Source organism: Abrus precatorius, unplaced genomic scaffold (genome assembly GCF_003935025.1).
Source record: "Abrus precatorius isolate BTA unplaced genomic scaffold, Abrus_2018 Scaffold9, whole genome shotgun sequence".
Taxonomy (NCBI): domain Eukaryota; kingdom Viridiplantae; phylum Streptophyta; class Magnoliopsida; order Fabales; family Fabaceae; genus Abrus; species Abrus precatorius.
The window spans coordinates 13,438,652-13,727,009 of NW_020874439.1; the positions used below are offsets into that span (position 1 = coordinate 13,438,652).

Consider the following 288,358-nt stretch of genomic DNA (forward strand, 5'->3'; position numbering starts at 1 on the left):
GTGGTTGAAATGTAATGTGAATTGTGACTGGACTAGGATGGATTGAATATATATATGTATGTGTGTGTGTGTGTGTGTGTGTACAGGCTAAGTGTGGATTGTCAGGCTAGTGATTTATTATTGAATAATCTATAATATTTTATACTTATTCAATGTTAATTGAAGGAATATTTGGTATTGGAATAGATTTAGATGGAGTTTAAAATTATTTTTTAAAAAAAAAGGTTAACAGTACCGTATGAACAGTGTCAGATGAACAGTAAAACGCCTATGAACAGTGCAAACCACGTACAAACCGCGTATGAACAGTAAAAACTGCATATGTACAGTGACCACTGACGTCATCAGTGACATCATCCTGACGTCACATACGCGTATAGTACGTGTACAGTACGCGTGCACAGTGTTTCCGGCATGAATAATGTCCTGAACAATGTTTTTAGCATGAACAGTAAAGCGGTGAACAGTAAATTTCAAAAATTTTCTATAAAAAGGGGGCTTCACACGAAATTTTCATTTCTTTACTCCTCTACAAGGTTTTTAAAGGTTCCAAGGCCATATACCACCATTTTCTCTCATATTAAAACCCTCATAAACTTAGATTTCTCGCCAGATCTAAGATTCTACGTCTATTCTGAGGGATTTGAAGAGAAACTCCGTTCTAAAGCCAAATCTTCGGTGAATCTTGTTATAAAACAAGTAATATTCGGTAGATCTAGTGTGAATCATCGTTCTGAGATAAGTGGAGCTTGCTTTAACCTGTGAACAACATTTTGAACGGTTTAATATGCTATTTTAAGATGTTTTGATATGATTTTGTTAGATCTATGGAATAAAAGCTATTTTCTAAGCTGTAACTACTGTTAATTGATTTAAAATGCTGAGATTTTGGCTGATCTATTATAAACTTACCTTAGCTGAGCTATTAAAATAACTTTGGTGGTGTGCATCATGCTGAGATATATGTTTTGCATCATTATAGAGCCGAGTTAAATGTTGTGCTGTGCTGTCTAGATCCAGATACCGGAATGGGTCGCTCCCAGACTGGCTCGGTTCCTTCTGGATTACTTAGGCTGTGAAACCAGTTGGAAACTGTTTTTATGCTGTGCATTAGATGGGCTGGAAATGCATAGGGTTATTGTTGTGAGAAATATTTTGCTCTATATATATGATTTTATTTTATGTTTGGTAAGCTCACCCCTGCATTTCTTTCTATGTCGTTGTGTGTGTGTGTACTGCGATGATCGTACGATGGTACGTGAGCAGATGTAATAGGTGTTGCATCTACTTCACAGGCTAAGGGGGCCAGTGGAGAAATGTTAGAAGCTGGAGTTGAGTAATCTTGCATTAAAATCTCTTTTTCTTTATATTTTGAGACCTCATGTAGAGGGACTTATGTAGTATAATTTTGGGTATTTTGAATATTATGAACTAAATGTAATATTATGTTGTTCTGTTGGATATTTGTTGTAAGTAACTTTATTTTACTTTGAATGAGAAGTGAATTTTATACTTATATTCTCTATTATTTACCTATTTTAAATAAGTATGTGGTCTAGAAACAATGTTCTCAGTTCCTTATAAAAGGGGTCGCGACATGGATGTTGCTATAGGGCATTCTCGCTGTAGCGAGAGGGCCCTAGTGTAAGGCATGAAACTGTGTCACTCTCACTGTAGCGAGAAGGCACTGGGAGAGAGGGGTGAAATTGTCCCCTTGTCGCTGTAGCGAGAGGTCCCTCACTATAGTGACAAAGCAATAGTTTGGGGTGCATTTCTGGGTGCAGTCTCGCTATAGCAATAATCTGCAGAAACCAGGGTGCAGTTTTCTTTGATATTTTCACTGTAGCGACAGAAGGCGTCGCTGCAACGAGAGATGCCTCGTTGCAGTGATAGTGTCTCACTATAGCGAGAGTGTCGTGAGCAGAGAGGTATTTGAAGGGGTTAGGGTTGGGAAAATTCATTTCTCATCTTCCCTCTTCAAAATTTCTTCGATCCTCTCAGTCCCAAACCCTATTTCACTTATTAAATTACCTCCAAAGCCATTCGTGAGTTAGATTGAAGGCTGGATTCATGTTAGGGACGCTTAGAGGTGAGTTTTAATGGTTATGGTTTCAGTTTGTCATCCCCATTCTCAGATTTCGTGGTTCTCTTTGAGTTCTCATAGAAATTCTCTGTGTATTTAGGATGAAACCTGTGTGGGGGACGATTCTAGTGTTGATTCACGTTGTGGGTCTTCAAATTGAGGCAAGGGGGGACTCTACCCTATCTCATCGTGTTTGATTTCAATTTATTCTATTTAATATTGCAATGTGACTCAGATAGAGGGTAGGAAATGCGTATTTTGATGGGAATTGTTGTATGTTTGAATGCAATGTGATGGGTGGTGAGATAGTTGAATCCTTGTAGATGATTGGGTGTTATGAAATGTCATTGATTTGTGATTTAATAATGTGAATGAATATGGCCCTGTGTGCCGTGTAATGTGAATGAGTATAGGCCTGAGTGCCGTGTAATGTGAATGAATGTGGGCCTGGGTTGTAACATCCCAAATTTCGGTCTACATGGCAGAGAGTGTTGATTATTAATTAGTGACTCTTTTGTTTAAAAATTTTTTTTTGTACTCTAGTTCAGTTCTTGCTACAACTGTTTAATCGTATTATATTCTCTGCTTGCATAATTATCTCTCCCAGGGTGTGTTTAGTAAATTTCGTATGTGCATGTCTATATGATTATGTGATGAAGTTACCTTGACTTAACCCAAGGTTAGTGAGATTAGCCTAGGGGCGAGATAGTCTTTTGAGTCAGATAAATGGACCCTATTTCTTCCATTCCCCTGATGATTGTTATTAATGTTAACATAGTTCTTTTAATTCTTATTATTTAATTGTGTGATATGCTTTCTTAAATTTAAGTGGAACTGCATGTGTAACTTTCTTTATTTATGTTGAATGTTCATTAGGTTCTAATAGTGGATGTACTTAAGTCTTCCAGTATTCTGGTACCATGTACACTAAGTTAGACCATTAATGAGAGCCACCATCTATTTTTTTTTTACCCTAGAAGTCACGTGTACTACAAAGGACCCAAGAGGCAAGTTTTAATCTTTCCTCATTTAGTGCTAGTGACCGAAAATTCATTCATGTCCAGGGGGGGAGGGAATCGAATTTAATAGCCTAGGATTCTAGCCCAAATTAAGTATACTTAATGTAATTCCATTGTTCTAGGTTACCCTAAATAAATACAGCCGCCACCTCTTGGACTGCCATATTTTGAGTGGATCTTATTTAAAAACTTTCCTTTTTTTTTTATATATGGTGCAACCGAAAATTTAAAGCCCCAATCCTCTTCTAGAAGGAAACTTTCCATATTCTCGGCACTTGCACATAATTGCCACCCTATTCATTAATGCACCTCATGATTTTATACCCTCTTTAAATAAGGTAATCAGGTTTTCGTTATTTATTTATGTAGGAAAGAGAAAGACACCAGCCATAATGACCTAGATTCTAAGCCTAAATAATTGCACTTAAATACGGTTATCAATTCCCTAGTTACTCTAATTAGGTGTAACCGAGAATAGAGTTTTATTCCTTTCCTTAATTATAAACTTTCCATATTTTCGTGCACATTTAATTAAGGTAGGTTATTAATCATAAATTAACGAGAATCTTGTAGTTAATTAGAGAAGATACCCTTGCCTTTTCATTTAGTCGAAGAAACCCCTATTTCCTCATTTAACCGCCATTAAACTCCCTTAATTACCCACCTACATTAAATGCCATAGGGGAGTGAAAAGGCGCCTGCTTGATTCCCTCCACATTAATCCAATCGGTTACATGCATTTAGTGGGCGTGCCAATCAGCTTGAAACGTCCCACCTGAGGCAATTAATTCCCCAGAACCGTGCCTGACATCAACTATATATATTCCTTCCTTAATTACCTTGCATTTATGGTAAAACCCTAGGGAGATTTGTGTGAATGCATGGCCAAAAGTGGCGCCACCTTCCATCAGAAATTAAATAGCCACTTTGCATTAATTGCATGGCATTACCAAAAACAATTAATCATTCATATTTTGTTCCTAATAACCATGTTTTAAATTGCTTGAAACCGAAGGGCCTCTCTTACCTCATTTAAACCATCATTAAAGTTACCTAAATTACTTCTTAACCGCATTTAACCTCATGAGAAAAACAAAGGAAAAACCTACTCAACTTCCTTCTGGAGTTGACCTAGCCGCCGGCCTGCACTTAATGTACAGCCAAAAACTTAGCAACATATTTATGGAAATTATGCTCCATTAATCCCATGCAATTATTTCCTGTTTTATGGCACTGGCCACACGTCCAAGGCAAGAGAAAGGCACCACCTTTTCACTAACCAATCAAAATAATATCACCCTTTTCAAATTGTGGGATACGAAGGGTTTGAACCCGCTTCCCTCCACAACAAACCCTAGCCGCCAACATGCATTAATTACCCACTCTTACCTAGGTCAAACCCTCATTTCGGTTACTCCATCATGATGAATGGCGTGTGGAGATGTGTGGATCACCTATGGCTTGCTTCTTTTACACTCTGTGCATTGAATGCTCTTGAGAAGGCGCCTCACCTGCACCTGGACACCATGAGACATGACTATTCAAGTAAGAAGGCGAAAGGGTGTGTCACTTCGCCTAACCTAACCCTAAAACCCATCTTGTGCACTAACTGCCAGCCTTTGGAAGACGAATGGGCAAAGCTTTAAGCCACACTATATAAGAACATCTTCTAATCCTCACGCGCCCTTTTTCCATTATTTTCAAAAACGCTCTCAACCTCACCACTTCTTTTCTCTCTCGACACATTCTCACCCTCTTACACAACCTCTACTCACCTTTTTCTCTGGAGGACGACACACTCCATCACCAACCTCAAGGAGGCGACAAAACACCAAGGACTCAAGTTGTGATCAAGATCCTGCTAGTACCAAGACCAAGCCTTCCATTCTATCTCTCTTTCTCAAAACAGACAAGGTTAGGGGAGCTCTTGTTTGTGCTTGAATGCATGTGGTTGTTCGTTAACTTGTAAACTCTGCATGCACTCTCTTCTTCTTATTTTCGTCTCCGATCTTCATCAATAAAATTTACATGCAAACCATTTTCTTCATCTCGTGGTGATTTTATTTGGTTAGTATTTTAAAAATCCATGTTTTGTAACTTGCGTGAACTTGATTGAAGTTGAAATAGTTTTGCATGTTGATAATATTGAAATCTTTGTATGAATCCTTGTGTTCTTTTCGGTTTTCATCGACTACCCTTCTTCCTTTTTGTTTTAGCTGAGAAATTACTCACCTTTTTCTCTCGGTTTGATTCTGTATGACCAAGGAACCCTTTTTCTTAACAATGAAAGAATTCTCCTACCACCTAATCACTATTTTACGAAAAATTTATGGTAAAAGTGAGTTGCATGTGTGATTAAACTCGTGGTTATTTCCGTGATTCTTTTATGATCATTTTGTTTGTTAAGGTACACTTCGACTATGATATTTCAACGAAATTTTTATAACTATCTCCATCTTCTCTCCTTTTTCTTTTATTCTTGGACCGTGGACGGATGGTTCTTTTATTCTTTGAACGTACCAGCTCTTATGAGCAGGGATTTGGATATGTGGTTTGTGACCTTTGGGAATTTAATGTGCGTTCAAAAATGGTGTAAGGAGGATGCGGTTACGAAACTCTTTATGTGTATGATATGGAGGATGGAGAGTCAAGGTCACAGTCTAGCACAGCTGAGGGATGTGAGTGTTCAGGTTTGAAGGAAGAACCTTGGGGGTAGTGGAGGGGGGTTGCCCCAATGGTGCGGAATAGCTCACCGCGGCCGGGACACGTCGCCATCGAAACCTCCACTAATCCTGACGCGAGCAAGCATTACCGAGGATCGTGGAAGGACTCGTTCCTGAGGAACCGAAATGGTTAAGTTGGGAGAATATTCTTGATGGATTACATACAATGTGTGCTTGTAGGGAACGAGGGTCTCCGATCACCTTGACTGGAGGAATAGTGGGAATAAACTGAAGAAGTAGTGACGTTTCAATTACCCTGAGTATAATTATATTATGAGGAACTTATTCATTTTGTTGCGTTGTGGCTGTTTGATGAATATTATGTTATGATAATTTGATTATTGAACTATGAGTCAGTAGGTCCGTTACTATTATGCTGATTTTCTTTTACTTATTCGACTTTTGATAATTGAATGTATCGAGCTCACCCTTTCTGTTCTGTTTTGTCTGGTGTTGCATCTTGTCTTGCTGTTGTTGTGTGTTGCATGAATGCATGGCAGATGGACCCACTCCAAGCGAGGATTTGGGGAGAGGATTCGGGAGGAAAGGAGGGATGGATCTACGAACCAGCAACGCGCCGCCTGACGTACCAGGGAATGGTCTCCATGTCTATGGGGCCTCTCACTGAAGGCGAATGGAAGCCCAACTGGATGGACCACATTTTTGCCGAAATCTCCGTACCCCTACCACCCGAACGGAGTATCATCATTCATACACCTCCCTCTTCTCCACCGTCTCATGAACCTCCCGCCAAACGTCTTAAGACTTTTGTGGATAAAGGTAAAACTATCATTGACCTTGACCCTGAACCCAGCCCTTGTCCTAGCCCTACTCCTACGCCCGCACCTGAAAGGAAAGTCATTAGAGTGGTTGCGTCTTCCGTCAGGCCAGTCCCTCGTCAACCTCTCAATATTCAGGCGCCACCTTCCGACGAAGCTGGACCTTCCACCCGACACCCTTCTCCACCACTGCCATCCACCTCGAGATCGCCACCGCCTACCATCGGTTGGATTGACAGTGACCCGGACGACTTGCCACCCTCTCCTCGCCCTCAGCCTGTGGATGCTTTACCTGATTCTGATGGAATGGAATCTGATCCTAGTGAGGATTCCTTTCCACCAGAGTTTTATATGTAGATGTTTTTTTTTTTTGTTGTTGTCATGGATGAACACTGCTCTTAGGTTTTATATTTTCCTTTCTTTTAGGGGCTGTTTATAATTAATTTTGAAATACTGAACCATGAGGTCTTCTCTTTTGTTCGTTTCACGATAGTTTACCTTGAACCGTTTAGACTTGGGACGTATATGCACAAAATTGAAATTTTCTCTCTATTTACATGTCTCTCGTTATGATTTCAGAATTTCAGTCCACGAAACATGTGATGTTGAACACTCACCTTTATCTCTTTCATAAAAAGAAATTAATTTGAAGAAATTTTAAGTACACTAGTAAAACATAATACAATATGCATAGTTTGGCAACAAATAGATTGGATAACGAAATGGAGGATAATGTACCCTCACCTATGAATTAAATTATGAAATTGTTGTTTAACTCCACACTAATGTCGAATGAATAATTCCTTGTTCATGTTCATTTGGGTACACTATCTTAGGGGAGTCTAAATACATACATTTTTAGGAGATAGGATCTTGGTAGTAATTTAGGTGTTACATGGGTGCCATATGCAAATATGATTATTTTATGTGCAATTGAAATATATGTGAATAGGGCATGTTAAATGCCATTGTAATGTTGTTATGAATGGTTCGGTGATACACTGGAGTGTGGAAGATGGGGACGATAGAAATACCTTTGGGAAGAAAGAGTGGTGGTGATACCAACAGTGAGCGTGGGTGTACCACAGGCCACACACCCTCGTCCTGACTAGACCTCTGACCATTACCTTTGCCGAGCGACTCATGACTGTCCACGCGGTATCCGGGAGGCGACGCGGTATCCGTGAAGCGGGGATAACCGACGACCATTCATGGTGTAAATCTGTTATTATAGTGTCACAGAGAGTGTGGCTGCGTGTAGTGAGTGCACGCGAGTAAATTGTTTTGATGTCGTGACTGCATTAGTCATAAATTGAAATGAAATGCTTGAAATATTGCTTGTGATTGATTATACTTATGTGACTGTGTTAGAAACAACGTGAAGGGTGACCGAGGTGAGTCTTTATATTTGTGTGTGTTGGATAGTGTAGAGTACTCACCCTTACATTTATTTTCTCTGGTCACCAAGACGATCAGCACCGAACTCAGTGAAGGAATGGATGAGACTGCTATAGGGCTCTGATTTTATTTTAAAATTTTAATGTATTTGAATTAGTCATGTAGCACTTTCCTTGATCAAAATTTGTAAACACTTATTATTCAAAATATCTGAATCATATCCCAAGGTTAATGATATCTTAGAGATAAGCACTCATGACCTTGTAATCCTATAATTTCTAGAACTTAATGCAATGTTTAATTAAACTGCACCTAAGGAATTAGGATAGTTTAGTTGGATATTAGGATCAATAAGGTAAGGAATTGTCCTTTGTGTAACACCTAAATTTTAATTTCAATTAAATAATAATTTCGCAAATCGGATAACCAAATTTTCATAAAAGATTTTGAAATAAGTGAAGGGTTACAAGTTAATATCAAATAACTGCTATTGGACTAGTTCAATTACAACATTTTCAAAATAAAATTTAAGTCCTATAGCAGTCCATCCGTCCCTTCACTGAGTCCGGTGCTGATCGTCTTGATTACCTGAAAAATGAATGTAAGGGTGAGTACTCTACACTACCCAAAAACACATAGTCAACATAGATTCTCACCTCCAGCACATTTCCAATACATTAAACAAACACAATTACAGACAGTATTTCACATCCAAGGTTCAGGAGCATAGCTCATGAGAATTATTTCAGAGCTAATATCTTGAGAAGAAAGATTGTCCAAGATAGGGCAATTGAGATAGCTAAAGACCATTATCCAGAATACAAGGAGGAAATTCAGAAAAGAGAATGGGAATCCTTCTGCATGATGGCTGGCATTGGCTGGAGAGACATTACACAAGAATTTTATGCCAATGCCATGAGATTCAAGGGAGATCAGCTGCCTAAATACCATTCAATGGTCAAGGGGACAACAGTTGATTTTTCTGCTGCTAACATCAATAAAGTCCTCAACATTAAGACTCAAAAGCAAACTGGGCAGCAAGACTTTAAAGCATTTAGGGATGCTGAAGATAAGGACTATGTTCAAGTCCTTGAGAGGATTGGGAAACCAGGGACTACTTGGGAGCTGAATCTATCAGAAAAGCCCAAATGCATCACAACCAAGAACCTTTTGCCCTTTGCAAAAGTGTGGAGCACATTTATTTTGAGTTCATTCATGCCTGTTAGGCATAGCTCCACTTTAGCAGTGAAGAGAGCTGAACTCCTATATGCTATAGTTAATGATTTTTATATAGATGTAGGAGAAGTGATTAGTGGATGCATTCTGGACATCCTCAAGAGAAAAAGAGATTCTTTAGCTTTCCCTTCTTTAATAATTGTTCTTTGTGAGGATGCAGGTATTGAAATTGGAGATTATCAAATAAAAATTAGAGTTGCACCTCCAATTACAGTAGCTATGGTGAAGGAGATTTATGCTACTGTCTCTTGCACATCAGCAGCACCAATTCCCTCCCAGTATAAAAGAGAGAATCCAACCACAATGAAGGAAAAGATAGCCTTCATGGCTGAAAGACAAAACTCTTTAGCTGAGAGGCTGAATTGCACAGCAGTTTGAAGGCTGGCATCATGCTTCTGGAAGGTGTTCTCATGAACATTGGTCAAAAGATGGGCATGACCAAAGAAGACTTATACTACACTCCAGATCAAGCAGAGAATGCCCAATGCCTGAGGTCAACTGTCTTCAAAGACCTCCCCATCTACAGAACTCATTTCCCTCCACCAGTAGCTGCTGCAGAAGAGGAAGAAGATGATGATAAAGAGGATGATTTGGAAGATGAGGATGAGGATGAGGATGAAGATGAAGAGTAGATTAGGAATTTAAATTTCTATCATTAGTTTAATTTTTGTTAAAAGATTGTAATTAGAATTTCAGACTTTTAAGTGCTGTAATTACATTTTAAGTTTTATTTTGGTTATGAACAATTCTGTTTTAAATATCTACTAGCTTTGAATTTTATTGAGTTTTTATCTGATAATTGATGAACAACTTGTGATGTTTTTGTGCAGACCATGCTCTCAAACTCTGAACAAGGAGCACATGGAATGATTGAAATATGCACAGCTACCATGAAAGGGGGTTTAATTCTGTACCTCTATTTTCATGTGTACAACTTACATTTTGCATAAAATTTTCACAAGTTAGAAAAATATTAAATTGTATTAGATTTTGTTTTCTTGATAAATAAACCTGATTTTGACCTGATTGAAATTCTGATTGTTGAATTACATAAGTTGTTTTTCCCATTCTTAACATGATTGTCATACTTGTATTTTAAAAAAATAAAGCAGTCTTGCCATTTTATTCATGCAAATTTTTGAAGTAAATAGTTAACTGAATTGATGAATATTATCCATTTACTTCCTTGGTGAGACTTGAACCTTTTCATTCATTGATGTGTGACTGATCTCAAATTCTAATTTACTCTCTAGAACTTGCTTTGTTTCTTAACTAAATATGCTGTTTTGCACTAATCACATAAAGGATGGAGGCCATTATTCAGATTTACCTAGTGAGCCAAATAGACTGCCTTTCATTCTTGAATGTCCTAGTTAGCCCCTTTGAGCTGATAGCCTTTCTTTGATTAACCTCAATACAAGCTTTTCTAGAAAAACCATTTTACCTATTCAAATAGAAAAGAGGAAAATTGAGTTGAATCAAAGATAAGTTTTAAAACTAAGTTTGGAGTAACATCATGTTTCTAGTGCATTACTTGAGGACAAGCAATGTTCTAAGTTTGGGGTAGAAAGGATTGAGAAAAGGATTGAAATGAATTAAGAAAGTTAGAAAAAGTCATGCAGAGAAAATATGAAAAAGAAGTAAAAAGCTGCAAGTAAAAATAGAAAAATGAAAAAGAAATAAAAAGAAATCAGCAAATCAAAAAGGAAAAGAAAATTGGTAGATAATTCTGCAAAAATTTAAACTGTGATTGAAAGTTGATTAAGAATAGAAACAGTTGATGCAGCCCTTACTAAGTTTAAAAGCTTATCTACTCAATTTGCATCTTTTTCTGTTTGAAATTAGCTGCATTGATATCCTGAATTCATTGAAATCATACCTATCCTTGAGCCTTAATATTACCTAAAAAGTCTTCTTGATATGTGATTAATTGTAAATTTGCAAAGGAGGTAGAGAATATAGGCAAGCTTATGGCAGAGTTTGATGAATTTAGTGATGCTGAGAGCAAACACAAGCTTAAACACTAATTGAGTTAGAGAAACACTTTCTAAGAGTTGTGATAATGTTTCTCAACTCTGTTTGCATGTAGCTTTAATGATTTGCTTGAATGAAATGAATGAGATTGTTCAGCAAACAGATAAGTCAAGTGTGACTATCATGATGAAGAATTGGTGAATGACTTAGTGAGAAAACAATTAGAATGCATTGAAGTAAAATGGATTTTTAATCTGAATTTTTTTTGAAAAATGTAAAAAGTTTTTGGATTCCAATTAATAAGAATTTACACCCTTGATATGTTCTAATTTGCTTGAGGACAAGCAAAAATTCAAGTTTAGGGTAGTGATGACTCCATATTTTACTAGTATTTTACAATAGTTTTTAGTGCAATTAATAAAGAAAACATGCTAGAAATAGTAGAAAACCCTTAAAAAAAATAATAAAATGTTGCATGTCACTTTTAAACATAGTTATTTTAAAATTCATTGATTTTCTATGTAAAAAGTGACATTTCAAGTATGCTTTTGTAGGGAATTCTGAGCTAAGTTCATGAGGATTGGATGATCAAGGAAAAATAGAAGAAAAGTAGCAAAAATTGGAGGAAAGAAGTTGATAATTGAAAAACAGCCTCTGAGTGATCACTTTCGCCAGCGAAAGTGATCACTCCAGAACCATAAAATGAAGAAGAACTTCTGCATAATCACTTTTGCTAGCAAAAGTGATCGTTCCAGAGAGGTTGCAATGAGAAGAGCTTCTGCGTGATCACTTTTTCTAGAAAAAGTGAGCGTTCCAGAGAGTCCTCAAAAAGAGTAGCTGCGCGTGTTCACTATTATCAGCAAAAGTGAACACGCGCAAGAAAGCAGCTTCTGCATATTCACTATTTCCAGCAGAAGTGAACACGCGCATGACATTAGCAAAGGAAGCTTCTGCGTGGCTACTATTTTCAACAAAAGTGAACACTTTGAAGTGCGCGTGGCTACTATCACCAGCAAAAGTGAACACGAACAAGTGAAAATGAAGAATAAGCCTCTGCGTGATTACTATTGCTGGAAAAAGTGATCACGCCAGCAGAGCGGGAATTCTATAAAAGGCAGTTAGCTCAGGAATTTTGCAGTTTTTGGTTCATTTTTTATTTTCCATTTGTTTTTGTTGTTGAGAGAGTCAGAGAGGAAGATTGAGGACGAACACCAAGCTTCATTTCTTGAGGGATCAGATTGGAGATTGGCTTGAAGATGTTCCTTCTTTGTTCATTCTCTTCTCCTCTTCTCTTCTCTTCTCTTTTTGTAATGTTTGCCTAAACTCTTTGTGGTTAGGAATTGTGAATCTGAAATGGAAATGTTGAATTGATTTTGGATCTGAACTTTGAGTTTTGGATTGGATTGAGTGATTGATTCTGCTGTTAAAGTAGTGATTGAATGGAAATTTGATCAACTAATCATAGAGGAACTCTTATCAATGGGAATTGAATTTGTTTCTCAGATCTGAATTAATTGCCAAGGTTATTGGTTTCTTAGGGATAAGATATCTTAATCTTGCAATCTTTTGGTTTCTTAAACTTAATGCAGCATTTGATTGGATTAGATCTAAGGGATTAGAGTGATTTGATTAGATGTTAGATTCATTGAGGCAAGGGATTGTCCTTTGATTAATATAACGTGAAACTGATTGTTATTCCATCTAAGTGCTTGAAAGTTCAGAACTTTATTAATTCAATGTTGAAGTTTTGGTGAAACAATTTACTAACTACTCTTTCTACATCTGTTTACTATATACTTTTGTACTAACTGTTCTGTTTTACTTTCTAATTTCATTTTTGATACATTCATACCAATTCCATCTAAAATTTGTAAAGCTCAACTAATTGTGATCTTGTGAAGTGGTAATTGAGAACTTTATTCCCTGAGGACGATACTTGGAACTCAATTTGATTCTAAGATTTTTTTTATAACTTGCTACAACAACACTAGTACACTTGCTAGTCAGTTTACCTTCATTGCAACAACAGTTGTAAAAAGTGTGACAACTTTGCATACAGTTGCCTCTCCTTCAGAATTTGTAGAACAATCCTCAAGTGCTCGGCATGTTCTTCCTAAGTTTTTGAATAAATTAGGATGTCGTCGATGAACACCACCACAAACTTATCCAGAAACTCGTGGTAGATCCTGTTCATGTAGTCCATGAACACCGCAGGCACATTGGTCACCCCAAACGGCATTACCAAATACTCATAGTGACCATAACGCATCCTAAACGCCGTCTTAGGTACATCTGCATCCTTCACTCGGATTTGATGGTATCCCGACCTCAGGTCAATCTTTGAGAACACTGCGGCTCCCCTCAACTGGTCCATCAAATCATCAACCTTGGAAGTGGATACTTGTTCTTGACCGTCACCTTATTCAACTCTTGGTAATCCACACACATCCTCATGTTTCCATCCTTCTTCTTTACCAAGAGCACTGGTGCTCCCCACGGTGACACACTCGGTCTCACAAACCGTTTTTGCAATAGCTCTTCTACTTGCTTCTTGACCTCTGCCAACTCCAGTGGTGACATCCTGTAAGGCGCTACAGAGATTTGGCTTGCTCCCGGAATGAGGTCAATAGTAAACTCTATCTCTCTCTTAGGCGATAGCTCAGAAACATCTTCGGGAAAAACCTCTAAGAAGTCCCTCACCACCGGAATATACCCCAGCTCCATCACGCTTTCAGCCTCCATCGAGAACATTACCATAAAGGCCTTGGCGTTCGCTGTGTTCTCCCATGCACCTTGACTCATAAGTCTTGGAACTTCCGCCATCGTCTCACCGAAAATCAAGGTCTTTCCTCTACAATCTAGCAGCACATGGTTGGCAGCAAGCCAATCCATTCCCAGAATCACATCCAGTTGAGAAAGAGGTAAACAAATCAAGTCCACCTCGAACTCCCTACCGTGTACCATCATTACACACCTCAAACACACCCATGACGTCACAACCGGCTTACCCGTAGTGGTAGTCACCACAACATTACAAGGCAGTTCAGTCACATACAAATTCAGACTCTTCACATAGTCCACAGATATAAAGGAGTGCGTAGCACCTGAATCAAACAGCACATCAAGTAATCGACCCTTAGTAATGCATTTACCTCGGATCAGCTCCTCTGAGCCTCTGCCCCACTCATAGCAAAAACTCAACCAGGCCCGAACTTGGCCCCGTACTTCCTCTTGATTCTGGCCTCTGAGCTGCACTTGCATTACCGCTTCTCTTAGCGGCCCAGCACTCATTGGCAATGTGCCCTGACTTCCCACAGTTGTTGCAAGTTATCCTTGACTATGGGTAATCCTTCACCATGTATGGCCCTCCACACCTGAAGCACTTGAGCGGCCCTCTGAAAGAACTTGATCCTGAACCATTTCCACTACTCCTCTCTTGAGATGAACTCCCTCAAGACTGAGAGTTGTTCAAACCTGAATACAGTCCCCTTGAGAACCTAGGGGGTCTTCTATCTTGCCTCACAGGGCCGGCTCCCCTAGTGTCCACCGTTTTCTCCCTTGAGTTGGCTTCAAAGATTTTGCTCTTACTCACCAGAGTGGGCAAGTCCGTCAGTTGAAACACACTGACCGCAACTCGGATGTCTGGCCTCAACCCATGCTCAAACTGAGCACACAGATCCTCCTCTCCATCACCATGCTGATAATGAAGCCAGTACTTCATCAACTCTTGGAACTTAGCTGCATACTCCCCCACAGTCATGCTTCCTTGCCTTAGCTTAAGGAATTCCCTAGCCTTCTGCTTCCTTAGGTCCCAGGGAAAGTAATTCCCTAGGAAGATGGTCTTGAATGTCTCCCACTGGATGTAGCCACCCTCTTATGGCAGGGTCTGACCAGCAAACCTCCACCAGCCCTCAGCCTCCCCACATAGCAAGTAAGTGGCATAGGCAACCTTGTTCTCCTCACAGCATCCCATAGCATTGAAGATCTTCTCCACATCAGTCACCCACCTTTGGGCTCCTTCGGGATTGAATCCACCCTCAAACTTTGGAGGATCATGCCTACTAAAGGCAGATAACCCTCGATACTCAGTCGGCTCTCCGTTTTGATTGTGCACCATGGCTTCCAAAATCGGAGCCATGCGTTCCATGAGGTCATTGGTGCCTCTAGCTCCTCTACCTCTACCTCTACCTCTACCAGACATATTCTAAGCTACACAATTAAACAGTCACAGTCCAACACATCAAATCAATAATACATTTATAATTCAGGCAAACAAAACAATCAACACTTATCTTGGACGCTTCAGCCCGATACCCTAGTTCCGTTTGGATGAACTGCTCTGATACCAAAATTGTAACACCTTAGTTTTAATTTCAATTAAACAATGATTTTTGTAAATTGGATAACCAAATTTTTTATAAAAGGTTTCAAAATAAGTGAAGAGTTACAAGTTAATATCAACTAATTGCTACAGGACTAGTTCAATTACAACAATTTCAAAATAAAATCTAGGTCCTATAGAAGTTCATCCGTCCCTTCACTGAGTCCGGTGCAAATCGTCTTGGTTACCTGAAAAATAAATGTAAGGGTGAGTACTCTACACTACCAAAACATACAATTAAGCATAGAGTCTCACCTCTAGCACATTTCCAATATATTAAACAAATACAAGCACAAGCAACATTATCACATCCACAAGCACAAATCACGAACCCAAGCATACGTACACCAGCCACACTCACATTCACTGTGAACACAGATTTTCACTATGAATGGTCGTCGGTTACCCCCACCTCACGAATACCACATGGGCAGTCACAGGTCGCTCAGCAAAGGTAATGGTCAGAGATCTAGTCAGGAAAAGAGCGTGTGGCTTATGGTACACTTGTTCCAAAGTCGGTGTCACCACCAGTCCCTCTTCCCCAAGGTATTTCTACCGTCCTCATCTCCCACACCCTCAGTGTATCGCTGAACCATCCACAGCACATTACAACGGCGTTACATGCCCCAGTCACACACACACATTGTAGTATACGGCACATAGCCCACATTTAATAGTTACGGCACTAGGCCCATACTTCATTTTTACCACACACACAGCACATAGCCCACAATTCATTCAAGACACACGGCCCCTAGCCTATTTCCATTCATATTACACGGCCTTGGGGCCCACATATTCACACAATATTCATTCAATTACACGGCACCAGTGCCCATACCCATTCACATCAATTTCCTATCTTCTAACTCAGCAACATCACAACATTCCACAATATAACAGCAAATTACACATAAAAGAGTAGGGTAGAGTCCCCCCTTACCTTGGATTGAAGACCCACGCTCAAAGTCGACCACGGGAGTGCTCCCTACCCAGATTTCGGCCTAAGCACATGGAGAAACTCCATGAGAACCTCAAAAATCACTAAGAACAGAGAGAGGGAAGGAAGAACAAAAACTCTAGCCATTTAAAACTCACCTCCAAGCGTTTTCCACACAAATTCGAGCTCCAATCTCGCTTCCGAACGGGTTTAGAGGCAATTAATCGGTGAAAATTGGCTTTGGGATCGAGAGAATCGAAGGGATTAGGGAGAGGGTTTGAGAAATAATCTTCAAATCCCTAAGCCCTCTTTTAAAACTCCTCAGGTCGCGACACTCTCGCTACAGCGAGAAATTCTTGCTACAGCGAGGTCCCCTCGATGTAGCGATGTCCTCTGTTGCTACAGCGAAAAAACCAGAGAAAGTTGCACTCTGGTTTCTGCAGAATCTCGCTACAGCGAGACCCTCTCGCTATAGCGAGACTGCAGCCAGAATTTCACCCCAAATTGTAGCTCTCTCGCTACAGCGAGACGTCTCTCGCTACAATGAGAAGGTGACAGTTTCAGTCCTTCCTCCCAGTGCCCTCTTGCTACAGCGTGAATCCTCTCATTGCAGCGAGAACAGCTCAGTATCTAGCCCTGCACTCAGTCCAACCAATCTTGCATACACATAAATACACATATCCACATACTTAATACACATAAACATCATTATCAAATAAATCAACACACGTGTGAATATATACATATATAATAATAAAATTATCAAAATTTGGGGTGTTACAAGTCACATTATATTCCACACAAGGTTTCCATCACAATCCCACTATAATCAAACCATTTTCATCCCAACACACATCTTCCTACGTTCTATATCAATCACATTCCAACACATAGCAAAACAAACAGAGTCTAAGCACAATGAGATAGAGTAAAGTCCCCCTTTATGTCGAAATAAGACCCAATATGAAATTAACAATGGAAATGCTCCTCATGCAAATTTTCATCCTAAACACATAAAAAAACTCCATGAGAAACCAATAAAACAAAGAAGAGGGATGAAAATTGAAACCCTGGTTCATAAAACTAACCTCCAAACATTCTAAACATGATTCCAACCTTCAATCTAACATACAAACAGTTTTGAAGGCAATTTAATCGGTAGAAAAAGGGTTTAAGATCGAAAGAATCAAAAAGGGGTGAGAGGAAAAGTGGGAAATAAATTTTCTGAACCCTAAACCCTTTAAATACCCTAGGATTCATGATATTCTCGCTGCAGCGAGGCATCTCTCGCTATAGTGAGACCCCTTCTTGCTATAGCAAAAATATCAGACCAAACTCGCTATAGCGAGACCCTCTCACTGCAGCAAGTCCACACCTAGAAATCACCTTTTCTCTGTCGCCTTCTCGCTGCAGCGAAGCTACTCTCGCAATAGCAAGAACGTGACAATGGCCCCCTCCTTTCCAGCATCTCTCTTGCTACAACAAGAACCTTCTCGCTACAGTGAGACACTCACAGACTTGCCTAGGACCTTCTCGCTACAGCGAGAATCCTCTCACTACAGCGAGAATGTCCCTGTAGTCCACCCTTAGCCTATTTCTCAATCGATTCCAAACACATTCAATTCTCAAGACACATATTCATGTACATATACACATATATTCACATCATTATATATATCAAATGCACATTCAATGAGAGTTCCATAATTATATTAATAATTAAATACTATTACAAGATTTAGGACATTACAACTTCTGCACCCACTATAGCTATTACATGGTCCTCTTTGCTATGTATTGATACCAAGGCCACCACTACCTCAAATATTCTTTTGACTATTATATAATCTACTCCTTTTGACTCATCTTCCTTAATCCCAGAAGGAGGTGATCGTGGTCCTTCTTATAAGCCTATTGGGGATCTTCGCTCACGTTTTAAGTGTGATCACTGCCACAAAATTGGCCACACTATTGATCTTTGTTATTCTTTGCATGGTCGACCTAGAATAGCCAATGTAATGCAGTTTGCTCTTCTCGAATCTACTTTGCAACTTGCTTCTATTGAGTCTGCTTCCACTCCCAATATCCTACCAACACTCTTCAATGATTTCCTCCGTTGGTATGAGGTTCACCAAGCCTCTGGTTCCACAGCTTTTGTTGTGACAAAGGTAATTCTTTTGTTGATATTCTCATTCCCTATCTCTTAATCCAGGTCCATGGGTGCTTGGTTCAATGCCACTGATCATATTACCAGTAACAAATCTCTTTTTTCTCCCTTTCTACATCTGGGTACTTACCTTATATTACAATGACCAATGTGTCTCAAACACAATCTTATGATTTTGGCACTGTCTCTCTTCTTTCATCATTATTTATTGACAATGTCATATATGTTCCTGAGTTTCCTTTTAATCTTTTATCTATAAGTCGTCTTACTCGTACACTTAATTGTGTTGTCTCCTTTACTTAAGATTTTATATTTTTTCAGAACTGAATAATGGGGCAGATGATTGGTACTAACTATGTTTCACATGGACTTAATCAACCCCAAACCATCACATATGCTAGTTCGGCAGTGGATTTCCCTCTTATTTCACATGCTACGTTAGGACGTCTAAGTCTTAAGAAATTTTAACTATTAGTGCTATGTCTCTCAGTTATCTTCACTTTCTTGTGAGTCATCAACTATGAAACATGTCCGTAGTTCATTTCACAGTCATGAAAATAAGCAAACATATCTCCTTTTAGTTTGGTTCATTCTTATGTTTGGGGTCCTAGTCGTACTGATTCTACTTTAAGTTTTAGGAATTTTGTTACTTTTATTGATGATTATTCCTATGGTACACGGTTATTTTAATGAAAGATCATTCTAAACTATTTCTACTTTAAATTTTAGGTATTTTGTTACTTTTATTGATGATTATTCCTGTTGTATGTGGTCATTGTTAATGAAAGATAATTCTAAATTATTTTCTAGTTTTCAAAGTTTTTTAATGAAATTAAAGTTTAATTTGGTCTTCCTATTCGTACTTTGTGTAGTGATAATGCTAAGGAGTACTTGTCACATTCTTTTCAAAATTTTATGGCGTCTAATGACTACTTCATCAAACTTCTTGTGCTCATACTCCTCAACAAAATGAAGTTGCTAAAAGAAAAAAACAAACACCTTATTGAAACTACTTGCACTCTACACTTTACTCTTACATAGTTTTGTCCAACATCATTTTTGGGGAGATGTCGTCTTGACAGTTTGTTACCTTATCAATCCATTGCTTCTTCTTCTATTTTTCATAACTAGGTACCACACTCTATCTTGTTTCCTAAATAGTCTTTCCATCCTATACTTCCCCATGTGTTTGGGTCCACGTGCTTTGCCCATAATCTTAATCTAAGTAATGGTAAACTCTCTAACTCTTAAATGTTATTTTATATCTGTTGATATTACTTTCTTTGAGTTTATTCCCTTTAGTTCTTTTGCAGTGTCTGAGTTAGGACTAGATTCTGTCATACCTTTACCACCAGTTCCAATTGTTTTACACCCACTAAAGGTCACGCCTCCTTTAGATGACCATCCTCTACGTCTGTTACAGGTGTACCATCATTGGCCACCAACCATATGACCTTCTGCCAACTCTAACACATGTGCCTCCTTCGACTCTATCACCCAACATTGATCTCCCTATTACTCTTCAAAAAGTTATACATTCCACTCACAACTCATCTCCTTGTTGTACTGCATTATCATATCATTGTCTATCTTTCCAATATATGTGTTTTTTTTCTTTGTCCTCTATTTCTATTTCTAAGAAAATAGCAAAAGCTCTCTCACATCCCACTTGGCATTAAGCAATGCTTGAAGAAATGTGTGCACTTCACAGTAGTGGCACTTTGGACCTCGTTTCTCTTCCTTCAGGTAAATCTGCTGTTGGTTGTAGGTGGATATACATTGTCAAAGTAGATTCTTATGGTCAAGTGGATTGCCTTAAGGCTCATCTTGTGGCAAAATGATATACTCAGATCTTTGCCTTGGATTATGGCAACACATTCTCTTCGGTCACTGAAATGACCTTTGTGTGGTTGATTTAGCCCATGGCTGCCATCCACTACTAGTATAATACTTTAACTTTTATTGCATTTTGTTTTCAAAATGGAAGAGTTTTATATTTTTAAGACTACATTATTTCTTGCTCAAGTGAGAAATATCTTGTTAAAGAGAGATTGTTTAATCTGAGCAGGGATGCCTCTGGAGCATTCTCGTTCAAGCGAGATTATTTTCACTTAGGCGAGAGTGGATAAAGATTTCTCAATTGTGCTCTCGCTCAAGCGAGAATGGGCACTAGATAGGAGCTCTCGAGTGTTTTTGCTCAAACGAAAGTGTCTCGCTTAGTAAAAAAATATCATCAAATGTGTGGAAAATTTTCATCAATTTTTCCGCTCAAATGGCATCTCTCAATGAGAAAAGATGTCGCTCAAGCGAGAATAATCTCTCTAAGTGAAAATCCTCGAGTAAGGGGCATTTAGGTAACTTTGATATTTTTAAAACCTAGATTACAAAGCAAGTAACAATTTCCATCTCACTCTCTTTCATAGCTATAAAAACACCTTTGATCTCAAAACCTCTCTTAAATATGAGTTTGGACATCTTTTTCACGTCATATCTAGTAAGTTTCTTAGAGATTATACTTTCAATCTCACTTTTATTTCACCATTTTTTTCCTTAAAAGTTACTCTACTTTGTGATGCTTAAGAAGATTTTAGTCTTTCAGACAACATCTTCCACCAAAACTTTTACGTGAATCATCTACTAGAGGTAAGTAGAGTTTTATTCCATCAACAAAAACAATACCTATGCGATGAATATAATTTTTGTATACACTTTTTGCTTTTGTAAGTGCTTATATAGTATTTAATTTAGAAATTCTAAGTTTTAAAATGGATTCTTTAAATTGATGAACTAGATTATACATGTTTTGTTATATACTGAATGGCTAAAATATGATTTATTAAAATTAGTATTTTGAGCTAAGTCTGGAGGCATCTAACCTGCGGCATAGCTTGTTTAATGTATGATGAGAGTGGTCAGATTACACTATGATGAGTCCAACAATGAGGAATAAATGATGAAAAATTAGTGCGAATAGTTACAGAGATATACTGGAAGTATAGAAAATGAAAACTATTTTGAAATTTTGGAGAAAATGTGGAGTGGTGAATGCTTTTAGACATGGTTGTGCATAAATTAATGAAAGCGAAAATATCACATGGCCTGACACTCATTTCTTGACTAAACTCCTGATTATACTTTTGCTAAAGGGTTTAGCATTGCATATGTTGTATCCATGTTATAACGGCTAACCGACAACTATCCATACATATGTAAGACCTCATGGATCCAAGAGGCATGATTGACTATGTTAAGGGCCCAAGAGATATTATAAAGTACTGAAAGACTACAAACACAGTGGGCAAAGAATTGTACGCGAGAGAAGTATATATTGCATTGTGTGATTTTAGTATATGTGTGATGACATTGCTAATATATTTGTTATTGTGTTTTGTTTGTTGTGAAATTTATAAATTGATTATTCTAACTCTATTCTAGTGGTGACAAGAAAAATTATCCTTACTTATATTTTAAGGAAATAAAAATAATTACCCCTAAAAAACTAGTTAAGTTAACTGAGTGGAGTTTTAAAAGTAGATTAAATATTATATTTAGGAAATAGGAGAGAGCTTGTTAATGTAAATTTGTTATGTGATATTTTCTACGTTTTTATAAATATATTGCTTACCTATTTATAATAATTTTTCTAAATATAGATGTGTATTTTAATTTTAAAATTATAAAAGTAAACATATTAATTAGGTTTAATTTAGCCTATTTATCCTTAAAGCAAAATAAAACCACTAGAAAAGACTGAAGGTCAAATTGCATTTTGAATATTAACGATAAAATTATTATTATGAAGAACAAAGTGACATTTAGAAGAAACAAAAATATTTTTCTCTTCCTATACCACTATTACAAAACCTGTAAATATAGATGGATTTACAAATAAATTTTAGAATTATTACAGAGATATTAGAATTACAAACAGATTTTAGATTTACAAACCGATAGGAATCGTCTATAATATCCTCATCAGTAAATAATTATATATGTAAAAATCCGTCTGTAACTTACAGATAGAAAAATCCATCAGTAATATACTGATGAGTCACTAACTCATCTAGGAAATTAAAGATTTTTGGCATATTCCATTGGATTTAAATCATAAGTTAATGCAATTAATTGGAAAATTCAATGGAATGTTCCAAGTACTGGAAAATTTATATAGATCATTCATATTCTAATGTTGCCAATTGAATTTTTGAAGGAAATTAGACAAAAAGTGGAAATTGGATTAAAAAGCAAAAGCTAAGTGCTGAAGGACACACTTTGTGGGACATGAACTTTTTAGTGTGGGGACACAATGCTAATAGAGCCTATAAAAGCAGAATTTTCTAAAAAAGACAGCATCTTGGAACTTTTTGTTTTTGGTCTTTTTGCGTTTTCCAAGACAGAATTTTTAGGTTTTCTAACATTCCTCTATAGGGAATGTTGGCTAGGTCATTTGTTTCCTTTCATTAATAGGATTTAGATGAAAGATATGGACATCCTTTCTTCATTCTTCTTTACTTTGTAATGGAACAGTAGCTTTTTCATTTTCGTTTGTTGTAAGTTTATCTGTTGAACATGACTCTTATCTTTTCAATATATTTTAGTTTGTTTCTTGTCATTTCTATTATGTCTTGTTAAATTTCTTGGGTTTCAGTAAATATGAACTTATACCTTTACCCATTGCAACGAACTAAGCATTGTATGTGACTCAAGATAGAAGCTTTAATCTAACTTTTTAATTCTGAACTTAATGCTTCACTGTTCTACGTAAATGGGGTTGATGAAAAAGAGTTCATTTCTAGAAAGTTGTGGACTTTCTTGGACTGAGGTTAAAATGCTTATTATGAATTGTCTAGGAATAGAAATTGATGATAATGTGGTCATATGCGTCTTATCCTTAATGCTGAATGTTTTTTGTTTACGTAAGGGATTAGGAGATTAAAAGTCATTTTAGAACCAATTACCAAGGGATTGGAGTTGGATAATTTAGACAACCTGACCATTAGATTGACTATATTTTGAGTTACAAGTATATTTTAAGCAAGGGGAAAGGGATAAGGGATTCTAAACTCAACCTATTTATTAATCTTTGCAAAAACCCATTTTCTCTACTTGAGTTATTTACAATTGCAGTCCTGTTAATTATTTTCTGTATTAAGTTTTACTTTTGTCCATTTATTGATTGTACTTCCAGCACCTTTACTTTCAGTTTTACAATTTTGCTGTGTTTAATTTCGTACTACTATATATACCCTATTTTTGGTAACCCAACTAATAATATTCTTGTGGTTTGATACTTAACATTTATCCCTGTGGATGATAATCTTCTGTAACTTCAACAATTTGACGCACTTACCAAAAAATTTTATCAAGTTCCTAGCGCCGTTACCGGGGATAATGATTGTTAATATCAATGATAATGAGAATATGTTAGATTGGGTTAATAACGTTTGCTGTGTTTCAGGTTTGTGACAGGAACTTAAGTACAACAGCTGTAATGGTTGATGCGAGGCAAGGAGAAAATCAAAAGTAGTGACTCATCTCCTGACCTTGACCAGCCGATTATAAATTTTAAGAAAAAGAACAAAAATAAAGGAAAAAGATCACAAAAAAAAGATCTCAAACCATGGCTGAGAATGATAACACTGAAAGGAGGACTCTTAATGATTATGCTCGTGCAAGACCAAGAGGAAATCCCACCAGCATTGTGAGACCCCCATTCAAGCAAACAACTTCGAGATTAGACTAGATTTGATGAGGGTGGTATAGCAAGAACAGTTTGTGGGACATCCTTCGAAAGACCCTCACACCCACATCCAAAACTTCTTAGCCATTTGCAACATGGTGAGGATGAATGGGGTCAGTGATGAGGTAGTTCGATTATCGCTCTTCCCATTTTCACCGAGAGATAAAGCAAAGAGTTGGCTATTGTCTCAACCAGAAGGAAGTAACACCACCTAGGAAGACTTAGAGATTAAATTTATAACCAAGTATTTTCCAACCTCTAGGACCACCAAGCTAAACAAGAGATTATGGCTTTCTCTCAAAGAGAGGATGAACATTTTAAGAGGCTTCGAAAAGATTTAAGGAGCTTTAAGAAGTTGCCCTTATCATGAACTACCTGATTGGCTGCAAATAAAGACATTTGATGATGGGCTGAATGTGGCTACCAAGATTATGGTAGATGCAGCTGTTGGAGGATCACTTTCCTTGAAGACTCCTGCAGAAGCTCATGAACTTATTGAGGTAATGGCATCTAACAACTACAACCACAGAGACAAAATTACAATGAAGAGGGGTGTACTGGAATTGAACGCATTGGACACACTGCTGGCCCAAAACAAATTGATGTCTCAGCAATTAAATTCCCTAAATTCTAAGCTTGAAATTATAAAGATGGAAGGCACTAAACAAGCGCAGTTTGTTGGTACTTCCAACCAAGAGGAGTTTAATGAAGAGCATTATGATGAACAAGGGGCTGATTAGGTGAACTTCATAAATAACATGTCAAGACAGCAGAATTTCAATTCAAAACCGCAGTGGCAGCAATAGAACTTGCAACAGAAACCTGTTTATCCACCTCAACAACAACAGTTTAGACTGAATTCAAACTTCAATGCTAGGCCACCAAACCCATCTCATTATCCTCCAACAGCACCAAGGTCAAACCATCAACAAGGACAATGGCAGTAGCAAAATTTTCAAAATCCTAGAGTAATTCAGTAGCAAAACTAGCCTGCACATAATCAGGTATCAACTCTTGAAAAAAACACTTATGCAATTAACTCAAATCACGAATTTGTTTATGCAGGATGCAAGCACAAGAATGGCAAATCAAGAAGCTTCCATGAAGAATTTGGAGAACCAAATGGGGTAAATTATAAAGAAAATAAATGAACCAGCTCAAGGCTTATTTTCAGAGAATACAGTTGAAAATCCAAAAGAGTTCTATCAAGCAATCACCACAAGGAGTGGGAAAGTGGTGGAGCCACAAATCAAGCAAAAGCCACTTTGAAAGCAGGAGAGTTCAAGTTCTGCACATGAAGAAAAAGCAACAAAGCAGTAACCCGAATTCATAATTGAAGAGGAGGAAGTGGAGAGTGAAAATGAGAAAGTAGAGGAGAAGAATCCACTAAAACAAAAATTAGTGGTGGATGAAGCTTATTGGAACAGATCCAAGAACCAAATTTTGGAGGACTCTTGCAAGCCTCAAATCCCTCTTCCCTATTTCAAGTTGCCATACCCACACCTCCAGAAGAACAAGGGCAAAGAAGAGCAATTTTCTAAATTTTTGGATATTTTCAGAAAGCTACACAACAATATTCCGTTTGCAGAAGTACTAGAGCATATGCCTTTTTATGCTAAATTCATGAAGAATCTATATTCAAAGAAGAGAAAATTAAAGGAGGATGCTACAATAGCATTGATCGAAGAATGTAGTGCAATCTTACAGAGGAATTTACCTCCAAAATTAAAGGATTCAAGCAGCTTCACAATTCCCTGCACTATAGGGAATGTGACCATTGGAAAGGCCCTATGTGACTTGGGGGCCAGCATCAACTTGATGCCTCTCTCTATCTTGAGGAAATTAGGAATTGGAAAAGTCAAAGATACAAGGATGGCTCTCCAATTAGCTGATCGATCCATTAAATATGCTTATGGTATATTAGAGGATGTGCTGATAAAGGTGGATAAGCTAATCATTCCAGCGGACTTTGTTGTCTTAGACAAGGATGAAGACTCCAAGACCTTTTCTAGCTACTGGAAGAGCATTAATTGATGTGCAACAAGGTCAATGATTGTTGAGGGTGCATGATAAGAAAGTTACATTCAAGGTATTTGAGGAAATACAGCACCCTGATGACAAGGACACTTGCTTTAGAATTGATACAACGGATTCACTTATTGCAGCAACAACTTTGAAGCAGAACACTTCTGCAGATCCATTAGAAAAGTTGGTAGCCAATGCAATTATGAAAATTGATGAGGAGAGTGATGAAGAAATGCAAGAGTGCATGCAACAGTTTGAGGATCATCCAATTTTGCAAAAAAGTTCAATAAGAGAATCATTGGAAGGAGGAAGATTGGAAGAATCACAACGGCTTGAGTTGAAACCTTTTCCCTCACACTTAAAATATGTTTTTGTGGGGGAAAAGGAAACACTTCCTACGATAAGAAACAGTACCCTATCACAGTTAGAAGAAGAGGAGTTATTGAGAGTGCTAAGGGAGCAAGTAATAACAAAAGAAGAGTTTCCTAAGTTGTACAAGTTGGAGTTTGGGGCAGGACTCAACCCAATCATCCAACAACCATTTTTTTATTTATTTATTTAGTTATTTATTGTTAAACTAATGTTTTACAGGCCAGAAAAGTGCTGCCTTTTTATTGTAGCAAATACAATTTGGACAGCAGGCACACTTCATGTCTATAGCTGCCTCAATTCGGTATTTCTTCTTCACGAGTCTGTCCTTACTCTGTTTTAAATTATAATAATATTCAAAAAAATAAATATTAAAATATAAAAAAATTATAATAATAATATTTTTTAAATTGTAGTTTCATATTTAAAAAAAAAAAAAGGAAGCCTAGAGGTTAGCAGTAACTTGTGCAGTTACTCACCACGTCTTTGCATTTTCCATTTTAACGCTCCATTTCTAATCACTCTTCATACCCACTCACATAAACTTGTATCTTTTGAACCCTCACCACCCCTGGTTTCTCTCTGCGCCACCATTCTCTTTTACGAACCCTAAAATCAAAAGTTTGGAGCATCACAAAGGTATGTTATTCTGCACTTTCTTGCTCTGTTTTTGGTACACTTCTTCATCCCTCTCATGCTTCATTCTTGCATCTATGCGCTATGCAATTTATCCTCCTAAGTTTTGTATTTGTTTTGTATCCTCAATGGGTCCTTGCGAGCATGTTGTTTCCATTTTAATTTTTGGGTGCATTTCCAAGTTGTGAAAAGGGAGATAATTTGTGTTTTTATGCTTGCTGTGTACTGTACGTAATTTAGGGCACAAAATTTTTTCCCTTTTTCAATTTTTGCATCGATGAATGACCCTTGGATGTGCTTTGAGATATTTTGCAAATTTCTGAATATTCCTCTAATTTTATTCACTGAAATTTCTTGAAAATCATTTTAACAATGACGCCGTAACTGTACTATCTTTTTTATTGCAAATTTCTACTAGCACTCTTTTTTATTAATGTTTATATATGTTTGGGTTAAACAATCTTTCTTCCTTGAAGAAATTTTGTTTTTCTACGTGCAATTTTGCTTCATGTTTCAGTTGTTAAGGAACAATCCTGGTCTGCGCAATTCATGTCTTGTAGGATAAATTTAATTATGGAATTTCATTGTCCCTTTAATTTTTCTGACAAGCTTTAATTTCTCTGACCTTTCATGTCTTTGTGTCTTTTTCGGAATACTCTGTTATTATGTTCTGCATTCTAGTCTATCCTCTTATAATGTTTTTCATTTTGGCAGCTTTGGAAAATTTGGTTTTGCGATTTTTGAGGTTTTCATGGTTAAGTTGCAAAATTGAGCTTTTGTCAAATGAACATTGCATGGTTCAATTGTGCTTTATTTCTTGGTGTAATGCGGTCCCCTAAATTTATTTTTTTCTCACTGTCAATAATTCTTGAACATTATGTCAACAGTGATACACTTTTTACTTGTTAGAGTGTGTTTACTTTCTCTTTGCGAGTTTCTACCTTGGTTTATTCAATGTTGTCATATTCTTACTCTTAAGGGGACATATGCAACTCCAATCCTTTTTAACGTACAAATTTCATTGATCAAATTTGTACATGCTCTCTTGGGTTAAATTTTACTGCTATATTTTCTAACTATGTGCAATTTGCATCTTTGCTTATTACCTTGTTTTATAATTAAAAAAAATTAGGAGAAATTTTTGGTTAATGTTTAGTTGTTAACGAGCAGTTTTTGTTTGTCTAGTTCGAGTCTATCTAGAAATGTTAATTTGATTTTTGTTGCAATTTTTGTTAAGTGTTTCAATACCCAAAATGCAGCTTTCATGTTTGTGCAGTATTTCTTTTATGCAAATTTTAAAATTTCTGGGTCTCCATTATTTCCTCAGTTGAATACACATTGTACATGTTTTGGGTTATGAATAGATTCCCTGTTTTGCGCAAATTCTATGTTATTTTGTGAATTTTGGTGTGTTTTGTTGCGTGCTTCCCTCTATAAACTCCCTCTTGAATTTGTTCATGTGCTCCTTGAAATTCTTGTTTGTATCAATATATTTAAGTGAGCATCCAATTTTTATTAAGAAGGATTTTACATTGTTCTAACTCACTGTGAGATTTCACTTTCTGAAATGAGCTGCGTGTACACAGCATTCTAATTTTTCCCCTTGCACATGCTTTTTAATTGATAAATATCATATTGTCTGTAATGCTCTGAACTCATGTTTGCAAACTACACTGAGCACCAAATTTTTATTCTGAATTTTTAAAATTCATTGTTCTTAAGTTTCGAAAATCTTGTCTCTACAATTGTTTACTTTAAATTTTGAAGTGCTATAAATTTTTTGTGTTTTTTTTAGTGCTTAAATCTCTTGCTTATACATAGTTGCCATATGCATTCTTGATTATTTCTGCTGCACCATTTTCCAGCATGCAATGGGTTCCCTTTTTAATGCAATTCATTTTTACCATGAGTGATCACAATTTTGCAGCACTTGAATACACAATGTTTTTAATTTCAGGGTGTTGCAAGTCTAAGTGCATGTGCTGTTGCTGGATAAATTTGTTATAAAATGAAATTTGTACATGCTCTTATGGTCCTTTGTCAATTCTGATATACATTTGCTGCACTTCTCTTTTTGAACAACCAGGCTTGGACTTTTCATTGCTATAAATTCTGTTTTGTGCAGCATGCATTCTTAACTATTGCTTCATTTTTCTAGCTGGAAAATTCTGTTTTGCTCAGTAATTCTTTCTTCATTATGCAGCCTGTAATTTGCACAGCAAAATTCTTCTTTTTTATGCAGTTTATATATGTGTGTGTGTGTGTGTGTGTGTGTGTGTGTGTGTGTGTGTTTGCTATCATTTCTATTCTGAACAGTCCAAGTATTTTAACAAAGAAAGCAAGAGGTAAACCCCACACCTCAGCTTGATTCACATACACAGGGGAGTCTCTTTTTACTCTCCCTAATTTTGTTCTATTCTCTGAAATGTGATCCTAACTAACTGTATAAATCTTGCATCTCTCTTGTGCACCACCATGATTGTTTTAAATTCCAAAAAATTGCCATGGTAAGCATTGAACTTAATTTTTCTTGATGAGAGTATGCCTGCTGGATTCTAAAATTCTTTGCATGAGTTGTCAATTTTCTTTGTCCTCTGCCCATGCAATTATGTTTTAAAATGAGTGAGGCCATTTTAGTTTTTAGCTTTTTTTTTTAACTAAAATGCCAACCTTTCATTCAACCCTTGTTAGCACTTTTAAGCTTAGCAAAAAAAAAAAATTTCTCTCACTAGCACCAACCATGCCCAAAATACATATTCGTCCTTATAACTTAGAAAGCGTGAGCATTAATTTGGATAACTTAGCAAATTCTAAGTTTTGGGTTTATATTAGAAAATTGCTTGAGGACAAGCAATCCTTTAAAGTTTGGGGTTGGAAAATTGTATATGGGTGTGTATTTATATATGTTGAGAGAATTATTGTGGTCAGATGCTACAAAATAAGTACCATTCAATTTTCAAAAAAAAAACCAAAAAAAATAGAGAACAAAAACAAAATGAAAAGAGAAATTCAAAATAGAGATTTAAGTGTTGTAGCATTCAATTAAGAAAGTTGAAAAATACCTAATGGGGGAGTGCAAATAGTTCTTCAATTTCTTAGATTTTCTAAGTTATCCCTCATGTTTTTTCTTATATAAAGAACAGCTAGTGACCAAATTGTTTCTCACCTGAACCTTGACCATATTTTAACCTTTAGAAAGCCCTCTTGATTAGAACTAATTACATGGATAGTGTGAATTAGAAATTTACAAAATCTGTGTAAAAGAATGATAGCAAAAGGCATTAAAGAGAGTCAAACACAAGCCTAAATACTTGAGCGGTAAAGAGTGAAACATTGATCTGAGAAGGAATTTAATTCAGTTTTGGTGTCAAATGTTGAAGAAATTGCTTGTGAATAGCTTGCATTATTTAATTGCTGCAAGATGGATGATTGATAAATTGAGTGTGTGTCAATTTTTCTGGGAACTAGCTGTTTCAATTGAAAAAAGAAAATGAATTTGCTTGAGGACAAGCAAACAATTAAGTTTGCAATTGTGATGAGTCACTAACTCATCTAGGAAATTAAATATTTTTGGCATATTTCATTGGATTTAAATCATAAGTTAATGCAATTAATTGAAAAATAGTACTGGAAAATTTATATAGACCATTCATATGCTAATGTTGGCAATTGAATTTTTTAAGGAAATTAGACAAAAAGTGGCAATTGGATTAAAGAGCAAAAGCAAAGTGCTCAGGACATACTTTGTAAGGACATGAACTTTCGAGTGTGGGGACATGATGCTAGCAGAGCCTATAAAAGTAGAATTTTCTGAAAAAGACAACATCTTAGAACTTTTTGTTTTTGGTCTTTTTGCATTTTCCAAGACAGAATTTTTAGGTTTTCTAACATTCCTCTGCAGGGAATGTTGGCTAGGTCATTCCTTTCCTTTCATTACTAGGATTTAGATGAACGATATGGACATCCTTTCTTCGTTCTTCTTTACTTTGTAACGAAACAGTAGCTTTTTCATTTTCGTTTGCTGTAAGTTTATCTGCTGAACATGACTCTTATCTTTTCAATATATTTTAGTTTGTTTCTTGTCATTTTCATTATGTCTTGTTAAATCTCTTGGGGTTGAGTAAAGATGAACTTATACCTTTACCCATTGCAATGAACTAAGCATTGTATGTGACTCAAGATAGAAGCTTTAATCTAATTTTTTAATTTTGAACCTAATATCTCGTTGTTCTATGTGAATGGGGTTGATGAAAAGGAGTTCATTGCTGGAAAGTTGTGGACTTTCTTGGACTGAGGTTAAAATGGTTATTATGAATTGTCTAGGAATAGAAATTTATGATAATGTGGTCATATGGGTCTTATCCTTAATGCTAAACGTTTTTTGTTTACCTAAGGGATTAGAAGATTAAAAGTCATTTTAGAATCAATTACTAAGGGATTGGAGTTGGATAATTTAGACAACCTGACCATTAGATTGGCTATATTTTGAGTTACAAGTATATTTTAAGCAAGAGAAAAAGGATAAGGGATTCTAAACTCAATCATTTATTAATCTTTGCAAAAACTCATTTTCTCTACGTGAGTTATTTACAATCTGCAGTCCTGTTAATTATTTTTTGTATTAAGTTTTACTTTTGTCCATTTATTGATTATAATTCCAGAACCTTTACTTTTAGTTTTACAATTTTGTTGTGTTTAATTTTGTACTACTATATATATCCTATTTTTTGTGACCCAACTAATAATATTCTTGTGGTTTGATACTTAACATTTATCCCTGTCGACGATAATCTTTTGTGACTTCAATGATTTAGTGCACTTGCCAAAAAATTTTATCATATACTGACAACAAAATTATCTTAATATACTTATTTTTTACAAAAATAATATATCGTAAAAATATCACCTCCTCAAGAGAAGTAATTTTGACTAGCAAGTGTACTAGTGTTATTGTAGTAAGTAATAAGATGTTAGAACTGTGTTTGAGTCCCAAATATCGTCCTCAGGGAATAGAGTTCTCAATTATCACTTCACAAGTCCACAATTAGTTGAGCCTCACAAATTTCAAATGAAATTTGGATGCAAAAGTAAAAAATATTGAACTCAAAAAACAAAACAAAACAATGAACATGAAAGTGTATATTTAACAGGTGTAGAAAATATAGCTAGGAAATTGTATCACCAAAACTTCAGTATTGATTCAATAAAGTTCTGAACTTTTAAGTATTTAGATGGAATTACAATTAGTTTCACGTTATATTAATTAAAGGTTAATTCCTTAACTCAATGAACCTAACATTCAATTAGATCACTTTAATTCCTTAGATCTGGTTCAATTAAATGTTGCATTAAGCATTAAAAACCAGAAGATTGCAAGATCATGATATCTTATCCCAAAGAAATCAATAATTTTGGTAATTGATTCAGATCTGAGAAACAAGTTCAACGTCCATTAATAAAAACTCCTTTGCAATTAGTTAATCAAATTTCCATTCAATAACTACGTGAATAGCAGAATCAATTACTCAATCCAATCCAATACTCAAAGATCAGATATTAAAATCAATTCAACACTTCCATTTCAGATCCACAATTCTTAACTATGAAGAAATTAAGCAACCATTACAAAAGGAGAAGAGAAGGAAAGAGAAGAAGAGAATAAACGAAGAAGAAGCATCTTCAAGCCAATCTTCAATCCGATTCCTCAGGATTTGAAGCTTGGTGTTCATCCCCAATCTCTCTCTCAGACTCTCTTAACACCAGAAAACAAATGGAAAGTAAAAATGAACAAAAGATCCCAAAATATCTGAGCTAATTTCTAACGTGATCACTATTTTTCATTAAAGTAACCACGCAGAGGCCTTGCTGATAATCTTCATGACTGGAACGATCACTTTTCTGCATGAAAGTAGCAACGCGGGGGTTTAATGGTTGCATGTGTTCACTTTTGTTGGCAAAAGGAGACAAGCGCAGCTTTGCAGTGATTGAAGGTTCTCTGGAACAATCACTTCTGTGAACAAAAGTGATAACGTGCAGCTTGCTTTCCTAGAGGCTTCTCTGGAACGATCACTTTTGCCAGGAAAAGTGATCACACGTGCCCTTGCTATGTTGGAGCTTCTCTAGAACGCTCACTTTCATCAGCAATACTAATCACGCACAGATTTCCTTTCACTTTGAAGCTATGGAACGATCACTTTCACCAGCAATAGTGATCACGCCCAGCTCTTGCTTCATTAACCTTGTTCCTTGATTCCAGTTTTTGCTACTTTTCTTTTATCTGTCCTTTGATCTTCCAACCTCATGAACTTAGCTCAGAATTTCTTACAAAAACATGATTGAATCATTAATTTCTGCACAAAAAATTCATAAATTATAAAACAACTATGTGTTTAGAGAAAACTTTAATCATTCTATTATTTTTATGAATTTTTCTACTTTTCCAACATGTTTTCTTTATCAAAGGTATTAAAACTAAGGTAAAATACTAGTAAAATATGGATTTATCAAAAAATATAAAAAAAACTAAGAAATACAAAAAAAAAGTAAAAGAATTAAAAAATCATTGAAATTTTCTAATTCACTAAAATGGTCATTTTCTAACTTTTTGACAAAAAAATTCGTCTATAACTTACAGATAGAAAAATTCATCAGTAATATATAGACAAAAAAATTATCTTAATATACTTGTTTTTTACAAAAATAATATAGCATAAAAACATTAAAAAAAAAACTAAGAAATTGTTTAGGTGAAAAATGATGATTTGTAAACAAATAACGCAAGAGCAATTTGGGGACTGGATTAGGTCCTCTTTGGGTTCTTTTAAGTGTGTTGTTAATCGTAACAATAAAATAGACGTCGCAAAATCAATAATTTAGCTGAAATGGTGAATGTTAAATATCTGAAACTAAATCACACGTAAAGGTTTTTACAATAATGTGCTAAACGTAAGCCAAATTACAGAAACAGACAACAGCAAACTAAACTAAAACAAGTGCAGAATGTAAAATGTTGAAAGGTAAATGTACAGAATGTAAACGTACAACTCCTAGCAATGAACAGCAACACCGCGAGTCTCTTGGTAGCTGGTGTCTGGCGCGGTGCAGGTTTTCAGCATGCAGAGGTTTTGGGTGCAGGTGTCTGGGTGCCAAAAGTCATCTCCTAGAAAGTGAAGCTTTGACGTATTTATAGGCAAGGAAAACCACCATCGTTCTCCTTTTTTTTTGCGGAAAATTCTCGATAACTGCCTTCAACTGCTGCCCATTGTCCACAACTGGCCCTGATCGTGTTGTCGATTCTGGTTTCTTTCATAACTGCTATTGCCCATGATCCTTCTTCGTATTGTTATACCTTTTTCTAGTGGTAACTGTTGGTAACCGCTTCTGAGTCTTGTAATAACTTTTGAGTCATATCATGACTCTTATGGACTTAGAATCTTTTCTTTTTTGTTTTTTATTTTTCGAGCAGTTCTGAGAGAAATCTAAGAGGCTCATTTAGCATTATAGATTTAGAATAATTTTTTTCTTGGTTTCTATTTTTCAACTAATTCTGGGAAACCTGAAAGCTCTTTTTGTTCTCATGGACTTAGAATATTTCTTCTGCTCATTCCTGTTTTTCAAGCAATTCTAGAGGGAATCTAGAGCTCAACCAGATTTGTGGACTAAGAATATTTTCTGACTACTTCCTGATTTTTGAGCAATTTTGAAGGAAATCTGGAGCTCAACCAAGTTTGTGAACTTAGAATATTTTCTAACCACTTCCTATTTTTTTAGCAATTTTGGAGAAACTCTGGAGCTCAGTCAGGTTATTTCAAGCGATTCTGAAGGAAATCTGGAGCTCAACCAGGTCTGTGGACTTAAAATATTTTCTGACCACTTCTTGTTTTCTGAGCAATTCTGTAGAAGCCCTGGAGCACAGTCAGGTTTGTGGACTTAGAATATTTTCTGACAACTTTCTGTTTTTCGAGCAATTTTGTAGAAGCTTTGGAGCTCAGTCAGGTTTGTGGACTTAGCATATTTTTTTTACCACTTCCTGTTTTTCGAGCAATTCTAGAGGAAATCTAGAACTCAACCAAGTTTGTAGACTTAGAATATTTTCTGACCACTTCCTATTTTTCGAGCAATTCTGTCTTTCAGAGACTTTAAAACCCTCAAAAACTCCTTGAAAATAACTTTCAGTCTTAGTGAACTTAGAATAATATTCTTGTCAGTCTCAATTTTTTATCAATTTTAACTATTCTCAATCCAAGGACTATAAAATCATCATAAACTCCTTAAAAAGGCCTTCAGTCTTGTAAACTTCGAATAATTTACTCTCATGTCTTTCGAGCAGTTTTTAGAGAAATCTAAAGTGTGACAAAAATAACTCAAAATGTGACCTTTTCGACAAAAATTAAGGTTCTTCTCAAAAACCTTCTAACACTTCTTGAGTTTGAATCTACTTTTCAATAAAGAATGAGACTCCTTCCTGACTTTCTAAAACTCTTCGAAATATAGTTTCTTCAATATGAAAAAATACTACTTTCTAAATATTTTCAAAACTCCTCAAAAAGTAGAATCTTCAAGATGAATTTAGGATTTAGATAATTTTTCAAGTCTTGGATTTGTTAGTGTAGAAGCCTAGGACCCATAGTCCGATAAAGTTTTTATAACTTAGAAAAAAATTTCTTTCTCCAAACAAAAATACCAAAACAAATTAAAAGAATTAGAAAATCATCGGAATTTTCTAATTCACTAAAATGGTCATTTTCTAATTTGCTAATATAATGGTCGAGATTTCATTAAATTGGCAAATCCGTGCTGGCCAATGTCATTTTCTAATTTGCTAAAACCATACCCCTCACCAACTGTTGAATACTGTCTACACTCACTCATTTAGTTTTTCATTTAATTTTGAACGACTTGGTTTGGTGGAAATGAATACTACATAAAGCAAGAAGCACTATTATAGTAAAAAGTGACCAATCCAAAGCAGCTGTTTATAATTCCCAAACGTACGCTAAGATTAAAGCCCCGTGTTCTGCTGCATGTTAAACTGGATAAGTGAAGATTAATCCCTTGTAACTTGACCACCAGGTTTCTCCTCCTATTAGCTCTACATTGTTACTATTTTGGATTCCATTCAAGAATCTATGGTGATTTGACTCATGTTTTTACAGAAGTTACAATTTATGTAGGTTAAAACAATCGTAACATACCCGAAAGAAAGAAAATAGTAAGCAATTAAAAATAAAAAAAAATTATTAAAAAATAAAATATTTATTATGTTAAAGATATTGAATATATTTAAAGTTTTTTTTAAATAAAATCTTTTATTATTAGTTACATAAATTCAACTATCTAAAGATTAAAGATAACAAAATTGGTACGTAGGTTCTACAGACAAATTGAAATAAATAAAATCAAGTTCCGAGGATAAGGACAACTTTTTGAAAGAACGGTCATTGCATCACAATTCTATAAGTTAAAAATAAGAATACTATATTCTCAAAGTGTGAGATAGATTTCGGAAAGAGAAACATCGGGAGTAGAAAATAATAATAAATGATGTGATAAATAAATAAATATACATATATATATATATATTATTTCTTGATAATAATAGAATCAAGAAACAAGAAAATACAAAATTTAGATTGATTTTGAACTAAACCAAGTTAATTAGGGAAAATTTGTGCCGGCTTGCATTTGCTTAAACATGATTTGTACTTGACATTTTTTACGATGGAACTCTAATTTTGACCCAAGAGTCAACCAAGTATTCTGCTACTTAATCCATAATTAATTTAGATAATTAAAGCGAAAGAAATAATAATCTATATTTATTAAAAAAAATTATGAGGCAATTTGAGTGAAAATAGTATAAATTCAGGAATACGAAGGAATAAATTTAGATGAGGAATGAATCAAAGCGTAACGCATAATTGAATTAGTAGAATCTGCAGAAAACTACAATAGGTTTAATTTCTGAAATAATTAAGGGATTGGAGCATAATATGTTTTATAGTTTTGAATTTTAGGAAATTAAATTGTGATATATTGGATTATAATATATTTTTATATATAAGTTATAGCATTTGAGCAGTCATATATATGAATATGTAAAATATTACTTTCATTGAATATGGAGTGAGCCACACTTTTGGTGAAGATATGATAACAAGCTAGTTTCTAAACTCGAGTATCAAGTTACCGAACTTACTAACTAACCAAACTTAATCAACCTTCATCGTAGTTGGTAAATGACGTATATTGGACTGTTCTATACCTAAAAGTACATATTGTAAATATAATACTAAGATATTTGTCACCATCAAAATTTGTTCTCCTAACTACTTCAAATGATTTAGTGATTCATGAATTTATATTTTGAAAATTTGGGCCTTTAACATGTTTCATTTCGGGTGGAAGATTTTTAATTCTTTGTAGAGGATTAGCACCCAATATTTCACAGAAGAATATTTGAACTAAACCACTACACTCCCTACTTTCCTTTGGTCAAGGAATACCAAAACCAGCACGATCTGCAGCATAAAACGCCACAAGCAAGTGTTAACAAATCCTTAAAGACCATATACACTTTCTAGTTAAGAATTGCAAAGCATAACATTATATATGTATAATCATCATATATGTAAACACTTCAATTTTTCATATCCCATTTTCATATATCACTCTCCTATGGCTCGTCCACTTCTAGTGATCCACCCTCTACCAAGCACTTCACATATTGGCCTTGCAGTTATGACCCTAATGCTGTGTGCAATTGCACTGCTTATGTGTGCTTCTCATTCACGCAAATGGCGTCAGTGGGTCTCTTGCTATGATGCCTTTGGCGAAGAACCAGTAATTGAGCTCAACAATGAACCTGTGATTAGTGGCAGTGAACCACAAGAAGAGGCTTCACTTTGGCAGAAGAACATACTGATGGGTGGAAAGTGCCAGCTCCCTGATTTTTCCGGTGTCATCATATATGATTCCAATGGCAATATAGTAAATCCTGCTAAAAATTCTCGTTCATTACTAACCTGGAAATAAGGATTTTAAGAAACCCACAACCTTCATTTGCAGAAGCAGAATATAAAATTCCATCTTTACCCCTCTATTTCTAGATGGCCACGTAGAATCTCAGTTTCGGCAGCGAGAATAGGCCGTTGCATAAAACCACCAAACAAAACCAAAGCTATGCACTGTTAATATGTAAACTGTCCCTTTTGTATCCTTACATGAAACTCCTGTACTGTAACTATAATAAACTAGTGTCCTTTGATTTTGGAAACAAAAGCATGGATCTAAAGTTCGCGATTATCTTTTTCATCCTATCTTTTTCCTGTATAAATCAAGCAATGCCTTGAAAAACTGTAAATTATACCATTTCTACAGAAAAAATTTATTAATACAAAACTGAGCCATTTATTTCCCATACAGTATAATATGAATGACCCCCAATCCATATCACAAAGATGATGAATTCCTCCCCCTAAACCCCACAACACTGAGTTTAGAATTTGTAGATTTGGTGGCACTGACCCTTTTACTTGTTTGTTCGTTCTCCAAAGAATCTTTTCTCAAGCCACTTGCACCGGAAAATTTTACAGATTTTGAAACGCTAATCCCTTTTTTCATAGATTTTACAGAGGGTGATCCTTTACCAGGCTTCATACTTGACCCGTTTTTCCTTGAACCGCCAGCAGATTTGTTCTTTACTTGTGAAACTTTAACCATTTTTTTGTTCTTTCCCTTTGGCACAGTGATTTGGGTCCTTGCAACGTCCCTTCGGCCACTTTCTTTTGTGATAGCCTCCAAACTCTCATTCTTCCTTATTGCCTCCTCTATTTTGGTAGCCAAGACCAAGTCCTTTTTAGCAACCAAACTTGTTACCTTCCCTGTAAAGGTAGAGTATTTTAATTCTTCCTAATACAGCTACAAATTTCAAACAGTCAAAGCAGCAAAGACCAATATACAAAGCTAAGATGACTCAGTCTCAGACATGAGGCAGCAGCATGGATTTGGTTTAACAATAAATATCAGAGGAAACGTGTAGAACATAAATTGATAGACATAAAGATTTGTTTCTTTTCTTTTTTAGGACTTTGGTACATGATGAGATCTTTCATACTGCAGGTAGAAATGCCATATACAGATAATCATCAAAGACCAAGACTCAGCAATCCATTTTGTTATCTTTCAATTCATAAGAAATATAAAGGTCACCATAATTTGAGTAAAAGTTTGGTTGCAAAGTGTATATGCAAAAGAACATTGATTGAAGCTTCCACTTTTACAAAAATATAAAGAATAAAATCCAACTAAAACAAGAACAGGATTATCAATTTGGTTAAACTAACAAACAGAAAATAAGAATTTGTTACCTTTTGCACCCATACGAGCAGTTCTACCTGTGCGGTGAAGGTAGTCAATCTAAAATTGAAAGGGAAAGTAATGTTTAGTAACCAATTAATATCACAGAAGGACGGTAGAAAGAAGGAAGAGGTATTCTGTGACCCAATAGGTCAATAAATACATTAATAGTATGATGCTTACAGAGTTCAAAGGGAAGTCAAACATGACAACATGATCTACATCCAAGTCCAGACCCCTAGCAGCCAAATCCGTGCAAACCAATGTAGGACAATCATCACCATCACTCTTAAACTTTCTGAGGTTTTCAACCCTGGATTCAAAAGAAAAGAAACACAAATAAGTGGGCTCAACGAGGAACAGAGATTTGAACAGCACTGGGTTCAAATGGCATCATACCCTTGGAAGTTGCCATATGCAATTTTAATGTATACAATTCCATTTTCTTTCAGTGAGATCTCTATCATTTTTCTCCTTCTTCCTCCATTTTCTTTGTTCATTAATTCTTTACATGTGAAATAAGCTATTATTACCACAAACATCTGCCTGAGTGAACTTCACATGCTACTTTTTCAGGAACTAGTATTTACTCCTATGAGCAAGCATGAGATGTACTGTTAACAATAGCACCTAAACGTGTGTTTTAACTTTTAATAGTTACAGATAAGGAAGTCTCGGTCCACAGCAGTCAACAACAAATTAGCATGACTCCTCAATCCGGGTGTTTGAGAAGTCACAATTACACTAAAGTAGCGAGTTATTCAAGATGATTGATTATATATTACACCTTGGTGATACTTACATTGGGGAAAAAATAGTAGTATACAAAAAGGTGAGGGCAAGAATTACATGGTTAAGCTGTATTATAAAGCAAGTTAGACCGCATTCCTTATGGACAAACTTTTTGGTTTTTTCTTCCCATCTAATTATGTATTATATGTCTCACTCCACAAAATAGTAGTATACAAAAAGGTGAGGGCAAGAATTATATGGTTAAGCTGTATTATAAAGCAAGTTAGACTGCATTCCTTATGGACAAACTTTTTGCTTTTTTTCTTCCCATCTAATTATGTATTATATGTCTCACTCCACATACCTATCATTCACATACAAGGCATTGCCAAAGTAAATAGTTCGTGTATAGACACAATAAACTTCAGGTGGAATTCAAGCCATCATGGATCAGAATATGAATGAACAAGTATATTATTATTGAAAAACCCCAATCTGGATCCTGCCCCAATGTGGTGCAACACCAAGAATAGGAAGAATGTACAAAAAGAAAATGGATTTCCTGGATATTAAAGAGATCCAGGCCTCTCCCAAGTCCCTACTAGAGTTCTGAATTCCCTGCCCTCTCTTTCCCTCTATCATTTATACTGTCTCTTCTATTTACAATTTTGTAACTAACAGTCTCAGCCCAACAAACTAACCAACCAAAACCAACTCCAACAAACTAATTATTCTAAGGGTTGTCTATCAACACTCCCCCCCCCCCCCCCCTCTAAAGTTTCACCTTGTCCTGAAGGTGAAAGATTGGGTAGAACTCAAGTAGGTACCAGGGACTGCCAAATGAATGTCTGCCAGGGTCCCTTTGTTTAAAGAACAAGGATGATTGTGTTATGAACCTTCATGTAGGACCTAGTCACAGGGCTAGATGTGGAAAAACCCTTCTTGCGACCTATGGTGAATGGAATTTAGAGAATAGACTCAGTCCTTGACGGAGCCTCTTCGGAGGTAATTAATTCTGAATATATTTGCATGTCCTTTATTGAATATATAGTAAGTCTTTTTCTAGACTGTTAATACAATTGAAAGAAATCTAATTGATATGGTTCTGTTGCAATTAAAAAATGAAATAAATCCTAAGTCATGATAATAATATGATTGTATCTAATAAAAGGAAACAAATCTTAAAGGATGATCTTATCAATTAAAAGAAAAAAAATCCTAAATAAAGTAAGGAGATTTTGCAAATAAAGGAAACAAATATATCTACTGCTGTGGTGCTGCATCTGTTGCTGCTGTCTTCCTTTTTTTATATTGCTGACCCACAAATACATCCACATCATCTGTTGTCAATACCAAGTATCTCCTGCTTGGCCACAAACATAATAAGTCAATAGACCCACAACCACAACAATTATCAAAACTGTAGCTAAGACTCCCACAACAACCACAGTAAGCATATCATCCAAAGTCCAAATCTGTGCCTTCACCTTTTGATGTTCTTTTTTAATCTTTTGTACCAAACCTATGTTCTCTGAAATTTCTATTTGCTTTTCTAGTAAGAGAGGCAGGTTTGGTGTCAACAATTCCAGTTTGGCCTCTTTTTGCAGTGCAACCAGAACAGTTTCTTATCCATCACTGCATTTCAGGTTCTTGATTTTCAACTCTTTATTTTGATTTTTATCTTCTTTGCTCTCTTGACCGTCTTCTTTTCTGCTTTCCTGTACCCAAGATTCTTGTTCATCATCCCCAACAGATACAAATAAATCAAGATCATATTCAGGTTAGAACCTCTTAGAGTACTGCCTTGACAAAATCGCACCATGTTGCATCTTGATCATACTTGTTAATAGCGCGCTATCGCGCTAGAGCGGTGCGGCGCGGCCAAAACAGGGAGACATTCGCGTTGCAATCACGTGATTTGGGGGAAAGAAAGAAACTCTATTATATTTTTTTATAAAACGCAACATCTAGATTATTCGTTAAGGGTAGAAAGATCATTTGGGGAAAAGAAAGAAACCCATCTTCCCCATTGTCTCCTCTCTCTGTAAAAAGACCGAGCCTCTAAGTAGCGGTTTCTCCCATTCTCAGCGGCACACCCTCCTCTGTTTTGCCGGAGAAATCAGCTTGTCCAGAGGCTCACCTGCTCCATTTTGCCAGAGGAACAAGCTTTTTTGGCGTCCCCTCTCAGGCGTATCCTCTGTTTTTTTGTTCACTCACCGAAGAAATTAGTTTTTCTGGCATCTCTGTTTTTCTGTTCACCGGAAAATTCAGATTTTCTGGCATCTGTTCACTGATTTATCATATGAAAGCATTTTTGTTTAATATAACACTCATGTTGACATGTTTTACACAACTATATATGCATATTATAAAATAGCGGTCATCTAGCTTACGCTATAGCGTTTTAGGGGTCAGCCTCTATTTGCGGCTATCCGAGATTAACAACTATGATCTTGATCGCTTGCTTTCTAGCAGTCCCACCATGTTAGTACCTACCAACCTTCCATAGCAAACCAAGCCAATGATAACTTCTCTTCTAGTATTCCTTTCTCCTGAAAATACCGTCCTACATTGATCAGCCACCAATAAGCTTCCTTACCATCAAACTTTGGAATCATCTTCAAAATTAAATACCCACAGCTCCAAGATTGAAACTCTTATACCAGTTGATAGAAATGAGATCCAAATATGAATGAAACAGTGTATTATTATTGAAAAACCCCAATCATGATCCTGCCCCAATGTGGTGCAACACCAAGAATAGGAAGAATGTACAAAAAGAAAATGGATGCCCTGGATATTCAAGAGATCAAGGCCTCTCCCAAGTCCCTACTACAGTTCTGAATCCCCTGACCTCTCTCTTTCCCTCTATTATTTTATTATCTCTTCTATCCACAATTCTGTAACCAACTAACAAGTTCTCACTAAGTGTCCCCACCCAACAAACTAACTAATTATTCTACTAACTAACTACAAAGGGGTTATCTATCACCTCATTTCATCTGTCAACTTTCATAGCTGATAATAGATAGATAGGCAGGTATGGTATTTTCAATTTTCATAACTAAGACATTGCAACTACTAACAGGTAACTAACTACAAATTAACTAACATTAAGTAAGCAGTTACTTGCAGTGCTTCCAAAGTAGAGGGTATTGTTTTCAATAGTCATATGGGAAGTCAATGTTTCATAGCATATTTATTGAAAGTCTCACCAGTACAATATATTTTACTGTTTTCACTCAATCATCTCTTTTCCATGGATGTGACTACTCTAAAGTGAGCTGTATAAGGAGAGAAAGTAAGGGTGTATCCACCACTAATTAGAATTAAAGTACCTTGTAAACTTACTTCAAATCAATGGTGTATATACCATTATTACTTTATCATTTTCACTTTAAAGTTTAGAGCAGCCAAATCCCCTTTCCATCTAAACCCCAACAGTTACAATGTGGCTGTTTTCAGCTTAATCCTGTACCACAATGATATAAAGGGGGAGAAGTACATAAGAATCTTAAATTAGTACATTACCTTTGCTCTGCTGGTACCTCCCCATGGTAGTTCACAGTAGAAATATGATTTTCACCAAGAAAATGATCCACAGCACGACTGGAATCCAACGTATTGCAGAAAACCATCACCTTGTTCCCCTTTGCCAGGCTTGGCTCTAGTACCTGTCATACATGATCACAAAACACAGTGAAAACCCAGTGAATCAAGATAACATCCAAGCCAAGCAGTGCACTATTAGTGACGGCCACTCCGCACTGCGCTGGCATGATAGCACCGCTATAGCACACTATTAACAACTATGCCAAAAATTGCTTCGTTTTTAGGGTAGAAAAGAAAAGTTGGTATCTTTCATTATGGTGGTGCTATTGCACCACAAAAGGCTGTGTTTTGGGCCATGAATACAGCCATGATGACCGCAATAGCAAAAACGCTGTGCCATGCAGACCTATGGTGGCCAAGGATCAAGATTCTCTCCCGTAACATGACCTCATGTTCTGTGTTTTATCATTTTCGCTTAAGCAAAAATACAAAAATACAGGCACATAGGGTCATGTTCACGCCAAAAAATGAGAGAATCCCAATCCGGTGGCCAAAGGCCACTCTGCCACGCACTGCTGCTATCGCGCACTATTGACAACTATGAATAAGAATATACATTTACCTAATTACCATAGTTACAAATATAAAACCTTCCCTATTTACAACATTACTATTTCATGTTTCTCACAATAATTAATACTCTCATATATCATTAGAACTCACAGCACAACCATTCCCACTGTTTTCAAGGTATATATATCTGATAAGAAATTTATTAGAGCAAAATCCAAATGTGATAAAACAAGCATCATAAGAGAATGAAACACTAACATTCTTATTGTCAACATAGTACCCCACACCCTAAACACAAAACTACAACCTAGACATATCAGCTAAAATGAAAGGAAAGCAGCTTGAATGCAATTCAATCCCAGGATCAAAGAATCCGAATGATACTTCATGCCACTTAAGCTACCCCATACCCCAACACAACCCATAAATATGAACAATTGGTTTACATGTATAAGACCAACAGCAAAATACAAAAGTATACCTGAAGTAATGCTTCTAGCTTGTTCTCAGAACCTGAAAGTTTGATAAAATCATGACGAGCAGAAGAAATCTTTTTATGCAACGATGATGTGCGCAGATGTACAACGCCTTGAAACTCTTCATCAATCAGCTTTTGCACAGCCTGCAAGACTCAAAGAAGTCAACACTGTAGAAGTTCATCGAAAATTAATGATGAGAAGAAAATGTTTGTAATAGGGAATAGGGATTATCCAAATTCAGAAAAATGAGCAAAGATGACTGCACTATACAATCCAGATATCAGGTTACACTCAAGGCAATGGATTTGATAAGAAATGATATCACAGTCTTACATCCTCATCCTGATATTCCACACCCATATCAATCCTCCATATAAATCAAAAATTCAAAATTGACAATGCAACATAGTTTCAATAACAAATAATTTAATGTCCCAATACAAAAAATATGAAAAAAATTGCAAGCTGCAAGAAAATAAACGTGCATTTATTATCATCTTTAAGCAAATATTAAAGATGATAGAGTCAATAAATAATCAATTGCTTAAGGAGAAAAGATAGAACAGTATCCAACAAGATCAATTTTATAGATTATACATGAATGCAAATCAATTTGATGGGATGCTCTATTCAAGATAAATGTTAATTCAGATATTTTCAAGTATATTATGGATTTATGACAGTAGAAATTTCAGAAGTGTTTAGAATATTTGGAACTAATTCAGATGTAGAAGCCACACAAAGCTTATGGAATCTGACTGTTCCAACACATCTACGTTAACAGAACTCAAATATTTTGAAACCAAGCCAACTAGCAAGCACTAATAAAGATACCACAGTATACCCCCAAAATGTTTTCAATATTCAGAATGTAGCAAGGAAGAAAAACAAAATACAAATGTTAATATCATATTCTGAACAATCAATAATATATCTGGAATTAAAATTATGTTGTCTATTTAAGTTATAAATAATTAGATCCATTATGTCAGCTATATTAAGCAAATGAAAGCATGTCATCCCCACAGAGAGGACGGACAAAATAGTCTTGTCTTGTTATCTAAAAGGACTTAAATATTTCTATCTCAAAAACAATAGACAATATAATTACTATAGTATGACTATGAACCTTTAAAAAGGATGCTCACATCAAAATTTTCATATGAATGTGCAGCATTTATTTTGCATTTATAGGTAAATTTTCAGAGTCTGGTGAAAACAAACAACTGAAAAAACGAGCGAGATTGTGTTCTACAAGTATTTGAAATCAATCATGGGGCCTTTGCTACAGTAGGTTGTTTTATATGTTTTGCATGCTAAAGGAATACATAAAAGAAAGGTCATATTAGCAAATTTGTCCTCTAACTTAAGGTCAAATTTGATTTCGTCCTTTAACTTTATTTTGATTCATTTTGGCCCTCTAACTTTTAAAAATGTTTCAAATAAAAATGTTAATTTTGTTAGTATTTTTTGTCTTTTTCTGCCACATGCACTGTTCATTATCTTCTTCCTTGGGCCTCCAAGCACTATTCATTATCTTCTTCCTCAAATCTCCTATGTCAGCTTTCTCCTCCACTTCTTCCTACCCTTCATCTTCCTCTTCAAATCTCTCTTCGTCTCCTCCTCTTTATTTATTCTTCCTCTTCAAAACATCACTGCATCACCCTTTGTCACTATGGTTTGTAACAGCTGAGTACAACTTCCATGCTACCCATCTCAGATCATTCTCAAGCAATTGTCCTGATTCCAAAGTACTCTTGGGATAAAGTCAATTCCATTCTTGTTCAATTGTTTGTGGCCAACTTGCACCTTGTTCTCTCTCAGCTTGGGTGCTTCAAATATGCTAATAAACTCGTCATGATGTTTAAAGGGAAGATTTATTAATGGATTGCAACCATAACCATCTAGAAACCAACATTTGAGGATGGGTTGGTGTGAAATTGGAACATCATGTTCATGCCTTTTAACTTGGGCATTAAAGATCTCAGACCATGAAGTAAAGAAATTCCAAAATTCAATGCCATAAGAAATAGCATGGTTCATGGAACAACCTATGAAAACACCATCCAATAGTTCAATAACTTGGATGGAGAAGGGTATGGTGTGACCATCAGGTTAATTGCTTTGTGGTGATCAAAGACGGATTGAACAATGGGTGGGACATCGAAAAGGGAGAGGATGTCAAAAATGGTCAAATCTAAAGTAGCATAGATGAATTTGGCTCCATAACTATTGGTACAATCAATGAAGAGGAAGATGTGGGAAGAAAGCTGAAATCAGAGCTTTGAGGAAGACAATGAGCAGTGCACAGAGGTCTAAGGAAGAATACGATGAACAATGCACAAACAGTATACGTGGTAGAAAAAGATAAAAACTATTAATGGGGTTAACGTTTTTATTGAAAAATGACTTATTTGAAACATTTTTAAATGTAAAAAAACCAAAATGAATCAAAATAAAATTAGTGGATGAAATCAAATTTGACCCCTAAGTTAGAGGATTAAAATACTAACTTAGCCTAACAAATTATAATCATGATCTCATTTTATTATAAGTAGCAGAAAAAAAGAAAAAAATACTAAAATCATTTAGGGAATAATCTTCTAAACCATCAATATTTACTTTGCAATTGCATGTAGCCAACTAGATTACAGTGCATACAAACCTTTGTCATAGTTGCAGTAACCAAGACAGTCTGAAAACCTAGGCCATCAGATTTTGAAGCGCGATTTTTTAATGGGCCCAGAAATTTGCGTATATCAGGACCAAATCCCCGATCAAACATTGTGTCTGCTTCATCCAATACCTGCAAAACAAACACCATCTACAGTGAGCAGAACTTGCAAATCATTAATGCCTAATACCTGTTCAAAATTATCAATTGTGAGATACTCACTAAGTATTTGATGTCACCATATACCATATTGCCATCTTCAATATGTTGAAGAATCCTGCCAGGGGTACCAACTACCATATCGATGGGGTTATTAAGTGAATCCTCTTGAGGCCTAAGCCGGCCACCACCACTTACCATGGTACACCTGAATCGTGCATGATGACTTATCGATTTTGCTACTCGAAAAACCTACAAAGCCCATTTCATATTAATATGGGTAATCCAACGTATATGAAGTGAACTATATAACGTAAGTGAAATGCATAAACACCTGCTCAGACAACTCCCTTGTTGGACAAAGCACAACAGCTCGGGGACGTCGGGGCTTCAACAGTATTCCATTCATTTGTTCATCCCGTCTCAGCAACTAAGGTATGCAACAAATTAACAGTGTCTCAGCTGTCTCAATAGATGGCTAGACAAGTAAGCTCAATAACAAAAGAAATGGAAGTAATGAAGGGAACTGGTTTTTCAAAAACAAGATAGACCAATCTGTAAAATGACATTTCAAACATTAAGCAATTAAATTTAACCACTTCCACGCATAATGGAAGCATGAAGTACCGCTCAAATACATTAAATGCAAAAATGTAAATCACTCTAATGTAAAAACACATGTACAGAAACTGCAAGTTCTTGTCTTGAAATTAACGCTGCTCTCACACCTAGAAAGTATTGATACAACATGCGAAACAAAAATAACGTAACAGACCACAAGAACATATACCCAATTTTAAAAATCATTACACAACCATAATACAACATACAAAATTATCACCCAACACAAATCTTAAACAAAAAAAAAAAAAAAAAGGAAACTATGTTTAAAAATTGAATACAAGTCACGGTATAAACACAATAAAATACTGTAAAAAATATCTAATTATCGTAATGCTCGCATATGTTTCGGCATAAAACTCTGAAAACAAAATTAAAAGAAAAAAAAGAAGTTATAAAATTTAGCTTGGGGTATTCGAAGTGCCCGAAATGGAAATGAATACACGGGTACGGTACGAAAATAATATTAAAAATGAACGCAGAAAAAGTACCTGAACAAGGGGAAGCAAGTAGGCGAGGGTTTTACCCGAGCCAGTATGAGACCCCAAAACCACACTATTTTCGTCCAACACAGCAGGGACACCAATACACTGTATCTCAGTGGGAACTTCAATACCCATTTCTCTAACAGCCCCCATAACCTCTTCACTCACTCCTAACTCCTCAAAACTCCCAACTAACTTCTTCTTCATAACCATCGTCTCATTATCTGCATCAGACGAAGAAACACCCTTTGCCTTCTTCTTCAGGGGCTTTTTGGGTTCCTCTGGGGCTTTGGCAGTGTCCTTGAGGTGTCTGATTCTGAGCCTCTCAAGGAGTATAGAGTGCTTCAATTGGGTAGGGTCTGTGGTTTCAGGTGCCGCGGTGACGGAGCAGAGAGGCCTGAAGCGTGGGAAAAGGCCGACGGGGTTGGAGACTGGGAAATGCCTCGCGAGGTGGGAGAGGCGTGTGAAGGAGGAAGAAGAGGAGAGCGAGAGAGTGAAGAGGGTTCTTCCTGTAGCTCCCGCCATTGATGGAGCTCTTGCTGTTGCGTTTCAGGGTTTTAGGTTCTGAGATGGCAGAGTGATCTAAGCGTATTATTGATATTTTGAAGGATAGATAGTTTCGAACCAAACAAAAGTTAGCACTACGATTACCTTCATGAGATATTTTAAATATTTTAAATTAAAATGCAGCTTGGCATTTCAAAATATATTTTTGTATTTTAAGAATTTAATGCTCAGTTGAACAATATTACGTTAAAATATAATTTTTTATTTTTGTAACTGTTGTTATTGAATTTAAATATATAAAAAATATTTTTTAAAAAATAGTTAAAATTGTTTTTTATTTATTTAAATTGTAGAATATATGAAGAAATAAAATATGGTAATAAAAGAAGGGTCAAGTTCCATTTACCTGCCTATGTATTAAGTTATATAAAATTTTAACTTTTTGAAAGTACAAAAATGATACCTATAATTATCAACATATATGAAGAAGTCCTTCCGTAATTTAGATGTCTAATTTTTTTCATTTTCTGAATAAATAATTCTATATTCTTTGTTTTTCTTTATCTTCTCCCTCACTAAAGCACAACCCAAAAATAACGATAAAAATATTCATATTTTAACTAATGCAACCCTTTAATGTTCATCATAATTGTCATACTTATCGTTGTGCTCGATTTCATGGGCTTCTTCTCCATCTATATCACCATGGTGCCAACTCTCCCTCTAACAACATTTATAACCTTGCTAGCGCAGAAAACATTCCGACAGGGGCGAGGGGTCTAAACACGATAGTGATTAAGACATTCTTCACTCTCAAATACTCAATGATGAAGATTCACAAGATTGGAAAGGGAACATTGCAGTGTGCAGTGTTCTCCTCCACGTGCTTCCATTATTTCACATTTTCTCTCTAAATAGTGTTTTGTTGTGCGCGCTATGAGCAGGGTGCATGGTTCTACTCATACATAAATTTGAGATTGGTGCATTGCTGGAACTGATGTAGCAGCATTGTGTGACGATGGCAATGGTAGTGTTGTTGCTCGTGCTGTTGTTGGCCATCAATCCCATATTAAAAGATCAAAGAAATTGGACAACTCAATAACGAATGGATTTCTTCGAATAATTTGGTAATTATAGGATGCTAGTGTTGCATAGTTTCAAAAGTTAAAATTTAAATTATTCATCACCAAATATACAGGGAGATAAAATGAACTTTTCCTTTAAAACAATAATACAATAAAAAGTGGTATTAACATAAATGAACTTCAAAGAAATCTTTGTTTAAAATTAAAATTTTAAATAAATCAAATTATCTTTAATATAATTGGAAAAATTATAGTATGCTGTGAAGAAAAAAAATATAGTGACTTTTAAATATTTGATAATAAAGATTTGATTACAATTATTTATGATAATACTTAAATTATATGTTGGTATTAAACTAGTTAATAGTTTCATCATGATAACTTAAACAAATATTACTAGTTATGAATTAGAGAAAGTATTCAAGTGCAACAATTATACGTAACCAAATTTATTTTAGGTTTTTTATTTTTGCATTAATTGCATGTTACATTTATTTATTTATGTATCATGTTGAAAAGTTGTTATGTTGGATATGTTAACCTATCAAATGATGATAATCTTAATTATAATTTGTTACATATATAGAAAATGAGTAATGATGAAGTTGAAGGTAAAATCTTGATAATAGTAAAAATGACATTGATATTAAGGATGACTTTAATTTGATTGTTAAATTAGTTAAAAATTAAGAATAAAAATAGTTTAGACCGTCCTACTGAAGTTTATGGTCTAATTTTTTTAAAGTTTAACTCAATTTAGCCTATTTAATTAATAAGTTTAACTTAGACTTTTTAATATGTTTAATTAATTAAATTGACTGCTTAAGCTTAAGAAAAAGTCTGTTAGACCTATTAGAATAGCCTATTTAAAATTCATAAAATTTATAATAATATACTAATAAAATATAAAAATTCAATTGGTTTTGTCACAATTATAATTTGACAAGAAAATCAAAGGTAATAATTTTTTAAAGTATTTTTAAAAAATATTTGTAATCACTATTTTTAAAGTAATTTTATTCTAATAATATTTTTCTTTATTTTGAAAGTTAATGAACAACATGAAGAGATCTCTTTAAAAATTTGATGACATATTTGTTGCTTCCCATTGACTATGAAAAAAATATTATTATTTGTGTATTTTAGATTTTTATTTTTTACATTTGTTAATTGTAAGTCTGAATCTTATTTAGTTATATTGTATTTGTTGATTTAATATGTAAGACTTTATGTTATTAGATTTACTTAATGATTTATAAATTGATGTTCATTTTATTGTATTTTTTGTATGTGTAGTAGTTTACTTATTTAAATTAAATATGTGGTTTAAAAGTTATAAATAAGAATATGTAATTTTATTATACATATTCAAGGTGTTGAATCATTTTTTTAATAGTTTATTTATATAAAAGCCTTATGACTTTTAAAAAGAAATACTTGTTTAGATGGTTTGATAGTCTATTCATAAGGATGCTTAATGACATATTAAATGTCTTAATACGAAGTAGACCATTAAAAAGGCTAACAGGTCAAATCAAGCTTTTAAAAAAGTTAGACTATGTGTAATAAAAAACCTATGACAGGTAATAGGTCAGGCTTAAACTTCAAAATTATTAAACAGGTCATGAAAACCCTAGCCTATATCCATCCCTATTGAGAAGACAAGTTCAAGTAATTTTGGTGGTTCAATTTCATCACCAAATTTAGTTATTGAATATTTTAGAATTCATTTTCATACTATAGATAGTAAAAATGAAATTTTCATATTACTACAAACTTATTAGAGGTAGTTAACAAAAATTCAAAGGGTATGCAATATTTACCAATAACATATTTAGTAAAGTGCATATATGGTAGGTTGGTTGAATACTTTATTCAATGTAGTGCATAAGCTACTAGTGAAAAAAAGGCATTTTACGTCAGATAAAAACAACTTTTTACATTGGCCAGAGAACCAATATAAATACAAGTGATATACTAAGTAAAGATAATTTACATTGGTTATCAGTAGAATGTAGATTTCCTACATCAATTATGCCAAAACCAATGTAAAAATTATATATATTCTACATTGGTTTGATGAATCCACATTTTATTGAATTTTTATTTGTCATTTTGATGGTTCTTAATAGAAAAGGTAAATTTAAGAAGTGTAAATAACATAAAAACATCATTTTGGTCAAATATCATAAGTTTCTTAATTCTTGGTTAATTTACATTGATTTACATAGATATAGTTTGCAATTTTGATCATTTGAATAATTGTGCATGAATTTCTAGACTTTTTCCATGGATTTTCAGCATTTGAGAAAGTTTGATATGAAAGTGATCACTTTGGATCCCATAGTGAACACTACAACAAGCTAAGTCTAGAAGGGCAAACTAAAGTGATCACTATGAACCCATAGTAACAATTACAGAGACTCAGTTTGAAGAAGTGTTGCGCATGCTTACTTTGGAACCATAGTAGACACTCTAGAGCAACCAAAGTTATCACTCTGATAGCAAAGTGACAACTCCAGAAAGGCCAAAAGCACAAGACTTGCACGTGGCTACTATAGGGTGAGAGTAACTACTATGAAGCACTGCGCGTTATCACTATGATACCAAAGTGATAACTCCAGAGAGGCCCAAATCATAGGACTTGCGCGTGGCTACTATGGAGCGATAGTGACTAGTGTGGAGCACAGCCCGTTATCACTATGAAACCATAGTAGTTACTATGGGCGAAAATTTCTGCACTATAAATAGAAATTGAGAAATTAGGGTAAAGAGTTTTTTTCATAACTTTAGATTCTTTTGCCACTTGTGGAGCATTTTGCAGAGCTCAGGATCCTTGAGTAACAGCCAAGGCCAATCTAGGGTTTGATTTATAATTTCTCTTCATTTTCCTTTAATTCTTACATTGATTATGTTGAATTTCGTTTGTTTTCATCTTGAATTTGTAAGACCCATCCTTATGGAAGGCTAAACTTTCTTGTAATTCTTAGTGAGTTCATGGATTCTTGAATTCCTGGGTATGAATGTCAATATAGTTCCCTTTCCTTCATGAATTTACATTTCCCAACTCTTTGAATTGAATTAATGGTTGAATTAGGGGGACATTGCTTAATTAACCCTAATTCGTTTTAATTTGCTTAATCCTAAGTTAATTTCTAAGGTTGCGTAATCTTGGAGAAAAGGGTTGGAGCCCATTGAATTGCTTAATTTCGTATGGAAATCTAAGGTTGATTTTCGCTTGTTAAATTAACCTAATTCTGGGAGGAGAGGAAGAATATTAAATCTTAAGAGGAATAGGGATAGAATTATATAAACAAACTAAGGATTGCACATTTTATTGATTGAACTCATTAATTTCATCACTTGCCTTTACATTAAAATTGGAATCACACAAAACCCCCTTTTAATTGCTTTCATAGTAAATGTCTACAACATGTTCAATGTATGTTACCAACCAAAGTCATTGGAGGCAACCTAGACTTGCACCCTAGACTATATAAAAAGTTTGCATATTTTGATGAGATTGGCGACAAATCTTTTTGCAAACAAAAAATCGTGTTCATCAAATTGGCGCCATTGTTGGGGACTTTGGTGTTAATTTTACATTGAACTTGTTAGTAACTCTGTTTTAGTGTTCTGTTTTTAATTTTTCTGCATTTTGTTCTGTTTTTACTGCATAATTCTACAGAATTTGAGCTTGTGTGTTGCATATTTTCGTGCCATAGTTGCAACCTCTTTCTGTTTTTGCTGTTTAGTGTTAATGCTTTATTTTACTACACTTAGATATTGGTTTTTCTGCATAATTGTCATCTAAATTTTTCTGCATTTTTGCTGTTTCATTTAGTTTACTTCTTTCCATTGTTCATAGTTAGTTTCAAGTGCATGACCAGATTGAATCCTGGCGACTTGTATCCACTTGATCCAGAGATTGACAAGACATTTCATAGTAGCATTAGTATACATAGGAATAGTTCTAAACATTTTGAGAAACCTTCATCTATCTATTAATCTCCTTATTCTTTAGAATCTGAAATTAAAAAAATAGCTGACAATGAAAGAACATTAAAGGAACTGGCTGCGCCGAATGTAACATATCAAACTTTATGCATACAGTATCCTGACATTGATACTCCTTTTATACTAAAGACTGGACTAATAGACTTGTTGCCAAGATTTCATGGCCTTGCAGGTGAGGATCCGCACAAACACCTCAAGGAGTTCCACATTGTTTGTTTAACCATGAGACTACAAGGTGTGCCTGAAAAGCATGTCAAATTAAAGGCTTTTTCGTTCTCTCTGATGGATGCAGCCAAGGATTGACTTTACTATCTTCCTCTAGGATCTATTGCTAGTTGGGACAACTTGAAAAGGCTTTTCCTGGAGAAATTTTTCCCAGCATCAAGAGCTGCGTCCATAAGAAAGGAAATCTGTGGGATAAGGCAACTTGAAAGAGAAACCCTCTATGAATATTGGAAAAGATTCAAGAGGTTGTGTGCTAGCTGCCCCCATCATCAAATTAGTGATCAATTGTTGATACAATACTTTTATGAGGGACTGTACCCTATGGACCGAAGCATAATAGATACCGCAAGTGGAGGGGCGTTGGTTGACAAAACTCTAGTTATAGCCCAAAACTTGATTGAGAACATGGTTGTCAACTCCCAACAATTTGCAACAAGACAAAATTCTTGTGTTACCAAAAATATAAGTGAAGTACAAGTTGTTGAATCTAGTAAGCTGGAACACAAGCTTGATGAATTAGCATCCATGGTGAAGCAATTGGCTTCTATGCAAAAGAGTGTTGTTGCATCTTCACCTCTTCCACCATCCGTTCTAGCCATGTTGTGTGGTATTTGCTCAGCTACAGACCATTACACTGATAGCTACCCCACACTACAAGAGTCTGACACTCTAGAAGGTAATTCTCAGGCTTATGCTGCAAACATTTACACTAATAAATTTTCTTTTCCAAATTCACAGCAACAGCCCAATTGGGATCTATCTTCTAATAGATACAATCCAGGCTGGAGGAACCCCAAATTTGAGATGGAGGGAAATTTCCAACAGCACAACCAGCAGCAAGGAACTCAATACCAAGCACATCATGTTGGCCCAAATAGATCCCATCAATCCCAACATCAACCACAACAAGCCCAGCACCATCACCAACCATCTTCTTCACAACCAAGTGCATCCCAGAAAAATGAACCATCATTGGAGGAGCTCATGAAGCAATTGACTATAAACAACATCACTTTCTAGCAGAGAACCGAGGCTAGTATTAAAACTTTGGAGAATCAAATGGGACAGTTAGCCTCGTCTCTAAACCAGATGCAATCTCAAGGCTCAGGGAACCTCCCTGCACAAACTGTTGTGAACTCCAAAAATGTGAGTGCAATCACCCTGAAGTCTGAAAAAGTGATGCAAGAGCCCACAATCCCCAAGGAGAAGGAAGAACCAAACTGTATTCTAGCTACAGTTGGTCAAAATGGAGGGAAATGCTCAAAAACAACCGGAACCCGTACCTGCCCAACAAAAAGTGGCAGAAAATGTTGAAAGGCCAATTCTTCTACCATTTCCTCAGAGAGTTATCCAGCCAAGCAAAAAGATTGAGGAGGTTGAGAAAGAGATTTTTGAGACCTTTAGGAAGGTAAAGATGAACATACCTCTACTAGATGCAATCAAGCAAATACCCAAGTACGCCAAGTTTTTAAAAGACTTATGCACCCACAGGAGGCGACTTAAGGGTAATGAAAAGGTAAATATGGGTAGGAATGTTTTTGCACTCTTTGAAAAACAAAAGTCCACAATGTCTGAGAAATGTAAGGACCCTGGAACATTCACTATCCCATGCATTGTTGGTAATAATAGGATTGAGAATACCATGCTAGATTTAGGAGCATTTATAAATGTCATACCTTTGTTCATTTTTACTTCACTGTCTCTTGGCCCTCTGCAGCCTACAGGTGTGGTTATTCAGTTAGCCAACAGAAGCATAACAAACCCAGCTGGGATTATTGAGGATGTACTAGTCAGGGTGAATGATCTCATCTTCCCAGCCGACTCTTAAATCTTGGACATGTAAGAGGGAGAGTCAACGAAGAGTGTTGCACCAATCATCTTGCGAAGACCGTTCTTGAAAACCGCAAGAACAAAAATTGATGTGCATGTCGGGACGCTTACCATGGAGTTTGGGAACAGCATTGTGCGCTTCAACATACTTGATTCTATGAAGCACCCATCTGAAGAACATTCTATCTTCCAAATTAATTTATTTGATGATTTGATAGATGAACAATTTTCTGAATCTTTAGAAACAAATTTTTCTTTTGATTTTGCTGAATGTATAGGTACTCCCATTTGTGAATATTGTAATAATTCTTCTATGTGTGACTCTTGTATTTCTGACTTTTTTAATGTGAATTCTGCAACTTCTAATATTGAAAAGATTGAAAAATTGATAGGGGAAGAATGTGATGCTTTTAGTTCATCAAGTACAATTGAATCTAACTCCTTTGATTTGAATGTTGCAGAGATTTCTTCTACTGAGAGTGCTAAACCACTTTTTTCTGTGGAGCAACCTCCCACACTGGAGCTTAAACCCTTACCAGAACATCTGAAATATGTCTATCTAGAGGCAAATGAGAAGCTTCCAGTGATAACTCCACCAAGCTGAATGTTGAACAAGAGGAGAAACTCTTAGAAGTGATTAAGAGGCACAAGAAAGCTATAGGTTAGACCCTTGCTGATATTCCTGGAATCAGCCACGCTCTTTGTATGCACAGAATATTATTGGAGGAGGGTGCTAAGCCAGTGAGGCAGCCTCAGAGAAGGGTAAATCCCATTATTCTAGACATGGTGAAGAAGGAGGTCACCAAGTTGCTGCAAGTTGAGATTATCTACCCTATATCAGATAGCACTTGGATCAGCCCGGTCCAAGTAGTTCCAAAGAAATCTAGACTCACTGTGGTGAAGAATGAAAAAGATGAGTTGATACCCACCACAGTCCAGAATAGTTGGAGAGTCTGCATAGACTACAGGAGGCTTAACCAAGTGACCCGAAAGGACCACTTCCCATTGCCTTTCATTGATCAGATGTTGAAAAGGTTGGTTGGTAAGTCTCATTATTGTTTTCCTGATGGTTTTTCCAGTTATTTTCAAATTTGCACAGCACCTGAAGACTAGGAAAAAACCACTTTTACATGTCCTTTTAGCACTTTTGCCTATAGGAGAATGCCCTTTGACTTGTGCAATGCTCCAAGAACATTTCAAAAATGTATGTTAAGCATTTTTTCTGATATAGTGGAGCATTGCATAGAGGTTTTTATGGATGATTTTACCATGTATAGCCCATCTTTTTTTGCATGCTTGGTTAACCTAGAAAATTTTTTGAAAAGATGCATTGATACTAACCTTGTACTAAAATTTGAAAATTGTCATTTTATGGTAGAGCAAGGTGTAGTATTAGGCCATATCATTTCTGAAAAGGGAATTGAAGTAGATCCTGCAAAACTTATTGTTATTGTACAACTGCCTTACCCCTCTTGCATTCGAGAGGTTCGTGCTTTTCTTAGCCATGCAGGGTTCTACAGGAGATTCATCTAAATTTTCTCCAAGATTGTCATTCCCCTTTCTAAGCTTTTGCAAAAGGAGGCTGAGTTCAATTTTCATGAAAAGTGCAAACAAGCATTTAATATGCTTAAGGAAGCCCTGACCACTACACCCATCATCCAACCTCCAGATTAGACTCAACCATTTGAATTAATGTGTGATGCATCCAATTTTGCAGTGGGAGCTGCATTGACATAGTGGTTGGTAAGTTTCCTCACATCATTTATTATGCTTCTAAAACTTTAGATCCAGCACAATGTAATTACACCACAACTAAAAAAGAATTGTTGGCCAATCACTCGCTTAGACTTCAAACGAATATTCATCGTCTTTGCCAATGATCTTCAATAACTCTCAATGATTGATTAAGTTAAAACTTAGGAGAAGAAGATAGTGTATAGAAGGTGTCTTTGTCAGGAGCATAAGGCCTTTTTATATAGGGTGTCACTCGATTTTAAGCAATTGAGTTTTATCTTTTTGAATTAGATTTGTCCACAATCATAATCTCAACTGAAATCTTTATTTGAATTTCAATTCTGTATTTAACTCAAAACTCTTGCACGGTTTGAATTTTGAATTTAAACTTTTGAATGCAAATCCATCTAGCATAGCCATGTATCCTCATCCAACACAGTCGTGCTAGACAATGAAGCACGCTCATGCCAAGTGGCAAGCACGGTTGTACTTGAGTGTGAGATTAGCTTAAATTATCCAATTTTTTCTCAAAATATTCCTATAATGCACCAGTGGTTCTCTTATACTTAACTGTGAAAATTAACAATAAAACTAATGAGAAACATCCATAAAACAAGCTCCAGTTATATAAATATAAGTCGTGAAACACATTAAGTGTTCAATATAACACCTTTTCTGTGATAAGTGAATTTTTTAGGACGAAAATTTATTTTCAGAGAAGAATTTGTCAGATCAATGTATTCTTATATATGTATTATTTCATTTGAATTGTGTTGTGTATGCTTAAAGTGTATGGATTTTCATATGTTGGAGTATAAATATGGAAATTGTATGATTGTTGATGTAAGAGCTAAGCAATTTGATGAGGTTTCTCAAACCCCTTAGAGAAAAGGACCTAACTAGGACTAGAAACACTCAAATTAAAAGAGAAAATTAGGGTTTTTAATGAATACCTTGAACCCTAGAAATTGGGAGGACAGAATTAACTTGAGCAAAGAAAACAAACAACAAGAAGAAAATTATGCAGCTGTAGACGTAATTAAATTTTGGTTGTATCTCACACTACAAAATTCAGATTACAATGTTTCCAAAATGAGGTGAAAGTTCACGCTTATATAAGTTTAGGTTATATGAAAATGCCCTCAGGGCTTTGTTACTTTGTTGTTGAAATATAAAAGTTTAATTTTCAAAAATTTTATTTCCTATATCATATATGTATTATCTCATAAATGAATTTGAATTAGGAACAGTAATACAGAATATCATTAATCATTTATTAAAAAAAGTCATGACAAAAAAAAAATTGAATGAATCGCTATCAGGATTTTTGAAGAATCCTAGAAAACTTTTAAATTGGTCTATTTAACTAGATATGAGTTTGAAATCTAATTAGTGGAGAAAATATTAGCACTTACAATACCTATAAAAAGAATTACCTTAAATTATGCAAAGATCAAAGTTTTATTTTATTCCTAAATTTTATATTTTATTTATTGATTTAAATAATAAAAAAAGCTTTAAAATAATTAAGTCCGATCAATTTTGATCTCTCTTCTGATGCACTTTTCAGTATAATGGAGAAATCGAGACTATGTAGTTCTAAGAAAAAAAATTTTGAAAAGGTTTAAGAAGATAGAAAACTTATTGAAAGATTATAAAAAGATTAAATGCTAAAAATCTTTTTCAAGGTTAATTGAATTAGACCCTTTATTTTAAAAGATTTATGAAAATATATTTTTTATATTTTTTTGTTTTTTTAAATGGAATAAAAATTTTACTTACGATTTAAAAATTCTACAAACGATAGAGAATCTATACATCATTATTATTAAATCTTAAAATGAAGGAAAAATTGAAGAAATCCTTTTAAAGGATAAGAAGGAAGATGGATAATATAAAACCTTTTTTAAAAGGAATATTTGTTTTTTATAAAACAGTAAATTAGTAGTTACAGAAATTCAGAAAAAATATTTGTGATTTCTCATTGATAAGAAAAAAAGATAAAAAAAAATTTATACTTAAAATAAAACATAAAATAATTCACATGCACATCAAACTAAATAATGTAACTAAATTATTACCTTTATAATTTTAGCATATGTAAATGATGGAATAATTTATTCATCATTTTTATAAATTATTACGTGAATCAAAGTGAATTTAATTATGATAAACTATGAGCAAGTTTTCTAAGATGTTAATTTGATTTTAAAAGAAAAGGTATTTGTGATTGTTTCAAAATAATCATATGAGAATGTTTATGTATTTATCTTTATAATATATAAATGACAGAATAAATTATTCAACACATTTACAAATTATTATACATATATTTATCTAATTCATATCCTTTTATGCTTGAGAAGTCCGCAAAATCACTTTATTTTTAGGACAATTAAATGACCAAAGACACTAAAGGGGTGTTTGGTATCCGAAATTTTTTTAAGTGAGATTCCTGAGAATGTGTTTTCCAAAAATGTATTTACTAGATAATTTATTGTCCATGTTTATTTCGCAACTTTTTTAGGAATCTTCCTATTTTTTCCCATTCCCATGTTTTATATAAAAAAAACTTACCTATAAATGTTATTACTTTTACAAAAATATTCTTAACTTAAATATAAGCTATATAAAGTTCTACATATATTTAAATTTTATAATAACTAATATAAAATTATATTTGCATATATTTTAATCTATTAATATAATTTTCTTATTTTTATATTATATTAAACTAATAAATATTTGTATATATTTTACTTTTCATTGTCTATTTACCAAATAAATTAATTACATGAATTAAATTTTAAATTATTTTATTTTTTAATTATTTTAAAAGTAATTTAAAATTTAAATTTAGTTTAAAATTTATTTTAAATTTAGTTTTTTTATTGAAACTAATTTTAAATTTAATTTTACGTTAAATTAGTTTTAAATTTAATTTTTAAAATAAAACTGATTTTCAATACATTTGTAAATTTATTTTTTAAAGTGAAACTAATTTTTTTATACACTATTGTATTAAATTAGTATGTTTTAAGAAGTTTTAGTAATATTTATTAATTATATTATATTTTATAGAAGTTTATAAAATATTTATTATCATTTTTAACTTATTTTTAATAAATAAAGTTGCTGATGAAAGTTTAAATTAAAACCTATAAAATTTAAAATAATATAAATAATAATAAAATTATTATGTTATAATATTTTAAAAATTCAAAAATAAACATAAATATAAAAACAATAATACTTATTAATTTTAAAAAAATTATATTTTAGTATCTTTAATATAATAATTATATTTTAAAAATATTATTTTAAATATTTAATTTTAATTATAAAAATTAAGATTAATAAAAAAATATTAGTCATAAAACATAGCTAGGATATAATTTTGTGAACTGATATAATGCAGAGATTTAATTAAGTAAAGACATACGATAGTACATTATACATATGAATTTGGATAAATAAATCTCAATTTTTTGCCAACCCTAAAGAATATAATTGAATCGATATGATAACATCTTCAAATATTCCTTCATTCACTAAATATATAATCCCAAAATATTATGAAAAATATACATAAAACTATAAGCAAAAGAGAATGATGAAAAAAAAAAAAGACACAAACCACAAGCAACAACGTAAACAGAAAAAAAATAAAAATAAAGGGGCAGCACAGCACAGGTAAATAATAACAATTGAAAAGAAAATTAACAAAAATAAAAACACATGCTTACCAAAGAGTAAAAGCAGAGCAACTATAGAGAAGAAAATGAGAGAGAAACCAGTGAAGAGAGAAAATAAAGTACAAAAATAATTTACAATTGATAAAGTGAAATAGGATAAAAAAAGATATTTTTGTCTAAAAATTTCTAATTCATGAAAAAGTTGAGGATACCCACCTATTAAGGTGAAAAAAAAAATTCAATTTCTTTACAATTCAAGTTTCTCAAGAATTTCACATTGCTTAGCATAATTTTTTTTTATCTTATACCAAACATAGATAAGAAAACTTTTTAAGTAACATTCATAAAAAATTAAAACATTTTAGATACCAAAGACACTAAGCAAGTTGACACGATTTTCAAATATTAGTTCTATACGTCATAAGAATGTATAGTTTACATATTTATTAACAAGGCTGTTCTTAACTTTTTTGAAACTCTAGGTAAAATAGAAAATTAGGGCCCTTTAAAAAAATTATAAAATATAATAAACAAAATAAAAACATATATTAATAATTTTATTAAAATAATACATTTTTTTAAGTGGCTATAATTTTTTCTAATAAAATTATAAAAAAAAATATTTTTTATTCAAACAACTTTTATGTTATAATTATCTACAAAAATACAAAAAATCATAAAAAAATAAGTTCTACAAGCATTCTGAGATGCAAAATTATTAATAATAACATTAACATTAATATTTTTTAAAATTCTTTATCGATTGATAAAATTGTGAGATCATTCAACGGTTCTTGTAATATTTATGACTTTAGATAGGTTTTGATAAACTTTAACTCTAAAAAACTTCTTTCAATTAATGATATAATCATCGGGACAGTAAAATAAATTCTATAAGTAATTAAAACATTTAAATAACAATCTGCAGATTTGACAAACTCAATAATTATTTAATTTTTTAGAGAAAACTAAATTCATGAGCTTTAATGTTAAAAATAGTAAAATTTTGAAATTAAATAAAGTTTTGAGTTTATAGAAGTCAATGAGTCGAATGTTTATAACAAGTAAAATGCGAGGAATTAAAAGATTTTTTTATTTTTTCTATTGTTTTTAACTACAAACTATAAGAACTGAAATTTTTTTTCAAATGAAAGTAGAACACAATTTTTATTTGGACCCTCTTTTAAGTTTGGGTCCTAAACGACCGCACCTCTAAACTATCCTCAAAACCGGGCCTGTTCATTAACCACAGTTAAACATTAAAAATCATGCTTTAAATCTAATCAAATTACTACAATATTAGTGTCATTTTCTTCGTTAAACTAGCAAGTACCAGCATCTATCCACACGTCTAAATTAAATAATTCTTAGCGATGACCGAACCAATGTAAACGTCCCTTTTGCAGCATATAATGACGATATAATGAACCATGAAAATAAATATCTGCCAAACACGATTGGATAATCTTAAACCTGACTGGAAAAACATTAGAGACTAACAGATCTGTGTTATTGTATAGATCAATTTAGATCAGTTAGCAAATTGGTCAATAATAGTCAAGGAAGGATAGCAAATGGGCATCTCAATTGCACATATTCAACCTCAACACCCTTTCTTCTGTTGCTGAGAAAAGGATGGAAGCCTCTCAATTGAATCCCAAAACTCATAACCATGCTCATTCAAATTTGACGGGTAATGCAAATAGATAAAGTCTCACTATCACCAACAAAAACTTTCAAACTGTGGCCTCAGTTAGCTTGTTAAAAGTGATTGAAGAGACATTTTCACCATATTTGAGTTATTGTTGAATTTTATTTTTGGGTGAACACAATAAAATCAAAGCATCTGGTCTTTGGTTTCAAAGATGCATTGAGGCAAATAAAGAAAAGGCACTTCTTTAAACGCAAATAATGGACGCTGCACTGGTTCAGCAGTACTGGATGCGCTGATGCACGGTTCATTGGCCACACGAAATTGTGTTCTTCCTCTTATCGGACGGTTTTATTTGGCAATACATCTAATTGGGCCACAAGAAATGGTCCTCTTGCAGAAGGACAACTTTCTCTAGTGATGCACCCACATGGGGCACAGCAACATCACTTTCTAAACTCCTTCGTAATTTATTTATACAGCGGTGTACAATGAAAATATTCTGACTGGCAGTTACAGGTAGAATTCTTTATGAAAAAACCTTATGTACTGTAAAAGCCACTCACCTAACATGGGCCTTATGACTTCTTCACGCGTCATTTGTTGATTTCAACGCATATCAGTATCATAAGTAGTATCTACCTTAAAATGTCTCCTAACAAACATGAGAATACTTCTTTCATGTTTTAGGAAAAAAAAAAACATCCTTTATTATGTCAAAGGCAGCATTAGGGTTATAAACTTTTGTAATTTTCTAGACTAAGGAAAACACAATTTTTTTTCACACAGTTGCATTAGAACCTTTAGAGCATCAAGGCACTCAACCTTTCTATAGCAGAACCGATTTTCTTCCTAAAATATACTAAGTAGAAAATGTAAGTTGAAATGTACACTCAAAGAACAAGGTTGGCAGAGGACATAATGTGGATATCTACATAGTCAATCAGTATTCAGTACAAACAGAACGGATGATTTCATCCCACAACTATCAAATGAAAAACTGAGTTATGTTGTTCCCTAGTCTCACCTTGGAATATATTCTTGTTTGTGTTCAGGCCCCTTTCTTCTCTCCTACCCATCATAATCAGAACAGTATAGCATCATGATCTTATATCCAGTAGCTTGTATAATGAATGGTCAAAAAGCACGTAGAGGAAGAAACCATGCAAACCATTCCTACCTTTGTACACTGACAGAAAACAGATTTCTTATTCATCATTATCCAGAGTCTGAACCATCGCACATTAGCCACTCGGTTTTTTTTTTCTTCTTTTTTTGCACAAAATTACTTTGTAAAGGAAAGATATTCTAAATAACTTATATATAAAAATCTTGAATTTTAGGATTTTAATTTGCAAATCTCCATCCATATTCCATACATTATTGTAGGCCCTTGCTCTATTTTACTCTAGATGATTATGACATCATCTAGTAGAAATTTCATTACTTCAGTGATTTTACCAGGAACTAGAGTCAGTTATTCCAAATCCACAAAATCCTTAACGTTGATTTTTGTTCTAGCTTGATAAAATTAACAGCATCCTCTGCCTCATTTCATAAATTAGTAGCTTGGAATGTGTCCATTTATCTTCAAACATCAATTGCCCTGCTTACTAACTCATTCAATCCCCATAAATTTTGTGCGTATCAACATTAAAGACAAGAGTGCCAAATAATCAAACTTTGGATCACCAACAAATGGGGAGAATATGTGGAAAACTGCACTCCGCTCAAGAACCTGGAATATTTGGAACTTACTGGTCCAATAAATACAGATTCTATATTTTATGTTAAGTGAACCTGAGCCCAGCAAATTGGAAACCTAAAATATGAGAAGTTGGATGCTATAAACTACAAACACAAATTCCCCTTCCAACTGATTCACAACCAATAAAATGATCAACTACAATTTACAAAGAGATCACATCAGTAACACCAACACAAATGATTGAAAATTTTCAATTTAAAAACCATCAAAATGAGAAATAAGACCACATGATATGAGACACTAACATTTTCGAAAAGCAAAGATAAGCATATCAAAGGTGGTTGAAAATGTAAAGCTCAACATTGATTTGGCTAAAAAAACACCAAATATGTCTGGAAACTTAATAAAATTCCATTAAATCGTTTTAATGTGAAAGCTATAACTTGTAGGATTGAAATAGATACAGACTTGAGTAAATTTGACACCAATCCAAACACACTCTAAGTCTCTAAGAAAGCTTATTTCAAGCAGAAACACAACACTCATTTGTTTCTATTGCAGTACCTATCTCGACCCTGCAAATGTTCGCCTACTCCTCCTGGTGCGGGCATTTGTATGAGTTCGCTGTCCGCGGCAGGGCAAGTTATCCACATGCCTGATCCCTCTGTAGCACTGAATGCCAACCAACCTCCCCACATCTCTCTCAACGCACTTTTTCTGAAAAAAACAACAAAAACAATCACACACACATAATACGTAACAAAAAAGGCACACAAAAGACAAGCGTGTAAATAAGAAAAGTACCAAATCGTTTCCAATCAAGTACTTGGACAGCAACTCGCGAAGGGAATAGAGTTCTCTCTTGCTAAGGTCCTTCACGTACTTGTTCTCGACACCGAGTTCACACACGATGTGGTGCGATTTGGAACGGCCAATTCCGTGGATGTGCTGAAGAGCGTACTCGAGACGCTTGTTATCGGGGATTTCGCCTCCAACACCACCTCCAATGTTTATGTTCTGTACGCGCACGCCACGAAGCTGCACAACAAAAATGGTGAAATTCTAGGATGTTCTAGAGAGAACCCTGAAGGACTAAGGGAAATGATAAATAGAAACAAGCGCTGTTGTGTTGAGGGACTCACTGATAGGTTTTGACGAAGGCGGAGAGTAATGTCGGAAAGGATTCGTGTAGAACCAAACATGGTGTAGTTGGAGGATTTGCCGATGCAAGCTGTTAGTGTTGTTTTGGCTCTGGGAAGCGATGCACTTAGGTTTTCCAACTCTTCAATTTGCTCTTAGTGGTTGGCGATGTCCATCACCCTGTTGCTACCCCGGACTGCTAGACAGCGCACCAAAACTTGAGAATTAATTAATTTTTTCAAATAAAAGAAGGATTTATTTAATTTTGAAATAGAAAATATTTTCTATATTACTTTCTTTATTTAGTTTAATTTAAGAGGGTGAAAATTAGACAAATAATATATATATATATATATATAGTGGTAAATATTTTTTTTACCTATTCTGGTAGAAAAGTCCTATCTTAGGTAAATTTATTTTATTTTAATTAATTATTTAATGATTTTAAATTAAAAATAATTTTAATCAAGTTAATGAATAATATGGTCCACTTGTATATTATATAAACTCAAAATATTTTAATACCAAAAACAAGTGTGAATATTTTTATTGAATTTTCTTTTGCTTTATGATACTTAATTTATATATATTATTTAACACTTATTTGTTTAATAAATTTTAAATTATTAAATATTTTAATATTTTAATTTATTTTTGAAATTTAAGATTCATCAAATTAATTATTTTAATATTTCGAAGTAAAATTATTTCTTCTCAAATCTCAATTACAGATACTTTTACATTATTTTTGTCAATTTAATTTTTAAATTCGGTCTTTTTCTCCGTGAATCTAAACTAATCATACTTTTTATTTATTTATTTGAATTCAATAAACATTTTTCTTTTAATTTTATTTTAAATTTTACTTGGTAATTTTTAATTGTTAAAATTAATCAACAACGATTAAAAGCTTTAGTGTTTTTGTTTTTTATATCTTTTAACGTGTTTTCTTTTTTATATTGTTGTGAGATTAATATCTTTATTAAGAATACCCTGCACCCAAAATTATATTTCTAGAATTGGAATCCCTTCTACAAACTACAAACCAACGTTGAACAAAAGTTTGGCTTTTACTTAATGAAAAGGATTACTTTTAAGTAATTATACAAAATTAAAATTGTGTTTTTTAATTTAGGTTATAATATTACTTAGATTTGGAATTTCAAACCTTATTATGAAATTCCCAAGTTATATTATACAGAAGATTTTTAAAGTGTGACTCTCTTCATATCTTAGACAATCTTTATTAGTTTCTTACCTTGAGTGAATCGTTCTTTGTAAAAGCAACGTTGCTGATCTTTGAAAATTGGACTCTACTTATTTTTTTATCATATTTCTTATATACAAGCACCGGTTGCAGAGATAAATGTGATCTATTTAAAGGTAACATTCATTTACGAACATAGATATATTTGAATACAAAGTTTAATTAAGTTCTTATTTAATAATTGTTTAAAATGACAATATATATCATAAATTTAATTAGAATGACAACATGACCTTAAGAATTATCAAACGATCCAGCGACATCAATGGTAGCATTGTGGGAATTTACATACTCATGCATCGTAAAGAACTGCAAAGCAAAGAACTTCAGTCTACAAATTAGTGTGATCATTCTCGTCAGTCCTCTAACTAGTCCTGAAAGGCACTGTGTAGTTGTTCCCCAAAGCCTTGTGCTTTCCCAACCAAACCTGATTCTAACTTATGCCTGTGTTATATATTATCAAGCAGCATCACAGTCCCAAACATCAACTTCTGAAGTGGGTGGTGACAATCAGTGTTTGTCCCTTCTGCACTGGAGGCTACAACTGAATACAGTTGTTTTTAGTGTGTTCAATCTGGAGTGTCTTTCCTTTGTGCCAATAATTATAGAAATTGGATAACTTATCTTTGCTCACCTCTTTGAAGTACTGAATCACCAAATGCTGCACTTTTAAAGGAAGGATCATGAGCAATTACAAACTGGAAAATAGACATCAACAAAAGAATCTGGAAACTCGAGTTACTCTTGTGTTGAATAATTAACAATTAGTAGATGAACCAAAATGAGTAGAGTAACTCTTCCAATAGGAACACAAGTTCCAAACCGCGACTGTCATAGTGATGTATTTACATCTAAATGTGAAAGACAAAATCACCAATGATATTATATAATGTCACATGTCCAATCCACTGGCCATGTTTCCTTCTTTCTCTTTCTTTCCTTCAAGAATCTGACCTAGCTTTTCAAGCCAACTAAAACCAGGCTGCTTATGGACATTTCTTTCTTTCATCACATTCCTTACATTCCCTACCTTTTCCCAGTCACCATCAGCAGCATAGATATTTGACAGTGTAACAAAGCCACCGGGTCCTTTTAACTTCATTCTCATTATTTCCTCAGTCATCATTTTAGCCAGATCTTTTCTTCCATGAACTTTGCACCCATTTAGAAAAGCACCAGCCATTGACTCTGTGACTTGTATTGGCATGACTTTGAAAAATTCATATGCTTCTACTGTCCTTCCAGAACGACACAATATATCAACAACACAAGCATAATGCTGCAAGCATACTTCAATCCCATAACGCTGGTTCATTGATGAGAAGATCTGTAAACCTTTTTGCACTGAGCCACTATGGCTGCATGCTGAAAGAATACATGTAAAGGTAACTTCATTTGGCTGCAGTCCTTCTTCCTGCATTTTTTCAAACAGCTCCAAGGAAGAATCAACCATGCCACACTTTCCATAGCAATCAATCATTGCATTCCATGATGCAACATTCTTACATGGAATCATGTCAAATACATTTTGAGCATCTTTCAAACTCCCACACTTCGAATACATATCAATAAGAGCACTAGCAATGAAAACATTCGCATCAAACCCCTTCCGGCATATAAATCCATGAACTTCTCTTCCCCATTTAATACAACCTGCTGATCCACATGCAGGAAGCAGCGCAACAATAGTAATTTGATTGGGTTGAATCCTTGAATGTATCATCTCCCTAAACATCTTAAACACTTCCCTGACTTGATGATTTTGTACAAACCCCGAAATCATTGCATTCCACGCAACCACATCAGGAATAAAACCCTCTTTCTTCATCCTCTCAAAGAAAGCAAAAGCTTTGCTGCTATCGCTTGAACGAGCATATGCAGCAATAATAGCATTCCATGTGAAATCATTTGGCTCCAATCCTTCCAACTTCATCCTCTCGAACAACACCAGCGCTTGCTCGATTTTCCCAACGTTACAAAACCCACAAATCATTGACGTCCACGAGGCAACATCTCTGTCAGCCATTCTATCAAACACATTACAAGCATAAGATATGGCCCAACATTTACCATACATATCTATAAGAGCATTGGCAATTGAGACATCACTGTGAAAACCCAGTTCACAAACCATTGCATGAACCTGTCTCCCCATGTTCAAATCCATTAAGCCAACACAGGCCTTAAGAACAATGGAAAAGGTGAAAATGTTGCCTATGTGGCCAACCCCACGCATCCAACGAAAGTAAAACAACGCATCATCAACGTAACCGTCATATGCCAAACCCAAAACCATCCAGTTGAATGCAAACACATTTGGGTATTCAATTTTTTGAAACAAAAGCCTTGCTGATTTCAGGTCAGCACAACTAGCATACATCCCAACAAGCTTTGAACTCAAAGATAAGATGTTCATGTTTGTTCCACTGGTAAGCAACGTGGCATGGATCTGCATGCCTGGTCTCAAGGCTTTTGCTTTCAGGCATTTTTGTAGGCACAAAGCAAAATCGTATGGGGACCATCTCAATTGTGAAGAAAATGACATGTTTTTCATTTTCCTATCATATTATTCTAGTATGCGTTCCCAACTCCATTACCATTTAACATCGAATTTTTCAGTACACGAATCAAAGTATTTTTTTTCTTGTTTCAATATTATAGAAGGATAATCTAAAAGATTTTAAAATATACTTCGATATCACGTTAAATTTATACTTTAATTCTAACTCAATCTAAAAGAATTAATATGAGTGATGATTATTTTAATATTCTATTTTTATTTAACTATTTTTTATAGGAATTTGTAAATAATTTAAAATTAATATCAAACATGTAAATTTCAATTTACGTTATACTAATTGCATAAAAGATATCACCGTATGTAGTTGGCCTATGAATTGCAGATGTAAGCTTGTACTTTCCTTTCTTTATTCGCATTATTAGAATAATAGTTTTTTTTTATTTCAATAATTAAATTGATACCATACAAGTTCTTTAATTACAAAATCATATTAGAAAGTTTGCGAACTTGAAACTTCATCACTTAACGCTGTGCTTATTTTACCATTTTGACAATAGTACACACGTTACAAGACATGAAACGTTCAAGCAAAAAATGCCCTTAACGTGCATACGTTTGAAGAGACTCAAAAAGAAAAAACAACAAATATACGCTATAGCTACTATTTATTTTCTTTCTAGCAGTTCGAAAGTTATCCCACAAATATCTCTGGTAGTGAAACTGAAAGACTGCACTATAAAGAAAATGAAATTGAAAGTACAAGAGCATGTATAATACAATATGTATTATGTTTTATTTTTAAAAAAACAGAAAACTGTTTTTAAAACAAAAATAATGTTCATAGTCTTCCCTTTATATAGAAAATCCTCGTATCTATGGTCATAATTGTTCTTAAACCAAAAAACTCCTAAGAATCTATTTACACTAATCACAATTAATTATGAATACCACCGATGCCAAACTTCCATTTCTTTGTTGTCTCATAATATTACAGATTCAGATCGATCAAAATTTTGGTCTATGGAGCAAGAAAATAATGAAGGAGGAGCTTCTGTGATGCTAATGGGGGATAAGATGTCTAAACCAGATTCAGGTCCCCTATTTCCCCTTGTAAAGGGTCACGTCCCACCTTCAGGACCAAGCCATAAAAGCAATGATGCACCATATTCTAAGAGACATTTTAACAATAAATGCCCCGAACATTGTATGATAATCATGTTTCCATCACAAACTGTTACTTTTTGCTTGTGTTAAATAAACCCATCCAAAATTCAAAGCAAAGGAATAATTTAAACTAAAGAGGAAATAAGCATATTATTATATTTTAGAAATATGTTGAGCGATACATTATGTTCTTTATTTAGTACTTGTTCATTTTGGATTAGTATTTAAGAATAAGACTTTCCTTATTCTGTGGTTAGGCATGATACGTTCAAAATCATCCTTTATTTATATTGTTTAATAATACATATTATTGTAACTTTTCTTTCAATGGAATGATATTTGTTTTAGTCAAATTTCAATGAAATGATAAAGTGTTTTTAGTATACACGTCTGGACATTGGCTGGAGAACATTTAATTTCAATGTTAACATTATATAAATAATATATAATTTTTTTACATATATATCTGGCCTATTAGCTCAGTTGGTTAGAGCATCGTGCTAATAACGCGAAGGTCGCAAGTTCGAGACCTGCATGGGCCATTTATTTTTTATTTTTTTTTATTTAGTAATGGCTAAGGTAAGGTTGTATTTCGAGAAGCATTTTGCTGAGATGAAGTGTTTGTGTTTGCTAGAGTAAGATCGGTGGTATAGGTGGAGGAAAGAAATTGAATACTTGGCGTGGTTATGAAGTGAAATGAAAAAAAAAAAATCCTAATAAAAGATGACATGTCTAGATAAGATCTCTCTGTTGTTGAGATCAAAGAGCAAAAAACACCTTTCATATCACTCTTGATCTGAATAAAAATGCATTTGCAAGCACAAGGAACTAATTTCCCTCTGTTTTATGGGAGTTGAGGCAAAATATAACAACGACCCAAAAACTTAGAGTAATCAGACTTAACATTATGCAGTATAGAGCAAGGACATTAATTTGAAAGCATTGATGTAGGCACGCGATTGATGAAGTGAGCAGCATATGCTACTGCTATTGAAGTACATTGGTGGGAGATATACGTGAAGGATCTTAATACATTAGTGATAGATCCAAGCGAAGAAATCTTTATTACATCAATAGTCTTCGTGGCAATGTGGGGGGTTATATGATTGAAATAGAAGTGCTTGAGCAGCTTTTAATTAGATGTTGATACTTTCGCTCCACAACTTCATTTTGCTGCGGCGTTTCTACACACATTTGATGGACAGGTCCTTTTCTAGCATAGAAAGTTAATAAATGAAACTGGGGTCCATTATCACTTTTCATGCATTTTATTTTAGATTCAACTTGATTCTCGACAAATATAGTCAAGTCTGGCATTAGCTTTGGTGCTTCCCCCTTTGTGTGCATATGAAATAAAGCATAGTATAACGAGATTTGCCATCAATAACTTCGAAAAGTATTTATAGACAAGTAAAGAGCTCACAACCAAAGGGCCCAAAATATCCATGTGAATTAGATAAAAAAAATGTTGCTAGAATAAGATGTATTGAAAGAAAAGGACAATTTATGTTGCTTTGCCAAATGACATACATAATATACATTGTTACGTTAAAAAGAAATTGAAGGTACATGTTTGTGGAGAGGTTTTAGTCATTCAAGGGATGGGTGTCCTAATATCTAAAGGTAAAGGTCAAAACATAATAGAAACATTGTTTATTCTACAGGGATATGGGTGAAAATTGTTGTGGCTCTTGGTACTATTGCATATAAACCCTTTTGTAGTTCAGCTGCACCAATTATCTTCAAGTGAGAATTCTATGTTACATGAAAAAATCAAAATTAAGTTGATAAGAGATAGATTTGAATAGTTTTCTTATTGATATGCGATTAAAAGAAAATTCAGGTATATAAAGACAATTTACATACAATTCTATTGAAAAAAAAGAATGCTACCATCATAGTGAGCTATAACTTTAGTAGCATCCAGTAAATGAACATAGATGGGAGGATGAAATTTTTAAGTCTTCCATAATACTTCTTTTGTTACATAGTTATATGTCTTTTCCAAGTCAATAAAAATCATCTACAATACTTTTCTTCTGCAGTAATACTTTTCCATCAACTTTCTTAATAGATATATAGTTTTTGTTGTAGACCTTCTTTACATAAAACTAAATTAATTTTCTGCAATCTCTGTTTTATCCAGTAGTCTATGCTCATTCACCTCTTTCCACAACTCATAACTTCATCATGTGATTCATAAGTTTAATCCCTATATAGTTTGCACAATTCTAGATATCTCTCTTGTTTTTTTATACAGGGACAAAGTACTCATCCTCCAGTCATATGAAATATTCTTATATCTCAATCTTATTAAAGAGATTAATAAGTTACTCAATTTCTTGTTCTCTCAATCATTTTCAAACTTAATAAGGATATTATTGGGGCCAACCACTTTATCGTTGTCCACCCTCTTAAATAATAATAATACAACAAAATAATCAAAATAGTAATAAAAAAATGTCATCATGATCACTACTTACTCATGACTGTAAAAAGAAATCAATTAAACAACTCTCAATTACTCCAAGAAATGCAAATGAGACAACAGTCAACAAATCTAAATACTAACAAAACTTAAAAAATACAAAAGAAAAAGAAAACTTTTAATTACTACTCAAAACTCAAATACACCTTTCCTCAAAATTATATTAAAATCCATTTTTCTCAGCCTTATAAGTTGTGAATATACCTGCAGTCCAAATAATAGTTTTCAAGTGGGTTTGGAGTAAGGTTTTCTTTTTTACCCTTAAACCACCTTCTCACTCTGAAAATTTCTCAATAATTGCTTAGGCAAAGAAGAAAATGTGTAGCGAGGTGTTCCAAAATCTTAAAAGAACGTAATGAGAGAGAGAGAGAGAGAGAGTCCTCTCAATTGTTTGAGAACTTCCATTTTGAGAAGCTGAAATTCTAAAATATCTGTTTTTAAAGTGGTACGGCACTAATAAAAGATATATTTTCAACATTTTGCATAGAATGCTGGAGTTCAAGTTTTGCTGTGAGTTAAACACTCTTGTAGGCAATATGTATGTCATTGTAAATTTGTAATCCTCTAATTTAAAAGTACCCGATACTAGGACTCAGCCTACACAGAAGGTAGAATCTACACATCCAATAATTTGGATTTTGTCAACAATAATAATAACAACAACAGCAGCAAAAGAAAGAGAGCCCGGTCATTAGGTACTTCAAAGTTAGAACATAATAACAATCTATACAGACACGATTCATAAGATTTATCAGAAAGAACATTTTAACCTATTTTGACTTTTCTTCTTTTGTGATATGCCAGAGAAATTGTAGACCAAGATGTCACTGTTATTTCAAAAGGGAATCCATGGCCTCAGCCACTTTTTTCCTAAGAGCATCCAGAGATTCTGTGAAATGAAAGACTTCTGTTTGCTCCATCTCTAAAGACATTGCAGAAATATTTCCTGCATGATCATGCTCAAGATGCTTTACAAGGGGGGATTGTTCACCCAAAACCTGTCATATGAAAAAGAAAAATCAGAAACATAATCAGGATGTAGGCCTAAGCATATTACCTTCATGCAAGGAGAGTCCAAATACTAAATAAAATAGTTGGTCAACAAACCTCAGCTATTGTTGAAATTGCCAGGATAGTTTGCAATCTTTTGACAGTGGATTTTGATTCATGATCTTGCAACGGTCTGAGAATTTTATAAATTTTAGGACCAAGGCCACTACCAAGCATGCAATCCGTATCATCCAAAACCTACTTAGAAAACATGAAAAGACAACAAGTGTGATCAATGCTAGGAGCTCCCAAGAACTTGTAACCTGAGGGCCTTTACATAGATTTTGACACTACAATATTATAAGTGATACTAACCAAGTATTGTATTTCAGCAGGAACAATACTCCCCTCTTCAATGTACTGAAGAATCTCACAAGGAGTTCCAATCATGAGGCCAATTGAGGGATCTGACTGCCCATTATCTGGTGAAGCACAATCCTTTGCAGAGATAAACTCCGCATTATGGATGATATATCTTGCAGCATTAAAGCACTGCTATCCCATATTTGCTAGGGTCAAAATCAATTCTTGAATTCCAGGTGCAGACCTTACAGCACTAAACATACAAGATGATGGTAGTATATACTACTAGGGATATAATCACCTGTAAAGCTTTCTCCTCTGTAGCACAAAGCACAATGGCTCGTGGATGCTTCAAATTCAAACTATGCAATTCTCCATCCTGTCTTAGCAGCTGAACAAGTTAACAGATTTAATCGATTTTTCCAAATCAAAATAAAGAACATAGAAGGGAAAAAACTGTAAAAGCTGTCAGTTCACCTCTCCAGTTCGGATGTCAATAAAATGAAAATAAATAAATATGTACTTAACTGATTAATTTATAGATACTAAAATATTCAACCTTGTTTTATAAATTTCTTCTCACCTTCAGTCTGTTGCAGAGAGAACTATCTTTGGACAATCAAGGTGCAGTAATTTTCTAGATTTGAATCCTTCCACAATCTTCTAACCTTCCCACACAAGGTTTTACTCCTAATCTTATGTCCTCCCAAATTTACCCACCAGCCTCCATCTATTCACTAATTCTTAAAAACATATAAGTGAATTAAAAATAAATTAATCAAGCTAATGTTGTTAATCATGGGCAGTTTTGGGCTTCTAAATGTGCCACCCGTTCCTGAAGTTGACATCCAAAAAGTAGAAATGTTTTGTAATTTAATTTAATACAATGATTGTAAGAAAATAGAAAATAAAAAAATTGATCATATTAAGAGGCTCTAGAAATTTATTTGCTCTCAGTGGAATATAATGGTTAACAGTCAATCCTAACAGAGTTCAAATATATCAAAGAAACAAAAGCCTAACGAATTTGGGATTTAATGCTGAGAAACCTTCCGACCAATGTTATGACATTGATTAGGAACAAAGCTTGCATTCCTAAATCGAACTATCTTGTTATACCAATCTAAAGAAAGTTGCTAAGGCTGAAAACCTTTGGAAAAGTAGTGAATATAATTAAATAAACCTGAATAAAGGGCAACAAGAAGGCCAAAGTCCTGTCAGGTTCAGATGGTGAACTCAACAACAAACTCTTCCCTTCTAAAATAGCTGGAATAGCCACACATTGAATCTCACTTGGAACAAAACCACCAATCCCCTCCATGACCTTAACAAGCTCCTCACTCACACCCAACTCCTTAAAACTTGCAACCACCATGGTGGAGTCACTCTTATTCTGCATACCCTTTTGGACAACCTTCTCAGCAGTAGAATCAGAACTTGGTGATGGGACTGAAGTTGCACTTGGGGATTACCCTTCGAGTCCTTTGAAGACCCTTCGAGTTTTCTTTGTTTGAACTGTTCTAAAATCAGTGAATCCCTTTGGGACTTGGATGATGAGGTCTTTGCTTCTTCAATAGGAGGGGTTATGGAGGAGGAGGAAGAGGTTGAGAAAGTGCTAGTCCTTTGAAGAAAATAAGTGGATAATGATGATGATTTTGGTAAAGAGTAAGGCTTCATTGTTGGGTGCATAGAAAAAGAGAGGTTAAGAAGCTCTCTGGCTCTTCTTCTCATGGCTTCTCTCTTTCTCTCTCTGCCTATGTTTTGAGCTTGTTATCGTAGAAAGAGGGAATGCAAGTTCGGGGGTTTTGAATTTTGATGCAGGAGGCTGAATCGGTGAACAAAGTTGGAACTTTTACCAATTTGTTATGTCTTGCTGTGAGTCTGTGAGAGAGGAGGCTATTAGTCAGGTACGCATCGTTTGTTACTATTTGTTTTTCTCTTATGCTTAATCTTTAATATTTCTATTTAAAAACATACAACTGAGTATGTTTAAAAAAATATATAAATTAAATAATAAAAGTTACATTACAAAATAGTTTGGACTAAAGAAAGTTACGTTTTTATAATTTATTATTTATTCTATAATTTTCGTTATTTTTGGCCAACTTATTAATTAAATAAAATTAATTTAAATACAATTAATTTTGAATTATCAAACATAATTAAATATATGTTTAAATTGACGTTAACAACAAATTTAATATTAAATATACGTCACATTTAAAGGAAATAATTATAGGTTTTTATTAAGCAGATATTTAATTTTTAATTTTATTATAAAATTATTAATTAAAGATAAAAGTTGCTGTGTGTGGGTAAAATGACCAAAATAATATTTTTAAAAGTTTATCCAAAAATTATAAAAGCATAAGCATTTATCATACCGGATGTCTCTACTAAATCTTGTGTTTTAAAGCTGTTACACAAAACAAAACATGCTGCAAAACTTCAAAATTGCATCTATTATTGCCAGATTTCTACGGTTAATCTTTTTTTCTCGAAAAACTAACTACACAACCATGATAACTATAATTGATGATGAATATGCTGTCAAATAAAATCACCTTGATTCAGATGTCACATGAATTACAAAAGAGGAGTTTTTGTCAAATGAACCCTGTTCTTTTGGATTATAATACTTCTATGTTTTTACTCTGTGGAGAAGATTAATTGTTCTCACTCCAAAAAATAACGTAGACTAAATTATCTTATTTAATATTTGGTTTTTTTAATTTTGAATTATCTTCTATTTTGTTATTTAGATTATCTTTGATTTTTTTAGTATTTTATCTAACGTATAAATAGACTCTCTTTGTAAATAGTTGATAATGATAATGATAATGATTTGTATTCTTATTTTTCTACGTGAGTCGAGGAGTACTATAACTTAATTGGTGGAATACCCTACCAAAGGGTACCTTTAAAGTTACATTCTACATCAAATTAAGTTGAGTTTGGGAGTACCCACTCAAATAGTTCTTTTAAGTTATTTTTGGGAAGTACCAGCCAAAGGACTTTGAGTTAATTTAACTAAATATTTTGTTTCCTGCGTAGCACTATTCCCAGCAAGCAAAGTATAGGTCATTCATGCTTGCTGTAAGTCTAAAACCCTCATATAAGCTTATTGAAGAGAGAAAACTCCTGTCATTCATGTCCAGTCGTCCACCAAAAGCTTTCAAAGAGACTCATAAGAAATGGACTTTTTTTTTTTTTTCCAAATAATGCAATTTTAAAAATTATTTATTAAAATAAGCTACGTATTTTTGTGTTTTATATGTGTGCAACAAAATCAAAAGGCACAATATCTCACAATGTGACACATGATCTTTTGGTGTATGAAACATATTGGACAAGCATTAATAATTAAAAAAAGAAACATGTATTGTATTCTAAACTGTGCAGCCTTATGAATGAGTACTACACAATTAGTAGTCATGTGACAGAGTTGGATGTGTGTAGCATGACAAATGTGCACCACAAAAGAAGTGTTGCTTTTCCACCTTGTATGCACATATTTTTCCTTTTTAATTCTTCCGTAGTGATAGGGGTTTATTAATATTTTCAAGCCTTCTTCAAATGGAATAAAGCTTGCAAATTTTAGCATTGAAATTGGAGAATGAGAAGAGAGAATTGTAAATAACAAGACCACTTGTAACATATATGTATTTATTAAGTTTTTATTTTTTATTTTTTTTAAGCTTTATTTGAGAGTTTGGAGAGGAAGGAAAGAGAAAGATTCGAAGGGAGAAGGAAGGGAAGGTAAGAGAGGGGAAGAAGGTTAAACCCCTCTCTTGTTTGGATATTTAATATTGAGGAGGGAGGATGATAGGGGTTAATTATATAAATAATTTTAAAATTAATATTTTTATTTTTTATTTTTAAAAATTATCACTTGAAAAACTAATTATTTTTTTTAAAAAAAGTTAAAATTTTATTTGTAAAATAGTATGAAAGGGTGGAAGAGAGAAAACTCCAAAAATGGAGAAACTTAAAAAACAAGCTTTTGGAGGGTTTAAAAAAACTTCCAAAACTTTTCTCTCCTAATTAACCAACTTCCAAACAAGATTAAACTCTCTCTAACTCGTTCCCTCCTCTCTCTTCCCCTCCTAAACCTAACTCTCAAACATAGCCTTAGAAAATATAAGATCATTGAATATGTTGTAAGAAAAATAATTAGTTAGTTAAGATGTTAGTTAATCTTAAAATTTTCATCTATATAAATAATAATATAGTTTGTACTCACTTATTTTATTTCTATCAATAATAAAAGTTATTAAAATTTCTCAATTTCTTTCAATTTTCTTCTTATTTTAGGATCTACCATGTTTCTTGACATAGTATCAAAGTCATGGCATTTTCCATGACTCTTTTCTTTTGCTAAATACAATCAAGTTTCAGGAAATGCAATAACTTTTGATTTCTAACTTAAGATCCGTTAATGTAGATTCAAGAATTCAAATTGTTAAATAACAGTTCTCTAGTGAATCTATCGTCTTTCGTCAACACACTTCCATAACCAAAGGTTTAATTGTATTCTTGTGATAGTCAACTCTCAATTCCCTCTTTCTTCTTTGCGTTTTGATGGCATTGGGTTGTGCTCCTATTTTATTTGTTCACTATCCATGGTTCTTGAAATTTGAATTTGGTGTTGCTCTTCACATGAGGAGATTAAAGATTTGTTTGAGTGATAGGTTTATCTTTCTTCTTTTTAAGTTTTGGTTTCTCTGTCTATTTTCTCGTTGTATTAGAATCGAGAGAGAAAACTGAATATTATTGAAAAGCATCAAAATTGAACTATATTACAAGGAATGAGCTAATCATATATATACATATAACAACTAATTGAATTAGTTATATTTTCTAACTATGCATGATAAAACTCCCCCTCAAGATGAAGCATAAATATATGTGATGTCCATCTGTGAGCGAGAGTGCTCCAAAATGTCTGGCCTAGAAAAATCAATCTTGCTTGAGCGAGAGAACATGCACTAAACTTCATCTTTTCTAAAAACAAAAGTAATAAATATGAGGGTGTTACAATCGCCAGCCAGTTTAGTCTCGTCGTCGATTGCTTAATGATAATCACAATTCATCTTGCCGAATTAAACGATCTTGAATTGAATTTCACACAATAAAAATGAAATTATAGGGCACAAATAAGAGTTGAAATAAGAAGAAAATTAATAAAAGTAAAAATACAATAGAGATGGAAAACGAAGCTACAATCACAAGATTGATAAGTCAAAGAACGATCGTTACAAGAGTCTTGGCCTCTTGATAAGATAAAAAATAATAATTGGCTCACTCAAGAACTTAGAGTCACACGCTCTCAAAAGAGTCTTCAACCTCAAATTATATTCAAAACTAATTAAAAATATATTTACAAAAGCTTATATATGTCTGGTGCTTGTAAATCAATACTAACACAAACCCTAATAGACTTTTTGTACTAACAAGCCTAAATTCAAATAAACTAAATAAAATAACAAGATTTTATCCTAAATAAAAACTCAAAATAAGTAATAACTAATATTAAAATAAATAAACTAAACATAATAATTAAATCCTAATAAAAATCGTTAGAGTCCAAATTATTTAAGCATATATAATTGACCATCTTGGACTTTTCTAACTCTAAATTAAGCTCTCTTTCAAATAAGACAACAACCATATTTTCTAAGTCTCCATTTATTCTCTTTACCCTTACCCTTGTCATTGGTTCTTGAAGTCTTTTCAATGTCTTCAAGTTTTTGTCTTCAATGGACCTTTTTGATTCTTATTATTGCCCCTCCTCCCTCTATTCCAATTGAACATGAGTGACGAGAGTTTTTTTATTCATTTGAAAACAAGAGAACATATGTATACATGTACCCCTACAACAAATGAGTGGAAATTGCTAAAGAAATTTGTAGTAGCTTAGAACTCTTTAATCATATGGCTGAGATATTTTTTAGGATACAATATCCTACGACAAATGTTTTATTTCATTTGATTTGTGGAAAAAAAGTTATCTTTACAACAATGGCAAATTTGTTCAATTGAGGCTATTAAAAATATGGCTACAAAAATGGTAACCAATTTTAAAAAATATTGGTCTATTATACACAGAATCATGGGAATTGCCATTATTTTGGATCCAAGATATAAATTAAAGTTGTTAGAATACTTCTTTCTCAAGCTCTATAGAAGTTCATCTTCTTTTGAAATTAATAATGTAAAGAAATTATGCTACTCATTGTTTGAAGATTATCAAGTTCTTTGTGATGGGAATAGTGGAAAGTTTAGCTAAAAAGTTCAATGAGATAGAAATGAATTTGGATATGTTTAATGGTAGACAAGGTTCATGGTGTTCAACTGACTCCTAAATGCACAACATAAACTTCCACCTCCTGAGCAATAATACTCATAACAGTTTCATCAATTTTCACTGCCCCTTCATCATTATATACCTTAACTAACCCTTCCTCAAGACGAATTCCAAGTATGCGATAGAAGATCTATACATTACCTTTGTACCCTAACCCCTTTAAAACTTTAGTAATTTCTTGCAGGACCATTCATTAGGATCACAATTAGACATTGTGTATTTTAACCTTGCAACATAAGTTAGCCAATACCTTTCTTTTTTGTTAGTGCTTTCAAAATGTGTCCTCCATGATACAAGTACACAGTAAACATCGGAGGGGATGAACCTATTATTGAAGACATCATCATAACAAATGTTAACACAAACTATAAAACAAAGCACCACGTATTATCAACACAATTTTCAATATTAGGGTTTCTTACATTCATTAGTGGAAGATGAGTTAAAATACTAGTATTAATATATATATATATATATATATATATATATATTATCTTATATTATTTTAATTAAATCTATTATTTTTCTTACAATTTTAAATTTAAAAGTAAAAAAAATAAGTGTTATGTGTTTACTTCTTGTTATCATTTAGTACTTGAACTTTTCTATCTTAACCCTACTTTCGTTCTTAATGTCTACCTCATTCAAACTTATTGTAGCAACCATGAATCATTATTAATTAAAGTTAGTTATCAACGCTACCAAAAGAGGTTATCAAGTAATTTCACACGAGAGGTCACCTCATTGTTCTATTCCTGTTGTTTGATTAAATCTCACACAAGATAGGATCATCGCCAACAAATAATTTAAATGTTTAATTTCGCTTATGATTTTTAAAAATTTTAATTTAAAAAATTGTTGTATTAAAATATATTTAACACTTGTAATATTTAAATATTTATTTTTTATTTATGTCTGTACATTATTTAGCAACTATGTATTAAATTTTTATATTATTATATTACTTATGTGAAATTATATAAATATATTTTTTATAAATATTTATTTTTTAAAATAATTGCAAATAACATGTACGAGTATGGATACTAATACCAGGTACGGATACAGAATTAATGTTTATACCCCCCTACCTTGCATTCCTACGAGTAAAGGAGGTAGTTCCATATTGCTATTTCTCCAATCCGCACCCTGACCAAAAGGAAAACACATAAAGGGAGGATAACAAGAGACAAGAAAAGAGAATGGGTTAAATTCAAAAATTAGGCGGCAAGACAAATGTTCCCAATTTTCCGTCCAAATTTTACACGTCTCAAACACCCCACCACAGATCAGGGCCTTCCTTTGCATCCAATGTCTTCGTCCTCAATTGCCTTCATCGCCCTTCAATGCTGCCAATGCTCTACCATGCAGGCACTCTCTCTCTCTCTCTCTCTGACACACACACACACACACACACAATAACACATTCTGATTCCATTGATGCACGACGGTGTTCAGGTGAAGCAGCAGAAGAAGAGCAGCAACAAATGGAGTTGCGCAGTCTGCAATGAGAAGCAATCGGTTCGAAAAGTCTTCGCTCAGGGATTCATGGCCAAGGACATCCGCAAGTTCGTCCAGAGCTTCAATATGTCCCGCAAATCCCTCGATGACGGCGAATGGCCACTCGCCGGAACCCTAGATCCGGCGCCGGAACACTACGATGACGAGATCACCCAGAAAAAGAAGAGGAACGATTGGTCTGCGTACCTCGACCAAGAGGATCATCACACCGTCAAGGAACAAGAACGAGACCATGGTGGTTAATATTAAGATCAATTATTTATAAACTATATGTTTAAATATGTTTCTATTCTGATTTATTTAAAATTAGTTTTTATTAATTTTTAGTCCTTTAAAAAAGTTACCACGATATACTGAATTTATCAAATTTAGAGATTAAAAATTAAATAGGAATTTAAAAAATTAACATGTTTTCCGCCTGAAACCTATATTGTATAATTAAAGTATGTGATCATCACGGTTAAATTCTGGTGTGTGACCACATGGACTGTTATAAAGATAAGGGGACATGAAAAGGTTTTAATTTCATTAATTGGCATAATCATAAATCATTTTGTGGGAGAAAGGGTAAAGAAATTAGTATGCTGATTCACTGTAGTTGATTCTATTAAGAGACAATTTATTTTAATAACTTTTGATTCGTTGTGGGGTGGTCGTTTAGGCTTGGTTTTGATGAATTTGATTGCATTTAATTGATTAGGAAATGATTTCGAGCCTCTGGTTGTGACTGAGTTGCCGAAAGGAGTACTCAAGAAACGCAGATTGGAGGAGAATTCAACTGCAGGGAATGCCAAGCTTTTCAAGAAGCCACTTTTCCGTAACTCTCAAGGTGCATATGCCTTCATTCTACCTGTTTGTGTGACAATCACTTCATAGCATAGAAGAAAAAAAAAAAAAAACAGATTTTATGTATTGCATTTAATTGAAGAGCAGAAAAAAATTGAAAATTATTGCCTATTTAATATATTATGAACTTCTACCCTACTTGAGATTGAGGGAAAAGAAAAGCCAAATAATCATATGCTTTTAATGATACTAACATATAGCATTGGACTGTTATTTGCAACTTAAAAAACCAATTTGGACACTGGTTAAATCTATCACCACTCATGTAATTATTGAAATAGAATGAGGTTGAGCGGATAAGAATGGGATCGAATATCAATGCAGATGAAATAACATTTTATCCATGCTTTTTCCTTTTGAAACTACAGATAGCTTAGATATGGAAGGGAGGGCAGAAAATATGATAAGAAAAGAATTTTATTTTATAAAAGGATTTATTGACAGTGACATTAGCTGTATTCAAATTCATGCAGAGGAGCCAATGATAGATCAGCAAAGAATTACATCAATGACTGAAAGCAATGCTGAGAAAAATAATTATGTGACGCCAGATAATCAGAGAACTGAAAAATGCAAAACAACAATCAGCAGGGGAGCCTCCAAATGGAACGAATACTTAAACGAGGACAATGACAGTTTAGAACTTGCATGGAAGAGGGGCTTTAAGGACCATTCGGGTCCTTGCAACAACAGCATCTTAGAGGCCATAACTAGTGAGCAAAGAGTCGAAGATGATATTCACCCAGATTTTATGTAAATTGTACTGCAGATTGTTGAGTGGCATATTTATCGCATGGAGACTAATTAGTTGAAGTTAAAAAAATAAAAAATATCACCAATTCACCGAATAAATATCAACAGCACTTTATATATAAAATTAGGTTCCATCAAGGATTGTTTCGGTAAGAGTTTACAAGTTATGGAGGGGCGATAATGCATGTTCATAGTTACTGTTAAGTAAAAAATGATAAGAGGGAAGTAGTATGCTGTCCAAACTACTGAATTCTTAAATAGAATAAGACAACAGAATAATTCAATACAAAAATTACCTCGAATATATATGATGCATGTATGTAAGTTCCTTATGGGTCATTATGTTTATTATCATGATGGTCAAAATTGCGATTAAACACGTGAGACTGTATAATATTATGATTCGTTGCTAATTACAGGATTTTTCTTGTGAGATTGTGCGATCTTAAGCGTGATCACTTTCGACTCATTTTTTTGAAAAATTTGATTGAATCCATTTAATTGTCCAATTTTTTTACTCGAGTGTAGTTTTTTTTTTTTCAGACACTTCTCTTACCACCTTTATGCACCTTGTGACTGTGTTTGTTTTCGTACTTGACACTATGAGTCCATTCTTTTCGTTCCTTGTCCTTTTCTCCTTTAAATTGCCTTTTTCTCCATTATATTTGGACGCAACCACCATTTGAGAGTTTTTGAATAGTGAGTTAGTTTAGTTGTGTTGTTTACTCTGCCTTTGTTTCAATATTTCCATGTTGCTTTTGTCTTCCTTCAAAATGTCTGCAAGTGTGTGAAAGGTGTACCTACAAGCAAGAAAAGACAATCGAAAACTAGTACAGTTGTTTTGATTTGACATTGGTAGTATTTATATTGGTTCAGTGGGCAGCTTTATAAGTGTAGTTGTTACAGGTTTTATGCAAAAAAATGCTTTTAAAAGTAGGAGTGATGTGACGTGGTAGCATGAAATGTTGAATAGAGATATACAAAAAATACAATACAAATATTGTCAAAAACTAATAAGTGGTAAGGTTTATCTTTTGAAACATCATTTGGTTAGACACAAAGATGTGAGTGATTGCACTTTAGTTAATAATGAAGTAAAGAAAGAAATGTAGTAAGTTGTATCCTTATTATAGGAAAAATTAATAAAGAAATCAAATATCAGTCTCAAAGAGTAAAATGTGAAAGTGATGAAAAAAGAAAAGGGATTGAAGCTGAGAAGCAGTGAGAATATTTTTAAGAAGATAGGCGTAAGATGTTGGAATCTGTTACAAAATATGGTGTTCAATTCAAGCCACCTTCCTATCATGAAATCAGAGTAAGTATTTGATGCATCATGTGAATTTGATCACACAAGTTATTGAAGCACACAAAGAACAATGGAGGAAAATAAGATGCACAATAATGACATATGACTATACCAACAAAAAAAGAAGAAAGAAAACTATAGAGTTTTTTAGTGAACAACCAAACTCTATAGGTCATACTAGTGTAAGTCTAAAAACTTCTACACTCGATCTGTACTTTTCATTTAATTTATATCTAACAGTTAATAAAGTAATAAATTATAATATGTTAAATTAAGTTAAATAAAAAACTTAAATTGAATGTAAGAGTTTTTAGATCATGTTGTTATATATGTGTGTGTGTCTATATATATATATATATATATATTACTTCAGTTGTTGCATCTCATTTCATATATCTAAAACAATTAACAAGTTGTTTAAGATGATGGATGACATTATAGAGGGGGTTCTAAAAGATAATGTGGTCCAAACTGTGATAGATAATACAATAAACTACAAGAGTGTGAGACCAAACATCACTTGCATTGGTATGTCTTACCTTACTTTAGGATGTCTTCAAGAGCATAAGGAAGCACTAGTAAATATGTTCACATCTAATCAATGGAAGACTTGTTGGTATGCTAAATCAACATATGGGAAGTTTATTAAATATGTGATTATAGATAAAATTTTTTGAAAAGATATTTGCTTAAAAAGTGCATATCCTTTAATCAAAGTTATATGTTTGGTTGATTTAGATGAAATATTAGCTATGGGTTCATTTATGAGGAAATGGATCGAGTTAAAAAGAAGACAGCAAAGGCCTTCAATGATAGTAAAAGAAGGTAAATAAATTATTAATTTCAGTTGTAATTTAAAACTTTGCTTATCTTTGTTTAAAAATTAATTAAATTTTTTCATCTATATGTTATCTTCCTTTATGAAATGTCATTAATGAAAGATGAGACAACCAACTACATGGCCATTGCATGCTATTACCTCAACCTTATTTTACACTACAGTTCTAGTTTTAAAGTTAATTTTGAAGTTAAACATAAATTATATTATATAAAAAAGATGGTAGAAAATGCTAAAGAAATTACTAAGATTAATGCTTAACTTCGAGATTTTAAGGCAAAGAAGAACTTTTTTTTTTGCAGCAAGGCAATCTTAAATGTACTTAAAATTAATATCAAAACTCCAACACAATAGTGAGAATCTTATAGGGATGAATATCCAGAGCTTCAAAAGATTTGTTATTCGTATATTGAGTTTGACATGTAGTTCCTTTGAATGTGAGCATAACTAGAGTGCTTTTGAGTTGGTAAAATTTTAAAATTATGATAAATGGTATTTCATTTTTTTACCTATTACTTGTACTTACTATTAATTAATTGCATTTATATATATTTTAGGTCCACACAAAAAGAAGAAACCATTTGAAACAAAAAACTATGAATGATGTTGTTTAGGTGATGTATAACTCAAAATTGGCCAAGAAAAAAAAATCTAGAAAATGTATGAAGTCTAATCTTGATGATCTTTCATCTAATGATGAATGGATTATGAATAATAAAAGTTCATCTAGTACAGATGGTTTAGAAATTTATGATTTATTGGACTTAGAGTTGAATACAAATGAAGTCTTGAGCTAAGTTGGAGATGAATTCAATGATGATAATAATGATTTTGAAATGTTAGTCCTTAGAATTAATAATCGTTAGTCAGTTTAGTCCATGAAGTTAAGAGACACTAAAAATAAGTAACAAGACTTTAAGTGACATTTAGACTCCAATTAATGTCATAATTGTGTGTCGTGTAATGCTTCATTTTCGTCCTTAAAAATTAACTATTATGTAGTAATTAATCTATTGCACCATACCCTAACCTCACTTTCTTTGATTTCTCCCTTTGAATTTAGTCGTTCTTGCACATTCAAATTTCATTTTCATCAACTTACTTTGTATGGGACAACAACTACTTATGTTTTCATCCATTTTTGTCGTATTTCTTTGCTTGCTTTGAGAAAGGTATGTACAGAGGTCCCTTATTTCACTTTTGTCTTTCACTTTATTGTTTTTTAATATGTGTGATTAAATATTTATATTTAAAAAAGTCACAATTTGTGTTTATTATATAGGTTAATTGTGGTCCTCTTAGGATTTTTAGGTTTTTAAACTGTGATTAGTTTTCACGTGATGTATTAGATTTTTAAAAATCTGTATTTATTTATTTGTTAATTACTTTGTGTGTAGAATGAACTTTGTTACAAATCACATCCATCATGGAAATAAGTTTGTTGAACAAGATGATGGAAGATAAAGTACGAAGAAGAAAAAGTTGAAATTTGACCTGCTAGAAATGATGAAATGTTTTCAATTAAAATAATTTTTGCCATGTATTAGGCTATGGTAAAGTGAAGAAGATGTTTTTGTTGAATCCAATGAGATGCAACACAAAGAATTAAAAATATTGAAGAAAATGCTTATTTGTTATAATTTTTCATGTAATGTCTAATTCTATTTTAATTAGATTGATAATTTTTAACTAATTAGAATTAATAAAATTTTAGGGTATTATAGATATTGTCTGCTTTTATTGCATCATCAACCCAACAAAAGTGTTCATAATAACCAATAACCTGAAAAAATATTATACAACTTTCATTATCTTACAATTTTATTCTTAGTAAATTAGTTCATCAAAAGTCATTAACCTCACCTTGTCCCTTTCTACTTAGATTTGTACTAGTTTTTGACTTTTTCACAACAACAGTTAAGCCACAGTACCATCTTTTGGAATAAGATCTCTTCGAACAAACATAAGAACTAGTTAGATGACTTCTTTTGTTATTACTTCTGGAGAAATGAGACACATTTCTAGCACTGGCCATATGTAAAGAAGACGAATAGTTTTGAAGGAAGAAGGAAGGAACTTACACAGTGTGAGAAGAATTTAGAATACAACGTGATGTTTCAAGAATAAAAAGCTTACCTCATGTGAAGAAACTACAAAACATTATTTGAAGTCCACATAGATATTTACAAGTCACTTAATATGATAAATAACAATTTGTTACCTATATTTAATGTCTACTAATGTCAAAGACTAAATTGAAATGTATGTTAATTTCGAGGACTAGATTTTCAAATATGCAATTTTAAATACTAACTTTAGTCACATTGCATATTTTAGGGAGTAAAATAGGAGTTAACCCATTTATTTTATATAGATTATTAGTTCATATACATCATCTTACAATAACAAATGCATTGAATGTATGTTTAATTTAAAACACTTAGCCAACTCTTCATACGAGATAATGATGTAAAATTTATATGTTTTAATTTATTTTCATACATAAAAAAATTTATAAAATAATATATTTTAGAGATCAATCATCTTGACTTTAGTAATTCTTTCACTCATTAAATATACTCTGCTGCCCATTGTTATAGGCATACACATGAAGAAGTATATATTAAGCTTTAGATAAAGAGAGTATGATAACAAGCATGTTCATGTATTTTAGTGTGGAATACAAATGAGTTCCTAATTGTGATATATTATTTATTTAATCTTTATTTTGTTTTAACAATTTAGTTCTCAAATGTATTACATTATTAACGTTTTGGTCCTTTAAGAAACTAATTGATATTTGAAAGTGTCATGTGAAATTTGGGTTTCAAATATGTTAATTTTGTTTATATTGTACCCTGATTTTACTTAAATTTTTCTGAGAAAATGATCAAAATGTAAGTTAACATATTCGAAAACTAAGCTGTACAAAGCAAAATTTTCAACAATGAAAGATAAACAAAAATGCTACTTTTATGTTAGAATAGTAATGGGTAAAGTACCTGACGGGTACATGTAGAATTTACTCACAATGGGTAGAATATTTACTTACTACATAGGTACAGGTATGTGTAAATACCGTAAATTTTAATGGTATGAGTGCTGATATAGGTATATAAGTATCCACTCCGCCCTATACCCGCATATATATATATATATATATATATATATATATATATTGAATTTTTGTATTATTATACTACTTATGTGAAATTATATAAGATTAATATAAAAATAGTTTTAATAATAAAGTAAACCAAAAAATTTATTTTGACTTATATTTTTAATAAAAAAATTTATTACTATTTTATATCGTTTAATTTGACAAATATAATTTAATTATTACACGGTTGATATGAGATTGACTTTTAAAAAAAATATTATTTATATATGACATACATATAAAATATTTTTCACACAAATATTTTTGTAAATAAAATCATATTGATATTTTAATTATAAAGTGAATGATAAATAATAAATATATTGTAAATATTTTATAAATTTTACAATCACCTACTATTACCATAAACTTATTATTTATCGATAATATTTAAATTTTATTTTTTATATTTTAATTTAAAATAATATTTTTCTATACAACATGTGCATTACAAGTACAAATATAATCTATTGAATCTAAATAATATTATTTTTACCATTTATTTACGTTGAAAGAAGTTTTTGAAAAGATATAAAATATAAAAAAAATATTCTTAATTCTTCTTTGTTAATATTTTTTTCAAATAAAAAAGTATAATTTTTTATATACACATATATTTCTTTATTATAAAATTTTATTGTGACCATTTATCTTTTATTTAAATTTTTCTTTTAAAATTTATATACATTATAAATATTTAATTCATTAAAATAATTTTCAAAAAATTTATATTTTTGACAAAATACTTTCGTATAGTGCATGAGTTAAAAATACTAGTATGATATATTATATTATTTTAATTAAATCCGTTATTTTTCTTATAATTTCAAATTTAGAAGTTAAATTTTTTTTATATATTCACTTTTTGTTATCGTTTAGTAGTTGAACTTCTCATTAAGACTTAACAATTATGAAACATTATTCGTTAGAGTTAATTGTCAATGCCGTTACAAGATATCACTAACTGATCTCACAAGAAAGGCGCGCCACCTATTGTGCAGATTTATTTCGTTGTCACTCTGATGTTCCCAATCAATTTAATCTCACACAAGATAGGGTCATTGCCGACAAATAACTTGTGTGTTTGGTTTCGCTTATTGTTTTCAAGAATTTTAGTTTAGAAAATTATTGTATTAAGATATATTTAGCACTTGTGATCTTTGAATATTTAATTTTTTATCTATGTTTGTACCTTATTCGGCAACAACTTATTAAATTTTTGTATTGTTATACTTCTTATGTGAAGTTATATAAACATATTTTTTTTATAAATATTTTTTTCTCAAACAAACGCAGATAATAGATACAAGATGAGTATGCAGATGCCTAAAAAGTATGGATATGAGAATTAATGTTCATACCTATGCAGATATGAGAATGGGTACTATAGTATCCTACTCATACCCTACCCATTTCTATATCTACTTTTATGTATCAAATACTTTTCTAAATTTTGATGTTTCTAATGATAAGTTCTTGTAATTATAACATTGTGATTATAATTTTGTATTATTTAAAGTAGGTCGAATAGTTGGATAAAAGATAGGCTTAACATGAAAATTTAATAATAAAAATAATTATGACTACAAATTTTGAAAATTTTATAAAAATTGAAATAAATTAGTTTGCTATCACATTAAATTGAACTTAATCTATATTTATTAATTTGTTAGGACAAAACTTAAGTTTCTTTCACATATATATATATATATATATATATATATATATTTATTTATTTATTTAGTTATGAAGTTATTGAATTAAACAAGGCAACACATAAATTTTTTTAAATTTTTTTTTACATATTATTAATATTTGCCATAAAATTTTGAAAAACATTTATTTTGTCATTGATTTGAAAACTTGATAAGGATAGATAAGTAATATTTATAGTCCTCCCAAGCCATTCAACAATAGAAACTTCATTCATTTTATATTTACGTTTATACATCTTTATTTATTTCAAATGGAAGAATCCTCAGAGAAAATGTGAGATAAAATCTTGATGATAATAAAATGCCTCTTTTTGTTTTTAATAGGTTTGAACTGTAACAAATTTTCAATCATACTTTATATGAAATCATCCCTTTAATATAACTTCAATCATCAACTTTCAAATGAACATAATAAGTACACAAGAATGATGTATTAAGTATTACAATATCGAATATAAATTATGAACAAATAGTTATAACAATTAAATAAAAATGATTTATGCGTTGACATTACATAACTTGTTTCTTCTTTTCTTCAGGTTGATTTTTTCCTTTCTTTAATTTCCGTTTGTTTCTTTTCTTTTTTCATTGTTAGTAATTTACTTGGTACCTTTTTTAAGCGTTATAATCTTCATCCTTTATTTCTTTGCCTATTAACTCTCAATAACTTAAATGACTTCTATCTTTATCATTAAGGCATATACATTAAGATGCTATCTAAGTATTTCTATGAAATTGTTACAATCCTTACTATATTTTCTTATTTTTTGCTTAATGGAGTGGAATGCAAAATAAATTTTAATAATGGACAGCATTATTTATCCCTCTTTATCATTTTAGTTGATGAATTTTTTTTTCTGTTTTATTATATTTATACAGTAATATAATAATTTTCTGCCAGCAAAAATCCAAACATAGATAAAGAAACAAAATAGAGTTAGTAAATAACAAAGTATATGACTTAAATAAAAAATATGATTTTTAAGAAGTCATAGTATTATTAGTATTATTTATTAAAAAAAATCACGTGTTTTATGTGTTATCATATGTATAATTAACTTTCACACTAAATTAAATTTAATAAAACAATTATTTATCAATTAAATTAATTTTAATTTAAGATTTTATAATTTTATAAACATATCCGGTGTATTGCACGTAATAAATTCCCAGTTGATCTTTTAGATTTTAATAAATACCTATTTTTATATTTATAAAATTTTATTTACGCTTTGAATAGTTTCATAATTATATAAAATTAATTTTTACGATTTACGTTTTTAATTTTTGATAATATATTTTAATGTTTCATATTTATAAAATTTTATTTTTAATTATTAAATTATATGTAAAATATCTGTACTCTAAGAAACTAGTTAATTATACGTAAAATTCCAATAACGAAACATATATATATATATATAATTAACATCAGTCCCACAGCATCAGGCGGCAAAGCATGGAGGAGGAAAAAGCGAGCGCAGTGGGAGAAATCGAGGAAATGGAGGCGACGGGTGATGGGACCCACAACCCGAGCGAGAGGAGGCACGTGCGAACGAAGGTGCCTGAGGTGGAGATCCACCTGTACCGTCAGGGAAAGGGACCCGTTACGGCGTTCAAATCAGCGTTGGGTGGTTGGGAACAAGATCAATTGGAAGTGCGAGACATCCTCGAAAAACACGCTCTCAAGTCCATTTACGCGTTCAACCCTCAAGCCGGTGCTCGTGGCGTTCCGGTCCGCTTCAACCCTCGAAACGGAAGATCCCTCTTGACCTATAGGGATGGTGCTGTCGTTTACGTTGATGGAGAACCTAAGGTTCGTTGTTTTCTCCTTTTTCTGTTTTATTTTTCTTAATTAGCTGAATCTAGTATTTGTTTGGTGAGACATGTTTATAAATGTTTCGTGTTTGATTTAAATTTTTTGAGAAGAGGAATTGGAATCTCTTGTTAATGAATTTTAGCTCCTCTCGAAAATAGTTTTGCTTAGGTGTTTAAAGTATTTATTATTGTAAATTTATTTATTTAATTTTCTTTTTCCATGAAATTAAACAATATGTCCGATTTATTCCGGCAAAATTTTTCTTCCACTCTTTCTTTGAACCAAAGGGCGCTGGACAAAATAATAATAGTTCAAATATTTAATATAGATGTTAGGACCCAATTGCACGGTATGGAACTTGAGAGACACTTTGAAAGTATAAAATTCTAGTGTGGGATTTATAAGAATTTGGATTCTTCAACTGCAACGGTTAGCTTTGTTGTTGTGTTTCTCCTGTTCTTATCAGTAGTAAATGTATTTTAATAGTTTTTATTTTGATTTGATTCCACTGGGAACTTGTTAACATTTTTTTTTCTTTTTTATGTTTTCGTTGATCTTTTTTGTTTTCAACTGGGTTGTTTCGGTTTAGTTGGTTGTAGGTGTTTTCATGAGTTCTCTGAGAAAGAAAAAATTGGGGAGAACGGGGAATGTGGTTTGAGATTTTGTTGTTTCGATATTGGGTCTGGAACTCTGGATGGGTGCAGCCTGTAAGTGTTTTAGAATAGTGGGTTTTAGGAGACGGGATCTGAATGAAAAGGGGGATTTGAGATTTTGTGTGTCTACTAATGATTATGATGGAAAGCCAGGAAATTTAATGATTTTAGTTAAATTGCTTTTTAAAATAGGAAGAAAAGAACGCTCTGTGTGGTCTAGTTTAGTCTAGCTAAAAGGTTTTTGTGTACTATGTAGGTATTAATTTTTAATCTAATTTTATGGATAAGTAAAGAACGTTCAATTAATTTGTGAATATTGAGTGGATTCTGTTAAAACTTTCAAGAAAAGTTTGTGGGCGTAAAGAAACCCCAATATATTTGACTGCTGGGAGTAATTTCAATGGTGTTCAGTTAAATTGGCTGCCACAGTAAGAAGAATTCAAACATTGTTGTCTGACAATTGTCCAAAATGTTTTAGTCTTTACTTTAAGGAGGGCAGCACTTTGTAGAAATTTTCGGTCTCTTGGCATGGTTAATTGGAGTATAGAGAAGAAAGTTGAAGCACCGTAATCGTTTATATATGAATTGCACAGGCTGTGTTACCAGAGGCATAATTGGCAATGGTCCCTATGTGTTAGCCACGGGTGCTTCTGTAATAATCTGAGAGCTTAAAGTTACTTCATTTATGAGAGGTCATGGTGACAAAATGTTTCTTGTATGGAATAGTTCTGTTCTCTTTCTGGGAGAGTGGTTGACCACCAGCTGTATGATGCTGGAGTATCCAAAGGTTGACAATCCACAACGGGGAATGTGCCTACCTATAAAAGACACTCCCAACACTCTGTTAGTGGCACGCTGAGAATAATGCAGTTTAGAGAGCTGAAATCATCCTCTGAAGTTTGTTTGGTGTTTGTAGGGGGTGTTTGATTGCTGGGTTGTGTAACAGAACAGTCCCTAATTCGTGATTGTCATTGCTTCTCTGTTATACTTATAACTATTGTGCACTTATGACTGACCTATACGTATCTAACCTTGCCACTACATGTTCAAGCTGCTTGACCTGGTGGGTCAGGGGAGCAGGCACTATACAGTTAGGAGTGTGGGCATTTGGTGTTGCCTGAGTTGTAGCTGGACTGGTGGGGTGGAGTAGGACCGGATGAATGGGGATTATGCCTTAGGGTCCAGGGATTGGGTTACTGCTTTACTTGTGTTTTAGCCTATTGCTCCCTCTTAAAGGCTTTCTTCAATTGGATACGCTAAAATATTTGTGATATCATATATTTGTAGTTATAAAATTGAATCTTTTATGAGGTTCATAGTGCTTTAGATTGATAATTTTTATTAATGTTATGGTAAAATTTGGTTTGTCCATTCTCTCTAGATCATATTTATCATGCTTTTCATTAACTGAATTTTGTAACAGCGTTTTCTTTCCGTGCAACAAGACTCTGGGTTTCAGCCCTCAAGCATCGTGTAATGCCTAGAAAAAATTATGATCAAATTATAAAATCTGCCTCACTGATCAAGGATTTTACATATGTATTATGTATTTTCTTTTACAAGTGGTGTAGATACGTTTCTACACTTCTTTTTAAGTTGAAATACTACCGATGTGACCACCATTATCATGTTAAATATCTGATTATGATGAGCTGTTCATGTAATCATAATAAAAGCATATATGTAGTTCATGTAATATTGTCATTAGCTGAAAGTTTTCTTTTACAGGACTCACTAGTTAAACCAGTGACCAAGATCTTGATTGGCGTTGCTGTAATAACCCTTATGATAACACTAATTTCGAGGGATACTCCAGAATGGATGAAGAAATTAAACTTTTCTGGTGTGAACTTCCCTCCATGGATCTTGGCTTGTATAGTTATTGTCTTCACCCGCACGAGGAAGCGAACTAAAGATTTTCTGAAAAAACATGGTTGGTGAATGGGCTTGCGTTGATGCTTTTGTGGTAGGGTTTTACGCATTTCTCTATACACGTTCAAGTTTTGTCTAAATTGACAATTTTTGTCAATTAATTATATCATCATAAATGTTATAGGTTGATAATAAGTGATGTCACATTTGGTGTAACATTAGATCCTCTTGTTCAGCCAGTATAGTCTATCTATCTACATATTATTTCTCTTTTTCTTTTTGTTGCTGCTCAAATATGTGATTCCTGATTAGAGTGGAAATAAAAATATTATACTATGCAACTTTCTCTGGGAATCGTCTTGGCTAGCTAGTATTGCGTCGTTCTCTAGTCTTCAGAGGAGCACATACGCCTTAGTAGGTAACAATTTATATTTTACTAATTAATCATTGAGAAGTCTTGGTTTTGATATGGTTTATAGTTCTTCCAAACATATGATTTTCTCTCATCCTCTTCCACTCTCTAGTAATATCATTAGTATGTTGGTTGGGTGATTGAAAAATAATTAACAGCAGGGAAAATATCCAAACATTGGTGCATAAGAACTAGATATAATTCATGTTTAAGAACCTTCAATAGCTGTTAATTTTTTGTGTCGTTGCAAATATTTTTCAGATTATTTTTTTTATTATTGCTAGTGACTAGATGCTTGATGAATCAAAGTAGGAAGGTAAAAATGAGAAAAAAAAAGAGTGAAAATTGATAAAAAAAAAAAAAGTTGACACAATCATATCTATGTCATTTTTGTTTTCACTAGTTGTTCAACTTTTTAATGAGTATTTATTAAAAAAATATATATAATGAAATAAATTTTTCGTATGAGTAAATATTTAATTTGTACACCTTATCTTTTATAAAGGCTCGCTTCCGAAAATACTTATAAACTTGATAAAGCTTACTATTTTTTTTGCTAAGTTCTTATTAGTTACACCAATTTAAATTGACTTTTAAGATTCTCTCCTAATTATAATATTAGGGGTAATTAATGTAATGCTAACAATAGATGGGAAATTGTGGATTTTATGCTAAAGATCATTAGTTGAATTATCTTAAGTAGGTTTAAACGTTTCTTTTCCTAAAGCTCCACAGTTGAATTATCTTTCTTTTTTTTTAATTTTTTCGCTTAAGTACTCTCATGTTACACTTTGAATATTTATTTTTTGCTAAGAAAATACTAAATGTTTCTATGAATATTTCTAAAAATTGTGTGACAAATAATATGGAGGCAACTAAATGAGAGGGAAATTGTTTTTGTAAAATTCTATGAAGGAGTATGTTGCCAACGGTTGATGTAGGTTGTATAAAAATTGAGAACAAAACAAAAAATGACATTATTGGTATTTTATCTTGTAGATACAGTTTTCATGCCTTTTCTTTATTCTTTCAAGAATTTATTGTTGTATACACATTTAAAGCTCCAATTTTTGGGTCATTCAACTTATACTTTTCTCTTATTTTTTTCTTTTGTCATTTCTACTCAAGACAAGGGTTAAGATATAGTGTTGATCTGAACTCAGCTTTGCTCTCATATACACTTTGCTTGTCCATTAAGGCTAGTCATCTTTCCATTCTAGTAGACTGTTGAATTACTGTATTTAATTTATGTAATAACTTATAATTAAAATGTTAAAAGACATCAAAGTTCTCTGCCCAAGTCTTCCTTGTACAACCTCTACATTTGGATCTATGTGAGTGTTGAGATCAAAATTATATATGTATATAGAATACTAGCTTAGAGCCTAGAGCTTCATTTTTTCTTGTTTTTCAAAGAAAAACAAAATTGTCCCTGCAATTGGCATACAAAATCGTTATGCTATGCATTACAAAAGGCATGCTTGACTTGAGTATAAGCATAAAAGCGTGCAAAAAACAAATGAGATATTGACAGAGATTACATTGCAGGTCCCTTGTTCATTCTTCCCAACAAATTCTTGTGAACTGCCTCTTGATCAACTTATTTCCATAGAAACAGATTAAAAATAGAACAATGTACGGTTTAAAAAATCTTAATCTTACTTTATTTAGGTTTCAACTCCAATGAATTGACTTTCTTATCTTCTTGTGCCTTTCGTTAATCCTTGCTGCAGCTTCAGAAGTGAGCAGTGTATCACAGTGCCACATACAGTTATGTGATCGATTATGTTAATTGACCCTATGGATCCATCTAGGTCATAATAGAAAGCATAGATCAAAGAACCTATCATGGAGGCTGCTGATCAATTAACACATTCAAGAATTTGCCTACGCAAAAATACCGAATTGGATTATTTTAAACTCGGTAATTCAATGCATGCTTGGATTTATATATATGTGCGTGCATTTATTTGGAACCGAAATTTGTTGTACGAAGCAACTTCATCGCTTGTAAGCTCCAATGATAAAGGGGGCAATTGACAAGCAAACAGAATAATAAATAGTGGGGTAAAGAAATTTTAAGTTTGCTACAAAAGCTAGTTAAGTAGTTATGCATGCATAGGCATGCCAATGTATGCCTACATTTGTATGCATTTGATTCAAGTGTAGATTTGAAAAAGGAGATAAAGCAAAACTAGTATTGCTGATGATTTTCCCCACATTATAATTAGTGGGTGCCATTCTCTGTTGCATGTTCCAGTTTTGTGTAACAAAATGAATTATCCAACCATCCATTAGCCTTTGCTCGTTCAACATAGTGTTCAAACTGTTTTTTAGCATCAGGGACATCCAAAGCCAAGTCATCAAGAGATTCTTCAACTCTTCCAAAACCCTTCACCATTTGATACATGGTTATTAGTCCTGATTCAAAGCACTCCTTAAGTAGACCCCATAACCTCTCATTCTTCTTTTCAATGATTGTCACCAAAGCTTTCTTAACAACCTCATGATGGAAAAATGGCATTCCTAACTCTTTCATGCAGCGGCACGCTTCCCTTATTTCACCTCCAGACTCATACTCCTCCAACAGCTTTCCAATCATGTCCTTGACATCCTCAACTGCCCATCCAGGCCTGCTGCTTCCCCCACCTCCCCAACACCTTAAGATTCGCTCTCCTGCAAGTCTAGCCTTTAGTAACGACTTTGCCATTTGAAGCACTTTGCTCCCAATTGAATCTGGCCCCAGACACTGTGTTCCAATCTCTTCAAGGTGCTGTGGGGCTAGGACTTCATCAACCACTGCTCTAGCTAGAAACATTGCAAGATCCTCAACAACAACAGGATTATCCAAAGCTGTGTCATCTGCTGACTCTATCAACATCACAAAACCACTTACAACGTCATCAGCTGGGAAACACAATGAAGAAAGCAGTACAGAAGCCATTTCCTTCTCCCTATTCTTCCTATCCATTGCCAGAGTTATCAATCTTTTAACAAAGATTGCATTGAGTTCAGTACAGTTGTTGCTGTTCTCTTGTTCTAGACAACTATTTACCTCAAATATATCACCTGATAAGAAGTACTCTTTAATGATGGATTGAGTGTTTACCTTGAAACTTTTGGCAGCGCTATCTTCTATTGAGTTCTTTTCGGGCTCCACTGAAAGTGACTTCAAAGATGACACACACAACCAACCCTCAGATGCTGCCTTAGACATTAGTTGCTGTAGTATACCACGTGCATTTGGTATGTCAAGTGATAAGTCATCAACTGTGTCAATCAACCGACCGAACCCTTTAGACATTTGGCTAGAGTTAATGAAACCTTCTTCAGCTGCTTCCTTCAACAGGTCTAGTAGTGGGAATTCTGCTTGACGTCTCTCCATTGCCATTATAAGAGCCCGTTTCACTATTTCGTGATGGAAAAAAGGAACTTTCAAATCTTTGATGCATCTAAAGGCTTCTTTCTTGTCACCACTTACAACATACTCCTTCAAAAAGTTATTTATCTTAGCCTTAACGTCATCAACAGTGGTGTTCTTACTACCTCCCCAGCGCCGCTCTATGATTTCCGCATGCAGAGGGGCTGCTAGATAACTTTTCTCAGCTTTTTTCAGGACATCTACCCCTTTTGAATATTTGGTTAAATAGGCCATCTGTTTCTTCAAAAATGCAGGAGGAAGTATGTCATCAACCACGGCACGAGCTATAAAAAGTGCTAGAACATCAACTGTGTCTGGTATATCTACCATCAAGTCATCTGCTGATTCAACTAATTTGCTGAAGCCTTTGTAAACTTGTGGAGGATCAAATATATCGGCATAAAGTGCAGATAACAGAATAGCAGCCATTTCCTTTTCTTTGTCATGTCTGTCCATGGACATAGAGACAAGTTTTTTGACAAAATAGTAACCATACTCTGGTTTCCCTAATTCTTTAATTTCATTCATTGTTGCAACAACATCATCAGTGGCGAAGTATTCCTCCACTATTATCGTAGCTTTTTTCTTGTAGTTCTCGAGATCTGTTGACGGTTTCTTTTCATTTGAATGGTTAAATTCCTACAAAAAGCACATATACTTTAATGGGTGCTGGTGTTACAGAAACATATATTTTTAGAACACTATTAAAAGATACTTATAAATCATAACTCTATACCTCACTGCTGTCATAGTTTGGATCACTAGGATCAAGAAAGCTCGCGTCATCTGCATCAAGCAATCCACCCCAGGTACCTTTCCCCCCGGAACCACCTACACAATGAGAGTAGGATAAAATGGTCGCTTTTCGAATTTAAGGAACGCAAATATCGTATCATGTAATTTGAATTGTCATAAAACACTAAAACTAGACTATTCTATTCATTGCCTGCGACAGTAAGGCAAAGCTGAACGTTAAATGAGTATTCTATTATTCCAACTACTTAGATAAGAATAATTAATATGAAAAGTTATAGACCCTTATGTTAGTCATGAAATATCAGACACGAGAACCGTGACTTTTTTATTTACCTCATTCAAATGTTATGTCCAATTATCACGAGTCACCAAAGAATAAATGGGGGAAAGTAGCACCAAAGGTCTATGACCGTCACTAGCCACATATATTTGTTGTTAGCTACTTCGTGAAATAGTTATCAGGTATTAAAAAGTGGTAATTGGCAATGAAAACTTCAATGGGTAAACCTTTCTTTGGACGTCCATCTTTTTGAGAACATGATTGTCTATGATTCTTTGGACTTAGATTGCTGCACTTGCCTTGCACCTTTGGGGACCTCGGAGATTTTGGAGACCTTGGAGATTTGGGAGATCTTGGGGACTTCGGAGAAAGTTGCAATGGAGAAACAGACAATGGATCTGCACTTTCTGTTGCTGATCGATGAAGCTCTCGATGCTCATTTGATACATAACCCTCACTGAAATCCATTACGCTTATATCAAAACTTCCACTGTACAACTGTAATCACGGAAGTCATATATGCTTAGAACAGAATGTCAGCATCCAGTCCACACATCAGAGGAGACTTCAATCTCTAATCTGCTGCTTGAGTCATTCTTCTTTTCTTTATTGTATTATCTGTAGACTATGATCCATTTCAGTTCTGTCCTACAATGGTCACACAAAAATACGGGGCATAAATTTGCACGTACACAAATGAAACATTAATCAGAATGCACAATATAATTATAACAAATGCCTTTTCTTTTTGGATTATACAGAAGGGGCCTTTCACTAGTGCTTTTGATAGCAATAATTGTGTAGCCAGCAAAACGTGATGTACAAGTCATACTGAAGAAAATAAGAAACTGAACAAGCCAGAGTGAGTGGACCTTCTTTCCTAAGGCTGGCATTAAATACATACGCCTTATACTTGTGCCAGTGCACATTATCAACAACTTAAATGGGTATAAGTGAAATGCATGTATCCCTTTCAACTTTGGTAAGAAAAATCCGTTGAACCAATTTGACTCCATTATTTAATACTTATACATTGTATTCCGAAGAAACATCTGCCTAGAATATGATTTACTTTCTCTATCTTCCCTTTTTAAATGCGAATCATGTTTAAGTAATACCTTCCTTGGCCTAAATGCTGAATAGCTAAATATATGGCGAGTAAATCATAGGTTAAACAATATTATGAAGAGCGTAGTCCAAGTAGGAAGTGGAATGCACACAGTGGATTAGGAAGCATCAATATCTCTGAAAGAATCACAAAAACTTCAAACTGGTAACGTCTTTACGAAATATACTCAAGATCAGGTTTGGAAGTTTAGAACGTTACAAGTTGATGTGGTGTTTCTTCTGCCATTTTGTTTCTTGATTTTGATGGTTGTTCTTAGAATATCTTAGAAGTGAGGACTGAGGCCAGAAAGACTTTCCAAGCTTTCAGACCAAGTTCAGATTTATTACAAGCAAAGACATCTCAATCGTCACAAACAAAACTAATTCTCTACAATGCCATTGTGTGGAGAGATTCTTATATGCTCAAGGAGTATTACGTTACTCTTCTAAAATGTACCACATGACATGTGGTTGACTTAAATACAAAATAAAATTAAATGAGATATAAATAGTTATAAAATTTCTACAGTATGACTCTGGGAGTATCTGATAATTTCTTTAACATATGCCATTTAATATGTTAGAGAAAGAAGAGTTTCTCCACCATATGCCAAATTCCCTCGAGTCACTACAAGAAATGTGATTTTTAGTGGTTAGATTTTAGTAACGAATATAAAATTTGTCATTAATAATTAATTATTTGTGACAAATGTTTTTATATCGTCACTAATATTATTATTAATAATAACTTAATTAAAAATCATCACTAATAATAAAAATATATTAATTATAAATAATTTATTAATAATATATAATATTAAAAATTTATTTTTATTTTTTATTTTAAGTTCATTATTAATATGTATATAAAATTAATACTTATAATTTTATTAATAAATTTTTAATTTAATTATATTTTAAATCTTTATATTTTTATGAGTGTTTAAATTTAATTTTTTAAATTAATATTTAGTCTATTTAATTTTAAAAACTTTTAAATTAAGTTTTGTTATCTTAAAATTTTATTTGATAATTAAAAAATTATATAAAAATATAATATTTTATTAATTGATTTATATAAACAAGTAAAACAAATTGTAAAATATATAATAAAAATCTTATTTTTAAAGTAAACTTAATTTAAACTTCTAAAAAATTAAAAATAAATAGTTAAATAAAATGATCTAAAATCACACTACACTAAGGTAAAAGAAACTAAAAAAATAATTAATAAGTTTAAATTTGTTTAAAAATTTAAGTTTGATTTTTTCATTTAACAGGTCAAATAATCAATAATGACATTAACAATGATAAATTATTTCTCACTAAAAGTTAATATATCTTTATTTATAATAAAATATGAAAATAAATTTAATAGATTATAATAATAAAATATAATTTTTTAAAATTAGTTTTGATTACAAATCAATCTATGTATTATTGATATCAATTACTTTATTTTTTTATTAATTTTATATTACAAACATTGTAAAAAAATTAATTTTAGTGACTATATAAATAAAAAAATCATTGAAAATCAAGTTGAGAATGCAAAAAAGAAAGCAGATGATTTAGAATTAGAAGTGAAAAATTGACTGATATTTCGAGAAAATAAGAAGAAGTTAATTTTCAATTGAAAATTAAATTACAATTTCAACGTGAATTGATTGATGCTCAAAAATTAACTTTTGAATCTCAACAGAAACAAATGAAGGAAGACCTTGAGATGAAGATAAAACGTTAATGGACTATCTTATTGGGAGAATTATCATTCAACAAGTTATTTAATGATTCATGTGCTCCATGTAAGTTTATTGATTATTTTAGTTATTATCACTTAATTATTATTTAGTTACATTCTTAAAAATTTATTAATTGATTGATTTGTATTTACTAATATTTTTTTTTCTTTCTTATCTGCAGGATTAGAATTCATGAGAACATTTTTTATTCTATTTTAGTTGTTTAATTTAATATTATTTTTTTTATTTTATAATTTTAATATGTTGATGATGTATTTTAATTTCATTTAGAATTTTCATGTGTAAACTTTTATTGGATATTTATTATATTTAAATTTATAATTTTTAATAACTATAATCACTATACATGTAATGATTTCTTGTAGTGGGTTTTGAGTCCTTTTAAGTTTAGGAATACCCCATGATTTCAGACTTGGACTGTAAAAACAAGAGAAAGAAGAGTTTTCTAAGAATTTTTTTCACTCCATTTAATTCAGTGTTTCAAAATTCAAATACAAGAGATTTCTACCGTTAGAGACCTTTTAACTTTTAGGCGCTTGAATCAGATTAGACAATAGATACCCGAACATTCTCATTCAACATAGATATATTCCAAATAAATTTAAACTTAGACACCATAAAACATTTCGAATAATCAATATTCAACACTATTTTCCTTCAAATTGGAGAAAAACCATGTAGTACCTGTAGTTATTGCATCAAAACGGAGCAGCATAATCTTGCATTGGCCGGGTATGGCTTTTGAGATTTTACAGTGCAAGATGTGTTTGGATTAAGATTGTGTTACGCTTTTCATTTAGAAAAACTTAGAAGTTTCACTCAGTAACAGGTTTTTCCTTATTCGGTAATAATGCAAAGAGAATAGACAGTGTTTCAAAGGTGGTTGCCAATTTTTTAGGTGTTTGTATGTGTGGTCAGAACTCAACACGGATCTTGAACAAGTTTGTCACATCTAGGATGCTACAACTTCACAAACTACGCCAATAGAAAAGGGAGAGGAAAAAGCCTAGGAGACTAAGTAACTGAATATTATATATAAAAAGAAATTACATAATAATAATAATAACAATAATAATAATAATAATAATAATAATAATAATAATATGGTGCATAGATTTGTTTGAAGGATTAAATGGAAATAATCAAAATATGGAAAAAAAATATCAAACTAACAAACTTAGAAGAACTAAGTTTCTGCTTGTTTGATTTTTTTTTTTAAAATACCTTCTTAACTGAAATATGTTTAAAAAATTATAATAATTATGTACGCATTTTGGGAAATAAAAAACTTAGAAAAAAGCAGGTTTTAGTGCTTTTCCTATTAGTGAATGAAAATAAATTTTGAAGAAAACAAAAGTTTTGTATTAGCATTGTTTTTTAAAGGTTAGAGAAAGTGACGTTAAAATTCCTTTTCAATCTTTGATTTTAAAAAAATTATACTTTTATTGTCTATTTGTGTAAGAAATAGGTTAACAGATAAAAGGTGTGTGTCCAAGGATTCAAATGTTCAATGAGTTCTCTAAAAAATAATCTATTTGCTTTAAATCAAAATGTATAATTTGATAGGTTCCTTGCAAGATACATTCATATAATATATAACGAAACGAATACAATTAGCCTCAATTTCTTTTTCTTATTAAATGGCCGGCCAATAATCATCAATAATACCTATTGATTTAAGTGGTGATATATATATATATATATATATATATATATATATATATATTATAAATAAATAAATAAATATTAAAAAAGTATCCTTTTAATTAAGTTCATTTGATCGAATTTGAATTAATTGAGTTTCAATATGATTCAATTATCAAGAATTTAAAAAAAGTATTACAATTTTTTTTTGGTAAGAAAATGAACAATTACCCGTAATGCAGGGTTGGATTGGAAACAGTATATGAGAGGGTTCGGAAAAAATAAATAAATTTAACATATGTGGTTATATAGGTGGCACTGAAGTTTGAAGTCTGAAGAGAAAGTAATATTAGAGAGAAATAAATAAATAATCAGATATGCACTAAATTTAAAAGAAGCTTCACTGAGCAAGTGCAGAAAATCAACAAATAGATTATTTAAGTAGACACTTGAATGTTAGAGTAGAAACAATTGAAGAGCTAATTTAGTAAAAGTTACATATAAACACTAGTTATGTGCACCTAAGTTTTTTTTAAACAAAATACTTATTTTTTATTAACAAACAACCGCCTTAATATTATCTAAAATGAGCATAATTATTATAACCATGGTGTATCACAACTTTTATTTTGGAAATTTAGTATTTTTATTAAATTTTTTTTATAACATAATATTCTTTTGTAAACATAAACAGAAATTGAAAATGAAATATCTATATATCTCTTCAACAGAGATAATAAATTAATAGTAATAACAAATTTATATTTATTTTTATAAGCAAAAACATATTATTAAGAAAAAAAAGTACCGTGGATACTCCAACCCATATACAAAGTTAAGGCAATTGCTTAATACACATCAATGGTTTGTCAATTTATATATACTAGTTGTCTTTGATTTAAACCTGTCGACAACTATTTCCAGAACCTATATTTGATAGCATCTATAATCTCCCCATCATCTAACACATCATTATTAAAGACAATCTTATTTCTATGTAACCAAAAGCTCCATATCATGGCTATCCAAATAGTTGCTACATACCTCCACTTCTTTTTCCCACCTACAAAATCGCACATATCCAATAAAAGATCCTTAAACACTTTGGCATACATGCAAAGAAGCCTAACCAATACCAAATCGAATACCAAATACTGCTAGAAATAGAACAATGCAAGAATAGATGCTTCATCTCTTCATCATCATGATTACACAGGGCACAAGATTCATTTATCAACAGCATACCGCGGTTCACAAGCTCCTTACGTATCGGCAAAGTTTGTAATAACAATTGCCAAGAGAACACACTAGCCTTTTTGGGAACCAGTGCCTTCCACATATGACGCAATGCCAACACCATATCGTTAGCAAAAGCTGAACCCGCAGAAACATAATTATGCAAAAAACTATATGTAGATTTCACCGTATATGCCTTTGATGTATCACAGTTCCACACTATCATATCTAGAATGTTTAGTCATGGCTGTACACCACCAATGAGCCCTATCAATTTGCGAATCATTGCCTCTTTTGCTGAAAATGATTTGTCTTCGCCATTGGAAATTCCACATCCAAACACCTTCAACAAATCGACCATTTTCACTGATCTTGGACTCCTTGTTTGCAGGCACAAAAAATAGTCTAGGAAAAATCTCTGCAAGAGCAACATCTCTAACCCACTTGTCCACCCAAAATCTCATCGTGCTACTATCACCAATAACACAGTTTAAACTAATATCCACCCAAAAATTAGCTTGTTGACACACCCAGGCTACATCCTTCCATCAATATAACGCTTTTGGATCCACACCATTATGTCTCATCACTGATGAAAATTTACCGTAACGTGCTTTGAGAATTTGTACCCATAAAGAATTTAGATATTTCAATCTGCGCCACACCCATTTTCCTAATAAGCTCATATTGAACCAAGTCACCTTCTTTATCCCAAGGCCACCTTCTTTTATAGGTTTACAAACTTGATCCCATTTTACCCAACAAATCGTAGAGAACTCCTTAACCTCACTCCACAAGAAACGTCTTTGAATCTTCACCACCTCTTTAACAATAGACGGAGGCATTTTCTAAAAAGACAAATAATGTAAAGAGACACTATTTAGGACAACATTAAGAAGAGTCACCCTCCCCTAATAGAAACATATTTATCCAAGAAGCCAATTTATTACGCAAAACCTCCAACAAACGCTCCCAAGCCACCTTATGCCTAAGCTTATCTCCAACGTACAGCCCCAAATAACGAAAAGGCAAAGTCCCCACCTTACAATTTAAAAAGCGGCTGCCGTCAACAGAAAATCTTGGTCCACATTCACCCCAATCAAACAACTCTTATGAAAATTAACCTTCAAACCTGAAATTAATTCAAGAGCAATGTAACACTGCCTTTATTGTCCATAAATTTCTCTCAGTTGCTTCTCCTATCAACAACATGTCATCCGCAAATTGAAGCAATGAAATTTCTGGTCCTTCGCCCACCTTAATCCTTTTAAAAAAGTCTTTTGCCACCGCACTTCGCATCAAACTGCCTAAACCTTCAGCCGTTATTAAAAACAAAAAAAGTGAAAGGGAATTACCTTGTTTAAGGCCTCTGCCAATCTCCACCTCCTTCGTTGGGCAACCATTCACAAGAACCGACAAATGACCTCCATAAATGCATGCCTCCATCCATTTTGCCCATCTTTCTCCAAACCCCATCTTTCGTAGCATATATAATAGATACCTCTAATCCACCTAATCATATGCTTTTTCATAATCAACTTTTAACACAAAACAACTTCGCCTTGTTTTTTTAGCGTAGTCCACCACTTCATTGGCCACAAGCACACTATCAAATAAGTTTCGACCCAGTACAAAACCCGATTATTGATCATTTATAATATCATCCATCACCCCTCTCATCCTATTAGTGAGCATTTTGGAAATGATTTTATACAAGCAACCCAACAAAGATATTGGCCAAAAATCCCCCAATCCTTATGGACTTTTAGATTTAAGAATTAATGGGACAAAATAAGATAACAAACCTTTAAGTACAACTACATTCATGTGAAATTCCACTAGCATTTGAGTCACATCATCCTTCACTAGATCCCAAAATGCTTTCAGAAAGGTAAAATTGAAACCATCTGGTCCTGGACTTTTGTCATTGTCACATTCTCAAATCACACTAGTCACTTCCTCCACAGAAAACATCTCCTCCAACCCCACCTTATTCCCATCCATTACAACAGGAAACCTAATATTATCAATAGTCGATCTTTCCTACTCCCTTCTTACAAAATGATCATTAAAAAAATTCAAAATATACCTCTTCACCTCCTTCACCTCCTCAAGCCAACGCCCCTCAACATATAAAGTCAAAATTTAATTGTGTCTTCCACGACCTCTTATACATGCATGCAAATGCTTGGAGTTCCAATCACCCTCCTTAGACCATTTTTTCCGTGCCTTTTGAGCTAAGAGATTTTCCTTACTATGTGGAGCAGCCCAAATATCACCCACTAGAGATTTCTGTTGTATAACTTCGTCTGCTGTTAGACCCTGCATTTCACTTTTAATATCCAAGTCATGCAACGCTGCAGTACTAATTTTGATATTCTCTTCCACATCTCCAAAACTACTTTTATTCCATAATTTTAATGTTGCTCTAATGTTAGGCAACTTTCCTTTAATACGTTGTGCTGGCCATGGTAAGCCCACATCCTTATTTCAAGCTTGTGTTACAACAATTCGTAACTCCTTGTGATCTAGCCAACAATTGTTGAACCAAAAAGGTTTAGGTCCCCAATTCAATGACTTATGCTTAACTAAGAGTGCACAGTGGTCAGACACATCACGCGACATAACCTGTATCATTGGATTACTTATAACCTCACCCCAATCCTCCCAAACAAGTACTCTATCTAATCTGCTCATCACACTTCCATCTCCATTTCTCCAAGTAAACCTCCTACCCACCAGCGATAAATCTACTACTTGCATATCAGAAATAAATTGATTAAATTTTGCAATCTCCTATGAATCACCACCCGTAATTCCTTCTCTTCTCTCCTCTCAGACTCTCACCTCATTAAAATCACTCAGCACGCACCATAAACCATCACCAAATCCCTGTTTAGACATAATTAAATTAGCACACAAGGACCTCTTATCAACCAATCGGCAAGGCAAATAAACATTGACAATCATTATAATTTGTTTCTTCTCCCCCCATTCTAAACAGACACCCACAAAAATGATACCGTAATTTACCTATCATTATATTCCAAACAGTAAGAATTCCACCAGTATTCCCTATTGCAGGCCACGCAATCCAATCAAAATCTTCATCACTCCAAAGTTGGCGACACAATTCTCGTGAACAAACTTCTAACTTTGTCTCTTCAAGAAGTAAAATATCAACACCCTCTTGCTGTACCATTTCTGCCACCCATCGCTTTTTAACCCTCCCCCCAACCCCTCTAACATTGAATGAAATTAACTTCATGAGGAACCACCCACACCCCTTGCCGCTGCCATGACATATCTATCTCTAATGTCCCAATCAATAATTTTATCAATCACTTCTTCTCTATTCCTTTGCACCAGAAGTCCCACTTCTTCTCCAACCTCTAATATTTTTTCTGCCATATGTCGTACTGCAATTTTCACCCCACCCGCCACTGAAGTAGTCGTCTTTGCACTCTCTGCATAAGAACCTGATCTTTGTCTTTTTGAACTAGTTCGTTGGGACAACCTCAAAAACTCTGACTTTCTTCTAAGCCTGTATTGCACCTCTTGATTCCCTTTGTAACTTAAAAGAATGCAAGCTGTGACACGAATTCGATGAAGATCCCTATTTCCTCTGTCTTACTAATTTCAACACACCCCTCATGTTTAATTTTTCCCGATTGTTCGACATTGGATGCCTTTTTGTTTTTAAATTGACACTAGACATTTTTTCAGCCTCAAATTGCATTATGCTGGCATCATGATAAGCTTCTGTCGCTAAAACGGAAGCCCCTGAAGTTGCAGATGTGGTTGGCAAGAAGGAGCATTCAACATTGCTACGCACATCACCCTCCCCCATATTCACACCATCATGAATCACCTTATCCATACTCTCATCTGACATAAATATGGACCCATTACCATGCGCTCCATCAACTCGACCCACACCCGCCCCCTTATTACTACTGGTACCACCAACTGAGCTCATACGATCCTCCTTATTACTATTAACATCACCTTTCCCCACATTCAAAACCACACAACTAGTGGAATCTGTAATGAGCCTCTCATCTTGAAAACCCATTTGCCATACACCTAACTCCTATTGAATTTTACAACCCAATTCATTATTATCAGTATTAGTAGCCAAATCCACCCCAACCGTATGGCACACTTCCCTCCTATCTGTCTCATACGCAATACAAGAAGTTGGGCCCACCAAATCTTTGTTACTTCACAAATTCAAATTTAAATCAACCGTAACCAATTCCTCATTAATTTTCCCAATATCCTCCATAACATTCCTCACAAAATCTGCTGCAACATTAACACAATTATTCTCTGTTCCAAACTTTTTTGAACTAATTTGTTTCCCTTTCTCTGCCATTTTTGCACCAGAGCTTGTGGCCATTTTTTTCACCAGCTCTACTCGTTGCTATCTCTTCATGGTTGTCGTTGTTGTCATCAGAACTATACTTTTCCACATAATTCAAATCAACTGAGTCTTTTGAAAGGGAAACTGTGTTTCATACAAACCTTTAAAAAATTCACCACCATGCTCCCCGACCATCCTAATACCAAATAGCAAATCATTAATTTTCACCTTCACATTTTGATTAATAAAAGCTTTATCCGTTGTGCATAGACAAACTCTTGCAAAATCTATACATCTCAAATTAGTATCATTATCCACCATAACAAAGGACCTCAATGGTCTGGATGAACTGCTCTGATACCAAAACTGTAACACCTTATATTTCTTTCCTCAATATATGATAAATTCTCATAAAAATTTAAATGCTAAAGTAAATGTTCTTTCAAAAACTCTCTAATGAGAAAGAAACGATGAAATGATATAAGGTTCATAAAAATACTTTAGAAAAACAAAGATTCTAAAATTTTCATCAGCAACAAAAAGAAATAGTAGTTTTACAATTGTTTCAAAAGAATGCTATAGAACTAAAAATATTCATTACATAACTCAAAATAACTAAGTTCTATAGCAGTTCTCATCCATCCATGCACTGTGAGCCTAGTACTATTCGTCCTGATTTCCTAAAAATGTTGTGTAAGGGTGAGTCTCTGCCCTACCACTCATATATAACACATATTCATCACAAAACACATCTTATCACGATTAAAGAAAACATCATGGCATTACATATCACAGTGTCATATAAAGCATGTTCTCATCTCAACACATATTATATTCCACAGATTCACATTTTCTTTACTTTTATCCGCGCTTACCGCGCCCTGTGGCCACAGTTATCCGATGCCTCTATCCTGAGATCTTACACATCTATGTAAATAGTCGCCGGATGGCCCAATGCAATACGGATACAACGTATGCAATAGACAACCCCTTAGCAAAGGTAATGGTCAGGAGTTAAGTCAAGAAATGAGTGTGTGGCCATGTGGTGCATTCGAACACAATATTCTGTGCACAATCCCGAATGTCACTCACCATCCTGTATTTCTCCAAGATATTCCATATCATCTCCATCTTTCACTCTCCCAGTGTATCTCTGTAACTATTTACATCATATCCTTTTTTCATCTCATAGTCTTTCGAGTATATTCACATGTTTACATATGTCATGTCTCATGTTCACACATATTTTTCGTCATATTTCCACATACTTTTCATCATATACATCAAACCATGGCATATTCACAAGACACATCATTTTTACATGAAACACAATATATTCAAACATGAAACATCCATCTCTTTGTATATTTCATATCACAAAATCATATCAACCATTCTCAATATACCTTATCATGCCCTATTTGAACATAATATCACATTTTCATCATGTATTCATCATAAGATTACATAAACAGTAAATTATTCTCACTTTTCACTGATTATTTCTCATAAAACAAAGATTATTCCACATATAATCACATATATGACAAGATCTATAAGAATACAAGTAATAAACATAACAAAATGATAAAGTAGAGCCCCCTTACCTCAAAACAGAGCTTTTACAAAGATTTAACCGAAGATTTGAACTCTAGAACAGAGTTTTTTCTAAGAACATCATGAACATCTATAAGAAGAAGAAGAAGAAGAGAAACGAACGGTAAATCTAACTTCAAACTTAGAGAAACTTACTTGAAATCCTTTAGATCAAACGTAGAATCACAGATCTGAAGAAAAATCTAAGTTTAGAAGGTTTAGTATGGGAGAAAATGGTGAGATATAGCCTTAGAACCTTTGAGAACTTTGGATAGGAGTGAAGAAATAAAAATTTCTTATGAAACCCCTTTTTTATAGAAATTTTTTGGAATTTACTGTTCACGCCGAAAACACTATTCGCGGTCACTGTTCACTCCAGAAACGCTGTGCACACGTACTGTACATGGATTGTACGCGTACTGTACGCAGATGTGACGTCAGCCATGATGTCATCGTCACTGTACATAGGCAGTTTTACCGTTCACTTTTTTTTTTAATATAAATTCTATCCAAATCTATTCTAATTATACTTTAACAAACCTCATTTTATTTAAATCAAAATGCAGGATGTTACACTCTCTGATAAGTTTAACCAAGATGTGCATTGTATTCCTTACTCTTAGTTTTATAATTGATTTTATAAATTCTTGTTTTTAATTAATCTCGTATCTTTGAAGCTTAAACAATTGAATTAGGAAATTCTTAGTAATTGAAAATCAATTCTTGTGGACCGATATTTTGGAAACTTAATTTAAGAACCATTTATTACTTCTCGATGGGTACACTTGCCCTCTGAACTATCCCAACAATTAATATATTTCTCAAGATACCCTAGTCCCCTGTATAGTTGCTTTAGCCATAAACCCAATTAAGATGGCCTTAGATAGAAAATAAAAGATAAATCCTATCATTTAATAATTTAATATAATAGGTTATATACTTATTCACATTTGAAAAGAATTAAAAATTACATAATATGAAAATATAAAAATGATTACCTTAGGATTCCAAGAGAAGCTTGAAATAGACCAACAAAGAATGTTAAAGTAAAAGCTAGTTGAAGAAACAAAATTGAGTGTTGTAGAATAAATAAGCATGTAACATAAATTAAGCACAAACTATGGAATAAATAAATGGTGCACTGTGGTACTTCCAAAATGTTTCATGGATATCATTTTCAAAAAATTGTACCAATAAGAAAGAAACATGAGGAAAGTTATAATAAATATATATTATCATATATAATTTATTATTATATAAAATTCACTTAAACATGTGTCTAAGTAATATTGGTTGAAAATCTTTCCTGTACAATACTCTAAAAGTTTTTAAGGGTATCATAGAATTTACCTAAATAAATACACTTACAAAGTCCCATAGTTAGAGGATGACTTGCAAGTTTAGCGTAATTGATTCCCTGAATGAAAAGTTTTAAATTGAATTAGAGAAGCAAGTTAAGATTGATGAACATTTTCATGACTAAGGCAAAGAACTTAATGACAAACATATAGGATGATTAAGCTAGCAAGAGTGAGGATAGCAATAAGATTAGATTTAAAGAGTTTGAAGCTGTATTTAGAACCAAAGACTAGTTTTGATGTTTTCGCACTATGTAGTAATGTGGGTAAGAATTTAGGTATAACAAAGCCAAATGAAATTAGAAAATAATCCCTAGAGAAAACTAGGCCATGAAAACACATTTGTGGTATGTTTGTTATTTGATGAAACACATGACAATGCAAATTGTTATGCTTTATGAAATGTTGTGAATGAATGTAAATTGTAATATAAGTTTACTTTAAATTTATGATTTGAATTCAAAAATTTGAGATTCAAAATAATGATTGAAGAAATCATTATTTTGAATCTCAAATTATTCAAGTTAGACAGTTTAGGAACAAAGTTTTTCATTAAATAATTAACAATTGCTTCTTAAAATCTTGACATGTTATACTTGACAAAATTTTAGTTTAGTACAAGTGTAATTTTCTCTTGGTGCATGCTTGATTGAGGTAAATGATACCACATTCAAGTTGTGTACTAGGAGACTAATGCGAAATACTGTCAAAATTTTGCCAAGTATAAAATACAAATGCTAATTAATGCATAGAAAACTTTATTCCCAAATAGGATAAAGTCTTACGATGTAAGAGAAAATAAGACATTGATTCATGTAATTATTGTAAGTATAGTTGGAGCAAATATGAATCGAAGTTGGATGTTAGTTGATTGTTTGACCAAGAATATGAAGATGAAGTGAAATAATTTATTAGATTTGCAATATAGCATGCTACTAATATCAACCTCATTCCTTACCCTTGTTGGTGGTGTTTGAATATGATGTGAATAAATACAAGAAAATTGGAAGAACATCTAATATGTAATGAGATTAATGAAAAATATACTTGTTGGACAAAGCATGATGAGATACAAAGTGAGAGTACATCACATAATATGGAATCTAGTGTGTATTACTCATAAAAATTAATTAGAGATGTGGGTGATAATGTTGAAGCCATTTTTAATATTGTTAAAGAAGATCTTAAAGATTGTCCAAAGATATTTAAGAGGTTGAAAGATGATACAGAAACATCATTGTACAGTGGATGCGCAAAGTTCACAAGATTGAGTGTGGTGTTTAATCTTTATAACTTAAAAGCCTCGAATGTATAGAATGATAAGAGTTTCAGAAACTTGTTAAGTTTATCAAATGATATGCTACTAGAGGATAATATGCTTTCCATAAGAACATATGATGCTAAGCAAATACTTGTTTCCATTGGATTAACTTATGAGAAGATACATACTTGTCTTAGCAACTGCATTTTGTTTTGAAATGAATATGCATTATTAAGAGAATGTCCAAAGTGTAATTTGTCATGGTACCTAAAGAAAGAATATACACCAATGAAGGTCATGTGACATTTTCCAGTAATACTGAGATTAAGACGCTTATTTCGCAGAAAATGCAAAGCAGAAGACTTGACATGTTGAAGGCAGAATTAGATATGAGAAGCTTAGGAACCCAAGAGATTCTCCTTAGCAAAAAATATTTAATGATGAATATGAAGATTTTGTAATAAAAATGACTATTGATGGAATGAATCCCCATGGGATGCAAAGTAACACCCACAGTATATGACTTGTGATTTTAATAATGTATAGTGATGAGTATTCTCACCTGTCACATAGGCAACCTAAGTTTGATCCCTGACAACAGTGCCAAAAACTTGTTCGTGGACAAGTGTACTAATCGAAAAGTAAAAATGAATTCTCAAATAAGTTCTCAGAATATCAACTCATAATGATTATTCTCAAGTGTCAAAAATAGTTTAATTTAATTGTTTGAATTAAAAAGATGCATAATGAAATAAAATAAATAATAATTTAGATTTAAAAGTAATTAAAAGGAAATAAAACAACGCCACCTATGACAATAAACAATTTGAGATGAGTTCTAGGGCATATAAATTCACCTTTACAATTCTTTATGTTCATTTTTAGATTAATTCTAATTCTGATTTTCTTATAATTTTCAATCACTCATATTAAATCTATTAACACCCAATGATCATGCAAAGGAAAATGAAGAGAAAATATAAAAAATTTATGACTATGTTAATTTAATAATGATTGAAAAAAAAATTAAATTAAGTCTATTTAATTTTTTATTTTATAAATTCATTAACTATATGTGGTATGGTCATCTATAAATAATTAATTATAGTATGTTTAAGAGTTGTCAATTCAGAATATAGGAATATAGCACAATAGGATAAACACCAGTCAAAAAAGGAAACTGAAACTGTTATCAAACATAAAGATCACATAGAATCATGCAAAGAATCCAGTATAACCTCAATTATAGATTTAGTTAGACATAATATATTAGAAAACTAAAAAAATAATAAATCAATTCAAAGTTATTCGAGAAGTAAGCGCAAACTAAGAGTCCACAATGAATAAGATATGAAGGGAGTTCTTAATCCCAAAACGTGCTACCAAAGCTCCAAAAGTTGTTTATAGTTGGACAAAATCAAGATTGATTAGTAAAAAAAATATCTAAGTCACAATCTTCGAAAAGCTCTTTAAATAGAGTTTCAAAACTCTAATAATAAACACGACTGTGCATACTAATTTGATACTTCATCCATTGTTATCTCTACTTGTGTAACATTAATTATAACTGGCATGATTTTTAACCCCCTGCTACCTTGGTTCCCATGACCTAGGAGTAAACAAAATTTGAGGTTTGAACATTGTTGGCCTTGAGAAAGTTGTGATAAATAAGTAGAAAAGGTGCTTTTACGCAACCACCTTTTTTATAAAGAATTACCCAACTATACTGATTTCTTATAATTTTATAATAATTTATTACTTAATATATTATTCAATATTAAAAATATACTTATTATCACCAATTCAACATCGATCAGAAGTTTGATAAGTTTGTCATTCCTGTAGTATAATTTCGCTGAAAAGTGTAGAGCTCAATTATGCAAACATAAACATAGCATCAAGCTCTTCTAATTCATTATCCACTGCACTTTGTGAGTATTACAAAGACATAACATTCTCAAATACTATCACGCATGGCCAACTCGTATATGCCTAACTAGTTAAAATCCAGGGTCAAAACGCTGAAAAGAAGTGAACATGTCAGCCCCGAACAATCAGATAAATCTGCGAAGGATTTTGGTAAGCAACCTTCCAGGAATGCTCGTCCTTATAACAGTCAAAGCTATGTTACGGTTCAAGATTCTGAATTTTTATGCGTTAGTATCAGGTGCATCCCTTGCAGTGCCACCCACGGTGTCCTGTATATCGAGTTCATTACTAGCAGATGCTTGTGCTGTAACCTCATCTTCTGTGTCACTCTCATCATCTGAACAAAAAGACCAATAGAATTAAAAATCAAGAAAAGGAAGACTGATCGTACTGTATCCCATAATAACATGGACAAAACTTGTATATATTTACCATCATCATTGGCTGCAGCATCAAAATCTAATCCTTCACCCCCTCCCATGTTCAACTTCTGCATAGAAAGTGAATTTACGCTCAAGTGCCCATCTAGCTAAACATTTTTAGACTATGGTTTGAGTTATGCCACTCACAGAAAAATCGATATCGCCCAAGTCCATCTCAGATCCAGCTGAAGAAAAGAAAAGTGGAAATGAAACAAACCAATGTAAAATGAAATATAAATTCAGAGAAATTTTGAAAATAACTAACGTTTATTATCTTGCTCCTCATCTTCATCAACCCATTTATCCCAATCAACTTTCAGAAAGAAAGAAGATTTCCCTCCCTGCTTCAATAATATGTCCCACCACCTGTTCTCGGCCTTTTTCACTAGGTAGCAGATATTTCTTGAAGCAACACTAGCTTTGCTATTCTGGGTAGACATATTAACACACCAATTACAAGATAAACAGAAAGGATGTGATTAACAAACCATGAACTGGCTGCTCTTACATTCACATCTATCTTGTCAAACAGATCAATGTCAACTTCATAAGGATTCTTCTCTGCACCAGCAGTTGCAGAGAAGTAGAATTTTCCTTCTGGCTCCAGTTTGAGCTTAACATCCTGGGCATCCGGTAACTCAACTGTTATGTATAGTACGTCAGACCTCTGGGCCCATTTGACAGGGGGATGACGGCTGCATTATAAAATTCAAATAAACGTAAGGATCTGACATAAAGAAAATCATCCTCTTCATATAATGTCCTCAAATGACTAAAAGAATCAAGCATAACAAGATTTTGCACAACTTATACACATATATTAAGTCATGAGACCACAACTAAATCTGGAACCAATACGTTACAGAATAATGATCATTAAGCAGAAAAGAAGATGAAGATCTGGAGAGAAAAGAACAAGAAGCTTGGAGGCCAAAAACAATGCAGAAAAATATGCTATTGTCCAAAAAACCGAACAAAAATCATGGAAATAAAAAATTTTGGAATCAAAGACAAAGATTAGGAAACTCAAAGGGAACTAGTTTACATTTTGGATCAAGAACCAAAAATGGAAGAGCTCAAGGAATTGGGTCAAGTAGTCGAGGCTCGAGATAGAGAGATGAGTGCTGTGAGGTCTGAAAATAAGGTTTCTTCTGCGGAAGGAGACCATCTTTTCAGTTATGAGATGCAGAAACACATGCAGCATCATTTAGGAAATGAAGGAAGGATGATAATGAACCATGATTTTCCAAGAAAAAACCTTGAGTTCTCAATACATTTTTGCAAGGGCAATGATGCTTTGTTTCAGGGCTAAAAATATTAAAGAAAACAAGCATTGAAGAAAATTGATTGCAGCCACTTGTTTGTGTTTAACCTAGGAGGGCTTGAGACTATTTTGGGACTGCAGTAGTGTAGTTGGGTTGATCATCATGCTTCAATTAGTTAGAACCCCAATGGAACTTTCTTTCCAGCTGCCACAACTATGTTTTCCTATGTGAAACTTTAGGGGGTAGTATAATTCCCATTTGTTATTAGTTAGGAATTCATTAATAGTTAGTTACAATGAATAGTTAGTCGATTGTGGAAGAAATAAGGCATATTACTCCTATACTTAGAGGGTAAGATGAAAATAGATCAGGCTATTTGACAGAGTCTACAGTCTAGTTTTTTTAAGGCCTAGTCCAGCTTTGCTTATTTAAATAAGAAGCTTAATTTAAACTTTTTAAAAAGCTTAATTAATTAAATAAGTCAAACTTGAGCTTAAAAAAAAGTCTATTAGATCTATTAGAATGACATATTTAAAATTCATAAAATTTATAATATAATAGTATATTAAACAAATTAAATTTTAAAATAAATAAAATCTTAAATTATAAACCCTAATATTTTTCATTAGAGTTGTAGAGTGTCCCTATTGCATACCTTATGAAAAAGAGTCTTGCTGGAGTCAATGTTATCAATGGCAAATGGCGGCTCATGGTGAAAACTAAAAAAACTGCCATAAAGTTATGGCGGCCACCATGGCGGATTTTGCAGAGTTATGGCGGATATAATAAAATATATAAAAAAAATACTATAGGTCACAGAAAATGATAGAAAATAATTAACTTAAAATATATGCAGCATAACCTATAATCCAAAATATAATTCAATATAAAATATGCAATTATCAAAAGTCAAGTTAACAATAAAAACAAAGATGATCAATTTAATCCTCTTCTTCAACTCCAACATAATCATCCTCTTTTTCATCTACCAAAGCATATCCCTTCTCCTCTTCTCCCTCAGATTGTAGAAGATTAATTTCTAATTCATCTTTTGTTTTTTTTGACATCTCTTCATCTTCTAATTCTTCATCATCATCTTCAAGAACCATTTTCTCTTTTTCTGTCATATGTGAGCTAATTGTGCAACATGGCGCAGGATTTAAGCCACCCTCTTATCATGAAATTAGAGTGAAATACTTGAAGCAAGTGAAGTTAATAATGGACCTTATTTAAGAACATAAGGCTGTTTGGAAGTGTTGGTTGCACAATAATGACAGATGGGTGGACTGACAAAAGGAGGAGTCATGAAGTTGCAAGAATATTCTAGAACCATCATGCATGATGAGGAGAAACAGCATGATAAAGAGAAGCAAGGAAGTTAGTTGTTGAGAATCACCCCCTTGGTGCAAATTCGCATTTCATGGATCTCATAACCGTCACCATTATTTTCTTTTATCTTTTCGTATTATTTTTTTTCCTTTGCTCACAGAGATAGCACTCTATCTTTGTAAATAAATAAATAAATAAATATATATATATATATATATATATATATATATATATATAAGTCAATTGATGCTTCTCACATCACATCACCAAAACAGCTGACAAATTTATATTGGATTCCTTGTGCTGCACACTACATTAATCTAATGTTAAAAGACTTTGAGAAAAAGATACCCTTCCATGAGGAAACAATTCCAAGGGCAGAAAAATCACAACCTATATTTATTCAAGGACCTCTCTCATGCTTCACAAAAGGAAAAGATTTGGTGAGACCAGGTATCACTCGATTTGCCACTTCATATTTAACTTTGGGGTGCAGGAGATTTGTTAAGAATGTTCTCAGGCAACAAATGGAAGTCTAGTAAGTTTTCTAGGACGAGAGGGGAAATTGAACAAGGAAGTTGTTTTGGACAACCAATTTTGGAAGCATGTTCTGATCAGTTTAAAGGGTGCATATTCTTTAATTAAAGTCCTTTGTTTGATTGATTCAAATGAGAAGCCAGCCACGACTTTTGTTTATAAGGCAATGGACCAAGCTAAAGCGGCCATCCATGCAGCTTTCAATGGTATCAAGAAGAGGTAATTGCCTATCTATCAAATTTAGTTAAAATTAAAATTTTGTGATCTTTTCCTCTTTGTTTGAAAATTAACCCATTTAATTGTATTCTTTAGTTACATGCCTCTATGGAATATCATTGATAATAGATGGGACAAACAGTTTCATAGGCCTTTGCGTGTTGCTGGCTATTTAGTTATGAATTTAAAGTTGATCTTGAAGTTAAACGATAACTATATGATCGTAAGGTAAGAGTGGAACTGATATTGAAGAACAAGTCAGGATTGATGTTCAAATTGATGCTTTCAAGAAAAAGCAAAAGCTTTTTGATAGCTCCAACTAGAGCAACCCATCAGAAAAAGACCCCAACTGATTTGTGGGAGTCATATGCAGATGAACATCTAGAGCTTCAAAAGTTTGTTTTCCAATGTAAAGGGGTACAGTTGTTATACCAAATTCAGAATTTTCTTTTGTAATTCCTCATCTAAATGTAAATAAAAAAAATCCAAAAAACTATCTAAACTTCACCATGAAGTTACAGAAACAGAAAAATACTCCATCAAATGACAAATCAACCAGAAAAAAGAAAGAGAAAATGAAATTAAAGAAAAGGGAAAAACACCAAAAAAATAAGTTATATGATGACCTCTTGGATGGCATACATTTGAGTCCACCAAACTTGGCACTAGTCAAGATTTTAATACTGAAAGAATTTATTTACTACTTTTCACAGGACATCAATTTGTCCTTAACTAAAAGTTCCTCAATCAAAATGACATCAATTTCTTTTGACCTGGAAGCTCACATTAAATGAAAAATGTGTTTTTGATCCAAGCAAAAGAATACCATTCATCTAATATGAGCATCAAACTCCAGACTAGTGCTCTAGATATACGGGCTATATAAGATTCCCATCATTTACATCAACAATCATTTCATAAGAGTTAAACTCCAGAATATAATAAAAACAAAACATACAGTTCTGAGACCAAATCTAAACTTGTTATATAGATCATGGAAGGGCAGGGCACCACAACAAAACGCTTGCAAATTTGATTACCAAAATATGAACAAAATTACAAACTAGCTGTTTCCTCTACTTCTTAAGCTAACACCAATAAATTATAGCCCCAACTCAAGAGTAATCATAGTTTTCTAATGAAAATAGAAAAAAAAAAAAAATACATGAAAGATGGCGATGATTTCATAATTTATGAGGAAGGAGAATTAAATAACAACTAGAAATTATCGCTCTAAAGAGAATCTAGAATGCTAGAAACCCTAATTATTTTTTCAAAAAACCAGCTGACAGTAAAAATGACAAAACAAAAGAAAAGATAAAGAAGAAGGAAACACTGAAAAACAAAGTACTAAATTTTTTTATCCAAGTTAACAAATAATAATAATCTGCCAAAAAAAACTCAAAAAATAAACAGAACTCAGTATGCACGTACTCGAAAATTTTCAGTTCCGCTACTGTCCAGTGAGACAAACAGTAGAAGAAAATAAAACGAAGTAGTTGGAAAAGCATACCTCATCTTAGAATTTCAGGAAAAATTCTCAGGAGATTCTAGTCTGTTTGGTTTTCTCACGTCAAGCAAGCGGCCAGCAACAAGACAGTGATTTCGCTGCTTTCGTCGAATATTTATATTTTTGGCGCATTTAGTACAAGATAAATCCCATCAATATATTTTTTTAAAGATATTTTTCAACTCATTTCCGTAGCTAATTAATTTTTAAAACAGACAGTAAATTTTAAAAATAATAAAATTTAAGCATAACTAATAATTTCTTATATACTAAACGAGTATTTTAAAATATAATAAATTTCAAAAGAATAATTAAAATGTATTGTGCAGCTAATAGCGAAAAAAAATGTATTGTATAGCTATTTTAAAATTTCATAAATTTATACAAATATTATACAATTTATTTTTAAGTATCATTTGTTAATTGAAATTAAAATTTTATTAATTAATTTACAGCAATATAAAAAGTATACTTTAATATTATTGATAAATAATTAAAAATTATATTTAAATTTTATATTTTTAAAAATATTAATTGATAAGATAAATATTTTAATTTTTAAAAAATAAATAATAAAAATATATTTAAAAGAATATATTATTAGTTATTTTCTTTACTTGAATAACTTTTTTTCAAGTGACAAACTAAAAAATAAATAAATAAAACAATTAATGAAATAAATGAATGTATGCTTCATTTAAATATCTAATAACTAATGTATACCGAATAGAATTATATAGACTGGAACAAAATAAATTAATACAATAAAAGTATCATTCTTTATTTAAATATTTTATAATAAAAAAATATTACTACATTATTTTAAAAATAATAGAAAAAATGAATTATAATTTTATTTATGGTTAAATTATGTATAAAGATTAAAATATAATTTCTTTTAAATTTTGAGAGTAATGCATAAATAATTGTTAATTACATGTGTAAATTTTTTAGAATCTAAAAACTCATTTAAGTTAAAGATTATTATTTATAGTTTATATTAAGAATAATTATATATATAACAAAAACATTTTATTTTGGTTTTAAAAAAAAGACTAGACATGCTTAGATTTTTTTATGAATAAAATATCTAATTAATAAATAAAGTATCATCAAGATCAATTAAAGAGATTTTGACTCAATGTAATAAAAACTATTTACTTATATCATGAAAAAAAGAATAAGATAGAGACTCAATTAAAAACTATTTACTTATATCTAGACATTTAGAAGATGGATGACTCTTCAATAGCCTTATGAGAGCTTCAACCTTTAGCTAAGAGTCTCCAAGCAATGCTCCTATTATCCTAATATTCTTTTGAGTCTTATCATATTGGTAGAGCTAATTGCAGCAACATGTTGTGCATTGCCATGAGGCTCACTTGTAAAACACCAATCAACTTTTGATGATTAAAGTGCTTTTTTAGTTTCAAGAGTTGCATGAACATGATAAAGGATTTATTTTTTTGCCAAAAGAGTCAACATTTGTATAAGTCTTATGCATCATTGTCTTGCATTATTTTGGAATTGTAAAATATGTGTGCTTATGGGTGGATAAATAGAATTTATATATGATATTGGCTAATTCAATTTTTAAGAATATTCAAACTTTTATACCAACTTTTATTTTCACCTATATTTTCTTTCTTTTCTTTTATATCCTTACTATTTTATGACTATTTGAAAAGTCTCATTCTTCTCCTTTATATTTTGTTTTGCAAATTTTCAATGTTGTGTCTAAAGACCCAAGTGTACTTGATTGTAGCGAAATTGAAGTTAGCATGAATGCTATGCTCTAAAACATAGTCACGTAGATTGAATCATGATCATACAATAAGATATTTAAAAACTATTAATGTATGATTAATTGATGTTGGATTCTGCCGATTTGGTGTTGGAGATCATATCGTATACATAAATTTTTCTGATACCTTGGCTGATATTGTTTCCATTTTAAGACAGACTAGTCAATTATATATTTCCTAATTATAGAATTGAATGTAAATAGGAATTACAGGAATTAGATGGAATAGACTGATTGTTTCCTTTTTTAGAAGATTGCATGAGATGTTTTCTTAATTAGTATTTATAGATCATGTTGTAACCTAATTTCTCAAGGAATAAATATACCCTTTCTACATGGTATCAAAGCTAACAATGATTCAGGCATAGGTTCCTTCATTTTTTTTTTCTAATGGCTGACGAGATCACCAACCCAAAATCCAAGGTAGGGAGAAATATTCCCAAGTTCCAAGCCTGACTGAGCCAACTGCTCTTCCAATAGGCTATAAATTAAATAGCCAAAACTACACTCAATGGGCTAGATCAATTTGCATTTACCTAGAAGGAAGGTAAAGGAGGAGTACATTACTGGTAAAACTAAGAAATCAAAACTAAGACCGTTTAGTAAAGAGAAAATGAAGATCTTAGAAAAACTATTCCAACAAATCAATCAACCAACAGTTAAAGCCTCCTCCACCATAGGTTGTTGGCACAAAAAGGTAACACATTGAGTGCATTTTCTATTGGACATGATAAACACGTCTTGGATAGTAGATTTGGAGCTTCTGACCATATGACAAGGGATGTTACTCTATTTAATCACTACATTCCATGTGAAGATAGCTCCTTGGTAAGAATTGTTGATGGAACATATACAGCAGCTGGTAAAGGATCAATTGTGGTATCCAAAGATATTACACTCAATTTTGTCCTTTATGTTCCAAAATTAGACTTCAATTTTTTATCGATCAACAAACTGACTCGAGATCTTAATTGCATTACTAAATTCCTTCCAAATATGTGTGAATATCAAGCAATAGATTCGGGGAATAGGATTAGCAATATTGAAAAATTTGCAGGTCTCTACTTCCTTCAAGTTGATAATCACGAAGAATCAAGAGGAAAAGGTTATGTTGCTCATAGAAAAGAGGATGATGATGTAATGTTATGGCCATAGACTTGGCCACCTTAATTTCATGTATCTTGACCAAATATTGCTTTCAATTTTTAATAAAAAAAGGACATATTTCAGTATAGAAATTGTCAATTAGCCAAACTTGCAATTAGTAGTTACCATCCTTAATCCTACAAGCCCTCAAAACCGTTTGCATAGATGACCACACAAGGATTACTCGAGTTTTCCTTATATAAAAGACAAATCAGAGTTCACATAAATATTTGAATCCTTTCACCAAATGGTCCAAACACATTTTCAAACCAAGGTGCAAATTCTAAGAGCTGATAATGGTTGAGAATACAACAATACTATGCATGAATCCTATCTCCACAAGTACGTGATTGTCCATCAATCATCGTGAGTTGATACAACCCAACAAAATGGGGTTGCAAAATGCAAAAATAGACACCTCTTAGAAGTCATTAGGTCTCTTGTGATGGCAACAAATGTCCCAAATCATTTTTGCGAAGAAGTCGTCTTTTCCGCAACTTACTTAATCAACTGAATCTCTTCCAAAGCCCTCAAGTATAAAATCCCTCTCCAAACTCTCCAACCACATTGCCTTAACCCACATCTCTTTACCCACTTACCTCCCAAAATATTTTGCTGTACCACGTTTGTCCCTAACCACCAACCCATCCCTAGCAAACTTGACGCAAAATAAATAAAATGTAATTTTATTGGTTACTTCCCTAACCAAAAAGGATACCATTGCTATTCACTCATTACACAGAAGTTCTACACAAGTATGGACATTGACAATTTTTGAAAAATAGGCTTTTTACCCCAAGTTGGCATTCCGGGGGAGATATTGGACTAAGAATTCCAGCCTTTAAAGCTTGAGCAGATCTCAAATCATATCATTATTAAACGAGCCATTGTTTTATTTGAACTAGCAATTATTCCAGAAGCAGACTAGTATCTCTATCCACCATAAAACTAGAAATTCCTCTATCCACCATAAAACTAGAAATTCCTCTACAAGAAGGAATCCAAGATGGAGGTGAATTACTTAGAGACCTGATAATGGTCAAGAATACTACTAGTGTACTTGAGGAAAAGGAAGACTCAAAAGGAACTAGAGACTTGTATATCTTCAATGCAAAGTCAGTCCTATGACCCGAATACAAATGTAAGTGAATTAGGTAACATACCTTCTGATCCCGTAAATGATTATTCAATTTTTTATGATCTTGATAAGACTATTTCTTTGTGAAAAGGGAAGTGGTCTTGCACTTAGCACCCTATTGGTAACTATATGTCCTATGAGAATTTGTCATAGGAATATAGGGCTCTTGTCACTAATCTGGACAGCATAAATGTACCATATGATGTAGAAAAAGCTCTCCAACAACCAAAGTGGAAGGCCTCCATGGAACCAGAAATAACTGCACTAGAAAAAATGGAACATAGGAACTCACAAATCTGCTAGAAGGAACGAAACTAGTATGTTGTAAGTGGATTTTTTTTCAATCAAATATAAAATAGATGACACAATGAATCATTACAAAGCTAGGTTGGTGGCCAAATGGTTCACAAAATCCTATGGAATAGATTATAAAGAGACATTTATCCCAGTTGCAAAAATGAACTATGTTCGCATCGTCATGTCTATAGCAGCTAATCTAGATTGTCCCCTTCATCAGCTAAATATCAAAAATGTATTTCTGAATGGTGAACTCGAAGAAGTCTACATGAGGATCCCTTCTAGATTGGAAGCCCTAGAGAATAACAAGGTGTGCAAACTAAGAAAGTCCCTCTACGGTCTCGAGCAATCTTTGAGGGCCCAGTTTGAGCAGTTAACCTGTCTAGTGAAGAATCATGATCATACAATGTTTGTAAAGCACGAAGAAAATGGAAAGATAGCTTTATTCATTGACTATGTAGATGATATTATCATCATAGGGGACAATGAAAAAGAAATTCAGAAACTGAAAAAGCTTTCTTGCCAGAGAATTTGAAGTCAAAGATATGAATCGTCTTTGATATTTTCCCAAGATAGAAATAGCTCTAACAAAAAGGGGTATCGCTATCCTAGCGGAAATAAACTCTAGATTTGTTGAGAGAAACAGGAATGCTAGGTTACAAACTAGCAAATACACCTATAGAATCGAATGTAAACCTTGGAGATGAGAAAGAAAGCTCGCCTAGAAATTGGGATATGTAACAAAGATTACTGAGAAGATTGATTTATTTGACACATCCACGTCTTGATATATGCTATGTTGTTTGCATGGTAAGTTGGTTCATGAACAATCCCTCAAGAAGTCACATGAAAGCTGTCAATCAAATTCTACAATATTTGAAAAAGACACCTAGAAAAGGACACTATTTATGAAAAAATTCAAGAAGAAATATAGATGTTTTTCCAGATGAAGACTCGGCTAGTTTTATTTCAAATCGAAGGTCAACCACAAGCTTTTGTTCCTATGTATGGGGTAACCTAGTAAGTTGGAGAAGCAATCCATAGTTCCTATAAGTAATGCTGAAACATAATTTAGAGCCATAGCTCAAGGGATATATGAAGGAATATAGATTCAATAAATGCTTAAGGAATTGACTGTGCCATCAGATCATGCTATGAGTATCCTTTGCGATAACAAAGCAGCTATAAGCATTACAAAAAGTTCAGTCCACCATGACTGAACCAAACGTGGAAATAAATCGCCACATTTTCAAGGAAAAGATTGATGAAGGAAGGGTTATACTGAAATTTACTCCATTAAGTCAACAAAGAACAGAGATCTTCACTAAAGATTTCCACGACATAATTATGAAAGCCTAAGTTACAAGTTGGGGATGATTGACATTCACCACCCAGCTTGAGGGAGAGTGTTGGAGATCATATCATATACATAATCTTTCCTTGATTCCTTGGTTGATTTTGTCTCCATTTTAAGACAAATTGGTCAATTATATATTTCCTAATTTAGGACCATGTAATTATAAAATTGGATGTAAATAGAAATTATAAGAATCAGATTGAATTAGATTGATTATTTTATTTTTTAGAAGATTGCATAAGACGTTTTCTAAATCCGTGTTTACAAATCATGTTGTAACCTAAGTTTTTGAAGGAATAAAAAGACCCTTTCTATAGGTATGATACTAGTTGAGCATTTAACATTTACTTTGTGAATTAATGTAGAGTAGAACACATTAGATCCTGAGAGAACAAAGTGTAAAGTGATAAGAGAACCAAAAAATAAATAACTAAAATAGAGAACTAAAACAAAATTTAATCTTATTTACAAGACTAAATCATATTTTATCTTGATGCAAGCATTCCGTTTCTTTTGATCTACTTGCCAAAACTATTTTATTCTTAGAACTAGCAACTATATTCTTTGTTTTGTTGTCTTTTTCAGGTGGATCATTCTATTTTGAACTTGACATTTTACCACAAAGTTCAACTTATTACATATCCTTTATAGATACATACAAAAATTCTTCATGGGGTTCATTTTTCTTATAGTTCTTAGCTTTCCCAAATCCCAACAGTGTTATTGAAGTTTTGAATTGCGTTATTACGGACGGATGTTCTAATCTAGATCTATCAAACGTTCTATAGAACTACTTTGATGATTTTGCATAAATGATAAAGACATCAACTTTTCATAAAAAAGTCATCCATGGCGTAGTTCAAGGGTTATCCACATAGTTTTTGACATATGAAGAAATAAAGTATGCATTGGGATGATTGTTGAACACAAAAGAATGTGTGGGTGATGGGTACTGATGCATTGGGTCTACATTATAATTTGAGGTTTATGGAAAGAATCTAAGTTACCTTCAGCAAATACTTACAATAAAAATAAAATTAAGAATAGATTAAATTGAAAACAAAAAAATTATTGTGGAATAAAAAATGTATTCAAGCTTACATTACGCAGATTGAAGGCCTCGTAATAAGTCCTATTTTTTGAAAATGTTCTCTGGTCACTTGATGAGAAGCATAAACAGATTTCAGCTGCTTCTGTACATGCAAATCACAAAAACACCCTCCTTATAGTTCTTGCAGCAGCCCGGGATATTAACTGTCTAACCATTCTAGCTGGCAATTCAACTAATTGCTGCTGGGATTCTTGTGGGAGCTAGCATTTAAATAGAAAGTCATGCTTCAGCAGTAATAAAGATTATCAAAATGCCAAATTGCTAATGACTTATGAGTTGTGCCTGTTAATTGATAAATGGGTAAACGGCTACATTTCTTAAATAAAATCCTAATCCTTAGATTTACCTCAGGAATGATAGAAAGAACAGGAAGAATGTCTTGAATAGATTCAACTTGATTCAAAACTGACGTCAGCTCCTCCGGGTACAGTATTTGATTCCTGTAAGGACTGACCTGTCTGCTTCCCTACATGTCATTGACAGAAAGTACAAATAATATTCATACGCATAAACAACACATTAAAATGATTACCCATTTACTATTCATTTGTATGATTGATTCAGCGTATTTTGGAAAAATAATTGCTTATTTTCATCATTTTTTTGAGAACTTTTACAAAAATGCAATTATTTGCCCAACATTAATCTCAAACCAAACACGGGAGCTGAAAGATTGACTGACAGTGTTGGGGTATAATTAAACACGTAAAAACCAAAATGATTCTCATTGCAATATAGAAACCAACAAGAAAACAACTGCATCAATTCAGAGCATATGTTCTGAATTAAGATTGGATGAAACAGGGCATTATGCTTGATAAATGCTTTCTATACTTGATCCTACATTGTAATTCATGAATGATAATTGAGAGTTTTAAGCTATTCATTGAGAAAATTTACTATTATTAATTTCATTTTATTCATATTTCAGGAAAAAAGATCAAGAAGTGAAAGCCTTAAAGATGTCGAGAATTGAAGAAAAAAAGAAACCAGAGATATACACGGGCAAGTACATGCCCGTGTATATGAGCATGTATCTCACTGGTCGCGTCAATTGAAGTGTATCGTCAAGACCAGAGATGTACACGGCCAGATACATGGCCGTGTACATGAGCGTGTACTTTTATGGAAAGCTTTGAAAGGCATCTATTAGAAAACAGAGATGTACACGGCCAAGTACATGGCCGTGTACTTGGGCGTGTACTTTTACGCGCGTCAGAAATTTAACTTTTGCAAGAAAAACCCTAGGATAATTTCTATAAAAGGAGAACTGAACTCAAACCTAAAGGGGAGGCGGTTTTTGGAGACGAAAGACTCAGAGACGGCAAGAAGATGGGATTAAGTATTTTATTTCATCTCTTTTGTAATTTTAATTTCAAGATGTTTAGGTTCTAACTTTCTTTTGAGTATCTAGACGTAATGAATCCTAATTGACTAAATTTTCTGGAATTCTTCTAATGCTATTTCATGTTCTTTTCTCTTGGGTTTAATTGAGTAATATCAATTTTCTCTATCTTGTTTTCTTGTTTGAATTTGAGTAAAATTCCTACATGAAATTAACATTGCTCAATTAAAAAGATTTGAATGTATTTCTAGAGATAGAAAGACGTGAGTGTTCTGTATTAGGATTAACCCTAATTATGGAATTCATAATGAACTTAATGCAACCTAGGGGTATTAATTAAGGAAGAGATTCCGATTAATCAACTGAGGGTTAGGAATCATTATTCTTGAGAAAGGTATTGATTTAATTTGGAATTTCCTGCAGCGATAAGGGTTTGGAACTAAGTAGTTGAAGAAGAATTTCAGTTATTTGGACACTTAGGGGGATTTACAGTCTAGATACTTGCCTTTTTACATTGAATACCTTTAGTCATAATTTTTTATAATTTATTTTCACTAGAATATCTGTTCCTTTTAATTTATTATTCTTTTACTTTTAGCAATTTCATCAACAAGGTTTATTTCTCATATTTATTAACAATTACGCAATTAAGGAAAAGTTTCTTAATAACAGTCCCTGTGGATACGATACTTGGTACTTTAATTTTAATTTTAATAATATTACTTCGACAACGGGTACACTTGCCCAGTGATCAGATTTTTACACATCAACGCTCCTTAATGAGAGATCGATAATTTAGTTGTGTAACTAGTTTGCCTTTTCCACACCTTCCCAATCCACAAAAAAAGAAAATACAAAAGCATCTGGTTTCTTAGTAGATGGATTAATAATACATACATATCTAAGGAAACCTTTAGTGGTGACTACTGACTACAACCATGCTCATTAAAGAGTAAACAGAAGAAAATTCTATATTAGGATAATTTTACATAGGTCAATGGCAAAGCTTCTTTGTGAAAGAACGAAGCCATGGCTCCTCCAAACTTTTTCAATTTCTTCTTCTTATTCTTATATATATATATATATATATAATGCATATTTATCAAATTACTACAGTGTAAGTTACACCAATAATTATTAAAAATTGAAGATGCTTTTGCTTGGAAAGGAACTGCTCATGACTCTGCCAAAAGTGCATGCATGGATATTTCTCTCCCTTATTCTAAGCTAGTTTCATTAGTTTTGCTGCCTGTTCTTGGGCTTCCATACATAAAGATGTCTTTGTATTAATGTTTGATTTTGGGTTATGTTATAAATAGATTAGTATATTCCCGTTTAGTCGTTAATTCTATTATTTGTACAGTAGGTTAGGTGGACAAGCGTAATTGAGAAGCATTGTAACACGGGAATTGTCCTTAGGAGTGGGGGAATAGCATATAAATAATCATCTGATTGAGGCCCAGTTTAATAATTCTCTTTGAGGAAATTTGTGTGTGCGTGTGTTATGATTCAGTTAGGAGAAGAGTGAAGAGATTCAGTCCTAACAATTGGTATCAATAGTCTGCAATGATTGGGGGATCTATCTCCAATAAAGATTGGAAGTAACAATTGAAGGATTGGAGAAAATCATGATGGAATCACAGCTGAATAATAAACACGCAATGGATAATATGCAGAAACTCCTGAACAATATTACAACAATATCTTTGGTAGGTAATACAAATAATTTGGAAACTGATAGGAACTAAGTATGTTTGTGGAATTTTGCACCAAAACCTCAGGGAAACCCCTTGATAGTACAGCAGAAAAATAAGAATAACAGAAAAGCAATGATGATTAAAATGGAAACTTCCCCTAGGCAGCAGCCACCTCCCAATCACCTCTTAGATAATTCCCCCCTCTCTCCTCTGATCAATCTACCTTATATCCCCTCCCTCAGCCGCTCTCTCCCTCCTCCACGTCATTCAATTTGTTATTCCGTTAGAATCTTCCCTAACAGCCTCGTTGCTTATAATCCCCTTTTTACCCCTCCTCCTCTGATATGTTTTGAGAAGAGGCCCAATTGGTCTGGACCCAACAGAAACCAAGTATGCAGAATCAATCTTGGATTCCAACAAGATTGTCGAACGTGCACAGATTCCTATCCCAACATTTAATGGAACGAATTACAGAGAATGGAGGCAAAGGCAGAGCGATTCTTTGAATTGGAGGAAACACCTGAGAAGTTGCTGCTATTATCTATGGACAGAAATGCATTTGCTTGGCAGTGGCATTATATAACACATAATAGTTTAAAAAGAAAGTCTTGGCAACAAATCTTGCAGGACATGGGACACCACTTTATCAAAGCTGAAGGAAGATGGATTGTTAGAAGAGTACATGGACCGATTTGATGAGTTGCTAGCATGCGTGGAAGTCAGTGAGCAGATGGTAGTTAATTTCTTCTTGGGAGGTTTGCAATTGCTGCTCAAAATATGGGTACGTGTTCATAATCCTGGAAACGTTCAAGATGCCATGTGTTTGGCTAGGTTGCAGCCAGATATTTTGCAAGAATAGGAGAAGAGGTTTCTTTTTCCAAAATCTTCTTCCACATAAGCCTTCAGTCACCAGTACAAGGGATGGTCTTCAGTGGGGTCACAACAGACGAAGCACCCCTATCACCAACTTGTAGCAAAGCTCGTCGATAAGATCATCCAATGCTTCTCATCCATAGAAAAAGAGAAGGACATGAATGAAAAAATTGCAAAAAGTCTATGCAGATTTTGTGCAGAGCCTTGGGAACATGACCACAGGCAAAAATGCTAAGTTTGGGAAAAATTGAATGCCATTTTCAGTGCTCAGGAAGAGGATGAAGATCATCCTAGACAAGCTGAATCAGATGAAGGTGAAATGACTTTGGCAGCAGCCGGACAACAACTTTTGGATGAAGAGGATGTCCACATATCCTTACATGCTTTTCATGGGATAGCAAGGGGTCAGACCTTACAGCCAAGAAGCATCATCAAGAAGCAAGAAGTTCCTTTTTTGATGGACAACGGCAGCACTCACAACTTTTTGAGTGAAAAATGGGCTAAGTAATTGGGGTTAAGGACTCAATTCATTAAAGAATTTCCTGTCTTGGTTGATAGTGACAAACATATATTGATCACTAAGAAGTGTGAGCAATTGCAAGCAATTGCAGTGGAGATTCAAGGATAATAATTTTGTGGGAGATTTATTGGTCTTGCTGGGTTCTAATTCTGGGGCCATCCTGGGTATGCAATGGTTAAAAATGTTGGGGAAAATCCAATAGAATTGTACCTGTTTGACTATGCGATTTGAGCATGAGGGCAGGAGAGTCATGCTGGAGGGTGAGCAGCAAAACCAGGAAATTTGGGCAACAGAAGGAAAGTTGAAGTCTATAACTAGGGAAGCGATGATGTGTTTGGTTTCAGCTCCATACTCAATCTACTCAATCTGTCCTAGTCCTGTGGATGATAAAGATCACAATGGCCTCATGGTTGAACAGCAACAGCAGCTGACTATTGTCTTGAGTGATTTTGAGGATTTGTTTTAGGAACCTTGCAGCCTTCCCCCTAAATGGACATATGATCATAAGATCACACAGGTAGATGACAAAGCAGTATGTTCTAAACCTTACAGGTACCCTCATAATTGAAAAAATGGTCAAGGACATGATGGCTACAGGATTCATCAGAGAAAGCAACAGTGCATTTGCTTCAATTGTTCTCATCAAGAAAAAGGATAGTAGTTGGCGATTTTGCATCAAGAAAAAGGATAGGAGTTGGCGATTCTGCACTGATTACAAGAGGTTAAATGCTGCCACGATAAAAAACAAGTTTTCCATTCCACTGATTGACCATTTATTAGATGAATTGCATGGGACTACATACTTTTCCCAATTGGGCTTACGCAGTGGCTACAACCAGATTTGAATGGTGGAAGAAGACATTCACAAAACAGCTTTTAGAACTCATAGTGGGCAATGCGCCTGCAACCTTTCAAAATCTCATGAACAACATTTTTCTTCCATTCTTGCAGAGGTTCATTTTGGTATTCTTCAATGATATTTTAATTTACAACGATGACTAGAAGGAACACTTGATGTGCTTGCAGGAAACTCTACAAATCTTAAGGAATAATACATTGGTGCTGAATTTGAAGAAGTGTAGCTTTGGGAAACGTTGATTGGACTACTTGGGACATATTATTTCAGTTAGGGAAGTAGAACCAAACCTTGACAAGGTGGTAGCAGTACAACGTTGGCCTACCCCTAAATCAGTAAAGGAATTGCGTGGTTTTCTTGGTCTATTTGGGTATTATAGACATTTCATCAGTAATTATGGTAAGATAGCTGTCCCTCTAACGGCTCTTTTATAAAAGAATGTTGAATTTAGTTAGACACCCAAAGCTGAAAGGGCCTTCTAGAGTTTGAAACTGACATTGGTTTTGGCACCAGTGTTGGCATTGCCAAACTTTGATGAAGAATTCACAATTAAGACAGATGCCTCTAGCCAAGGAATTGGAGCAGTGCTATTACAAAGGGGTCATCCCATGGCCCACTCTTTGCTGTCAAGGAGTGACAACATATTTTCTTGGGCATAAACAATCAAATAAATGCATCCTAAGGTAGAATGACGATAGATTGTTTTAAGTCCATACAAGGATTTTCACAGAAGATGAACTAATCTAGAGGATGAGACAGAGCATCATGTGTATATTTAAGAATAGAAATAGATGACAACGAGAAAATACAAAAGTATAATGGGAAGGGGACAAATGATGATATGTTAGAATAACATAATGGGTAGAGGGATTACGAGTGGAGCATATATCTTTCAAAAGAGCAATAAAAAATTAGATTCAGGAGGCAAGTCTAGAAGAGTCGAAGAAGTTGGTGCCAGAGGTAAGTCAAAAAAGGAAGTGAATCATTGGTTGGCAGTGGCAAAGAAGATGTATGGTTCTGTCTATGGTATACTTGCAACGGACGCTAAAGGGGACTATCAGGTGATGTCCCTAGTTGGTCAAAAATAACTGGAACAGGAGGAAGATAAGAGGGAAGTGTGAAAGACATAGACTCAGGTTCTGAAGGTTTAGAAGAGGGAGAAGACTGAAAAAATAGAATCAACTAAAAAAAGGTAACATCAGCTAAGATGAGATAACAAATTAAAGGGAGATCCAAGAACATAAAGAGCAATATTAACGGAAAGTGATGGAATAGGATGAACAATACCAAGACCTTGAGATTGTGTTTGAGATGGATTCGGGTCGTCTCCAATTTTGGCCTGAATATAATGGTCAGTCAATATTTGCTTAAGCAACTCATACAAGAATGATGAGAAATCGCATAAATTTTGCTTAAGCAAAACCTCCTCTTTCTCACACTTATCATCTCCCAAACTACATTGCTTTCCAACACCATGTGCCTTGCAGAAATTTGTGCTCCCCTTAGCACTTTTTCCACAACCTTCACACTTGCACTGCTTCCCCTCACCATGGCTAATGCAACAGTTAGTACAGCTACACACTCTTGGTGCAACCTACAACAACACACCTCTTTCCACCACCATGAGCAAAACAGAAGTTGTCATTTTTTCAAAGTTCAGCATTATAAGGATACAACATAACTACCTGGTTCAAATCCATTATCCAAATGTTGTGCACTAAAGCTAGAGTAGGTTGAAGTTGCCCTATTACAGAGCAGTTCACCACATAAACTCCAAGATTCACATAACTACCAGAACCGTATAGCAAAGGAAAATTTGCAACTTCTATGCAACAAAGCAATAGATCCAATTTCAAACGCTAAGAGAGAGAAAGAGGAGGATTCACATCAAAACTAGAGATGCTCCAAATCCATTTGAGATGCATTGGCCAAAGTGACTGATGTAACACCCTAATTTTTCAATTGTATTTCTTGTTTTCAAATGGAAGAAGTTCTAGAAAAAAAGAACAAAAGAATATTCCTTTTAACTCAAGCAAAAAAGGATAAGATTTTCTCACCTATATTCTCGCTCCAGCGAGAAATATGTCGCTTGAGCAAAAATTAGCAAAAGAAATGGGTAGCTCTCTGCCATGTTTTCGCTCAAGCTCACTTGAGCAAAAATATCAGTAGAAAAGTAGCAATATTTGTCTAGTTTTCTCGATCAAGCGAGAAACCGCGAGAAAAAAAGGGTGTTTATGTGATTTTGGCCTTCTAAAAGCACATATCTCAAAGCAAGAAACTATTCTCATCTCTTTCTCTGTTTTCTCACTTTCCTTTCTCAAAGAAAACACCCTTGGACTCCAAATCTCTTTTGAATCCGAGCTTGGATATCTCTTCTTCTTGATTTTTAGTAAGGAAGCTCAATCTTCTCAATTCACTTTAATTTCTCCATTTTGTCTCTTCTAAAAAATGTTCCACTTTAAATATATAGGAAGATCTTAGTTTTTGGACGATATCTTCTACCAAAACGTTGTACCTCCATTTAACCTTAGATACATTGTCTCTCATCTCTTTTATTTTGAGAGACTTATTTCCAGGTAAGGGAAGTTGATCCTAAATCCTAATTCTTGTTTATATGTTGTTGGCTTAAAAAACTCAAATTTTTCTATTTTAGATAGTAGAACTCTAATATTTTCCTAAAACTACAATGTTAAAAATGGATTCTCGGGCATGAAAAACTTATGATTTGTTTCCAGACCTACCCAAACAAAATTTTATAGTAAAAGTTATGAATAAAATATGTTTTAAAAAGTTTCTACGATTTTGCTATTGATTATTATGTATATACGGTTGATATTGTGAAGTATTATCTTGAACAATGTGTACTCGGGAAAGGCTAAAATTTAGAATAGATGATTTTTATTAAAGATAGAGAGAGTGTGCTCTCTAGCAATGTAATTGTAGTATGTGATTTATCTAAAGGTGTTCGACCTATGACAAAATTGTTTGATGATTTAATTGTAATTTAATGGAACCTTATTATTGTGTATTGTTGTTTGAAAATTTATATGTATTTGAGTATTATCTAAAGGGAGTACAAATATGACTTTTCAAAATTATATGATTTGGATTGAGTCCAGAGGTAGCACACCTTTGGCATATTGCATGGATTTGTATAAAGTGTTATTTGAACTGTTAAGAAAATGTGAAAATGATTGAATGTGAAAGAAAACCATGAAAAGAGAATTGTTGAGAAAGTGGTGTGTTATGAAAAACTGACGAGATTAAGTATGGATAGTTACACAGATATACTGAGGGGTATATAGTGCGGAGACAATTTGGAAAATCTAAGGAAAATAGAGGTGGTGAATGTTGTTCGTAGTGGATGCACATGAATTACTGAAAATGACAGCATCACATGCCTCATACTCATTTCTCGACTAAACTCCTAATTATATATTTGCTAAAAAGGGCTATGTGGACACACGGAGTATTTGTGTTATTTCGATTAACCAGCGACTATCTATACTTAGGGAAGATCTCAAGGGATCCCAAGGACAATGAATGTGTAATTATGATATTTGTATTATAATATTGTGATTTTGTAATTATAATACGTGTGTTGTAATAGATTAATTGATGTGATTAAAATATAGGTATTGTAATACATCGACAGGTGTGATTATAATGCATGTATTGAATTGAATTGATTAATATGATTAGGACTCATGTATTATGATATATTGATTGACGTAAAAATATATGAAATTACATGATCTTAGTGTATGTTTTGAAATATTAATGATGTGCTTGTTATGATGGTTGTTCTGCTGTAAATTTATTAATATAAATGCAAACTAGTATTATTTTGGTGTATATTGTATTTAAGAATGTTTCTGTATTACTTGTTTCTTTTATAAAATAAAGGATTTAGTGGAGTGATGAATACTCACTCTTACAACTATTTTTCAGGAATTAAAATGAAGAAAGATCCGTTCTAGAATCATATTCTCAGTGGTGTTGCGAGAAAGAATCTGCTCTGATAGGATTTAAGTTGTATTAAGGAAGTTATAATTTTGATTAATTCTTAATTAAAAATTAATTTTGGTATGTATACAATTTGATGTCAAATTTGGAAACTTAAAAGGTTTGATAATGTTTACTGTAAATAATTATTTGAATTATATTTGTAATATTTAGTAGTTAATTCCTTCAATCTTAATTTTTTTATGTTAAATTTAAATTGTGAAAATACATTTTTGTATTATGAATGAAATTTATATGTAAAGTCTTAAGATTTTGATAACTTCTATTATTTTAAGATTTAAATCAACATGAACATTTCCTAATTCATCTAAAATGTTACCTATTTTAATGAAGTTTTATTGAAATTTATGAATAAAAAGAATAGGGATGTTAAAACTGATGGTAAATAATCAGAATTAGAAAGATAAGAGAAAAGAGACTTCTTATCAGTAACACAAAATCAAGGACTAATGAGGCAAGAGAGGAAGAATGAGAGATACCGATGAAGGGATTACTAGTGTGCACAACGGAAGCAGTGGAACTAGAAGCGTGATGCTCCTTATACAATCGAAGGAAGTCATTGTAGGTGAGAGGAGTAGCAAAAGTTAAGGGCATAACCAGAGCCATAAGCTTAGAAGGGGCAAATGAAGCTGCCACAAATCTGGAAGGAGAAGGGAATGGTCACTTTGTTGGTGTCTAGTTCATGTGATCACCAGCAGAAAGGTAGGTCGCTAGAACAGTACCAACAGTGAACAGTACACTTATGATTACTCCATTTCTGATTTCTTCTATTCTTAACCATTATTTTTACATTTGTGTTTGGTGAACTTAACAGTTTGGTAAATAAATAGTCCTAGATTTGGTATAATGTAGTATGAATCTAGTTTTTTATAACGTGAGGGGTGTGCTGTTGTAAGAGGCATACTAAGCTCCTTGCTTCCTAGTCTGAACATTAGACCATAATGTCAAGTAGCCCTAAAATTAGAAATGATACACAATGATAATAATGCATAGATGTAGATCTCTTAACGTAGAATAAAAATCTTACATTATCGTAGTCTTCTTTTCTTCTGGTCCCTAATAGCAATAGCATAAGGCGTTGGAAGGTTCTCAAGTTGATTATATCCTCTTCAGTCATTAAAGAGGAAAAGCAGAAAGCACTGAAAGGAACTCTTGCAGCAGCTGTCTCCAATGTTGCTAGCCCAAGTGCATCTAAACCCTGTATTTGGTTTTGAAAGAAATTTTGAACACTTGCAGGATGGGTTTAAAAATAGAAATGAAGAATGAAGGATCTTATGAAGATAAAATGATTAAACTAATCATCTGCATTTTTGGCCTAAAATGCACAAAGAGCCACAAATCTAAGTTTATTAACATGACATACAGATGAAAGCCAAGATCCCATGGAATGGAATTAAATCACTATTATTGCTTCCTTTCTAGAATCTATACAACTTGCTGATAGACTGACAGAAAAGCAATTGCAATAAAATACAATTATGACAATTTAAGATCAATGCTGTAGCTAAATTTCTATTGTGTTGCAGTATGTCCATAGAAATCCTACAATAGAAAAATAATAGTTCCCTTCCATTAACATGAGCTCAGTGACATCATGATATGGATATTATTAACAATGTATCAATTATTTTTAAAAATTCATCCAATGCAAGAGTTTGCAATCAAATAGGGAAATGCTGACAGTCATAACATACTCTAAAATATCCATCCAAATGATAACGCCAAATGATTTAAACAACAAATGTCCAATTTTTAATATTCCTCACTGCAATTGTAGTATTAATAAACAACTTAGAAGAAACATACTTTAGCAAATTCTTGAACAAGTATTTCCCTCACAAATTCACCCTGCAAAAATTATCATGAAATCCATTTTAGTAAGTTAAAGGTAGTCACAGAATATAATGTTAATCAGTGACGAAAAACAATATGTACCTTATCTGTTAGTGTAAAAGTAAGAATTTCCTTCACAACTATCCTTGAATCAGTGCCTTCAGTTTGTTGTTTTACCAAAGGCTTTTCTGTTTTAGCACGGAGAGACTGTCATGGAACCATATTAGGATGGCATTTTGAACAAATTCATTGAGAAGTGGGATTTACTAGGAAGGAAATTGAAAACATTATCTTATGCCAAATTGCACAAGGTACCTCAAAGCATTTCAACAATGCTCTGGGTTGAATATCTCCATAAAATTTATTGATTTAACTCAATAACAAGGATTTCATGCTATTCCTAATAGGAATGTTTGGATTTAATTGGATTGGATTTTTTGAGAAATTACCAAATCACCATATAACTTAATGGGTTTAATTGGATTTAATTATCATAAAAGTACAAGTTATTCTAATTAAATACGTTGTTGTATTCTAAAAGGAAATAATAATCACCTTAGGGTAATTCACCTTCAAAATAAATCAAGAATTAACAAAAGAAGGATCTTAGTTAAGTTCATCAATTTTAATTGGTAATAAAAATCCCTAAAACTTAATTAGAATTTGAATTTTTTGATTTAAAGCAATAGAGTTTTAAATTTTTTTCCTTTTTCTAATATTTTCTTTTCATTTAATCTTGTCAATTGGTAGGCTTTACATATTTACGTTGCAATTAATCGGTACTTAATAGCACAGTCCCGTGGATATGATATTTTTTATACTACTTGACAATAACTATGCACTTGCACTAATATAATAAAAAAAACTAGTAAACAGAAGAAAATTGCAACATTTTACCTCTCTCAGCAAAGACTCTAGACGGTCTATTCTGAAAACACCATCCTGACCAAAGACTATTAGAGTCAAAATTAAGTGAAAAATAATAATTTTTTAAAAACATTCTAAAGTAATTAGTTATGGTATGGAACAAAGAAAGGTAGAAAAAGAGATACGGCTATGAGAATCAAAATTGCATTTATTGGTCAAGATCTAAGGTACTATAGGGAAAGCAGGGTTTTCTATACTTACCTCATAAAGAAGAGTCTCTAAAGAAGATTTAAGCTGAGGAGAGCTATCCGTAAGTACTTTTCGAGCAATCCAAGGGTAAGTACTACCCAAAACTTTGTACTCAGGGTTAAAGCTGATTGCAATTCCTTCCAGTACAGCAAGGCTAAAGGATAGAAGATACAGCTTAGGATTTTGTTCAGACACTGTTAGTTTAAGTCATGTGTGGAAACCACTACCTTCGAATGACAAGTGAGAAGTATGAAGGTATCCTAAATTTGAATTTATACCTGAAAAAAGTAAGAACCAGAAAAGACTGACAGCAAGTCAAAGTGAAATGTAGACAGTGAGACAACTAACATCAGGTAGAAGTAAATAACAGGGAATAAAAATATGTTATGAATTATGATTTTAGGAATTCAAAATCTCTATCATAATTTAGTACATCATGTGTGCATTGCAAGTGGGAGATGGGTTTAGAAAACTGTAGATGCCAGTGTGTGCAATTTGAAAGAACTATTAGCCACAAATATCATTTTTGAGGTCAGCTTTCAATGTAGATGATAATTGTTACAATGTATGAAGGTAAGTGTTAGTGTTTTAGTTGTTATGACCATCATAAAATTGTAAACACATCACAATATTAAGAGAATATTAATTGAAGCCTTTCTTCTCAAAGTTTCTTCCTCAATAACTAAATCCCCATAATTTCAATTATTTCTTGTGTGATTTGATTGTGTTGAGAGAGAAAATATTGAATCCGTGTTTAGAGCAAAGCGGAGTTATTCCAATTTATAGAGAAGAGTAAATAATTACAAGATATACAGTTACTATATTTACAAGATTCTAATAGATTCTAACACTCCCCCTCAAGCTAGAGCATATAGGTCATATGCACTAAGCTTGTTACATATGTAGTTAATTCGAGGACTCCTTAGTGACTTAGTAAAGATGTCTGCTAGTTGGTCATGGGAATTGACAAAACTAGTAGATATTTCTCTGGACATGGCTTTCTCTCTGACAAAGTGATAATCAACTTCAATGTGCTTTGTCCTCTCATGGAATACTGGATTTGAGGCAATATGCATAACAGCTTGATTATCACATATAAGTGACATATGTGTGACCTCTCCTAACTTTAGTTCTTGAAACAACTGTTTGAGCCATATAAGCTCTTGACTCGCTATAGCCATAGCTTGATACTCCGCTTCCGCACTCGACCGGGCTACAACTGCTTCTTACTTTTTCAAGAGACAAGGTTATCTCCGACAAATATACAGAATCCAGAGGTGGACCTTCTATCTACGGGAGATCCTGCCCAATCTGCATCAGAATATCCCACAACTCGAGTGTGTCCTTTGTCTTCATAGAAAAGACCTTTTCCTGGAGCTCCTTTGATGTATCGAACAATGTGAATCACTGCATCCCAATGTTCCTTATATGGAGAGTTGAGGAATTGACTTACTACACTCACTGCAAATGAGATATTTGGACGGGTAACAGTGAAGTAGTTCAGCTTCCCTACTAACCGTCTGTACCTTTCAGGATCTAGAAGAGGCTCCCCCTGATTTGGCAGGAGCTTGACATTGGGATCCATGGGAGTGTCGACTGGCTTGGAAGTTAACATTCTTGTTTCTTCTAAAATATCCATTGCATACTTCCTTTGAGAAATGATGATCCCATTTTTGGACCGTGCTACTTCTATTCCCAAAAAAATATTTGAGTTTGCCAAGATCCTTTGTCTGAAAATGTTTGAAGAGATGTTGCTTCACCTGTACGATGCTCTGATGGTCACTACCTGTGATGACAATGTCATCAATATAAACAACCAAGTAGATGCAACTGGTAGGGGAGTGACGATAGAAGACAGAATGGTCAGCCTCACTCTAAGTCATGTCAAACTGTTGAATCACAGTAGTGAATCTACTGAACTATGCTCTGGGTGACTGCTTGAGGCCATATAAAGATTTTCGCAATCGACATACAAGACCAGAGGACTCCCCTTGAGCAACAAAGCAAGGCGGTTGCTCCATGTAGACTTCGTCGAGCAAATCACCATGTAAGAAAGCATTCTTGATATCCAACTGATAGAGAGGCCAATGACGTATGGCAGCAATGGATAGGAATAGTTGCACAGAGGGCAATTTGGCCACGGGAGAGAAGGTGTCGCCATAATCCAACCGAAAATTTGAGTATAGCCTTTGGCGACGAGACGGGCCTTAAGCCGGTCAACCTTGCCGTCTGGACCTACCTTGACTGTATACACCCACCGACAATCAACAACTGACTTCCCTAGTGGTAGAGGAACGAGGTCCCAAGTCCCACTGTTCTGTAATGCACACATCTCCTCTAGCGTAGCTTGTTTCTACCCGGGATGGAAAAATGCATCACCTGCACTTTTAGGAATAGAAATAGAGGACAAGGAAGAAAGACAAGAATAATAGGAATGAGAAAGACGATGATAACTTAAAGAAATATAATGAGGAGAAAGATTACGAGTAGAACGTATACCTTTTCGAATGGCAATGGGAATGTTAGATTCAGAGGGCGGGATCGGAAAATGAGGTGAAAGAGGGCTCCAAAGGTGAGTCCATAGTGTTGTCAGTGGTTGGTGGCTCCAAAACAGGACGAGTACGACGCTGATATACCTACAAAGGTGGAGGAGATGGGTGTGGAGGCGATGGAAAAGGATTGAACTAGGGGCAGTCGTGGACGGAGAAGACTCGAGTGTAGATGTTCTAGGTTCAAAGAATAGAATGGACTCGAAGAAAGTAACATCAGCAGAAATGAAATACCTGCGAAGAGTAGGGAAATAACACTTGTATCCTTTTTGAGACTGTGGGTACCCGAAAAAAAACACACTTATGAGACCGAGGAGAGAGCTTGTCAATGCCAGGACCAAGAACATGAGTAAAACATGTAGAACCAAAGACCCGAGGCGGTAAAGGATGAAGAGAGTGGTGGGAGTATAGAACTTGATAAAGGATTTTACCTTGTAAAACAGAGGAAGATAGACGGTTAATGAGATAACATGCAGTGAGTACCGCATCACCCCAAAACTGATGAGGAACATGAGAGTGGAGAAGAAGAGTCCCGGTGGTCTCAAGTAGATGCCTATATTTGCGTTCTGCAACTCCATTCTGTTGGGGGTATGAGGATAAGATGTTTGATGTAACATACCATGGGATGCCATAAAGGTCTGAAACTGAGTAGACAGATATTCACGTGCATTATCACTTTGTAAGTACGAATAGGGATACCAAATTGATTTTTTATAAAAATGACAAAATACCTAGATCCTAATGTAGAGGAAACACGACTTGAACTCCAAACATCTGAATGAACTAAAACAAAAGGGGATGAAGCCCGACTCATAATGCGACTAGAAAAAGAATTACGAACATGTTTGCCTAATTGACATGACTCACAAGACAAAGACTCTGACTTAGAAAGACTAAGGTATAGCTGCTTTAACTTATCAAGACCTGGATGTCCTAATCGAGCATGTATCAGAAGTGGAGACGTTGCTACCAAACCAACAAGGGAGGGCTTGTTTAGCTGATAGAAGCCATGAGACTCACATCCGGAGCTAATCGTCCTCCTCGTAATCCGGTCCTACAGGAAAACATAATTTTTAGTAAAAGATATAACACAATCAAGAGACTGAGTAAGTTGACTAATGGACAATAAATTAAAGGGACCTCGGGGACATAAAGGACATTGTTAATAGAAAGAGAAGGAAGAGGATGAACAATACCAACACCTTAGGACTGAGTTTGAGACCCATTTGCGATGGTGATAGAAGGCAAATAACCAGAAGTAGAAAGAGAAGAAAAAAGAAATTTATTACCAGTGATGTGATCGGTGGCCCCAGAATCAAGGAGCGAAGGGCCTGAAGGAATTACCAGTGTGTGCAACAGCAACAGTGGAACTAGAGGCCTGACAATCCTCATACCATTTCAGGAAATCGTCATAAGAAGGTGATAGATGTGGATCCGAAGCCAATGGCGGAGCAGAAGTGGATGAAGGAGAACAAAACTTTGGGCCACCTGGGTAGTGCGAGGAGGTTGACCATGTAAAGTCCAACACTTATCAGTTGTGTGTCCCGAGCAGTGGCAATGATCACACCAAGGACGTCCTTTGCCACCCTTGCGCTGTGGAGCTTGGTTGGTGTTGCGGGAAACCAAAGCCGAAGAGTCAATAGGAATGGGAAGTAAAGGCTCAGAGGAGGATTTGGGGGGCACACAGAGGAGGGTCGCCCAGGTACTGTCCATAGCAGATTCTCTGAGGCTTCCCAGGATCTGATCACGAACATGAGAATATTCTGGGGGCAGACCATATAGAGCCAAGGACATGAAAAACTTTTTGCGATTGTCAAGTTCGGCATCTGGAGTGGCAGTGGGAGGAAGCAATTTGTTGAACTCACAAAGAAGGCTTGATACCGAGCCAAGATAGGTCGACATAGAATCCTTAATCTGATGGGCATTAAGGACAGTCATGAGGTCTTCACAAACTTGGTAGAGTCGTCGAGAATTGTTTGTAAAGAGTTGTTGGGCTTGTGTCCAAACAGCTTTGCAAGTTTTGTGAGTGAGAAAGACATCACGAAGAGATGGATGAATGGTGGCTCGGATGATACAGCATAGCTGGGCGTCAACCTTTTTCCACAGAAGACGGTCGGCCTCCGGGACATCATCTGCTGTTTGGGTGAGATGTGTCTCATAAAACTATCCAACAAGCCAAAGTTCAATGTGAGAAGCCCAGGAGTAGTGCTTACCGTCCAACTGCTCAGAAGAAAGAGGTGCAGTGACATGGTTGGTAAAAATCTAGGTATCGACTTTTGGAGTGGTAGAGGCAGCCATTGGTCAGCGAGAAGAGAGAGAAAATGCCCAAACAGCACGAAAAAGGGAAAAAGAAGGGGGAATAAATGTCCAATTAGCAAACCGAGGCCGGATACAGGTAGAGGAGAGAGAGGCGAGCAAACCCTAGTCGACAGCGTCAGGAAAGGACGCCGAATGCGCGGAGAGAGAAGGCGGCGCGTGAGAAAACCACTTGAGGAGAAGGTGGTGCGTGGGGGGCGCTGAGGGCTTCGATGAAGGCACGGTCAGCGGGGTTCGGCCGATTTGACAAGGGCGATCACGACGGCGGGTTTCTGTAGTGATCAGAGGTCGGATGGCGGCGGCAGTGGTGGCGGTGCTGGAATAGTGGCGGCGGAGCCGGAAAAAAAAAAAAGACACTGGTGAATAGTGGGTCCACCAGCAAAAAAAATGGATTAGGGTTGCCTCTCTAGGCTCTAGATACCATGTTGAGAGAGAAAATATTGAATCTATGTTTAGGACACAACGGAGTTATTCCAATTTATAGAGAAGTGTAAATAATTACAAGATATACAGTTACTATATTTACAAGATATACAGTTACTATATTTACAAGATTCTAATAGATTCTAACAGATTGAATTTATCTGAGTCATTGTATATTTTAAGCAAGGTTATTAAAATTGAGTTTTAACAATGACACGGAAAGGGGAGCGTCGAATTGTTGACTTGGATTAAAACACAAATGGTAAGTGCTAACTAAAATGCGGAATTAGATTAAACATGTTAAGATGTCCCATATTTGTAAAGAATAGAGCTAGAATACTCCTTATAAGAGTAGTTATCCTCTTATGAACTAACTTCTGGAAGTGAGTTAGGCCCAAATTTCTTAAAATGGCACAGGCTGTGAGTCATATGGACTTTATCAACTCTAATCCATCACACATGCTGGTTCGGCAATGGATTTCCTTCGCATGCTAGGTTGGGACATCTGAGTCTCCAAAAACTACAACTATTGGTGCCAAGTCTCTCCTGGGCATCTACACTTTCTTGTGAGTAGAGTCAAATAGGAAAACATGTCTATAGTTCATTTCCGAGTCGTGAAAATAAGCTAGCCGCATCTCCTTTCAGTATAGTTCATTCTGATGTTTGGTTCCTAGTAGTACTTTTTATACTTTAAGTTTTAGGTATTTTGTTACTTTTATTGATGATTATTTCCATTGTATGTGGTTATTCTTAATGAAAGATCGTTCTGAATTATTTTCTATTTTTCAAAGTGTTTTTAATGAAATTAAAGTTTAATTTGGTCTTCCTATTTGCATTTTGCATAGTGATAATGCTAAGGGGTACTTGTCACATTCTTTTCAAAATTTCACGGTGTCTAATAGCATACTTCATCAAACTTCTTGTGCTCATACTCCTCAACAAAATGGAGTTGTTAAGAAAGAAAAAATAGACACCTTATTAAAACTACTCATACTCTACTCTTACATATTTTTTATACTACTTGACAATAACTATACTAGTTTCCTAAAATGACTTATGTGCGCTTGATCTTGTCCATGGCTGCCATTCGCCATTGGCACCTTCACATTCTTCATGGCGACCTTGCTGAGGAAGTTTATATAGAGCAACCTCTTGATTTTGTTATTCAAGGGAGAGTCTTCAGGATTAGTTTGTTGTCTTTGGAAATCCTTGTATGGTCTTAAATAGTCTTCAAGAGCTTGGTTTGGTAAATTCAACATTGTTGTCCAACAGTTTGGGATGATTCAAAATGACACTGATACTCAGTCTTTTATCACCACTTAGTCACATGATACATTTACTTGGTTGTGTATGTGGACGATATTGTTATCACTGACAGTAATCATCATGGCATTACACAATTGAAGAATCACTTATGTCACTATTTTTAGACAAAAGACCTTGGAAAAACTTCGATATTTCTTGGAAATTGAGGTGGCACAATCCAAACATGGTATTGTAATTTCCTAAAGGAAGTAAGCATTGGATATATTAGAAGAAACAGGTTTGATGGGGGGGCCAAATCTGTGGATACTCCTATGGATCCTAATTCTAAACCTCAACCAAGTCAGGAGGAGCCTCTTACTGACCCAAAAAAGCATAAAAGATTGGTTGGTAAACTAAATTACCTCACGTTTACTCGACCTGATATCTCTTTTGCTATTAATATGGTAAGTTAGTTCTTAATGCTCCTTGTGAAGGACACTGGGATGCAAGATCCGCATCTTGAAGTATATCAAAAGTGCTCTAGGAAAAGGTCTCTTATAAAAGGACAAAGGTCATGATAAGACTGTTGGATATTTTGATGTAGGTTATGCAAGCTCTCATGATAGGAGGTCCATTTCTGACTATGGTGTGTTTCAATTGGAAGTAATCTAATTTCTTGGAAAAGAAAGAAGCAAAATGTGATTTCTCAATCTCTTGGTCAGCAGAACAGCCAGCAAGGAAATTCGATTTTTTATTCAAATTTTCTTACATACTTAAAAGTAAATTCCACATTTCCTTTCTGACCTCATCCGGAACAAATTTGCATGCTCCAACATCTTTGGCTGTTTGAGCCAAGTGATGCTTCAATCAATAAGCACCTCCGCTTACCATTTGTTGATAATATTTGCATTTAATTCTTCTTGTACCTTCACTTGCAATCCGATGTTGCCATGCTACATAGCTCTTATTTTCTGGTGCATTCTTTGGTAATGACTTGGAAGGAGGAGCCGACCAGTAGTTGAAGCCATTTTGTCTGTAACAGCAGTGAACAAATCCACCCACACAGCAAACAGAACAAAGAATAGTCCCACCCAGTACCCACAGTTGCCCCAAGATGATGAAGATCAAAAAGAAAAAACAGAGCAGAAAAATCAGAAATCCCAACACAAAGCAAAACCCAATCGCAGAGAAATCAGAAAATCCTCCCAACGCAGAGCAAAACCCAATTGCAGAATCAGAAAGCAAATTGCAATCGCCGAAGCCTAACCCAGTCGCTAGAGAAAAGAAAAACTGGCTTTTGTGTAGTGGAAAGGAGTCATAGAGCAGAGGAGCAAGGAAGTTCAGATTTGGTCTTTTGGAATTTCAGGGTATCCATCGAATTTTATGAAGTCGGGTCGCTAACCGGGTTGCGGGATTTTAGGACAGAGTACATATGTTCATTTCCCACACAACAAGATGTGCATATCATTTCTCTCTCGTCTCATACTTTTTGGGGCCCTCTTGCAAATATGCAAGTGTGGGGTACTCTTCCTAAACCCTAAACCATACCACCTCCTCTCACTAAAATTGCAAAATTTAAGTCAAGAGAATTATAATATTCTCTTTTATTCTTTTTGTTTATTTCACTATATATTCTCTTCCCTTCCTTTTAATTAAATATAGCATGCGATCCAGTGTGAATATATGAATACAATAAATCAGCAGTGACGTTGGTGTTCTGCACACAGCATTTTCCAAAGTTTCCTTGTCTGATAAGCAAAGAGATTAGGCTTGGTAGGATAAAATAAAGACCTTCCAGATTATATTTCGTATGCCCTTCTTATTTTCTTATCAGAGCCAGATGAAAAGAATCTTCAAATATAATGTAGATTCTACAGTTAAATATTTAATGCATCAGCATCGAGCTTACATGGTTGTTCCTAAGTTTCCTAGAAGATCTCCAAAGCTTATATTACGAACTCCTTTGGCAACAGCATTTTGGAAGACACCTATAAATAAAGCACCAATAGTGACAGAATTACCAAATACAATCTCTAGAAAGGAGGAACGTTACCACCAGCGTATGGTCACAAGTATTTAAAATTCAACTAAACACAATAAAGTAAAAACCTGTCAAAGCCTTTGTAACAGCTTCTCTGTCTGCAGTTGGTGGAAGAAGCCTGAAAGAATTTACAAACAGTGGAATCTTATATAAATTGGGATAGTCTTGCTTTAATAACTGAAATGGAACATAAATAAATATAAATACCCAAGAGTAACAAAGTCCTTAGCTAAGGCATCAAAATCACGATTTACAAGATGTAGACAAGCTTGGATGAATCCATCCCGCAACTCTTGTTTGAATTCACCTGTCATACCAAAATCTGGTACAAGAGAAAAGAAATTGAAAGATAACATCCTATTTGTGTCTATACAGTATACACAAATATATCTTCTGAAGTCCATCAGTATACATAACAGTAAACACTAAAATAGAACAAACTTGCCATATTGGCCAAAATTATGGAAATTAGGATAACTAATATAGGTATTTATTATTTATTGCTTATATAGTTCAGCTCCACTATGCAGTTTAGATGCACTGATTTCACTGTCTGTGACTCTCATTCGCTCTTCTCTGAACAGTTTATATTGGACCAATCCATATGGAGGTGCAAAGATCCATCCCGTAAGGTCAAATCTTTTGTCAGGACAGATATTATTAATAGGATTAACACTAATGACTAGTGTGTGACGATCAATCAACCTTGCACCTTTTCTCAAATTCAGTTTTTCATGCAAGGACTAAGAATATAGAAGTTGGTTGCTCTTTCATCATAGGAATGATTCTCTGGTCATCAAGACTATTTCTGTCCCTTCAAAGGATCAACTAGCTTCCATCTTCACAAAATCTTCGTGGGGTCATATAGACAAAATCTTAATCCACAACAAGTTAGAGGGTAAGAGAAACAACCTGAAAAATGTGAGCATTCTGCTCCAAACATACACCAAATGACTGCATAAATTTAAATTAGGCAATTTGCAACAAAAATTTTGCCTCCTTGCCAAAGCCTTGTCCAAGTAATTGGTCCTCCAAAGTCCAAAGTCCAAATATACCCAATGTTCACCAAAAATCCCAAATAATTGCTCCATAAAAAAGTCACCTTAATGGGTAAGATCAGGTGTTCAATTCTTTCTAAACTAGTGAAACACATGATAAGCAAATCAGGAGAAAGAGTAGTGTGTAGCCTACAAAAATTTGTGAAAATTCATTTGTTTAAGACCATATAAGAATTTCGAAAGACGACAAAATTCATTTGGACAACAATGCTGAATCTACTAAACCAAGCTCTTTGAGACTGTTTAAGACCATACAAGGATTTCTGAAGACAACAAACTAATCCTGAAGACTCCTGCTGAGCAACAAACCAGGAGGTTGCTCTCTATAAACTTCCTCAGCAAGGTCAATGTGAAGGAATGCATTCTTGATGTCAAGTTGATGAAGGATCTAGTGGTGGATGGTAGCCATGGATAAGATCAAGCGTACAAAAGTCATTTTAGTGATTTGGAATGAGATAAGAAGGAATGAGATATTATATGCATATGAGAACAAAAATGATTTGGAAATTTAAATCTCAAATTTTTTATCTTCAATTACCCAAATAAGCTAATTTTCCATCATATGTTCGAAGAAGATTTCCAGGGTGCGGATCTGCATGATAGAACCCACACTCAAGAAGTTGATTGAATGAGCAGTAAACTCCAACCTAATCAGCATCCGAAAATACAACTATACTTAGCATCATGTTTGCAAAATTTAAGAATTGTAATATTAAAAATTTAGAATAAAACATTTGCAACTAGTTTAAAAAATTACCTCAATCAGGTAGAGATCCTTCACTTCAGACAACTTTTCCCCCTACAAAATCCATAGTAAGATAATACAATAGCAGAAGTCTCAATTTATTCAGCAGGTAACCGAAAGAGAATGTGCAAGACAAAATTGCCCTACATGCCTTAACTTATTTTCAAGGGAGAGACACTTTAGGATCCAAATCTCAAAAAAGGCACAGGGCATAATTTAGGAAGATTAATTCCTGATGATATTTAATAGTTTTTCTAGGTTAAATATCAAGTATTCTTGTCCAAATCATTATAAAGAATATCTGGTACTTAACCTATACAGGAACTGAACTATTCTTGCTAAAATGTAGTGATCAAACAATAAACAGTAGAATACCTCAATCCATTCCATAACAAGGACCTTGCGAGTTGTGTACTTCATGTACATTAAAGGAACCACCACATCTGGTATTGAACCATATAAATTCCTGCTTATACATAACCAATAACAAAGCCATCATAACACATTAGTTATGGACACAATTTACCACTAAACAAAGGCACAAAACATACATCAAGTTTTCATCCCTAGGAAAGGGTTCTTATGTGGTTATGATAAGTGCTCTATTTGATTATAAACCATATATCCCTGGATTGAACTACAGAAAATAAGCATATTCCACAATTATTTATTCATTTCTTCTCCTGAATCCTTAACGTAAACTACAAAAAGAAGTTTCAACTTTTGACACCAAAGTCCAAACCCATTATTTTCTGATTTGCTGTAGTTCAAATACTCAAGTGCTTGCCACCATGCCAACTTGCAATGTGCAGGGATGACTGTCAGTCACAGAGTACTAAAACTTGTTTTGCTTATGTTCTAACATCGATAATTATGACAAGAACAAGACCATATTATTCACATGCTTTCATACCATGCATGATACAATTTTGACCTTGGAGTTGCAGAGTGAATCATGTTTTAAAATCTTGATAAAATTCACCTACCTGAACTTGATACCATTGTTTGCTTCATTATTGTAGTCCATCTCCTGCATTCAAGGTGATTTACCTGTATTCAATTTAAATTTCTAAGAATTTTAATTTTGGAACACTTTATATGACATAAATAGGTTGAGATCTTTTTCTCTTACAGAACATTAAACAGTTTTAATCATACTGTTTGATACAACATGTTTAACACATGCAGCTCATGTCTAAATTAGTTTTCAGCACATGCATATTAGGGTGTAATTACAATTGTAATTAGCATTTACAACTGTACCCTATTCATGCAAATATAAATACAATAGTATGTGGTCTGCATTAGACATACAGCTACCAAAACCTAATACAGTAATAGTAGTTTAGGCCAGAGTAGTCAATTGCATGCCTTAGCACCAAATAGCGGCATCGCGGAGCTGCTCCTGGTGACCTTGTAGCATCACAGCCACTATTCTGCCCGCAGGCAGAAAACCATTTTTCCTTTGTTTTAAAGTTGTTTGAACGTTTTAGGGGGACAATCTTGGAATTTCTCCCCCCTTTTTACATAATCATAGTTCAGTTTACCCCAGGGTCTTCTTTTGCACACACCCAACCTACCAAGCAGCCACTGACTTTGACAAGACCTCCACTGTCTGGCAAGATTTTAAGCAGTCAACCTTAATTTCTAGGTAGAATCCGGCGAGTTCTTGCATCTCTGTTGAGATTTTGGTCTTGCCCAGCATCTCCAGCGATACCAACCTCAAGCTCAAAACACTTTCCAGTGAGACCCACCACTATTTGGGTCATTTTCCAGTGTGTTCAGGCAGTTTCTTGTGAGACCCACCACAGTTTGGATCATGTACCAATGTGCTAAGGAAGTTTGCAGTGAGACCCACCATTATTTGGCCCATTTTCCAGTAAGACTCACCTTTGCTTTGTTTTCCAAATCTGCTCAAGCCATGTTTTCTTCTCTGTTCTGCCCTTCTTTGTTCCCAAACATTAATCTTTGATCATTAAATACGAATGTCTTTAATTTAGGTAGTATCTTTTAATTTAAATATATCTGTGTATGTGTAAATATAATGTATGTTAAAGCTTCAAAATAGCCCGCTACCTTGTTAAAGCATTTTTATGGTTGGCTGCTTTTCGTCACTATTTGGGATTGACTACTATGGTCTAGGCTAAGATCCTTCTCTGCTGTCCCTATTCTTCCGCTTCTATTTGCCCTAGCCTTGGTGAAAAGTAACCGTGCAGCCTCCCCACTGCTCCTTTAAAAATTGTGCTGCCACAATATAAAGCAAACACCATCGATGAGTCAACTGTCATTGCTGCCACCCCAGATTGCACATGTGCCATCTTTCCCGATGCATCTATCCCAAGCACCCCTCTTTGTTCGATGTGTGCACACTTTTCCAGCCACCAAATCTCACCCCCATGAAGTCCAGATACGTTAAAACAGCCAAAGTACCCGTGTCGAACACGTATCCGATACCGATACGTGTCTAATACGTCTAGATACGTATCGTAAAAGTATCCATAATTTAATTTATTTTTAAAAAATAATTTCCAACCCGATACGGCTGGGATACAGCTCTTAATCATCCGATACAGCTCAGCTCGAAACAATAACTACTTGAGTCAAATTATTATTGAAACAGGGAGTTTCAATCTTTCTCCCATTTCCCGCATTTCCCTCATTGTTCGTGAGTGAGGAACTCCCCAACCAGAACCTCACCCAAAATAAAAAACCAGCTAGGGCTTCTTCGAGCTGCGATTCTCTTGGGGAAATGAGATATATACATCGGAAGGAGAACTATTGAAGAAGCAAGGTGATTCAGAAAGGTTGCTTTGAGGCATCGATTCTGGTCAAGCAAGTTCCTAAGGCATCGATTCTTCAATTCTAGAGCGATAGTGGGTGACAAGATTTTTGTTTTGACGGCGATAGTGGGTATATTCGACGATAGTCAAAGCAACGTTGGCAAGCAACCTCAAGCGTTGTCTTCGCCACCGCTAGGGTTTCATTGTAGCAACAGTTCTGCACTTTGTTCCTTTTCTCTGGAACAAATGTTTGAAGAGATATTTTCCTAATGCTGAGGAAAGAAAAAATGTTTTTGTTGAATTCTCGAATTCTCATCTTGTGCAGGTGACTTTGCTTCCTTTGATTCAGTTGAAGATAGGTGGACATTGGACCCAAAACCTTGGTGGATAATGCATGGATCTTCTATCCCTTTACTTCAAAAGCTTGTCTTAAAGCTTCTTGTACATCCTTGTTCCTCATCTTGTTGTGAGAGGTATTGGAGTACATACTCGTTCATTCATTCTTTGAAGAGAAACAAAATGGATCCAGAAAGGGCTGAGGATTTGGTTTATGTGCATTCCAACCTTTGTCTTTTGTCGAAGAAAGAAGAAAAGTATACTAAAGGAGAGACAAGGATGTGGGATATTAGTGGAGATGAACATGATCCACTTGATAATGGCGTTGGATTTCTTCAATTGGCTGAATTTTTTTGTATACAATAGGGATGGACGAAATGAGTGTGAGAATGTTAGAATTAAATAGTATAAAGGCAGGAACTTCTTTTTTTATAGTTCTATATTTCTTTTGGATAGAACTACCAATTCTTTTGTGGAATTCTAACATGAACATGGGATAAAGTATGTAATTATTTTATATGTTCATAGTAGGAGAAATATTTTGATTTAGTTACTTAGACAAGGGAAAGATATGATCACATATATTTTTTTGTAAAATGTGATCACTGATATGCAAATGTAACATTAATATAAATTAATTATCTATATCTCTTTATAAATATTTTGTATATGTATAAAGTATGTTATTTGACTTATTTCTTTAAATTCATATTAACGTATCTAAGCTGTATCGTATATTTAATTCGAAATTTTCCCATACCCCTGTATCTGTATCGTATCCATGCCGTACTAAGTATTTAGGCTTCATAGCTCACTGCCAACCCTGCCAGTGGACCTCCCACTTCCTAACAACCTTATCTAGACCTCCAGTGACCTTATCAAGCAAGTCTTCCAGCTGCTCCACCTCCAATTCCACTAATGCCACTATCGGTTTCTGTTAGAACTGGTACAGCAAGGAAAGAGAAAGAAAGATTGCATTGTATTCCTAAGAATGAACACAGTTTTGTACCCAATGTAAGTACAGTTCTTTATCATACAATGCCAGAAATATTTGAGAGACCCTAGCAACTCTCCTAACTCTAACCTTTATAACAACCATCCCTTGTAACTGCCTCCTTATTTTGAGCTAACTGATTGTTTCTCTAGGTTGGGCCTTAACATTAACTGGCCTACTCTTCCTTTTCCGGTACTCTCTTCATTGTTGGCTTATTGCTATTCGTTTCACTAATGTTTCTCTCATTCTGTTTGACAAACTCACTAGTCTGCTATTAATGCCTCCCAGGTTGTTGCTGTCCAGTTGTGGTTTGAAGGACAAGGCCATTTCAACCATTTCATTGAATAGCTCAAGGATATGCTGACCAAGGACCAAGCTCATAGGAAACTGTGAAGATATCCCACATCAGCTAGGAATATGGCCAAAATACTTCTTATATGGCTTGGATAATTCTCTCCTTTTGAGCTGGCTTTTGGAGGTGAGTTACGTTCGGTCCATTTTTAATTTGATACCAAAGCCTATTCATTCTTAATGTTAGGTTAGGCCACCCACAAATGTCTAATCTTGTGCATGAGGGGAATGTATAAACATGCCCCACAGAGGCTTGAAATATGGTCAAGATATCCTTACAAGGCTGGACAATACTCTTCTCTAGAGCTAACTTTTGAGGTTAAGTTAGGCCATGCCCAAATGCAAAATGATATTGGAGCCTATCCAATCTTAATGTTGATTGTTGAATCACCCCATAAATGTTCAATCCTGCAAACTTTATGGACTACATGTCCAACTCTGTGGGAGAGAGACGTGTTAAGATATCCCACATCAAGTAGGAATTTAGTTAGAATACTGCTTATAAAGTTAGAATGATCCTCCTCTCTTGAGCTAACTTTTGAGGGTGAATTAAGTATGGTTCATAAACAATCAACAAATTAACACCTTATTATGTAGTATTCTCATGATATAAAGTTGTAGGTCTAATATCATGCCTCTAAAACCTATTATGATGTTTGGAACAAAGCAAAAAGGTGTACTCCATCAATGTTAATCATCTCTACACTAATGTTTCCAACTCTATTAATTTAAAGAATGATACTGTGGACACGAAAACCTACCTAGGTTAATTTAAGAATGACACTATGGACATAGAGACCTACCTAGGTAAGCTTGATATTGCTGACTTTGAAACCCTTATACCTTTTGTTGATAATCCATACATGCATGTAAAGCAACACAACAATTTTTTCATGACTCATACACAGCAATCCAATGTTAGCATTTACTTTTCAGACTTTTTTGTATCCTTGCTCTTGACTAATTCTTTTTGAGTTTTTCTATTTGCATCATGTAATCATGCATACTCTCAAACATAGTTTAGTAAAAAATACAGGAAATTCAATGACAAGGCCATGCTCAACACATAGCATATTATTGCAATATGCAATCACACATACTATAGAACATAGTTCTAGTGAGAAATGAGAACACAAGAATACCAATGCATACCCGGAAAAGACTTGATGCCCACTCATCAACAACTGCCTGCATGTTTACAAGGCCATGTTCAACAAACTGATGCATATAGAACTTCAAAATATAACATGCACATGCACACACATGCAGATAGATACAAGATTGAAGGATATAGTACTGAACATTTATGATATAGGCAATACGTGCTACCTCCCATGCTACTATGACTTCATAGAAAGTAAAATAATTCCATATCAACCAGTCTAGAAGTTAAGAGGCATTATTAATAGAAATGTAACCATTTTGGCATTAATATACTTCAAAATTTTAGGCTTAATTGCTCATTTGGTCCCTCTACTTACATATTTGTTCAATTTTAGTCTCCCAATTTTCAATTACTCGATTTTAGTACCCCATTTTTAATTAGGATCACTCAGGTTAAGTTATCATCTAATTGTTAACGATGTTTGCTGATGTGTATTGAAGCAACTTCTTTCTCTTCCAAGAACACAGAGAACATGAGCAATGGAGAGGGAGGAAAGAGGGTGGATATTACGAACATCTTGACACTGTGTTTGGAACCCATTAGTCATAGTAGTTAATCCCAAATAATAGCATGGAGCGGCCAACCCCGAAAACACTATAGCAGGATTATGGGATGACCACTATTCTAAAGATTTAAAACACCAACTATAAATTATGTTACACACACACCCACACACACACACACACATATATATATATATATATATGTGTATATGTATATGTATATGTATATGCTGAGAAATAAAATTAATACCCAAATTAAAGACATGCATAATTAATTATAAAACGTAAAAGTGTGAGAATATAACATAACACATGTCAAATGTCAATGACAACAAAAAGGAACCACACAAGCTACACAAGCTAAGTCTCTAATGTTTGGAAATTTACAATCACTAAATATTAAAATATAAATTTTTTAACAGGTATCATCATCTTCATGTCCAAGATTTGTCTTGTCTTTCACTTTCATCATTACTTTAATAAATGTCTTCCTCCTCCTGTCATGTCCAAGATTTGTCATGTCCAAGATTAGCATATTCTTCTTCTTGTTGTACAATTTCCTTCCTTTTTCCTTAAACGTAGAGGAAGAAAATTGCAATGGTCTAGTTTGTTGATCTAGCTTGCCACCAAGTGTAAGTTCACTAGCCTTAATGGTGTGCCGCTCCTTGTGACAATGATCACACTAAAAGTGAGAACGATTTGCCTAATTTGGGAGAATGGGCACAGTCATTACTTTGAGAGACTGAGGCAAAGGAGTCTAACAAAGTAGAAGTAGGAGAGTCACCTGTAGCAATGTGAATCATGTAGACTCTGGAGTAGGCATAGTAGAAAAACCCAAAATTTGATCACAAATAACAGAATACTCTACAGGAAAACCATACAAGGCAAGTAACATAATAAGTTTTTGATGATTTTCAAGGTCCTCACATGTTGCAGTAGCAAAAGACAGGCTTCATTCAAGTCATGAAAAATGCTGGTCACTTGACCCAAATATTCAGTCATAGATCTATCAAATCGTTGTGGAGCAAAAACTTTCATGAGATTTTGACAAACCCTGTAGAGGCAACAAAGCTAGGCATCAATTTTACTCCATATAGATTTTTCAGTTACATCAATGGAGTCCTCCTTAGTAGTAAGATGATCAACACAACTTTGACCTTTAATCCAATATTTGACATCAGAAGCCCATATGCCATAATCACTCTCGTCCAACTTTTCTAAAGATAGTGGGAGTGTCTGCATTCGAAAGGGTAGGGGCAACCATGGGATAGCATAAACAGTGCCAAACAGTGCAAAGAATGCAAAAAACGAGTGACATGCAACCTAGATCAAACAAAAAAGGACAAATCGAGGTAGACCAAAGCACAATGACTTTGACAGAACAAGCAGCGGCTGAAAACAGTGCCAGAGGCACTTCCACGCACTGGCAGTGGTGCAGAGAGGAGAGAGAAAACCAAAGAGAGAAGACATGCGTGAGAATGAGATTTATGGATGGGCCGAACTGGGGACGGCACACCCAATCCAAAGGTGTTTCTTGGAAAAGTTGTCGGAACAGTCGTCAGAATAGGGAAAATCTAAAATCTGATCAAAGAACACAATTTTCAGAAAAGAGAAAAAAACACTTGTACCAACAAGCAATGGGCCCGCTAGATAATCATGGATTAGGGTTATCCCATGTTAGGCTTTTGATATCATGTTGAGAAACAAGAAGAACGAGAAACATTGGATAAATCCACGTCTAAACTACACAGTGGAGCATGTATTCATAATAGGAATCATTAGTACAGAATGTACAGTTTTTAGATTTTTGCAGAAGTGTATGTGCTCCAGCCCTAGCTCCACGATTTTGCAGTCACCGTCAAAGTCTTCAACGGTTTCATCCTCTTCTTGAAGCTCAAGTTTTGAATCGAGTATCTACGCTTTGCAAAAAACGGTGACCAAAATCTAACAAACACAAAAGTTGGGAGACCAAAAGTGCAATTAAACAGATTCATCATAATACACATCACCAAACAATGTTAACAATTAGATGATAACTTAATGGAGTGATTATAATTTAAAAAAGGGAGACTAAAAGTGCACAATTGGGAAGTACGGGACTAAAATCAAACAAACATGCATGTAGGGGGACCAAAAGAGCAAATAAACCAAAATTTTATGTTGCGTAAATTCAATCTTAGTCACCGACTACAACATCACCTGAAGATCAGTATTAAGTTTGCCAGCTCTCCTAATCAATCCTGCCATAAAACGCAAGATTAATATGTCAAGGGAAATTGCGGCTTGAACTCCAGGTCTTTGCACCTTAACGGCAACAATCTGTCCTGTTTTGCGAAGCCTAGCTTGATAAACCTATTCTTCAGAGACAAAAGTTTCAATTTTAAGGTATTAAAATCTAAAATTAAGAAATTACATGTCCTCTCAAAGACTCTGCTATCATTAACAAGAAAAATACACCAAAATGACAAAATATATGAACCTGCCCAAGGGATGCAGCAGCAACAGGCTCGGGTGAAATCTCTGAGAAAAGTTCAACCAAAGATAAACCCAGTTCTTGTTCTATCATATTGAAAGCAACTTCAGTGGAAAATGGACTTATTCGATCTTGTAGTAGTGAAAGCTCATCTAGGTATGATGGTGGTATCAAATCCTACAAGGAAAATTTATTTGAAATTGCATATTTTAATTACAGTCACTGTAAATTAAGGTTCATATAATCTTATCAGAAAATGAGCATCAAGTTACATTTCAACTTATAGCACATTCTGGTATTCCTGCCCCATGCATAGGCCAGAAACTGCAAATGAACGCTAAAACACAAATGGGAACAAAATATTTGAATACAATCTTCAAATAATTGACTGAACAGGACACCAGCTCGAATCATATGCCCAACCATCAATCCAAACATTTAGAAATACAGCAGTATAAATGTTCAATTAATTTTCACCTTTTTTTTCCTGTTACCCCTTTCTGAATGTGTCTTAATTCTCAAGGGAAAATTGATAATATACCTAACTAAAAAATGTGGCTTCCTTAACGATGGCTATGTTGTATTTAGTTTTTGTTAGGATTTTGTTGAGAAAAAAGAACAAGAAACATAGGATGAATCCATGTGTTAACTACGCAGCAAAACATATATTTATAGTAGGAATTATTGACATAAAACATACAGTATAGGTTCAAACTAGTCTTAAGGTGATCAATTTTACCATCAAGACCAACCTTGAGGGTATAGATCCACCTGTAACCAACAACAGACTTCCCCGGAGGAAAAGAAACTAGGTCCCAAGTATCAATATTTTGAAGAGCACACATGTCATCAATCATTGCTTGTTTCCAACTGGGATGTGAGAGAGTATCACCTATAGACTGAGGAATAGAAAGAGAGGACAAGGAAGACTGATAGAACTTCCTCTTGTTATTAGAATTAAGCAAATTACAGGAATGATCCCTGAGTACAAGTAGCGAAAAGAAAACAATAGCAAGCAATCAACACAAATGATGATCCTATCATGTGACAGCCGCCACCCTGATTACCCCCAAAAATCTGATGGGACCCAAAACAGCAATGAAGGCCTTTGGAATACAAGCCCTACAAGGCCCACTATGTGACGGGTTTACTCTCGTAGGAAGAAAGCCAATAATCAATAATTAGGAAGTCTGTTATTATTCTGTTTTATTATTATTCTGTTATTAGAATGTTGTTTTGAATTTGAATCAGTCAGTTAGGATATTCTGGTATTAGATTAAGTTTTGAATTTGAATAAGTCAGTTAGGATATTCTGTTATCAAATTAGATTTGTTTTATTGTTCTTTATTTAAATGTTAGTTTGAGGAATGGAGGGGAGTTTTTTCGGCTAGACTTAGGAGAGGAGAATAACATTCTCTGAGAGGAGCTTTGGCTCTGGGGGATTCTTGTAATCCTGATTCCTATCATAATCAATAAAATATCCTTTTCTTTTTCTTCAATTACCTGAGTATAGATTTTGGACCCTAACAAAATCCTCCTTCCCCCTCTCCTCCTTTTAGCTCCTCCAATATCCATTCCCAGGCTAGATTCCCATATCTTTCTCCTCTCTCTTTTCTTGACACGTATGCAGTTTGTTAAGGCCCTGCTTAACCGTTTTCATTCTAGCATTCCCTATTTTGCCCTTCCTCCGCTGATATGTCTTCAGTGGAGGCCCTTTTTGTCCAAGCCTGATAAGAATCAATTTGATATAACAGAAGAAATAAGTACAACGACGTAGTGTACTGAAATATGTAGTATTGAACAAAATAAAGATGAATCAGTATGATTCACCGCAAATACAGTAGAAAAGAAGAATGGACAGTAAACTATCTTGAGCTATTTGAGGTGCTCAGGGCCTCCCAAATGGAATTACTTCCCACAATACTCTCCCTCCTCTCACTCTCGTTACCCCACAATATATCTAGATTTATTTTCTCTCTCTTGACAGTTAGCCCACATATGCATAAATTTACTGCAAAACAAAGGAGTGATTCCCGGGTCCCATCCTATTTCTCTTTCTCGGCAAATACAGCAGAAAAGAAGAATGCACAGTAAACTATCTTGAGCTATTCGAGGTGCTCAGGGCCTCCCAAATGGAATTACTTCCCACAATACTCTCCCTCCTCTCACTCTTGTTACCCCACAATATATCCTGATTTATTTTCTCTCTCCCGACGTTAGCGCAAATACGCATAAATTTACTGCATAACGAAGAAGTGATTCCCGGGTCCCACCCTATTTCTCTTTCTCGCATATACCCTTCCAAACCTTTTATTATTACTATCAAGGCCCATCAAAGAAAAAAAAATATAATGGGAAGAGGACAAACGATGGTGTCAAAGAAACAATGAGAGGGATTACAGGTAGAGCGTATATTTTTGCGAAGAGTAATGGGAACAGAAGGCAAGCGTGGAGGAGATAGGGTGAGTGGCACCGAAAGCGAATCGATGGTAGGACCAACATACACAAGTGGTACAGAGATGGGCTAGCGACAATGATACACCTACAGAGGACATGAAGGAGTTGGTTCTACGGAAGTGTGAGATAGTTCTAATGGAAGATAGTGGAAAGGAACAGAAGCTAAAGGAGTGGAAAAAGTAGACTCAAAGACAGAAGTAGGAGTGTTGGGTGTAAAGAAAGAAGCACACTCAAAAAAAGTGATCATTTGAAACTAAATAGTGATGAAGAGCAGGAAAGTAACACTTATAACCTTTCTAAGACCTAGTGTAACCTAGAAAAACACATTTGTGAGAGCGTGGTGAGAGTTTATCAAGGCCGAGACTACGGTCATGAACAAACAAGGTTGACTCAAACTCGACGGGGTAAAAGGTGAAGGGTCTGGTGAGGGTATAAGATAGAGTGAGGAACTTGGTTTTGAAGAACCGAGGATGGTATTCTACTAATAAAGTAACACTCAGTAAAAATAGCAAGAACAGCATCACCCCAAAAATGATGAGGAACCTGACTATGACATAATAGAGTACGAGCAGTTTCAATAAGATGTATATTTTTCAGTTAAGCAACTCCAATTTTATGTGGAGTATGAGCACAAGAGGTCTAATGGAGAATACCATGTGTAGCCATAAAATTTTGAAATTGACTGGATAAGTACTCAAGCATTATCACTTTGCACACTATGAATTGGAACACCAAATTGAGTTTTAATTTCGAAAAAGAAAGTTGTAAAAATAGAAAATAACTCAAAATAATCTTTCAATAAGAATAACCAAGTACATCTAGAGTAATCATCAAAAAAGGTAACAAATATTTTGATCTTAAAGTAGATACAATACGACTTGGACCCCACACATTAGTCTGAACTAAAGAAAAGGGAGAAGTTGAATGATAATTGACACGACTAGTAAAACTATGAATATGTTTTCTTAATTGACATGACTCATAGGACAAAGTAATTAACTTGGAAAGACTAGGTACTAATTGTTGTAACTTGGTTAAAATGAGATGTCCTAACTGAGCATGAATGAGAGAAGTGAATCAACCACCAAACCAGCATGAGCAAAAGTATTTAACTGGTAAAGGCCATGAGACTCACATCTAGTGTCAATCATCCTCTTCGAACTCCAGTCCCGCAGAAAAACATAATCTTTAGTGAAAGAGATAATACAATCAAGGGAACGAGTGAGACAATTAATGGATAGTGTGTTAAAAAGGGATCCTAGAACATATAGAATGTGATCAAAAAGAGAGAGAAAATGGTAAACAATACCGATACCCTGAGATTGTGTTTGGGGCCCATTAACCATTGTGACAAAAGGTAAGTAATCAAATATAGAAATAGTGGAAGAAAGGGATTTATTACTAGTGATGTGGTCAGTGTGGCCCTAGAATCAAGGACCTATGGGCCAATGAAGGAAGAGTGAGAGACATCAACAAAAGAGTTACCCATGTGCACAACAGAGGTAGTGGGACCAAAGGCCTAACGCTCCTCAAACCATCAAAGAGGTGAAGGAGCAGGTGGTGGTGATATGGTTGAAGGTGTAGAGTCAGAAGGTGTGGATTGGACAACATTTGCTACTCTTGGAGGGCGACCATGTAAGGCAAAACGATCAATTGTGTGGCCCTCCTGTAACAATGGTCACACGTAAATGAGAACAAGACTTGTCTAGTTTGCAAGAACGGGCATGATCATTACTTTGTAAGACTAAGGCATAGGAGTCTGGCAAAGTAGAGGGAGGAGATACATCCATAAAAGTAGATGGGGGTTTAGCTAGTACCCGTAACAAGGTGAACCATGTAGAATCCATAGTGAGTACAGTAGGCAACCCCAAAATTTGATCACGAATAACAGAATACTCTGCAGGCAAACCATACAAGTCAAGTTGCATAACAAGTTATTGACAATTTTCACAGTCCTTACTTATTGAGGTAGCAAGAGGCAAGACTTTATTCAAGTCATAGAGAATGCTGTTCACTCAACCCAAATATTCAGTCATGGAGCCATCAAAATTGTTGAGGAGCAAAAACATGCATGAGATTTTGACGAAGCCCGTAAAGGCGCTAAGTGTCATTGTATACAAGTCTTTAGCCTGTGACCCAACAAACTCACAAGTCTTATGAGGGCAAAAAATTTGCTTCAAAGAAGGATGAACAGACCAAACGGTGGATTTGATGACACTATAGAGCTGAGCATCAATTTTACTCCATTTAGGTTGTTCAACAGCATTCATGGAGTCCTCCTTAGTAGTGAGATCATAGTTATCAATAGCGGCCATAGCAGCTGCTATCGCAGCAGAGCGGCGCAGTTCCTCTATGGCAATCCTGTAGCGTCGTAGTTCAGTGTCATGGCTTTTGCGCCGCGAATAGTGGCCGAAAATTGTAGAAGTCTCGGCTGTAGTGGCCGCTATGCTGCTCTCACTAAAAATTCCAAATCTACCCTTTGTTTTTTTTTAACTTTGGGGGCTTTTAAGGGCGGCAATATTGGGATTTCGGCCCCCCTCTATTTTCTGAATCTTCTCCCTCCCTCTCGCAAACCCTAGCCCCTCAACTCACCTTTCAACTCTCTCCTCAGCTCTCCTCTCATTTCTCCTTTCATTTCATCTCTTTTCTCTCTGTTTCCACCGCCGGAGTGTGGCCTTCATCTCCAGCAAGGCTTCTAACATGAAAGGGAGGTTTTCCAGTCATCTTCATTATCTCCGGTGAAGCCTCTAATGTGACCTAGATTATTTTGAGTCATTTTCTTCATCTCTTGTCGTCTTGTTCAAGGTCAGTGAAGCTTCCAACATCACCCAAACACTTTCCAGTCATCTTCTCCATCTCCGGCGAACTTTCGAGTGAACTGCACATTTTCCGATGATTGAACCTTTTTTTTACTATTTTTCCGATCGGAAAGACAAGAACGAAAGGATGAGGCTAAATCATTATTATTCAATCAAGTAAGTTTCAGAATTTACAAACAATTCCAGAGCTCACAGCTCCTTTCCAAAGATTAAATCTCCACTTCAAGAATACATTACAGAACCCTTTCTCTATTATTCCCTTCCCCTTTTATACTTTCTAACTAACAAAACTTAGACCACCTTCCTAACTACTTGCTAGGCCCTTTCTACAGTTGGTCCCTTCTTTTTTTAGAATACACTTACCATATTTTGGGCTTAACTGGGCCTTTATCCAGCAACTGTTCTCTCCAGCTTTCTTCTATATTTTCTGGTCTAACAGTTTTTGACAGCCATAAAAATGAAGAAATCTTGAATTCCACTTATATGTATTCTTAACCAGTATAATGAGCATAGAAGAGCAAACTAAGCTTTATTGCCAAAATGCAAATGCCTTTACTAAACTCTTTTCAAGATGCCAATTGACATGTGATAACAGGAAAGCCATAGAGAAGGATCATAAAGAACAGAAACAAACAGAAGAACATGATGATCTGATTTAATATGAAAGATAAACCAGAACTTACAGCACGAGATGATATAGCCTGGGCAATTTTGATATATGCCTGCAAGAAAGAAGTTTAAAACAGTAATGTACCAAATAACCAATTATAGACAATAGCAATTAAGCAAGATATTTTGGATTATGGGCATGCTGATTCAACAAAAACCACAAGTAAAAGTAAATTATCATACATACAATTCAATATCTATAATGTCCCTAGTAATATTAAAGACTCTTTTGAGTCTTAATTGTCAAGATCCGACTAAACCTGCCAAGGATTGGAGAAACAGTTCATGCCAAAGAGGATGGAGTAGGAGATCAAGAGAAACTTGTGTAGGTTCCTCAGTCATCTTAATAAGACTACTGCAATGTGGCAATAGATAGCTTTAGGATAGAAAAGAGTTCAAATTTACGAGGTTTATGATGCAAACCTAATATAAAGCACGTGTATGTTAAAAGGATTAAGAGAGAGGTAGGGGATCAAAACGCAACTAACTGAATTAGTTAAAGGTGGTTAGTAAGAAAATGTATATAAAGGGGAATATGATGGGAAAGAAGATAGGAAGGAACACGATCATTGTAAGATTGGGGAGAGTCCAGGGTCTCTCAAATACCCGGTGAGTCCCAAAAAACCTCCTAATCCATTTACATCTTTGGGAATAGACCAGTCCACCATCGCTTCAATTTTCTATAAATCAGCAGCCACTCCATCAGTTGAGATAACATGGCCTAAATATTCCACCTGTGCACCCAAAACTATTTTTTTTCATCTTGTTGTAAAAGATCAACATGACTTTCTTCTCCTTAATAAAAATCAGTATGTCGTCAAAGAAGACCAGCACAAACTTCCTCAAAATAGGTCATAATAACACAGCATTGATTAAGGCTTGAAATGTTCGTGGTGCATTAGTAAGACCAAATGGCATTAGGAGCTATTCATAATGGCCTTCATTGGTTCTTAAAGTTGTTTTCTCAATGTCTTCCTCCTTCATCCTTACCTGGCAATAGCTGGATTTAAGGTATAATTTAAAAAATATGGCAGCTCCCGCTAACTCATCAAGTAATTTACCAATAATTGGGATAAAAAATTTATCAAGAACAGTAACCTTATTTAGACCTCAGTAATCCACACAAAATTGTCAACTACCATCTTTTTTCTTAACCAAAATAATGGGACTAGAAAAAGGACTCACACTAGGTTGGATGAGACTTCTGTCAACTAATTTTGGCTTTGATGTCTTTTTCATTCCATTCTCCCAAATAAATAATACAAGATAATTTACAACAATTAACTACAAAATATTCTATTTCCTAACTGTTTTGTCTAAATTAGGAATATAATTATACACCATAAATAAATTGATGTCCAGGTATAGTGTAGAATTGATGCGGTTAGTCAAAAATCATCAATTTGCTAATGAAAAATTGATGTCATGGATGAGAAACTGTCTTGGTAAAGATATCTACAAGCTGAAGTTGTGAGGTGACATGAGGAAGACAAATAACATATTCAAAGCCTCATTAATAGAATGACAATCCACTTCAATATGTTTAATACGCTCGTGGAAGACTGTATATGCAACAATCTAAATAGCACTAGTGTTGTCACTATGAAGAGGCATTGTATCTTTTTGAGGGAATCCAAGCTCACCCAAAAAACCACGAAGCCAAATAATTTTTGAACACGCCATAGACATGGCTTGATACTCAGAGGACTTAGAGACATGGGGTTGCTTTTACTTTTCCAAGAAATTAGCACAAGCCCAAAAAACATGCACCATCCAGTGACGGATCTCCAAGTATTAGAACAATCAGCCCAATCCACATCACTATAAGTAACCAAGTTGGGAGACGTCTCAACAATAGGCAAATGATGATGGCAACGAGTGTGCATAAATTGGCTCACTGGTTGGACTGCAAATGCTATGTCAGAGTGGGTGATAGTCAAGTAATTGAGACTACCCACCAATTGTCAATATAGTAAAGGATCAGACAAAAGATTACCCTCATCACGATGATATTTTATAATATCCTCAAGAGGAGTATCCAATGGGATAGCCGAGTGAACGACTGCTAAAGAAATTAGTCCTTGGTATATTTATGTCATGCCACATATTTTATATTTTCACATTTATAGTTTATTTTGATTCCAAAACACTTTTCATATGCTTTAATTTCATATTTTTGGCTATTCTAACCTTTGCCTACTCTCTTAGTCATAACTTCTTTTGCATCTATCATTTTTGACTGATTTCGGTTGCATTAAATTCTACACATCCAAGACTTCAAAATGTATACATGGAACACTAGACTTGGAGTTGTTTTTGATTTTTTATGATTTTTTGGAGTAGAGGTAGATGTGCTGAATTTTGTATGTGGCATTACATTTGGACCCTTGTAATTGAGTTTTGAACTTTTAGTTACAATTGAGGCCATTTAGTTTACTCTAATCAGAACTTATAAATAAGCTAATGAGGCTCTGAATTAGGGGTGTTGGTTAGTTGGACAATTTTAAATTTCAAATTTTCAGTTTTGACTCTCAAACTTCTCTTTGAATCCTTATTTTCTTTCCTCTTTCCGAATTCTCATCTTCTCCTCATTCACGCTCTGATTAGTGCTTCAATGGAAGATTAAACCTCTCATTCAATCCACAAATTCAAGATGGTGTAAATCTAGTTTGAGTTTTTGTGCCAATTGCTTGGAGTTTGTTCTTCTCTTCTCTAATTTCAGATTTGTGATTCAAGATCATAATTAGCTTTTTTGTGAGTTAAAATTCAAATTAGGATTCAATTGATATTCTGATTTGATAATTAAATGCAAATTAGGTTAAATGATAATTTGATTTAATTCGTAATTTGATTCAATTAGGTTATTCGATTAAATTAATAATTAGAATGGGTAATTGTTTAAACTATGATTAAAATCTTGAGATATTGTGATAATCGGAATTGTATACATCTATGAATCTGTGGATTGATAATTCTTATTCTGTTTTTCTTCAAGTTAATTAAGTTATTGTTTTTAATGTTGATTTGGAACCTACAAATTCCCAAACTGTTCTTGCATTACTTAAATCCTAAAATTGAATATAGTTGAACTTTGTACTTCAAAATTCTTAGAGAAAACTTAGTTATTTTGATAGCGACTTGGCAATTGTTATCATTATATTGATGGAGAAAGATACCTTTGGAATTCTTATAAACCTCAAGACCCAAGAATTAGTGAAGATCACTGAGGTCTTTCATATGAAAGGAGGCCTTGAGCTACTCGTTAAGATGCAGGATGGATGCATTATCAAAATTGGTAATGACCATATTGTCAACATAAATGAGAAGAAAAACTACCAATTTTTGTACGATGAATGAATAAGGAAGAATCACATTGACTTTGCGCAAGGAGAATCTGAGAAGAGTGGATCGAAAAATTTTTTGAACCATGCTCAAGGAGCCTGTCATAGGCGAGCATTTGAGCTTGCATACATTGGTAAAAGAAGAGGAAGTAAACAAGCCTTGAGGAGGACTCGTAAATATCTTCAATCAAATCACCATGAAGGCATTCTTCACATCCAATTGGCAAAGTTACCATTGTTGAGGAGCAGCAAGAGAAAGGATTGCTCTAATGGTAGTCATCTTTTCTACAAAGGCAAACGTCTCATCATAATTCACCTTATACTGTTGTTTGTTACCCAAAGCAACCAATTGAGCCTTGTGACAATTAAGAGAGCCATCAAGATTTTATTTCACCAAATACACTCACTTGCAACCAATGGGTTTCACATCAGGTGGGCAAGGAACAATGTCCCATGTAAAATTCTCTTGAAGTGCCTCAAGCTCCTCTTGCATTGCCGTCACTCAACAAGCATCCTTAATTGCCTATGAGTAACATGTAAGAATAGATGTGTAGATAAAAGTAGCAACAAGAGACATAGGTCTAACTCCATACTTCATACATATCTGACAGATGAATGACTCATCTTGATTGACGTTGTGCTAATGAGACAGGTTTAGGTGGTAAAGCAGCATCAAGAAGGATGGTGCAGGCCAACATTTGACATACACATGACCTGGTTTCAAGCGTTCTATAGGATAGGAGACATTAGAAAATTGATGAAGAGCAACAAAACCATTAGAGGCTGAAGAAGTACTTGAAAATAATATTGATGATTGAAAAAAACTACGATAAATACAAAAACAAGAAGTCATTTCATCATAACATAAGAATCCCTTGTGAGTGGTACTATAACCCAAAAGAGCACACCAGATTGTGTCCCAAGCTTATGACAATCAGAAAGAGGTAAATGGATAAACAAACACAACCAAATGGTTGAAGATCATGATAATAAGGGTGAGAATTAAACAAACGAAAGCACGGGGACTCAAGCCCAAGAACCTGAGAAGGAAGACAGTTAATCAAAAAGACAATTGTTGATAAGGCCTCAACCCATAATTTAGGTGGAACAGAGGCTTCAAGGAGTAAGGATCCTGTGACATCAAGCAAATGACCATTTTTCCATTCCACAATCCCATTTTGTTGATGTGTATAGGGGCATGAGCATTGAGAAATGATGTCATGTATCACTTCATATACATTTACATTACTCAATTTCTGATTTCTTCTGTTCTTTACAATTATTTGCTATATTCGTGTTTGGGTGAACCTAACATTTGTCCTTGGGGCTGAGTTTAAATATTCAAAAGTAATAAACTTTTATTGAAAAAGAAAACATTTATTACTGCAATAAACACTTTATTTTCCAATCAAATATTACTATTATGACCGCTTAAACTCAATACTAAAAGTTGAGATTAACAAAACTGATAATTAACATGACATACCGGCCCAAGCTCCACCAATATCTTTCTTAGCTCTGCAGCTCTAACCTACAAAAACCAAACAGTAAATGGATATGTAAAACTTTTATTTTTCAATGCAAACTGCAAGTCAAAAGCCTCAAGAATCTCTACTTGTTTCATAGATTTCGAAATGGATTTGACTTCTCTAGAGTGAATAGATGTGTAAAGTGAGAAAGTTTTGATTTGAAAGTTAATTATATGTAATAAATGCTTAAATTCAAATCAATGGTGGATATATGCTAACTTTCTTACTTTACACATCTCTTTCCTTTGGCAATGCTAAATCCTTCAAAAGTACTCTCCTCGCTAACAACACAAACATACCATCTCCTTCAAAATCTTCTATTCATTTGATCATAAAAATTCATTTCCTACAAAAGCTTCACATCCTCTACGCTAATAACATGAAACCACTTCTTCCGAACCTAAAATCCGCAAACCTGAATTCACAGAGAAAAAAAAATGTATAGTTCCGAAACCTGAAACATCGACTCGGAGCGGTCCAATAGAGAGTCGAAGTAGCGAAGACCGAACCACTTGCCGAACGCTATTCCGGTCTGAACCAACCGACGAGCCACGAGCAGAGGCTTCCTCGAATAAATAGCCGCGATTTTAGATATTCGGTACTCAGCCAGAGAATCCGCCTCCGTCACGCTCAATTCAAACAGGTACCCAGACTTCGCCGTGAACGCATCGCCGTCGCCTCCTGAGGACGCAGCGGCACATCTTATGGCGCGGCGAGAAGCACATCGGTTCCAACGAGATTGAAATCGGAGAGAGTGGTTAGGAACAAGAGAGGGAAAGGAAGAGAGTGAAAGCACGGGAAGGAGTAGCATATTTGCAGGGTTCTATTCCCAGTAATTCGTGAAGTTTGTTATCATGATTTTAAAGAAGTGGTGGAACAAGGGAGGTTGGTAGGAGAGTGGAACAGAACTTTATATATGAGCTTTCTGATTTGTAGTTTACTAGTGTTATTGGTGTGGCCTCAAATTTTTGTGAGAGAAATTACAAGAAAGAGCCGATGCCTAACGTCTCCCTTGTGGTCCGTGTTGTCATCGTTATTTATCCATAGACAGCAAAAGATTATAAAATTCATAAAATATTCTAACCATTAGAAAATACAACTTATCGTATTGTTATATCTGATAAGTCTCTTCAATTTGTTTATAGCTTATTATAAAATTATTTAACGAAAATAAAATATTTGATAAGTGATCTTATTTCAATCATTTTTAACGACCTTTAAGTAATATTTAAATAAGTATTAAAAACATAAAATTATAATTATATAAAAATATTGTTTAGGAAAAGTTCCAAAATATTATGCAATTATCTCTTACAAAAGTTGTCTGATAAAAAATTTTCAAAATACTAAAAAACACTGGTAGGTAAATGAATTTTGCAGTACTTTTGTTAAATGTGTGAATTAAAAATGTAAAATTTAAACAGGAATTAATTTATAAACAAAGTAATGTATAACTATCCTTGAAATATTTTTAATAGTTCGATTAGTAACTTATTTGTTAAATTGGCCCTCTGATTTAGTTAATGATTAACCTAAATGTATGATGCTTTTATGAACTTAATGAAGTTAAAAAAAATGTTTATTAAAAGAGACATTTATTATATCAAAAGTAAAATGTTCAAGCTTAATTGTAAAATTTTCAAGCTTAAGTGATTGATTTTTCAAAATTTTGATTAAAGTTTAAATAAGATTTTGATCTTTTAAAAAATTAATTTTTTATTTAGTCCATCATTTTTAATTTTTTTATAATCAAGTTCTTAAAAATTATTTTTCGTTTTAATTTAGTCCTGATATTAATAATTCATTATCTTATTTTATTATTTATTTACATAAAGTATAAGTTAATTTATACGATTTGATTGGAACATAGTATAACGAAATGTTTAATTAACAACACATATTTTATATTTTTAGATAAAAATTATAACTTTTAAAATTGAGATTTAAAAATATAATAAGAATAAAATGATAAATTCTACATCATTGTTAACATCAACTTTATTAGTATGTTAAGTGTGCAGTGAAATTGCTAAAACAATACTTGAAGAACTTGTTTTAATATTTAATTGATAATAAAGTATCAAAATAATTTATTTGTAAGTTGAGTGTGTAGTGAAATTTCTAAAACACTACTTCCTAATACATTATTTAATCATTTGTATATCTATATTAAAGTAATACCTTTCTCATGTTATTTTTGCCAAGTGCCACTCCCATAAAATTTAAGCTTATTTTATTTTAAAAATATAAATTTCAAAATTCTTTTAGAATTTTATTTATATTTTTTTAAATTATTTATTTTTGTTCTAATATTTCCTTTTTATTTTAGATATTTCTTAAAGTTCTTAGAACATTTAAATTTTACAATTATAATTTAAATTTGTAATTTTAGTTTGATTAAATTTTAATTTTTTGTTATTTTAAATTTCAATATATTTTAAATATTTCTAAAATTTTTAGCACAATTAACTTTAGAAATTTTAATTCAAAACTGTAAATATAATTTAATTAACTTTAGATTTTTTACATTCCTACAAATATGTGGTTGTGTTTCATTATGTAAAGACTTTACTCTTTCTCTAAAATTATGTAAATAAAGAGTTTATTAGATTCATAAGTATTAAAAATACCAAAAATCAAATTAAGAAATTAATATTAACAAAAGATTATAAACAAATTAATATATTATCATTAATTTTAATTTAGACTATGTAACACCCTCTTTTTCGTTTATTTGTTATTCAATAATTGCTTGATATTAGGTGATGTTAGAATATGTTTTAAATTGATTTAATGAGTGTTTGGAAGAGGTCTAGTGTAGGGAGTCTTGCTTAGGCAAGACTAAGTGCCTAAACTATGGGAATTCTCAAGCGAGACAAGATAAATTTGTCCTAACTATCCCTTCGTCTAGGCGAGAAGTGATCTCACTCAAGCGAAATGAGTTGCTTAAGCGAGGACTCATAGGATAAATCACCAACTCTTTGGGTCCCTTCTTGCTCAAGCGATAATGATTCTCACTCAAGCGAGAATATCAGAAAAAGATTGAGAGAACCACTCTATATTTTCTTGCTTGGGCGCCTAAGCAAGAATAGCTTCACTCAAACGAGCGAGAGCACGTGAGATTTGAGGGCATTTAAGGATTCTAATTCAAAAACTTGTATTGCAATCTAAGAAACATTTCCTAACTTTTTTTTCTTTGAACTCTCTCTTCCCTTCTCCCAGAAAAAAGCCTTTGAGCTCTGAACTCGTTGCAAATCCAAGCTTGAATCTTCACTCTACTGAATCGTTAGTGAGTATTTTTGAGCTTGGCTCTTCAATCTCATCTCTATTTTATCTGTTTTCTCTCTTTTCAAAAGGTACTTTTCTCTATAAAATGTAGGAAGACCTTAGTTTTTTGGACAACCTTTTCCACTAACTTCTTCACAAAACGATCTATTTAAGGTAAGGAGAGCTCTATTCCATTACTGAGAATATGATGTTGTTGTGTTTATGTGAATGTTGTTGTGTGTTACTTGCTTGTGAATATATGTTTGAGTGAATATGTTTTCCTTGCCTTTGATGACTTGAATGATATGTGTGTTGAGTATATATATGTGTGTGTGTACGTTGTGAACTGAGTCTGAAGGTGTCAGATCTTTGCCAATGAATGACTGATATGTATAATATAGGCAATGGACTTGAATGAATAGAAAGAGAAAAGTGATGAAAAATAGGTTATCATAAAAAGTGAAAAGTTTTTGTTATGATGAGGATAATTATAGATAGTTCAAAAATATATTGGGAGTGTGGAAGATGGAGGCAATTTTAGAAATCTTAGGGGTTGATGCTTTTCTTTGATTTGCGCATGACTAATAAAAGTACAAGTACCACAGGCCTCACACTCATTTTTTGAGCGAAACTCCTGATCATACTTTTGCTAAAAGGGGTCAGGTTGACACACGTTGTATCTGTATTGTTGCAGCTATTCAACAACTATCTATAATAAAGAAGACATCAAGGGATCACAGAGCAGTGAAAGTTTGAAATGAGGAATTCAAAAATAGTAGAAAGGAAAATAGAATAAAATCATAGTATTAATTATTAGTGTATGTATATAAAAATGAAATTGTATTTCTGATTGATTAATGTGTTATTCATGTTTGTATTGTCTGATCTTATTGTGAATCATGTTTAGTGTTGTGATTACCATAATTAAGATAGATTATAATTATCATAATTAGACCAATTTGTTTTTTCTATAATTAGGAGAGATTTGATTGACTATAATTTATACAGTTTTTTATTTGATATGGTCCTCTTGTAATTACTAAAATTAGGACAGAATTAGCCTATAAATACAGTATAAGACTCCTATAATGATTTAATGAGAATTATTCAAACTCTTTCATCTATAGTTATCTTTTCAAGTTGATATTGGAGCTCCTGATCTTAGGGGCTCTGCTTCCGCACCAAAATAATAGTCGCCTTCATTGCGGATTACCTTAGTATTGCCGTCATCACACTCCCTTAATATATGGTGCCTACATTGCACCTTGTAACGGATGTTTCTCTTTCTAGTTCTACCTTCATCATAGAACGTGTTTCCAGAGTTCATTAACAAGATTGGCTGAAATCTGAAGCCGCGTCACTGGAAACTGTCGCACAATTCGTATTGCGCTGTCACAGTCCCTAGCACGTGTAACCCACATGCCACTGTAACGACCTTCGTTCCTGATGCCTTTGCCACCACACGAGTCGTCGAACCTTCTTGGTTCTGTTCCAATGATTGGTGACCATAAAACAGAACCGTTTGGCTGCTGGTTCTTACATCTTACCTCCCTCGCTTCTGTCTAATCGTTAAAGGCTACCGAGAACCCCATATTTGCTCAAGCACTAGGTCCTAATGATCTTCCTATTTTATAGGGATCTTGTTGACTTGATGGTCACAATTATCTACAATGGTCACAACTTGTTCACAAAACCTTGAAGGGAAGAAAGAAGTTAAGCCATATTGAAAGGAAAGCCCTATGCAAGGATGAATTGCAGTATGAAGTCTAGGATGATGAAGACTCTTTCATCATGACATGGCTATGGCACTCAATGCTTCCTAAAATTAGTCAAAACTGTATGTTTTTCTCCACCGCCAAGGAGATTTGGGAAAATCTGCAATGAACTTACTAATGAAAAAGGGCACCTCAGCCTGTTATGAGTTGGAGAATCAAATATTCAACACTACGAAGGGATCTCTATCTGTGTCTGAATATTACAGCATTTTGAATGGTTTGTGGATCGAGTTAGATCAGTACCAGGATCTAAAAATGAAATGCAATGATGACACTACCATTCTAACAAAATTTATCGAGAAAACAAGGATCTTTAAGTTCCTCTCCGGCCTGAACCTTGAATTCGATCCCATCTAAGTTTAGATTTTGGGGAAAAAGAAGCTTCCTTCCTTATTAGAAGTCTTTTACTCTGTTCGTGGTGAAGAAAGTTGCAGGGCAATAATACTAAAAGATAAACCCACGAATGATCAGCCTTGGTCTCTAGAAAGAGGTCTTTTTGGGAAGCCTTCCATGAAGTCTAACCAAGAGGAGCACTAGTGCATCTATGGTAAGAAGTCAAGCCACACTAAGGAGACATGCTTTAAACTTCATGGGAAGGATAAGGTCCTTGGATGCATTAGAGGGTTTAAGGGTTTCTCATAAAGACGTCCCAATCAAGCAACCTCTAACTCTAAGATTGCTAACGAAGATCCTCTAGTGTCACAAACTAAAGAAGAAATCTCAGCCCTTAGTAAGGCAGAACTGGAATGATTGTAAACACTCATAGAATCCCTAAATAAGCCACTTGACACTTGATAAATGCATATTTTACTAAGTTTTTAAGTAGTTTTCTAGGTTATTTTTGATAGAAAATGTAATTTGGAAAATGAAAACTGCACAAAAATATATAAATGTTCAATAAAGTAAATTGTTGTCTTTAGTAATTCAATTTATGTGAATTTGATAGAATTTTAATGTAATTTTGTTAGTTTTGCAAGAGATTCTAAGCTAAGAGTCTTAAGGATAAGGATTGAAGAAGAGAAAGTAGAAGAAAGTAGCAATTTTAGACACAAAGAACAAATAATATTAAAGCTACGTGCTGGGCGTTATCACTTTTTCTGAGGAAAGTGATCACTCCAGAGCTTAAGTTCAGAGGCTATCTTGTGCGTTAACACTTTTGTTCACAATAGTAGCCACGCCCATGAAGAAAAGCTCTGCGTTATCACTATTACAAATAATAGTGATTGTTCCAGAACTGAGGTAAGAGGAATAAGCTACACATGATCACTATTTTTGACAAAAGTGAACATGTCTAAGTCTGAGTAGAAGGAATAAGCTACACGTGATCACTATTTGTTCACTTTTATGAATAAAAGTGGCCACGCGCAACTTGCCAAGTTGAGGTCTCTCTGGAACATCCACTTTCACTAGTAAAAGTGGTAACGCAGAGCTTGCTGAATTTTAGTCTTCTCTGGGACACTCACTTTCGCTGGTAAGAGTGGTAACGCAGAGCTTGCTGTATTTTAGTGTTCTTTGGAATACTCACTTTCGCTGGTAAGAGTGACCATGCTCAGATTCCCTTCTTCTTTTAAGCTCTGGAACGATCACTTTCACTAATAATAGTGATTACGCCCAACTTGCATTCCAGAATTCTTGTGTTTTGAGTGCAAAATTGCTACTCTTCTTCTTCCTTTCCATTGATCTTCCATTTCCATGAACCTTGCTCAGATTATTCCTACAAAACAAGATTAAATTCTTAATTTCTAAGTAGAAATCTCACCAATGCTAAAATAACTACAAATTGAAATAAAACTTTCAATCATTCTATTTTTCTGAGTTTTTTTTTTCCTCATATTTTTTCCTTATCAAATGGGTTAGAACTATGCTAAAATATTAGTAAAAATATGGATTCATCACTACCCCAAACTTGAATTTTTGCTTGTCCTCAAGCAAATCAAACTAAACCAAGGGTAATTCCTCCATTCTTTAAAAATCAATTTGCAAACTGCTTATCTCAAAAATTTCAAATTCCAATTTCTGTGTTGTCTGCAAAATTTTCAATCAAATTATTCATCCCAATACTCATTATGATAGGTATACTGCATTAATCAAACTCTGAGTAAGAATTGCTATCTAAGTTCATATTTTTTTAGTAAAAGTTCATATGAGCACAATTAATAAACATGATCACAGCTCACTTGGAAGTGTTTCCCTCATCACTCAACAATGTTTAGGTACTGTTTTCTCTCTAAATCATCAATTTAACTACACTCTACCATATGCTTGCCCATATTCTCAATTTCCTCTGCTTAATATAGTCAATCACACATCCAGAGGACTTTTTGCAGGTTATAACAGGGCTAAGGTCAAGGTAGATATTGAACAAAATGGACAACAATTCATGCATTTTCAAAAGATCAGAGACATTTTGAGCGAATGACTTTAAAACTAGTATGGGTCTACATTATTTCTCACTAATTCCCTCAACTATGCAGCATATAATTTTACTTGTGCAGCAGCATTCTAAATTTTTCTTTTCTCTTGCTTTTGCTTTCATACACTATTTTCTTTTCATTTTTCTTTTTCTATAGCACTTTGCTGCAAATCTTTCTTTTAAATTCACAACTTTGCTATTTTCACCATCTTTGCTGCATATTTTTCATTTTTCTGCAGCTTTTTGCTATTTCTTTCTGTCTTTGTGAACTCAAAACTTAGATAGCTTGCTATTCCCCACCTCAAACTTAGAACATTTCTTGTCCTCAAGCAAATAAAATCTGGATGTCACCCCAAACTTAGTTTTAAACTCAATCTTAATTAGACTCAATATGCTTCTTTTCCTTTGAATGGTAAAATTGATTTTTCATCAAGGCTTATAATGAGGTAAATTCAAGAAAGGAATATTAAGCTCAAAGGGGTGAACTAAGATATTCAAGCACAAAGGGAGGTTCATTTAGGCTAACTAGGCATAATCAAACAAGGCCTCCATCATATGTGTGAAAACTATAAAGTTGCATATTTAATCAAGAAACAAAGCAAGTTCTAGAGAGTATAACAAAATTACGATTAATCACACATGAAAGAAAAGTATGCAGCTCAAGTCTCACTAGGGGTTTGTAAGTGAACATGTTAATCAATGAACTCACAATTTACTTTTTTAGAATTATATGCACCTAGTGGCAAGATTGCCTCATTTTGAAAATACAAGTGTGATCTCATTTTTAGAATGGGAAAAATAACTTAAAAAAATTCAAACAGAATTCACAGAATTATCAATTAAACTTCATTTGATTCACAGAAAGCAGTTCAATAGCTATATTAATTTTTGTGTTTTTCAGAAAATTTCAGTGTAATGTGAAGCTGACTCATGAATAAGAGGTAGAGAATGAAACCCCCTTTTCATGGCAGCTTGTGCAGTGTCAGCATCCATTGTGTGTGAGTGCTATGTGATTGTGACATTTTCTGCACATAACACCAAAAATTCCATTAATTATTAGCAAAGTAAGGTAATTAAAATTACAGAATTCTAAAACTTAAAAGAAACTAAACTTTATTACAACTGAAAAGTATGAAAATTGTTCTGAATAATTACTGCATTTACAGAAACAAAACTCTTGATTGTTAAAAGTTACATATACTGAAAATAAAAACAAACAGAATTAAAAATCCTAATCTACTCTTCTGCTTCGTCCTCATCCTCTGAGGTTTCTTCTTCTTCATCATTTTCCTCCTCTTCTTCATCTTCTTCCTCCTCCACCACATCTTCAGTTTGCTGTGGGAAGTGAGTTTTGTATATTGGCAGATCCTTGAAAGCTGAGAAGCGAAGGCACTGGGCATTCTCTGCCAAATCAGGAGTATGGTACATTTCCTCCTTAGTCATTCCCAATTTTTTACCAAGATTCAGCAATACACACTCAAGTAGCATTATGTTAGATTTGACACTGTTATGCAACTCAGTTTGCCTTTCTGCTAGCTGGTTCTGTCTCTCAACCATCAGCTTTAAGGAGTCCTTCATCATCATTGGTTTTTCCTTTCTATATTGAGAAGGAATGGGGGCTGCTGAGGTGCAAGATGTGGTAGCATATATTTCTTTCACTATAGACACAGAGATGGGAGGCACAGATCTAATCCTTTCTTGATAGTCTCTAAACTCTACTCCTGCATCTTCATAAAGTAGTGTGATTACTGATGGAAAGGCCAGTTAATCCCTCTTGGTCTTCAGGATGTTGATGATACATTCACTGATGATTTCCCCCACATCTATGTACATGTCTGTGACTATGGCGAAAAGCAGCTCAACCCTCTTCATTGCCAGTGTTGAGCTGTGCTTTACCGGCATGAAAGAATTCAGTATAAACATGCTCTACACCTTGGCGAAAGGCAGCAAGTTCTTAGCGATTATGCATTTTGGCTTCTTGGCCTGGTTCAACTTCCAAGTTGTACCTGGCCTTCCAATCTTTTCCAAAATTTGCACATAATCAATGTCAGGACTCTTTCTGAATGAGCTGAACTCTAGCTGTGCAGGGTGCCTTACAGAGTTGATGTTCATAACCCTATTTATATTGATAGAGGTGAAGTCTACTCTCATTCCCTTTACCATTGTGTTGAACTTAGGGAATTGGTCTCCCTTGAACCTCACAACATTTGCATAAAACTCCTGAGTTATTTCCCTCCAGCCCATGCCAGCTAAGGAACAGAAGGATTCCCAATCCCTCTTCTGAATTTGTTCCTTGTATTCTGAGTAATTGTCCCTAGCAATTTCAAAAGCTCTATCAAGGACAATCTTCCTCCTCAAAATATTAGCTCTGAAAAAGTTTTCATGAGCAATACTTCTGAAACTTGGATCACACACTTCAATTGGTGAGGAAGCTGAGGCACCATATGTTCTGGCCTTCTTTGATCTGGGAGTGTTCTTGGAGGATCCAAATTGAGTGTTTCTGGAAGATCTCCTTGGAGTGTTGCTGGAAGACCCAGCTTGAGTTTTCGTGGAAGCTCTAACTGGAGTATTCATGGAAGTTTTGGCCTTTTTTTTTTTCAGTTTCTGCAATGAAGAACAAATTGATTAGTTTAAATTTTTGCCAAACACAGTTGCCTAAGCACATATACATAGCATTGAACAATCACTCTCCATAATTTTTTTTTTATTTTCATCCCTAAATTGCAGTCTCAAAATGCATTCACTATCATAGCATATCAGGGTTATATAGAGAGGTAATTTCAGATTGACACTCAAGTTTTCAACACAGTTATGCACTCCAGTTATCAATTCAACATTTTTCAGAGACATTTATTTAGGTCAACTCAGATTCTGCAGAGATTTGGTTCATATAATGTGCAATGTAGGTTCAATTATCCCAACAAAAATATCATAAATGATAGAGAACACCTATTCATCATTTGGTCCATTCTATTGTTGAATCAAATAATACTAGAACAGTTCCCATTACCCCAAAATGAATTCGATTGTATCACTAAATAGCAAATTAAGGATGCATGCACTATTAAAGCACAACAGGGTAACGTAGAGGGCACATTTCAGGTTTTAACTATTTTTCAACACAGCTCTACAACATTCAATCTAGTTCCATCATCAATTTTTAGAAATTCACATTCACTATTAAAGTCTTTTTGTTTTTTAGGTCAACCCAATTTTTGCAGAAATTTTATTCAACTAATATGCTTTGCAGGTTCGAATCTTCCTAAAAAAAAATCATAATTTACAGGGAACTTATGCAGAGTATTACCCATTCTATTATTGAATCAAATAAAATCAGAATAGTTCCCCTAATACCCATTTCTGAATTTTTCAAAACCTCAAACACAAAACACCGTTCAGAAGATAAATTCAGACAATCAATTTCAATACTTTTCAATCAACAACAAGCTCAGACAATGCTCCATTACCCCATTCGACATTTTTCAAAACAATACATACAGAACACAGTACATAAGATAATTTCAGACCATCAATTTCAACATCTTTCAATCAAAACATTTTTATTAAAGTCTTTTTATGTAACGCCCCGAAAATGTCATATTGTTTAAGTATATATATATAAATATATGTATATATACATATATGTATATATACATATATATATTTCCTATTTTGTGGTGTGATGATTGACTTGATGGTGATGTAGATGTATGGATGTGCCTTAGTTTGATAGGAATGTGTGTGTGAATACAAATATATGTGAATGTATGTATATGTGTGTGTGATTGGAATTTGGATTGAAAGAGATAGGTTAAGTCCTGGTGCAGGGCATTCTCCCTGTAGCGAGAGGTCCCTGGGAGAAAGGCATGCGACTGTCGCCTTCTTGCTGTAGCGACAGTTTAGGGTACATTTCTGGGTGCAGTCTCGCTGTAGTAAGATTCTGCAGAAACCAGAGTGCAGTTTTCTCTGGTTTTTTCGTTGTAACAAGAGGGCGTATCGCTGCAGCAAGAATATCTCACTGTAGTGAGAGTGTCGCGACCAGAGGGGTATTTGAAAGGTTAGGGTTCGAGGAGAGGGTTATTTTCGCGATTTTCCTCTCTCTCCTTCACGATTCTCTCTACTCAAACCCATTTCTACTGATTAAAAGCCCTCCAAGGACGTTTTGGAGCTTGATTGAAGGTTGGAAATACGTTTGGAGTCTTTGGAGGTAAGTTCTATGGTTAGGGTTTTGGTTTTCGTCCCTCTCCTTCATTTTTCAGAAGTTCCCCCTAAGTTTCCTTGGGGTTATTGTGTGTTTTAGGGACAAAATCTGTGTGGGGAGGTGATTCCATCAACATTTCCAGTCGGGTGTTCATTGTCACAACCCCAAGGCAAGGTCATAAACATAACCCGTTAAATCTCAACAATATACAGTAATCACCCTTAATTAGGCACTCATGGATAATCATCAAGGAAATCAACATGTATTAATTTGAAATAATCCTTAAATAATATAAATGTTACAAAATATGACTTAGTTTGTCATTACAATTTCTAATTACAGCAAAAGTCTAATACATGAGGAAGTCCTAACATAGCCTAATGCCTAATCTTCCACTTCTCCATCAGCTAATCCTGTCGGTTTGGGAAGTTGAAGCCTCACCTGCCTGATCTGGTCACGTATCAAGGTACGATCATCGCAGCACAAACATCACAACAACAGCAGATGCAAGGGTGAGCTTACAAAAAGAAACAACATATCAAAGTAGAATAAACTCAGTAAATCCACAAGAAACAGCAAATGCAACCTAACCCAGCTCATGCTCATGTAGCAATGAGAAACAGTATCCATCTGACCTTTAACAGCACACTCAGCAGGTCCACAAGAACTATGCTGGTCCGGGAGCAGCCCGTTTCGGTATCTGGATCCAGATAGTATAGCTTAGCTTTCTAAAGCCATATGATTACCCACCTAACATGTGACACAGCGCCTATCATGATAGCCCTATATAGCACAAATATGATGCAAGAATCAGGATATTAATAATTTCAGCAATCACATGGATAGAATTTATCAACAGCTCATTTAGTATTTTAGCAATAATAATTATGTATCAGCTCAGAAGAAATTGTACTATGGTTTCTGCAGAATCTCGCTACAACGAGATCCTCTCGCTACAGTGAAACTGCATCGAGAAATGCAGCCTAGACTGTCGCTCTCTCGCTACAGCAAGACTTCTCTTGCTACAATGAGTGTCAGGCTAGTGATTTATTATTGAGTAATCTATAATATTTTATACTTGTTAAATGTTAATTGAAAGATTATTTGGTATTGGGATATAATTAGATGGAGATTGAAAAAAAAAAAGTGAACAGTACCGTATGAACAGTGTCAGATGAACAGTAAAATCGCCTATTAACAGTACAAACCGTGTATGAACAGTAAAAACTGCGTATGTACAGTGACCGCTTACGTCATCAGTGACATTATCCTGACGTCATGGCTGACGTCACATACGCGTACAGTGCGTGTACAGTACGCGTGCACCAGTATTTTTGACGTGAATAGTGCCCTAAACAGTGTTTCCAGCGTGAACAGTAAGGCGGTGAACAGTATTTCCAGCGGTGACAATAAATTCTGGCGGTGAACAGTAAATTTTGAAAATTTTCTATAAAAAGGGGGCTTCACACGAAATTTTCATTTCTTCATTCCTCTTCAAGGTTCTCAAAGGTTCTAAGGCCAAATACCACCATTTTATCTCATATTAAACCCTCCTAAACTTAGATTTCTTGCCAGATCTGAGATTCTACGTCTATTCTGAAGGATTTGAAGAGAAACTCCATTCTAAAGCTGAATCTTTGGTGAATCTTGCGTTAAAACAAGTAATATTCGGTAGATCTGGTGTGAATCATCGTTCTGAGGTAAGGGGAGCTTACTTTAGCCTACAATCTATGTTTTGGACGGTTGATATATTATTACAAGAAGTTTCGATATGAATTTTGTTAGATCTTTTGAATAAAAGCTATTTTCTAAACTGTAACTGCTGTTAATTGATTTAAAATGCTGAGATTTTGGCTGATCTATTATAAACTTGCCTTAGCTGAGCTGTTACAATAATTTTGGCGGTGTGCATCATGCTGAAAAATATGTTTTGCATCATTATAGAGCCGAGTTACATGTTTAGGTGGGTAGACGTGTAATGGTAAGTTCATGCTGAGCTACTGTGCTGTGCTGTCTGGATCCAGATACCGAAATGGGTCGCTCCCAGACTGGCTTGATTCCTTCTGGATTACTTAAGCTGTGAAACCAGTTGGAAACCATTTTCATGCTGTGCATTAGATGGGCTGGAAATGCATGGGGCTATTGCTGTGAGAAATATTTTGCTATACATATATGATTTTATTTTATTTTTGTAAGCTCACCCTTGCATTTCTTTCTATGTCGTTGTGTGCGTGTGTACTGCGATGATCGTACGGTGGTACGTGAGCAGATGTAGCAGGTGTTGCATCTACTTCACAGGCTGAGGGGCCAGTGAAGAAAGGTTAGAAGCTGGGGTCGAGTAATATTGCATCAAAGTCCTTTTTCCCTTATATTTTGAGACCTCATGTAGAGGGAGCTATATAGTATAATTTTGGGTATTTTGAATATTATGAACTAAATGTAATATTATGTTGCTCTGTTGGATATTTGTTGTAAGAAACTTTCTTTTATTTTAATTGAGAAGAGAATTTCATACTTATATTCTCTATTATTTATTTATCTTAAATAAGTATGTGATGTACAAACAATGTTCTCGGTTCCTTACAAAAAGGGGTCGTGACAGCGAGAAGGCGATAGGCGCATGCCTTTCTCCTTGTGACCTCTCGCTACAGCGAGAAGGCCCTGCACTAGAACTCAAGCTATTCCTTTCATTTCAAATTCAGCCACTACCCAATACACACACACACACACACACACACACACACACACACACACATATATATATATATATATATATATATCTGATAAATCCATATTTTTACTGATATTTTAGCATAATTCTAACACATTTGATAAGAAAAATATATGAAGAAAGCAGAAAAACTCAGAAAAAGAGAAGGAATTGAAGTTTTCTTTAAATTTGTAGTTATCTTAGCAATTGTGGAATTTTTGCTTAGGAATTAAGTTTTTAATCTTGTTTTTGAAGGAATAATTCGAGCAAAGTTCATGAAAATGGAGGCTTGATGATAAGGAAGAGGAAAGAAGCAGGTCTGGACTCCAAAAACACAAGAACAAGAAAATGTAGACTGGGCGGGATCACTATTGTCAGTGAAAGTGAACACTCCAGAGTTCAAAGAAGAAGAAAGCCTGGGCGTTATCACTTTTATCAGCAAGAGTGATAGTTCCAGAGAGGTAAAATATCAGAAAAGCTCTGCGTAACCACTATTGTCGTCGAAAGTGATCGTTCCAGAAAGCCTTTAACTTGGCGAGTTGCGCGTGGTCACTTTTATTCATAAGAGTGATAATGCGCAACTACTTGGGCTCTGCGTTGACACTTTTATCAGCAAGAGTGATAGTTCCAGAGAGCTCTCAATATCAGGGAAGTTGCGTGTGGCCACTTTTTCTCATAAAAGTGTTAACGCGCGAGCATAAACCCTCTGTGTAGCTACTATTTTTCATAAAAGTGATAACACGCAAATATGAGAATTTCTATAAATACCAAATGCGCCCAGATTTTCGGGAGTCAGTTTTTATTTTTCCGTTTTTCTGTTGGATTGTCGTTGAGAGAGATTGAGAGAGAAGATTGGGGTCAAGTCTTGAAGCTTCCACAAAGAGGAATCGGATTGGAGCTTCTGGCCATGGCTTCTTGGAGTTTTTCTGCTTCTTCTTCTTTCTCTTTCTCTTCTCCCATGTCTGAGTAGTTTTCTTGTAGCTAGGAGTTTATGGAACTCGAATTGATGTATTGATTTGACTCTTGTTTCTGAATTTTGAGTTCTTGGATTAATTGAATTGTGAATTCTGCTTCTCTTGCAATCTATGAATGGAAATTCGTATGGTTCATCAAAGAGGAACATTTACCAATGGACGTTGGATTTGATTCTCCGATCTGAGTTTGCAATCGAAATTTAGGGATATCTTAGGGATAAGGAGACCTAATTCTGCAATCTTAAGGTTCTAAGTCTTAATGCAACTTGAAATTGAACTTCACCTAAGGGAGTAGGGTGGTTTAGTTGCTTGTTAGGGTCAATGAGTTAAGGGATTAACCTTTGGCTATTGAAATGCGAAACTGATTGTTAATTAACCAAGTTGTTGAATTTTCAGAAGCATAATTGAATTAATATTTACATTCTTGTGAAGTAAATTCCTAACTAGCTTTCAATCCATTTCTAATCTCACATTGCATTCATTGATATGTTTTCTGCACATTTTCTTTATTCTTAATTGTTTTGGTTTATTGCTTTTGTATGTTACAACTCTCCTCCAAAATTCTAATGGCTCAAATGGTTACAAATTTGTGAATTGATACTTGAAATCTAAATTTCCTATGGAGACGATATCATGATCTTAAAAATTACTCATTACTTGCTGCAATACTAGTGCACTTGCTAGTGTTTAGATTGCTAACAACAAGTTTTTGGTGCCGTTGCTGGGGAATTGTGTATTTCAATATCATTAGTAGCAGAAAAGTAGCTAGATTAAGCATTTATTTTTGTTGTTGTTTTGCTTTCAAGTTTTTCTGCATAATTTCTCTGCATCTTGTGTAGATTTCTGCATAAGTTCTGCTGTCTTTTGCATAAAGTTTTTGCATTCTTTTGCATTTTCTGCATAATCTCGTTTTTCATGTTTTTGCGTAATTGTAAACTTCATTCTGCATAATTTCTATGTTTTCTACATTCATGAATTTTTGATTCTAATAGAATTAACACTGTTAACAATAGTCAGTTTGCATATGTATTGTGATTTAATTCAGTTTATAGTTTTCTTCCTACTAGTTTTATAGTGTAGATTGAGTAATTTTTGTTTCGCTGAAATTCAGTAGTATTAGACCACATTTAGAATTTTTTGTGAATTTAGTGTAACAAGTTAGTTTTGCAATAGTGTAGTATAATTTTTGATCAACATTGATACTGTTAGAAGTAGATAGCACATAACACATAGCATATTCAGTTTTAATTCAACAATCAATGCAATAAGACAAGGTAAATACATTCATTCATGGCAGCATTACACTCAAATCTTATCATTTTCAATACCTATAAACCAAGTACTTTACTCTAGTTATCTTGGTTAAAAATGAGTTTATTTGAATGAATATGGTAATGTGATAGAAATAGGAGATAAGGTTATGTGTCTTGATAGACCGAATGAATTGGGTTGAGTCTGGAGGTGTTCGACCTCCGGCACATTGTGTGAATTGTGTGATAAGTTGAATGTGGTAGGTATTGTATGAGAAACCCATGTTGCAAGTGATTAATGTTGAGTAAAATGTGGTTGTGCATATGTGTTGACATGCTATGGGTGAATGATTGAATAACACGAATAGTTGAAAATGAGTGTGACGATATGTTTGGATGTGATTACGACGTGTTTGGATGTGGAAACTATGAATGGTTCAGAGATACATTAGGGGTGTGGAAGATGGGGGCAGTAGTAATACCTTGGGGAAGAGAGGGTGGTGGTGACGCCAATAGTGAGCGTGGGTGTACCACAGGCCACACACTCTCCTCCTGACTCGGCCTCTGACTAACACCTTTGCCTGGGGGGCTCAATACTGCACATGCTGTATCCATGGAGCGGGAGCTATTCAGGCGACCATCCATAGTATAACTGAGTAAGTCCCTGAGATTGAGGGCATCAGGAATCTGTGATCATAGTGCCATAGTGAGCGTGGCTACGTGCAGTGAGCGCACATATGTTTGTATGTGTGTGGATTGGGTGTTGGTGCAGTGAGCGCACCCGTTGTTATTAGAAATGGAATGATTTGTATTTGTGATCATATTGTTTGAACGAGATTAGAAACATGTGAAATAGGTTAGGTGAGTCTTTATGCTTGTTTGTGTGCTTATGCTATAGTAGAGGACTCACCCTTACACTTATTTTTCAGGTAACCAAGACGATCAGCACCGGGACCCTTGAAGGATGAATGGAACTGTTGTAGGGCTTAGGAACTTATTTTATAAAACCTGATGTATTAACTAAGTCCTATGACAATTACTGATGTAATTTGTAATTTACCCTATTTCGAACATTTTATGGAACTTTGGCTCGAAAATTTTCTGAATGGATAACTTCTTTATTTTGAATTTTTGTGAAAATCTATTTATTTAGAAATTAAAAATATAAGGTCTTATAATTTGGTATCAAAGCAGTTCATCCAACCGGACTGGGGTATCGGGCTGAGGCTAAAGCGTCTTAGATAAGTGTTGATTGTTTTGATTACCTGATTTATAAATGTTATAATTGATCTGATATGCTGGAATGTTGTTTGCTGACTGTGATTAGCTTAGATAAAAGCATGGCTAGTAGAGGTAGATGTAGAGGAGCTCGGAACATTGATGGATCGATTTTTACTACTCGTCATGCAAAAGATTGTCGTTAATCCTCATCAAATATGCAAAGAAATGAATGCAGTACTAGGGTGTTATCCTAGGTCGTCTCCAAGGAATTTTTGGTTGGGAACATACATCGAACAAGTGTAAACATGTATTTTAAAGCAAGTAAATTGGGGGGAGGTTTGTCAATTTCCAGATTTTAATCAAGAGCAAAGTGTAAATTTAATGAAATTCAATCAATTAAAATGAGTAATCCCTAGTCAAGCAATGAGTTCTATCATTATTCTTTCTAATGATTCAATAATCCCCTTTCTTTCCCTTGAATTAAGTTAATCTAACAAGCGAAGACTAACTTTAACATCCCAATTAAAATTAAGCATCTTAATGGGCTCCAATCTCTATCCCAAAGATTAAGCAACCTCAAGGATTAATCAAAATTAAGCAATTTTGAATTAGAATTTCGTTAAGTAAATTAGGGTTCATTAAGCAATGTTCCCTTCATGCAAATTCCATTTCATTCAGAGATTGGGGTTAATAAATTCAAGGAAAGAAAGATTTGTATTGCAATTAATCCCAAGAATTCAAGATTCATGTGCATTGACTAGGAATTACAAGAAAGTTTAGCCCTCCATATGGATGGGCTTCACAAATGAGAGAAAGAAATGCAAGAACGTAAACATCATTAATGTAAACTTAACAAAAATCAAAGGAAAAATTGGAAATTAAAACCTATAGAGGACCCTTGGCTGTCACCCAAGACTCCAATGTCGTAAGCAATTATCCCAATTTGGCAAAGGAAAAATGTGTAAAGTGTCAAAAGTCCCGTACCCTAATTCTTAAAATCTATTTATAGTGGATGACATGTCACCAAAGTGTCCACTTTTGCCTTTGAAAGTGTCCACTTTGGGCCTTGAAAGTGTCCACGCGCAGAATGGAAGGAATGCCGCTTCTCTGGAGTTGCTACTATTTGTGCTGAAAGTAGCTACTTTGGTGCGCGTAGCTACTTTGAGAGCCCATAGTAACCACGCGCAGGAAGGCTTCAAAATCAGCATCTTGGAGTTTCTGAAGTTGCCACTTTTGGTCTTGAAAGTAGCTACTTTGGATGCGCGTAGCCACTTTGAGAGCCCATAGTGACCACGCGCATTATGCTTCAAAATTGGCGTCCTTGGAGCTTCTGGAGTTGCCACTTTTGCTCCTCAAAGTGGCTACTTTGGGACCTTTAATGCCCAGGCTTGCTGTAGTTGCTACTTTTGCTCCTCAAAGTGGCTACTTTGTGGGCAACTTTCATCCAAGGACCAAGATTTCTCAAATTTAACTTGGGCATTCTGCAAAATCATCAAGATAATTAAAATTGCAATCTATATCTATGTAATTAAATGCAAATTAACCAAAAATTAATAAACCTATGATATTTATTCAAAATGTGATTTCTATATTATTTTCACTATCTAAGTCCATTTTTTCTATCAAGAAGCATAAAAAAGGCAAGTAAAAATATAAGAAAAAGTGGATTCATCACTTCTGGAGTAATCACTTTGATATCTGAAAGTGGTTACTCTGGTCTATCCCTTGAAACCAGCTCCCTGGAGTGATTACTCTCGTATCTGAGAGTGGTTACTCTCAGTTCATATTTTTCCAAAGAGCCAAAAATTCATGAAGTTTGTCTAGAATTTCCTGCACAATTATTCAAATGATCAAAATTGCAAAATATATTCACAAAAATTAACAGAAATTAGACAAAAATTAAGAAAGCTATTGTTTTTTACCTAAATGAGATTTTAATGTTATTTACAATCTCTAAGTCTATTTTTTTCTATTAAGCTTTATAAAAACCAAACAAAATATCTATAAAGTGTGGATTCATCACAACCCCAAACTTAAACTTTTGCTTGTTCTCAAGCAAACCAAAACTCAAGAAAATTGAAGGTAAAGGGTTGGATTTATCCAAAAAAATTTCTCAAAGATTTCCATTCCAATCTTAGACTCCTATTAGCACTTCTAATATTCCCAAAATCATGGATTTATTTAACAAAGCAATCACACTCATATCATCTATTTTCATGCAAAGTCCCACTAAACCGAAACAAAAATCCAGCAAGGTTTCATGCAGTCCACACAATGCAAAGAAATCATCCAGCTCACAGTATAGTGTTTCACTCTCACTCATTAATGTTGTAGGCTCAGTATTTCTCTCAATTCATGCATTTTGCCTTACCTTACCATATGCTTGCCCATATTCTCAATCTCCTTTGCCTAGATACAATGAACCATCTATCATAAGGGCTTTGTTGGTCACAATGTGGTTAGATTAGGTTCAATTTTTGATCAAGGAATGGCAAAAGCTCAAGTGGGTTTTTAAGAAAGGGAAATTCTTTTGAGTGAACGAGTACAACAACTAGAATGGAATGCACTAAAGGATGCAATTTATGAGGTTCAGGCATTCTTTCATCATGTTTTTCATTATTTTGCCTTATGTGGAACTTCTTCTTCTATCAAAATGACTTGCTGTATTTTTCTTTTTCTTTTCCTTTTACTTCCATTGATTCATTTTTTTTATTTTATTTTATTTTTTTTGATTCAATGGACTTTGGCGATCATTCTTTTCTTCAAATTCAAGCAATTTTTTTTTGGGGCATGTAATATGGACATGTATAATGCTCACCACCCCAAACTTAAGATCTTGCTTGTCCTCAAGCAACTACAGTCACAATTAGCATCCCAAACTTAGTTTCTTGCAATCATTCTTGACGCAACTCAAAAGAAATACCTATCTTAAGGAAAGGAAACTATATTTGCAGGCTAAGTTTAGCAAAAGAAGGGAGTGTAAAACAAGGGAAATTTGGTGGAAGGGTGTTCTAGGGTGGGTATGTGCAAAGAAGGCCTCAATCATCTAGATGAAAAATTGTACAATGCATATTCAATTAAGAAACATGGCAAGTTCTAGAAGATGAATGCAAAAGTACATGTAATGTGCACACAGAAAAGAATTTGAAGGCCCAATTCTCTACCATGGTAAAAGATGATAATTACGTAGCAACATGTGAGTATAGTTCACCTTACAGGAAACTATGTTCAGTATGGTACGAACGATAATTATTTACAAAACAGAGAATGATTGAGTTGAATGGGAAGTGCGATCAGAATTAGAAAACTAAATTTCATCAAAAATAAAGAAACAAAGAAGTTGTTTTTGTATTTTATCTATGAACTATGCAGGAAAAACAAACTAAACAATGTGAAACAGAGGCAAAGAGATCACCCCCTTTCAGAGTCACACTCAAAGATCAATTGCATGCTCCTCTTGATGTTATTGAGGGCATTCTCTGCACAAAGACGCACAGTAGATTCAGCATAGATTATAAGAATGGAAATTAAACTGCAAATAGTATATATAAAAGTGTCAAAGAGTGTTCAAGGGGTGATGCAGGAAAATAGAGGAGAAAATAGTACTAAAAATGATAATTACAGGGAAAGTGATATTTACTAAATACAGGGAAATGAACTAAAAATTACAGAAATGGAAATGACAGAAAGAAAAGCGGAGCTAAATAAGATCTTCATTTGAGCTGGAGGATGAAAGATTGTCATCATTCTCATCATCATCCTCTTCCTCCTCTGAAGAACTGGAGCTGTTATCCTTCTCAGCTGCAGGTGCATGGGTGGTGGTGAATGGAGGTAAATCCTGGTTAACTGCTGCTCTAAGGAAAGGGGCAGTGAAGGTAGGAGTGTCATAAATCTGTTTTGATGTCATGCCCAGCTTCTTTCCTATGTTGAGGGACATAGTTTCCAAGAGGGTTAGCATGGATTTCTGGCCAGCAAGGATTGCATCCTACCTCAGTGCTATTTGCTTGACCTGTTCTCTAAGATTCAACTGGCTTCTCTTCCTATATTCGACAGGTAGGGAGAGACCTGGGTCAACAGACTTCTTTTTAGCATTGAAAAGATCTTTCACCATGGCAATAGTGATGGGAGGGGCAGCTTTGACTCTCTACTGATATTCACCCATATCTACTCCAGCATCCTAGCAGAGCATGGTGATGATGGAAGGAAAAGCAAGAGAGTCCCTCTTGGTGCTTAAGATGCTCATGATGAAGTTACTGACAATGTCTCCCACATGGATTGGCATACCAGTGAGGATGGCATATATAAGCTCAGCTCTTTTGACAACCAATGTAGAGGAATGGCGTACTGGCATGAAGGAGCTCAGCAGGAAGATGCTCCACACCTTGGCTGGTGGAAGGAGGTGTTTGGTGGTCAAATTCTTTGGCATGAGCTGCATGTCAAACTCTCAATTTTCTCCTAGTTTACAGATGGCCTGGAGTATGGACTTGTAGTCCTTCTCTTCTAGATACCTAAATGTGGTAAAATCAAGCTGTCCAGCTCTCCTCTCCACTGGAGGTATATTTAGAACCCTCTGAATGTTGGATGGGGAAAAATCAATTTCCACACCTCGCACCATGGTGTGTCTGAGGGCCAGCTGGTCTCCTTTCACCCTCATTGCATTAGCATAAAATTCTTGGGTGATCTCCTTCCACCGATTTCCAGCACAAGTGGTAAACAGATCCCAGCTCCTTCTTTGAATTTCCTCCTAAAATTGAGTGTATGTGCCCTTCTGGATCTCAAAATTACGATCCTACACTATCTGCCTTCGCAGGATGTTGGTTTTGAAATATTCTTCATGAGCTAATGATCGAACTCATCAAATGATATGTCATTTCATGGCAGTTGTGCAATAACATCAAGTTTTGCGGGATCTACTTCAATTCCCTTTTCAGAAATGATATGGCCTAATACTACACCTTGCTCTACCATGAAATGACATTTTTCAAAATTCAGTACAAGGTTAGTATCAATGCATCTTTTCAAAACTTTTTCTAAATTAACCAAACATGCAGAAAAAGATGGGTCATATACAGTGAAATCATCCATAAAGACTTCTGTGCAATGCTCCACTAAATCAGAAAAAATACTGAGCATGCATCTTTGAAATGTGCCTGGAGCATTGCATAAGCCAAACGACATTCTCCTATAGGCAAAAGTGCCAAAAGGACATGTAAAAGTGGTTTTTTCCTGGTCTTCAGGTGCTATGCAAATTTGAAAATAACCAGAAAAACCATCAAGGAAACAATAGTGAGACTTACCAGCCAACCTTTCCAACATCTAATCAATGAAAGGCAATGGGAAGTGATCCTTCCGGGTCGCTTGGTTAAGCCTCCTGTAATCTATACAGACTCTCCAACTATTCTGGACTCTGGTGGGTATCAACTCATCTTTTTCATTCTTCACCACAGTGAGTCCAGATTTCTTGGGAAACACTTGGACCGGGCTGACCTAAGTGCTATCGGATATAGGGTAGATAATCCCAGCTTGCAGCAACTTGGTGACTTCCTTCTTCACCACGTCTAAAATGATGGGATTTACCCTCTTTTGAGGCTGCCTCACTAGTTTAGTACCCTCCTCCAATAATATTCTGTGCATGCAAAGAGAGGGGCTGATTCCAGGAATATCAGCAAGGGTCCAGCCTATAGATTCGATTGTACTTACTGCACTCAAAACATCACATTCTTCCCCTATTGATTTTCCAATTTCCTTAATAACAAAAGTTGCAGAATTTATATTCAAGAAGTCTGAAATACAATTATCACATACAGAAGAATTATTATAGTATTCACAAATGGAATTGTCTATAAAATCAGAAAAATTAAGAGCAAAATCTTCTTCTAAAAATTCAGAAAATTGATCATCTATCAAATCATCCAACAAATTAATTTGGAAAACAGAGTGTTCTTCCAATGGATGCTTCATGGCGTCCAAAATGTTGAAGCGTACAATGCTGTCTCCAAACTCCATAGTGAGCGTCCCAGCGTGCACATCAATTTTCGTTCTTGCGATCTTCAAGAACGGTCTTCCCAAAATGATTGGTGCAGTACCTTTCACTGATTTTCCCTCTTGCATGTCCAAAATGTAAAAGTCGATTGGGAAGATGAGATCATTCACTCTGAGTAATACATCTTCAACAATCCCAGCTGCTGGGTTTGTTATGCTTCTGTTGGCTAACTGAATAACCACACCTGTAGGCTGCAGAGGGCCAAGAGACAGTGAAGTAAAAATGGAATGGACAATGGCATGGCATTTATAGATGCTCCTAAATCTAGTATGGCATTCTCAATCCTATTATTACGAATAATGCATGGGATAGTGAATGTTCCAAGGTCCTTACATTTGTTAGGCATTGTGGACCTTTGTTTTTCAAAGAGTGCAGAAACATTCCTACCAATATTTACCTTCTCATTACCTTTAAGACGCCTCCTGTGGGTAGATAGGTCTTTCAAGAACTTGGCATACTTGGGTATTTGCTTGATTGCATCTAGTAGAGGGATGTTCACCTCTACCTTTCGAAAGGTCTCAAGAATCTCTTTCTCGGCCTCTTCAATCTTCTGGCTTGGCTAGATAACTCTTTGAGGAAATGGTAGAGGAATTGGCCTATCAACATTTTCTGCCACCTTTGGTTGGGCAGATGTAGGTTCTAGTTGTTCTTGAACCTTTTCCTCTCCATTTAGATCAACTGTAAGATGAAGCACGTTTTGGGTCTTCTTTCTCTTTGGACACTGTGGGCTTTGGCATCACCTTTCCAGACCTCAGAGTTGTAACACCTAGTTTCTACCAAAACCCCATATACTCATAATATGACTTAAGACTCTACAATATGGCACACCTAAATTAGACGCGTGAGAGAACTCAATCAAACAGTATTCACATTCCAACTCAAATATTTAATTTATCAGAATAACTCGAATTAACTAAAAGATAACGATTGTAACAATGTACTTGCATCGAGTTCACTCATCATAAATTATATAATTTAATTAGTCGCGCATCTCAACATACAAGTCATTTATGTTAATTACCCCAATTATTCACAGGATGACTCTAAAATGACGATACTGTTAGAGATAAAAAATTATGGAGATATAATAAAGAGTATGTTGGTAAAACAAAAGTATATATATATATATATATATAAACCATCCAACTAAAGTGTCCAAGGTAAAACAAAAATCAAAGCCAAATAACCCCAAGGTTCAGTATTTCAAAATAATAAAAACAACCCAAATCCTATGAGCAGTATTTATCCATGACGTAATTAAAAACAACGACCACAAATAAAACTCTAACGGAAGGGAATCCTCGCTGGGGTCAGACTCTATTCTGTCAGAGTCGTGAGAGTCATTCATTGGTTGAGGGCGGTAGGTCGTCCGAGTCGCTGTCAATCCAACTGACAGTGGGTGGGGGCGATCGAGAAGCAGGTGGTGGTGGTGAAGGACGTCGGACAGAGGATCCAGCTTCGTCGGGAAGAGGTGCTTGGATCCGTGGGAAGTGGCGAGACACTGGTCTAATGGAAGACTCGATAACCTCAATATCTTTCAACTCAGGAGCAGGAGAAGGGCTGGGAGAAGGGGTAGGCTCGGGGTCAAGATCGATAACGGTCTTACCTTTGTCAATGAAAATTTTAAGACGTTTGGCTAGGGGTTCTTGTGGTGGAGAAGGAGGGGGTGAGTGGATGATAATACTCCGTTCCGAAGGTAGAGGTACGAAGACATCTGTAAAAAGGTGATCACTCCAGCTAGGCTTCCAGTCGCCTTCAATGAGAGGCCCCATGGTCAGGGAGACCATCCCCTGGTACACGACACGGCGCGTTGCCTGGTCGTATCTCCATACCGCTTTCTTGTCGGAGTCCTTTCCCCATATCATTGCTCGCCGAGGGTCCATCTGTCATACAGTCATGCAATCCATACAAACACATAACAATAGAACACGAACAGAGAGGGTGAGCTTCAATGTAATCAGTCATCAGATATTTAGTAAGTAAGGAAATCAGAGTAGTATCAAGCACTTACGAAGTCACATTTCAATAAACACGTAGTCATAACAAAATGCCCAATAAACAGTTACAAAATACAGGCAAAGTCACAAAGATTCGTCATAGCATAATTTAAACACTAACGCTTAAAATGTCACTACTTCCTCAGTTTGTTCCCACCATTCCTCCAGTCAAGGTGATCGGAGGCCCTCGTTCCCTACAAGCACACATTGTATGTAATCCATCAGGAATATTCTCCCTTTTAACCATTTCGGTCCCTCAGGAACGAGTACTTCCACGATCCTCAGTAATACTTGCTCGCGTCAGGATTAGTGGAGGTTTCGATGGCGACTGTGTCCCGGCCGCGGTGAGCTATTCCGCACCATTGGGGCAACCCCCCTCCACTACCCCCAAGGTCTTTCTCTCAAACCTGAACACTCACATCCCTCAGTTGTGCTAAACTGTGACCTTGACTCTCCATCCTCCATATCATGCATATAAAAAGTTTTATAACCGCATCCTCTTTACACCATTTGTTGAGCACGCATTTTATTCTCAAAGGTCACAAACCACATAACCAATTCACGCTCATAAGAGCTAGCACGTTCAAGGAAAAGAAGAACCATTCGTCCACGGTCCAAGAATAAAAGAAAAAGGAGGGAAGATGGAGAGAGTTATAAAAATTTCGTTGAAATATCATAGTCAAAATGTACCTTCGCAAACAAAATAATCATCAAAGAATCATGGAAATAACCGCAAGTTTAATCACACATGCAACTCATTTCTACCACAAATTTTTCGTAAAATAGTGATTAGGTGGTAAGAGAATTCTTTCATGGTTAAGAAAAAGGTTCCTTGGTCATATAGAATCAAACCGGGAGAAAAAGGTGAGTAATTTCTTTGCTAAAACAAAAAGGAAGAAGGGTAGTCGATGAAAACTGAAAAGAACACAAGGATTCATAGAGTTATTTTAACATGCAATCGGATATTCATCAAAGTTACCAACTTTATTCAATAATAAAGGTAAACAACCGAGACACATACAAGGATTTCAATATTATCAACATGCAAAACTATTTCAACCTCAATCAAATTCACGCAAGTTACAAAACATAGATTTTTTTTTTAAAACACCATCCAAATAGAATCACTACGAGATGAAAGAAAATGGTTTGCATGTAAATTTCATTGATGAAGATCAGAGACAAAAACAAGAAGAAGAGAGTGCATGCAGAGTTTACAAGTTAACGAACAACCACATGCATTCAAGCGCAAACAAGAGCTCCCTAACCTTGTCTGTTTTGAGAAAGAGAGATAGAGTGGAAGGCTTGGCCTTGGTACTAGCAGAATCTTGGTCACGACTTGAGTCCTTGGTGTTTTGGTTGCCTCTTGGAGTGGTTGGTGATGAAGTGTGTTGTCCACGAGAGAAAAGGGCGTAGAGGTTATGTGTGAGGATGAGAAGGTGTCGAGAGAGAAAAGAAGTAGTGAGGTTGAGAGTGTTTTTGAAAATAAGGGAAAAAGGGCGCGTGAGGATTAGAAGGTGTCCTTATATAGTGTGGGTTAAAGCCTTTGCCCATTCGTCTTCCAGGGGTTGCGGTGAGGAGTTGCACAAGAAGGGTTTTAGGGCTAGGTTAGGTGAAGTGACATATCCTTTCGCCTTTCTTGTTGAACAATCACACCTCTTGGATGTCCAGGTGCATGTGACACCCTTGTCAAGAGCATTGAATGCACAGAGTGAAAAAGGAGTAAGTCTTTAATGTCCCACACGTCTCCACAAGTTAGCCATCATGATGGAGTAACCGAGTGGTGGGTTGACCTGGGCAAGAGTGAGTAATCAATGCGTGTTGGCGGCTAGGGTTCGTTTGTGGAGGGAAATGGGTTCAAACCCTTCATGTCCCATGAATTTGAAAGGGTGATGTCCTTTTGAGTGGCTAGTGAAAAGGTGATGCCTCTTGGACTCTTCAAGACAAGGTGGCGCCTTTCTCTTTGCCTTCGGCGTGTGGCCAGTGCCATAAAACCGGAAATAATTGCATGCAATTAATGGGGCGTAATTTCCAGAATAAATGTTGCTAAGTTTTTGGTTGCTTAATAAGTGCAGGTTGGCGGCTGGGTCAACTCCAGAAGGAGGTGGAGTGGGCTATCCTTTCGTTTTCCTCGTGAGGTTAAATGCGATTAAGAGGTAATTTAGGTAACTTGAATGACAGTTTAAATGAGGCAGGTGAGGCCCCCTCGGTTTAAACGCAATTAAGACGCGGTTATTAGGGAAAAATAATGTGAATGGTCAGTTGGTTCATGCAATTAATGCAAGGTAATTAAGGAAGGTAAATATGATCAATGTTGGGCACAGATTTGGGGAAGTAATGGCTCCATTTGAAATGTTCCAGGTTAATTGACACGCCTAAATAAATGCAGGTGGGTAATTAAATAAATCCAGTGGCAGTTAAATGGGGAAATGGAAGGTTATTCTAGTAAGTGAGAATGGAAAGGGCGTCCTTAATGATCGTCTACAAGAATCATGCTAATTTATGACAATCCGGTCAGCACCAATTAAACACGCATGAGAATCTAAAAAGTTTGCAATTAAGGGGGGTGAATATGCAACTAATGTCATGCACGGTTTTGGGTTTTAAATGCCTTAGGTGGCGACTTCTCAAGCTAACATCATTACTCCCTAAATGCGGCTGGCGGTTCCAATTATATGGGAAAGGGAATTTGAACGTGTGTCCATTCATTTTCTCGAGAGGTTGAAGGTATGTGGGAGGTAATTAAGGTAATTATGGTGCATGTAACGGCTAGGTGAAACGGCTTCTCGTGAGAGTGATTAAGTATGGGGAATTTCTCAATAAATGTTCATTAGAATATTGTCAAATGGAATTAAATTGGTCAGTTATAATAAAGGGCACGAGAATAGGAAGAGTTTATGTTTTGGGAAGGGATTTTGGGCTCTAATCTTCCATTAATTCTTGGCTGCATTATTTATGAGGGAATCTCAATTGATTGCAATGTAACAGTTTAGGGAAGGACAAACAGCTACATTTAATTAGGGTAACTAGGAAATTGATAATTGCATTAAGTGCAATTATTTAGGATAAAAAAAATCTAGGTCATTATGTCAATTTCTCTCTCTTCTATCTCATATGCATTAACAAAAATTGGTTGCCCTAATTAAGAGGGATAGATTTGAACAAAATCATAAGGTGTCTATTCGAATTTCTCCCTCCCCCTAGGCATTGAATGGCTTTTCCGCTACAAGACTTAAATGAGGAAAGATTGAAAAGTGTCTCTTGAAATTTTGTTTTGCACGTGGAATCTAGGGCAAAGGGTGGCTTTCCTTAAGTGGCCAATTAAGGTTGGAGGGGAAAAGTCACACGTGTAGTTCTACTAGTTTAAGAAAATATCTAGCAAAAATTAAATAACATGAATCAAAAAGGATAATGTAAGCATTAATCGCAATGGTCATGAAGTAAAATGGGGTCCTCCCATTTGACCTAAAGACAAATTCTCCCCAGGGTTAATCTCACTAACCTAGGGTTATTTAAGATAATCTCATCATATAATTATTATAACACATGCACATAAAAATTAACATCAAACATTACCACAAAAATAACAAGCTCTATCGTGCAGCAGGGACCCTAGCAATTCAAATAATCACCATTAAAAGAGAACATTCATAAAATCAACTAATTCACAAAATTATAAAAAATGTACGAAATTCAATCAATATAATAATAGTAGTACTAATAAAAGCTAACTAAACTCAAACAATCCTAAGTACACAAATCAAAATTGGGGATGTTACAAGAGTGATTGCACTCATATTTTTAGGATTTGCTACAGTTTGTGCAGGGAGGTTTCCTGAACCTTGAGATTGCATCTAGTTTAGAGATGAGGCTAGCTGTCCCATTTGGTTCTCCAAAGTCTTAATACTAGCCTCAGTTCTTTGCTGGAAAGTGATGTTGTTCATAGTCAATTGCTTCATGAGCTCCTCAAGTGATGGTTCATTTTTTTGGGATGCACTTGGTTGTGAAGAAGATGGTTGGTGATGGTGCTGGGCTTGTTGTGGTAGATGTTGGGATTGATGGGATCTATTTAGGCCAACATGATGTGCTTGATATTGAGTGCCTTGCTGCTGGTTGTGCTGTTGAGAATTGTTCCCCCATCTCAAATTTGGATGGTTCCTCCAGCCTGGGTTATATCTATTGGAAGATAGATCCCATTTGGGCTGCTGCTGCGAATTTGAAAAAGGAAATTTATTAGTATAAATATTTGCAGCATAAGCCTGAGGATTACCTTCTAGAGTGTCAAACTCTTGCAGTGTAGGGCAGCTATCAGTGTAATGATCTGTAGCTGAGCAAATGGAAGCCAATTGCTTCACCATGGATGCCAATTCATCAAGCTTGTGTTCTATCTTACTAGACTCAGCAACTTGGACTTCACTCACATTTCTAGTAACATAAGAATTTTGCCTTGTTACAAATTGTTGAGTTGGCAGCCATATTCTCTATCAAATTCCGGGCTACAATTGGAGTTTTGTCAACCAACGCCCCTCCACTTGCGGTGTCTATCATGCTTCGGTCCATAGGGTGCAGTCCCTCATAAAAGTATTGTATCATCAATTGATCACTAATTTGGTGGTGAGGGCAGCTAGCACACAACCTCTTGAATCTTTCCCAATATTCATAGAGGGTCTCTCTTTTGAGTTGCCTTATCCCACATATTTCCTTTCTTATGGATGCAACTCTTGATGCTGGGAAAAATTTCTCTAGGAAAAGTCTCTTCAAGTTGTCCTAACTAGCAATAGATCCTGGAAGGAGATAGTAGAGCCAATGCTTGGCTGCATCCATCAGAGAGAACGGAAAAGCCTTTAATTTGACATGCTCCTCAGGCACACCTTATGGCCTCATGGTTGAACAAACAATATGGAACTCCTTGAGGTGTTTGTGCAGATCTTCACCTGCAAGGCCATGAAATCTTGGCAACAAGTGTATTAATCCAATTTTTAGAAAAAAAAGGAGCATTAATGTCAGGATACTGTATGCATAAAGTTTGATATGTTACATTCGGTGCAGCCAGTTCCTTTAATGTTCTTTCATTGTCAGCCATTTTTTCAAATTCAGATTCTAAAGAATGAGGTGATGAGTAGATAGATGAGGGAGATGAGGATTCCTCAAAATGTTCAGAACTATTCCTATGTGTTTTAATGCTACTATGAAATGTCCTATCAATTTCTAGGTCAAGTGGATACAAGTCTCCAGGATTCGATCTGGTCATGCACTAGAAACTGACTATAAGGAATGAAAAGAAGTAAACTAGATGAAACAACAAAAATGTAGAAAAATTCATATGACAATTATGCAGAAAACTAATGTATATGTGCAGTAAAATGAAGTAAAGAAGTTAAGCAACAAAAACAGAAAAGAAATTACAACTAATTGCAAGAAAACGCAGCATAAGCTAACAAATTCTGCAGAATTATGCAGCAAAAACAGAGTAATAATGCAGAAAAATTGAAAACAGAGTACTAAAACAGAGCAACTAACAAGTTCAATGCAAAATTAACACCAAAGTCCCCGGCAACGGCACCAATTTGATGAACGAGATATTTTCTCATTTGCAAAATGATTTGTCGTTAACTTTCATCAAAATTTGCAGAAAAATTTATGTAATCTAGGGTGCAAACCTAGGTTGTCTCCAAAAACTTTAATTTGTAACATACATTGAACATGTTGTGAACATTTACTATGAAAGCAATTAAAACAAGGGGGTTTTGTGTGATTCCAATTTTAATGTAAAGGCAAGTGATGAAATTAATGAATCCAATCAATGAAATATGCAATCCTTAGTTTGTTCATGCAATTCTATCCTTATCCCTCTTTAAGATTCAATACTTTTCCTCTTCCTCTGAATTAGGGTAACTCAAAAAGTATGAATTAATCTTAGATTCCCATACGAATTAAGCAATTTATATGGGCTCCAATCTCTCATCCCCAAGATAACGCTACCTTAGAAATTAACTTATGATTAAGCAAACTAAGTTATGAATTTCATTAAAATGAATTAGGGTTAATTAAGCAATGTCTCCCTCATTCAAACATTAAATCAATTCAAAGAGTTGGGGAAAATAAATTCATGAAGGAAAGAGAATTATATTGACATTCATACCTAAGAATTCAAGAATACATGAACTCACTAAGGATTAGAAGAAAGTTTAGCCCTCCATGAGGATGGGTCTTATAAAATTAAGATGAAAGATAAAGGAATTCAATGACATTAATGCGAGAATTAAAGGAAATTTAAAAGGAAATTGTAAATCAAACCCTAAGATTGCCCTTGGCTGTCACCCAAGGATCCCAAGCTCTGCAAAAAATGCTCCCAAAAGTGGCAAAGAATCTAAAATTATGAAAAGGATCCGTACCCTAATTTCTAAAAATCTATATATACTAAGTCTGACATGGCCCCATAGTGATCACTATGTAAACAAGAGTGTTTACGCGCAGCAACTTTAGATTTTCCCCTTTCTGGAGTGATTACTCTCACTTCTGAGAGTAAACACACGCAGGGCACTTCCTTCTGGGCGTCTCTGGAGTGATTACTCTAATTTCTGAGAGTATTTATGCGCAGGGACTTGGGGTCTGGGGCTTCTGGAGTGATCACTCTGATATCTGAAAGTGGTTACTGTAGTCTATCCCTTGAAACCAGCTCCCTGGAGTGATTACTCTGGTATTTGAGAGTGGTTACTCTCAGTTCATATTTTTCCAAAGAGCCAAAAATTCATGAAGTTTGTCTAAAATTTCTTGCATAATTATTCAAATGATCAAAATTGCAAAATATATTCACAAAAATTAATAGAAATAAGACAAAAATTAAGAAAGCTATTGTTTTTTACCTAAATGAGATTTTAATGTTATTTACAATCTCTAAGTCTATTTTTTCTATTAAAACTTTATAAAAACCAAACAAAATATCTATAAAGTGTGGATTCATCAAATGGGATAGCATTTCTATGGACTTTGTTTCTAGGTTGCCAAGGACCAGAAACAACCATGATGCCATTTGGGTGGTAGTGGACTGGTTGACTAAGGCCGCGCACTTTCTCCCAATCAATATGAAGTACAAATTGGAACGACTTGCAGAACTATACGTGAGGGAGATAGTTAGGCTGCATGGAGTACCAACTAGTGTAGTGTCGGATAGAGACCCGAGGTTTACCTTGAGATTTTGGGAGAGCCTATAGAGGGCGTTGGCCACTAAGTTGAAGCTCAGTTCGGCGTATCATCTGCAAACTGACAGCCAAACCGAGTGGACTATCCAGTCTCTAGAAGATTTGCTGAGAGCTTGTGTGCTCGAACAACAAGGGACTTGGGAGGAATGTTTACCATTAGTAGAGTTCACGTATAATAACAATTATCACACCAGTATTGGGATGACATCGTTCGAGGCTTTGTATGGACGAAGGTGCAGAACTCCATTATGTTGGTATGAGGACGGAGAGGCTACTCTATGGGCAACCGATATGATCCAGAAATAGAATGAACAGATCAAAAGGATCAAAGAGAAAATGAAGGCTAAACAGGATAGGCAAAAGAGCTACTATAATAAGAGGAGGAAACCCTTGGAGTTTCAGGTGGGTGACCATGTATTTTTGAAGGTCTCACCTATGACGGGAGTTGGGAGAGCTCTGAAATCTCGGAAGCTATCTCCTAAATTCATTGGGCCATTCGAAGTGTTGAGTAAGAATGGTCCTGCAGCGTACCAGATAGCATTGCCTCTGAACCTCTCACATCTACATCCAGTATTCCACGTGTCACAACTCAGGCAGTATGTGTCAGATACTTCTCACGTGATTAATATTGACCCGGTTCAAGTGAGGGAGGATTTGTCGTATGAGGTGTACCCGGTGAGGATTGCAGATCATCGTATTAAGCAACTGAGGGGCAAGGAGATCTCATTGCTGAAGGTGATATGGAACTCAAGTGACGAAGGAGATGCCACATGGGAGACGGAGAGCCGAATGAGAGAGTTATATCCACACTTGTTTATGTAGTTTGATTAAATTTCGGGGACAAAATTTTTTAAAGGAGGGGAGAGTTGTAACGCCCCGAAAATGTCATATTGTTTAAGTATATATATATATATATATGTATATAAATATACATATATATATATATATATTTCCTATTTTGTGGTGTGATGATTGACTTGATGGTGATGTGGATGTATGGATGTGCCTTAGTTTGATAGAAATGTGTGTGTGAATACAGATATATGTGAATGTATATATGTGTGTGTGATTGGAATTTGGATTGAAAGAGATAGGTTAAGTCCTGGTGTAGGGCATTCTCACTGTAGTGAGAGGTCCTAGGGAGAAAGGCATGCGACTGTCGCCTTCTCGCTGTAGCGAGAGACGTCTCGCTGTAGCAACAGAGCGACAGTTTAGGGTGCATTTCTAGGCGCAGTCTTGTTGTAGCAAGATTCTGCAGAAACTAGAGTGCAGTTTTCTCTAATTTTTTTGCTGTAGCGAAAGGGCGTGTCGCTACAGCAAGAGTGTCGCGACCAGAGGGGTATTTAAAGGGTTAGGGTTCGAGAAGAGAGTTGTTTTCACGATTTTCCTCTCTCTCCTTCACGATTCTCTCTACCCAAACTCATTCCTACCGATTAAAAGCCCTCCAAGGACGTTTGGGAGCTTGATTGAAGGTTGGAAATATGTTTGGAGTCTTTGGAGGTAAGTTCTATGGTTAGGATTTCGGTTTTCGTCCCTCTCCTTCATTTTTCTGAAGTTCCCCCTAAGTTTCCTTGGGGTTCTTGTGTGTTTTAGGGACGAAATTCGTGTGGGGAGATGATTCTGTCAACATTTCCAGTCGGGTCTTCATTTTTGAGGTAAGGGGAGTACTTTACTCTAGTTATCTTGGTTAAAAATGAGTTTATTTGAATGAATATGGTAATGTGATAGAAATAGGAGATGAGGTTATGTGTCTTGATGGACTGAACAAATTGGGTTGAGTCCGGAGGTGTCCGACCTCCGGCACATTGTGTGAATTGTGTGATAAGTTGAATGTGGTAGGTATTGTATGAGAAACCCATGTTGCATGTGATTAATGTTGAGTAAAATGTGGTTGTACATATGTGTTGACATGCTATGGGTGAATGATTGAATAACATGAATAGTTGAAAATGAGTGTGACGATATGTTTGGATGTGATTGCGACGTGTTTGGATGTGGAAACTATGTAATACCTTGGGGAGAGAGGATGGTGGTGATGCCAACAGTGAGCGTTGGTGCACCACAGGCCACATACTCTCTTCCTGACTCGGCCTCTGACTAACACCTTTGCCTTGGAAGCTCAATACCGCACATGCTGTATCCATGGAGCGGGAGCTATTTGGGCAACCATCCTGTGATCACAGTGCCATAGTGAGCGTGGCTATATGTAGTGAGCGCACGTATGTTTGTATGTGTGTGGATTGGGTGTTGGTGCAGTGAGCACACCCGTTGTTGTTAGAAATGGAATGAATTGTATTTGTGATCATGTTGTTTGAACGAGATTAGAAACATGTGAAATAGGTCAGGTGAGTCTTTATGCTTGTTTGTGTGCTTATGCTAGAGTAGAGGACTCACCCTTACGCTTATTTTTCAGGTAACCAAGACGATCAGCACCGGGACCCTTGAAGGATGAATGAAACTGCTGTAGGGCTTAGGAACTTATTTTATAAAACTTGATGTATTAACTAAGTCCTATGATGATTACTGATGTAATTTGTAATTTACCCTATTTCGAACATTTTATAGAACTTTGGCTAAAAAATTTTCTAAATGGATAACTTCTATATTTTGAATTTTTGTGAAAATCTATTTATTTAGAAATTAAAAATATAAGGTCTTACATTTTAGGTCACTAAACTTCTGCAGAAATTTAATCAAAGAGTTGGCACAATGCAGATTCTAATCTCCTAGAAAATTCATACCTAACAGAGAAAACTTATTCAAAGTATTATTCTATCTATTGCTAAATCAAATAAAATCAAAACAATGCTCCCTTAACCCTATTCGACATTTTCCAAAACATTAAACTCAGAAAATCCTAATTATAGATTTAGAGAAATGAGGGTAAGTGTACCTGGTAGGAAGATGCAGAAATGTGGGAGAAAAACTTGCTACTGCTAGGTCGACACGCATGGAGATTGAAATCGCAAGAATACTTAGAGATAAAGAGAATTTTTCTAGGGTCAAGTGTGTGCATGTTCACTATTAGTAATATTTATAGTCACGCATGAGCACGTGACTACTCTTAAAAATGAAAGTGAACGTTACAATTTTTAAAGGTTCCCAGCGTTGTCACTTTTTTTTTAATTAAAGTGAGTATTCCAGAGAGTTAATTTTTTTTAGAGTGATGAGCGCGTTATCACTATGTTAGGCAAAGTGATAACGCGCAAGCAATGTTGCAACTTTTTTCACAAAAAGGAATAATGCACATAAGAAAACTCATATTTACCTATGCGTAGCCACTTTTGCTAGGGAAAGTGAGCGTTCCAGAGAGGATGTTTTCCCATCTGCCTCTGCATGATCACTCTCATCAGTGAGAGTGAGTGTTCCAGAGGAGCGTGTTTACCTTGATGCCTCTGCGTGATCACTTTTATCAATAAAAGTGATTGTTCCAGAGGGGAACATCAAATTTCACTCTCTGCGTAGCTCCTTCCTTGCAACATAGTGACTCCTTTCATTAGTCAATTGCTTTTCAAAACTCAATTAACTCACTTGTCACACTCCAAACCTTCAAATACACACTCACAACATCAAACCTCTAATCACTTATCAAATTCACCTTAGAAAACCAGATGCAGCAGAATTCTAATTGCAGAAATTGTAAAACATGAATATGCAAAATTCTAAAGAATACAAAAAGCTTAAAAAAAATGGGTTAGAAATGTGAGTTGCCTCTCACAAAGCGCTCTTTTAATGTCACTAGCTTGACGTTAAATGTTCCTCACTCAAGAGGAACCAATTTCATGCATGAGATACTCCTTGTAAACTCCTCTCCATGATAGACCTTCAATCTTTGGCCATTAACCTTGAATTCTCTCCCTGTCCTTTGATCCTCAATCAGAATTGCTCCAAAGGGAGATGTTTCCTTAATCAGAAAAGGCCTAGACCATCTTGATCTAAGTTTCCCTGGAAAAGTTTCAATCTGGAATTAAACAACAGCACTTGCTGTCCAGGTCTGAATTCTCTTTGCAGAATGAATTTGTCATGAATTCTCTTGGTTCTCTCTTTGTACAACTTTGCATTCTCATAGGCTTGCTGTCTAAACTCTTCCAATTCATGTAATTGCAGAATTCTCTTCTTTCCAGCACTGGGTAAATCAAAGTTCAGCCACTTAGTAGTCCAATAAGCTCTATGCTCCAACTCCAAAGGTAAGTGACATGCCATTCCAAAGACTAATTGATATGGTGACATACCAATTGGAGTTTTGAAAGTAGTCCTGTATGCCCATAGGGAGTCATCTAGTTTCTTTGACCAGTCTTTTCTTGAACTACTCACTACTTTCTCCAAAATCTGCTTGATTTCTCTGTTTGACACTTCCACTTGTCTACTTGTTTGTGGATGGTATGGAGTAGCAACCTTGTGCTTCACACCATACTTCATTAATACTGCTTGAAGGTATTTGTTGCAGAAGTGAGCACCTCCATCACTTATCAGAAATCTTGGTACTCTAAACCTTGCAAAAATGTTCTTTCTTATAAAGGATATCACTACCTTTGCATCATTTGATCTTGTGAGAATGACTTTCACCCATTTGGACACATAATCCACTGCCATTAAGATGTATTCATAAGAGAATGATGGGGGAAAAGGTCCCATGAAGTCAATCCCCCATACATCAAATAACTCCACTTCTAAAATGTTTGTCGATGGCAGCTTATGCCTCCTAGAGATGTTGCCTGTTCTTTGACATTTATCACAACTTTCAACATACTTCTTAGCATCCTTGAAGAGCGTAGGCAAAAAGAAACCTGCTTGCAAGACTTTTGCATGATGGCCTCCATATTCTGAGTTATGGCAATGCCATAATATTTCATATTGCTCTTCCTCTGGTATACACCTTCTCAACAGTCCATCTATTCCAATTTTAAATAGCAATGGATCTTCCCATACATAGTATTTGTTGTCATGGAAGAATTTTTTTCTTTGCTGCCAACTCATCCAATTTAGAACATGATGTGTAGCTTTAAAGTTGGCAATGTTAGCAAACCATGGCTGTGATTCAATCTTGAATAGGCTTTCATCTAGAAATTCTTCTTTTATTTGCTCTACTTCACATGGAATGGCCTCAAGTGGTAGTCTTGACAAGTGGTCAGCAACTCCATTCTCCTTCCCCTTCTTGTGTTTGATCTCTAACTCAAATTCTTGGAGAAGTAGAATCCTCCTTAATAACCTGGGCTTTGCATCCTGTTTTGACAAAAGATACTTAAGAGCAGCATGGTCAGTGTAAAGTATAACCTTGGACCCTATTAAGTAAAATCGAAACTTATCAAATGCAAAAACTATAGCTAAAAGTTCTTTTTCAGTAGTAGTATAATTAATTTGTGCATTGTTAAGAACTTGACTAGCATAATGAATCACATGTAGTTTCTTGTCTTTTCTTTGGCCTAAGACTGCTCTTATAGCTATATCACTAGCATCACACATCAGCTCAAATGGTAATTCCCAATCTGGTTTAACAAGTACAGGAGCAGAAATTAATTTTTCTTTCAAAGTATTAAAGGCTATTAAACACTTATCATAAAAAACAAATTCTACATCCTTACTCAACAATTCACTCAATGGCTTGACAATTTTAGAAAAGTCTTTAATGAACCTGCGATAGAATCTAGCATGTCCCAAAAAGCTTCTTACTCCTCTTACATTTACAGGTGGAGGCAGCTTCTCAATTACTTCTACTTTTGAAGGGTCCACTTCCATTCCTTTTGCTGAAATTTTATGTCCTAAGACTATACCTTCTTGTACCATAAAATGTCACTTTTCCTAATTAAGCGCAAGGTTTGAATCTTGACAAAGCTGCAGAACAAGAGATAAATTAGCTAGACACTGATCAAAAGAATTGTCAAATACAGAAAAGTCATCCATAAAAACCTCTATAATTCTTTCAATCATATTAGAAAAAATGGACAGCATACACCTTTGAAATGTGGCTAGAGCATTGTGCAACCCAAATGACATCCTCTTGTATGCCAAAACTCCAAAAGGACAAGTAAATGCTATCTTTTCTTGGTCTTTTGGGTCAACTGCAATCTGGTTATAACCAGAATATCCATCTAGGGAACAATAGTAGTTAAACCCAGCTAATCTCTCCAGCATTTGGTTAGCAAATAGAAGAGGGAAATGATCTTTTCTTGATGCATCGTTCAACTTTCTATAATCTATGCACAATCGCCATCAGGTTGCTGTCCTAGTAGGAATTAACTCATTTCTTTCATTTGGCACAACAGTGATACCACCCTTCTTAAGCACTACATGAACCGAACTAACCCATTAACTATCTGAAATAGGATAAATAACTCTTGCATCTAGTAATTTCATCACCTCTTGCCTCACTACCTCTTTCATAGTTGGATTAAGTCTTCTTTGAGGTTGGACAACAGGCTTGCAGTTCTCCTCAAATAATATTCTATGCATGCAAAAGGATGGATCTATACCTTTCAGATCTGAAATATGCCATCCTAGAGCAGATTTGTGCTCCCTCAATACTCTCAAAAGCTTTTCTTCTTGGTCTTTCTTCAGATTACCATTTATTATTACAGGATTGTTATGGCTTTTATTAAGAAACACATACCTCAAATGAGAAGGTAATTGCTTAAGCTCCACCTTGGGCTTTTCTTTCTTCTCTTCTTTTTGGTGTAACTCCTTCTTGAGCTGGTTCACTGCATTATTTAAACATGGAAGAGAATCTAATTGCAAAATACATTCTTTCACTTCTTCAGCTTGTTCCTCATGAATACAACATTTTGCTGCAGCTATTGTGTCTTCCAAGACTGCACTTTCATCAGATTTCTCCAATAATGGATGTATCACAACATCTATTACATCAATCTTCATGCAGCTCATATCATCACTTGGATGTTTGATAGCTTCAAATACATTAAAAATAACCTTTTCCTCTTGTACTCTCAGCATCAATTCACCTTTTTGTACATCAATCAATGCTCTCCTTGTGGCTAAGAATGGCCTTCCTAATATGAGGGGGATATTCGCATCTACCTCCATATCAAGTATAACAAAGTCTACAGGGAATATAAACTTGTCTACCTTGACTAAGAGATCTTCCACTACTCCATAGGGATATGTATAAGATCTGTCCGCTAGTTGAAGTGTTATCCCTGTTGGCTTTACCTCTTCAATTCCCAGCTTCTTTATAATTTCTAAGGGCATTAAATTTATGCTTGCCCCCAAATCACACAAGGCTTTTCCTACAGTGCAATTTCCAATGGAGCAGGGTATGCTGAATGACCCTGGATCCTTCAACTTTTGAGGCAATTTCCTCTGTAAAATTGCACTGCACTCCTCAGTGAGTGGTACTAGTTTCTCCATATCCAGCTTCCTCTTCTTAGATAAAAGCTCTTTCATGAATTTTCCATAAGAGGACATTTGTTCTAATGCCTCTGCAAATGGGATATTAATTTGAAGCTTCTTGAACACATCTATGAATCTTTCAAACTACTTTTCTTGTCTAGGATCCTGTACTCTCTTTGGAAAGGGTAGCCTTTTAAATTACTCTTCATTAATAAGCTTGCAAGCCTGTTCAAATCTCTGCTTCTTTCCTCTATTTTCTTGTTTATTACTGTAGTTTTCTTCCTCTTCTCCCCTCTTCAACATGGTATATTTTCCACTTTCAAAGTCTTATTGTTTCATCTTACTCTTCTCATTAGAATGGGTAACTATATCCTTCTTTCTTGGGCTAGAAACCACTGCTCCACTTCTTATGGTTATGGCTTGGCATTACTCCTTTGGATTCACTATTGTACTACTAAGGAACCTTCCTTCATCTCTATTGGCAAGCTGCTCAGCCAACTGCCCAATTTGCATTTCTAACTTCTTGATAGAGCTTTCTTGATTTTTGAAATTTGTTTCTGTCACCTTCATAAACTGTAGTAGTGTTTCTTCTTGAATTTGAATACCTTTGATTTTTCTGAAATTGTGCAGAAGAATTCCCTTAAAAATATTGTTGCGGAACTTGAGGAGCTGCACTTGGGAAAGGTGCAGAACCTGCATTCTCTCTTGCATTAGAATTATGTGGATTCCACTTGGAAAACTGTTGTCCTCTATTGTTATTGAGATGGAAACCAAGTGGATATGATTGTTGTGGCCTTTGATAATTTCCCATATAGTTGACTTGATCAGTTTGTTCTCCAATTGTGGGATCACAAGCTCCATTCACATGGTTGCCACCACAGAAATCACAACTCAGTTGTGAATTTTAAATACCACCAGTCTGCATGTTACTTATTTGTTGAGTCAAAACAGCAAGCTGTTCAGAAAATTGTTGGTTTTGTAGTTGGTTTTGAGCAAATAAGGCTTCTATAGATTTTACATCATAGCCTCCTCTCCTTGAAGCTTGTCTTTCATTCATATTTTGATACATTGAAGATGCCATCATTTCTATAATTTGCTGGGCTTCTTCCAATGTTTTTGAACTCCGTGAACCTCCAGCTGCTGCATCTATCATGATTTTAGTTGTTGTAGTCATTCCATTATAAAATGTTTCTAGTTGCATCCATTCAGGTATGCACTGATGAGGACATTTCTTTAATAACTCCTTGTATCTTTCCCATGCCTCATACAATGGCTCTCCATCTTGCTGAACAAAAGATGTAATCTTACCTCTGATTTTTGCAGCTTTTGAAGGGGGAAAATACTTGATTAGAAACTTGTTGACCAAATCAGCCCATGTTGAAATGCTACCTTGTAGCTGAGCTTGAAGCCAACACTTGGCTTTATTTCTCAATGAGAATGGGAATAATCTGAGTCTGATTGCATCCTCACTCACCCCATTGATTCTGATTGTGTCAAAAAGTTGCAAGAAATTAGAGATGTGCAGATTTGGATCATCTGAATGGTTTCCTGCAAATTGGTCCTGCTGTACCAAATTCAAGAGTGCAGGTTTTATCTCAAAATGGTTAGCCTGGATTGTAGGTCTCAAAATAGAAGAGCTGAACCCTTGTAAATTAGGAATTGCGTAGTCCCCTAATGTTCTCATTCTTTGTGGCTCTACATCTTGATTTGTCTTTGGATTTAACTAGGTTGAGGTGGAAGTGTAGAACTCTCTTGCTGCTCTCTTTGAATTTGCTTAAATTTTGCTTCACTTCTTAACCTCCTTAGAGTTTGGTCAATGTCTGGATCAAATACCAAAGTGGCTTTATTTTTATTTTTCCCTCGCATATACAAATCAAAACTAACAAGTTAAACTAAAATTCAATAGTAAGATATACACTAACAAAGATTATACAGAAAAATATCAGCAAAATCACATCCAAGTTCAGTCTAGCAACTGCAGAATTATGCAGAATTGCAGAATCATGCAAAATTATCTACTAGTATCCTACACTTATCTATTAAAATAAGAACAGAGTAACTTGAAAGTAATACTAACTACAGAGAAAAATTAAGAAAACAAGTACTCAATCTAGCAATTTTCTGTTACCAATGATATTGAAACTCAAATTTCCCCAGCAATAGCATCAAAAACTTGTTGTTACAATTCTAAACACTAGCAAGTGCACTAGGAATTGCAGCAAGTAATGAGTAATTTTTAATATCAGAGTATCGTCTCCACAGGGAATTAGGAATTCAAGTACAACTTCACAGAACAACAACCAGTTGAGCCAAACATATTTGGAAGAGTTGTATCATCCAAAAAGTACGAAATAAGAACAATTAAAAGGTAAAGAACTTGATGTTGAGATTAGAAATGGATGAATGATAGTTAGGAATTTATTTCACAAGAATGTCAATATCAATTCAATTATGCCTCTAAACATTCAAGCAATTTGTTAATTGACAATCAGTTTCTCTTATTAATAGTCAAAGTTTAATCCTTTAAATCATTGACCCTAACGAGTAACTAAACCACCCTAATCCCTTAGGTGTAGTTCAATTTCAAGTTGCATTAAGACTTAGAACTGTCGGATTGCAGGATTAGGTTCCCTTATCCCTAAGAAATTCCTAATTCTGGTTGCTAATTCATATTAGAGAAGCAAATCTAACTTCCATTAGCAAATGTTCCTCTTTGATTAATCATATGAATTCCTATTCAAAGATTGCAATGACAGCAGAATTAGCAACTCAATTAATCTAAGAACTCAAATTTTAGAAGCAAGAAGTGAATCAATACATCAATTCAAGATCCATAAACTCCTAAGTACGAAGAATTAACCAGACATTGTAACAAAGAAAGAGAAAGAAGGAGAAGAAGAGAAGCCATCTTCACGAGCTCCAATCCAATTCCTCCTCTTGGAGCTTCGAGGTTTAACCCCAATCCTCTCTCCCACTCTCTCTCAACGAGAATCTAACAGAAAAAATGGAAAATGAACAAAAGACCCCGAAATTTGAGCTTTTTCTGGTATTTAGAATTACTGACTCTGGGTGTTGTCACTTTGCTCCATAAGAGTGACCATGCAGATGCTTATATAGTTTCAGAAAATTGAAACTATCACTTTCAATGATAAGAGCTGCAACGCAGGAGGTCGAGTGGTTGCGCATAATCACTTTTATGAATAAAAGTGGCCACGCGCAACTTGCTAAGTTGAGATCTCTTTGGAACATCCACTTTTACTAGTAAAAGTGGTAATGAAGAGCTTGTTGAATTTTAGTCTTCTCTGGAACACTCACTTTCGTTGGTAAGAGTGGTAACGTAGAGCTCGCTATGTCTGAGATTTCTGAGAGACTCTTTGGAACATCTACTTTCACTGGTAAGAGTGGTAACGCAGAGCTTGTTGTATTTTAGTCTTCTTTGGAACACTCACTTTCGCTGGTAAGAGTGACCACGCCCATACTCCCTTCTTCTTTTAAGCTCTGGAACGATCACTTTCACTAACAATAGTGATCACACCCAGCTTGCATTCCAAAATTCTTGTGTTTTGAGTTCAGACTTGCTACTCTTCTTCTTCCTTTCCATTGATCTTCCATTTCTATGAACCTTGCTTAGATTATTCCTACAAAACAAGATTAAATTCTTAATTTCTAAGCAGAAATCTCACCAATGCTAAAATAACTACAAATTGAAATAAAACTTTCAATCATTCTATTTTTTTGAGTTTTCTGCTTTTCTCATATTTTTTCCTTATCAAATGGGTTAGAACTATGCTAAAATATTAGTAAAAATATGGATTCATCAACTCTCTAAGGAAATGGTAGAGGAATTGCTCTTTCAACATTTTCTGCCCCCTTGGGTTAGGCAGGTATGGACTCTAATTGCTCTTAATTCTTAATTTTCAGTAATTTTCTTGATTTTCAGCACTTTCACTTTCTTTTATTTTCTCTTCAATCTTTATCCTCAAGACTCTTAGCTTATAATCTCCTGCAAAACTAACAAAATTATATTAGAATTCTATTAAATTTACACAATTTGAATTACTAAAGACAACAATTTACTTTATTAAACATTTATATATTTTTGTGTAATTTTCACTTTTCAAATTATATTTTCTATAAAAAAACAACCTAGAAAACTACTTAATAACCGAGTAAAATCTACATTCATCATAGGCTGAGTGGGCACCATTTGTGAATTTGAGCCCTTTAAGGGTTAGAAATGCATGAAGATATGCCAGGGGGAAATTGGTATGTAAGTATATGCTCTTTAAGGAGTTTGGCCATTGTTTCAACTTAGACCCTAAGTTCAATAATTGAATTTAATGACTGAAACCTTTGTGAAAACTTTATTTTGTTCATTTTGAAAATAAATGAGTAGTGTAACTCTAGTTGCGTAATTGTTGGAACTCAAGGAAAGAGATGAAGCTAGTGAGCTTGGAACACTTAGAGAAAGTGCATTGAGGGACCGATATAAGTATTTGCTAATTCTCTCTATATATATGATTCTAAATAGTTGCTGAAATGATATGAAATCTAAATTTAGCCAGTGCCTGTGTGCGTGATTAAGGGAGTGAAACTTCAAAAGTGTGCATGACTATTCAAAAGGCAAATGTGTGCGAAATACCACTCTCTTGTGAAGGAAGTCACGAGGTTATTTTATAACTGTTGTTGGTGAAAGATAGGGAGGAGCTCGACATCTAGGAGATTTAATAGAGTTAGGTGACTTACTAATAGCCCTATGAGTGTCCTACACCCCGGAACTTTGGCTTGGAGTCTCCACGCGATGCTCTTTTATCCTGACCTTCTCCTAAAACTTATCTTGTTGGTTGGGCTAGATTGATTGGTGGAGGTTTGAGTCCCCACCATACATGCAAAATGTAGTTTGACTAGTGAAACTGCCAACAACTTTTGAACAATAGGATTTTTATAGATCTAGAGTCATATAAGCATGAATCACTTTTTCCAAACCAAGAGTTATCATTTGCATTGATCATGCTGATAAATCCATATTTTACTAGTATTTTACCTTAGTTTTAATACCTCTGATAAAGAAAACATGTTGGAAAAAGCAGAAAAACTCATAAAAATAATAGAATGATAAAAGTTTTCTCTAAAGACATAGTTGTTTTAGAATTTATGAATTTTTTGTGTAGAAATTAATAATTCAATCATATTTTGGTAGGAAATTTTGAGCTAAGTTCATGAGATCAGAAGATCAAAGGAAAGATAGAAGAAAATAAGCAAAAACTGGAATCAAGGAACAAGGTTAATGAAGCAAGAGCTGGGCGTGATCTCTATTGCTGAAAAAAGTGATCGTTCCAAGGCTTGAAAGTGAAGGGAAACTTGCGCATGACACTTTCGCTGATGAAAGTGAGCGTTCCAGAGAAGCTCCAGCATAGCAAGGGCGCACGTGATCATTTTTCCTGGCAAAAGTGATTGTTCCAGAGAAACCTTTAGAAAAGCAAGCCGCGCGTTATCACTTTTGTTCACAAAAGTGAATGTTCCAGAGAGACCTCTAACACTGCAGAGTTGCACGTGTCTCCTTTTATCAACAAAAGTGAACACACACAGATCTCAATCTCAGCGTGGCTACTTTTATGAAGAAAAGTGATCACTCCAGTTATGAAGAATATTGGAAAGGCCTCTGCGTGACTACTTTTATGAAGAATAGTGATCACGCCAGAAAGGCGAGAATTCTATAAATATGAATTAGAATCTTTTTGTTCATTTTCACTTCTCATTTGTTTTCTGGTGTTGAAAGAGTCTGAGAGAGAGATTGGGGACAAACACCAAGCTTCAAATCTTGAGGAATCGGATTGAAGATTGGCTTGAAGATGCTTCTTCGTTCATCTTCTTCTTCTCTTTCTTTCTATTGTCATTTTGTAATGGTTGTTTAAACTCTTTGTAGTTAGGGATTGTGAATCTGAAATGGAAGTGTTGAATTGATTTTGGATATGAACTTTGAGTGTTGGATTGGATTGAGCAATTGATTCTACTATTTACATAGTGATTGAATGGAAATTTGATTAACTAATTACAGAGGAACTCCATTCAATGAAAGTTGAATTTGTTCCAAGACGTGAATCAATTACTAAGGTTATTGATTTCTTAGGGATAAGATATCTTGATCTTGCAATCTTCTAGTTTCTAATGCTTAATGCAATATTTAATTGAACCAGATCTAAGGAATTAGAGTGATTTAATTGAATGTTAGATTCATTGAGTTAAGGAATTAACCTTTGAATAATATAACGTGAAACTGATTGTCATTCCATCTAAATACTTGAAAGTTCAGAACTTTATTGAATCAATACTGAAGTTTTGGTGAAACAAGTCCCTAACTATGTTTTCTACCTCTGTCAAATACACACTTTCACGTTCATTGTTCTATTTTGTTTTCTGAGTTCAATATTTGTTACTTAGCATCCAAACTTTCTCTAAAATTCATGAGGCTCAACTAATTATGGACTTGTGAAGTGATAATTGAGAACTTTATTCCTTGAGGACGATATTTGGGACTCAAACATAGTTCTAACATTTTATTACTTGCTACAATAACACTAGTATACTTGCTAGTCAAAATTACTTCTTTTAAGAGAGTGACATATGCATCACGCGATTAGACTTGCATTTTATTAAATGGTGAAAGTTACAATAGTTTTAATGTGACATATGGCTGTATTCACTTTGCTTTACTTCTTTTCTGAATAATTATTTCTTTGTTGAAATATGTTGTGGTGTTGGACATTTTCTTTTAGTTGTCACTAATCTTGAGGATGACCTTTCTCTATCTTATTCTCCACGTTGAGCTCAATTTGAGGAGGATCATTCGAATACCAAAGAGATAAAGGGGGACCCTTCCAAGGAGTCCTGACCGCTATTTAGTTATTTCTTTTGTTGTCCACTACTAGAGCACTCCACTTGTTGTATGGTGGAGGACTAGATACATTATGTTTTATTTTGGTAACTTGGTTGTAATGTACTTTGTTTTAATACTCTAATGATTATTGATGAATCCATATTTTTACTAATATTTTAGCATAATTCTAGCTCATTTAATAAGGAAAATATATGAAGAAAGCAGAAAAACTCAGAAAAAGAGAATGATTGAAAGTTTTAATTCAATTTGTAGTTATTTTCGCATTTGTAGAATTTATGCTTAGTTCTTAAGGAATTTATCTTGTTTTTGAAGGAATAATCTGAGCAAAAGTCATGGAAATGGATTATCAATGGAAAGGAAGAGGAAGAACGGCAATGTTGGACTCCAAAATACAAGAATTATGGGATGTAGGCTGGGCGTGATCACTATTGTTAGTGAAAGTGATCATTCCAGAGCCTAAATGAGAAGAGGAGCCTGTGCGTAATCACTTTTAGTTACAAGAGTGAGCGTTGCCAGTGTGCGTTATCACTTTCGCCAGCGAAAGTGAACGTTCCAGAGAAGACTCTATTCCTGAGGAGCTGCGCGTTGTCACTTTCGCCAGCGAAAGTGAGCGTTCCAGAGGCACTTGTATCAGGACAGCTTGCGCGTGGTTACTATTATTCACGAAAGTGATCACGCGCAGCCCTTGACCTCCTGCGTTGCCACTATTCTGAATAAAAGTGAATGTTCCAGAGAAGCCTTCAACTCTGCAAGTTGCGCGTGGTTACTCTTGCTCTTGAAAGTGAACACGCGCACTACATAAAGCTTCTGCGTGGTTACTCTTGTGAAGAAAAGTGACAACACGCAGAACTGGGGTTTCTATATATACATGATTGAAGCACAAAAACCGGGATCGGTTGCTCATTTTCTGTTTTGTTAGTTAGATTCTCGTTGAGAGAGAGTGGAGAGAAGACTGGGGTCGAAGCTTGAAGCTCCAAGAAGAGGGATCGGATTGGAGCTTGTGGCCATGGCTGCTCTGCATTCTTCTTCTTCTTCTTCTTCTTCTTTCTCTGTTTTTGTTGCAATGTGTGCTTAATTTCCCATAGTTAGGGGTTTATGGAACTCGAATTGATGTATTGATTCAACTTTATCTTCTGAACTTTAAGTTCTTGGATTAATTGAGTTGTTAATTCTGCTTTTCATGCAATCTCTGAATGGAAATTCATTTGATTAATCAAGAGGAATATTTACCAATGGGAATTCGATTGTTTGCTCTGATCTGAATTGGCAACCAGAGTTTAGAGATTTCTTAGGGATAAGGAGACCTAATTCTGCAATCTTATAGTTCTAATTCTTAATGCAACCTGAAATTGAATCTCACCTAAGGGATTAGGGAGGTTTAGTGGATTGTTAGGGTCAATGAGTTAAGGAATTAACCTTTGGCTAGATATATGTGAAACTGATTGTCAATTATTCAATTGCTTGAATGTTCAGAGGATTTAATTGGATTGATATTGATATTCTTGTGAAGTAAATTCCTAACTATCCTTCATTGCTATTTCATTTCATCACAAATCTTATACTCTGTTTCTCTGCAAGTTCTTTGCTTTAATTGCTTTGGTTTATTGCTGTTATATGTTACAAATCTCCTTCAAAAATTCGTATGGCTCAAATGGTTATAATTCTGTGAAGTGGTACTTGAAACCTAAATTCAATGTGGAGACGATATTCTGATCTTAAATTACTCATCACTTGCTGCAATCCTAGTGCACTTGCTAGTGTTAGATTGCAAACAACAAGTTTTTGGCGCCGTTGCCGGGGAAATTAGAGTTTCAATATCATTAGTAACATAAGAATAGCTAGATTGAGTATTTTGTTCTCTGAATTTCTGTAGTAGTAGTCTGTAGTTAGACATTTTGTCCGTTCTGCATAATTCTGCAACTTTTAAACTTGTGTTTCAATTATTTTTACTGATATTTGCTGCATAATTTTCGTGGTGCAGTTCTGAATACTAACGTGTAGTTTACTTTTGCTTCATTTTGAATTGTATATGCGTGGCAAAAACAAAAACAAATCAACTCTAGTCTTTGATCCTGACATAGACATAACCTTAAGAAGATTGAGAAAAGAGTCTAGAGCAGAAAAAGCCATAGGGAGTGATAGTGAGTTAGAAGCTGTCCATTCTCCAGAATCTCAGAGTAATCCTAGAGTGAAAAGAACACCTACATCTTTGAGACAACTAAATTCAGAAATAGAGATGGCAGAACAAAATAGAATTAGAACATTAGGGGACTATGCAATTCCTAACATGCAAGGTTTTAACTCTTCTATAATCAGGCCAACTATTCAAGCCAACCATTTTGAGATTAAACCTGCTTTATTACACTTAGTCCAACAAGATCAGTTTTCTGGTGGAAATTCTGATGATCCTAACTTACATATTTCAAATATTTTACAGCTATGTGACACCATAAGAATAAATGGGGTTAGTGAAGAAGCCATCAGACTGAGACTATTTCCTTTTTCCTTGAGAGATAGAGCAAAATGCTGGTTACAAGCTCAACCACAAGGAAGCATCACAACCTGGACAGAACTTGTGAATAAGTTTTTAACCAAGTACTTCCCTCCATCCAAAGCTGCTAAGCTGAGAGGAGAAATTACATCCTTTGTGCAGCAAGAAGGAGAATCATTGTATGAAGCTTGGGAAAGATACAAAGAATTGCTAAGAAGGTGTCCACATCATTGTATTCCAGATTGGATGCAATTGGAAACTTTTTATAATGGGATGAATGCAGTAACAAGAACAATGGTTGATGCTGCTGCTGGAGGTTCATTAAATACAAAGTCCTTAGAAGAAGCTCAAAGGATTATTGACATGATGGCATCTTCAATGTATCATAATTCAAACTCAAGGAATCAAGGAAGAAACTCTGGTCATGAACCTAAAGTTCTGGAAACTTTTCTTGCACAAAATCAGCTACAAAATCAAATGTTTTCAAAACAATTAGCTGCCTTAACACAACAAATCAACAATCTGCAAACAGGGAGTATGCCTACCAGTCAGCTAAGTTGTGATTTTTGTGGAGGAAACCATGCAAATGGTGCATGTGAGGCATCCATAAGTGAACCACAAGAGCAAGTGAATTATATGAATAATTTTCAGAGACAACAACCATCATATCCCCCTGGATTTCAATTTTCGAATAATAGAACTCAGCAGTATTCTAATTGGAATAATCAATATTCTGCTGCAAAGAATTCTAATTCAAATTTGCCTTTTTCTAATGCAGGTTCAGCAACACAACAGCCTTATTTTCAGAGGAATTCATCCACTCAACCTCAAGGAAATTAAAAATTTTCCAGACCTATGAATGAAAGGTTGACTGAGATGGAAGAGACTATGCTGCAATTCATGAAGGTGACTCAAACAAGCTTCAAAAACCAAGAAGCCTCCATGAAGAAACTAGAAACACAGATCGGACAAATAGCTGAACAAATATCAAGCAGGGATGAAGGAAGATTTCCAAGCAACACAGTAATCAATCCTAAAGAGCAATGTGAAGCCATAACTACAAGGAGTGGAGCTGTAGTTGCAAGCCCTAAACCAGCAGAAAAGAAAGTGAATGATGCAGCAGAAAGAAACATTGAACAAGATCTGCAACAAGGAAATTTTAAGCTATTGAAGAAAGACCATTCAGAAGAAAAAGAAAAAGTTCCCATGAATTCTGAAAGGAAAACCAAAAAGCAACTCTTTGAAGAAGCTTGTAAGCCAATAGACCCAGAAAAATACAAGAGGCTGTCTTATCCTCAAAGAGTCCAAAATCCTAAACAAGAGGAACAATTTGAAAGGTTTATGAATGTCTTTAAGAAATTACAAATTAACATTCCTTTTGCAGAAGCTTTGGAGCAAATGCCTTCATATGCAAAGTTCATGAAAGAACTACTTTCCAGAAAAAGGAAGCTAGAGCATGACAAAACAGTACCTTTGACAGAGGAGTGCAGTGCCATTCTCAAGAGAAAGCTTCCTCAAAAGTTGAAAGATCCTGGATCATTTAGCATTCCTTGTGAAATAGGAAACTGCACTGTGGGAAGAGCATTGTGTGACTTGGGAGCAAGCATAAATCTGATGCCATTAGCTGTTCTACAGAAACTTGGCATAGAGGAAGTGAAGCCTACCAACATTACACTGCAGCTAGCTGATAGATCATACACTTATCCATATGGAGTTGTTGAAGATTTATTAGTTAAAGTTGACAAGTTCATTTTTCCTGCAGATTTTGTGATTCTGGACATGGAAGTGGATTCTAACATTCCTTTGATCCTAGGGAGGCCATTTCTTGCAACTGGAAGAGCTTTAATAGATGTGCAAAAAGGTGAACTTATGCTTCGAGTTCAAGATGAGAAGGTAATATTTAATGTGTTTGAAGCTTTAAAATATCCAGTTGAAGATAATACATGTATGAAGATAGATATACAGGATACTTTCATTACACAACATTATATGAAAGAATTTGATGAAATTGCTGAGTTAGAAGAGATAATATCTGCAGGGAATGACAAATTTGAAACTCTGAATGAAGAAGATATCATGGAAATGCAGCAGCAATTGGAAGCTCTGCCAATCCAAAAACCTGCAGAAAATTTAGTGAAAGAAGAGCTGAAAAAGGATGATAAAGAAGAGGAAAGGCAAAGGCTAGAACTGAAACAACTCTCTTCACACTTGCAGTATGCATTTCTGGATGAGAATCATGAAAATCCAGTCATCATCAACAATGAACTTAAGGAAGAACAAGAGGAAAAATTGCTTAGAATTTTGAGAGAACACAAATCTGCAATTGGCTGGAGTATTGCAGATCTGAAAGGTATAAATCCCTCATTTTGTAAGCACAGAATTTTATTTGAAGAGAATGTTAAACCTGTTGTACAGCCACAAAGGAGGTTAAACCCAGCCATGAAAGAGGTAGTTAAAAAAGAGGTCATAAAGCTGTTAGATGCAGGAATAATATACCCAATTTCTGACAGCAATTGGGTAAGTCCAGTCCAAGTTGTTTCAAAGAAAGGTGGTATGACAGTTGTACCTAATGAAAAGAATGAACTTGTCCCTACTAGGACTGTGACTGGATGGAGAATGTGCATAGACTATAGAAAATTAAATGATGCAACCAGAAAAGACCATTTTCCACTACCATTTGCAGATCAAATGTTAGAAAGACTTGCTGGACATTCATTTTATTGTTTTCTTGATGGGTATTCAGGATATAATCAAATAGCTGTAGATCCTTTAGATAAGAGAAAACTGCATTTACATGTCCATTTGGAGTCTTTGCATATAGGAGAATGCCATTTGGTTTGTGTAATGCCCCTGCCACTTTTCAAAGATGCATGCTTTCTATTTTTTCTGATATGGTAGAAAACATCATAGAAGTGTTCATGGACGATTTCTCTGTTTTTGGTGATTCTTTTGATGATTGTTTAGCTAATTTATCCACTGTTTTGCAGAGATGTCAAGATACTAACCTTGTGTTAAATTGGTAGAAGTGCTATTTCATGGTACAAGAAGGCATTGTCCTTGGTCACAAAATTTCAGAGAAGGGAATGGAGGTGGACCAAGCTAAAATAGAAGTCATTAGTAAATTGCCTCTACCTGTCAATGTTAAGGGAGTTAGAAGTTTTTTAGGACATGCTGGTTTTTATAGAAGATTCATAAAAGATTTTTCCAAGATTGCTAAACCCTTGAGTAATTTACTTGTAAAAGATGCAGATTTCATATTTGATGATAATTGTTTGCATGCATTTTCTGTTTTAAAAGAGAAACTGATTTCTGCACCTATTCTTGCAAAACCAGATTGGAAATTACCTTTTGAACTCATGTGTGATGCAAGTGATAGTGCAGTGGGTGCTGTTTTAGGACAGAGGAAAGATAGGAAATTACATGCTATCTATTATTCAAGCAAAGTGTTAAATCCTGCACAAGTGAATTACACAACAACAGAAAAAGAACTTTTAGCTGTTGTACATGCTTTTGATAAGTTCAGATCATATTTAATGGGTTCAAAAGTGATGGTATACACTGATCATGCTGCTCTTAAATATCTTTTGACAAAACAGGATGCAAAGCCCAGATTATTAAGATGGATTCTACTCCTCCAAGGATTTGAGCTAGAGATCAAAGACAAAAAAAGGTAAGAAAACAGTGTTGCTGACCACTTGTCAAGATTACCACTTGAAGTCATACCATTTGGAGTGGAACAAATTAAAGAAGAATTTCCAGATGAAAGCCTATTCAAGATTGAATCACAGCCCTGGTTTGCTGATATAGCCAACTTTAAAGCTACACACCATGTTCCAAATTGGATGAATTGGCAGCAGAGAAAAAAATTCTTCCATGATAGCAAATATTATGTTTGGGAAGATCCACTACTGTTTAAAATTGGAATAGATGGATTGCTGAGAAGGTGTATACCAGAGGAAGAGCAGCAAGATGTTTTGTGGCATTGCCACAGTTCAGAATATGGAGGACATCATGGAAGTTCAAGAACAGCAGCAAAAGTTTTGCAATCTGGTCTTTTCTGGCCAACTTTGTTCAAAGATGCTAAGAACTATGTGGAAAGGTGTGATAGATGCCAAAGAATGGGGAATATATCTAGAAAACATGAGATGCCATTACAAAATATACTTGAAGTAGAATTGTTTGACATGTGGGGAATAGACTTCATGGGTCCTTTCCCTACCTCATTCTCGAATGAGTACATGCTTGTAGCAGTGGACTATGTGTCCAAATGGGTGGAAGCAATTCCTACCAGAACCAATGATGCTAAGACTGTTATTGCATTTATGAAAAAGAACATTTTTTCAAGATTTGGAGTGCCCAGAATTCTGATAAGTGATGGAGGAAGCCATTTCTGCAACAAATATCTAGAATCAGTCCTAGAGAAGTATGGAGTAAAGCATAGAATAGCTACACCCTACCACCCTCAAACAAGTGGTCAAGTGGAGGTTTCCAACAGAGAAATAAAACAGATTTTGGAGAAAATAGTTAGTAGTTCAAGGAAGGACTGGTCTAAGAAAGTGGATGATGCTTTGTGGGCATACAGGACAGCTTTCAAGACACCAATTGGCATGTCTCCTTATCAATTAGTATATGGAAAAGCCTGCCATTTACCAGTGGAACTAGAACATAAAGCTTTTTGGGCTGTGAAATGGTTGAATTTTGATCAAGTGAGTGCAGGAAATAAAAGATTGTTACAGCTGCATGAATTAGACGAGTTTAGACTCAATGCATATGAAAATGCCAAAATGTATAAGGAAAGGACCAAAAAGCTGCATGACAAGTTTATTCTAAAAAGAGATATAAAACCTGGGCAGTCTGTTTTGCTTTTTAATTCAAGGTTGAGATTGTTTTCAGGGAAATTAAAATCTAAGTGGTCTGGACCTTTTGTGGTGAAAGAAGTATTTCCATATGGTGTTGTACTAATAGCAGATCCAAAGGATGGGAGAGAGTTCAAGGTGAATGGACAAAGACTAAAAATCAATCATGGAGGTCAAATTGAGAAAGTCCAAGTGTGCTTGAAATTGGTTCCTCTTGAGTGAGGAACAACTAATGTCAAGCTAGTGACATTAAAGAAGCGCTTTGTGAGAGGCAACTCACATTTCTAACCCAATTTAAGTTTTCTGCATTAATTTTGAATTAACAGTATTCATAAAAGTCAAAATCTGAACTTTTCATCTTGGTTACCTTGCTGAATTTGATGTTTGGAATAAATCTGGTGGCTGAAACAAGAATGCAGATTGGAATTAATTAGAATGCTTAAAGTTCTTGTACAGTCTGAATAATAGTTATCAAATTCTGCAAATTCTCTGCAAAATACAAAGTTCTGCATCATACTCATCATATTCTGTAATTTTGATGCAAAAGATAAATTTTGAAGCATGCTAAATCTGTCATTTGTGGCAAATCTGATAAATGCAATTGGACTTCATATTATAATGTGTTATGGAAAAGTCAGAATTGCATTGTGAATATGTTAAGTAGAAATTCTGCAGAATTCAGCCTTGGATGAATGTTGCATATGTAATTAAAGGTGAACATGATGAGGGAAATAGGTATTTTATATGGTGAGTGTGTATTGGAATGATTATGATTTGTTAAGTGAGCCAATTAAAGTTTGGAGAACTTGGATTGATGAAAGGAATCACTCTTTTGCAGGAAAGCAATCACGCAGAGATGGAATTCTAAGATTTCCCCTCTGGAACAATCACTCTCGCTGATGAGAGTGATAACGCAGAGGCAGATGAGAAAAACACACTCTCTGGATCACTTCCTTTCCTTGTCAAGAGTGATCACGCGCAGGTAAGTATGGAATATTTCATAGCGCGTTACTCCTTTTACTGATAAAAGTAACTACGCTCAAGCAATAAGCTTGCGCGTTATCACTTTGCCCAGCAATAGTGATAACGCGCATTGCATTCAAAATTTTCAAGTTCTCTGGAACACTCACTCTGTTCGACAAGAGTGACAACGCAGAATTTTATTAACAAGGGAACGTTCACTTCTCACTTAAAAAGTGGGCACGTGCACACGCGTGACCCCAGATTCAATATAAAGGAACCACGCTCACATCCATTTAAACCTAAATCCCATTTCCCTCTGAAATTTCTCTGACTTTCAATCTTTCGTGAAGCAACCAGCAAGCAATTTCTTCCTCTTTTTCATTGTCATTCACATTTTTGAAGCTCCAGGTACGTTCTCTGCATTCTCTGAAATTGTATTTAGGGTTCTTCTTTGCTGCAACTCTGGAAATATGTCAAAAATGGAAAGTGGGGAAATATCTTGAGCGTATTCGATTTAAGGAACTTTAAATACTGTGAATAGGTTTTCAAAGTCATTCAATCTCCTCTGTTAACATATTTACATCTGCATTATGCGAAAAATCTGAACATGACTTTGAAAGAAATAGAAATACTCCAGTTGCCATCAACGAAAATACTCCTTGCATGCAATATTTGAATGTTGATGTCTGAACTGAGTTGTATGGAATGAGTTACTGTTGTATATTGCACTGCATGATTGTACAGATACCATACTGATAGTCCTGCATTAAACTGATCTTTAGTCTTTGATGATAATGAATGAGTGCACTGTCCTAATTGTATGTGATTCAAAGAAACAATAGGCAATATTCTGGATGAATTTTACTGACAGAAGAAAATTTCTTTTAGGAACCATTAGTAGTTGAATTTGGTTGAAAATTGTGATTCTTTTTCTGCATTCTTGGTGAAATTGTGAACTTTGAGTTTACAAATTATGAAGGCCAGTTTAAAATCCCCTGAATATGGTTTGATTAATTTTGTACCTAAGTTCTGGTATATCTGAAAAGTTAAGAGAGCATAATAAAAAAAAAATATGTTGATGACCTATAATAGCATCTCTGTGTTAACCTGCTGTGCTTTGAGAGTGTGCACTCTAAACTACAAATTTAAAGGTTTAACCAATTTTTACTGTGATTGCTTAGTAATTTGCAATAGTGTTTGTGTGTTGATATGATTACATTCTCATGACAGCAACTGATTGTAAATAAATACATACTGCAAGTTGGAATTCTGCACATGGATTGATTGAAATTATCTAGTAAAGAGATGTATATTGTCACAATTCTGTGTCAGGAATTTTAAACTGTCAAATTACTTGCTTGTTTTTGCTGCCACTACAAAATGGTCAGAACTTCTTTAAATACACCAGTTGGACCTTCTAAGAAGACCAAAGCTGGATCTGCTAGCAACACTCCAAGAAGGAGATCTATCAGGAATATGCAAGCTGGAACAGCCAGGAATTATTCAACCACTAAAAGAGTAAGAACTGATGGTGTCTCACCTTCCTCACCCATTGAAATCGCTGACCCTCCTCAGCCAAGTGTAACCACACCTGCAACCTCTTCACCACCTCAGCCGACCAGAAGAAATGCGCCTTCTACCTCTACCCCTACTGATCACGATCCAAGATTCAGGAGCATTGCTCATGAAAACTATTTCAAGGCAAATATTCTGAGGAGGAAGATTGTCCCAGATAGAGCCTTTGAAATTGCTGAAGGAAACTACCCTAAGTACTCATAAGAAATTCAGAAAAGGGGATGGGACAACTTCTGCTCCTTGGCTGATAATGGTTGGAGAGAAATTACACAGGAGTTTTATGCAAATGCAATGCGGTTTAAGGGAGACCAAATTCCCAAATTTCACATAATGGTCAAGGGTATGAGGGTGGATTTCACTGCTGCCAACATCAATCGAGTGTTGGAAATTTACACTGAAAGACAACCTAGGCAGATGGACTTCACAGACTTTAAGAATAGTCCAGACAAGGATTATATTGAAATCCTGCACAGAATTGGAAGGCCAGGCACAACGTGGCAGCTGAACCTCGCCCAGAAACCAAAGTGCATCACCACCAAGAACCTACTACCATTTGCTAAAGTCTGGAGTACCTTTCTATTGGATTCTTTCATGCCAGTCAAGCATAGTTCAACCCTGGCAGTAAAGAGGGCTGAATTATTGTTTGCTATTGTTAATGATATGTACATTGATGCAGGGGAAGTAATTAGTGAATGTATCTTAAATATTCTGAAAACAAAAAGAGATTCACTAGCCTTTCCCTCATTAATCACTTTACTTTGTGAGGATGCAGGGGTTGAAGTTGGAGACTACCAAGAGAAAATCAGATCTGCTCCCCCTATCTCTGTCTCAATGGTAAAGGAAATCTATGCCACCACCTCCTGCACTTCAGCTGCACCTATCCCTACTCAGTTCAGAAAGGAGAAACCAATGAAGATGAAGGACATCCTACATCTTTTGGTTGAAAGGCAAAATCAATTGGCTGAACGACAAACTGAGCTCCACAACAGTTTGAAGGCAGGAACCATGCTAGTGGAATGTGTGTTGATGAATCTTGGTCAGAAGATGGGAATGACCAAAGATGAACTTTATCACACACCAGACTTGGCTGAGAATGCTCAATGTCTACGCTCATCAGTTTTTAAAGACTTGCCAATATACAAGACTCATTTTCCACAGCCAACTGAAGAAGTGGTGGAGGAAGAAGAAGAGGAGGAGGATGAGGAAGAAGATGAAGATGAAATTTCTGATGAGGAGGATGCTCAAGATGACTAGCTGAGGATTTTTATTTTCTTTTCTGTTAATTCGAATTTTCTCTTGATGGTTTTGTAATTAAGTTTCAAACTTTTTGGTTTCATTTTAGAATTTGGGTTTGTAATTTGCACACTTGGTATATTTTGGTTTCATGCTAATTCTGAACAATTATGTTTTGAACACACATTAATTATGCAGAATTCAATCCCTTTTTTACTTGCTAATTGACGAAATTTTTGGTGTTTTGTGCAGAAAATGTCACACTCACACAACACTCACACACATTGGCTGATGACACCTGCACAAGCTGCCATGAAAGGGGGGTTATTCCTTACCTCTTGATTCATGTGTTAGCTACACAATACACTGAAAATTTACTGATAATAGTCTAGGTTATGAGCTGTTTTCTGCAAATTAACTGCAAGATGAGTGACAATTTTGTGAATTCTGTGTGAATTTCTTTTTAAGTTGTTTTTCCCATTCTCAAAATGAGATCACACTTGTATTTTCAAAAATGAGGCAGTTGCCACTAGGTGCATAAATTTCTGAAAAGTGCATTGTGTTTTCATTAATCCACATGATCACTTATAATACCTAGTGAGATTTGAGCTGTCTAATTCTTTTCTTGTGTGATTAATCATATTTGGCCGTATTCTCTAGAACTTGCCCTTGCTCTTAATTGAATATGCATGCTACAGTTTTCACCCACATGATAGAGGCCATGTTTGATTATACCTAGTCAGCCTAAAGGCCTTCCTTTATTGATTGAATGTCTTAGTTCACCCTTTTGAGCTTAATATCCCTTTTCTTGAAATTACCTCATTATAAAGCCTTGACTGAAAAACCAATTTTTACCATTCAAAAGATCAAAGGCATAATGAGTTTAATCAAGAATGAGTTTTAAAACTAAGTTTGGGGTGGCATCCAGATTTTAATTGTTTGAGGACAAGCAATGTTCTAAGTTTGGGGTGGGAAATAGCATGCTATCTAAGTTGGAGTTCAACAAACCAGAAAGAAAGAACAAAAGTGCTGCAGCAAAATGAAAAATTTATGAAGCAAAGCTGTGAAAAGAACAAAAATGTGAGTTCAAAAGAAAAGAAGTGCAGCAAAGTGCTGCAGAAAAAGAAAAAGAATATCAAAGAAGAAGATAGTGACTGAAAGCAAGAAAAGAGATGAAAACTCTGCTGCAAGAAAAATTCTGTTTGCTGCATAAGTGAGAGAATTAAGGAGGAATAATGCAGATCCAGGCTAGTTTTAAAACAAATCACTCAAAATGCCTCTGATTTTTGAAATTGCATGTATTGTTTTCCATTTTCTTTGATACCTACCTTAACCTTAGCCTTGTTATAACCTGAAAAAGTCCTCTAGATGTGTGATTAATTGTACTAAGCAGAGGAGATGGAGAAATTGGGCAAGCATATGGTAGAGTGCAATGAAATTGATGATTTAGAGTGAAAACAGCACCTAAACACTGTTGAGTGATGAGAGAAACACTTCCAAGTGAGCTGTGATCATGTTGATTAATTGTACTCACATGAATTTTGATGAAATATATGAACTTAGGTAGCAATTTTTACTCAATGATGATTATGCAGTAGAAATATCATGATGAGTATTTGGATGAACAACTTGATTGAAAATTTTGCAGAAAACACATAATTAGAAATTAGAAAAATCTGAAATAAGCAGTTTATGAACTGAATTTGAAAATGGAGAAGCTTACCCTCGGTTTAGTTTGATTTGCTTGAGGACAAGCAAAAATTCAAGTTTGGGGTGGTGATGAATACATATTTTTACTGATATTTTAGCATAATTCTAGCTCATTTAATAAGGAAAATATATGAAGAAAGCAGAAAAACTCAGAAAAAGAGAATGATTGAAAGTTTTATTTCAATTTGTAGTTATTTTCGCATTTGTAGAATTTATGCTTAGTTCTTAAGGAATTTATCTTGTTTTTGAAGGAATAATCTGAGCAAAAGTCATGGAAATGGATTATCAATGGAAAGGAAGAGGAAGAACGGCAATGTTGGACTCCAAAATACAAGAATTATGGGATGTTGGCTGGGCGTGATCACTATTGTTAGTGAAAGTGATCATTCCAGAGCCTAAATGAGAAGAGGAGCCTGTGCGTTATCACTTTCGCCAGCGAAAGTGAACGTTCCAGAGAAGACTCTATTCCTGAGGACCTGCGCGTTGTCACTTTCGCCAGCGAAAGTGAGCATTCCAGAGGCACTTGTATCAGGACAGCTTGCGCGTGGTTACTATTACTCACGAAAGTGATCACGCGCAGCCCTTGACCTCCTGCGTTGCCACTATTCTGAATAAAAGTGAATGTTCCAGAGAAGCCTTCAACTCTGCAAGTTGCGCGTGGTTACTCTTGCTCTTGAAAGTGAACACGGGCACTACATAAAGCTTCTGCGTGGTTACTCTTGTGAAGAAAAGTGACAACACGCAGAACTGGGGTTTCTATATATACATGATTGAAGCGCGAAAACCGGGATCGGTTGCTCATTTTCTGTTTTGTTAGTTAGATTCTCGTTGAGAGAGAGTGGAGAGAAGATTGGGGTCGAAGCTTGAAGATCCAAGAAGAGGGATCGGATTGGAGCTCGTGGCCATGGCTGCTCTGCATTCTTCTTCTTCTTCTTCTTCTTCTTTCTCTGTTTTTGTTGCAATGTGTGCTTAATTTCCCATAGTTAGGGGTTTATGGAACTCGAATTGATGTATTGATTCGGCTTTATCTTCTGAACTTTAAGTTCTTGGATTAATTGAGTTGTTAATTCTGCTTTTCATGCAATCTCTGAATGGAAATTCATTTGATTAATCAAGAGGAATCTTTACCAATGGGAATTGGATTGTTTGCTCCGATCTGAATTGGCAACCAGAGTTTAGGGATTTCTTAGGGATAAGGAGACCTAATTCTGCAATCTTATAGTTCTAATTCTTAATGCAACCTGAAATTGAATCTCACCTAAGGGATTAGGGAGGTTTAGTGGATTGTTAGGGTCAATGAGTTAAGGAATTAACCTTTGGCTAGATATATGTGAAACTGATTGTCAATTATTCAATTGTTTGAATGTTCAGAGGATTTAATTGGATTGATATTGATATTCTTATGAAGTAAATTCCTAACTATCCTTCATTGCTATTTCATTTCATCACAAATCTTATACTCTGTTTCTCTGCAAGTTCTTTGCTTTAATTGCTTTGGTTTATTGCTGTTATATGTTACAAATCTCCTTCAAAAATTTGTATGGCTCAAATGGTTATAATTCTGTGAAGTGGTACTTGAAACCTAAATTCCCTGTGGAGACGATATTCTGATCTTAAATTTACTCATCACTTGCTGCAATCCTAGTGCACTTGCTAGTGTTAGATTGCGAACAACAGAAGGCTTGTAATCTGCACTATGACTCAAGTGGAGAGCAAAGAAAGCTTCAATTGCAAGAGCTGGAAGAGTTACATCTAGAGGCATATGAAAATTCCAGAATTTATAAGGAGAAAACCAAGAGGTACCATGACAAGTTGATAGCTAGGAAAGAATTGTGTTGGTCAAAAGGTGCTCTTGTTCAATTCCTGCCTCAAATTTATGCCTGGAAAGCTTCGCTCAAGGTGGATTGGTCCATTTATAGTCACACAAGTGTTTCCTAATGGTGCAGTGGAAATCAAGAGTGACTCCACTAACAAATGTTTCACAGTGAATGGACATCACCTGAAGCATTTTTTGGAGAACTCAGTTCCCTTGGAGGAGATTGAAGAGGTGGATGTGTACTCCCCCATCATTTCCTTCAACCAAGACCCCTGTCATGAGTAAATCACTTCTCACGTCAAGCTAGTGACGTTAAAGAAGCACTCTGTGAGATGCAACTCACACGTGAATAAGGAATTTTGTTCTTTCCCTTTGCATTCTTTCAATTAAGTTTTTGTTTTCATTTGTAGATACATCTCTGATACAATTCAATTTTGTGTAAATAATTTTTTGTGGACTCAGAATTTTTGCAGGGACTTTGGCAGCAGCAAACACTTTGGGTACTCATTCATGCTTGGTACAATTCATTTTTCGTGAGAGTGGCCACTTTCATAGGCCATAGTGGTCACTTTGGCTCAAGGTAAGCATGTTTGGCCATAGTATTTGCTTTAGATAAATTTAGATCATACTTGATAGGGTCAAAAGTTGTGGTGTTTACTGATCATTTTGCTCTTAGGTTCCTCTTGAAAAAGGCAGATTCAAAGCCAAGGCTAATAAGGTGGATGCTTCTACTTCAAGAATTTGATGTAGAGATAAAGGATAGAAGTGGAGCACAAAATTTGGTGGCAGATCATTTGAGCAGGATAGAGGGAGTCCCTTAACTCACTCCTCTAAAAGATGATTTCCCTGATGAGCAACTATTAGAGTTGTGTACTTCAAAGTTGCCTTAGTTTGCTGATATTGTAAATTTTTTAGTTGCAAGAGTTTTCCAGCAAATGCACCTGATGAATCCATATTTTGACTGATATTTTAGCATAATTCTAACACAAATGATAAGAAAAATGTATAAAGGAAGCAGAAAAACTTAGAAAAAGAGAAGGAATTGAATTTTGTTTACATATGTAGTTATTTTAGCAATTGTAAAATTTTTGCTTAGGAATTAAGTTTTTAATCTTGTTTTTGTAGGAATAAATTGAGCAAGGATCATATTCATGGAGGTTTGATGACAAGGAAGAGGAAATAAGCAAGTCTGGACTCCAAAAACTCAAGAATAAGAAATTGCAGACTGGGAGTGATCACTATTGTCAGTGAAAGTGATCACTTCAGAGCTCAAAGAAGAAGTGAAACCTGGGCGTTACCACTTTTATCATTAAAAGTGATAGTTCCAGAGAGGCAAAATATCAGGAAAGCTCTGCGTAACCACTATTGTCATCAAAAGTGATCGTTCCAGAGAGTCTTCAACTTAGCGAGCTGCGCGTAGTCACTTTTATCAGAAAAAGTGATAACGCGCAACTACCTTGGCTCTGCGTTGTCACTTTTATCATCAAGAGTGATAGTTCCAGAGAGCTCTCAATATCAGAAAAATGCGCGTGGCCACTATTTCTGGGAAAAGTGTTAACGCGCAACCAAAAACTCTCTACGTAACTACTATTTCTCATAAAAGTGATGACGTGAAGATCTGGGAAATTTTATAAATACCAGAAGCGATCCGGAAAAGGGGGAATCTGTTCATTTTCAGTTTTTTTAGTTAGTTTCTGGTTAGAGGAAGTGAGAGAGAGAAGTGGGGATTCAGATCTTGGAGCTTCACGAAGAGGAATTGGAGTGGAGCAAGCTTCCATGGCGTTTCTGAGTTTCTTCTTCTCTTCTTCTCTTTCTTTTTCTTCTTCTGCTGCCATGGCTGTGTAATTCGTTCATAGTTAGGGATTGTAGATCTGAAATGAACATGTTGAATTGATTTGGATCTGGATTTCAAGCTTTGGAATAGATTGAGTGATTGATTCTGAACTTCACGTGGAAATTGAATGGAAATTTGATTAACTAAATTCAGAAGAACCTTTGTCAATGGAAATTGAATTTGTTCTTCAAATCTGAACCAATCACCGAGATTTTAGTTTTCTTAGGGATAAGGAACTTTGATCTTGCAATCTTTTGGTTTCTTACACTTAAAGCAACATTGAATTGAATTAGATCTAAGGAATTAGAATGGTTTAATTGAATGTTAGGTTCATTGAGTTAAGGAATTAACCTCTGAATAGTATAATGTGAAACTGATTGTCATTCTTTCCAATTGCTTGTTACTTCAGAACTTTATTGATTAAACATTGAAGTTTTGGTGAAGCAATTCCCTAGCTATGGTTTCTCCCTCTGTTATCACATAACTGTGTGTTCATTGTTTTGTTTTCTGCAAGTTCATTTTACTTTTAATTGTTCCAGTTTGCTGTTATTAGATGTTACCACTCTCCTTACAATTTCGAAAAAGCTTAAATGGTTATAATTCTATGAAGTGATACTTGAATCTAAATTCCCTGTGGAGACGATATTTGGATCTTAAATTTACTCATCACTTGCTGCAATCCTAGTGCACTTGCTAGTGTAGATTGCTAACAACAGCACCAAGGAGTAAAAAGGAAAAGATCAAGAATGATGCCAAGCATTACCTCTGAGATGACCCCTATTTGTGGAAGTTCTGTAGTGATCAAGTGATTAGGAGGTGCATTCCTGAGGAAGAAGCTGCATCAGTTTTGCATTTCTACCATGCATCCATTGTAGGAGGCCACCTTAGGCCCCAAAGGACTGCAAGGAAAGTACTGGATGCAGGTTTTTATTAGTCTACAATCTTCAAGGACTTTTGGCAAATGTGTTCTACATGTGAGAAATGCCAAAGAACTGGAGGGGTAGTCACCTTGAAGCATGAGATGCCTCAACAATCCATTTTATACTGTGATGTATTCAACGTTTGGGGTATAGACTTCATGGGTCCTTTCCCTTATTCCTTTGGTTTCTTATATATTTTGCTTGCTGTGGACTATGTCTCTAAGTGGGTAGAGGCTAAGCACACAAGAACTAATGATTCAAGAGTGGTTGCAGATTTTGTGCGTACTCATTTGTTTTGTAGGTTTGGAGTACCTCAAGCTTTGATTAGTGACCAGGGTACCCACTTCTGCAATAGAACCATTGAGACTCTACTGAGAAAGTATGGAGTAATGCACAAAGTATCCAAACCTTATCACCCCCAGACCAATGGGCAGGCTAAGCTCTCCAACAGAGAAATTAAGAAAATCTTGGAAAGGATTGTTCAGCAGAATAGGAAAGACTGGAGCAAGCATCTTGATGATGCCGTTTGGGCTCACAGAATAGTATACAAGGCTCCTTTGGGAATGTCACCTTACATAATTGTCTATGGAAAAGCTTGCCACCTCCTAGTGGAAGTAGAACATCGTGCTTATTGGACAGTGCGAGCCTGCGATATGGACCTAGACAAAGCTGGGGAACAAAGGAAACTGCACTTGCAAGAATTAGAAGAACTTCGCCTTGAAGCATATGAAAACTCCAGAATTTATAAGGAGAAAACAAAGACCTTTCATGACAGAAGGATAGCAAGAAAGGAGTTTTTCATAGGTCAAAAGGTTTTGCTGTTCAATTCCAGTTTGAAGCTCATGCCTGGAAAACTCAGATCTAGGTGGATCGGACCTTTCATTGTGACTTCCATTTCTCCCTATGGAGTAGTGGAGGTAAAAAGTGAATCCACAAACAAGGTTTTTAAAGTGAATGGCCATCACCTAAATCCTTTCCATTGGAATCCTACACTTGAGGCTAATGTGGAGGAAGTTTTCCTAGATCAACCTCCAGCTGTTCTTGATTCTTTGGTTATTTTGGAGTGAGAGCTCCATAAAACGTTGATAGCATGCATTATTTGTGCACATTTTCAATCCTTTAGAGTGTGTAAATTACCTTTCATGTTCCCTTATTTCACAAATTATGGCATTTCCTAGTTAATTGGATGATAGGAACTCAATTTCAATTAATGTCTAAATTCTGTTTTTAGACCTGCAGTCACTGTTTTAATCGTAACTTTTTCCGCAGATGTCCGTTTAGTCTGATTCTAGTTTCATTGGATTCCTCATTTTCTGGGCTATAAAATTAATATGCAGATCGTTCAAATTGGAGCTGTTTTCTATTTTCTATGAATTTTTGAAGTTAGGAAAATTGTGCAGGAATTTTTGTATTCGAATTTTGTTCTTGTAATTTCATTTCATTTGTATTAACATTTCATTAGCTTGTAATTTGGGCTGTTTAATCACACTTGTGGGCCCTTCCTTTTAGTGTTGGATCTGATCATAAGTGGTGTCTATTAATATGTTAGAGGCTCCACTTTGCAAACGTTTTGTTTTTTGTTTTTTTTACACATTTTTTTTAAATTCGGTTTTGGCTCCTAAAATTCTCTCTCGAATTCTCTCTCTTCTCTTGGTGTGACTTTTTGTTTTCTTCTTTCTTCTTCTCTCTTCTTGACTTGGCTGAGCATTGGATTCAATGGAAGGCTAGGCTTCTTGGATTGATACACAAGGAATAGGGAATTGCAAGGAAGATTCAGAGTGGCTCCAAGTTTGAATTCTCTTTTCTCCTCTTCTCTTTCGTTTTCAAGATATTGATAATGTTTGGGGATAGGAATTGAATTGAATTGTGATTGTAGTTTGATTCATGAAATTGAATTAGATTGATAGATCTATTAGTCAAATTCGTAATCTAGTTTGTTAGCAAATTCGATTGAATTAGTTAATGAATTAGATGTTCAAACTAGGGAAACAATGAAGGATGTTATTTGCATGAACCTATGACTTGTGGATCAATTAATTCTCATTTGATTTCTCTTTTATTCCAAAATTTTATGCGTTTGATCAGATTATTCTTAAACTTTCAAAATCCCCCAATCTTTTGATTCATTTTAACAATTCGGCAATGAAGAATTAGATACAAACGTGTCCTCAAGAATTCGACCTTGGTTGACATTATTCTACAAATAATTGCGAAAACCTTGTGCATTTGATAAATGTTCAATAAAGCTATATCAAACGTCAAGCTAGTGACGTTAAAGAAGCGCTTCATGAGAGGCAACTCACAATTCTTATAACACTTTCTAGTTCTCTTTCAATTTCAATAAGCATTCTTTCATTTGAGTTGTGTTACTAGTCATGTTGCTTAATTCATGCTGCACAAACACTTTGTTCCACATTTCACTCATTATTTGATTGATGATTTGTTCATAATTCCAATTTTTGTAGAGGCAAAATTGCTTTATTTGAACTCAATTTCTGTACAATTCCCATTTTTTGCAGGGTGAGATGGTGATTGTGGGGGCTAAGTACTGCACAAAGTCAAAGAAGTCTGGATGCAGTAGAATGGTAAATGTTTTCAAGGCTTAAGGCAATCACTTGGGTAAGAAAACGAAAGCTCACCCTGCAGGTAAGCACTTTCAGCTCTAACACATGCATTTTCACTCTCTGTAGTGAGCACTTTCACAATTGAAAGTGGTCACTTTCACTGCATGTAAGCCCAAGGCGATGCGCGTGTTCACTCTTAATGGCCATAGTGAACACGCCCAATCAATTTAGCCTAGTGCCCAAGTGAAGCTTTCTGGAGTGTTCACTTTTAGAAAACATAGTGAGCACGCACAGTGCTATCCACTAACTCTGAGAAAAAGAGGCCTCTGGAGTGATCACTCTTAATGGTCAAAGTGAACACGCTATGATGCACAAAAAAATTTTTTGCACGTGTTCACTATAAATTTTTGATAGTGAACACTTTGGTTGCCTATATATAAATCGAAAGTGTTCACTCTCTCACTCACTCTCACTCGCCTTTGCATGCTCTTAACTCCATATCCAATCTTTTTGAAAAATTCCTTTTCCTTCACGACGGATTGTGCTCAGACTCACTCATTTCCATAATTTTACAATTAATTCAAACTCCAATCTAGGTAATTCCCTCTTCCTCACTCTTTTTACATTAGGGTTTGATAACCACATCGCAATGGTATCAAACAAACTAGATTTTCTTAAAAGTTTTGCAATAGAAGGAGTAAACCAAGGCCATCTCACAAGGACATAAGATACATTCTGTTTTTGGTTCCATCATGTAATTTCATATTAGCTTAGGGAAGGATTGTTTTGAATTAAATTGTAAACAGCAGAAAAGAAAAGAACAAAGAATAATTATAACAAAACAAAATATGAAATTCAACCAAATCAAGATCTCAATAACTACAACGCAATTCTCATTGTTACATGAATACAATTCCAACGAATTTCCAATCAACACTAATTCAATATGACATTAATAACCCAAAATCTAAATCTAGATTATGAATTCCATCAAAACAAGAACTGCAATCGCAAATCCAATGCTCTAACGAAATTCAGAACAATTAATTTATTGAATTAGGTGAATTCATTTATTTCAAATATGAAATTCTCATTCTCTGTTTAGAATGCAAACGAAAAATTAATATCATGAAAAACGTAATTATCCTAATTAGAAAAGAGGAGGAAGAGCGAGAATTCAATAGAACCTAACCCGAAACTCAAATGCAATGTTGTTCTTGAAACCTTGAACCGATTGATGGATTAGGCTTACTTCATGATCATGCTTGCTTTGGCCAAAACCAGAAAATATGAACAGATGGAAGGTAGTGAGACAAAAATAAAGGAAAGAATTTAAAATAAAGACTTTTTGAATTCTGAAAAATTACGGGAAAAGAAAAACAAGGATTCGTACATGGAGTCGTAACCTCTATTTAAACACAAAATAATTAGGCTTAATTAAGTCCCAACTCCCTAATGAGTTTCCTAAACACCTAACTAAGTAAAAGACATAATAATTGCGCTTAATTAAGACCCAACTCCCTAACTAAGTAAAATCAACAATACAATCAAATTCTGAAAATTTCAGTGCAGGGCCGCAACATTGTCACGCAATTTTGGACCTGAAGATACTCTATTTGGGCTTTTCTCCCAATAGAGAAGTTGTAGATCTCTATCTTATCTTTCTAGGGACACCAATTTTGCCTAATTCCAAGTAGTGTAGCTCTAGATATGGTCTTTGCAAGAAAATGTGTCAAAATAATAAATTATGGCAGGAATTAAGAAAGATTTATATTTAAATCCTAAATTACTTACTAACACAAATCTAAACTAACACATCAAAATAATGCACTAATGAAGCTCAATTAAACCGAAAACATGGAAAGAAAGATGTACTAAAATATGCCTATCAAGGTTCTTCGTTTAACTAATTGGGGTTTTCAATTCTGGGTTTCTAGATTGAAATTGCTTGGGGGAAACTGGTATTCTGGGTTTGTTTGCATGATTAAAATGGAAAGGGCATGTTAATTTGGTTCAACTCTCTACACTGTCTAATTTACCCTTAGCGTGACCACTGTTGTTTGGGATTTTGAACTAGAGATTCATGTTTTGCAATTTTTGTGTGTAAATTCTGTTTGCTGAGTATGTATTGCCTGACTGAAAGGGATTAGGGGTGTTTAATTGTGATAAATTGTGCATTTCACCATTGCTCTAGCCCTAGCATGCTCGCTGTCAACTGGGGATTTTGATTTTAACCCTCATCTATTGGAATTGTTACACAAATTCTATCATTTGGAGAATGATTGTGTGTTTGAAAGAGATTGGGGTACTTAAAAGTAGGTAATTTGCTATGCTCTGCCATTGTTGAAACCTAGAGTGCTCACTTCAGTTTGAAAAATTTTAATTTGGGGCTTCGTGAATTGGGTTTGATGGATCCCAACCACAATGTGGAGTGTGAGTGTCTAATTGGAAGTAATTGCAGGTGTTCATTTTGGTACATTTGTTGCATTCTGCATTGTCGAACCCTAGGGTGGGCACTTTCACTTGTATTAACTGCTTGATTTGTGCATTCTGCTGCTATAGCACTTATCGTAGGACTGTTTTGGGGTGTGCAATACTTCATTCGTTCTTGGTGTTATTCTAGTTGATTTGGTAGCCAATAAACTCCATAGTGATGATTGCCATGAACAAGAGTAACCATTTTATCTGTACCTTCCCCCACCACAGTGTGATCTTGGAATTCTTTGATGTTTTAAATTGTAAAATTTTATCATTGTTGCACTTTTATTATACACACTCCATCAGCCCTGTGCACCTTTTTAATATGCTGGAAATCTGCATATCCTTACATGAATCATACATCATTTCACCTCGCTATCCAGTTGCATTCATAGTGACGAATTCCTGTGAACTTTAGTCCAATTGCTTTGTCTACTTGATCCCCAGTTTCAAGAGGAGATTCAGAAGCGTGGATGGGGTCTTTTCACTACATGTGCTGGTCATGGATGACAAGAAATCACCCAAGAATTCTTCGCCAATGCAATGAGGGTTGCAGACGACACTTTTCCCCTAGGCACAGCATGGTGAGGGGAAAAATCATCAACTTCACTCCCTCTAACATCCAAAGAATTCTAAAAATTCCAGCTGTCCGTAAACGAGCTGGCCAACTGGACTTCTCCACCTTCAGCATCCAGGAGGAAAAGGACTACAAACTCATCCTTGAAACCATCTGCAGGGGAAGTGAAGACTGGGAATTTGACTGTAAAATGCAACCCAAGAACCTGACCACAAGACACCTCATCCCTAAAGCAAAAGTCTGGAATGTCTTCATTCTCAGCTCTTTCCTGCCAGTCTGCCACTCCTCCACATTAGCAGTGAAGAGGGCAGAGTTGATTTATGCAATCATGACAGACATGTCCATCCATGTTGGCGAAGTGATCAACAGTGCCATCATGGTGATCTTGAGCAGAAGCAGAGACTCTATAGGTTTCCCCTCTATCATTACTATGCTCTGCCAAGATGCTGGAGTTAATTTTGGGGACTATCACCAGAGAATTAGAGCAACCCCTCCCATCACCACAGCTATGGTGCAGGAGCTGTTCAAGCCTAAGAAGAATCCAGCCCTAGAGTTGACCCCACAATCTACAGGAAAGAAAGGCTTCCCTTCCAACATAAAAGACCAGCTGAAGTAGATAGCTCTGCAACAAGATGCCATACATGCTGGTCAGAAGGCTGCTCTGACCCTCACAGAGACTATGTTGCTCAATATAGGGAAAAAGATAGGGATGAGTGCTCAGCAGATTTACCATGCTCCCACCTTCTCAGCCCCTTATCTTAGAGCAGCGGTTCAGAATGATCTTCCGCCTTTCACACCTACAGCAGAAGAGGGGAAGAAAATACCAGACCCAGCTACAGCAGCAGAGGAGGAAGATGATGAAGACATAGACTCTGGCTCAACTGATGATGACCTCTCCTCTAGCTCTGATGAGGATGCTATTTAGTTTTAAATTTCTATTTATGTCATTTATTTACCCTTCCATTTCATTGTAATTAGTACACTCTTCCATTTATGTTCCTTGTTCTTAATTTTCCTTTAGTACTTTTACTCTGAACAGCAAGTTAACTCTTTGATGTTATATATATATATATATATATATATATATATATATATATATATATTCTCTGCATTAGAGTTTATTTTGCTGCTTCTTTTGGCGCTGAATTTATTGTCTCTTTGTGCAGAGGATGTCCTCAATTCCATCAAGAGGATCATATTTTTGCCCATGAGTTGAGGCACTATCATTCATGAAAGGGGGTGAAGTTCTTTGCCTCTATTTCACATACTCTTAAGCTCATTTTTCCTGCACAATCATACATAAAAATACAAAAATAATTATTTGTTTTATCTCTTTTCATTGAATTTAATTTTGTAATTCCAATTCTCGACTTTTACTGCAATCTTCATTCAATTCATGAACACACTCTACTTTTGTAAATAATTCTCTCTCCATGCCATGCTGAATATCTTTTCATGCAAGGTGAATTATCCTCACATGATGTGAAGTAGTTATCACCATTTTAACCATGGTAAAGAATTGAGCTCATAATCTCCTTTCTGTGTGTATATTCCATGTAATTTTGCATCCATCCTCTAGAACTTGCCCTGTTTCTTACTTGAATATGCATCATACAATTTTTATCTAGATGATTGAGGCCTCTTTTACACACACACTCACCATTGCCCACCCTTGCGCCTTATTGTATTACATCCCCATCTTTTGCCAAACTTAGTTTGCCAAAACTGTTTTTTTTTTCTTCCATCTAGAACGTATTTCTTTTTAGTAACATTAAGAGTGAATGCAAACACTAAGTTTAGGGTGTTGATTTTGATGGTAGTTGCTTGAGGACAAGCAACCTCTTAAGTTTGGGGTGGTAGACATCATACATGTTACTAATACATGTAAAAAAAAAATTGCTTAAATTTGAAAGAAAAAGAAAAGTGGTTGTCAAAGTCCAAGAAATCATAAAAAAAAAATGAAAAAGGAAGGAAAATAAATGAAGCAAGGTCCAAGAGATTGAAGAGATCTTCACATAATGAAAATTGATGAAAAATAAGGTGAACGAATGCTTGAACCTCTTAGGCTACCTCATTTGATGCATTTCATTCTAATTGTTGTATTCACTCACTCAAAAGGATTCCCTTATCTTGAAACCCACTTGAGCTTTTGACCCTCCTTGATCAAATTGAACCTTACCGATCCCTATTTATGACCAACCAAGTCCTTTTGATAGGTAAATCATTGTATTAAGGCAAAAGAGATTGAGAATATGGGCAAGCATATGGTAGGGTAGAGCAATTTGCATGTGTTGAGGGAAAATACCTAGCTTGAAACACTGACGAGTGAAACACCACCTTGTGAGCTAGATAATTTCTTTGCATTGTGTGAAGTATAATGAACCTTGTTGAAGTTTTGTTTCACTTGTATGGGACTTTGCATAAAATTAATTGACATGAGTGTGCTTTCTTTGTTGAATGACTCTATGATTTTGAAATGGAAGAAGCGTATGTTAGAGTTGAAAGATTGGAACAGGAAAATTTTGAGAAATTTTTTTGGATAAGTCCAACCCTTGTTACTTAAGTCCTTGAATTTTGATTTGCTTGAGGACAAGCAAAAGTTTCAGTTTGGGGTTGTGATGAATCCACATTTTACTAAATTTTTATACATCATTTATTACTTTTTATAGAAAAGAATAGACTTAGATAGTTTAAATAAGATGAACATTCCAATTAGGCTAAATAATATAGGTTTCTTAGTTTTTGATTAATTTACATTGGTTTAGATAGTTTATTTTACATGTTTTAATCATTTGAATAATGTGGCAGGAATCCCCAAGCCTATTTTGAAGAATTATTGGATTTTGAGGAATTTGAGGTGAAAGTAACTACTTTCAAGATTGATAGTAACCACTACAGCAAGCTACTTTTAGCAAAAGGACCAAAGTGATCACTGTCAAAGTTAAAAGTAATCACTCCAGAGAGCCCAGAATCCACTAAGCTACGCGTAAACACTTTCTAAGTTGAAAGTGATCACTCCAGAGAGTGCAGAATTTCAGGAGCTGCGCGTAAACACTTTCTAAATTCGAAGTGATCACTCTAGAGGGTGCAGAATGCGCGTGTTCACTATGAAAGTTCATAGTGATCACTCCAGAAAGCCCAGAATTCACTGATGTTGCGCGTGTTTACTCTGAAGATTCATAGTGATCACTTTGGAGGGCGCCTACCTTAGTATAAATAGATTTTTACCAAATTAGGGTTAAGACTTCTTACAGTTTTCATACATTTTCTCTTCCTTACTAAATTAGGACGATTTTCCAGAGCTTAGGGCAACCTTGGGTGACAGCCAAGGGTCCAACCTAAGGTTTGGTTTCTCATTTCCCTTGCTTTTACATTAATGCCAATGAGTTTTCTACATTTCCAACTTGCGTTTTTGACCCCCATTTCCATGGAGGGCTAAATTTTGTGTAATCCTTAGTAAGTTCACACAGATTCTTGAGTTCTTTGATTTTAATGATAATATAATTTATTTCTTCTCATGAATTACTTCTTCCTTGTCTCTTGAATTGAGTTAATGGTGAATGAGGGGGATATTGCTTAATTAACCTTAATTCATTTTAAGGAGATTCTAAACTAGGGATTGCTTAAATCCTAGGTTTAATTCTAAGGTTGCGCAACTTTGGGATGAGGGATTAGAGCCTAGCAAATTGCATAATTTCATTAGGACCATAAGGTTGATTTTCGCTTGTTAAATTAACCTAATTCATGGGAGAGAGGATGAATGTTAAATCTTGAGTGGAATGAGGATAGAATCTTTGTGGATGAACTAAGGATTGCTGTTTTCTATTGTTTGAATTAATTAAACTTGTTTGCTTGTTGCTCTTTATATTAATTTAAAACCACAAAACCCCCCATTTTAATTGCTTGTTCAATTAGTGCCTTCAACATGTTTAGTGAAGATTAATAGCCTATGTTCACGGGAGACAATCTAGGGTAACCCTAGTACTACATTAAGTTGTTTAAATTTTGATGAGGATTTGCGACAAATCTTTTAAACAAAACATGAAATCGCTTCATCATCAATCAAATCATCCAACAAATTAATTTGGAAAATAGAGTGTTCTTCCAACGGATGCTTCATGGCATCCAGAATGTTGAAGCGCACAATGCTGTCCCCAAACTCCATAGTAAGTGTCCTAGCGTGCACATCAATTTTCGTTCTTGCGGTCTTCAAGAACAGTCTTCCCAAAATTATTGGTGCAGCACCCTTCACTGATTCCCCCTCTTGCATGTCCAAAATATAAAAATCGGCTGGGAAGATGAGATCATTCACTCTGACTAGTACATCTTCAACAATCCCAGCTGGATTTGTTATGCTTCTGTTGGCTAACTAAATAACTACACCTGTAGGCTGCAGAGGGCCAAGAGACAGTGAAGTAAAAATGGACAATAGCATGACATTTATAGCTCCTAAATCTAGCATGGCATTCTCAATCCTATTATTACCAATAATGCATGGGATAGTGAATGTTTCGGGGTCCTTACATTTCTCAGGCATTGTGGACCTTTGTTTCTCAAAAAGTGAAGAAACATTTCTACCCATATTTACCTTCTCATTACCTTTAAGACGCCTCCTGTGGGTGCATAGGTCTTTCAAGAACTTGGCATACTTAGGTATTTACTTGATTGCATCTAGTAGAGGTATGTTCACCTCTACCTTCCTGAAGGTCTCTAAAATCTCTTTCTCAACCTCTTCAATCTTTTTGCTTGGCTGGATAACTCTCTAAGGAAATGGGAGAGGAATTGGCCTTTTAATATTATCTGCCACCTTTGGTTGAGCAGATGTAGGTTCTGGTTGTTCTTGAATCTCTTCCTCTCCATTTTGACCAACTATAGCTGGCGCACAACTTGGGTCTTCTTTCTCTTTGGACAATGTGGGCTCTTGCATAACTTTTTCAGACCTCAAAGTGATTGCACTCACATTCTTAGGGTTTGCTACAATTTGTGCAGGGAGATTTCCTGAACCTTGAGATTGCATCTGGTTCAAAGATGAGGCTAGTTGTCCCATTTGGTTCTCTAAAGTCTTGATACTAGCCTCGGTTCTTTGCTGGAAAGTGATGTTGTTCATGGTCAATTGCTTCATAAGCGTCTCCAGTGATGGTTCATTTTTCTGTGGTGCACTTGGTTGTGAGGAAGATGGTTGGTGATGGTGCTAGGATTGTTGTGGTGGGTGTTGGGATGGATGGGATCTATTTGGGCCAGCATGATGTGCTTGATATTGAGTGCCTTACTGCTGGTTGTGCTGTTGAGAATTGTTCCCCCATCTCAAATTTGAATGGTTCCTCCAGCCTGCGTTGTATCTATTGGAAGATAGATCCCAATTGGACTACTGTTGCGAATTTGAAAAAGGAAATTTATTAGTATAAATATTTGCAGCATAAGCCTGAGGATTACCTTCTAGAGTATCAAACTCTTGCAGTGTAGGACAGCTATCAGTGTAATGGTCTGTAGCTGAGCAAATGCCACACAACATGGCTGGAATGAGTGGTGGAGGAGGTGAAGATGCAGCAGCATTCTTTTGCATAGAAGCTAATTGCTTCACCATGGATGCCAATTCATCAAGCTTGTGTTCTATCTTGCTCGACTCAACAACTTGCACTTCACTCACATTTCTGGTAACGCAAGAATTTTGCCTTATTGCAAATTGTTGTGAGTTGGCAGCCATATTCTCAATCAAATTTTGGGCTGTAACTGGAGTTTTGTCAACCAATGCCCCTCCACTTGCAGGGTCTATCATGCTTCAGTCCATAGGGTGCAGTCCCTCATAAAAATATTGTATTAACAATTGATCACTAATTTAGTGGTGAGAGCAGTTGGTACATAGTCTCTTGAATCTTTCCCGATATTCATAAACGATTTCTCTTTCAAGCTGCCTTATCCCACAGATTTCCTTTCTTATGGATGCAGCTATTGATGCTGGGAAAAATTTCTCGAGAAAAAGTCTCTTCAAGTTGTCCCAACTAGCAATAGATCTAGGAGGGAGGTAGTAGAGCCAATCCTTGGCTGCATTCATCAGAGAGAACGGGAAAGCCTTTAATTTGACATGCTCCTCAGGCACACCTTGTGGCCTCATGGTTGAACAAACAATATGGAACTCCTTGTGTGGATCTTCACCTGCAAGACCATGAAATCTTGGCAACAAGTGTATTAGTCCAGTTTTTAGAACAAAAGGAGCATCAATGTTAGGATACTGTTTGCATAAAGTTTGATATGTTACATCCGATGCAGTCAGTTCCTTTAATGTTCTTTCATTGTCAGCCATTTTTTCAAATTCAAATTCTAAAGAATGAGGTGATGAATAGATAGATGAAGGAGATGAAGGTTCCTCAAAATATTCAGAATTATGTCTATGTAATCTAATGCTACTATGAAATGTCCTATCAATCTCTAGGTCAAGTAGATACAAGTCCCTAGGATTCAATCTGGTCATGCATTAGAAACTAACTACAAGGAATGAAAAGAAGTAAGCTAAACAAAACAGCAAAAATGTAGAAAAATTTAGATGACAATTATGCAGAAAACTAATGTCTAAATGCAGTAAAATGAAGCATTAACACTAAACTGCAAAATAGAAAGAAATTGCAAACTATGGCAAGAAAATATGCAACACACTAGCACAAATTCTGCAGAATAATGCAGCAAAAACAGGGCAAAATGCAGAAAAATAAAAAAACAGAACCCTAAAACAGAGTAACAAACAAGTTCAATGCAAAATTAACACCCAAGTCCCTGGCAACGACGCCAATTTGATGGACAAATTTTCTCGTTTTGCATAAAGATTTGTCGTCAACCTTCATCAAAGTATGCAGAAAAATTTATGGTATCTAGGATGCAAGCCTAGGTTGTCTTTGATGACTTGGGTTTGTAACATACATTGAACATGTTGTAAACATTTACTATGAAAGCAATTAAAACAAGGGGGTTTTGTGTGATTCCAATTTTAATGTAAAGGCAAGTGATGAAATTAATGAATCCAATTAATGAAATGTGCAACCCTTAGTTTGTTCATGTAATTCTATCCCTATCCCTCTCAAGATTCAATACTTTTCCTCTTCCTCTGAATTAGGGTAATTCAAAAAGCAAGAATTAACCTTAAAGTCCCATATGAGTTAAGCAATTTACATGGGCTGTGACCCTTTTCCCTAAGATTACGCAACCTTAGAAACTCTCTTAGGATTAAGAAAGCCAAGTTAAGAATTTCATTAAAACGAATTAGGGTTAATTAAGCAATGTCCCCCTCATTCAACATTAATTCAATTCAAAGAGTTAAGAGATATAAATTCATAAAGAAATGGGAATTATATTGACATTCATACCCAAGAATTCAAGAATCCATGAACTCACTAAGGATTACAAGAAAGTTTAGCCCTCCATGAGGATGGGTCTTACAAATTTAAGATGAAAGCAAAAGGAATTCAATGACATCAATGCAAGAATTAAAGGAAAGTGAAGAGAAATTATAAATCAAACCCTAAGATTGGCCTTGGCTGTCACCCAAGGATCCTAAACTCTGCAAAATGCTCCCAAAGTGGCAAAAGAATCTAAAATTATGAAAAGATCCGTACCCTAATTTCTAAAAATCTATATATACTAAGTCTGACAAGGCCCCATAGTGATCACTCTGTAAACAGGAGTATTTACGCGCAGCAACTTCAGATATTTTTTCCTTTCTGGAGTGATCAATCTCACTTTTGAGAGTGTTTACATGCAGGTACTTTGAATCTGGAGCTTTCTGGAGTGATCACTCTCACTTCAGAGAGTGTTTGCGCGCAGGTACTTTGAATCTGGAGCTTTCTAGAGTGATCATTGCTGCTTCTGAAAGTGGTTACTCTGGCCTATCCCTTAGAATCAGCTCCCTGGAGTGATCACTCTCAGAAGTGAGAGTGATTACTCCCAATTCATATTTTTCCCAAGAGCCAACAATTCATGAAATTTATCTAGAATTCCCTGCACAATTATTCAAATGATCAAAATTGCAAAATATATTCACAGAAATTAGCAGAAATAAGACAAAAATTAAGAAAGCTATTCACTGCTAGAAAAGCGGTATATATAGATGGATTTTATGGACAGATTTTGATCCGTCTGTATTACAGACAAATTTGTGGATTATTTTTTTTTTTATTTTCTGAAAAAGCCGTCTGTAATACAGATAGATCAAAATCCGTCTGTAAAATCCATCTGTAGTTTGCCCACCATTTGGCGTGAAATTGTATAGACAGGAATTACAGACGTATTTTTTTGTTTGTAATTTGAAAATAGGAGGGAATTTTATAGCGGGAGTTACAGATGGATTTATCCATCTGTAAATATAGCCGTTTTCAACCGACCTTTCTGGTGGCAAATTATAGACAAATTTTTCTGTCTGTAAATGGACTTGATGAATTTACAGACGGAGAAAGCCATCTGTAATTTGTCACCTGAAACGCACTGTTTCATTAAACCCTTTATAGACGAATTTTCTCGTCTGTAATGACAGAAACCCATAAAACCCCGCCTCCCCCTTCCCCTTCCTCATTTTTTCATAACTATCTCTCTCTTTTGCCCCTCTCTCTCTCACTCTCTCTAGGAGCTCAGTGTTTTGGCCTTTACGAGTGATTGGAGCATCCATTTGAAAGATTTTTTACATCATTGTATTCCTGGTACGATACTCTAACTTTTAATCGGTTTAGTTTTTTAATTTTTTATGTTTTTTAGAGACTTAAAATTTCTAAGATAGAGTTGTAGGATTGGAGATTGTATGACTGGAGGGAAGGGCATAGAGGTACTTCTCTGAACCTGATTATTGTGTGTTGTGGGATTGTTTGTGTTTGTGGAGTTTGTAGAATATGCATGTTGTGGAGTTACAAGGGGATGTGCTCTAGAACGGTTTATGATTGTGATGTGTTTGTATTTGATGTATCGATTAATATATTGTTATATAATATATTAGTTATGTGTGGTGAATTTTTGATTTTTGTAAAAAAGTGGTAAACAAATATAAGGAAATTGACATGTATTAGGGGAGATTTTGCCAAAATTTATATTAAAAATTTGTTTAATGTATAATAGAAGGTTGATACCACATTGTATATTTGTATTAGGTTTATATAGTTCTTGAGAAAGATGTTTCTCAGAAATCGTCAGTGGATGTATGATAGGTTGCACCCAAGTCGAGGGGGAATAAAACCTAAATTCTTTGAGGGTGTAGAGGAATTCATACGTGTCTGTTGTAATTCACAACAATTCATCACCAACCAATCAATTGACATATTTAATGGTATGCGTAGGTGCGTGATCCTAGTAATGGTATCACAGATCTTGACCGATATAACTTGTCTAGAGGTCCAAAAAATAAAGCATATTGTTGGCCAATTTACTTTGTTAATGGGTATAAATTCCAAACTATTGAATCATGTAAAGGGAGAAAAACAGATAATAATGGAGTTATTGTGAGAGAAAATTCAAGTGATGGTGACTGTGATTGGTATGGAAAACTTCATGAAATAGTTGAGCTTGAATATGCTGGTGAAACCATAAAAAGGATTGTCTTATTCAAGTGTGAATGGTTTGATCCAACAAGCCCAACAGGGACACGTAAACATAACCATTACAATATAATTGAGATCAACCATACCAAAAGATTTAGAGGCTTTGACCCCTTCATCATTGGACAAAATGCAAGACAAGTATATTTCTTATCTTACCCTGGAAAATGTAATAAGAGTTGGAGGATAGTAATAAAAACTAAACCAAGGGGTCGAATTGAAAGTGATGAAGTAGATGATGAAGATGCATATCAAATTGATAACTCAATCCCTTCATGTGTAGCAATAGACACTGTTGTCCCTCCAAATTTATCTTCTCTTTTGAATGAAATTGAAATAATTGACCCTTTTACCCAAGTTTTGAGAAATAATGAATTGGATGACATGACTGAAGATGAGGAGGAAGGATTTATGGATGAAAATTCATCAACTAATGATGAAGGTAGTCTTGAATTATCAGAGTGACTGAGGTAAATTAAGTAGGTATGTCAATTTACTATGTTTCTATGATTATTTATATTGAGTTATCACAAATATTAATTATATTTTCTAGCGATTATAGTATTTGTCACTAAACATATATTGTATTTGATTCAGATATGGTAGGTAAAGGTAAGAAGGGTATTACTCAGCGTCCTGATCGTGGCAACACTTCTTCACCCAGGGCTCCCACTTCGACCTCCACACTAGCTATTGTGCAGACTTCCCAGATTAGGGGACATGAGGAAATTATCATGGTGCCTAATCCAGGGTATATTGCTCCTCCCTCTCCAGTACAGCGAGTTTCACACTCTGCACCGCCTACTACACAGGGGACAAGAGAGGGATCCACTGCTGTCCCAGCTGGAAGAGCAAGGAAAGTGCATGGAAGAAGAAGTGGGCAAAGAAAATAGAGAAGAAGATAGAGAAGAAGGTAGCCAAAGGGAGGTCCAGCAGCAGATGAAGCAACAACATATGCAGATGCAGTAGATGCATGCTTATTTTGAGCTCATGAGAGCAAGCAGCTCCACACCTCTTCCTCCTCCTCCACCAGCTCCAGCACCACCAGTTTTCACCTCCATGCATCATTCATCCTCCGACTCCTCATCTACTGATGGTGAGGCTCCTTTGGATGATGATCATACAAATTATTCATGATGAAGACTTATATTTTATTTTTAAATGTATTTATTTGGATACTTTTGTCTTCCTTTGTAATAACATTTAAATTTTAAATTTTATAAATCATTTTGGTGAAACAATTTCCTAACTACTTTTTATACATCTGTTTACTATATACTTTTGTACTAACCGTTCTGTTTTACTTTCTAATTTCATTTTTGATACATTCACACCAAATCCATCTAAATTTTGTTAAGCTCAACTAATTATGATCTTGTGAAGTGGTAATTGAGAACTTTATTCCCTAAGGACGATACTTGGAACTCAATTTGATTCTAAGATTTTTTTATAACTTGCTACAACAACACTAGTACACTTGCTAGTCAGTTTACTTTCAGTGCAATAGCAGTCATAAAGTAATAGTACATTCTTGGATTTTCTATGGTGTGAGAATTTTGAGAAGTACTAGACTACATTTACATGAGGATAAACAGAAGCTTTTAACGAATTCTATATCCCTTATGAGTTGTGTATAAAGTGCAGTATACACATGATAGAATCACCTATATGAGTGTGGAGTGGGGCCGCTTCTATGAGATGATAGCTTAGTCTCTAGAGCACTCATGAACATCCAAGCACGTGTATGGCTAAAAAGCACAACACAACTATAATAGCAAGAGAAATGTATGTGACTTAAATGTGATCAAATGAGACTCTAATTTATATTAAAAAAATGTATTGGTTTATAGAAATTTTACTTCAATCATTACATTGTTAATTAAGGTCCTATTTTTCTAGGTCTAGTTCATAGTCCAGAAGACACCAAACTCGAAGCATTTACAGTCATGGTGTAACCTAATTTTAAAATAAGTTATTTTATTACGTTACACTATTTTAAAATAGGTGAGGGATTGTTGGAAAATAATATAATTATATTTCAAAAGAATTTATTAATTATTATTGTTATTTTATTATGCTAATTTAATTGCTATTATTACTTATATTTTCAGTTATATGTAATGTTTACGTGAGTAATCACACTAGTTAAAGTATTTTATATTTTGAGAAAATCGCACAAAAAATGTACAGACTTTTTTAATTAGATTTTTTTGGGTTGAGTTTTAGATCTTGATAGTTCTTGAGAGCCTTCATTTTTAAATAAAAAGAGTCTATGTCACACAATTGGAGAACTAACTAGCAAGTGTACTAGGTAGTTGTAGCAAGTAATAAAATTTGGAAATCAATGTGAGTCCCAAGTATCGTCCTCAGGGATTAGGTCTATCAATTACCACTTCACAAATCAATAACTAGTTGAGCCAAACGAATTTGGAGTGTTTTGAATTATTTAACAAAAAAAGCAATAAAGTGTAGAAATCTGAAAAATACAGCAGAATAGAAATACGAATTTTGTATTAAAATGCTATGTGGAAAATAGTTAGGAATTAGGAATCACTTCATCAGATTTTCTATTGCAATGTAATAATGTTCTGGACTCTTAAGAATTCTAATTGATTGATAATCAATTTCACTTCTTTAACTAAAGGACAATTCCTTCCCTCGTTGATCCTAATACCTAATTAAACCTCCCTAATTCCTTAGGTGAAATTCAATCAAATATTGCATTAAGTTCTGGAAATTATAGGATTACTAGATTATGATACTTATTCCTAAGATCTCAATAACCTAGGCATATGATTCAGATCTGAGAAATAAACTCAATTTCCATTGATGAAGATTCCTCTAGGTTCAATTGAATGAAGGATTAGTTCACAACTGCATTAAGAACAGAATCACATACTCAATTCAATCAAAGTGGCCACTCTTATGAAGCAAAGTGACAACGTCCAGAGTCAGGAAAAATTATAAATTGCAGAAATGCTCAGATTTTTGGATCTTTTGTTCATTTTTCATTTCCACTTAGTTCCTGGGTGTGGAGAGAGTCAGAGAGAAAAAGTGGGGACGAAATTATCTGAAATGTTGGATTGAAAATTTCTGAATATGATTATCTGAAATTATCTGCTGTTTTGAAATCAGTTCTGCATTATTTCTAATAAAATAGCTCTTTGCTGACAATGAGTGAGTTACAGATCTATGTTTGAAAATTAGTTGAAACCTGCAAATATCCCTCTGCGTTACCATGTTTTTCTGTGAGAGTGTGCACTCTGAACATACAAATTAGGGATATCAATTTAAAATTCCTCAGAATAAGATTACTTAATATTGTGCATCTGTCTCTTGCATCTGCATATTGACATACCCTGACAGCAGATTGCATGTTAATCTGTTAGAAATATAGTAGTAAGATGTACTTTTTGCCTCTGTGCATAGAGAAATTAAACTTGTTAAATTGAATTGTTATTGTAGCAAACTAAAAATGGCAAAACATCAAACAAAACTCCAGTTGGATCTTCTAAGGGCACTTCCAGATCAAAAAAGGGCAGAATGAATGGAGCTTCAACCTCCAGACCAATTGAAATGCATGACCCTAGATTTAGGAGTCTGGCCCATGAAAACTACTTCAGGGCAAATATACTGAGAAGAAAAATCATCTCAGACAGAGCATTTGAGATTGCTGGAGAGAATTACCCTGAATACAAGGAGGAAATCCAGAAAAGGGAATGGGATTCCTTCTGCTCTATGGCTGGCATGGGCTGGAGGGAAATTACACAAGAGTTCTATGCCAAAGCTATGAGATTTAAGGGAGATCAGATCCCCAAATTCCACACAATGGTTAAGGGGATGAGAGTGAACTTCACTCCTGTAAACATAAACAGGGTGCTGAACATAAATTCTGAGAAGCAACCAGGGCAGCTGGAATTCAGTGCTTTCAAGAACAGTCATGACAACGACTATGTGGAGATCTTAGAGAAAATTGGAAGACCAGGAACAACTTGGAAGCTAAACCAGGCCAAGAAGTCCAAGTGCATCACTACAAAAACCTGCTACCTTTTGCTAAAGTCTGGAACACATTCATTCTGAATTCTTTTACGCTAGTCAAGCACAGCTCAACACTGGCAGTAAAAAGGACAGAATTTCTTTTTGCCATTGTGAATGACATGTACATTGATGTGGGAGAGATCATTAGTGAATGTATTGTTGTTCGCAATCTAACACTAGCAAGTGCACTAGGATTGCAGCAAGTGATGAGTAAATTTAAGATCAGAATATCGTCTCCACAGGGAATTTAGGTTTCAAGTACCACTTCACAGAATTATAACCATTTGAGCCATACGAATTTTTGAAGGAGATTTGTAACATATAACAGCAATAAACCAAAGCAATTAAAGCAAAGAACTTGTAGAGAAATAGAGTATAAGATTTGTGATGAAATGAAATAGCAATGAAGGATAGTTAGGAATTTACTTCACAAGAATATCAATATCAATCCAATTAAATCCTCTGAACATTCAAGTAATTGAATAATTGACAATCAGTTTCACATATATCTAGCCAAAGGTTAATTCCTTAACTCATTGACCCTAACAATCCACTAAACCTCCCTAATCCCTTAGGTGAGATTCAATTTCAGGTTGCATTAAGAATTAGAACTATAAGATTGCAGAATTAGGTCTCCTTATCCCTAAGAAATTCCTAAACTCTGGTTGCCAATTCAGATCGGAGCAAACAATCCAATTCCCATTGGTAAAGATTCCTCTTGATTAATCAAATGAATTTCCATTCAGAGATTGCATGAAAAGCAGAATTAACAACTCAATTAATCCAAGAACTTAAAGTTCAGAAGATAAAGTCGAATCAATACATCAATTCGAGTTCCATAAACCCCTAACTATGGGAAATTAAGCACACATTGCAACAAAAACAGAGAAAGAAGAAGAAGAAGAAGAAGAAGAATGCAGAGCAGCCATGGCCACGAGTTCCAATCCGATCCCTCTTCTTGGAGCTTCAAGCTTTGACCCCAATCTTCTCTCCACTCTCTCTCAACGAGAATCTAACTAACAAAACAGAAAATGAGCAACCGATCCCGGTTTTCGCGCTTCAATCATGTATATATAGAAACCCCAGTTCTGCGTGTTGTCAGTTTTCTTCACAAGAGTAACCACGCAAAAGCTTTATATAGTGCGCGTGTTCACTTTCAAGAGCAAGAGTAACCACGCGCAACTTGCAGAGTTGAAGGCTTCTCTGGAACATTCACTTTTATTCAGAATAGTGGCAACGCAGGAGGTCAAGGGCTGCGCGTGATCACTTTCATGAGTAATAGTAACCACGCGCAAGCTGTCCTGATACAAGTGCCTCTGGAACGCTCACTTTCGCTGGCAAAAGTGACAACGCGCAGCTCCTCAGGAATAGAGTCTTCTCTGGAACGTTCACTTTCGCTGGCGAAAGTGATAACGCACAGGCTCCTCTTCTCATTTAGGCTCTGGAATGATCACTTTCACTAACAATAGTGATCACGCCCAGCCTACATCCCATAATTCTTGTATTTTGGAGTCCAACATTGTCGTTCTTCCTCTTCCTTTCCATTGATAATCCATTTCCATGACTTTTGCTCAGATTATTCCTTCAAAAACAAGATAAATTCCTTAAGAACTAAGCATAAATTCTACAAATGCGAAAATAACTACAAATTGAAATAAAACTTTCAATCATTCTCTTTTTCTGAGTTTTTCTGCTTTCTTCATATATTTTCCTTATTAAATGAGCTAGAATTATGCTAAAATATCAGTAAAAATATGGATTCATCATGTATCCTAAATATTTTGAAAACAAAGAGAGATTCACTAGCCTTTCCTTCATTAATAACTTTGCTTTGTGAAGATGCAGGGGTAGAGTTTGGTGACTACCAAGAGAGGATCATTCCTTCTATTTCTGTATCTATGATGAAAGAGATTTATGCCACCACCTCCTGCACCTGAGCAGATCCCATTCCTTCTCAGGTTAGAAAGGAGAAGCCAATGATGATGAAGGATACCTTGAAGCTGATGGCTGAAAGGCAGAATCAATTAGCTGAGAGAAAAACTGAGTTGCATAGCAGTGTCAAAGCTGGAATAATGCTATTGGAGTGTGTGATGCTAAATATTAGTCAGAAAATGGGAATGACCAAGGATGAAATGTATTACACTCTAGACTTGGCAGAGAATGCTCAGTGTCTACGCTCCTCAGTTTTCAAGGATCTGCCAATCTACAAGACCCATTTTCCACAGCAAGCTTATGAAGAGGTGGTGCAGGAAGAAGAAGAAGAAGAAGAAGAAGAATCAGAGGAGGAAGAAGAAACCTCAGAGGATGAGAATGAAGCAGAAGAGTAGATTCGGATTCTTAATTCTGTTTGTTTTTAATTTCAGTTTATGTAAATTTTAACAATTAGGAGTTTTTGTTTCTATAAATGCCGTAGTTGTTCAGAACAATTTTAACACTTTTCAATTGTAATGAAGTTCAGTTTCTTTTAGTTTTATAATTCTGAAATTCCAATTACCTTATTTTTCTGATGATTGATGGAATTTTGGTGTTTTGTACAGAAAATGTCACAATCACACAGCACTCACACATAATGGATGTTGACACTTGCACAAGCTGCCATGAAAGGGGGGTTATTCTTTACCTCTTATTCATGTGTTAGCTTCACATGACACTGAATTGTTTATGAAAAATACCAAAAATATTAGAATAGATATTAAAATGCTGGTTGTGAATCAAATAAAGTTTGATTGATAATTCTGTGAATTATGTTTGAATTTTCTTTTTAAGTTGTTTTTCCCATTCTCAAATTGAGATCACACTTGTATTTTCAACATGAGATAATCTTGCCACTAGGTGCATATAATTCTGAAAAGTGAATTGTGAGTTCATTGACTAACATGTTCACCTAAAAACCTTGGTGAGACTTTAACCTCATGCATTTCTTGTTGTGTGTTGATTAAATTCACAGTTTGCTGCACCTTTAAGAACTTGCATTGTTTCTTGCTGGAATTTGTAAATTGTACACTTCACATATATGATAGAGGCCTTCTTTGTTCATGCTTAGAGCCTAAATAAACCTCCCTTATGCTGAGAATCTTAGTTCACCCTTTTGAGCCTTTAACTTTTATTTTGGTAAACTTCAATATAAGCCCTAATAAAAAACTAAGAAACCTATCCAAATTAGAAAAAGGCAAATTGAGTTTAACCAAAGATGATTTTCAGAATTAAGTTTGGGGTGGCATGTTGTGTTGATGTATGATTTGCTTGAGGACAAGCAAAATTCTAAGTCTGGGGTGGGTAACAACAAAATATGAGTTGTTTGGAAAGAAAAGAAACAGCAAAAAGCTCTAACTTCTGAGTATTTGAAAAGAAAAATGAAAAAGCAAAGTATAAAAAAAGAAGAAATAGGAAATGTGAAAAATAGAAAAGATATTTGTGCATAAAGGCATAAATTGATTACAAAATTTAGAAAAAGTTGTTTGGCTCATTTACTTGAATCTCATCTCATGCTAAATTCAAAAAAGCTGTATGGAAGATAAAAGAATGCAATCTCATGCTAATTCTGAATCTCATCTACTTGAATTGCATTTTTCTGTTTGGCACAACCTACATTGTTTTCCAAAGTGATTGAACACCTACCTGTCCCTTAACCTCAAAGTCACCTAAGAAGTCCTCTTGATATATGATTTGTTACATTTTTATAGAGGAGAGTGAGAATATATGTAAGTCTATGGTAGAGTGTAGTAAAATCTATGATTTTGAAAGAAAACAGTAGCCTAAACACTATTGTGATGAGGGAAACAATTCTAGTGAGTTGTGATCATGCTTTTTAATGTTGCTCACAAGAACTTTGCTGATATATATGAACTTAGACAGTAATTCTTACTCAGAGTTGGATTAATGCAGTGTGACTCTAGCATGATGAGTAATTGAATGAACAACTTGTGTCACGACCTCAAGGGCAAGGTCATAAACATAATCCATTAAATCTCAGCAATACACAATAATCACTCTTAATTAGGCATTCATGGATAATCATTAAGGAAATCAACATGGATTGATTGAGAATAATTCTTAAACAATATAAGTATTACAAAATATGACTTAGCTTATCATTACAAATAATAATTACAGCAAAGGTCGAATACACAAGAAATTCCTACAAAACCTAATGTCTAAACCTCCGCTTCTCCATCAGCTACTCCTGTCAGCCTGGGAAGCTGAAGCCTCACCTGCCTGATCTGCTCACGTACCAAGATACGATCATCGCAGCACAACATCACAACAATAATTGCAAGGGTGAGCTTACAAAAGAAATAGCATATCAAAGTAGAATAAATCTTAGTAAATCTGCAAGAAAACAGCAAATGCATCCCATGTTGCCCAGCCCAGTTCATGCTCATGCAGCAATGAGAAACAGTATCCATCTGGCCTTTTTATAGCACACTCAGCAGGTCCAGAGGAACTGTGCCGGTCCAGGAGCGACCCGTTCTGGTATCTGGATCCAGATAGTATAGCTCAGCTTTCTAAAGCCACATGACTACCCACCTAGCATGTGACACAACACCTATCATGACAGCCCTATTCAGCTCTAGTATGATGCAGCAATCATCATATTAATAATTTCAGCAATAGTAATTATGTAACAGCTCAGCTAATTCATCAAAATTTCAGCAAATACAACATTATTAACTCAGCAACCAGCCCAGTAATTTACTACACGTCATATTCAGCACATTGGGTCATCCTCCCTAGGGTTTTTCACAGCATACAACCACATTACTCTATCATTCGATTATCAACTACTCCCCCTAGGGTTCTACAACAATCAATCACATCAATACAATAATTTCATTCCAAAAACGCAGTTCTAGCCCTCTCTCAACACCTCTCATCACTCCCAAATCATCAAAATGACCTAGGGCAAGCTCCCCTTACCTCAATCCGGTGTTTTTCAAGGTGCTCTCGGTTATTCAAGTCTAGAATTCGCAAGAACTTCCCTACAAACGCAACCAAGCTCAGAGAAAACAAATGGGGATTGGAGGAATTCAAGGAATCTCAAAGGAAACCATAGAACTTACCCAAAATGGCTTCAATCACTCCCCTTGGCCTAGAATCACGCAAGAGGTTGGGGTTTTCTAGTGATTTGGAGTGGGAATCGACCGAAAATGCGAAGGAAAGAAGAGAGGGGTCGAGGGTTTTGAAATAACCCTCGCGTAGCTCTCTAAGAACCCTTAAATACAGTTTGAATCGCGACATTCTCGCTGCAGCGACACGCCCTCTCGCCACAGCGAAAAACTTAGAAGAAATTGCACTCTGGTTTCTGCAGAATCTCGCTACAGCGAGACCCTCTCGCTACAGCGAGACTACACCCAGAAATGCAGACTAGATTGTCGCTCTCTCGCTACAGCAAGACCTCTCTCGCTACAGTGAGAAGGCGACAGACGCAGGCTTTTCTCCCTGAGACCTCTCGTTACAGCGAGAATCCCCGCGCTATAACGAGAAGGCCCTGCACCAGAACTTAGGCTATTCCACTCATTCAAAATTCAGCCACTACCCAATATAAATATATATATACATCCACATCAGCTCAACACATAGCTTATTCAGTTATAATTCAACAATCAATGCAATAAGACAAGGTAAATACATTCATTCATGGCAACATTACACTCAAGTCTTATCATTTCAACACATACAAACCAAGGCATTACAACTTGATTGAAAATTTTGCAGAAAACACAGAATTGGAAATTGGAAAATCTGAGAAAAGCAGTTTGTTAATTGAATTTGAAAATGGAGGAACTTACCCTTGGTTTAGTTTGATTTGCTTGAGAACAAGCAAAAATTCAAGTTTGCAGTATGATGAATCCATATTTTTACTAGTATTTTACTATAGTTTTAACCCATTTAATAAGGAAAATATGTTAGGAAAAGCAGAAAAACTCATAAAAATATAATGATTAAAGAATTTCTTTAAATACATAGTTGTTTTAGAATTTGTGAATTTTCTGTGTAGAATTTAAGAATTTTATCATGTTTTTGTAGGAAAATCTGAGCCAAGTGCATGAAGATGGAATATCAATGGAAAGATAGAGGAAAAGTGGCAACTCTGGACTTATAGAACAAGATTAATGGAATGAAAGATGGGCGTGATCATTATTGTTAGTGAAAGTGATCGTTCCAAAGCATAAATAAGGAACATAGTCTGGGCGTGGTCACTCTTACCAGCGAAAGTGAGTGTTCCAAAGTCTCTCTTAGAAGAACACATTGGGCGTTATCACTATTGCTGGCGAAAGTGGATGTTCCAGATAGGAGTGTATCAAGGCAAGTTGTGCGTGGTCACTCTTGCTCTCGAAAGTGATTACGCGCACTCCCTGACCTCCTTACGTTACTACTCTTATCAACGAAAGTGAATGTTCCAGTCTTCCAGAAACTACATGAGCCACTGCGTGGCCACTCTTATGAAGCAAAGTAACAACGCCCAGAGTCAGTAAAAATTATAAATTGCAGAAACGCTCAGATTTTTGGATCTTTTGTTCATTTTTCATTTCCACTTAGTTCCTGGGTGTGGAGAGAGTCTGAGAGAGAGAGAGTGGGGACGAACTTTGAGCTCTAACCTAGAGGAATCAAATTAGGGATCGGTTGAAGATGCTTCTTCTGTGTTCTTCCTCTTCTTCTCTTTCTTTTTCTTTCTCTGCTGCACTGGCTTTGTAATTTCTTCATAGTTAGGGATTGTAGATCCAAAACGAACATGTTGAATTGATTTTGGATCTGGATTTCAAGTTTTGGAATGGATTGAGTGGTTGATTCTGCACTTTACGTAGTAATTGAATTGAAATTTGATTAACTAATTTCAGAGGAACTCTTGCAATGGAAATTGAATTTGTTCTTCAGATCTGAACCAATCACTAAGATTATAGTTTTCTTAGGGATAAGAGAACTTGATCTTGCAATCCTTTGGTTTCTCACACTTCAAGCAACATTGAATTGAATCAGATCTAAGGAATTAGAGTGATTTAATTGAATGTTAGGTTCACTGAGTTAAGGAATTAACCTCTGAATAATACAACGTGAAACTGATTGTCATTCTTTCCAATTACTTGGAAGTTCAGAACTTTATTGATTCAACATTGGAGTTTTGGTGAAGCAACTCCCTAGCTATGGTCTCTACCTCTGTTTTCTCACAATTGTTTGTTCATTGCTCTGTTTTTCTTCTGATTTCACTATTTGTCAATTTTAATTCCAAACACTCTTTGAAATTCGTTAAGGTCAACTAATTGTGGTCTTGTGAAGTGGTAATTGAATACTTTTATTCCCTAAGATTGATACTTGAGACTCTAACACAGTTCTATCATTTTTTATAACTTGCTACATCAACACTAGTACACTTGCTAGTTAAATCAACTTCTCCTTAGAAGTGTGACAGAGATCTGCAAATTACATATTCAATTAAGAAACAAAACAAGTTCTAGAGGTGCAATAACAAATGAGATTAAATTTCACACATAAAAAATGCTTATGCATGAGGCTCAAATCTCACTAAGGAATTTTACGTGATAATGTCAATCAATTAAGCTCACAATCCACTTTTTTCAAAATTATATGCACAAAATGGCAAGACTACCTCCTTTTGAAAATTACAAGTATGACAATCATGTGAGAATGGGAAAAACAACTTATGAAATTAAGAAAACAGAATTCACAGAAATGCAATCAAATACAGTGCATTCATAGAAGTCAGTTCATGATCTAATCTAATATTTTTATGTTTTTCTGGAAGTATTTTCAGTGATAGTGAAGCTAAACTCATGAAATAAGAGGTACGGAATTCACCCCCTCTTTCATGGCAGTTGTGCAAATGTCAAAATCTAATGTGCTTCAGTTCTGAGTTATAAGAGTATGGTCTGCACAAAACATCACAATTTCCATCAATTAATCAAAAAAATAAGCCAAATAAAACTACAAAATTTTAAAGCAAATAAAACTGTAATTCATTACAACTAAAAATGAACCAAATTGTCTTTAACAACTCAAAAGTAACTAACTGAAAATTGCAGAAAATAAAAGTCCTAATTACTAGAATTATACAATACTAAATTTAAAGAAAATAGAAATAAAAATAAAATCCTAAGCTAATATTCTGCATCTTCCTCTTTTGTACTGTCCTCCTCATCTTCATCTTCATCATCCATTTCTAAAAAATTCCTAAAGGAATGTTGAAACAAGTGTTGAAGAAAGGGAGGTTGTTGAAGGTAGTAGCTCTCAAGCATTTAATGTTCTCCACCTTAGATTGATACAGCTGCTCCTTGGTCATGCCTATTTTCTTTCCAAAATCAAAGAAGTCTTGCTGCCCAATTTCCTTCTCAACAAAGATTATGCAAAACTCTATTGATGTTCATAACAGAGAATTCCACCTCTACACCTCTAACCATGATGTGGTGGTTAGGTAATTGCTCTCCCTTAGTCCTTACTCTCTTCTAAATTTTCTCCACAAATTTAGGATGATCACTTTTCAGCTAGCTCAAGGTTCTTATCATGAACTATCTTCCTCTCAAAATATTTGCCTTTATGTAGTTCTCATAAGCTTTGCTTTTGAATCTTCGATCATAATTGGGTACAGCCCTTGATAATGAGACACCTGCAAATCTGCCCCTCTTTGATCTAAGATTTCCTCTAGGTGTGCTTGCCATATTTCAGTTGAAATCACAAATTAAGTATGGAAAGAATGAGTTTCAGGATTTGTCAAAATTGTAGCAAATATTTCAGCAAACTAAGCACTTTTTCTAACTCAAATTATAGAGAAATTGTTGTCCTAAGACTGTATGCATCAACAACAAATCATCAATCAAGTACAAATCATCAAATTTCAACTATATAGAGTGCAGAATAGTATTCAGGCTCAACTCAAATTTTAATCAATCATATGCAGTGTGGTGATGTAATGCACTGTGATCAAGCCATATTCCAATCAAATTTCAATGGTAAACATGTGATTTTCAGAGCAGTGAAGTGTAATATAGTAACTAATAATTCAAAACATCATAATCAATCTATTACAACAACCAAAATTTACATTGACACCCACTAAATTCACTATGAAAACCTTTTCTGCACAAATAATTATAAAAAATTATTTCAGAATTATGCAGAGTACATGTACGCAATTTCTAACATCACAATGCAATCCAATCACAATTAAATTTGTAGAGAATAAGCCCTATGTTCAAATACCAAACACAACATCATGTTCATGTGGAAAAACTCTAATTCAGTATCGAATCTCAATTAAAAATGATAATTTCAGCATGAAATCAACTCCTTCACCCTTCAATTACCTATTTGAATCAATAATTTCACAGAATTTACCCTCAATCCAAATTCCTAAATTTTCTCCAATTCATCCCCTTCAAGAACCCTAATCAGAAAATTCAAAATTAGAGGAAGAATTACTTGGAATTAGAGTGCAATAATGATGTAATCTTACTCGTAAGTAATGGTACTGCAGATAATCAACACAAATGTACCTAATGATAAGTAGGAAAATCAAATTTTAGGGTTAGGGTTTTGTGGTTCTGCATTATCACTCTTAGCACTTTAAGTAGCTATGCAAACTAGGTAGAAACTTTAAATGGGGAAAGTTGTAACGTCCTAAATTTTGTAATATTAATTATTGATAATTATATAAATATAAATGTATATTCATGTGTGTATTTTTTTAGATATATATTGTGAATATGTATGTGTGTGTATATATATATATGTATGCATGACTGGTTGGGCTGAAATGGGCAAAGTGCCTAAGTACAGGGCGAGATACTGGGCTGTTCTTGCTGCAGCGAGAGGATTCTCATTGTAGCGAGACGACCCTAGAAGGAAGGACTGAAACTGTCACCTTCTCGCTGTAGCAAGAAAACGACAGTTTGGGGTACATTTCTGGGTGCAGTCTCGCTGTAGCGAGATTCTGCAAACACCAGAGTGCAGTTTTCTCTGATTTTTTCACTGTAGCGAGAGGGCGTGTCGCTGCAGCGAGAGTATCGCGACCAGAAAAGGATTTAAAGGGGGTTAGGGTTCGAGGAGAGTTATTTCTCCCTCTCCCTTCGATCCTTTCATGCTCAAAGCACTTTTCACCGATTAAATTGCCTCCAAAGTCGTTCGGGAGCTTGATTAAAGGTTTAATCCGTGTGGAGAATGCTTAGAGGTGAGTTTTAATGGTTGGGGTTTTGGTTTTACATCCCCTTTCTCTATTTCCATGGTTATCCTGGGTTCTCATGGAGTTTTTCCATGTATTTAGGATGAAATTCGTGAGGGGGAGTACTTCTTGGTGGATTTAGCATGTGGAACGTCAATCCGAGATAAGGGAGACTCTACCCTACTCTTTGTACGCGATTTACCGTTACTTAGTTGAATATTGTGATGTGGCTGACTAGAGGATAGGAAATTGCTGTGAAATATGATGTGGGCCATATGCCGTGATATATGAATATTATGTGTATGGATGAGAGAATATGTGGTTGATGGAATTTTGCTATGTATTGCAGTGTGTGAACAAATGTGGGCCTGAGGGCCGTGTAATATAGATGAATGTTGGCTATGTGTCGTGTAATGTGAAATGAATGTGGGCCTAGTGCTGTGTATTTGAATGCAATGTGGACTATGTGCCGTGTGTAAGCATGATTATTGCATGCATGAATGGAATATGTGTGAATGGGCGTGTTAGCGCCGTTGTAATGTGTTGTGAATGGTTCAGCGATACACTGGGGTGTGGGAGATGAGGACGGTAGAAATACCTTGGGGAAGAGGGAGTGGTGGTGACACCGATTGCGGAACGAGTGCACCACGAGCCACACACTCTCTTCCTGACTAGACCTCTGACCATTACCTTTGCTGAGCGACCCGTGACTGCCTACGTGGTATTCGTGAGGCGGGGTAACCAGCGACCATTCATTGTGTAAATCTGTGATCACAATGCTACAGTGAATGTGGCTGGCGTGCATATGCATTGGGTTTATGAATTATACTTATGGATGTGAAATTCTGCTTGGTTAATGTATTGGAAATGTTCTGGAGGTGAGACTCTATATTGACTATGTGTTTTGGGTAGTGTAGAGTACTCACCCTTACATTCATTTTTCAGGTAATCAAGACGATCAGCACCGAGCTCAGTGAAGGGGTGGATGGAACTGCTATAGGACTTAGGACATTATTTTGGAAAATAGTTGTATTAAAATAAGTCCTGTAGCGACTGTTTGATATAATTTGTAACCCCTTTCTTTATTTGAAATGGTTGATGAAACTTGAATTAAAATGAAAATTTTATTATTTCAAAAATTTGCAAAATTTCTTATTTATTGAAAATTAAATTTAAGGTGTTACAAAAGTGAACAAGCTAGAGTCATGTAAATGAAATATAATGTACGTAGCTACGCCAAATGGGTAGAGTAGCTGCCAAAACATGCACGTAGCTACTTCAAACGCCTGAAGTAGCCACGCAAGAGCCTCTTCTTCAATTTTTCTGAGGTACCCTTGCGCGTGTTCACTTCAAGTGATCAAAGTGTCCACGTAAAGTTGCGTGTGGACACTTTAAGTGGCGAAAGTAGCCACGCAAAAGCTTCGTTGCAAAATTCAAGAATAATGAACTTTTGCGTAGACACTTTATGCACTTGAAGTGTTCACTTAAATGATCAAACTTCAGAAATCAGCCATTGCGCCTCAACTCTTCTTCCTCAAAGTGATTACTCAATTAATGAACATCCTTTTAAACACAATTATATCACTTTGTCTCATTCTTCTCTTTCTTCTCTGTTTGAATTAACACCTACAAAATCAAAACTCAGATTATACACATTTAATTCTATGAAAACGCAGAATTAACTACTGCATTATACTAAAAATTCAGAAGCATGCAGAATTCTAAAATTCAAAATTAACCAAAATTTAAAATTAAGCTAAATTCTATCAAAATTTAAAGGTCAGAAATTTAGAAAGGAACAAAGAAATAATCCTAAAGTATCTGTGGTTATGTTGAGGAAAATGGATGTTCCAGCACTCCAACTCAAAACACTCCTCTATAGGTTGACACTTTTACTCCCAAAAAAAATTATTACCTATAACCAGAAATTCAGATCATGTACAAAATGAAATCAAAAACCAGAAATTAACAAAATCTAAAGGGAAAGAAGTGTGAGTTGCCTCTCACAAAACGCTCTTTTAACGTCACTAGCTTGATGCCTATTGATCTTTGATTCTAAGAGATGATTTTGATGATAATAGCTCTTGCTCTATCTTTAAACATTTCCTCTTTTTCTCACCAATGTGCAGCTCTTCATTTAATTTAGAACCTGGATGAAATAAAAGTGGAGGAACTTCTAGTAGCTTGATATACTCAACAAGCTTCCTCTCATGCTCTTTATTATCTTTATATCTAATTCCAGCAAGGATCTCTCTTAGAATAGAATCATCATTCTGTTTTTCCTGCTTAGAATTTTGCAGTCCTTGAGGAAATGGAAGCTGTTTGCATTTAGCTTCATCTATTAGCTTGCAAGCATCTTCAAACAACCTCTTTTTGGTTCTTTTTTCAGGTTGTGTCTTGCTATAGTCCTTTGGTTCTTCTTTCTTTAAAATTGTTAAATGTTCTTTCTTGCAATCCTCTTGTTGCTTATCTTGAATCTTTTTTTCTTCATATTTATCTAGTGCTCTTTCTTTCTCGGTAGCTTTAGGACTTGAAATTTCCACCTTATTTCTTGTGAAAGCAGCTTGGCATTGCTTTATTGGATTTACAATGGTGTTGCTAGACAATTTCTCATCATTCCTATTTAACAATTGTTTTGAAATTTGTCCTATTTGCATCTCCATCTTCTCCATGAATGCCTCTTGATTCTTTAAACTTGATTGAGTAAACTCCATAAATTAAAGCAAAGTTTCTTCAAGTTTATTATTTCTGTTTGGAAGAGTCTTTGAAGGCTGCAGTCCTCCTTGACATTGAGAATATGATACTTGAAAACAAGGCTGTGAAAATTGAGGACTGGAGAATGGTGTTGTCACAGCAATCATTTGTTGATTCCAATCATAATATAGCTGACTCATGTTAGCTTGATATTGATATACATGAGGAAAGATAGATTCATGTCTTTGAAAATTTCCTCCATAATTGATTTCTTCTTGAAACTCTGGTGCAACCACATTATAGGTTTTATTCAAATCGTTTTCACTGTAAAAATCACATACCAAGGGGTTAGTTTGGAAAATTCCAGCTTGAAAATTATTAATCAAAGATTCAAAAGCATTTGCTTCATAAGCTCTTGTTCTTGCAACTTGGCTTTGATAGAAATGTTGATACATGTTGGTTGCCATCAAACAATAGAGCACTTTATTTTTCTAGTGTTTCTTTGCATACAAAAAGAAAGTAAACAAAATTCAAATGAAATCAGTAACCAAGCAAAATAAAATCTAAAACAATGCAAAAAATTACAAAACAAAACATGTACAAAATATAGAAATTTATGCAGAATGAGATTTACAACTATGCAAAAAAAATGCAAAATGAAATTATGCAGAAAACTACACAAAATGTAGGGAAAAAATTATGCAGAAAAATTAGAAAGTTAGTAGAAAAATTAGAAAGTAAAACAACAAAAAGAAATGCTCAATCTAGCCATCTCTCTGCTACTAATGATATTGAAAGTAAATAATCCCCAGCAACGGCGCCAAAAACTTGTCACACAATTGGAGAACTAACTAGCAAGTGTACTAGGTAGTTGTAGCAAGTAATAAAATTTGAAAATCAATGTGAGTCCCAAGTATCGTCCTCAGGGATTAGGTCTATCAATTACCACTTCACAAATTAATAACTAATTGAGCCAAACGAATTTGGAGTGTTTTGAATCATTTAACAAACAAAAGCAATAAAGTGCAGAAATCTGAAAAATACAGCAAAATAGAAATACGAATTTTATATTAAAATGCTATGTGAAAAATAGTTAGGAATTAGGAATCACTTCATCAGATTTTCTATTGCAATGTAATAATGTTCTGGACTCTTAAGAATTCTAATTGATTGATAATCAATTTCACTTCTTTAACCAAAGGACAATTCCTTGCCTAATTGATCCTAATACCTAATTAAACCTCCCTAACTCCTTAGGTGAAATTCAATCAAATATTGCATTAAGTTCTGGAAATTATAGGATTACTAGATTATGATACTTATTCCCAAGATCTTAATAACCTAGGCATATGATTCAGATCTGACAAATAAACTCAATTTCCATTGATGAAGATTCCTTTAGGTTCAATTGAATGAAGGATTAGTTCAAAACTGCATTAAGAACAGAATCACATACTCAATTCAATCAAAACCTCAAGGTCCAGATACAAAATTACATCACAATATCAAATCTGGATCCATGGATCCCTAACAAAAAGAAATCAAAACATGTTCCTAAAAGAAAAAGACAGAGAGAAAGAGTAGAAGAAAAAGAGCTGCAAAATTTCTTCATAAATCTAATCCCCAGCCTGATTCCTCAAGGTCCAGAGCTTGGAAGCCGCCCCCAATCTCCCTCTCTAACTCTTCTAAGGTGTAAAAATGAAAAGAAAACAAAAAATGGCAAAAGACTTCCAATTCTAAACTCTTAACTTCTATTTATAATGTTTTCGCGCCTTTTCCACTTCCACACATTAATCTCTAAGGATTATAGCATGAAAGGTCTTTTAGAAGCTTCTATAACTGAATTAGGAACTCAAATTGTCCAAAGTTAACACTTAGAAGTGATATTTAAAATTCTGTTACTTTTGCGTCACTACGCCAAAATAGAGATCTGAAAGCAGTTCTGTTTTGAAATAGAGAGCGTTTAGAACTACTCTAAAATCTTGCGCTATCTGATGTATTATATTTAAGAGAGCGGTTAAAGAACCGCTATCAGATGTTAAGATTGGAGAGCGTTTTCGCGTGGAACCGCTCTCCAAAGTATAGGTGTAAGATTAGAGAGCGGTTCCTCTCCAAAGTATAAATTTAGACCACAAAATTTGAAATTGATTTCTTTGTGAGTTTTCTGTTGCAAAATAAAAATTTATTATTACGTTTAAATCAAAATTTGGAATTACTTTCTTTGTGAGTTTTTTCATTTTTATCACAAATCAAAATTGAATCTTGAGTTTATATATTTGGTGTTAACTAAACAGACCACATCTGCATGAACGAAACACAAGTAAGTAGAGAAAAAAGAGAACAAATTAATAGGATAATTTTTAACATTAATAGAAAGAAAAAGAAAGAAAGAGAGAATGGATGATTCACCGTTAACAAACAGAAGAAGAAAGAAAGAGAGAATAAAGAAATACCTACAGATGTGAGAAAAAAAATTAATTTCTTAGCGTAAAGAATATGAAGAGAGCAGACTAATACAGATTGAAGAGGGACCTACAGATGGGGAAAAAAATCAATTTGTTAGCGAGAGAAGACGAAAAGAGTAGGCTAACAGAGAAGATGAAGAAACATAAAAGAGTAGAGAAGAAACTTACAGTAAAAGAGACCAGCTTTGTTAGCTATGAAGAAGAAATGCTTTGAGCGTGTTCATCTATAAATGACTTTAATAACATTAGAGAGCAGTTCCTTATTAACTGCTCTCCAAGAATGAGATTAGAGAGCGGTTCTTCATCACCCGCTCTCTAATGTCTGACTTTAGAGTTCTGAGAGCGGTTAACAAAGAACCGCTCTCAGAAGTATAGTTCTGAGAGCGATTAATAGAGAATCGTTCTCTAAATATATAATTACAAAGTAGTTTTTATTAACCGCTATCTAAGTTAGCGTTCCAAAAGCTCATTTATGGCGTAGTGCGTAGACACTCTGAGCACTTGAAGTGGCTACACGTTGACTGCGTAGCCACTCTGGGCACTTGAAGTAGCTACGCGCTCAATTGCGTAGCGACTCTGATCACTTGAAGTAGCTACGCGTACTGTGCAACTCTGAATTAGCCTTGGGCGTAGCTATTTTGAATGCTTAAAGTGGCTACACGCACTGCGTAGCTACTCTAGGCACTTGAAGTGGCTATGCGCTCAATTGCGTAGCTACTCTGAACACTTGAAGTAGCTACTCTCTTGATCTTCATGAATTTTCTTCTTCAAAGTGTTAACTCTATGCACTCAAAGTGGCTACGCCCAACACATAACACTTGATTCTTCATCTTTCTTCACTTCAATCTTCAACTCAAACATCTTCAGCTCAAGCTTCTGCACAAAATTAAGTCTTTTTAAGCAAAATTGTCCAGAATTGGAATAAAATCTAAAATTCTAAACTATTTATACAATTATGAATATTAATGTAATTTTTATGATATTTTCAAGTTTATTTACTATTTAACTCCTTATTTACTAACAAAAATTAGGCTAAAGTATAGTAAAATATGGATTTATCAGTCTACTGTATCTTAGAGAAATTTTTACTAGACTGAAATAATCCTTAAGAACAGTGTTTTACACGTCTCAGACTAAATTGTTGATCAGCTACTTTGACACATTATTAACAACAATTCTTAGTATTTGAAAACAATCATTATGGAATGATATTTCAAAAACTTATTTTAGAATTTCGTTACTGCTTTTCGATGGTTATAATTTCCTACAAAGAGAAACAACACAACTAATAAATGTACTAATTATTTTAAATAAGTGAGAAAAGATATCATTCTCATAAAAATGAGAAAAACTCTATATTTTTGTTTTCCATCATCTTCTGTTACACTTGCCACATCTATATTTGTGGAAATATTTCATTTATGGTTCACTTTTTTTTATTTTTTTATATGATGCTAAATAAGTGCAATTGAACATGGTTATGTTTTCATAATTTTTCCTTTTAGTTGGCAATGATGCATATATTTGCATGTAGGAAATTATTGTTTTATTGAATTTTTATATGGTATTTTGTAATTATTTCATGCTGGTTTTTGTGCTTTGTGTGCTATTGAGAATCTTGTTAGTCATCCACTATAATCAACTAGAAGAATATTATCCCAAAAGGATCTGGTTGGGAATCTACAATGTATCCTTATGTTATATGTTTAATTTTTATAATAAGCAATATTTATTTTTTTCTCTATTATTGTTTTAGAGACATTTGACAAGAATTAGGCTGCTATTCTAAAATGGCTAGCTTCATTTTCCCATCTTTCAGTGTTATCTGTGTGTCCATTCTTTTGGGCTAAAGAGAGTTGTTGGTGTGGAAGTTTGTTTTCATTGAACATGCATTCCTTCAAACCATTAAATTGAGAGTTTGACAATTTCACATCCTTTCGTACAAACAACAAGAAAATGCATGTCTCCCAGCAATATGTTACATTTATGTACCAAGCAATAGTTTTGTCCTTTTGCGTCTTTTTGAAAATTTTTCCATTATTCATTCACCTTTTTCGATTTTTTTAATGGGTAAAAGAGTATACTAGTAGACAAGATTCTGTTTCAATTTTATTATTATTGTTAATTATCTGTAACTATGTTCTTCTGGATCTGGACTTTAAATTCCTTTATAAAATTTCTGTAACCATGGTTTATCGGCTGGACAGCTGACAGGCCCTTCGGTGAGATCAGTAATGATCGTCCCTATCTGTAACAACGCCACGAACTAATGGTGCTGAAATATTGCTTTTGTACAGTTCTTTGCTTTTAGAAAATCCTTTACTGGAAGTACAGCAGTTCTTCGTTCTTTTGAATAGGGCTGTAGCAGTAAGTCCCGTATGGTTGAAAGGGCAGTAAGGCTAATTTGACGATGCTGTATTCAAAAGAAACAAAGAACATAAGAAGCTGGTGGCTATAGTAAAAGAATTTTCAGAATTTTGTAAGTAAAAAAAAAAAAAAAAAGTCCCTTGATCCAGTTGAATAAGTTATAAATAATTAACAGATGTATTGTTATGGAACCAAATGAGGGTGATGTGCCAGATGTTTTTATATCATGTCTAGACTCTTACGCTCTTTCTCTCGCATTTCCTTTCGTTCTGGCTCCAGTTCCTCCTCCTCCTCTCCAACTAAAACCAATCTCTTTGATGACCAGGAGAAACATTCTCCTGAAATCACACCCAAACACAACCTCTTCGACGAAGAAGTTCGTTTTGAAGAGATCAATCAAAGTATGGATGACTGGACCATCCCAGTCATTCCTCAGGATACATTATATGTTCCTGAAGACCAACCCAAGAAAAACAGTTCTGATTATATTATCAAGACTGTTGAAAATAATATCCCTTTAGGGAAAGGTATAGGAGAAGAATTTCATCTCCTGTCTAAATCCTCTCTCAATGACCATAAAAGAAAATACAAGTACCTTCACATAGGATGTGTCCAGGTAGCAATTAAACCTTTGATAGACATAGGCATAGATGCTGCTGTCTTAATTTGTTTAAGAGATATTCGTCATAATAAGTTTGATGATTCTCTTATAGGAACAGTTGAAACCAGTCTCGGTCAGGGTCTGATTTATTTTAACTGTTTTCCCAACAAAACTGTGAGTCTTATGGATGAACACATCCTAGACTCCCTGTTCCTCAATATTTGCTTTCATGGGTTAGACATGAAAGAGGGATCTATTCCCGCAGCCTTGATCTATAGGATTCAGTATAAGGTCATGAACTCTTGTGCTTCTAGAGTCCTTCTCAAGCCTCAAAAGGGAGAAACTACTTTGTTTATCACTGATATGACAAAGGCTAATGTTTCTCTACCTAGAGTTATTAAATGGGATGAGGTTACTCTCCCAGAAAAATGGGTGATGGATAAAGCCTCACCTAGTGTTCCTCGTCCTGCTTCTCAAATTCAGGACATTTCACAGGACAATTCTGGAAAGGTTGAAATAACCTTTGATAGGAGAAACTCTTTCTCCTCAAGGATCGATGCTTATAGTAATCGATCTGACTTTGTCTCTGCTAGAAGATCTTTTTCTTCTAGATCTTATATTAGACCTGATATTCCTAGGTCTGTTAATCATGACCCCTCTCTAAATCTTCAAGGTTTAGACACTTCTTCTAGGATTCCTAGAAATGTTTATCAGACTTCTGAAAAAGAAGACGAAAATCAGAGTATCCAATCTCCAACCTACTCTTCCCTTAATGAGTCTTATGATGTTATCTCATAAATTCATTATAGATAAGGAAACCCTTAGGAAAGATTTCTACTCTGAGGAATGGAAACCTCAAAGAGAGTGGTTCTTTCAAAATTATAGGGGAAAAGATAGGTCTGCCGTCCAAGAGAAATTCTATCAATTTCTCGAAAAAGTCAAACAAAATATTCCATTCTTTGATTGGTATCATGCTTATACCATTCGTAATAATATTGATTATCCCTGGCAAGAGGATGTTATTAGTACCTCCTCTGCTAATGTTATATCCTGGCAAATCAAAGACGGACAAATTGTCCAAAGTGATTTACCACCCACATCTCAATACCAATTACCCAATTTGAAAGACAAAGGCGGTAATCCTGTTACTGCCACTCCTTTTAAGTCAAAAAACCCTGAAGAGTCTATCACTCCTCATGATATCCAAGGCCTTATGGAACAGGCCAATTATACTAATAAATACCTTCAGGTTTTGGGAGAAAAAATCTCTGTTAGTCCTGTCAAACCCAAACTTGAAGAAGTAGCTTCTTCATCCTCCCAACCACAATTAGAAAAACCTCTGTTTAAACCTTTTAAGATTAGTGCCAAAGCTAAGCAGAAAATCTTAGAACTCAGGCAAAGAGAAAAAGCCAAGGTGAATGAGGAAAACCAGAATGAGTTGCTTAGTAAAATTACTAGCCTCCTTACTACTATTCCCGACACTCCTCAACCTTCTGAGGAATCTAGTGCTAAACCCAGAACTAGGTCCCTAGCTAAAACTGTTAATGTTATTTCCAAGGCTGATTCAGAACATTGTTCTGAAACAGACTCTGTTCTAGCCATCAATCCAATCAACAATTGGAAAAATTCATCCAAACTTTATTATAATAGAGCTACTGCTCCTGACCTTATTTTAGAAGAAAAACAAGATTTTATTCAAAGTTTCAATTCTAATGATATTTATATTTGGAATATCGATGGATTATCTGAATATAATATTATTGCCAAACTTCAAAATATGTCGGTTGTCGCTATGGGATATTTTACTAATCAAAATATGCCTGAAGACACCATTGTCTATATTCTTGTTGCTGGTTTTACTGGCCAACTTAAAGGTTGGTGGGATAATTATCTCACTGAAACTGATAGAGATAACATCCTCTCTGCAGTTAAAATTGATGATAAAGGGAAAACCATTGTTAATGACAATGAGCGTCTCCCTGATGCTGTGTATACTTTGTTATACACAGTATCCCAACATTTTCTTGGTGATCCTTCTCTTTGGAGAGAAAGATCAGGAGAACTTCTTTCAAATCTCAAATGTGATTCCTTGGAACATTTCAAGTGGTATAAAGATACCTTTATGTCTAGGGTCCTTACTAGGGAAGATTGTAACCAAGCCTATTGGAAAGAAAAATATCTTGATGGTCTTCCTAAAGCATTCGGAGATCTTATTAGAAGTAAACTCCGAAGTCGTTCTCCTACTGGAGAAATTAATTATGATAATTATGATTATGGACAGCTTACTGCTATTATTATCCATAGTGGTATTAAAGCCTTCCAGAAAGATAAACTCCAAAAATAACTTGCTAAAGAAAAAGCTTTGAGCAAGAAAGAATTAGGTTCATTCTGCGAACAGTTTGGTCTTCCATCCTGCTCTCCCAAAAAGAAGAAACATGCCCCTAAGAAAGAGGCTGTAGAACCTTACAAAAAGCCCTACAAACACAGGTACAATAGAAAACCCAATCCTAAGAAACAAGGGGATAATGTCATCCCCACCAATATTCCCAAAAAACCCAGAACAGGCATAACCTGTTACAATTGTGGTAAACCTGGCCATATTAGGTTAAAAAAGAAAATTAGTAGTCTTAATTTGGATCCTTCTTTAGAAGACCAGATTAACCATCTTTTGGCTGATTCCTCTAGTGAAGACGCTGATAAAGAATCTGAAGAGGATGTTAACCAAATTCAAAATGATGACCAAGCTTCTTCTTCTAACAGTGACGAAACTCCAGAAGTCAATGTTTTGACAAAAGAACAAGATCTTCTTTTTGAAGCTATAAGCTCTATTTCGGATCATCAAGATAATGATTCTGTAAAGGTTGATTCTGATAATCCAGAAGAAACCTTTATGTGTTTGATCAACAAGGTCAAAATACAAAAATTTTATATTAATATCAGAATCGTTATTGATGATTTTGTTCTTGATACTTTGGCCCTCTTTGATACAGGTGCTGATTCAAACTGTATTTTAGAAGGATTAATTCCTACAAAATATTTTGAAAAAACCTCTGAAAAACTCAGCACTGCTAGTGGTTCAAAGCTGAAAATTAACTACAAACTTTCTAAAGCCGTGATTGAAAATCAAGGGCTTAAGATTGAGACAAATTTTCTTCTTGTAAAAAATTTAAAAAATGAAGTTATTTTGGGAACACCTTTTATAAAAGCTCTTTTCCCTCTACAAATTTCGAAAGATGGTATTTCCACTCGTCATTTAGGAAAACAGGTAATTTTTAAATTTTCTAACAAACCATTTACAAAAAATATTAATTCTATTCAAAACAAAATTAATCAAATTAATTTTCTAAAAGAAGAAGTTTCTTTTGCCAACATTGAAAAACAATTACAAGGTCCTTCTCTCCAAAAGAAAATCCAATCCCTTTTAAGAAACATCCAAACTTCTATATGTTCTGACCTACCCAGCGCCTTCTGGAATAGGAAAAAACATATTGTCAGTCTTCCTTATGAGTCAGGTTTTAAGGATAGCCAGATTCCTACTAAAGCCAGACCAATACAGATGAATGAAGAATTCCTTCATTATTGTCAGAAAGAGATTACAAATCTCTTAGACAAAAATCTTATTAGGAAAAGCAAGAGTCCTTGGTCTTACTCTGCTTTTTATGTTAATAAACCTGCTGAGATTGAGAGGGGTACTTCCAGACTTGTCATCAATTACAAACCCCTCAATCAAGCCCTTCAATGGATTAGGCATCCTATCCCCAATAAAAAGGATCTTCTTAATAGACTTAATTCTGCTAAGATCTTTTCAAAATTCGATATGAAATCTGGATTTTGGCAAATCCAAATTTGCGAAAATGATAGGTACAAAACTGCCTTTACTGTTCCCTTTGGGCATTACGAATGGAATGTTATGCCCTTTGGTCTAAAAAATGCTCCTTCTGAATTTCAAAAAATCATGAATAACATTTTCAATCCTTATTCAAAATTTGTCATTGTCTACATTGACGATGTTTTAATTTTTTCCCAATCCATTGATCAACATTTTAAACATATAAATGTTTTTATCAATGTTATTAAACAAAACGGTCTTGCCGTTTCAAAATAAAAAATTAGTCTCTTTCAAACCAATATCAGATTCCTTGGACATAATATCCACCAAGGTACCATTATCCCTATCAGTAGGTCCATTGAATTTGCTGATAAATTTCCTGACAGGATTCTTGATAAAACCCAATTACAGAGATTTTTAGGGTGCCTCAATTACGTAGGGGATTTCATCCCCCACCTAAATAACATCATCAAGCCTTTACATGGTAGGCTTAGAAAGAATCCTCCCCCTTGGACTGATGTCTATACTAATGTCGTCAAAGAAATTAAAAACAAAGTTAGGAAGATAAATTGTCTGTATCTTCCCATTCCTCAAGCCTTCAAAATCGTTGAAACTGATGCCTCAGACATAGGTTATGGAGGTATCCTTAAACAAAAAATCGAGTCTCATGAGCATATCATTGCATACACTTCAAAACATTGGAATTCTGCACAACAGAATTATTCTACTGTTAAAAAGGAAGTTTTGACAATAGTTTTATGCGTTTCAAAATTTCAATCTGATTTATTAAATCAAAATTTTTTAATTAGAGTAGACTGTAAGTCTGCCAAAGAAATCTTACAAAAGGATGTTAAAAATCTTGCCTCAAAACAAATTTTTGCAAGATGGCAAGCAATCTTAAGTGTTTATGATTTTGACATTGAGTATCTCAAAGGCACTTCAAACTCTCTTCCTGATTACCTTACCCGTGAATATTTACAGGATAAGTAAGATGCCTAGAAAGGCAATTACCCCTTCCAGGGGAGGAACCACCAGAGGCGGCAAAGTCAGGTTGGCCCTGACTCTAAACAAATCAAAATCACAATCTGCTTCAGCAGATTCAAAGACCTCTTCTTCTGGGTCATCTACCCCCATTGAGTCATCGACTCAAAAAGCCATCCAAATTGTTGAGTCATCAACTCAGCAATCTGGAACTCCAAAAGAATCCTCCAAAAAGACTGATTATATTGTCAAAACCACAAAACAAACCAAAGCAGATTATGCTCTCCCAATTAGTACACTCTTAGCTGTCCAACAAGGAAGCTTGAGTAGCCTACCAAATAAATCATGGGCAGACATTGCCTCTGAAGAAGATATGGAAATAGATTTAGCCAGCCTAAACACTATACTCCAGTCTTTCAACCAAACCCAGAAAACAATAACCAATAAAACAGAAGGGACACTTGACCTTCAAAAAGGAAAACAAAAAACTTCAAATCCTAACCATTATGTAGCTAAAGGAAAATTCTCCTCAGTTATACAAATGGAACCTGAATTTTGGGACAAAAACCCATACAAGGCAATTACTAAAGTCTTCCCACCAGGATTTCATTTCAGACCATACCAGGCTAATAAAACCAGGCAGTTTTATGAGTTTATTTTAGTGGATTCAGATTCTGTTTCCATTAAACACTACAAAGACCATAAAGATCCTTCAATTACAACCCTTTCATTTAGCAACATAAGAGAGATTTAAGAGAGAGAAGCTCTGAGAGAAAAACTTCTTGTAAGCCTTCTTCTTCTTTGAGATCTTTCAATAAAATTTGTTGTTTCAAATTATTTTCTTCTCTTCTCCCTCTTAGCCGGTCCTGTTCGGACTACCGTCGCTCCGGCTTTCTTCTCTTCTCCCTTTACTAGATCTGTGTTGGTTATACCACCGTTCTAGTTTCTTTATGTGTTAACTGTTTTACATACTGCACTTTTAATTTCTGCATATCATTTAGTAGTCTTGCTACTGCCTACTTTCCTTTCAGTCTTTTAATCTGTATATTTCTGTTCCCTTGATCCACTTTGGGTTATCTGAGTAGTCCTGCTACTGCCTACTTTCCTTTCAGTCTTTTAATCTGTATATTTCTGTTCCCTTGATCCACTTTGGGTTATCTGGTATCAGAGAGGGAAAAGGTGAATGACTACCTTACAATGATATGAACTGTACAATTATATCAAGTGATAAAAAAATTAATTTTTTTCTAATCCATAAGGTTTCAACCTTAATCTTAGTTTTGTGAGCTTTTTATCCCATAAAATATTTGATTTATTGGACTTTTTAAACTTAACCTACATTAATTAGTGATAAGATTGAGCCAATTAAACTTTTTGAAAACTCTAAACATATGTGTATAAAATCATTTATTAAATTATAATAATTCTTATTTTGAAAATATCAAAACTATAATTGCGAACTTTACAATCATACCCGGATTATTTAAAGAAAACCTAATAATTTATATTTATTAGTATCTTTTTATAGAAGAGTGCTAACTAGAAAGTTATTTTTTTAATACACTTTTAATTACTATGATTTATTAAAAATATAAAACTATAGCCAAGAATTTAAATGAAACTCACATAATTTTCTTTCATTTTAATAAATTATAACTAACGATAAATAATATGTTTAAAAATTTAAAAGAGTATATTAAATAGTATATCACAACACTTTTTACTGTAATTTTGTCTCAATATTACGTATTTGGTGTAGATTTTAAATTATTTACGTAAGAACACTTCAAACATGACTTGGAGTTTTTAAAAATAAATTAGTAAATTATATATGTTATATATGACTTACATATTTTGAAAATTAAAATATAAAAGTTGTATATGTTATATAAAACTTATGTTTCTTAATTTATTTAAATATACAAATCCAACATGATATATACTTCTATATTTTAATTTTAAATAAATGTATTTATATATTAAAGTTAATATTTTATTTTTAAAAAGCACAAAATATTATATTTTTATTTTAACTTCATATATATTTGGCACGTATACATAATATTTTATTTAAACTTTTGTAAATATATTTTTAAATGAAAACGTGTGACTCTAGATTATTAAATGAGTCAGTTTTTCTCAATTTTGTCAATATCGTTCCTTTATTTCTATTCTTTTTTTTTTTTTGCTTTCATTATTTTTTTTTTCATGTTTGAATTCATATTTTTATCCTATTAATTTTATTTTTATCATGCACAATCCAGTTTAAGATTGTTTAATCTAATAACACATTGTATTTGTTATCAACAATGATTTTTTAACTGTTATCAAATGTTGTTTTTAGCTTACATTAAAAGTGATTTTTGCAATGGTAGAACAATTTCTTTCATTATTTTATTTTAACTAATGAATTTGTTTTTTGTATATACGGTTATTATTAATTTAAATAATTCTAAATAAAATAAAATATATTGTATAACAGCTTAATATTTTAAAATTAAAAGAGAATTTTTTAATTATTAATTAATACTTATATTAAAACAATTAAATGAAAGAGATTAAATTTTTAATTTTAAAATTAAAATTAACTTAAAAATTATTGTTTAATATTATAAAAATCACATGACATAATTAAGAAAAAAGCTAAACTTAAATTTCTTATTTTAAAATGAACATCCACCTTTTTTATACATACATAAATGGTTCCAAGATTCTAAATTCTAATGATATTTCTTACATTTTATAATACTGGCTTGGGGTTTAAGGGTGGATAAGCTACACTAGTGGTGCGGATAAGCATTCTTGACCAAGTTTGGTATCGGAAAACTTTTGGGCAGACAGATCATATGGACACGGGCAAGACAATCGCTTAAAACCAATCACAATTCAGTTATGTGTATGTTAGTCATAATTAGGCCAAAAGCAGAATAATTAATACATAACCTTATTATTTGACACATGTCTTTCTCACAATGATAACCGAACAAGCTTTGTTATGCTTTCAAGTAATGGCCAATCAGAACTGTATTTACCATGTGCCTTTTGCTTTCTTGCAAGAGTCACTTTTCCCTTTTTTTAACTGCTAATGAAAAATTATGTGGTTATTGTCGCTTCGCTTGTAAGTTGTGAGAATTTAACTCAAAGAATATGTCGGATTGATCACACAATAATAATGATTTAACACAATTTTCTATGCATAAAGGAAAACTAATAAAAATAATATTAACATATTATACCTAACAAGATAAGTTATTATTAAAACGTACACTAAATTTATGATGAACAAAGTACAAAGAGGAAATATTATTAATAAATTGTTGAGAAAAAGATGAATTGAACAAGAGAATAACCAAAATTGTTTAGAGAACAATGTGAAATGGGAGGTCTCTAACAATGATGATTTTGATAGATTTTCATTGTTGCTGCACTCTATAGTTTTCAAAGGGACATGCTTGCTGATTCTCCCATCCCCACCACCACCCTTCAAATCAGGAATGCTTTTTTCAACTTTATAAACGTCACCACAGACTAAAGACCACGAAGATTTAAATCCTATTTTAATTACTGTGCAATAATATTGCAATTTGGTTGCAGGTGTGCGTATGTGAAAGAAAAAGAGACAATACTATGATTGTTGAGGTTTTGTAATTTAGTATGCAGAAACCATGTGAAACCAACATAGTTTTTAGGTCGGTGTTCCTTGGCTACCCTTGGCCTGCACATACCAAAGATTTTATTGGAGTTAAATTAATAGTTATTTGAATTTTATTTTAAATTTTTTTTGGATATTATATATATTCTTGAACATTAGCTATAATGTATTATATCAATTAATGAGCATCAACTTAACTGCTATGTAGGATCAAACAATGTAAAAAAAATATAGGTTTCTTGGATTTCATCATTTTAGACTTTTATTATTGATAGATTGCTTGTAATTGGTAGATTTCATCATGTCATTTTTCATAGCCTTAAAATGGCCTGTTTTCCACCTAATTTCTTTTTTGTTCTAGAAGAAAAAGAGATATACTCTATTAGTGTCTTAGAACAATATTAAAAACATTGTTTACGACATTAAATTATTTTTTTATCTATGCACACTTTATAATAAAATGAAAGAAAAAATTTAATTGAATGAGAATGTTTTTAATATTTTCATCATAATATAAAATCTATATTCAGGCTGCATTTTATGAATAATAATTCTTAATAATTGTTCAATTGCCTTATATAATATAAACTTCAAAATGAACGGAGTAATGATTATTAAAAAGTTAATTTCTTTTAACTATAAATGTACAATAAAACATGAATGAATAATAGTATGATAGCAACTTTAAATTAAGAATGAAAAACTATACTTTATGGTTTTATGCTTTTAGGAAATTGGTCTCTAGTGATTCCTTCTCCATATTGATCTATATATTTAACGTGGGTATGAGTACTAAATTGATGTTTATTAGGGGGAAATGAGGAGGAGAGGCAATTTGACATAGTTTATATTTGTTGGATGCCTTTATTTTACGAAGCCACAGATTAAATAAGCATTGTGGGTTGGGGGAACTTGGGATCCATGTGAGGACAATCATTGGAAATTGGGAAGAAATTTTTTAGGTATGATGGTGGTGGAGGGTACCCATCCATTGATTCAATGTTTACATATATATGTTTGTTTGGTCACAAGTAAAAAAAATATGGAGGCTAAGTGGAGGCTTTGGTCCCCCAACCCAAGTTGTGCCCACCATGACTTTACTTTTGACCTTATTTTTAAGCCTCTCCTTTGTCTTTGCAACATATTATCAAGCCAGAATTGCCTATACAGATGTGGGTTTCTTACTTGCCAACACGAGAATCTAGATAACCATTGGTTCTCTCAAATTTTAATTTTTCCTTTTGTAACTGCTTCGTCCCTTTCCTTGGCATAATGAAAACAACTCAACGCATTAAGCATATTAATCAATCCAACGCCTAATGGGCTAGACCACTGATTCCTGTGAACTTTAGAACCCGCTTTGATAATCTATTTCATTTAAGATTTAATTTAACTTTTTAAAAATAGTTTATTAAAAAACCATTTATCATATTCAATAAACATTTTTAATAAAAGTTATTATTAATTGCTTAAATTTTTTCTATTTCTTACAAATAATACAATTAAATAAAAACACGAGTAGTTTGTTTTATGCGAAATACGAATGTTTAAAAGTTAATGTTACTATGGATGTAATTACTGTGCCTTTGTGATATTAGATAAACTTCTAAATACGCTTAAACTTTTGGAAATCACTCATTAAAATAAAATACTTGATATATTTATAAAACTTTTTAAAGTTACTTAGAATGAAAAGAATTTGAAAATCACACTTTTTAAAATTTTATGAAAGTAATGACTTAAAGGGCTGTAAGAACCAACTAACTTATTTAAAGCAACCTTTTTAAGTATTTGTGTAGATGCAGTTGGAACTGCTTATTATACTAGGAAATATATTACACGGATTTGCATAAATATATTTAGATTTTTTATTATATAATTTAGTTTAAAAATAATTATAATTTAATATAAAAATAATTATTTTTAATATAACAAAAAGATAAATAAAGTTAAATAAAATTTTTAATTATTTTTTAAAATAAAATATATAAAAATAAATAAATATAACAATTAAACTTAATTTATACGTGATTTTAAACATTATAAATCTTAATAATAATAATTTAGTTATAAGTTAATAAATATATTTGTATGTTACATAAATTTGTTTATATTTTTATTAAATTATTTTATTTAAAATAAATAAAAATTATAATTTAAATATAAAAAATACATAATAATAAAATTTTATGATACTGAATAATATCAAATATGATTATATTAAAAAATTTGATAAATATATTTTTATATGTAATTTTTTTTGTATATTTTATATATTTTTTATTTTTTCAATAATAAGAATTTTTATTCTTTTAGTTGATGTAAACATAAAAAATAAATTAAAGAAAATGTGAAAGTGAAACTAAACAGTAAATTATTTTAATTTTTTTAAATATAAGTAATGTAAATTTATTATATTATTACTATTATTAAAAAAATTTAAATAAAAATAAAAATACATAAAAATATATATCAATGATTAAAAATATAAAAAATATTTTTTTAATAAACAATCAAATTTAATATTATCCTAAAATAAAATTCATTTGAATGGAGTCTAATTTTTATTTTTTAATAATTAAAATAAATATTAACATAAATATATTTGATAAATTATGTATAAAATGATAAATTTATGATTTTAAAATAACATATTTAAATTTGACTTATAATAAGTAAATGTATACTAATAATTAATTATTTTAATTTAAATAATTTTTTAAATTTTCAATAAGTATTAATTTTAAAAATATAATATCATAAATAATTATATCAATACAAAAATATATATTTATCTTACTTTATATTTTATGTATAATTTAGTTTATAACTAGAGAATGAATTGTAAGTTAATTACATGATTAAATACTCTAGAAAACTTTTTAAAAGAATTTAAAATTTAATTTTAATCTCAAAAATTTTTAATAATCACATAAATAAAATATAAAATATTAATAAATAAATATAGTTTGAAATGTTAATATTAAAAATACTAAAAATTTTATTTTTATAATATTTTTAACAATTAATTCATGTCTTTATTTGATTATTTCCCATAATTGTAAGAAAAATATTTAAAATATGAAAGAAATATTAACAAGTTGAAAAGGTCGGACTCACTTTAAAACAAATTATATATATAAAAAGTAAATATAATATTTAAAATTAATTTATAATTAAAAAATTATAATTTATTTATTTATTTATTATAATATAAAGATATTAAATATACATATCCAACAATTATAATAAAATTTTAATAACAAATTTATATATTATCTTTTTTGTTATAATGATATTGAATATTATTTAATTAATTTTAATTATTATAATTAATTATTTTTAATTTAAAAGTTAAATTTGTAACCATTAATGTAACATTTAAAACAAACAACATTACCCATAAGATTTAATTAAAAAATAATTTTAGTTAAAGGATGAATAAGAAAAAAAATGATAAAAAAATTTAAATTACTATACTACTATTTGATTTTGTCATAATCAAAATTTTATATAAATTTTTTGAAACTTTCATACTTAAAAAAAAATTACAAATCTTGTAATATCAATATTTTTAATAATATGTATGTAATTTAAATCTCAATATTAAATAACAATGAACAATTAAAAATTTAGTTAAAAAAGAAAAATAAAAGTATTATTAATAGTTATTATAATAGAAAAATTAATATAATTTTTATACCTGAATGAATATATAAAATGAATAACGTTTTGGTATGTCAATATTGACCTAAATCTTTATTGATCTTGATGTAAAAATAAAAACATCACCTAAAATATAATATATGATACCATTTAAAAATAATGCAATTTTATGTTTACTCAATAAATAAATAAAATATCTTTATATATATATATAGGATATGGTCATCTAAAAGACTCACTATTTTGTTTAGAAAATAATTAAAATAAATTGGACCTTGGCCAAGACTAGTCTCCACTATACCTATAAGAGGGTCATTGAAATCATACCAAAGCGATAATGAACAGCTCCCTGACGCAGTGTATACTTTGTTATATACCATCTCCCAACATTTCCTTGGAGACCCTTCTCTTTGGAGAGAAAGGTCCAGTGAGCTCCTTTCCAATCTTAGATGTAAATCCTTAGAAAATTTTAAGTGGTATAAAGATACCTTTATGTCTAGGGTTTTAACCAGAGAAGACTACAACCAAGTCTATTGGAAAGAGAAGTATCTTGATGGGCTTCCCAAGTCTTTCGGAGATCTTATTAGAAGTAAACTCCGAAGTAACTCTCTTAATGGAGAAATCAATTATGACAGTTACGACTATGGTTAGCTTACTGCCATTATTATCCACAATGCCATTAAAGTTTGTCAAAAGGATAAACTCCAGAAACAACTTGCCAAAGAAAGAGCCTTGAACAAGAAAGATTTAGGATCTTTCAGCGAGCAGTTTGGTCTTCTATCTTGCTCCACCAAGAAGAAGAAACAGACTCCCAAGAAAGAGACTGTTATAACCTATAAGAAGCCTTACAAAAGAAAATATAATAGGAAACCCCCTTCCAAGAAACAAGGGAAAAAAGTTATCCCCAACAATATTCCCAAGAAGCTCAGAACAGGTGTAACTTGTTACAACTGTGGTAAACCTGGCCATATCAGTAAATACTGCAGGCTGAAAAAGAAAATTAGCAGTCTTAACCTAGAGCCGTCTATAGAAGACCAGATCACAATCTCCTTATTGAACCTTCTGAAGAAGATTCTGTTGAAAAATCCGATGAGGATATCAACCAAATCCAAAATAACAATCAAATTTCTTCTTCTGACAGTGATGATACTCCAGAAATCAATGTATTGACAAAAGAAAAAGATCTTCTTATTGAAGCACTAAGTTCTATTTTTGATCTTCAAGAAAGAAATGAATTTTTAAATAAATTCAAAGAGGTTTTAGAATCTAAACCTAAACCAGAGAGTATTTTACTACAAATAAATTTGATATAACAAATATTTTTAAAAGATTAGAAAAGAATTCTAATCTCAAACCAACCACTATTCAGGATCTCTAGGTTGAGATTAACAATCTCAAGAAAGAGATTAGAGATATTAAAGAGCAACAACAAATTCATCAAGTTATTCTTTCCCAATTAGATAATGAATCTGATATTGAGAAAGAAGAACTTCCTGAAGATAATGATTCTGTGAAGGTCGATTCTGGTAATCTGGAAGAAACCTATATGTGTTTGATCAACAAGGTAAAAATTTAAAAATTTTACATTAGTATCAGAATCATTATTGATGATTTTGTTCTTGATACTTTAACCCTCTTTGATACAGGTGCTGATTCAAATTGTATTTTAGAAGGTTTAGTCCCTACAAAGTATTTTGAAAAAACTTCTGAAAAACTCAGCACTGCTAGTGGTTCGAAGCTCAAAATCAATTATAAGCTTTCCAAAGCTGTGATAGAAAATCAAGGGTTTAAGATTGAAACAAATTTTCTCCTTGTAAAAATATGAAAAATGAAGTTATTTTGGGAACACCTTTTGAGGTTTCCAATCCTCAGAGTAGAAATCTTTCCTCAAGGTTTCTTTATCTATAATGAATTTATGAGATAACATCATAAGACTCATTAAGGGAATAGTAGGTTAGAGATTGGATACTCTAGTTTTCTTCTTCTTTTTCAAAAGTCTGGTAAACATTTCTAGGAATTCTAGAAGAAGTATCTAAACCCTGTAGGTTTATGGAAGGATCGTGATTAATAGATCTGGGTATGTCAAACCTAGAAGCTTGAGACCTGTAAGAGAATGACCTCCTAGCAGAAGCAAAGCTAGAACGACTGCTATAAGCATCGACTCTAGAAGAGAAGGAGTTTCTCCTATCAAAGGTTATTTCAACTTTCCTAGAGTTGTCTTAAGAAATATTTTCAATTTGAGGAGCAGGCCTAGGGACACAAGGCGATCCAATATCCAGGAGAAATTCTATCAATTTCTTGAAAAAGTCAAACAGAACATCCCATTCTTTGATTGGTATCATGCTTATACCATTC

The 288,358-nt window shown here is 34.5% G+C and overlaps 13 protein-coding genes and 3 non-coding genes across 26 annotated transcripts; 6 read left to right on the plus strand and 10 right to left on the minus strand.

Moving 5' to 3' along the window:
* Window positions 1-37,804: 37,804 nt before the first annotated feature.
* LOC113849421 (DEAD-box ATP-dependent RNA helicase 39) lies at window positions 37,805-49,736 on the minus strand. 3 transcript variants are annotated; one of them, XM_027479325.1, is made up of 9 exons: window positions 49,109-49,736; window positions 48,331-48,426; window positions 48,060-48,248; window positions 47,829-47,969; window positions 45,166-45,306; window positions 44,091-44,233; window positions 40,011-40,140; window positions 39,839-39,887; window positions 37,805-39,352 (listed from the first exon to the last, which is right to left on the minus strand). In XM_027479325.1, the coding sequence occupies exons 1-9, from the start codon at window positions 49,625-49,627 to the stop codon at window positions 38,922-38,924; spliced, it is 1,839 nt and encodes a 612-aa protein (XP_027335126.1). In that variant the 5' UTR covers window positions 49,628-49,736; the 3' UTR covers window positions 37,805-38,921. The 3 variants fall into 3 exon arrangements, with proteins under 3 accessions (XP_027335126.1, XP_027335127.1, XP_027335128.1); XM_027479326.1 differs by having other exon boundaries at window positions 38,799-39,352; window positions 48,084-48,248; XM_027479327.1 differs by having other exon boundaries at window positions 38,887-39,253.
* Window positions 38,047-38,525, plus strand: LOC113849423. Its single transcript, XM_027479328.1, has one exon. The coding sequence runs from the start codon at window positions 38,082-38,084 to the stop codon at window positions 38,502-38,504; it is 423 nt and encodes a 140-aa protein (XP_027335129.1). The 5' UTR covers window positions 38,047-38,081; the 3' UTR covers window positions 38,505-38,525.
* A 16,129-nt stretch (window positions 49,737-65,865) lies between the features above and the next one.
* LOC113851338 (small ribosomal subunit protein S13, mitochondrial) lies at window positions 65,866-68,599 on the minus strand. Its single transcript, XM_027481801.1, has 5 exons — window positions 68,596-68,599; window positions 68,250-68,252; window positions 66,697-66,803; window positions 66,359-66,592; window positions 65,866-66,271 (listed from the first exon to the last, which is right to left on the minus strand). The coding sequence occupies exons 3-5, from the start codon at window positions 66,754-66,756 to the stop codon at window positions 66,119-66,121; spliced, it is 447 nt and encodes a 148-aa protein (XP_027337602.1). The 5' UTR covers window positions 66,757-66,803; window positions 68,250-68,252; window positions 68,596-68,599; the 3' UTR covers window positions 65,866-66,118.
* Window positions 68,600-68,853: 254 nt separating this feature from the next.
* Window positions 68,854-70,515, minus strand: LOC113850855 (pentatricopeptide repeat-containing protein At5g59600-like). The gene has a single exon (XM_027481379.1). The coding sequence runs from the start codon at window positions 70,513-70,515 to the stop codon at window positions 68,854-68,856; it is 1,662 nt and encodes a 553-aa protein (XP_027337180.1).
* Window positions 70,516-72,114: 1,599 nt separating this feature from the next.
* On the plus strand, window positions 72,115-72,188 carry TRNAI-AAU. The gene has a single exon. It is a non-coding gene; the product is annotated as a tRNA-Ile (tRNA).
* Window positions 72,189-74,806: 2,618 nt separating this feature from the next.
* On the minus strand, window positions 74,807-77,424 carry LOC113851459 (DEAD-box ATP-dependent RNA helicase 39-like). The gene is made up of 5 exons (XM_027481946.1): window positions 76,671-77,424; window positions 75,789-75,866; window positions 75,500-75,676; window positions 75,242-75,382; window positions 74,807-75,132 (listed from the first exon to the last, which is right to left on the minus strand). The coding sequence occupies exons 1-5, from the start codon at window positions 76,884-76,886 to the stop codon at window positions 74,965-74,967; spliced, it is 780 nt and encodes a 259-aa protein (XP_027337747.1). The 5' UTR covers window positions 76,887-77,424; the 3' UTR covers window positions 74,807-74,964.
* A 5,870-nt stretch (window positions 77,425-83,294) lies between these two features.
* LOC113850856 lies at window positions 83,295-84,978 on the plus strand. Its single transcript, XM_027481381.1, has 3 exons — window positions 83,295-83,610; window positions 84,076-84,204; window positions 84,695-84,978. The coding sequence occupies exons 1-3, from the start codon at window positions 83,295-83,297 to the stop codon at window positions 84,976-84,978; spliced, it is 729 nt and encodes a 242-aa protein (XP_027337182.1).
* Window positions 84,979-93,441: 8,463 nt separating this feature from the next.
* Window positions 93,442-96,775, plus strand: LOC113850418. Its single transcript, XM_027480964.1, has 2 exons — window positions 93,442-93,812; window positions 96,197-96,775. The coding sequence occupies exons 1-2, from the start codon at window positions 93,456-93,458 to the stop codon at window positions 96,407-96,409; spliced, it is 570 nt and encodes a 189-aa protein (XP_027336765.1). The 5' UTR covers window positions 93,442-93,455; the 3' UTR covers window positions 96,410-96,775.
* A 2,141-nt stretch (window positions 96,776-98,916) lies between these two features.
* LOC113849890 (programmed cell death protein 4) lies at window positions 98,917-101,747 on the minus strand. Its single transcript, XM_027480116.1, has 3 exons — window positions 101,437-101,747; window positions 100,910-101,004; window positions 98,917-100,812 (listed from the first exon to the last, which is right to left on the minus strand). Exons 1-3 carry the CDS (start codon window positions 101,675-101,677, stop codon window positions 98,980-98,982), a joined length of 2,169 nt encoding a protein of 722 aa, XP_027335917.1. The 5' UTR covers window positions 101,678-101,747; the 3' UTR covers window positions 98,917-98,979.
* Window positions 101,748-106,716: 4,969 nt separating this feature from the next.
* LOC113850857 lies at window positions 106,717-108,435 on the minus strand. The gene is made up of 7 exons (XM_027481382.1): window positions 108,315-108,435; window positions 108,124-108,272; window positions 107,917-108,000; window positions 107,661-107,807; window positions 107,213-107,501; window positions 106,872-107,097; window positions 106,717-106,786 (listed from the first exon to the last, which is right to left on the minus strand). Exons 1-7 carry the CDS (start codon window positions 108,433-108,435, stop codon window positions 106,717-106,719), a joined length of 1,086 nt encoding a protein of 361 aa, XP_027337183.1.
* An 8,919-nt stretch (window positions 108,436-117,354) lies between these two features.
* LOC113849891 (co-chaperone protein p23-1-like) lies at window positions 117,355-122,872 on the minus strand. The gene is made up of 6 exons (XM_027480117.1): window positions 122,752-122,872; window positions 118,400-118,586; window positions 118,157-118,319; window positions 118,039-118,076; window positions 117,902-117,959; window positions 117,355-117,806 (listed from the first exon to the last, which is right to left on the minus strand). The coding sequence occupies exons 1-6, from the start codon at window positions 122,754-122,756 to the stop codon at window positions 117,691-117,693; spliced, it is 567 nt and encodes a 188-aa protein (XP_027335918.1). The 5' UTR covers window positions 122,757-122,872; the 3' UTR covers window positions 117,355-117,690.
* Window positions 122,873-129,347: 6,475 nt separating this feature from the next.
* Window positions 129,348-172,607, minus strand: LOC113850078 (uncharacterized aarF domain-containing protein kinase At1g71810, chloroplastic). Of its 9 annotated transcripts, XM_027480432.1 has the most exons (22): window positions 172,116-172,539; window positions 171,619-171,663; window positions 166,806-166,844; window positions 162,350-162,573; window positions 160,853-161,023; window positions 160,573-160,725; window positions 157,858-157,893; window positions 153,231-153,274; window positions 152,620-152,710; window positions 152,257-152,298; window positions 152,038-152,146; window positions 150,649-150,763; window positions 150,510-150,559; window positions 150,310-150,388; window positions 142,095-142,145; window positions 141,880-142,021; window positions 141,649-141,693; window positions 140,854-140,958; window positions 140,725-140,766; window positions 139,946-140,116; window positions 129,948-130,067; window positions 129,438-129,801 (listed from the first exon to the last, which is right to left on the minus strand). In XM_027480432.1, exons 4-22 carry the CDS (start codon window positions 162,419-162,421, stop codon window positions 129,697-129,699), a joined length of 1,743 nt encoding a protein of 580 aa, XP_027336233.1. In that variant the 5' UTR covers window positions 162,422-162,573; window positions 166,806-166,844; window positions 171,619-171,663; window positions 172,116-172,539; the 3' UTR covers window positions 129,438-129,696. The 9 variants fall into 9 exon arrangements, 4 of the variants coding, with proteins under 4 accessions (XP_027336231.1, XP_027336229.1, XP_027336233.1 ...); XR_003502166.1 differs by lacking the exon at window positions 162,350-162,573 and having other exon boundaries at window positions 129,381-129,801; window positions 140,854-140,939; window positions 150,649-151,887; ... (1 more) ...; window positions 160,573-160,730; window positions 172,116-172,607; XR_003502167.1 differs by lacking the exon at window positions 162,350-162,573 and having other exon boundaries at window positions 129,381-129,801; window positions 140,854-140,939; window positions 141,649-141,704; ... (2 more) ...; window positions 160,573-160,730; window positions 172,116-172,607.
* Window positions 172,608-205,050: 32,443 nt separating this feature from the next.
* LOC113850858 lies at window positions 205,051-205,536 on the plus strand. Its single transcript, XM_027481383.1, has one exon. It carries the CDS (start codon window positions 205,051-205,053, stop codon window positions 205,534-205,536), a length of 486 nt encoding a protein of 161 aa, XP_027337184.1.
* Window positions 205,537-208,623: 3,087 nt separating this feature from the next.
* On the minus strand, window positions 208,624-210,450 carry LOC113850859. The gene is made up of 2 exons (XM_027481384.1): window positions 209,741-210,450; window positions 208,624-209,206 (listed from the first exon to the last, which is right to left on the minus strand). Exons 1-2 carry the CDS (start codon window positions 210,448-210,450, stop codon window positions 208,624-208,626), a joined length of 1,293 nt encoding a protein of 430 aa, XP_027337185.1.
* A 2,819-nt stretch (window positions 210,451-213,269) lies between these two features.
* Window positions 213,270-213,376, plus strand: LOC113851751. Its single transcript, XR_003502317.1, has one exon. It is a non-coding gene; the product is annotated as a small nucleolar RNA R71 (small nucleolar RNA).
* Window positions 213,377-221,576: 8,200 nt separating this feature from the next.
* On the minus strand, window positions 221,577-221,683 carry LOC113851765. The gene has a single exon (XR_003502330.1). It is a non-coding gene; the product is annotated as a small nucleolar RNA R71 (small nucleolar RNA).
* Window positions 221,684-288,358: the final 66,675 nt, after the last annotated feature.

Bases quoted from the DNA above. Each gene is read 5' to 3' on its own strand.
- LOC113849423 (XM_027479328.1), top strand. From the start codon at position 38,082: ATGTATAATCATCATATATGTAAACACTTCAATTTTTCATATCCCATT.
- LOC113849421 (XM_027479325.1), bottom strand. From the start codon at position 49,627: ATGGCGGGAGCTACAGGAAGAACCCTCTTCACTCTCTCGCTCTCCTCT. The intron at 48,427-49,108 runs GTACTTTTTCTG...TGCATACCTTAG, and splicing joins ACTTGCTTCCCCTTGTTCAG to TTGCTGAGACGGGATGAACA. The intron at 39,353-39,838 runs GTAACAAATTCT...CTACCTTTACAG, and splicing joins TGCTCGTATGGGTGCAAAAG to GGAAGGTAACAAGTTTGGTT.
- LOC113851338 (XM_027481801.1), bottom strand. From the start codon at position 66,756: ATGTTTGGTTCTACACGAATCCTTTCCGACATTACTCTCCGCCTTCGT. The intron at 66,593-66,696 runs GTGAGTCCCTCA...TTTGTTGTGCAG, and splicing joins GCCTTCGTCAAAACCTATCA to CTTCGTGGCGTGCGCGTACA. The intron at 66,272-66,358 runs GTACTTTTCTTA...TGTTTTTTTCAG, and splicing joins ACTTGATTGGAAACGATTTG to AAAAAGTGCGTTGAGAGAGA.
- LOC113850855 (XM_027481379.1), bottom strand. From the start codon at position 70,515: ATGAAAAACATGTCATTTTCTTCACAATTGAGATGGTCCCCATACGAT.
- LOC113851459 (XM_027481946.1), bottom strand. From the start codon at position 76,886: ATGCAGAATAAGAGTGACTCCACCATGGTGGTTGCAAGTTTTAAGGAG. The intron at 75,867-76,670 runs GTTTATTTAATT...CTGCTAAGACAG, and splicing joins TCTTGTTGCCCTTTATTCAG to GATGGAGAATTGCATAGTTT. The intron at 75,133-75,241 runs GTTTGTTGACCA...TTCATATGACAG, and splicing joins CAATTTCAACAATAGCTGAG to GTTTTGGGTGAACAATCCCC.
- LOC113850856 (XM_027481381.1), top strand. From the start codon at position 83,295: ATGCACGACGGTGTTCAGGTGAAGCAGCAGAAGAAGAGCAGCAACAAA. The intron at 83,611-84,075 runs GTGGTTAATATT...TTAATTGATTAG, and splicing joins GGAACAAGAACGAGACCATG to GAAATGATTTCGAGCCTCTG. The intron at 84,205-84,694 runs GTGCATATGCCT...AAATTCATGCAG, and splicing joins ACTTTTCCGTAACTCTCAAG to AGGAGCCAATGATAGATCAG.
- LOC113850418 (XM_027480964.1), top strand. From the start codon at position 93,456: ATGGAGGAGGAAAAAGCGAGCGCAGTGGGAGAAATCGAGGAAATGGAG. The intron at 93,813-96,196 runs GTTCGTTGTTTT...TTTCTTTTACAG, and splicing joins ACGTTGATGGAGAACCTAAG to GACTCACTAGTTAAACCAGT.
- LOC113849890 (XM_027480116.1), bottom strand. From the start codon at position 101,677: ATGGATTTCAGTGAGGGTTATGTATCAAATGAGCATCGAGAGCTTCAT. The intron at 101,005-101,436 runs GTTTACCCATTG...CTCATTGTGTAG, and splicing joins AGATGGACGTCCAAAGAAAG to GTGGTTCCGGGGGGAAAGGT. The intron at 100,813-100,909 runs GTATAGAGTTAT...TGCTTTTTGTAG, and splicing joins CAAACTATGACAGCAGTGAG to GAATTTAACCATTCAAATGA.
- LOC113850857 (XM_027481382.1), bottom strand. From the start codon at position 108,435: ATGGGGTTTGGAGAAAGATGGGCAAAATGGATGGAGGCATGCATTTAT. The intron at 108,273-108,314 runs GTAATTCCCTTT...TAACGGCTGAAG, and splicing joins TGGCAGAGGCCTTAAACAAG to GTTTAGGCAGTTTGATGCGA. The intron at 107,808-107,916 runs GTTTTGCGTAAT...TTGTCTTTTTAG, and splicing joins CTTGGGAGCGTTTGTTGGAG to AAAATGCCTCCGTCTATTGT.
- LOC113849891 (XM_027480117.1), bottom strand. The intron at 118,320-118,399 runs GTAAGAGCAGCC...ATGTCTACCCAG, and splicing joins TTGACAAGATAGATGTGAAT to AATAGCAAAGCTAGTGTTGC. The intron at 118,077-118,156 runs GTTAGTTATTTT...TCTTTTCTTCAG, and splicing joins TGAGGAGCAAGATAATAAAC to CTGGATCTGAGATGGACTTG.
- LOC113850078 (XM_027480428.1), bottom strand. From the start codon at position 172,472: ATGCTACTCCTTCCCGTGCTTTCACTCTCTTCCTTTCCCTCTCTTGTT. The intron at 142,146-150,309 runs GTAAGCTCGATG...TACTTTTTTCAG, and splicing joins GGAAACTTAGGAACAACCAT to GTATAAATTCAAATTTAGGA. The intron at 142,022-142,094 runs GTAGTGGTTTCC...TCTATCCTTTAG, and splicing joins TTCTCACTTGTCATTCGAAG to CCTTGCTGTACTGGAAGGAA.
- LOC113850858 (XM_027481383.1), top strand. From the start codon at position 205,051: ATGAAGGCTAAACAGGATAGGCAAAAGAGCTACTATAATAAGAGGAGG.
- LOC113850859 (XM_027481384.1), bottom strand. From the start codon at position 210,450: ATGGAAGTGGACCCTTCAAAAGTAGAAGTAATTGAGAAGCTGCCTCCA. The intron at 209,207-209,740 runs GTTTGCTAACAT...CATTTTTGCAAG, and splicing joins AAGATTGAATCACAGCCATG to GTTTAGAGTACCAAGATTTC.